Source organism: Eumetopias jubatus, unplaced genomic scaffold (genome assembly GCF_037043125.1).
Source record: "Eumetopias jubatus isolate StellerSeaLion01/CBP00866 unplaced genomic scaffold, mEumJub1_p1.0 scaffold_12, whole genome shotgun sequence".
Taxonomy (NCBI): domain Eukaryota; kingdom Metazoa; phylum Chordata; class Mammalia; order Carnivora; family Otariidae; genus Eumetopias; species Eumetopias jubatus.
Window position 1 is genome coordinate 6,014,953 of NW_028274818.1, and position 243,793 is coordinate 6,258,745.

Here is a 243,793-nt window from a genome sequence, read left to right on the forward strand (position 1 = left end):
AAACACATGGAGACTTGAAAGATCCTAGTGTGTTTGTAGGGCTGCAAATAATTGAGAGGGGTTGGAGAATTGGGTGTGTTTCTGTGTGGGGAGGTGAATTTTAGGGACAAGATGACAGGACATGAACATGGAGAAGTAAAAGGGGGTCAGAACCTGAAAGTCTTTTTTTTTTTTTTTTAAAGATTTTATTTATTTATTTGAGAGAGAGTGAGAGAGAGCACGAGAGGGAAGAGGGTCAGAGGGAGAAGCAGACTCCCTGCTGAGCAGGGAGTCCGATGCGGGACTCGATCCTGGGACTCCAGAATCATGACCTGAGCCGAAGGCAGTCGCTTAACCAACTGAGCCACCCAGGCGCCCAGAACCTGAAAGTCTTGTTAAGAAGTCCTTCAACCTGTTGGATATTTGGGATGGGTATTTGGAAGCATTCCTTACTGAAAGCATCAATAAACCTTATTGGAGGAGATGCCAATTTAAAATCAGAAAAGAAGAATCAATTAAACTGATCTCAGTGGACACTTGCTTGTTCCTGAGAAGGCATGTCCAGGCCCCTATAATCCAGTACTGGGTTCTGGTTTACAAGAATCCCTGTGGTTCTGATTTCCAGCTTTCTAATGCAAGCTCATCTCTCTTCTCAGAACTCTCCTAGAGGATGACTTCCCTGGCTAACCCCACGCTACTCCAGGGGCGAGGGTCCTTCCTCCTTTTGATTTTGTTCACCTGAAGTCTCTGCCATCTCCGAATTAGATAGGAAGTGACCAGTTTCAGTGCCAAGAAGCTTAGGAATCAAAGGATCTCAGGTCAAAAACCCCCAAAACCAAAGAAATCAGTTGACCATTTTTCAAGAGAGAAAAAAAATGAAATAGCCACTGCCAAGAGAGCTAGTATGGCAGTGTCTCCTTCACTAACATCCTGTTAGCAACCACAATACCCTTCTTCCTGTCCTGCCACCGATCTCCCTTTTGCACTAGAGATGTGGGAGATGGGGAAGAAGAAGACTTAAGCATGAGAACGGAACTCATTCATGATGCAGCTTCTCTCTCTCTCTGTCTCTCTGTGTCTCGCCAGGGGTGGGAGGGATTGACTCATATGTCCTCTAGAACACTCTTTTAAGCCCCCAGCTCCCATAGATCATCCCCTACAATACCTGTTAATGATCTCCAGGAAGGCCTACACTACGAAAATAGCAGGAAATATTAGGCAACTTACTGGCCATGCCCCTCTGGGGGAAAAAATGACCTCATCCAGCTTCCGACTGAGGTTCCAATATGCATTTGGGAGAGCTTAGAGCTCATTCCAAAGCAAAAACAGTAGCAAAACATGCTGGAGAAGCCTGGGGAGGAAGTTGCTTCTCTCTGGTTCCCGGATCAGTTCAGTGCCTCAGACTCAGGTCTCTAGACCTTAACCCAGATTCCAGACAAGGAAACCAAATGTCTGCTCTCAGAGAGCAGAGATGATCCCAGCAAGTTGTTCCAGTTGGGTCTCAGCCTCCCTGAGTCTCAGTTTCTTATCTCGTCTCAACTCTATGGAAAGGGGGAACACTTTGGGTTCTACACTGATGAGTTTTTCTCTAAGAGATTGGATCAAATCCTCTGGTTAAAGTCCAAACTCCCTATAGTGGCCTATGGAGCCCATTCACCCTGTACTGCAGTCACACTGACCACTTGCTCTCTCCCCAACACGCCAGCCCCTTGCCCACCACTGTACCTTGGCATATACTCTTGCCTCAACCCCGATGGGGGGCTGCTCAGGCAAAATGAGGGAAATAAGAGAAACCTTACAGATATACACAGACAAGTAAATGGATTCTTTCATTACTAGAATTTTTAAGACAGAGGATGCTAAGATGCTTAGAAGCACAGAGGAGGGACACTAAGACCAAAGTGGGGGTTCACAAATCATTCCTGGAGAGATGACATCTGCCAGTCCCTATTGACAGAGTACTAGATGATTCTAAACATTTGCTGTTTTACTTTATGCTGCAGTGAATATCCTTACCCCTATGTCTTTATTTTTTTCAAAGATTTATTTTTTTTTTTTTATTTATTTGAGAGAGAGAGAGAGAACACGCTCCGGGGGAGGAACAGAGGGAGAGGGAGAGAGACTCCTCAAGCAGACTCCCCAGTGAGCGCAGAGCCCTACATGGCTTGATCCAATGACCCTGAGATCATCACCTAAGCGGAAATCAAGAGTCGGACGCTTAACCGACTCAGCCACCTAGGTGCCCCACCCCTACATCTTTACACATGTCTTTGAATATATCTGTGGGATAAACTCTTGGAAGTAGAATTGCTGGATTTTATATTATATTTTAATAGATGTTGTCAAATTATCCTTTAAAGAGATTGTAGCAATTCAAACTTCCACTAGATATATATGAGAGGGCCTATCCCTCCTACCCTAGTCAAGAGAGCACACCATCATGCTTCTATTTCTTAATTAGAACCAGAGAACCTCTTAACTCTTAATCCACTATTTAATGTTCCCATTGGATCCTGAACCATTACTAACCTAGTGTCATTGTAGTGGCTGAGCGGTTCGGTCCCTCTGGAGTCAATGCCCCTATTTGTAATGTTGCCCCACCCATCTTCTGAATTACATGATGGCTGGTCCATAGTTAACTAAGGGAAATGCACTCCTGACCATACTTACTTATTAAATGCAGACTTTCTGCCAAGTAGAGCTCTTATTTCCAACATATGCTACAGTTAGCCCATATTGGGTTAGCTCATTCCCCAGTCACCACACCTGCAAAGATAATTGGTTTCAATGCTTGATATCCTCCTCATAATAAGAGGCCTCATATAATTGTATATCCCTGATCCAGCTATATCTAAGTCAAAAGAATAGGTGTAATACACTTTTGTCTTTTTCAGTTCAAGGCAGCCTATCTTATTGCAGTGATGTGGGAAATGACCATTCTCCTCCTCTCTTAAAGTAAATATGCCCCCAATGTACCATGTTAAATTGTAATAGCCAAGCTAATTAGCTTTGGGCCTAGAGGTAGCAGAGTATAGACGTTTAGAACTCTGGCTCAGGAGTTCAGACTTGGGTTCAAATGTAATTTGAAATGGCTTTGTTATAACTTTTATTCACTGCACCTCTTAGGGGTACACAGGACAAATCTAATTCCTGATCCTCTTGTTAGCCCTTCACAGATTTTAAAGACTCTGATTAGGTCATGTTTAGGCTTTATTAAAGATAGACTCTTTTTCTTGTTTGTTTGGTTTTTTTTATCGGTGTTTTCAACTGTCCCTAATTTGGAGTTCCTTCTCCATCCTGGCTTTTCTGAGCACATCTCCAGCTGCTTTCTAACTGGTTTAAAATGTGGGACCCACAACTGATTACAGTTCCTGGGGGGGGGGTGTCTGGGAGAATAAGGCAGGAAGGCAGGATTTTATTTTTATTTTTTACAGTCAAGCAATTGCACTCGTGACGGGATGTCTAAAGTGATATTTCATGACACAATAGACGTGAAATTCTGAAACCTGATTATCACATGTACAATTTACAGAGGAAATGGTGGAGGATCTATTCCCTGACTTCTGGACTCTGTAGTCACATCGAGGAGATTAAAAGGGGAAGAGAGAGGATGTGTAAAGATATTCCTTTGCCATGATGTGAGTTCCCATGACAATTCTTCCTCATAGTGCAAAGGTGTGGGCAGCTCCCCAGGTCTCCCTCAAGCCTAATGAGGAAGATACCCATGGAGTCACCCAGAGAGGTCTGAAATGTGTTCAGTTGGGAGACTGACAGGGAACTGGGCCTGACTCACACCTGAGAAGGTTAAGGTGAGTGGTGGCTGTAGCATAGAAGAGCTTGTTTTGGGATCAGCCTGTGCTACAGAATATCCTGGAGCAAAGCCCTCAATGTATTTCCATGGTTCCTAAAAGACAGAGCCTGAAACCGGCACTCACAGGGTTAATGGGACTAATCCCAGCCACAGACTAATAAACTCAGCTGCAGCTGTGCTTTTCATTTGCCTTTAAAGATCCCTGACTCTCCTCCTTGGGGAGGCTGATTTGAGGCTTGCCCTCCAGTCTCCTCGTTTGATGGCCTCTGGAATAAACCCTTTCCTTGCTGTATACCTGATGTTTCAGTAATGGTCTTTGTTGTGCATCGGGCCTATGAACTTGAATTTGGTTACAAGCTGGCATGGGGTTGTCCAGGTTCCTGTACCTAAGGCCACCAGGAGGGGTTGACGAAGTCACCAAAAAGCTGAAGGTGAATCTGAATTCCAGGAGCTGAGGGGAGAGGTGCAAGTGAACGCCTAGAGGCAAGATGCCTGAAGTCCGTGCCTTGAACACAGGGTCAGAGAGAGCAGTCCTCCAATATAAACATCTCCAAAAAGTCCACAAAAATACCCATGGGAAAAAGCATTGGCTTATGTGACCTGCCAAGTTCAGAGAGCAGAAAACCGCCCAGGTACATGAGAACTCTGTTTCCTTACCCATCCTCCTTTCTCGCTTCTCTCCAACTTTGGCTTAGGTGAGACCCAGTTGTATAAAACAGATGAAAGAAATTTAGGTGAGGGCTCTCTCTCCCTAGAAATCTCTCTCCTTGATCCATTTCTGTCCCTTCTGGTACAATCGTTTAATCAACTACCAACCTCAACTCATGACTCAATTGTTCTGATATCCAGCCTATATTTCTGCCCTTGTCCACAGGAGATGTATCCAAAAGCCCGGAGAAGTGCAGATCTGGTGTGTGAGCAGTCTCCTTCATCTGCCTATGTAGTCATTCTGTCAGGAAAAGAACAGGCTAGCGGAGCAAGACTGATCTTGGTAAGCTCATGCTGGCCCCTGGTGGACGCTGCTGCTGGTTTTAAATTGAGGCATAATCGACATCCAACATACAGCTTCAGGTATACAATGGAATGACTCAATATTTATATGTATTGTGAAATGATCACCTCAGTAAGTCTAGTTAACACCCATCACCACACATAGTCACAGAATTTTTTTCTTGTGATCAGAACTTTTAAAATCTACTCTCTTAGCAACTTTTAAGTATGCAGTACAGTATTTTTAACTATAGTCACCATGCCCACCATATGACTAACTATAGTTAATAGCCATGCTGTTTACGGCTAATAACACTGTGCTGAATATAGCTGCTTATTTCTGTAAGTGCCTCTCAGTCATTCCTGCAGGAACCTGTTCTAGAATATTATTTTGGATTGGAGGCAACCTTACTGGTTTGATGGCCTAAAGGTATAGGCGGAGATGGAGGCCTATCCACTCAGTACCTGGCAGGCTGCTAAGGGATTCTGAGACACTCTGTGACAGGGGGCTGTGGAACCATGAGGCCTCCACAGGGGCTGCAACTCAATGTGGCCGCCATTAGGGCTGGATGTGGCCAATGTGACCGAACACATGTCCCAGGACACCTTGTGAAGTCTGACAAGAAATAATCTCTTTAGTTAGCCACATTGGGCATGCTGAATGAGACTGTCTCGGGTGTCAGTCCTCAGATCTGGGTGCACCTGCCTCCTGGCTCTCCCCCACCCCTTTCCCCTCATCTCCTTCACCTGTGGGAAAGACCCAACTCAAATGCCACCTTCTCAGAGAGTTTCTCCCAGTTTCGTCCAGCCAAAATGAATTCCTTTTTTTTTTGTCTGAGGCCCAAGTATTTTGTTTGTATGGCCAGCTTAGCACATGGTTTGGGTATCTGTACCCCTATCTACACAGAGCAAACTTGACCCTAAGATCTTCATCTGATTCCACGCAGTATTCTCATTGCTGAGCAAGAATGAATCAACGGAGATAAAATCAAGGAGGGTTTCATTATGTAATTTAAAAAAATATTTCAACTTTGGGACCAAATGAAAGTGCTTCTCTGAACATCCAAATCTAGTTTGTTTGTTTGTTTTTTTTCTCCTTGGGCAGTTTCCTCCTGCTGATTTGAATGTTTGTAGATGGCCCATCTCTACTTTCAGTTCTGGCTGGGGATGAGTAGATTACTGGTAGGAGTGGGCAAAGAGATATTTCCTGGAATGGGTGAGATTGTAAATATGAAACACTGACAAGTGGAGTATATTTGGTGGTAAGGAGGGGCAACGAACGGCATTTTAAAGGATTTCGAAATCTTTTGTGGACTGACCAAAAGTTTTATAGGATTTCGGATTTGATAATTTAAGCCCTACGGGGAATGTTAGAAGCGGCATCATTGGCCTTGTCTTTTGTGGATGGAGACACTGCAGTTCAGAGGGTTTAACTGGCTTGGCCAAGTCCTACAACCACCACATGACAGAACAACACTTCTGTCTAGGACTTGGGAGCACCTGTCCAGAGCTCTCTCCACTGTAACTCACTGGATGAAGTTTGGGCAACAAAAGAGCTCCAAAGTTGTAACATTGGGAAGGTTGTACCATAGGCCATTCCCTGCATTTTGTTTGTGGATGGGGAAGCAGGTTCTGCTAAATGTAACCCAGCAAACCCCCAATGTGCAACAGGGAACATCTGTGGTCCCCTTTGCTCTGCTCATCTCACTCTCTGTTTACTAGTTTCTCTCTGAGTCAAAAAGAAACTGAGATCAGTTCCTGGCACAGCATTTCTCAGGATAGCTGCAGGACATGGTAAGTTTGCAAATGTTGAGGGGTGAGGAGGGGTGGGGAGGGGTTGGGAGTGAGGCAGGGAGAGTTGTTGGGTCAGTTGACCAAGTTGTCCCTCCACACCGAGGGTGCTCCAACTCCATTCAGTCATCTCTGGTCCCAGGGTGCCTAGAGCTGAAGTTTCTTCCTCAGAATCTTGACAGTAGGTATGCCTCTATGGAAGGAGAACACATCTTTACAAAGACACAGACTCCAAGTGAATAAGTGAGCTGGCGCAGGGTAGGTGGTTAGAATCCACTTTCCCCTAATCTTCATGACCACTGAATTCCTGGACAGATCACAGTCCATGGTTCATCCCTGCTCAACAACTTCAGCAGAACGAGCCATCTACAGGCATCGCCCTCACCCCAACTCTGCTCCCCTCTCCCAAGCCCCTGGAGGCTGTTCTTGGTGCAGGGGTTCAGCGCAGGATATCTCTCTGTCACTAGTAAGTCATGTAATATGGCTATATTCACTCCTATTTTGCAGAGAAAGAAACAGAGACTTAGGGAAATCAGAGAACTTTCTAGAAAGGCACATCACCACATGTCGCTGGGAAGCAGGGGCCAGTGCAGCTCAGGATCACACCTAGGTTTTCTCTGGCTTCAGACTGTGCCCCTCCAGAGCAATGCCTAGTCCCAGCTCATCACTTTCTAGATAGCCACTTCCCCTCACAACCACAAGCCAAATAATGGAATTATGTCATTATCACCCGTTTATATTTTTGTTCATTTTTATTTGGCCTCAAAGTACATTTCAGGTGGATCTTCATCCCTGTCTTTGATTTTAAGTCCCATGAAGAACACCATTGACGAACATTTACTGATAACTCATTGGGTATAGGAGGGTCCGGGAAACATGTTGAGGATAGAAAGAGGAAGTTCATTTTTGGACTCTGATGGGGAGGTGATGGGGCAAAAGAGGGGAAATTTCCTTGCTCATGGCTCAGCACAGATATGCGCTTACAGAAAATATTTTTAAAGATGAAAATGATAAATTATGATACTGTAGCCAAACATTTCTGAGAAACAACTAAAAGAAGGGGAAGCCTGGGTGATATGTATTCTCATGTGATCAGGTCATGTTACACAAAATGGGTGTCTTCTTAACAGGCAAGCCACCACATACTTGACAGTCTTTTAGCAATTATAAGAATTTTTGTTTAATCCATATTTATCGAGGTTGCAGGGTTTCTTTTTTTTTTACAATCACGTTTTTTATTATGTTATGTTAATCACCATACATTACATCATTAGTTTCTGATGTAGCGTTCCATGATTCATTGTTTGCATATAACACCCAGTGCTCCATGCAGTACGTGCCCTCTTTAATACCCATCACCAGGCTAACCCATCCTCCCATCCCCCTCCCCCACTAGAACCCCCAGTTTGTTTTTCAGGGTCCGTTGTCTCTCATGGTGCAGGGTTTCTGATGATAAAACGAACAGATAAATCAACTTTGGGTCTGTGTGGTGTGGCATGGCAGGGTGGGGGCGGGGGCTACTACTCGTAGGACAGAGAGCCTCTTTTCTCCTTGACAGAAAACCATCCAGTTCCCTCTCTAAAGCCCGCATTTCCTCTCCTAACATCCTGTTTTTCTTACAGATTGTCATACTGGTTTTTCCCTATTGTACGGGAGGGACAGAAAAATCTATCTGGCCAAAGCATCAAGGGTGTCATCTAGTGGTGAAGAGTACAAATGCAGAACCTGCTAACTACCTTCAGCTTCAGTTAATCCAGTTACAGATACTTACTGGGCCAGGCTCTTTAGGAACAATTCACATGTGCCTCCTACTCCCATCCTTGAAGGGGCTTATAGTCATTTTAGGGAGTTGAGGATTGAAAGCTCACTTCCAACAGAAAACTAATAAAGCTGAGGGAATGATTGAGATAGCTTCATAAAATGTCCAGGAGATGAACCCTTAATAGTTTTCCCCCCTTTTTCCAGAATATAAATATCTATAATTGTTAACAACGAATGATTTAATTTTTTGAAGTTTTTATTTAAATAATCTGTATACTCCACATGGGACTCATACTCATGACCCCAAGATCAAGAGTCATATGCTCTTCTGACAGAGTCAGCAAGGCGCCCCTACAATGAATACTTTTAATGATAGTAGTTGAAAAAAAAAACAACTACATAGAATGAAGTGTGTGAAGACCATCATGTAAGTCTCTTAAGCCAGCTCCCAGAAATAAGCACTGTTAACGGTTTGATATATATATTTCAATATTTTTCATATATATATAAGTGGGCTGAGACATGTTTTCTATTTGTAAACCAGCTTAAAAAAACCAACTTGTCCCTCCACACCGAGGAGCTATAGCTAACATTGACCATTTCCTTTGTTGTATTTAAAATAGTTGCCTAGTATCTCATTGACTGGATACAACCTATTGCCTGCAGTCATTTAGATAGTTCCAGTTTTTCATTATTCTAGACCTTAGGTTCTATATCAGAGACTACCCTCAGGCTTGAGCTTGAGCAACCAAGGCCTACTGAGTTAACCCTTTACTGCACGGAAGACTTTTATTTTTATGATGTGAACACTGACGAGGCCCTGGGCTGCCTGACCCCACAGGTCAGCTTCCGTGGATGTTCTCCACCCTCTACAGGCAAATTTTCCTCAAACTGCTTCTTCTTCTCAAACTTCCATCCTCATTCTCAGCATAAGCTGGATTCTTTACCCAAAAAATAGAAAACATCGCAAGAGAATGCCTATCGCTTCTTGCCACCAAACCACTGAGGCTCCTTGCATCCTCACCCGCTCTTTACCCCCTTTCCTTTGTTTACCAAGGAAAAGGCTAGTCCTTCATATTTCAGCGTATGGACCTTTCACCTCCTTGGTCACTTTGATTCCTGAGTTGTTTCTGATGCTGTTGTGAATGAGATGGCTTTCTTTCTTTTTCAGATAGTTTGTTTTTAGTGTATGGAAATGCGACTGATTTCCATATGTTGACTTTGTATCCTGTAATTTTACTGAACTTGTGGATTAGTTCTAACAGTTTTTGGGGGGAGTCTTTAGGATTTTCTATATATGGGATCACATATCTGCAAGCAAAAGCAAGTTTATGTTTTCCTTTCCAATTTGGATGTGTTCTATTTCTTTTCTTGCCTGACGGCTCCGGCTGGGACTCCAATATTATGTAGAATAGGAGTGGTGAGAGTGGGCAGTTATGTCCTGACCCTGATCTTAGAGGAAAAACATTCAATCTTTCATTGTTGAGTATGATGTTAGCTATGGGCTTGCTATATAAGGCCTGTTAAATTATGTTGAGACATGTTCCTTCATGCCCAATTGTTGAAAGTTTGTGTGTGTGTGTGTGTGTGTTTTTACCATGAAAGGATGTTATATATTGTCAAATGCTTTTTATGCATCTGTTGAGATGATCGTGTGATTTTTATCCTTCATTCTGCTAATTTGGTGTATCACATTTATTAATTTGTGAATGTTGAGCCATCCTTACCTCCCAAGGGTAAATCCCACTTGATCATGGTGTATGATCCTTTAATTTGCTGTTAAATTCTACTTGCTAATATTTTGTTGAGAATTTTTGCATCTATATGCATCAGGGATATTGGCCTGAGGTTCTCTTTCCTTGTAGTGTCCTTATCTGGCTTTGTAATCACAGTAATGCCTTTGTAAAGTGGATTTGGGAGTGTTCCCTCCTCTTTAATTTTTTGGAAGACCTTGAGAAGGATTGCATTAATTTTTCCTTAAATGTTTGGTAGAATTCACCAGTGATACAATCTGGCCCTGGGGATTTTTGGGGGGGGGGGGAAGATTTTTGATCACTGATTTAATCTACTTACTCATTATTGGTCTGCTCAGATTTTCTATTTATTCATGATTCAGTCTTTGTAGGCTACATGTTTCCTAGAATGCATCTATTTCTTCTAGGTTATCCGATTTGTTAGCAGATAATGGTTTACACTGGTCTCTCATGATCCCTTATATGTCTGTGGTGTCAGTTGTAATGTTTCCTCTCTCTGATTTTGATTTCTCTCCTTTTGGCTTATGGCGCAAGCCAAGCTACTCATGCTGTTTGACAAAGTCCAAGTATGAGGGACAATCCTGAAAAATCAGGAGACTCTACAGCTGGCTCCTGCTACTTCCTTTCATTTTATTTGCGGCAATCTTTATAATCAATTCTGGGGTTTCATGATAAAATGATTTATAAATTTAGTTATGTCTACGCAAGCAATCATAATGAAACTGATTCCAAAAAGGCCGACGATGGGCCAAGAAGTAAAAATACCCAATGTCCTCCAATCTGTAAGGGAGCTGTTGGATCCAGGCCCAGTAAAAATTCCTATTGATGAGATTCCTCAGGCACCTCTGAAACATTAGGATTCTAGGAAAGAAAAATCTCATGACATTCCACAGTACAGGAACCCCCCTATGTTGTATACAAAATAGGAGGCCACCTTTGGCATGCGCCCCGAGGCAAGCCCCTGGTGTAGGATAACTTCCTTGCCCCTACTCTTCCCATTCCTTATACTGGAGTTGTTAATGAGGACATAAACAAATGGTATAAGATTAAAGGAAAAAAGGGTGTGGGCATCATCTGACAGCCTCTGGGAAAGGATTAAGAGGAGTGATCCTCCGTGGTGTCTATGGAGCAAGGACAAGAGATGAAAACATATAGAAATGGAATAAGTACTTTGATAAGATAGGGTGCACACATGGTAAGCTGCCTTTGGAGAAAGAATAAACTTTAGATAACCTTTAAGCAAGAGTAAAAGAATGGAAAAACAAGGAAACATTCTAATGAATAAAAAAGGTCCCTCCGAGGCTATCGGGAGGGAGATGCTTGCAACCTGATCCTGTGTCCGTATCTCCTCACTTGCCAACGCCCTTCCTTTCCTTCAAGGACCCTTCCCCCGCTGGCGCTGGACTCCGGCAGGCTTAGCGAGTCTGGCTAAAGTTTTGTCAGTTTTGTTTACCTTAAAAAAAACCAAACCAGATCTTTGTTTCATTGATCTTTTCTATTGATTTTCTGGTCTCTGTTTCATTTATTTCTGCTCTGATCTTTGTTATTTCCTTCCTTCTGCTAACTTTGGGTTTAGCTTGCTTTTTTTCTAGTTCCTTGAGGCATAAAGCTAGGTTACTTACTTCAGATCTTTTTTGTTTCTTAATGTAGGCGTTTATCCAATAAACATCCCTCTTCAAACTGCTTTTGTAGCATCCCATAGGTTTTGATAGGCTGTCCTTCCATTTTCACTTGTTTCAAGATATTTTTTTTTAAGATTTTATTTATTTATTTATTTGAGAGAAAGAACGCAAGTAAGGAGGAGGGGTAGAGAGAGGGAGAAGCAGACCCAGACCCCCCGCTGAGCAGGGAGCCTGATTCGGGGGTGGGGGCTCCATCCCAGGACCCTGCGGTCATGACCTGAGGCCTAACCAACTGAGCCACCCAGGTGCCCCACCAAGATATTTCTTGATTTCACTTTTCATTTCTTCTTTGACAGATTGGTTGTTAGCAGTGTGTTGTTTAATTTCTACCTATTTGTGAGTTTTCCATTTTTTCTACTGTTACTGGTTTTTAATTTCATACTATTATGGTCAAAAAAGATACTTGGTATGATTTCAATCTTTTTAAATTTGCTAAAACTTGATTTGAGACCTGTAATTTGATCCATGCTGGAGAATGTTCTGTGGGTTTTTGAGAAGAATATGCATTCTGTTGCCATTGGATGGGATGGTCTGTATATGTCTGTTAGGTTATCCATTTGGTCAAAAATATGGCTCAATTCCAACATTTCCTTGTTGGTCTTCTGCCTGGATGATCTATCTGTTGTTGAAAGTAGAGGATTGCAGTCCCCTACTATTATTCTATTGCTATTTATTTCTCCCTTTAGATCTGTTAGTATTTAATGTACCAAGAGCTCTGATTTTGTGCATATAAATTTAATATTGTTATATCTTCTTGATAAATTGGCCCCCTTATTACATAATGACCATCTTTGTCCCTTGTTACTTGGCTTGAAGTCAATTTTATCTGATATAACTACCCCTGTGCTCTTTTGGTTTCCACTTGAATGGAATATCATTTTCCATCTGTTCACGTAGAGCCTATGTGTGTCTTTAAAGCAGAAGTGATTCTCTTGCAGGCAGCATATACTTGGGTCTTGCCTTTTTACCCATCCAACCACTCTATGCCTTTTAATTGGAGACTTCAATCCATTAACAATTAGAATGATTATTGGAAGGTAAGGACTGACTACTGCAGTCTGATTAATTATTTTCTGGCTGTTTTGTAGTTCCCTTGTTCCTTTCTTCCTTTTTTGCTTCCTTCATTAATGAAGTGATGATTTTCCCAGTGGTATGCTTTGATTCCCTGCTTTTTATCTCATTTGTATTGTATCTACTGTAGGTTTTTGTTTTGTGGTTACCATGAGGCTGATATAAAACATAACTATAACAGTCTGTTTGGCACCGATAACTAATCCGTACAAAAGCTCCACCCTTTTAGTATACTCCCCGTTTTGATTTTTTGATGTCACAATTAATCTCTTTTTAATTTACTTTTAAAAGATTTTATTTATTTATTTGACAGAGAGATCACAAGTAGGCAGACAGGCAGGCAGAAGGAGAAGCAGGCTCCCTGCTGAGCAGGGAGCCAAACGCTGGGCTCCATCCCAGGATACTGGGATCATGACCTGAGCCGAAGGCAGACCCCCAACGGACTGAGCCACCCAGGCGCCCCTAAGGTCTTAAAAAAAAAAAAAAATTCATTTGTTTATTTGAGAGAGAGAGAGAGCAGGGGGAGGGACAGAGGGAGAGGGAGAGAAAGAATCTCAAGCAGACTCCCCACTGAGCACAGAGCCCAATGTGGGGCTTGATCTCAGGACCTGAGTTGAAACCAAGAGTTGGACGCTCAACCGACTGAGCCAGCCAGGTGCCCCAACCCCTTTTTATATTGTGTATTCATTAACAAAATATTATAGCTCTAGTTACTTATAATACTCTCATCCTTTAACCTTTATACTAGAGTTGAGTGGCTTCCGCATCACCATATTACTGTATTATTCTGAACCTGACTATAAAGGTAACTCTTAACAATGTGTTGTGTATTTTCATGTTACTAAATAGCATCTTTTGGTTTCAGCTTGAAGAGTTTCTTTCAACAAAGGCAGGTCTAGTGGATTCTCTCAGCTTTTGTTTTTCCAGGAAAGTCTTTACCTGTCCTTCATTTGTGAGGGACAACTTTGCCAGATAGAATATTCTTGACAGTTTTTTTTTTCTTTCTTTCAACACTTTTCATATATCATCCCTTTCTCTCCTGACTTGTAAGGTTGCCCATGGGCAGATAGGGGGATCCAGGGGCGAGGCCTCTCTAGCAACTCCTGGGCAGGCTTCTTGATGGAGCCTGTTGAATCACTTAGTAGGACCTATGTCCCTTTAGTGCCCTCTGAGAGTCCTCTGTGTGGCTCTCTCAGCCTCTTCCCTCCATCCGCCCCCCCACCATGATCTTACAGCTCATGATTCAGTACTCTGCATGGGGCAAGAGAGCAATGAGCCTCTTCTGTAGCTCCTGCGCAGCTGAGGAAGCCAGTACTCACTCACGTGCTCTCACTGCCCCCCCATCCACCCCCCAGGATAAAGCTCAGGCCCAGGAGACCTCTCTTGGCCCTGAGCTGTGCTGCCTTGGGGGAGGAGGGATGTGAGGAAAGTCCATCTTACCCTCTCCGATGCATCCAAACATACTTTTTTGTTCCAACTGTCTCCTAGAACTTCTTTGTTGGAAACCTGGGTTTCCACAAAGGCTCTCCTATCCCTGTTGATTATCTAAGTGTTTTTTTTTTTTTTAAGATTTTTATTTATTTATTTATTGAGAGAGAGAGAGAATGGTAGAGAGAGAGCACGAGAGGGAGGAAGGTCAGAGGGAGAAGCGGACTCCCCGCCGAGCAGGGAGCCGGATGCGGGACTCGATCCAGGGACTCCAGGATCATGACGTGAGCCGAAGGCAGTCGCTTAACCAACTGAGCCACCCAGGTGCCCTAAGTCAGTGTTTTCTGCAGGCTCCCTGACCAGAGCCAAGAGGGAAGATGGTTCACAGGCCACTGTAGGGTCTGTAGCCAGGACCAAGGTCCGTGTGCCTATTACCTCACACACAGGAGGGCAAGACTCCTCCTGGGTCCCTTGGCATATGGTGCAGGATTTCACAGCTCCTACCAAGACCCTTTTGCCTGTGGATGGATGTCAACTTGTTGTTGGGGTGGGAGGACATGGATGAGGAACATCTTATTCAGCCATGATGCTGGTATCACCCATGTAAAGTTCTTTATATTTTCTGGATATTAATTTCTTATCAGATATATGATTGACAGTTATTTTCTCCCATTCCATAGGTAGCCCTTTTACTCTTTTGATTATTCCCTTTGATGTGCAGAAATTTTAAATTTTGACATAATCCTGTCATGAAGATTTACTCCTGTGTTTCTTCTAGGAGTTTTATAATCTTTTAAGATTTTTAAAAAAGATTTTATTTATTTATTTGACACAGAGAGAGAGAACACAAGTAGGAGGAGCAGGAGAGGACAAGCAGGCTCCCCGCTGAGCAGGGAGCCCAATTCAGGGTCCAATCCCAGGACCCTGGGACCATGACCTGAGCTGAAGGCAGATGCTTAACTGACTGAGCCACCCAGGTGCCCCTAAAGATTTTTATTTATTTATTTGAGAGAGAGAGAACACAAGCAGAGGGAGGAGAAGAGGGAGAGGAACAAGCAGACTTGCTGCTGGGTGTGGAGTCCAATGCTGGGCTCCAACCCATGACCCTGAGATCGTGACCTGAGCCGAAATCAAGAGTCGGATGCTCAGCTGACTGAGCCATCCAGGAGCCCTGGGTTTTACACTCTTATGTTTAGGTCCTTAATCAATTTTGAATTAATTCTGTATATTGTTTAGGGTAGGGATCACATTCCATTCTTTGACATGTGCATATACAGTTTTCCCAGCGCCACTTGAAGAGGCTATTTTTCTCCATCTTCCCACTGGCACCCGTTGAAGATCATTTGAGCATATATGCGAGGGTCTATTTCTGGGCTCTGTATTCTGTTCCACTGGTCCATGTGTCTGTCTTTATGCCAATACCAGGACTGCTGCCTCTTGACCAATTACAGCTGTAGCATCTATGTAGCCTTCTCTCCCTAAAGGGAAAACGCACTGAGATACCCAATCCTAGAATCACCGCCACTTCCTGACAGCGTCCGATCCAGAGTAAAGCCCTGCTTCCTTGGACTCTGTCCAAAATCACCTAATATAAGCCCAAATCCTATACAGGCATACCTGTGTTATATATGCTTCACAAGTATTCCATGTTTTACAAATTGAAGGTCTGTGGCAGCCCTGCATTGAGCAAGCGTATTGGCACTGTTTTCCCAATAGCATTTAGCATTTGTTCACTTCATGTCTCTGTCACATTTTGGCAATTCTCCCAACATTTCAACAATTTTATTATTATCATATTTCTTATGGTGATCTCTGACCAGTGATCTTTGATGTTAACTATTGTAATTGCTTTCGGGTGCCACAGAGCACATCTATACAAGACAACAAATTTAACAAATGTTATATATGTTCTCACTGCTCCACAGACCAGTCATTCCCCCAATCTCTCTCCCTCTCCACAGGCCTCCCTAGTCCCTGAGACACAACAATACTGAAAGCAGCCAATTAATCATCCTACAAGGGTCTCTAAATGTTCAAGTGAAAGGAAGACCCACACATCTCTCACTTTAAGGCAGAAGCTAGAAATGATTAAGTTTAGTGGGGGAGGCATGTCAAAAGCCAAGATAGGCCGAAAACTAAGCCTTCTGTGCCAAACAATTAGCTAAAATGTGAATGCAAAGGAAAAGTTCTTGAAGGAAATTAAAAATGCTACTTCAGTGAACATACAAATGATAAAGTGATGTAGGTTCCTGGTGGTCTTCGGTTGGAGGGTACGGGCATACAAGACCATGGGATTACTATCTTCAAAGTATATAGGACAGTACGCATCAACAAGAGATTCACAGGCCAATAAAAATACTGGACAAAGAGAAAAAAAATAGTCACAAGAGAAGAAATATAAACGAATGGCTTCATAAATCTTGGGGAAAAAAACCCTGTTTTACCCCAAATGCATAAAATGATACTGCTGATTCAGTCGGTGGGACCATCATTTCAAATCTGAGTCCCGCTGCTGTTGTTGTCCCTTTCCGTAAAGCCTCAGCACGAAAAAGCCTGGGAAACCCTGTATTTGGGGAAGTTTATCTGCTACCATCAAGTTGCGAGAGCTGCGGCCAGACACGGGTTTGAAGCCGGCTGGGCGCACCTTCCCCAGGTAGTACACATTCCCACGGTCGCCGTGGTCCTCCGGGGGAGCCCCTGCGCATCTCAGGCCGGCTCGTCACGGAAGAGGGCGTTCTAGCCGGCCGCCTACTCCATGGTAGGGCCCCCTGCCCGCTTGGCCCGTGGCGGCCGCCATGTTGGAGGCTCAGGCAGGGAGCCATGGCTGCGAGCGGCGGGTGCACAGTCGGAGCTGCGCCAGCTCCGCGGGGCAGATGCTGCAGGTGCGGCCAGGGCTGTACTTGGGTGGAGCCGCGGCCGTGGCGGAGCCGGACCACCTGAGGCAGGCGGGCATCACGGCCGTGCTGACGGTGGACTCAGAGGAGCCCGACTTCAAGTCGGGGGCGGGGATGGAGGGTCTACGGAGCCTCTTCGTGTCGGCGCTGGACAAGCCCGAGACTGACTTGCTCAGCCATCTGGACCGGTGCGTGGCCTTCATCAGCCGGGCCCGCGCCGAGGGCCGCTCCGTGTTGGTGCACTGGTGAGTGGCCCGCACGGGGGGGAGCGGCCCCGCTTCCAGCCTGCCGCCGCCACCCCTTCCTCCGAGGACCCTAGGGGAGGACGAAGGGGCTGTCAGACCGCCAGAACCTCGTCTCCGTCCCTTCCGCGCCTGGCGTGTGTCCGAGAGAGAGGAGGGGCAGGAGGCGGGCCCCCGTTGGCGTGCTTGCTCTCATTCATTCTTGTTTTGTTGATTCGTACTTGTTTTCGTTGGTTCATTCTGCAGTCCCCCCTCCCATCCCCGAGTTGTTTTTTAGTGGGGTCTGATAGATGGCAAGGTCCCTGAACCTAAAAAGACTTTCAAAGCTCTCCGGGGGGCGCCTGGGTGGCTCAGTCGCTGGGCGTCTGTCTGCCTCCGGCTCAGGTCATGATCCCGGAGTCCTGAGATCGAGCCCCGCATCGAGTTCCCTGTTTGGCCCGAAGCCGGCTTCTCTCTCTCTCCCACTCCCCCCTGCTTGTGTTCCTTCGCTCGCTGTGTCTCCCTCTGTCAAATAAATAAATAAAATCTTAAAAAAAAAGGGGGGGAGGCGCCTGGGTGGCTCAGTTGGTTAAGCGACTGCCTTCGGCTCAGGTCATGATCCTGGAGCCCGCATCGGGCTCCCTGCTCAGCGGGGAGTCCGCTTCTCCCTCTGACCCTCCCCCCTCTCGTGCTCTCTCTCTCATTCTCGCTCTCAAATAAATAAAATCTTAAAAAACAACAAAAAAGGCTCTCGGGAGAAGCCAGACACCTCCCCGGATGATTGTAATGCAGATTAGGATGCCAGTCGTATACTAAAAGAGATGAGCGAAGGTTGAGGTTATTCAAACGTCAAAGGAAAAGCAGATTTTTTGTTTGGGCAGAGGCTGGTTGGTGAAGAGAAATGGGGAGAGGAAAATTGGTTAGGACATAAAGGAGCCCAAAGCCATGCCCAGGGGAGAGATGGGAGTAAGTTGTAGCAGTGCCTATAAGAAAATCTTGATAGGTATTTGGGAATTCTTAGTAGTCCTCTTTAGTTCATTGGAATGTAATAACTAGTTTAAATTTACTGAGTCAGCGCTTTTACTGCGTGCCAGTACTTGCTGTAAATATTTACATAAAGGACATAAGGTGGTGGTAAAATGGAAAGAAGCCTGGACCAGATTTCAGGGCCTTTAATGCCAAGAGCAAAGGAGCGTTGGATTTTTTCCAAAGCCATTATAAAATTTTTTAAATTAGTGTAATTATTTTTTGAAAAAGTAATACATTCCCATGGTTCAGAATTCAAAAAGATTAAGGAAATAAAGGAATAATTCTTTTGTGTGTTGGTAGTATTTCAGAGGCAAAGGGATTATTTGGGTAGAAGAAGCAGACATGAAGTGGACATGAACTTTACCGTTGATAGGGAGCTGGGCTTTTTTTTTTTTTAATTGCTGCTATTTGCTATTTTATTTTAAAGGTCTCTTTTTCAGTCATGCAGGAGTTAGTCGAAGTGTGGCTATAATAACTGCTTTTATGATGAAGACTGACCAGCTTACCTTTGAAAAAGCCTATGAAAATCTCCAGATCATCAAACCAGAGGCTAAGTGAGTTTTTTGTTACAGAAATAATTGTTTTTTTGATGTGATTTTATCCATTTAGAGAAAACTTAACTTTGTATTTGTTTGTCCTTACAGAGTGAATGAGGGATTTGAGTGGCAACTGAAATTATACCAGGCAATGGGATATGAAGTAGATACTTCTAGTGCAATTTATAAGCAATATCGTTTACAAAAAGTTACAGAAAAGTATCCAGGTAAGTAATAATTGCTAGTACTTATTGGGCCCTTTTTAGATGCTCTTTACTCTGATGCTAAAGGCTTCAGGTGCTTTATCTCACTTTTCCACTAATCCCTTGAGACAGGTACAATTTTTTTTTTTTTTTTTTCCCCTTCTGAACCGGTGCTTTAGCAAGAAATAACTTGTTCAAGGTCACATGGTTCGTAAGTGGTGGGCTGGGATTTGAACTCAGGCAGTCTGTGCTCAGAACCCCAGGGCTGCTTCACTATGCTGTCTGACCTCACCCTGATTTCTCAACACTGGAGATTTTTTTTCCCCTGAGGTTAGCACTTCTTGCCTCAATTTGACATTCGCTGAATTTTGTCTGAAAATGCAGAGTTGATTTCAACAGTTACATTTTAATTATCTCATGTAGAATTACAGAACTTACCTCAAGAACTCTTTGCTGTTGACCCAACCACCATTTCACAAGGACTGAAAGATGGCATTCTCTACAAGTGTAGAAAGTGCAGGTAAAATATTTTCTATCCTCTGGAGATTTTATCTTGTCTCAGTAGCCAAAATGTACTAAAAGTTTCATTTTCTTAAAATCTGTAGAAGAATTTGTTTAATTGAACAAAATAAAAATTTCAAATTCAAAGCTGCTTTTAAGAAGAATGTAAGTTCTTTTTTAAGATTTTATTTTTTTTTTGACGAGATAGAGCGCGAGAGAGGGAACACCAAGCAGGGGGAGTGGGAGAGGGAGAAGCAGGCTTCCCGCTGAGCAGGGAGCCTGATGTGGGGCTCGATCCCAGGACCCTGGGATAGTGACCTGTGCCGAAGGCAGACGCTAACGACTGAGCCACCATTTATGTAAGAATATAAATTCTTAAGAGTGAAAGTAAATCAGGTTACTTGTAGAGGTTATTGAAAATTAAAGTAGCATAATCCATTTTTATTTTGCTAAGAAACACTGCACATTTCATCTATTTTTTCATCCTTTTGGAAGTCATTAATGTTTTTGTTTGGGGGTTGCAGGCGATCTTTATTTCGAAGTTCGAGCATTTTGGATCATAATGAAGGAAGTGGTCCCATAGCCTTTGCCCACAAGAGAGTGACACCATCTTTCACACTCACCACAGGGAGTCCGGCTCAATGTACATCGTATTTCATTGAACCTGTACAGTGGATGGAATCTGCTTTGTTGGGCGTGATGGATGGACAGGTAAGAACACATTTTATTTTCTGCAGTTTCATTATGTCATCTATATTTTGTTGTTTCTTGCCCTCTAGACCATATTTTGACTGGTGTTTCACTCTATCATAAGTACTTTCCTTATGAAGATTGTATCTTTCTAGGGCAGATAAGAGTCTATCAAATTAATTAAGTAAGTAAAAATCCAGCCTATCTAAAGTAGTGAACCACTTTTGGTTGAGAGCTGTTGGTCTAAGTTAATTCCTTTTAAGGCTGTTTATATTTTTTCAAATAGACTAATGTAAGCCGATTAGAATATATTTAACAAATTCAAACTTGGTAACAAGTAGGGCAAATCAAGGGTTTTAAAATTATATTTAAAGTTTCTTTCTCTTCTTCTCTTCCTTTTTCTCTTTTGGCTCTTCTCTCTTTTTTCCTGATATTTCGGTTCAGTATGTTTGCTAAGAGATTCATTTTCATTTTCCTATTCTTAAGAATGCAGCTCATGAGAGCATCCTGGGATGGCCACATTTCTCCTTTAGGTTTACTTAATGTTAATTTAAAGATATTCTTAATCTAAGATATAGTTAGTCTTAATGATTGTAAAGGTTTTTATGGTTTGTATAATAAAAATTTTATGAAACTCACTATATTTCACTTGAAGAATACAATAATGTACAAAATAGGTAGAACGTATATAGTTATATGTGAGGAAACAGTTTATGTTAGCATCTTGCCTAAAAAGAGGTACTTTATATTCAAACCCATGTTTTCAGACAATTCTGCTTATTGAGATGTAAGTCACATACTATATAATTTACCCATTTAAAGTGTACAGTTCAGTGGTTTTTAGAATATTCACAGAATTTTTGCAACATCATTGTTTTCATCATTCCCAGAATAAACGCTATACCCGTTAGCAGTCACTTCCCGTTCTTGGTGGTATCATTTGCAGCAGTAGGGTTTTTAATTTTGAAATATACTTTATCTGTTTTTTTCTTTCTTGCTTGCTTTCTTTTGTGGCTTGTGCTTTTGGCTTGCTGCTCTTATTTAGCCTGGAAAACATATAAGATGAAGGCATTTTTATGGAAGATTCTATGTCACATTTGTGCATACTTCTCTGTACACTTATTTGAATGTTCCTATAGACCTAAAAGTGGAATCCCTGTCCTGTGGAGGGATGTGTATGTCTTAAATACTGCTAATATTCCACCCTGACAATAAAAATCCTTATACAAATTTGCTTTTCGCTAACATTGAATGCATGTATCCATTTCTCCATACCCTTGGCGTAATGGGTATTATAAAACTGGTAAAGTTTTGTCAATCGGGGACATGAAAAATGTTTTTCTTAAAATGTTTTAATTTGAATTTCCATGTCTACTGCTGAGGACCAATATTGTTATGTATTTATCAGCTATTTATAGCTTCTTTTTCTATAAATTTCCTTTACATCCTTGGTCCATTTTTCTATGGATTTTGCCTTTTTCTTATTGAATTATAGGATCTCTTTATATAGTCTAGATGTTAATGATTTTTTAATGTATTGCAAATATCTTCTGTCTGTTGCTTATTTCAGCTTTGTGGTATATTTTGTCATATTAAAATTTAAGATACTTCTGTCATCAAATTTGGTTTCTGAGTTTTATGTCCAGAGTTTATATCATCTAAGATTAAAAATAAGACTCCCTGCCTCATGTCATGCACAGAATAACAGGCTAAACTTAAAAAATAATGCTCTGAACACATCAGAATACAATATAATAGGCATGTTCAGGTTTTTTTTTTTATTTATCTATTTTACTGGAGTATCAGTTTGTTTTTAAATAGCCATGAATCTGAGGCCTAGCCTACATGCTACCAATATCAGTACTGATCTGACATGAGGCTCCTAACATGCTTTCCTAGTCTTCGGCCTTGATGATCTTAGTTTGAGATATTAAGCTGCAGACTGATTTAAAAGGCAACACATAACCTTTCACATCCTGAAATCTTGCATCATATCTCAACCTTTACCTTCCCCCCCATACTGGGATTAATCTGGTCCTTCTCCAAACTCCCAGCATACAACGTGCTTCTTACACAATTATCATAGTCCACCATCTGTTATGGTAAATTGCCGTTGTATTTTTTTTTTTTTTTAAAGATTTTATTTATTTATTTGAGAGAGAGAATGAGAACATGAGAGAGGGGAGGGTCAGAGGGAGAAGCAGACTCCCTGTTGAGCAGGGAGCCCGATGCGGGACTCGATCCCGGGACTCCAGGATCATGGACCTGAGCCGAAGGCAGTCGCTTAACCAACTGAGCCATCCAGGCGCCCAAATTGCCGTTGTATTTTATCTTGTTGATCCGATCATAAAACTCCTTGAAGGTAGGAGCCATGTCTTACCTGGTTTTTATTTTGTTTTGTTTTGTTTGTGTTTTTAGAGAGGGAGAGAAGGGGAGGGGCAGAGGGAAAGGGAGGAGAGATGCAGACTCCCCACTGCGTAAGGAACCCAAGGTGGGGCTCAATCTCATGACCCTGAGATCATGACCTGAGCCTGAATCAAGAGTCCAATGCTTAACTGAGTCTTACCTGTTTTTATATCCTATATTGCCGGTGATAATTATTTGTCTTGTATAAAAGTGAGTGAATGAAGTAACACAGTTCCTTTATTTCAGCTTCTTTGCCCCAAATGCAATGCCAAGTTGGGTTCTTTCAATTGGTATGGTGAACAGTGCTCATGTGGTCGATGGATAACACCTGCCTTTCAAATACATAAGAACAGAGTGGATGAAATGAAGATGCTGCCGGTTTTGGGATCACAAACAAGAAAAATATGAACTTGACATTTTTGATAGCTTGGAAAGAAACTTGCTGATATGTGCTTCCCTCGCTTGTTGTCATTCGTGGCAGATTGTCTAGTTTATAGGCCATCAGCATTTCATTTGATGTGACATGGAAACTGTGCTTTGTTATTTGTTAGTCTCTTACACCATTTAAGTAGAATACTTTATATGGAAATCAGAACTTTTAATCATGTAAATTGTACTTTATTTGATATTAAAATTTTCTGTAACCCATATTCTTTGTTTCATATATTTTCAAGAGTTCTGATTTTTACAATGTTTAGTTATGTGATATTAAGGTCTGGATAGACAAAATTATTTATAAAAGTTGGAAATTATCATGTTTAAGTAGATTTTTTTATTTCTAGGTATGTAAAGCAGATTTGTTTGGACGTATTTTGAAACTTATTTCTCTTTAACGGACATTAGTAAATCTGCATATGTCTGGATTTTTCTTGGAAATGTAGAAGGAAAGGCTATTAGTAAAACTGACTAAAATAAGCTTTTCCTGTTACTCTTTAGGAATCCCAATTATGTAAATTTTTAGAAAAGTATGTTTAAGATACGTTTTGAAGTAATCTACTTAAAGAAATGTATTAATGTTAGGTGTGTTTCTAAAGATGAGAAAAATACATGTGGAATAACTACATATCAATTACTTTTTTAGCCTGATAGGTTAGAGTACTGGAAAAGGTACTGTGTCCAGATTAGCTTTTTAACATGATCTCTGGAAACTGGAGTTTATCTTACTCATTACTAATAATTAGAATTGGACCTAATTAGATATTTGACCATTTACATGAAATCAGAATTAGCTAATAAAGAGAAATATAGTCCATGTTCCTAAGACACTTTGCATATTTACATGTATGTATATAAACACCAAAAGGGGAATAGTTTTAAATGGAAAAAGTGAAAATGAACCTCTTAAAAAATACCTAGTTTAATTTAATTAATTAATTTATTTTTACAGAGAGAGCATGCGGGAGCTGCAATTTATTGGTGGGGGGGAGAGGGAGAGAGAATCCTAAGTAGGCTCCATGCCCAGCGCAGAGCCCAATGCCCAGATGGATCTTATGACCCTAAGATCATGAACTGAGATTAACCAACTGAGCCACCCAGGCGCCCCTACATAGTTTAATTTTTGAAATGTTGGGAGTGTTATAGGTGATTCTTGAGAACATCTTAACTTAATAGGACCTTTGGTAACTTTCATAAAATAAGTTTTCCTATGAGAAAAAATTTCTCCATTTCTATCTAAGCTTTTGTAATATCTGTTCACTTTGCTTCATAATATACTCTAGAAAGCTTTTTGAAAACAATCAGGCTGAACCAAATGAATTGTGCCTTTTGTAGGTAAAAAGTTGAGTAGCGAGAGTTTTGTATGGCTATCACACTGTAGCATCTAGCGCAGAGAAAATTACATAGATTTTATCTGAATTTGCGATTGTCAATTCAGTAAATATTTACTGAGCACCTATTATGTGCACAATTCTAGGTGACACAGTGAACAAACTAGATAAAACCCCTCTCTTTTTTTTTTTTTTAAGATTTTATTTATTCATGAGAGACAGGCAGATGCAGATGGAGAAGCAGGCTCCCTGAGGAGCTGGAAGGCCAGTGCAGGACTTGATCCCAGGACCCTGGGATCACAACCTGAGCCAAAGGCAGACGCTTAGTCGACTAAGCCACCCAGGTGCCCCAAAACCCGTCTTGCAATATTTATATTCTAGCTGAGAGAGAGACAAGATACTCTTTTTTAAGATTTTTTTTATTAGCACACACGAGCCGGGGGGGGGGGGGGTGGCGGGGGGAGGGGCAGAGGGAGAGAGAGAAGAAGACTCCACTGAGCAGGGAGCCCCAGGTGGGCTCCATCCTAAGACTCTGGGATCACGACCTGAGCCAAAGGCAGATGCTTAACTAAGCCACCCAGGCGCCCTGACAAGATACCTTTTTTGAAAGATAATTGGTATTTGCCAGTGGAAAATGAGTTTGGGGAGATTGACTTTTCTTTAGGTAAATTTTGAAATTTTGTGAAACATCCACTAAGCAAAAATTCCCAATTTAAAGTCCATTAATGTTTCTTGGTAAATAGTAAATAGAAATGATAAATAGAAAATCCATTATGCCTTTATTCTCAAGAAGAAACTAACAAGTGGAACCCTTTTTAATATTTAAGAACATCAACTTAGAACACGTAGTTTTACACATTTGTCCAAAATAGCGATATGAACTTTATTTCATAGGTGGTGGTTCACATGCAGTTAAAATAGTACTGAGGTAGAAGTTAGACTGGGATCTGATCATTTTGGCTCCCCCTGTTTCTAGCTGCCCGGGTCTTTTGAAAGTTGAGGGTCAGGTTTCTCCTTCATGAAATGGGATTAATATATGTTCTACTGCTCTGCCCTACTAATAGGGTTGTTTTAAAGGTCATTTGCATAAGCCTTAATTCCTTGTATAAAAGGGAGATAATAACTATCCAATCCGGGTGGTTGTGGGGATTTTAGTGATACAATGCAGTGATAGAAACTAATACAGTGCCTAGCTAGTAGCATTCAACACTGTTCTTTAAAATAGCTGCAATTTATTGAGAATTTACCATGTGCTAGTCACTATGCTAAGCATTTAATGTGTATTATATAATTTAATACTCCCCAAAATCCTATGAGATAGATTCCCATTTTATAGGTGAAACTGAGGCTTAGATTAAGTCACCTCATCAACGTTATATTGCTAGCAAATGGTTGAACCTAGATTAGAATCAAGATTTGGCGTATTCCAAAATCTGAGCTTTTAATTCTGTATTCTAGTGTTTGAGTTCACTGTTTAGGGTGATAGAGAAGATGTCATACTGAAAATGTTAGATTGTAAAACATAATAGCACTGATGAAATGCAATTTTTAACCAAGTTGTAAATTCACTGGTCAGGTACCCCACCAACACTTGCAGAATTCTGTGAGTGCAAATTGAGGCCCAGATACTATTTGTCTTAGTATTTGAAATTTATAAATCAAGCTACCAAACCATTAAATAAAATGTGTTATTCTCTTTTCTTGATAAACATACCCTCATAAAGACCTGGGAGACAAGGTTTGAGTTTAAAATTCTCTGACTTTATGGAGTTCTCTGACAAAACATGGCAATGCGGGGAGAGTTGGCCTCTGACCTACAGAGCAACCTACAGAGTTGGCCCCTTTCTTCACCCCTGGGTTTGTTCATATGCCTGGAGTACATGTATACATGAACTTCCCACCTCGCATTTCTAAGCTATTTGGGCATAAGAAGCATGTCTAGAAGAGGCATGTCTTCTGGTTGGGCATATCCCCTTGGCACCATGGATTCTCACCCTGTGGGAAGAGACACAGCCAGATGCCAGAGTAGAGTCCTCTGAAGTGTGGATCTAGGCAAGGGCCTCCTTTATGTCTCTAGGCAAAACTCTCCAATTTCATTTCTCTTCCGAGGGTTTAAGTTGAAAGCAATGAATAAATTAAAGAAGATTCATTAACATTCGACATTTATCATTTAAAAAAAAGCACCATAACTAGAATGGAAGGAGTGTGCATAAAAACTGTAAGATGACCAGAGTGTGCATAAAAACTATAATAACCACAGCAAATTTCTTGATGAAAAATGAAATTTTCCTTGCATTAAAAAACTACAGGAAAAACCTTATCAATAGTAACTTTTTAAAACTTTCACATTAAAATTGGGAACAAGTTAAAAGGTGTATACTCGTGCATTTACCTTCAGTGTGGTACTAGAGGTCCTGGCTATTGCAATAAAATAAGAAGGGGAAAAGGTTTAAGACTTAGGAAAAAAACAGAATTCACAGATAAATCTCGACATCTATAAAAGTGGGGTATTTAGAAATTATGTGCCTCCTCGTACAATGCAAGGAAGTTCCTAAGAAGTATTCCTGCAAAAACAAATGAAACAAAAACCGTCTAATCAAGTTTACATTTAACTGGCAGTTTACAGGAACAAATCACCATGAAGACACAAATAGCAGAATCACAAAGTGGGAAATTCTACAGGACAAATGACAGATTCTTTAACAAATGGCATGGGGTGACAAGTGGAAGAGGGGACTGTCCCATGAACCAAATGCAACCCGATGATCCTGATTTGAGCAAACCAACTGTAGAAAGGCATTTTTGGGAGAAAATTGAATGTGGAATGGGTATTAGATGATATTAAGGAATTATTTTTGGTGGGTATCATAATGGTATTGTAGTTAAGTTTTTTTTAAAAATGGAAAAAAGCTTTGTCAGGATATATATTGAAGTATTTATAGGTGAAATAACATGATATCTGGGATTTGCTTTAAAACAAGGGATGGGGTGCCTAGGTGGCTCAGTTGGTTAAGTGTCTGACTCGACTTAGCTCAGGTCATGATCTCAGAGTCATGGGATCCAACCCTGCATCAGGCTCCACCCTCAGTGCAGAGTCGGCTGGAGATTCTCTCTCCCTCTGCCCCTCCCTCTGCTGATGCGCTCTCTCTCTCTCTCTCTCTCTCTCTCTCTCGATAAGTAAATAAATAAAATCTTAAAAAAAATTTTTTTAAAAAACACTCCAGGGGAAAAAAAACAAACCAAAACAAAAAATAAAATTGTTGTGGGGGAGAGGGTAGATAAAACAAGAATGGCAAATTGTTGAAGTTGGGTGATAAGACAAAAGGACTGATTAGCTTGTCTTTTGTGTTTGTTTGAAATTTTCCACATTAAAGGTTAATTTTAAAAAGGTTACAAAATGTTAGTGTTTGCATGCAAGTTTTTCTACGTAGAAAATCCTAGAGAATTCAGACAAAATATTATAGTCACATAATTCAGCAAGATTTTTGGATACAAGATTGCTGTATAAAAATCAATAGTGTTACTACACCCCAGCAATAACCAGATTGGGGGGGGGGAGAATGTGAAAAGCAAAACTATAAAATATGGAAGGAAAATAAAAAAGAAAATATGACCTCAGGAGAGGGAAGGATTTCTTAAGCAAGTTACAAATAGCATAGATCATAAACAGAAGATTGGTAAATTTGACTACATTGAAATTAAAACCTAAAAGACAAAACCCCACAAACAAAAGACAATTGCAATTTGGGAGAAGGTATTTGCAACATATATATCTGTTAAATGAATAGAGTAGGCTAGCTAAAGATGTAGGTATCATTGAGAGAAAGAAAATGCAATAGCAAATTTTGTAAGAATAGGCAACTCACAGAAGAGTAAGTAAGGTTTAATAAACACGAAAAGATGCACCATCTCTTTAATTGTCAGGGAAATGTAAATTATGGTCATACCCTTCACAGGGGCAAAAAATGTGAAAGTGACCAAATCTAGTGTTGGTGAGAATGTGGAGCAAAGAACTCATCACTGCTAGCAAGGATGTAAAATGGTATAATTTGGCAAATTTAACATTCCTACTCTATGACCCAGTATATATCTTAAAGACATTCTTGCTTGTATGCACAGAGACTCATACAAGGCTATTAACAGTAAAAATTTTAAACAACCCAAATGTCCATTAGTAGGGAAACAAAAGAAGAAATTGTGAGATATATATGTAAATATACATATATGTATTTTCAAGGAAATACCATGTAACAGTTAAAGCGTGAGTAGATCCTCAAAAAGTAACGTTGAATAAGAGAACAAGTGATTTGGGGGCGCCTGGGTGGCTCAGTCGGTTAAGCGGCTGCCTTCGGCTCAGGTCATGATCCCAGGGTCCTGGGATCGAGCCCCACATCGGGCTCCTTGCTCCGCGGGAAGCCTGCTTCTCCCTCTCCCACTCCCCCTGCTTGTGTTCCTGCTCTCGCTGTGTCTCTCTATCAAATAAATAAATAAAATCTTAAAAAAAAGAAAAAAGTGATTAAAAAAAATAAAAGTGATTTGGAGAACGAGTATGACATGTTTATGTAAATTTAAAAACTCAACACTAGATGTATGTAATAGAAGTCTATGTGGAGGGATGGAAATGAAGCAGAGGGAAAAGCAGACTTCGGTATTATCTGTAATGTTTAATTTCTTATATTATGTAAAATCTGAAACAAAAATGGAAAATGTTAATATTTGTTAATCTTTGGTGATAGGTATGCAAATGGTTTTTTCATTATCTGCACTTTGGGGATAAAAATAAAAATTTCAAAAATTAAAAAAATAAAAACTGGCAGGAGTTCAGTCATGATGATTTAAAAAAAAAAAAGTATCTCGTGGATGCGGAATAAAAGACTCTTGCTGGTTTTATTTGAGTTTGTCAGTTTTGAATTTGCAGTTGAATAAGAATAGAGGTGATATATATTTCACCGTACATGAAAAGTGGTTAGTTACCTGATGACAAAAGGAATCATGTCGTTTTTTTGGTTTTCTTCTGGTTTTGGGTCCAGGGCTGGCTGTGTTGACTACTGTGGATTATGCAATCTGTAGTAACCCTCCTGCCACGAGGAGTTGGGTGGATTCTGGGAAGCATTTGTTTGGTTTAGTAACCATGGGAAAGATTCCACTTGGTCCTAAAGGGATACGTGTTCTTAGGGTGCTTAACACCCTCGCCGCTGAAATGCCGTAAAAAGAAATTCTCTTAAGCAGCGGTCTTGAAACTGTTCTATCACACTCAGTTCAGATTTTCAGTTCGAGTTCGCGATGTGAATTTCTTCTAAACAAAACGGAATCTTAAGTTTTAGTAATAAAAAGATTGGGAATTTATTGTAGGTTGTATAGGGTAAACTCGCTGGGATTTCCACTACTAAGTGCTATGATTTAGAAACGCATTATCTAGGAGATACGTTTGAGCACGGGGAGTTCATTTTTTATATTTGCCTTGTTTAAATTTGTTTAAATAAAAGTAGGCTTTCTAGAAGTACGATTCACAGTACTGGTGTTCACCTCAGGTACGGTGCCTGCGAAGACGTGGGTCTAACGAACGTGGAACAATAGTTGAGTTTTTCTTTCACACACTTGTGTCTACGGAAGATTTTTACATTGATAGCAAGTGATTCTGAAAATTAAATCGAATTTACTTTATTGCTCTCTGATTTTGTTCTGAGATAGTTACGCTGTGCTATTAAGAAAGATATTCAAGGAACAAGCCAGTATGTTCAGAAAGGGCTTTTACTTTTCTTTTCTTTCCTTCCCCCCCTTTTTTTTTAATATTATCAATACAGTTTACTTAGCCAAAGTAGTGTTTATTTATTTATTTTTCTTAAAGCAGCGGGACAGAAAGTGCCGAAAAGTCCCACAGGGAAATAGTCACTCGCCGATTTATTTAAACGAGCTCAGTCTCTGACACTCCTCTTTTCTGATTTGCGCAAGTTCCCCGGGCGGTGGAAGCACTTTGTCTTCACTCGGCCACCGTCCGCAGGGCGGTGGGGAGTATTTTGTCCTCCTGCCGCCGCCGTCCGGGTTATTAGTCACCGAGTTCCAGGCCGCCGGAACGTGGGGCTTGCGGGAGCCGCCTGCCGTTGCCGGCACCATGGAGTCACCTCTTAGCCCGGGCTTCTCTCACCGAGCCGATGAGGATTGGGGTGAGTGGCAGCTGAGAACGTGCCGGTGCCGGCCGTGGGGTTCTTCTTCCTTCGCGCACTTGCGGAGACAGGTGTGGGCGAACTCTGCCCCGGGAGCCAGGGCCAGCCTGTCGCTTGCGTCCGCGGTCCTCCCTGGAAGAGTCTAGCCGAACCGGTCGGTTTCTGCCCTGGCAACAGCGAGCGTAAAATGTGGCGTGGCTGGAATTATTATCATTTTTCAGCGTTTCCGCTGGGAAGGTGCTAGGTGATCATTGTGTGGGAGTGAAAAGGGCGTCGGTAAGAAGTAGAGGGCGGGATGGCTGTGACCACCCCAAAGGCCGTAAGCTGTTTTCTCAGTGTGGGATGTGGGCGGTGATTGCCGTGGAGTGTGTCTGTCCGTGTTTGTGTCAGAGAATGAGAGTGTACACAGAGATCTTCATGTCGCAGCTGCCACTATTGATCTAGGCTGATGTCCATCTTGGCAGAGAACCGAAGCACCTGACCTTGGGCCCCTGACTACCTAGACCTAACTCTTAAAAACTGATGTAATCCTGACTGCCCTCCAGAAACACCTCTAATTTTTTTCTTTTCTTTCTTTCTTTTTTTTTTTTTGCTTCGGATGTTTTTGTTTGGTTTTGTGGTCAGGAAGAGTGGAATGGAATGCAGTGGGAATCAGAGTGGGGAAATTTCGTTATCTAGGTGTTTAGAGGAACCTTTTATTCTTCTCTTTGTTCTGGGACTAATACTAATGCTGGTCTTGGGCTTCAGTGAGAATTTGGGATTGCATAGGTCGAGTGGGCCCTATAGTTGAGCCTACGCCATTCACCCACTTTGGAACGGGGGTGGGGGGAGGAACCCAGACTGATGCTCATCTTTCCCCCTTGGAGACTATCATTCTGAGTAGCAAAGTGCAATCTCAATTCCGTTTACTGAACGGAAATTCTCATTTGACTTTTCAAGGACAGAACTTCTCTAAAATTATGACATGGGAGATTTATTTCAGCCCTTGGTGGATTTCCTAACCATTGCTGGAAAAACTGTAGACTGTCAATTTCAAGTTTGTTATCCTGAGCCAAATGTAGTGGTAATAGTAATTACCATTTACCTAGCACTTCATTTGTGTCAGGTGTCCTGCAAGCTTTTACATGCATTATCTTCTTAATCTTCCAACATCACAAGAAATTATTGTTAATTTACGGATGAGAAAACCGAGGCTGAGGGAGAGTGAATGTTCAATCTTCTAGCTAGTGAGTGGCATGAGGGGGATCAGAACCAGGTTTGTCTACCTCCAGAGCCTCTGCTCTTAGTCATTATTCTATAATGCTTTCCTTTTTTTAAAAAAGATTTTATTTATTTAGAGAGAGAGAAGGAGAGAGAGCATGAGAGGGGGGAGGGTCAGAGGGAGAAGCAGGCTCCCCACCGAACATGGAGCCTGATGCGGGACTCCATCCCAGGACTCCAGGATCATGACCTGAGCGGAAGGCTGTCGCTTAACCACCTGAGCCACCCAGGTGCCCCTATAATGCTTTCCTTAATTATTTCTGCAGATTGATTCTTCCCAAGATCCACCCCCTCCCAGTTATTAAAAAATCTACTTTAGAGTGTCAGGTAGTTATGGTTTTTTCTCAGCTAGTCAGCTGTTACATTTTCATGATATTTCTTAAACTGCAACTGTGGGGCACTTCCTCAAAGCATTATTTTGTCTTCTGATACTCAGGCTGCATTTTCCTGATTAATCTGATAAATTGAGATGTAGTTTTGATGTTCTTTAACAGAGCATTAGGTTCTTTGTAGTTGTTTCACTGACCTAACTCCGGTATCCTGCCCCGCCCCTCCCTGAATGTGCCCATTTCCTATTGTTTTCCAGGCTTCTCTTTTCATACTGTTAACAATCAGTTTTGCTTTCTTCTCTTAGTTGCTCACTTTAATTCTGATTTGTTAGGTGTTCAGTAAGTAGGATAGATTTTGCAGGCGCTAAAGTGAAACACTACTTTTTTGCTACTGTTTTTCAGTAGAATATGGCTTCTTTTTCTGGGAGTTGCCATTTTGAGTATCCAAAGACTTCACTGATTTATTTGATTTTTTTTTTTTTTAATATTAGAAGGTGGCTAGTGATACTTAAAAATTCAGATTATGTAATTAGTACTTGTCACTCTAACAGCATTGAATAATTAAATAAAGTGATTAGCTCAGAACAGCCTATGGTGGGATGTGCTTTTCCCCTTTATGGGTAATGAAATTTAGAGCTGTGGTCTACAGACATTTTCTGTGAAGGTCCAGATAGTAAGTATTTTAGGCTTTGTGGTCCTGTGGTCTCTGTTGCAACTACTCAACTCTGCTCTTATAGTGCAGAAGCAAGCTATAGGCAATGTAAACTGAACATGTAAATGAGTATGGCTGTGTTCCCATACAACTTTGTTTATGGACACTGAAATCTGAATTTCACATAATTAATTTTATTTTGTTTTAAGATTTTTTAGTTATTTTTAAGTAATCTCTACACCCAACGTGGAGCTCGAACTCACAACCCTGAGGTCAAGAGTCGCATGCTCTGCTGACTGAGCCAGCCAGGAGCCCCCTGGATTTCACATAATTATTTTTAATATTTAATAGGCTTTCTTTTTAGTACAGTTTTAGATTTACAGAATAATTGAGCAGATAGTACATAGAGTTCTATTTACCCCCCCCACTTTCCATATTGGTAACATTTTGCATTAATGTAGTGAATTTGTTACAGTTGATGAGCCAGTATTGATCCAGTATGATTAACTAAAGACCATAGTTTACATTAAGATTCCTTCCGTGTTGTACATTTTGTGGGTTTTGACGAATATCTAATATCATGTACGTACAGTATCCGACAGAATAGTTTCATGTATCTAAAAAATCCCCTGTGCTCCACCTGGTCATCTCTCCCTCTCTCCTCCTGGGCTCTGAGCAACCACTGATCTTTTCACTATCTATCTAGTTTTGCCTTTTTCAGAATGTCATATAGTTGGAATTGTTCAGTAGGTAGCTTTTTCCACTTAACAACATGAATTTAAGATCTGTCTATGATTTTTCATGGCTTGGTAGCTCTTTTTTTTTTTTTTTTTTTTTTAAGCACTGAATAATATTCCATTATATGGATGTACTACAGTGTATTGGTCTCTCAGCCTGCCATAACAAAATACCATAGACTGGGTGGTTTAAACAACAGAAATTGACTTTCTGACAGTTTTGAAGGCTGGAAGTCTGAGATCAGGTGCCAGCATGGTCAAGTTCTGGTGAAGGCTCTCTTCCTGACTTGTGGATGGCTGCCTTTTCACTGTGTCTTCACAAGGCATAGGCAGGAGAGGGGAAAGGGAGAGGGAGAGGGAGAGGAGTGAAGGGAGAGGAGAGGAGAGGAGAAGGGGGTGGGGAAGGGTATCTCTCTCCCTCTGCCTATAAGGCCACAGTCCTATCAGATTAGGGCCCCACTCTTAAATTTTCATTTAATCTTGATTACCTCCTAAAGACCACCCTGTTTCTGGCTACAGTCACACTGGGGGGTATGGCTTCAACATATAAATTTGGGGGGACATAATTCAGTCCATAGCACAGTTTCTTTATCCATTTACATATCAAAGGATATCTTGGTTGCCTTAAAATATTGGCAGTTGTATATAAAGCTGCTATGTTCATGTGCAGCTTTTTGTATGGACATGTTTTCAGATCATTTGGGTAAATAGCAAGAAGCATAATTGCTGCATCATATGGTAAGAACATATTTAGTTTTGAAAGAAAGTTTCAAACTGTTTTCCAAAATGGCTGTACTGTTTTGCTTTCCCATTAGCAATGAATGAATGTTCTTTTTTGTTGCCCCATATCCTCACCAGCATTTGATGTTGCCAGTGTTTGGATTTTAGCCATTCTAATAAGTGTGTGTGGTAGCTTGTTGTTGTTGTTTTTTTTTTTCTTAAAGATTTTATTTATTTATTTGAGAGAGAGAGAATGAGAGATAGAAAGCACGAGAGGGAAGAGGGTCAGAGGGAGAAGCAGACTCCCTGCTGAGCAGGAAGCCCGATGTGGGACTCGATCCCGGGACTCCAGGATCATGACCTGAGCTGAAGGCAGTCGTTTTTTTTTTTTTTTTTTTAAAGATTTTATTTATTTATTTGTGAGAGAGAGAATGAGAGACAGAGAGCATGAGAGGGAAGAGGGTCAGAGGGAGAGGCAGACCCCCTGCTGAGCAGGGAGCCCGATGTGGGACTCGATCCCAGGACTCCAGGATCATGACCTGAGCCGAAGGCAGTCGCTTAACCAACTGAGCCACCCAGGTGCCCTGAAGGCAGTCGTTTAACCAACTGAGCCACCCAGGCGCCCGCTTGTTGTTGGTTTTTTGTTTTGTTATTTAGATTTGTTTATTTGGGAGAGAGAGCGTGCACGTGAGTGGGGGTGGGGTGGGGAGAGAGAGAGAGAATCTTCAGCCGACTCCCCACTGAGCCCAGAGCCTGTCATGGGACTCAATCTCATGACCTGGAGATCATGACTGAAATTAAGAGTCAGTTGCCCAACCGACTGAGCCACCCAGGCACCCCACCTTGTTGGGTTTTTTTGTTTGTTTGTTTGAAGATTTTATTTATTTGACAGAAAGAGCGCACAGGTAGGCAGAGTGGCAGGCAGAGGGAGAGGGAGAAGCAGGCTCCCCAGTGAGCAGAGAGCCCAATGGGAGGCTTGGTCCCAGGACCCTGGGATCATGACCTGAGCTGAAGGCAGACGCTTAACTGACTGAGCCACCCAGGTGCCCCCCTCATTGTTGTTTAATTTGCAGTTCCCTGGTAACCTATGATGTGGAGCATGTGTTCATATGCTTATTTGTCACCTGCATGTCTTTCCGCTCCTTGTCTTCTTTCCCTCCCTTCCTCCCTGTCTTGACTTTGTACAGAAACAATCTTTTACCACATGTAAGGTATATGTACCAATATCAGAAGCTTCTGTCTGCTTCTGTGGTTTCTTTTTTTGTTTGTTTAAACACATTTCTTTCTTTTTTTTTTTTTTAAAGATTTTATTTATTTATTTGACAGAGAGACACAACGAAAGAGGGAACACAAGCCGGGGGAGTGGGAGAGGGAGAAGCAGGCTTCCCGCGGAGCAGGGAGCCCGATTCGGGGCTCAGTCCCAGGACCCCGGGATCATGACCTGAGCCGAAGGCAGATGCTCAAGGACTGAGCCACCCAGGCGCCCCTGTGGTTTCTTTTATTTTTTTATTTTTATTTTTATTTTTTTTTTAAAGATTTTATTTATTTATTTGAGAGAGAGAGAATGAGAGATAGAGAGCATGAAAGGGAAGAGGGTCAGAGGGAGAAGCAGACTCCCTGCCAAGCAGGGAGCCCGATGCGGGACTCGATCCCGGGACTCCAGGATCATGACCTGAGCCGAAGGCAGTCGCTTAACCAACTGAGCCACCCAGGCACCCTGTGGTTTCTTTTATATATCCTCAGTCTCTTCTGTGAATTGGCCTTCCAGCACTGACCGCAGCCTGACTCCCCCCCAGTGGCTGCTGCTTTCTCTGAAGGCTTGGTGAATGGCGGCCTTTTTGATTCTTGAATCCTTTTTGCCATTTGGGCCTCTAAAGATGGGATAGTCAACTTTCTTGTTTTTCACTGCTACGTTCAGCTCATTCTCCTTTCATCCTCCCTAAGAAACATCCAGTTTGAATTTCACATTGTCACAACATGCTGTGCTCTACCCATCCCTGTTACGTCTGTCACTTTTCTCCAACATTCGTTCCTTGGATGATTTCAGATACTCGGAAGTACTTTAAATACCCTGACCTCTCATTTCCTCGGCCTCCTCTCCTCCAGTGATCTGGCCTCTCACCCTGTCTCACCCATTTCCTCCCCTGATCATAAGCTGAAACGTTGTCGGTGCTGATCACAGTCTCCGTTTCAACAGCCCCACCTGGCCCACCACCTCCTGTCTTACCAGCTCACTCTCTTTTGAGTTCCATCAGTCCCTGTGGTCCTGCTGGGACCCTGCCATGTTTTCGCTGCTCCCCATTTCCTCTGTGTGATCACTTCCCCCTTACCCAGTTCAGTTCCAGGGGCACTCATTATAACTTCCCTCGCTCACAGACTCAGTACCTTGTTTCTCTGTTTTGTAGTTCTCTCTTGGATGAACCACAAGCTTGGTTAAATCTAACTGATTTATGATAGTAACCTGAAACAGGCCTTTAGGTGTGGCCTGGCTGATCATATTTGCCTGGTCCTCTCATTCTCCCGCTTCGATGGTTGTTTTTATGAAGTTTCTTCTCTCTTTAAACCTCTGTCACCTCCTACCCCTTCCTTTGAATCAGAAGAGAACTTCCGCAATCTCCCATTCATCTACCCACCTACCAGCATATTTACCTTCTCTTGTTGGGAACAAATGGCTTCTCGCTGGAGCCCCATGTGCTGTAGATCCCTCCTCTTTAGTCAAGAGTGTTGCTCGAGACTTCTTCCTACTGTTCCCCGTATATCATCATTTCCCTCTATACTAGGTCTTCTCTACTAGTCAGTAAACATGTAGTTGTTGCTCCTATTCAGAGTGAAGAAAAAACCCTCCAAACCCTCTTTAGATGTTACTTCTCCTCTAGCTGTTACTGCGTTTCTCTTTATTTTACAGCAGAATTCTTAAGGAAAAAAATAAAAAGAAACCATGTTCACTGACTACAGTTTCTCCTTTCTTATTGTCTCACCACAGCCAGGCTCCACCACTCCACCAAAGCTGCTGTAAGGTCACCCCTGATTTCCATTTTGTTAAACCTGGTGGCCATTCCTCATCTTACTAAACTGACAAGAAGTAAATGAATAAATAAATGGTCAGGTCAAGGTCAGGTGGGAAAGCTTGCTGACCAAGTTAAAAATAATAGCTACTATAGTTTACTACTGTGAAGGCACATCTAAATATTGGTTATGTGAGATTGGTGAAGAGGATGTTGGAATAGGCAATAGATTTTAGAGATACTTTAGAGGTTACCAGCACCACCACTTTCTTATGGATGCTTTGGGGATATTTGGTAGATACACATTTATTAACCTACTTTCAGTTGTTTTTAAACCACAGAGAGGTTTTTGTTTCAAAACCGCAGAAAATTAAAAGATCACTATGGTGATACCCTTTTTTCCCTCGTCTAGATTTACCAACTGTTAACATTCTGCCACATTGAATATTACCCATACTTCCCTCCTCTTTCATCATCTGAAAGTAGGCTACAGATAATATGAAACTCCTAAACATTTCATCAGGTACCTCCTGAGAACAAGGAAATAGGTATTTTTTTTTAAAAGATTTTTATTTATTTATTGAGAGAGAGAGAGAATGGTAGAGAGAGAGCATGAGAGGGAGGAAGGTCAGAGGGAGAAGCAGACTCCCCACTGAGCAGGGAGCCTGATGCGGGACTCGATCCTGGGACTCCAGGATCATGACCTGAGTCTAACCAATTGAGCTTAACCAATTGAGCCACCCAGGCACCCAGAAATAGGTATTTTTAGAAGCATGAATTCATACTAATACCTACAGGTCAAAGCCGGTAACACAGGGTTCTTTCTCACCTTCTTACATTATAAGCTTACATTTTTTTTTTCTTTCTGAGATACAGGTTTATTGGGAGAACTTATGTACTTACTTGGGAGAACTTATGGGAGTCCAGGGGCCCGACTGGACAAAGCATTCCCTGCTGGGTTACATTTTTTTTTTTCTGTGAAAATTCTGATTCCCAATAATACCCTGTGTTTTTACAGTCTCACTTTAGCTGCTCTGTTGAAAATAGACTGACGGACGGGCAAGGGCAGAAGCAGGGAGAATATTTGGAGGCTACTGTAGTGATCCGAGTGAATTGCAGTGGTGGCAGTGGAGGTAATGGGAGTGGTTGGATTATGGATATATACAGATACATCCAAATATACAAATGTATACACACATAGATTTTTATTTTATTTTTTTAGAGAGAGAGAGAGAGAGCGAGAGCGCGCGTGTGAGTGGAGAGGGGCAGAGGGAGGAGAGAGAATCTCCAGGAGACTCCCCACTGAGCAAAAAGTGGATAAACCTGTGTTCAGTAATTAATGTTTCAGTATTTTATTTTATTTGGAAATGATCTAGGTAGTCAACAAATAACCATCATTTAACTTATTTTAGTAAACATTAAAATTTCAAGTTACCAGAAAGATTTTGGAGACTTTTTTTTTTTAAAGATTTTACTTAGTTATTTGAGAGAGAGTGAGAGCACGTGCATGAGTGCAAGGCTGGGGGAGGGAGAGGGACAAGCAGACTCCCCGCTGAGCAGGGAGCCTGATGCGGGGCTCGATGAGGGGCTCGACCTCACCACCCTGAGATCACAATCTGAGCTGAAATCAAGAGCTGGACATTTATTTATTTATTTATTTATTTTTAAAGATTTTATTTATTTGACAGAGAGAGAGCACAAGTAGGCAGAGCGGCAGGCAGAGGGAGAGGGAGAAGCAGGCTCCCCAGTGAGCAGAGAGCCCAGTGCAGGGTTCCGTTCCAGGGCCCTGGCATCATGACCTGAGCTGAAGGCAGACGCTTAACCACTGAGCCACCCAGGTGCCCCACACATATTTTTAATTTAGATATTTAAATTTTGAAATAGTTACAAAACTAAAGTAAGAATAGTTGCATGCCCTTCACACAGATTCCCTGTTAAATTTTTTTGCATTTACCTGATTTCTTTTTCATTAGAGAGAGAGAGAGAGAGAGATGTGTTGACCCATTATCTTTAAATACTACAGTATGTATCCCCTCCTTGCAAAGCAAGGATACTCCTGTATTACTACCATGTTCTCCTTCCAGTCAGGAAATAAACATTGACATGTTACCATCCGTCTCACAGCTGCCATTCACATTTTGCCATCTGTCTTTTTTTTTTTTAAGATTTTATTTATTTATTTGACAGAGAGACAGCAAGAGAGAGAACACAAGCAGGGGGAGTGGGAGAGGGAGAAGCAGGCTTTCCGCCGAGCAGGGAGCCCGATGCGGGGCTCGATCCCAGGACCCTGGGATCATTAGCTGAGCCGAAGGCAGGTGCTTAATGACTGAGCCACCCAGGCACCCATCATCTGTCTTAATAATGGCTCTTTTTCTTTTCTCGACCAGAATCCTACCCCCAAACACACATCACTTTTACTTGTCAGGTCTCCTTAATGTCCTTCAGTCTGGAATGGTTTCTTGGTCTTTTTCTGTCTCTTGTGTCCTTGACAGTCTTAAAGAATACAGGTCTTTTAGTCTCCAAGATGACCCTAAATCTGGGTCTGTCCACGGTTTCCTCATGTCCAGAATCAGGCCATGCATCCGTGGCTGGAATGCCAGAGAAATCACACTGTGCTCTTCTCAGCGAATCACACTATGTTGATCTGTCCCCAGGTGAGGTTCATCTTGATCGCATGCTCCAGTTGGTATCTGTCAGGTTTCACCACTGTAAAATCACTATTTCCACTTTTGTATTTGATTGCTGTTTTGGGGGAGATAATCTGACATCACACCAATATCCTGTTCCTTGTTAAACCTCCACCCGCCAGCCCTAGCCTCCACTGATAGTTTCTGCCTATATCAACTACCACTCTAATGCCAAATGGTGATTATCTCTGCTGTCATTCTGTCTGCATTTGTCAATTGACATTGTACTGTAAGAAAGAGCTTTCTCTATGTATCTGTGTGTATGTGTGTGTTTATTTCATTATGGACCCACTGACTCCTGTTTGATTCAGTGGGTTAAAATCTGGTACTCCCATTTTATTCCGATGCCCAGATTTTTCCCCGTTTGACCAGTGGGAATCCATTCATATCAGCTCCTTTTTTTTCTTTTGACATATTCCACTCATTCTCGGAGAATTTCCTTATTTTCTGTCACAACAAGATTTTCCATTCTTTTTTTTTTTTTTTTTTAAAGATTTTCTTTATTTATTCATGAGAGAGAGAGGGAGAGAGAGAGAGAGAGAAGCAGGCTCCCAAGGAGCAGGAGGCCCAATGCGGGACTCGATCCCAGGACCCTGGGATCATGACCTGAGCCGAAGGCAGATGCTTAACCATCTGAGCCACCCAGGCGCCCAAGATTTTCCATTCTTATCTTGTGCTTTCCCTGCTTCAGCTCTGGAATCAGCCATTTCTCCAAAGAGCTCTTTAATGGACTTTCATTTAGTGAAGGATGGCAGTTAGTATCCAAGATTTGACCACACAGTATTTTCATTGCTACTGGTATATCACATTCTAGGACCTTTCAGTCCCCGGAACTAGGACATGTATGTGTGTGTATAGATACACACATGTATACAAACATCTATAACTCTTCTGTGTGCATACATTTTTTAGAAATGGGCTCATACCAATACTTCCAATGCCAGTCCAACATCTTAGGTTTCTCTTAGGCTCTTTCCTTTCCATGTTTGTGCATCCTTTCTTAGACAGTGAGAAACCTGGCTCCAAGTATTTTAGATATATTTGATTATTTGCTCAGTTGATTAAGGCATTTGTTCAGTGTCATCATTCTCATAAACATTCAGGCTGCCTCTTCCATTTGCCACTTTGTTCTCCCTCCTACTGCCCCATTTCCTTGGCAGCCTGGGCGTGCTGCCACCGACACTGGACAGCCCCCTCTCTCACACATCATCCCATTTCCTTGGATACCAGGCACATTGCTACAGATGATGACACAGAGCCCCATATCCTCATTGCCCTGCTTCCTCAGAAGCTGACATCTCAGTCATGGGAAACGTAAGGAAGAAAAGGAAAGATGGGAGGGGAAGGAAAGGTAAAAACCAGATTATGTGGATATATAGTTTGAAGACAGAACTGATGGGATTTGCTGGTAGTTTGAATATGGAGAGTGAAGAGAAGTAAACAATGACTCCAACCAGGGTTTTTGGCTTGAGTTACTGGGGGGGAATTGAATTGTGATTTACTGATATGAGGACAGAGCAATAGGGGTTTGCTGGGAAAGATCAGGAGCTCAGTTTGGGATGTGCTACGTCTGAGACCTCCAAGAAGGAGGTGTCTTAAGAGAGGTACTCAGTATGTACGTGCATCCTGAGGTACGGGCTGGAGATGTGTATTTGGGAATTCTTGGCATATAGATGCTATTAAAGCCAGGAACTCAGCTGAGATCACAAAGGGAGTAGAGTAGATAGAAAGTTTATGCTGATCCCAGGGACTATTTCATGCCAGGAGATGAGGAGGAACCAGCAAGATAGGGTCAGCAGTGAGGTGGAAGGAAAACCAGGTGAGTGTGGTAATTTGGTAGCCAAGTGAAGCACATGTTTCAATTAATATGAAAGGATCAACTCCGTCCAGTGCTGCTGATAGGTCAAGTAAGACGAGCACCTTGAATCTACCATTGAATTTAGCAACGTAGAGGTCGTTGGTGACGTTAATAACTATTTGTGTGTGGGAGAGGAGCTTGGTGAAAACAGGCTCCAGAAAGAATGGGAGAGGAGAAATGAGAGGCAGCAAAAGAACTCTTTCAAGGGTTTCAGCCTCTGTGTGGGGCACGTAGCCAGTTATCTACTTAGTGTTTTTGGCTCTGCACCCGAGTTTTAGGTCATCCTTTTGTGAGAGTTGTATGAATAACCTTCCATTACTACTACACAAAATTTTTTGCTAAGTATTATTATTTTAAAGATTTTATTTATTTATTTGACGCGAGAGACACAGAGAGGGAACACAAGCAGGGGGGAGTGGGAGAGGGGGAAGCAGGCTTCCTGCAGAGCAGGGAGCCTGACGCAGGGCTCGATCCCGAGACCCTGGGATCATGACCTGAGCCGAAAGCACACACTTAGCAACTGAGCCACCCAGGCGCCCCTTTGCTAGGTATTATTTTGCTGTAGGTTGGTGAAATGATTCTGGTACTGGCTGAGTTATGATAGGTTGGTGGTGTAGCTCCTATATGTTACACGAAGAAATCAGCAGAGCAGTTTCAGTGGCATGATACTGGGGAGTACAAAAGCAAACTTAGATTTGGAAAAACTCTTTGAAGTTCTTGAGATTCTGAACATTTTAGAGAAAATGGACACTTCACAGGTTGTATGGTAATCAACTGCCTTTGGCCTTTTCAGCATCTTGACTTATCTCTACAGGAAGTTTCAGCCTCGTTTATTAAAGAGTATTTTCTGTGTCCATAAACTTCTTGGTTTATAATGAAATCCTTTTTTTTTTTTTAAGATTTTGTTTATTTATTTGACAGAGAGAGACGTAGTGAGAGAGGGAACACAAGCAGGGGGAGTGGGAGAGGGGGAAGCAGGCTTCCTGCGGAGCAGGGAGCCTGATGCGGGGCTCAATCCCAGGACCCTGGGATCATGACCTGAGCTGAAGGCAGACGCTTAACGACTGAGCCACCCAGGCGCCCCTATAATGAAATCTTATCCAGAAACTGGAATTAGTTAGATTTGCTGAAATAAATTTAATGGTTTAGGTAAGTGAGTCCTTTATTGTTTAGATAGAAAGTTGGTTGTACCCTTAACTGAGGCTTGGATGGCAAACACGAGGTCCGTGGGCTGCCATATTCCTCTTCTATCATCACGGCTGATCAGCTATGGTACATTTCCCCTCCCCTCCCCTCCCCTCCCTCCCTCCCTCCCTCCCTCCCTCCCTCCGTCGTTCCCTTCCTTCCTTCCTTCCTTTCTCTCTCTCTCTTCTTTCTTTTTTCTTTTTCCTTCCTTCCTTCCTTCCTTCCTTCCTTCCTTCCTTCCTTCCTTCCTCCCTTCCTTCCTCCCTTCCTTCCTCCCTTCCTCAGTTTCAGAGGTAGAATTTAGTGATTCATCAGTTGCATAAAACATCCAGTGCTCATTACATCAGGTGCCTTCCTTAATGCGCATCATCCAGTGATCCCTTCCCCTCACCCACGTCCCCTCCAGCAACCCTCAGTTTGCTTCCTAGAGTTCAGTGCCTCTTATGATTTGCCTCCCTCTCAATTTTCATCTTATTTTATTTTTCCTTCCCTTCCCCTATGTTCATTTGTTTTGTTTCTTAAATTCCACATAGGAGTGAAATCATATGGTATTTGTCTTTCTCTGACTGACTTATTTTGCTTAGCATAATACTGTCTAGTTCCATTTATGTCGTTGCAACTGGCAAGATTTCATTCTTTTTGATGGCTGAGTAATATTCCATTGTATATGTACACCACGTCTTCTTTATCCATTCATTTGTTGTTGGACATCTGGCCCCTTTCTGTAGTTTGGCTGTCGTGGACATTGCTCCTATAAACATTGGGGTGCATGTGCCCCTTCTGATCACTGTGTTTGTATCCTTTGGGTAAATACCTAGTAGTGCAATTGCTGGGTCATAGGGTAGCTCTAGAGTGGCTGCACCAGTTTGCATTCCCACCAACAGCATAAGAGGGTCCCCCCCCTTTTTTAAAGATTTTATTTATTTGAGGGAGAGTGAGTCAGAGAGAGAGAGCATGGGGGGGGGAGGGCCAAGGTGAGAAGCAGACTCCCCACTGAGCGGGGAGCCCGATGCGAGGCTTGATCCCAGGACTCCGGGATCATGACCTGAGCCAAAGGCAGATACTTAACCGACTGAGCCACCCAGGCGCCCCAGGGTTCCCCTTTCTAACCATGGTACATTTTCATGTTGAGCCCAGATGTAGCCTCAGAATTCCTGTTAGTAATGTTCCAGGAAGTCACTATCATTTAGTCCAATGTGACCTGATATAAAACTTGTTTGTTAATCCCTGGTGTAAGGATTTAGATCACAAGATAAAAATTATGTGGAAAACAATACATGAGTTAGAAATAGCTTTGAATTGGTTGTCATTCACACTGCTGGAGTTTATCAATAATAGTAAGGGCTAAGGAGAACCCCTAATAGAGCTGGCATAGGGGTACAGTGCTTATTCTTCTCGTGAAATACTGAATTGACAATTAATCTCTATTCTTTTTTTTAAATCTCTACCCTTTTGTGCCAAGATTCTACACTGTTTGCTGAACTTGGCTATTTCACAGACACTGATGATCTGCAATTGGATGCAGCAAAGGAAACTTATGTAAGTATTTACTAGGGGAGAATTACTGAATAATGTGATATTTAATCTTCTATTTATTGCAAGATGGTTTCAGGATAACAGGTTTAGGCTAGTGATTTCAGTTTAAATAATTTTTAGTATTAAGTGTGAAAGTTAGCAGCCATTTTTTACTCAGTAAATTTAGGATTGTAGAAACTGCATTGGTCTTGGTGGGAGAAGACTTGTATTCTAAGTTTACCTTTGACCAAGAGTTGGGTGACTTTGGAAAAGTCACTTAATTGCCTACTTTTTGGCTTTTATAGATACTTTGCTGCATAAGGGAAATGATGATGTTAAAGGGTATATGTGAGTCATGGATCCAGTCAAGCAGAACTTACTAACTTCCTTTTTAAAAGTTACGTATCCTTAGTATAGAAAGCTCTGAAACTTAGACATGTCCTTACTTTTTGCCTGTGAATGGTTAGAAGTCTGTGTATAAGCTATTATTATAGCACTTTGAGGCCTCAAAAGTATCTTTTTCTTTTTTGTTTTAGTACATAGTACATTGGCCTATAGAACTCTTTTATTTTGTCTTACTCTTTAATGGATGAGGTGCTGTTTCACTTGGGGAGTAATTCAAGCGAACGGTGATTTTATATGTACATCAATCAGATTGGATATTTGTTACTTATTTTTTAAGCCTTTATTAACCTGCGTACAAAAATATGTAATGCTTGCTTAGTGAGTTTCTCAGACATTTCTCAAAGAAGAATTTGGCAGTTGTTTTCCTATCCATCAATAGAAGAGAGTAAGAATACATGATATACTTTTTTATTTTATTTTTATTTCTTTTTAAAGATTTTATTTATTTATTTGACAGAGAAAGAGACAGCGAGAGCAGTAACACAAGCCAGGGGGAGGGGGAGAGGGAGCAGCAGGCTCCCCACTGAGCAGGAAGCCCGATGTGGGGCTCGATCCCAGGACTCTGCGGTCATGACCTGAGCTGAAGGCAGACGCTTAACGACTGAGCCACCCAGGCACCCCATGATATACTTTTTAAATCAGTACATGAAATTTTAATAGTTTTTGTTTACCTTATGAGATGTTTGAGAATGCGCTCTAGTGATTAAATTGGCTTTTTTTAAAGATTTTATTTATTAGAGAGAGAGAGAGCAAGAGAGAGCACAAGTGGGGAGGAGAGGGAGAAGCAGGCTCCCTGCTGAGCAGGGAGCCCAGTGTAGGGCTTGATCCTAGGACCCCGGGATCATGACCAGAGCCAAAGGCGGTCGCTTAACTGACTGAGCCACCCAGATGCCCCAGATTAGCTTTAAATATTGGGAGGTTGCCTAAGCAACTGACATTCATTTACAACCTCTGTGGCTTAAACTACCAAGTTACCATACTGTAGTTAGTTTGAAAGGTTCAGGGAAATATGATCCTCATTTTATAACTAACATTCTTATCTTACACAAGGCATTCAGTCTTTCAGTTCCTTAGTTTTTCTAGTATAAAGTTAAGGGATTGGACTAGATGGTGTCTGAGGGCCCTTGCTAGCTTTAAAATTGTGTCATTCTCTTCCACACGTTAGTAGTTTCCCATGAGAAGTCGTAGAAGAGCCAGAATATAGAAGCACAGATATGTTCACTTTACATAAAACGGGCCTGTTAAGTTCCGTACAGATAAAATTCTTATGCTGTAAAAGGTCTTTGTCCGTTTTGGCTGAATACTGAGTAAGAAGCATCCTGGAGTAGGTCATGTCCACTGTTGTGCATGTTAAAAAGTATTGCTAGCACTCAAGCAGGCTTCATTGTTTAGTTTACTTAGGCTAGGAAAATTGAAGGATATTTTTGGTTGCTGAAGGTACAAGGCTGCTTAATTTCTTGATGTGTAGATTCAAGTAAGAAAAAAGCAAAGGGGGTTGACTTAAAAAGGGGTTCTTTCATGGTTTCAGTAGTATTTCTTTTTTCTCACGTGAATGTCCACACATTCTCTTTCTCTAACTTGCACCAATATTTACTTGGTTAAGGGCAGTGAGATCAAACTCTTTCCTTCTTTCCTTTTGTTCTCAATAAAAATAAACCACAAAAGAGACATTTTGAAATAATACTTTAGAAATTATTACCAAATTGTTGTTAATAATTAAGAGACCAATCTTTACTTTTAGCCTGAGGCTTATTTTCTCTACTGTTGCTGTTTTATTATCTGCCATATTAAGTTAATACTGACTGCCTTTGTGGTACTATGTGTATATTGTATACATCTGTTCTTGTCTCCATAACCCTGGACACTTAAGATAATAGGACTATCTTGATCTCAAACTCACGTGTGGCTGTACTTTGTTTATGTATATAGTATAAGATGACTATTCAGATGACCCAGAATATGCTTATATTTAAGTAAAAAAAATTGTCATCTAATTGAAGAAACTAAGAGTTCCTCTAAGAAGTGTGTTGACTTATGTTTGAGAAACTTAGTTTTATCTTCTAGTTTTAAAAAAAATTAGAAATTTTATTTTAGAAATTTGAAAACTTGTACAGTACAGTATAGTAGAAAAAGAAGAAAATTACCCATCCTTCTATGGATCTCCTCTTTCTTAGATAACTATTTTAATATTTGGTACAATAGTTTCAATTCTTGCATATCTTTTGGCTAAAATCTATATTCTTTCCATTGCTATATAGAGATGATGTTTTAAGTGGGCATTTGCTTTGACTTGTTTTCATTAATGGCAATGGGAAAATTTACTTCGCTGGATCTCCCTTATGACAAAAGACATGTTTTGTGACATGTAAAGGTGGATTCCCATAGAAAAGAATGACACTAACTGAATCTTTTAGATGTTGAATCCATTACCTCCCTAATTGTTCCTGCTGTGTTTCAGATAACTGAATTGGTTTATCTTTAGGCCATGCAAGATGTATTCTCAAGATGAACTGATTGACTTAGAAAATTATTTTAACTAAGTTGGGTAATAGCAATTATATTATTTATGGCAAATTATGTCTGATAGTTTGATTTCTAGATCTGTATGTTTTATTCTCCTAATATCCTTTTGCTGATTTGAAACCTACAGGAACACAATTTTGATAATCTTGATTTTGACTTGGATTTGATGCCTTGGGAAACAGGCATTTGGGACATCAACAACCAGCTCTGTACAGGTAATGATGTATTTCATTGGTAAAAATTTTAAACAGATCCATTTTATTTTGTAGTTTGGTAATCATCAAAATTAGGTGGGGTTATTGGGCTACTTTGATGGGTTAAAAAATTCCAGGGATAGATATTCTACTTTTGATGTGGTAGTACACACATAAGTTTCTTGCCCAGGTGGATATAAAGAATTTTATAGTTATGTTTTAGTCACATAATGATAAAGAATTCATAACAGAAATCCTGATTTTGAGTTCTGTATATCTTTATAAGAGGTTAACCTGAGAACCAGGCAGAACTTAGGGAATCAAAGAAAGCGTGGGGTTATCAGAACTTAGGAAGTTGGTGTAGGGGTCCCTTGCATTTGATGTAGATATTTCTCTGGAGGGGGCACCACCTGGCTGATGCTAGTATCTTTAAGGGGCCCTGATGAAGTAGGTTTTGGATGTGCTGAGCAAAGTTGGGCCCTGGAACCAACTATCACTTGTGGGATGAAGCTGATGGGAGGAAGAAACCCCTTTGTCCCCTGTCTTCACTTCAGCATCTTTCCAGTATCCCCCACTGATAGGACCTAAAAGGGAGCCAGCTGGGACATGTCTTAATAACGTGCATCACAGACTATATATAGGAGGTAGACTTAAGAACTGAAGACGGTGGTAAGTCACCAGCATACCCTCCCACCCAAATTGCGGTCCTCCCCACCCCTGCATGTCCCAGGCCCCCATTTTATGTATTTATGTGTCTTGCTTCATGCCTGTCTTCCCTCATAGAATATGGGCTACCCAAGGCCAGTGTTCTGGTTACTATTATCATGTAACAGACTACTCTAAAACTCAGTGGCTTAAAACAACAACCATTTTATTATGCTCCCAGAATCTGTGAGTCAGGAATTTGGGCAGGGTACACCAAAGAATGGCTTATCCCTGTTTTGTGATGTCCAGACCTCAACTGGGAAGATGGTAAGGCTGGAGGAGCTTGAAAGTTGGGGGCTAGCATTACCTTAAGATTTCTTCACTCACCTATCTCTTGCCCGGCCTGAGTGGCTTGATGGCTAGGACTGTCGGCTAGAGCACCAACACATGGCCTTTCTGTGTGGCTTGGCTTCCTTCCGGCTTGGTGGTCTCATGGTAGTCAGACCTCAGAGGCTCAGGTGTGAGTGTTCCAGCGCACAGAGTGGAGACTACGTTACCTCATGTAACCCAGCCTTGGAATTCCTGTAGCATTACTTCCATACTGTGTTGATTGAAGGAGTCTTAAGCCCACCTTGATTCAAACAGAGGGGAAATAGATGCTACTTCTTGATGGGGAAGGGTAAGATCACATTATAGATTATGAGGGATGGTGGTTATTTTGCAGCTAATTTGGCAAAACGTTGCCTGGGCTGTAGTTGCTCAATAAATTTTTATAAATGAAGTTTAGCAAAAGATATGAACATTTTTGTGAGTTTTAATGGTATTGTAAAAAATGTTTTCCAAAATAATTATTTCTGATTTCTTACGTTTTTAAAAGTTACTTTTGGAGGGATCTATAATTTTTTGCATATGGTATAATATTAAAAAAGTACAAAAAGTCTATAGGGTAGAAAAATGTCTCCTTCAGCTGTTGGTCCTCAGCCAACACATTCTCCCCAGAGACAACCACAGTTACCAATTTGTTATGTTTATCCTTCCAGAGAATTAGCGCAGATGGGAGTAGATATATACCTATACACATGTATAATTTATTGCACAAATGGTAGCATACTAGATACACTGTTTTCTGCATCTTGAATTTTCATTTGATGATGCATTTTGGTGACCTTAGCTTCAATATGATTGAATTTTAAGAGTAGATTTTACCCTCTTTCTTATTTTATTTTGAGATTATAGTGTCCAGTGGGAAAATTTTTACTCCATGTTTTTCAGTTAAAGATGTTAAGGCAGAACCTCAGCCACTTTCTCCAGCCTCCTCAAGTTGTTCGGTCTCCTCTCCTCAGTCGATGGACTCTTACTCTTCAACTCAGCATGTTCCTGTAAGTAGCCAGTCTTCTACCATGATTTTGGTCATAATGCTATCTGGGAAATATGCATATGGAGGATGCACTTATCATTTATGAAATGCTAATGTGAGCCCTATGATCTCATTTAATCCCGAGGAACCTGAGTTTCCAGGAAGGGCCTTGGGAGAGCTAGCAAGTTCTTCGTCTCTGGTTTTGCCCTCCTTCCCGTGTTCCTGCCTTCATGATTTCATTGTTTCAGTGGTTTCTTCGCACTTTACCAGTAACCAGTATTTTTTGTTTATTGGCTTACTGTCTTTTCTCCCTGCTGTCCTCTCTCCTGCCTGTCAGAATATACATTCTTTTTTTTTTTTAATTTTTTTATTATTAGAATATACATTCTTTGAGGACAGGGAAGACTCTAAGATGGCTTGATTTGTAACTCCTGGGCCATAGAACCTAGAATGGATTCCTTAATTCACGAAGGCTAAGTACTACCTTTGAATGGGCTAAGGTTTTTATAAAAATCTGGTAACTTCTTAAAAATGCTTCTATTCTCCATCCAGACAAAAGCTCTGAGCGTGGGAAAAGGAAATACTAAAGTATTGAGGTACTTTTTTGAATGGGGGAAGGGAAAATTTAAGGAGAAAAATTCAAATTAATATTTCAGTACATTATATCTGCTGTAAATTGAGATATCTTCATTCTGGCCGACTCAGCATCTAGTCAGCTCTGAAATCCGGACAGTTCAATTCAGTTAATGTCTCTATGATTCATCTTCTTTGCCCCTGCCAGGCCATGATCATCTCTCTGGGATTAAGTCAATAGGATTTTAACTGGCCTCTCTGCCTCCTGACTCCTCCAACTTTTCTTAGCAGAGGAATCTTCAAAGAGAAATCTTTCAGAATTATAAATTTGATCGTGTCAGTCTTTTGCTTAAACCTTATAATGACTTCCCAGGATGAAATTCAAGATGAAACTCAAACTCCCGGAGTACTAGGCCCTTCACGACCTGGCTCCTGCTTATCTTCCTGGCGCATTCTATTCTCCCTTGCTACCTTCACTTTCCCCTTCTAACCCTGTGGGATCCTACCTCAGAGCTCCCACACTCCGTACTCACTCAGCAACTATGCCAGGCTCTGGTCAAAGCCTGGTAGTGAATGAGAGCAGCGAGAGCTCTGCTTTCACACTTGTAGATTTTTGTACATGCTCTTCTGCCTCGAATAGCCCTGTTTTTTTTTCTTCCCTTGTAAAACTCCTATTCATCCTGTTTTAGTCCCAGTTCAAAAACAACTTCCTTTCTGAAGTTTTTCTCTGATTGCTACCATTGGAGGTTCTTTGTGGTCCCACAATTTCTCCAAATGATTTAATTAAAACATTTTTTTTAAATCCCCCTTTAAAAAATTAAAAAAAAATGTATGTGTGTGTGTGTGTGTGTGTGAGAGAGAGAGAGAGCTGGGGAGGAGCAGAGGGAGATGCAGACTTCTTGCTGAGCGGGGAGCCTGACGTGAGAGAGAGAGAGAGGGAGAGAGCTGGGGAGGAGCAGAGGGAGATGCAGACTCCCCGCTGAGCAGGGAGCCTGATGTGGGACTCGATCCTAGGACCCTGGGATCACGACCTGAGCTGAAGGCAAGACACTTAACTGACTGAGCCACCCAAAAGTATATAACAAGGTATATTTACAGAAGCCTGATTTCTATCCTTCCCTTCCCATCCATCCTTACACGAAAGGTAGCATACTCTATACCTTGTTCAGCACTTCGCTTATTTAACTTAGTGGTATATCTTGGAGGTAAGTCCAGTTTCAGGATATAGGATCTTTCTCATTCCTTTTTATGGCTGCATGCTGTTCCGTGATAGATCCATTGTGTGGATATATCATGCTTTCTTCAGTGATTTGTGTTCTCAGTCCTTTCCAGTCTCAAATAATGCTGTAGTGAATAACATGTTACACAAGTCACGTCATATTTTTGCCAGGATGTCTTTGGGATGTAATCCTAGACATGAGATTGTGGAGATCAAGGTGAATACATTTGTAATGTTGTGGATTATAGCCAGGTTCCCCTCCGTAGGGTTGTGCAGTTGTGTGGTCTGATCAGCAGTGTGTGAGGGGCTGGTATTCACATTGTTGCTCCACACGTGCTTTGTTCTCTATTTGTTTTATTCTAAGTGTGGTTGAACATCTTTTCAAATATTTCATATGTATAAGGCCCTATTTGTGTTTCTTTTTAAATGAACTATCCATTCAAATTTTGGTTCACTTTTCTGTTGGATTATGTTGGTCTTTTTCTCCTCAAATTTTAGGTTGTTTTATTACATATTAGGATTATTAGCCCTCAGTTTGTGAAATAAGTTAAGTATTTTTTTCCCCAATTTGTCATTTGTCTTGATGCTTTGTGTCTGGTGGTTATTTTCTCCAGGCATACTTTTTTCCATAGCCAAATTACGGATCTTCTATTGCCTTTTTTTGGTCATTTAGAAGAGGGTTTTCACCACTCAGGTTATAGTATTTTTACTCTTGTTTGTATCAACTTTTTGTTTGGAATAATCTCAGACTTAGAGAAATGTTACAAGGATATTTCAAATAACTTTTTTTTCCTGAACCATTGGAGAGTAAGTTGCCAACCTGATGTTTATCACCCCCAGATACTTCACTGTCTACTTTCTACAAGCAAGGATGTGCCCTCTGTAGCCACAATACAATCACTAAAATCAGGAAATAAACGTTGATACATTACCTTCATCTAGTCCTCAACTCCCACTTAGCTTAAGCCAGTTGTCTCAGAGATATCCCTTAGACTAGCAACAGAATCTAGTGTAGAATCCAGCATCGTATTTGGTTGGCTTGTCTTTTTCATTTCCTCCAGGTGAAATGATTTATTCTTCCTCAGCTTTCATGACCTTGTCACTGGTGGAGATTAAAGACTAGTTATTATGTAGAATGTTCCCTCAGTTGGGTTTGTCTGATGTTTCCTAGGGATTAGATTCAGGTTTTGTATCCATGGCAGGAATATCACCGAGGTGATGCCGTGTGTCTGTCTCATTTACTTTTGATGAGATGGCACACAATTTCAATTTGTCATTACTGATGAGGTTCACTTTGTTCACTTAGTTAAGGTAATGTCTGCCAGGCTTTTCCACTGTGAAGTTGTTTTGTCTGCTATAAATATTTTGTGAGGCAGTACTTTAAAATGATGTAAAAAAAAAAGTCAGTTTCTCAGCAAAGCTTAAGTTTATCTGTTTATTTCTTTATATCAGTATGGACTTACGGTTTCTTATTTTATTCAACAGGTTGTAATCCATTATTGTAATTATTCTGATTCTTATGTTGCCCTGGATTTGGCCAGTGCAACTCCCTTCACACAGACTTCTGTGTTCTTTTAATAAGTCTTCATTGGGCTTTTTGATAAATCAGGCTGACCCAGTTTTGATGCCCTTATCACCCTGTTCTGACTCCCAGTGCTGGAGTGTTCTCCCCATCCCCACGTGAACACTCTCCCTACCTAACTCAGTTTGGACTCTTACACTCTACCAGCTCGCCTCTCTGCATGGATGCTGGTCTTGCTCTGTCCCATCTAGTGGCTTTAGGGTCAAATTACTCAGCAAGGAATATTTTTGTTTGCTTGTTTGTTTATTCATTTGTTTCTTAGATAACCACAAGTGAGTGAACTCCTATGGTCTTTGTCTTTCTCAGTCCAACTGATTTCACTTAGCCTAATGCCCTCTATGTCCATTCATGAGCAAGAAATATTTTCTCAGTGACTGTTAATACATATTTTTTAAGGTTTTATTTTTATTTATTTTTAAAGATGTATTTATTAGCACACTCGAGGGGAAGGAGGGTGGGGCAAAGGGAGAGGGGGAGGGAGAGAATCTCAAGCAGACTCCCTTTTGAGCTTGGAGCCCAATGCTCCTGACCTGAGTCAAAATCAAGAGTTGGATGCTCAACTAACTGAGCCACCCAGGTGCCCCATGAGGTTTTATTTTTAATTTAGATCTCTGATCCGTTTGAAATTTTCCTGGTGTACGATGTGAGACCAAATCTAAATTTATCTTTTCTGAAATGACTATGAAAAGAATGGTTCCAGTACAAAAAGTTCATCTTGTTCTCAGTGACTTCAATTCTGTGTACTTAAAATAGTTTATGTAAATGATGTTACTGTGTTAGATCTCTTTGTATTTCTTTTAAAAATCAACACAGTGTTTTTAAGATCAATTCATATTGTTCGGTATTGCATCTAACTGCACAACACTTCACAGATATGTTCACTCTATTTTACCTCCATCACAGTGAGCATTGACAAAAACGACCTTTTATGGGTCCATGTGAGTATCCCTTCGGGATGTACACCCAGGAGTGGAATTGCTGAGAGGTAGAGTGCAGGTACTTCACTTGACAAGTGCTGCCATCTTGCTCTCTGGACACCTGTGGTAGTCTGCAGTCCCAGCAAAAGTGCTGGAGGATCCTTGTAGCTTCTCTTCACCGCTAATGCTCAGCGTTGCCTGGCTTTCTAATTTTTGCCAGATGGTATAAATTTTTTATTGTTTTGTTTTGTTTTAATTCGTATTTCTTTGATTACTGATTGTTTTCAACATTTCTTTACATGGCCTTTTGGATTTGGGTATTTTTTCTTTTATAAATTGTTTATTCCTGTCTTTTGCCAGTTTTTCTATTGAGTTGTCTTTTTCTTACTCACTTGCAAGAATTCCTTCTATATTTGAGATAGTAACTTCGTTGGGTTTAAACCTTACATATATCTTTTTACTTTCTATTATCTATTAGCTTTGCAGTCTTTATTGAGTAGGAATTTCTAATTTTGAATACTCAGATTCATCTTTTTTTCCGTTTGCCTCTTTGGTTTATTTTTTGAAGTTTTTTTTAAAGAAGTCTTTCTCTGCTTGTAGGCCGCAAAGGTATTTTCCAATATTTTTTTCTATTAACTACATGGCTTACCTTTCACATTTAGGTTTCTTAATACCTTTATTTATTATTTTTTAAAGATTTTATTTATTTATTTGAGAGACAGACTGAGAGAGAGTGGGGTGAGGGGCAGAGGGAGAAGCAGACTCCCTGCTGAGTAGGGAGCCTGATGTGGGCCTCGATCCCAGGATGCCGGGATCATGACCTGAGCTGAAGGCAGAGGCTTGACTGACTGAGCCACCCTGGGGCCCCAAGATTTCTTAATACCTTTTTAAAAAAAATTTAATTTAATTTTTAATTTTTTTTTGAAGATTTTATTTATTTATTTGACACAGAGAACGAGAGAGAGCGAGAGAGAGAGCACAAGTCGGCAGAGAGGCAGGCAGAGGGAGAGGGAGAAGCAGGCTCCCCTCTGAGCAGAGAGCCCAACATGGGACTCGATCCCAGGACCCTGGGATCATGACCCGAGTTGAAGGCAGATGCTTAACTGACTGAGCCACCCAGGCGCCCCTTCTTAATACTTTAGAGTCTACCTTACTATGTCGTGTTAGTTAGGGATCTAGTTTTAATTTTCTCTAAGTGAGCCAGTTTCCCCAGTTGTATCACCTTTATAATCATTCTGTTAAAGAATATCTTATGTCTCTCTGTTTAGTCAAGTTACTTTTATGTAACTCAATTAAGTTTTGAAATTTTCTTTATATAGGTTCTGTACATTCCTTAGAAAATTAACTCCTAGGTATTTTATAACTGTTATAGCTCTTGTGGGTGAGATCTTTTTTATTATATTTTTAAGTGATTATTCATACAATATTTTCAGAGTGAAACGTTTTTTAATTGGTTTTTATATGTGTTCCAAGTAGATAGCATGTCATCTTACAAAGGTACTTCTTCTGTCTCTTCTATTTTAATATTTATTCCTTTTATTTCATTTTCTAGTATAATTATGTTTGCTAGAATTATAGAAAAAGCAGTTACGTTTCTTATCCTGACTTAAATGGTACTGCATTTAGTATTTCACCATTAAGTATGACATTGGCTATGCAATTATACATAGCTTTTTTTTTTTTTTTAATGTTAAGAAAGTATCCCTCTAATCCTTGTTTTCTAGGACTTTCGTAAGGAGTACTTGCTGAATGTTAAGAAATACCTTTTAAGCATCTAAGGCCATGAAGAGAATCATATCCTCCTATGTTGTTACCTTGTACTCTCTGGTTTATTCCAAATATCATCTGAAATACTCTGTAAGGTTCACAGAGCGCAGCTTATGGCTATGTGCTGAGTAGGTGTTGAGGATGAATGAATGAAGCAGTTGCCATTGTTACCAGCATGACTGGGAGTGACCATATTCTCTCTAGGTCATTTTGATTTTTTTTTTCTTATCTGATCCCCCCCCCAAAAAATTTGCCTTTGTGGGGCACCTGGGTGGCTCAGTCAGTTAAGCGTTTGCCTTCAGCTCAGGTCATGATCTCAGGGTCCTGGTATTGAGCTCTGCATCCACATCCAGCTTCCTACTCAGTGGGGAGTCTGCTTCTCACTCTCTCTACCCCTCCCCTAGCTCATGCTCTCTCAAATAAATAAAATCTTTAATTTTCCTCTCAGAGTAGAAGTGCTACTTTTATCCTATGTTAAGTTTCCTTATGGCAACAAAATGAGACAGATCCACTGAATGCTAAAAGACTTGGAAAATGTTATCTTTATACATCTCTGTATTAATAAGTCACCCATTAAATAAAAGAAAATAGCCTTGTTCCTTTCAGTGTTTGTCTTTCTTTCAAAACATTTGGGACAAAGGCAGCATTAATAAATGAAAAACAATAGTAAGAATTATTTGTTTTGAGTTTCTTGTAAGACTACTGAATAAGAGATTGGGGGAAAGGATATTGGCATTTTAACCATAGTCTTATACCAAATGTTTGTATGGCTAGGAACCAAGTAAATATCAAGTGTGCGGGAGGAAATGTAGGAACAGATCAGTGATTCCCATCTTTAATACAAGAGGATGATGTAAATGTCCTCTGCAATTTGAATTATTTTTCCTCTTGTATCGATGGATAATGTTACTTTCTTTATCCATAGTCTCTTAGTACTTAGTACCTAAAGTTTCTAATATATCATACCTTTGCCTTGAAGTTGTCCTAGAATGTTCGTTTATGTATGGATTTTGCCTCTCTAAGCCATTTTCTGTTCAAGAATTATATTCTTCTCCGTGAATTTCTTTGTATTTTATTTTGCTACAGGAGGAGTTGGATTTGTCGTCTGCTTCCCAGATGTCTCCCCTTTCCTTATATGGTGAAAGCTCTCATAGTCCCTCCTCAGCAGAGGCACTGAAAGAAGATAAGCCCATCATTGGTCCTAGGAGCAAAACTGGTATGACTCCCATCTCCTAACTTCTGTTCTTTCTAAGTTGGACTGAACTTAGGTTCCATTTTTAAAAAGAAAATGTTGGATTAAGTGCATGTTTATTAAGCTGGCTTTTTGTTTTTAAAATAGAGGACCTGTCTTCCTTGGTTGTCTTGTCTTTACAGGTGAAAAATGCTTCAAAGTAGATGTAGGCCTCATCGTCTTCAGGAGAGAATTCAAAGATTCAGTTAAAAATACTGAATGTGAGGGACATTTGGGTGTGACATTTATTACCTCTTAATCTTCAGGCCTTATTTAGTGATTTTTAGCTATTCTCCTTTACCAGTTCATATATCCCCTTCCCAAAGCTGCAGTGTGGTCATTCCAGTGAAAACCATCATTTTGACCATCAGTGTGGTCAGAAAGGAAGATCTCATTTGACTTCTAAAATAAGTCCTGGGGGTGTCGTGTACAGCGTTAGTAATACTGTGTTGTATATTTGAAAGTTGCTAGGAGAGTAGATCTTCTAAGTTTCATCACAAGGAAAAAAACTTGTAACTGTGTGTGGTAGCAGATGTTAACTAGACTTCTTGTGGTAATCCTTTTGTGATACAAATATCAAATCATGTTGTACCCCTGAAATCAATATAATGTTATATGTCAACTATACCTCAAAAACGGGGGGTAGACCTCAGATTAAGGACTTTTTTTAGTCCATTAAGTATAGATAGCTCTGCTTAAACTCCAGGTAAGGATAGTTATTCAGAGGTCAAGGTAATGTGTAGAAAAAGGTGTATAATAGAACCTATTTTCTAGGGATTGCTTTCACATTGATTTGTGGTTTGTTTGGATTTTCTCCAGAAAATGGACTGACTCCAAAGAAAAAAATTCAGATGAATTCAAAACCTTCAATTCAGCCCAAGCCATTATTACTTCCAGCAGCACCCAAGACTCAGACAAATTCTGGCGTTCCAGCGAAAACCATCATTATCCAGACACTACCCACACTTATGCCATTGGCAAAGCAGCAGCCAATTATCAGCATACATCCTGCACCCACTAAAGGTACCTGAGTGGCACTTGAGGCTGCGTATGTTTAATTGATGGGTACTAAGGCTTGCCTCATGTCATTTGTTTTAGCTCAGGTTATAATTTCTGAGCACATGCTGTGTGCCAGGAATTGTCCTTGGTTTTGAGGATGTTGCAGAGATGACTAACATGTGGTTCCTGTCCTAACAAGGTAGATGGCTATCCAGATTAATTATATCTGATACTTCTTTTTTCTTATAGTTTTAATTATGAAAACACCTGTCAGGCTTGTGGTTTTATATAACCACTTGTAATGAAGAAGAAAATCCAGGAAACTTTCTTGGTACCATTCTGTCCTGAGATTTTTGTGTCCATGAACTCTTGTGTTTTTTTTGTTTTTTGTTTTTTGTTTTTTCATGAACTCTTGTTTTTAAGGAGTGGTCAGTATGTAAATAACATCACGGGTCTAATAGGTGAGTTTCAGCAATAGGATCAGGCTCTTCCTCTCTGCAGAGGCAGCATGCTTTAGTAAACATGATCTTGAGTGAGGGCATTAGGAAGAGATCTCAACTCTTGTCTTCACATAGTTAAGAATGTGTGTGTTTCTATATTTTATCCACCAGGTGGCCTCATATACTTGATTCTGCACGAATTGTAGTATTGAAAGAACGTGTTTGAGGATTTGGTAGTGTGCAGATACAGGAATCATTTGCACGTGAAGATGTCTTAGGCAGGTTATCTGTCATTCTCATACTGATGCGTGTACACAGGAGTAAAGGAAAACCTGTTTAACGTTCTTTCCCTGGATTTAGAAAGGACTAGGTCTCAATGGTCTATGGATTGTAAACAAATGTTTCTTTTATGGCTATGTTTCCAGCTCTAGATTGTTAATTCATTTCTTTGGATCAAGAAGATCAAGTTTTAATGAGAGCAAGGTCATAAATTTGATTTCTAGTTACTCTGTTAGTTTTGTTTTATTCCACGGTCACGGACAGTATGACATTGATAAAGAGAAGAGCTAGGTGGGAGACTGGACAATTCAGTGAAAATCCATCAAAGTCTACCAAAACCCTAGACCTGAAATACCTGCCCTTTCAGTACAGGGTCAGAACTGCTGCCTTTTTCATGTGAAAAATAGCAGTCCTGTAGAAGGGGTGTTCTTGTGGTCTGTGAATGGATGTTAAGTGTTCATGAACTTGAAATAAAATGTAAGATTTATTGTGTCTGTGGATTTTTCTAAGGTGAGTCTCCAAAACTTTCATCAGGATCTCAACGGGGTCTATGTCTTTCCAAAAGTTAAGAATTTAAACTTGTGAAGAACCTCATTTTGGTTCCCATAAGCTCTTAAAACACAAGTATAAAAAGCAAAAGCCAGACATTAATATGACTAGTGTGTGAAGCAAGGGGTATTCCTAAGAATTTGCTCTTAGCAGACCATGTTCAATTGATAGAAGACAAACCATTCTTTTCTGAGCAGTTTATCAGGTTCAGAAACCTGAATCATACATTATTCAGAATGTCAGTGCCTGCCCATTATCTGAATATAGTATTTATGTTTGCTAATATAAGGCACTTGTGTGTTTTTATAGTACAGTCCAGAGAGTTGGTGTTGTTGTAACATACAGATATAAGTGTATGTCTTCCATTTATTTGAAATAAAGAGGTAGAGGGGAAATATAGGAGAGGCATTTTATAATTAATGTGAGTATCAATAGTAAATATTTTATCATTAAAAAAGAAGTAATTTTTACAGGATTAAGTTCAAATTCTCTAATTTGGAAGTAAAGCCCACCGTGGTTTGGCTCCAGTTTAGTTTCTAACTTTACATTATAATCACTCCTTTTTATAATCCCAACTTCCTCTTCTAGCCCAACCAGTCTGACCACTGTCCCTTGAATTCTCTCCTTTTTCCTAGTTTCTTGGCTCAGACCATTCTGTCTGCCTGAAACAACTTCTGTAACTAAGTCCTATACATCCATTAAGACTGTTAGGAGGAGTGCAGGTGAGAGATGATGAAAGCCTGGTATGTCCGTGAAAATGGAGAGCCAGGATAGAGGGTGCAGAGGTTAAAGCATGCAGAATCTCGGGCTTGGTTATTGGATGGTTTGGAAGGGGGAGGAAGGATGGAGGGGGACGTATCCTACGTCTTGGGCTTGTTGAGTAGATGATAGTGCAAAATCATTGAAATGGAAGATAGAGATAACATAACTTACCCCAGGTCATTCTGCTCCTGAGAAGTAGAGGCAGAACTGGAGCCCAGGTGGTCTGGCTCAGAGTCTGTTTAATTAGTCATGATACTAGATTGCCTCTAAAGGAATGGGGAGATGTGCTCCTTGATCTCCAGAATTCTGTCTAATTGGGGAGTTAACATATTTACATAAACAAATAAGAGTGACTATGAGAACTAATGAATTAATAATATATGCAGTGCCCTTATGGAAGCTGTTATTATATAGAAATGGAAATTAATAATAATATATAAAAGCTAACATTAAAGTTCTTACTGTGTGGTAGACACTTGTGTTTAAGTGCATTATCTTACTTAATCGTCACATCGGCTCTGTGAAGATGGGTGCTATTACTGTCCTCGTTTTATAGATGAGAAGATTAAGACAGAAGAATCATTGACCGCAAGTCACATAGCTATATTATTTTAGACAAAGTAGGCATTCAATAAATGTTTGATACATAGTTTGAAATCTTTGAAGAAAATTGAAAAGGAAAAATACCTGTCACAATCGGTGAGTCATACATAGAAGTATTTAGCATTGAATCCAGCCGTGTTCTGGTGGTTCCCTTAAGGGAGATTTGTATGTAATGTCAAGGAGGACTTTGAGCATGCTGACATGGATAAACAGTCTTATGGTTGTCCTTTTTGACTGTCTTCACACTAGGGACAGTAGTTACTATGTTCAGCTACTAACTACTTAAGGCCCAAAACAGTCCTTTGCATTGCATTCTATGATCCATGAGCATCTAGCAGGTCATTGTTTAGCAAGTCACCATGAGAGTTTTTCGTTTTCTTGAACATGTTGTAATAGAAGTTTCTCCCCATTCTGTCTTGAACCCAAGCATGCCTAGAATATTTAGAGGATCCTTGATTTGGATGCTAGGTAATTTGAGGATAGTTGGGCACCATAGGATGTTCATTATAGAAAACGGGAGGCAGCAGTGGCCTGGTAGGACTGGGAGCTGCATTGGGAACACAGACCCTCCCTCTGTGTTGCCCCCTCTCCTTTACTCCATGAGGCAGTTCTCTCAGCAGGAAAATGGTGATAACTAGGCAATGGACGGTACAGACTTGGGTTATTTTTCTAAATTAGTTTTAAGAAATACCACAAAGCCATTCGCATGTGTTAACTGCAGCTAGAAGTATGATCCTTTCTTTGAAATGTTTAATTCTTTACATTTACCACCTCCTCTGCTCTTTGGAATAATCCCAAAGTTCACCAAACAGTGTTTCGTTCTGGGATCTTTTTATTATAATTTTTTTTTAAATCATACTTTTTTTTTTTTTTAAAGATTATTTGACAGAGAGAGACACAGAGAGAGAGGGAACACAAGTGGAGGAGTGGGAGAGGGAGAAGCAGGCTTCCCGCAGAGCAGGGAGCCTGATGCGGGGCTTGATCCCAGGACCCCGGGATCATGACCTGAGCCGAAGACAGATGCTTAACGACTGAGCCACCCAGGCACCCCTTTATTGTAATTTTTAAACTGAGAAGATGTGGAGCACTGCTTCCAATAATGCTCTTCTCAAAGTATTGGTTTAACTCAATGGTTTCCACCCTACAGACGTGGACCCCAGGGTGTGGGTGGCGGGAGTAGTAGCCTTTGGCATATTTTGCAAGGCATCTGCAAACCCGTATATCTGGCAGGTATTTTCTGTAGACTGAATAGTTTGTTTTATACTCCTGTTTTTCAAATTTTTGTGGCTATAGTTCGGATTAATAAACTATGAATTTATTTTAAATTGTTACTAAGTTTTGTTGTTGTTTAAAGTAGGCTTCATGCCTGGCATGGAGCCCAGCATGGGGCTTGAACTCATGACACTGAGATCAAGAGTCGGGTGCCCAACTGACTGAGCCACCTAGGTGCCCCTATTACTAAGTTCTAAATAGCCTTTTCTCATCATGTATTTTATCAATCCTGCAACTGAAAGGACAGCCATGATCATCTTGGGTGACCATGATACTTTTTGATATTAAAGAAAAGTAATTCTATTCAGGGTGCGAGCACTTGGTTTAAGTTTTACATAATAAGGAGTATGTCTTCTCATAGTACTAGATTGTACTTTCTTTTTTTTTTTTTAAGATTTTGTTTATTTGAGAGAGAGAGAGAGTGTGTGCGTGTGTGCACAAGCGAGCAGGGCGAGGAGCAGAGCATGGGAGAATCTCAAGCAGACTCCCTGCTGAGCTCGGTGCCCTACATGGGTCTCTCAGTCTCATGACCCTGAGATCATGACCTGAGCGAAAACCAAGAGTTGGATGCTTAATCAACTGAGCCATCCAGGCAGCCCCCCAGACTGTAATTTCTTTTTCTTTTTTTTTAAAGGATTTTATTCATTCATTTGAGACACAGAGATACAGAGAGAGAGAGAAGAGAAAGCATGGGCAGAGGGAGAGGGAGAAGCAGGCTCCCCGCTGAGCCAGGAGCCCGATGCGGGGCTCAGTCCCAGGACCCTGGGATCATGACCTGAGCCGAAGGCAGATGCTTAACCATCTGAGCCACCCAGGCGCCCCCAGACTGTAATTTCTTAATAAGTGTAATTAAAAAACCTGACACTTGGTCATGAGCTTATTTTATTTTATTTATATTTTTATTTGTATATTTGGCCTAAGCATATTTATATCTGGTTATGAGTCATTTCCTCATTTAAATGTTTTTATTTCATAAAAGAAGTTTTTCCAAGGGAAAAGGAGATAAAAATGTTTAGAGATCATTTTTGTCCAAGTAAATTGTACATATTACAAATCTGTGAAATTACTTTTAGATCTTTCTTGCTAATTTACTAGTTTATCTGGGATAAAATGCTATTAACTAAATTCTAGTTTTAGTGTGCTTTTTGAGGCCATCTGAAACATAAAGACTTTGATTTTAAGTGATTTTTTTTAAGTTAAGACAGGTGTTCTTAACAAACAGGTGTTCTGAAGTATTATTTAGATTTTTAGTTTTTCTTGATCCTTTGAAATACCAAGCTGAATTTTACATGGGTCATGTTTCACTGGCTGGAAGTATAATGCTTTTTTTTTTCCTTGAAGAAGAATTATAAATATTTATGTAATTTTAGTTGCTGGTTACTGTAGTGCCTTTCTTTTGCTGGATAGGCTCAAGCAGCTGTGGGTATTGGGGAGGCTTTCAGCACCTTATAAAATTGGCCAGATCTGAAAGGAAGCATTCAGCAGGCAAGTGAGATTTCTAATAGAGCAGAGTTATGAGTTACGGGAGTCTTCTTTAGGTTAATGATACTAAGTCTCCTCAGATTAGCATAATTTAAAAAATAATGTTAAATCTGAAGATTAAGAAAAGATTTGGAAGCCATTTTGTGTGTGTAGGGGGAGTTGGTATTATCTACAGACTATTTTAAGTTACAGATTTGTTTCCTGTGCTTGTTCACTGTGAACTCATCTCAAATGGTTTTAACGTTTTTTTTAACAAGGATATTGTCAACAATTTTATAAAAATATGTATATTTTTATTTTTTATTTTATTTTTTTTAAAGATTTTATTTATTTATTCATGAGAGACAGAGAGAGAGAGAGAGAGAGGCAGAGGGAGAAGCAGGCTCCCAAGGAGCAGGGAACCCGATGTGGGACTCGATCCCAGGAATCTGGGATCATGACCTGAGCCCAAGGCAGACACTTAACCATCTGAGCCACCCAGGCGCCCAAAAAATATGTATATTTTTAATTGAAGTATAATTAACATACAGTGTTACTGTATGTCAGGCATACAATGTAATGACTGAACAATTCTGTACGTGACTCTGTGCTCATGACAATAAGTGCACTCTTCATCCCCTTTGTTTCACCCATCCCCCACCCACCTTCCTGACGGCAACCACCGGTTCTCTTTATTTAAGAGCCTGTTTTTTTTTTAAATGTTTGTTTCTGTCTTTTTTAGAGACAGTATGACCGGGCAGTGGGGCAGGGGCAGCAGAGGGAGAGGGAGAGAGAGACTCTCGAGCAGGCCCCATGCCCAGCTTGGAGCCTGACACAGCGCTCATTCTCACGGCCCTGAGATCATGACTCGAGCTGAAATTGAGAGTCTGATGCTTAATTGACTGAGCCACCCAGGTGCCCCTAGAGTCAGTTTTTGTTGTTGTCTCTTTTCTCTCTTCGTTTGTTTTGTTTCTTAAATTCCACATATGAGTGAAATCATACGATATTTGTCTTTCTTTGACTTATTTCACTTAGCATAATGCTCTCTAGATCTATCCATGTTTTTGCAAATGGCAAGATCTCATTATTTTTTATGGCTGAGTAATACTCCATTGCATGTATACACCATATGTTCTTTATCCATTAATCAATTAATGGATACTTGGATTGCATCCATATCTTGGCTTTGGGAAATATTGCTGCAAGTTTTAACATTTTCGATATTTGTAGCCCCTGTCCTTGCACATATTGAGTTACTGAATCTCCGTTTATATATTTTTGGTGCTGTATTTCTAAATCCTATTAATTTAAAATACGTGGCTCTCAGTATTCAGTATAAAAGATTCATATTTATAATATGAAAAATACTTTTTAGCACTCATAAATTTCAGTGGTTAATAGAGAAATCTATGTATAACTTAGCAAGTTTGGATATAGTTGAGAAAAAAATGTGGAAATACATTGTTCATGATAACTTCATAAGGAACAAATTTAGTTGGTTTCATTAAAAACAAAACAACAAAAATCACTGTGCATGTGCGCTGCTGTTGATGTTTTACTTGGTGGTTTTAACTCCCCTCAGTGTCCCCCTCCTATTGTATCTGCAGAAGAGACCTAAATTTTAAACACCGTCCTTTGCCACAATGGTTGTGCACACTCTGACTCCTTTCCTTTTTCCTCCACTGCAGGTCCGACCGTCATGCTTTCTCAGCCTGCCGTTGTACAACTTCAGGCTCCTGGAGCTCTGCCCTCTTCTGCCCCAGTCCTTGCTGTCGCAGGGGGAGCCACACAACTACCTAATCACATGGTGAATGTGGTACCGGCCCCTGTGGCAAACAGCCCGGTGAATGGAAAACTTTCAGTGACTAAACCTGTCCTACAAAGTACCATGAGAAGCGTGGGCTCGGATGTAAGTGTTGAAACTTTGTGCTTTTTATCATACCTGATCTAAAAAAACAACCAAGCCAAAGCACACCATTTTGTTTTTGTTGCCTTGTTTTTGCTTTTTAAAGTTTGTTATATCGCCTTGGCAAATTATTATGTTAGAGTCGAAGTGAAAAGGTTTTAAAAAGTCTGAAGTTGTTTGATGAAAAGGGATGTATGCATACTTTCCTCTGTAACTCCTTCTTTCAAACCCTCTCCTCACATTCTTCAAGGCCCTCCCTCAACCCAGTGAGACAGTAGTATTTTCCAAGACTCTTTCATGTCTCTTGATTGAAATGTTTTTGGCAATTCCCAGATAAGAGTCTGTAGACTATTTTTTGGTCAGGGTTTATATTTACCTTCTCTCTTATTGACGGGTTTTCACCACTGCATAATGATGACTTGCTACTGTTAGGAGTTCTGTCTCTTAATGATTAGTTGGTATTTTCCCATCTTTGCAAATCCTCAGATTTTTCTAGCATGTCTTAGGGTTTTTTTGTTTTGTTTTGTTTTTAATAATTTATAAATCACAGAAAGTTTCCTAAGACCTGTCTTCCTTAAAGCCAATTACAGCATTTGCCAGCTAATTTTTGCTTTCTTTAAAAGTGATACAGAAATATCTCATGTTATGTATTAAGTAGTGATTGAATATTATGGGCCTAAAGTTTAGTGAAATTAAAGTCAAATAATCATTTTGACAGTAGATTCTCTTAAATTGTTACTGGGAAGCAAACCCGTGTGTGTTTTCTTTAAAATAAAAGTAGATATTATGGGTGGTTAATCTTGCTACTCTACCTTTTCTTTAGGTACTGCAAAATACTTTCAAAATTTTGTGAGTTATTAAGGTTATTGCAGTATTATCTGATGTACCATAATTTATTAACTAGCATGTTAGTAGCCCAGTAGTGAAATTGTTCCACCGTTGAATAAACACGACTAAGTAATTTCAGTCAGCAATATTTTAAAGACCCATAACAAAGGAATATTATCTGATGAAAGTAGAACTTTGAAGATCTACAGTAATTCTCATAGTTTATATAGGTTTTGAAAACAGTGTTTATCCAGACATAGAAGAAAATTAGAGCCGAACGAGAATAGACATGGATAGTACAGGATTACCCTTGACTGTTAATGTTCATTTATTTTGAGGACTAGAGAAGGTTAAGCGTAGCGCTTATGGCATAATAGGCACTGATACACAGTATGTGCTTCAGTTGAGGATGAAATGATACGATGCTGGAATTTGCTTAAAATACTCTGGGGCAGGGGGCGAGGAGCACAGGATGGAGGAAACAAGATCGACAAAGTGTTGATAATCATCAAAATTGTTGGTAATCTTTCTCTCCTTTTGGTGTGTGGGAAAATTTCCACAATAAGTAAGTAACAACAAAAGTGCAAAAATATCCTGTGCTATTTTCAATTAAAAAGTTATACAGCCAGGGCACCTGGGTGGCTCAGTTGGTTAAGCGACTGCCTTCGGCTCAGGTCATGATCCTGGAGTCCCGGGATCGAGTCCCACATCAGGCTCCCTGCTCAGCAGGGAGTCTGCTTCTCCCTCTGACCCTTTCCCCTCTCATGCTCTCTCTCTATCTCATTCTCTCTCTCAAATAAATAAATAAAATCTTTAAAAAAAAAAAAAGTTATACAGCCAGTAAAAGAAAGGGTATGTGTTTCATAGGAGACTGAGACAGCTCAGAATGATGAGAGTATTTTTAAAATGATCCTTTAAAATTTCCTTTTAATTCTCCTTAAATTATGAATTGGAATGTTTCTTCTGTGACACTCCCAAACAGAACTAGCAATAGAAAATATTCAGAGTCGTCTTTTTTATGGGGTAGGGGCAGAGAGAGAGGGAGAGAGAGACTATCAAGCAGACTCCCCACCAAGCACAGAGCCCGATGCGGGGCTCAGTCCCACCATCCCGAGATCATGACCCAAGCCGAAATCAAGAGTCGGATGCTCGACTGAGCCACCCAGGTGCCCCTCAGAGTTGTCTTTATATCATGTTAGGACATTTAAAATATTTATTATGAAATATCTTAGACATGAAAAAAGGTAAAGACTAATTAGAACTTAAAAAAATACAGATCAACAGTATGTCACAGTTGTTAAATTATTCGCATAGTGTTAGTCTGTATTCTTGGCCTTCTAATATCCTATCGTGGGACAGTCCAGAGGCGTGTGGCAAGGATAGGGAAGATGTCTTGAAACTATGTCCTAGGTAGAGGAATGGTTTAAGGGTTGGAATGACTATAAACTGAAGAGAACACTGAACATAGGTCTGGGAGCTGATTCCAGGACACAAAGGTTGATGTGTGGAAAACAGAATGATTGTTCTGGGTTATTCCAGAGGACTCAGCTAGAATAGGTGCAGGTGGGGCACCTGGGTGGCTCAGTCGGTTAGGCGTCTGCCTTTGGCTCAGGTCATGATCCCAGGGTCCTGGGATCGGGCCCCACATCGGGCTCCCTGCTCAGCGGGGAGCCTGCTTCTCCCTCTGCCTCTGCCTGCCTGCCTGCCTACTTGTGCTCTCTCTCTCGCTCTCTCTCTCTCTCTCTGTCAAATAAATAAATAAAATCTTAAAAAAAAAAAGAATAGGTGCAGGTACATTATAGAAAGGTTTCTTCTCGTCCTAAAGTTCTTTAAAAACAGGAGGAAGGGGATGCCTGGGTGGCTCAGTTGGTTAAGCGTCTGCCTTCAGCTCAGGTCATGATCCCACCCTGGGATCGAGTCCCGCATCGGGCTCCCTGCTCAGCGGGCAGCCTGCTTCTCCCTCTGCTTCCCACTCCCCCTGCTTGTGCTCTCTCTCTCTCTCTGACAAATAAATAAAATCTTAACAAACAAACAAACAAAAACCAAAAAGCAGGAGGAAGCCTTTTTTTCTTTTTTCTTCTAGGCTAATATCTGAATAATGAGCATCTTAATGTTGGCACTCATCATTGTATTCTGCCGACCCATTTTGTAATCTCTAAACATTTCAATTAATTATTTGTTGACCAGTTAGACATTCACTATAACTTCTTTGGTGTGAAAGACCATGTTTGTTCTGCTCTTGCATCCTTAAGAGTGCTCTGTAAATTTGGTGACTAATTTACTGATGAAGTCCCAGTCACCACTGAACTGGGAGATATGTGAGATGCAAAAGTATAGGACCAAGAGGTATTTTTTTTCTTTCAGCAATGTTTATTGGCTAGCGTTGTTACTGCTTTCCAGAATTTAGAGTTGACAGTATTATAGAAGAAAGATTTCACGTACTGTGTCTAGTGCAAGAGACCTAAAGGTGATTGGAATAAATTTTCTAGTCAAACTGCATTGAGGTTTTGTGCTTATTTTTCCTTGGCCAGCACATCAGGAAGTGAGCCAGGCCTTTTCAGTGAGTTTTCTGGTAGAAATTTTGACTTAATGTTTATTTCAAGTAAAGAAACATCAGTCTGTCCTATCAGCTGGCCAAGACGCTCAGGAACCCAAAGTAAATTTGTTCCAGAAAGAGCTGCAGGAAACTTTGATCTGCTGGTATAGTCTCCTGCGTTAGTAACTTGGTTGACCTTAATAGTGCATGTGTTTGTTAGACTCAAGTCCTATTAAATTATGATAAATTTGAAGTAGTATAAATTTCTGATTCAAAATGGCCAAAAAGAGAGATTTTTCATTATGTGCTTTTTGTGCTTTTAAACCAAAAGCCTGTAATTCAGCGGAAGAAAGCGTATCAGTCTTTTGTGGCTTTATAATGCTGACATGGCTTCTTTTTTCCTACCTTTTTTGTTCTTTTAGAGTTTGGCTAGTTTCACCCTCTAGAGGCCTGCTACTGCCCTAAGTAGCGTTTTTTGCATACCATATTCTGCAAACTGCATTAAGTGCCACATTTTCTGTTCTGAAACAGTTTGCCTGGTTCAAATTATAATCTCACTCTTCCTGCCTTTTGCTGGTAAATCTGTTCTGTTTAACTCTTGGAAACCTCACCTAAGTTTTCAAGAAATATGGTTGGTTTTTGGCTCTGATCGTGATGGAAAAAATGAACATGGTCTCTCATTTCAGTGTAGAAATTCTCTTATGCAGTTTCTTAGTAAAAGGCAATGTTGGAACTGCAAAGTTGCCTTCATAGGAGAGGGTGCTGATCTTTCTTTAAAGGCCTATTGAATGTTGCCAGACATCAAACCAAGGACTTGAAAGCTGTAACTACTCCTTCGTACCCATTGTAATTCCATAAAGTTCATGAAACATTATGGCCCCAGTTTCAGGGCTGTGGAGTTAATATTGTTGTGGTTATTTTGTTTGGGATAAAAGACCAGGAAAAAAAAAGTGGTGAAATTATATTCTGCGTCCTCCGCAGTGGACCAAGGTGGAGCAAAAACCCTTCATGGAAGTCAGTAGGTGGTGACAATGGAAAGAAAATGATCAGGAGCTAGGTCAGAATTTAGAAATATCAAATGGGAGGCTGATCAAGGGTACAGGCTCTGCTGACAGGAGGCCTCAGGCCTTCCTCTCAGCCCATTCACCCCATTAAGCATCTTATAAACCCTTTATTCTTGCACTCTTTTTCATTCTTGACTTGGAGACCTTGATTCCTCCCAACCTGGTCCCTAGCCTTTGGGAGTCTGTCCTGGTCACTAAAGCCATCATGAGAAGCTGGGTGCCAGGGGATATCCCTTTCCATCTGCCTGCAGGTATTAGAAATAGTGTGAAGGGGATTCCTCTGGCATACCGAACTGCAACTTTGTTACTTCTCTTCTCTGGAGACAGCCTTATACAATTAGGTTCAAGATTTCAGGTATTGTTAGTACTGTGAGCATGGAGTGATGTGATCTGAGCCCAAACGGGGCCAGTGCACACAGTCTTCTTTTATGGCAGTGCAGGAAGGCTGAACTTTGGGAGTCTAGCACTTTTACAGCAAGCAGTGAGCAAGTTTCCTCATTGTCCAGAGGAAGACATTACCTCATCTCTCAAGGTTTTTTGCTGGAAACACAGCCCTGAGAAAGGGGCCTGGGTAAAGAGTGGTTAGGGCCTTGTATTTTTGGCACGACCAGGAAGACGTATAGTAGCAGGACTCCCAAGAGACCCCTAGAGAAGTATCTTTCAAGAAAAATATGCATCTAAAATAATTCGTTTACAGTGCAAAGCAATGCAGAGAAACTCTTAGAAAAATGGAGAGTGCCTGCATTCTATTTCGGGGAAAAAAAAAAAAAAGCGTTGTTTCTAATGACACTTAAGCTGCTTATTTTATCTGTAACACCCAACAATAGGTCCTCTGTTAGGTCCAAGTGTGAGCTGCATATCCATCCTTAAATAATGTGGCCAGCCTAGATCTAAGAAGATAAATAATGCATAGATACTTTTTAGTGACTAAATTCTTTAACAACAAAGACATTGAGATCATGATATTTCTTTAGGCTTTAAAATAGAGGAATCCATCAGAACAAATTCAACAGGAAGGATTTGGAGACCTGAAAAGCTATCCAGATTTTAGTAAAATATTACTTCTGTGCTGATTACTTTTCTGGCTTTGCTGCTACCACGGACTCTGCAAATCAAAGAAAAATGTGCTTTGTTCAGATACTTGCAGTTTCTCTAAAAAAAAAATTTATCTTGAATAAGGACTTTGGCAAGTAATGTCATTTGTGGTTACAGTAGCTTTGGAAAGGGAAGTGAACAGAAGGTGGTTTTATCCCCCCCCGCCCCCGCCCCGGTTGTATTGTATTAGGTTAGATTTATGTCCCGACAACTGGAGCATTCTTTGTTCTGTTATTTTCAGTTTGGCATCTTGATAACGTTAATAAATAATTATTTTTAAAGGGATGCTGATTTCCCTTCCTGCCACCTGTCCCTGGATACAGTCCTTCCATGCCCCAGATACTGTATAGCCACTCGGTCCCCCTGCCCAGAAGAAGTCATTGTCACTCGTTTTTTGTGTATCTTTCCTGAGACCGTTCCCTAATATATTGGTATTTATAGTTTTACCCATTTACCTGTTCTACAGAAACGGTAACGAGCATGTCCGTTCTGTCCTGCACCTTGCTTTTCTCCTTTGGTGTATCTTAGGGAACTCTCCGTAGCAGTACATAAAAAATTTTCTTATTCCTTTAATAGCTGCATGGTAGTCTGTTTCATAAGGGTGTCATAATGACTTAAGATTTTTGCAGTTTTTTCTTTGTAAGCATTCCTCCATCAAATAACTTGGTACTTATTTAATTTTGTTTATGTGCAAGTATATCTGTAGGAGAAATTCCTGGAACTGACATGAGAGAGGCAGAAGGTGTAGGTAGTTTTTCGATATTGATAAATATTGTCAAATGGCCCGCCATTGGAGTGTAGTTCCAATGCACCCTCCCACTTTGAGCGTGTGAGAGTGCCAGTCACGGGCCTTCTTGGAGGGGTCTGTGGACAGTGTCTCCACAAACAGTTCCCATTTTCCTCGCGTCACCCCTTTCCTTGCATAATTGTTTATAACACTGGGTATGTGCATTTGTCTGGAGAGAGAGTCTATAGCTTCTTATGTGATTTTTTTTTAGTAGCTTGTTGAGATAAAATTCAGACCCCATAAAGTTCACTCTTATAAATATAAAATTTAGTGGTTTTCAGTATATTCACAGAGTTGTGCTGCCATCACTGCTATCTAATTCCAGAATGTTCTCATCACCCTAAAAAGAAGCTCTGTACACATTAGCAGTCGTTCCTATTCTGATCTTCTCCCCATCCCCCGGCAGCCACTAATCTGCTTTCTGTTCTTTGGAATTGCCTATTCTGGACATCTCATGTTAATAGAATTATACACAGTGTGGCCTTTTGTGTATGACTTCTTTTACTTACCATAATGTTTTTCAAGGTCCATTCAAATCATAACATGTATCAGTACTTATTCCTTATTATTGCCAAATAATTTTCCATTGTTTGGCTAGGTGGTATTTTGGATTATCCATTTATCAGTTAATGGAGATTTGGGTGGTTTCCACTTTTTGGCTCTTATGAATAATACTGCTTTGAACATTCATGTATAAGTTTTTATAGTCTTTTTGAAACCCTTTTTAATATAGAGAGTTATTTACAAATCATTGAGAAAAATGCAAGTTAACCCAACATCAAATGGATAAAGTATGTGAACAGATAATTCACAGAAGAGAATGGCAAGTGTTTCAATGAAAGTATCAACGGCCATATAGGGGTATGCCCTCGGAAGGATTACTATTTTAAAATATGTGAAAGCATATTAATTATTAATAGAAGAGAGCTTTTGACTGTTTAAAGAATGATATTCAGGGATTAAAAGTGTTATGGTTAATATTTTCTGCTTCTGCAGCGATTAAATGTGACTTCCAGATTTTGTCTGTTTTTGTTTTTGTTTTTTAAGTCATTTTTAAAATTTCAAATCTGTGAAAATAGGAGCTGGAATGTGGGCAGACAATTTCAATATTGCTTTAGTTGCACAGTTGATCTGAGCAGCTGCGGGGCACGTTGGTGATGGAGTTAAGAATCACTCAATTTATTCATAGCTGCAGGGTATCTCTTTTTACTGACACTTACCTGTGTATGGTACATTATAGTTTACAGAGACCCTCACGTCGGTGAGTTGTGTAATCCTCACCTCAGTCATTTGACCTGCTCCAGTTGAGTTGGGATTCAGGCCCAGGCCTTGTCTTGGTCCAGTGCTTCTGTCACTACTCTGCGCTCCGTTAACGGGGCTTCACTTTCACGGCAGCCCTGGTGCAGTACACACATCAAATTGCCTACGTCTTGAAACTTGCTTCTCCCTTTTCTCTCCCTCTACAAATGTATTGTCTTAATTTTTAAAATTTTCAGCAGTTGGTTTTAAGTCTTGAGAGACAAAGTATAAGGGCCGAGCTTATACGAACAATTTGGTGATCTCAAGTAAAATTTACAGCAAAGTTAATCTCATCCGTATCTTGTGAATGCAATAGTCATTACTGGGATATGTGGCAAACCAGTATACTTGTTTAGCATCAGTACTAGAACCATTTTGGTTTTGGAGGGAATGAGACCTTCAGAGGATTAATGGAATGGGTCTCAAGTTTTTGCCCACGATCCACAGTAAGAAATGTTTTACATCTTTCTTAACACACACAGTCTAGTGAAACAGTAAGCTCTCACTACATAGAAAGTATTCTGTTTTCTTTTATTCTATCCTGTGCTTTTCTGTCAGTTTTTGTAAGGCTCTTGTGAGCCACTAAATTTATCATACTACTTGATATTTGGGTTATAATAGTTTCAAAAACACCATTCTGGTCTAACTCCCTGTATTACTATGTAAATAGGCCCCGGGAGAAGAAATGACTCTTCTAAGATCTTTCAGTTAATTCATTGCTACGCTGAAATAAGAATTAAGGACACCCAACTTCAGTGTTGTTTTGTCTTCTAATGACTTAAATTGTTTAAAAAATTTTTTTTAAGGATTTTATTTATTCATTTGAGACACAGAGATACAGAGAGAGAGAAAGAGAAAGCATGAGCAGGGAGAGAGGCAGAGGCAGAGGGAGAAGCAGGCTCCTTGCTGAGCCAGGAGCCCGATGTGGGGCTTGATCCCGGGACCCTGGGATCATGACCTGAGCCGAAGGCAGGTGCTTAACCATCTGAGCCTCACAGGTGCCCTTAAATTGTTTAATGACTTAAATTGTTATTACCTTTTTTTTAAAGTAGGCTCCACACCCATGTGATCAAGACCTGAGCCGAGATCCAGAGTCAGATGCTTAACTGACCCAGCCACCCAGGAATCCTTAAATTACTATTACTCTTAAGTAGCTACACCAGGTATTTCTAGGGGCATAGGAAGCAGAGGAATCATTAACTGAAGGCACAGGAAACTGCTCTGAGGGTCCTTTGATGATCCCTGTGCATAGGACTTTCTCCATTCTTTTTTTTTTTTTAACTGTACCTTCTCACTTTTATTTTCCTTTTTTTAAAAAAAGGTTTTATTTATTCATTTATTTAGAGAAAGAGCATGCAAGCAGGGGGAGGGGCAGAGGGAGGGAGAAAGAATCCCAAGCAGACTCTGCGGTGAGCGGAGAGCCTGATGTGGGGTTCAACTCCATGATCCTGAGATACTGAGATCCTGACTTGAGCTCCACTCTTTCTGCAACCCATTCAAAATTTTTCTTCACCATCTGGAGCCCTTTCAGGAGTTACTTCCTTGAGGTCACGATAGGACTGTTTATCTTTCTGTTGGCTTTGATCTCCTGATGACCAGAGTCTCCAGGAATCATTATCAATAAGATAGCAAGAACAATTTCTTTGGTGGTTACATCACCAAATTCAATCTTCGTATCAACTGGCGTACAGTGCTGGGGCAAGCAGGATTTCTCCAGTATTTCAGAAATAGCCTGTGTAGCATGACTCATGATACCCACTTCAGTCTGGCCTGTAACAAGTCCAGCAAAGCAAAATTTTGCAGCAATTAGCTGTTCCTCAGACCACTGTGGATGGTTATTGGCATCGTCCTTGAAAAACAGCTCCACTTTAGGTGGGTAAAACTTAATCCCTCTTTGACACCAGGATTCCTTTTGAGAAAAGAACCAGTTGCTATTCTTCTGCAAACACATTCAGTTGGAATTATTTCGCACTTAGGTGTGATGAAAGCTGTCTCCCCACATTTTCTGGTGAAAGCAGTTTTGATACCTGCTTCCTTTAACAACTGAAAAATACAACTGGTAGTTTTATTTGAGATTGCAGCTTTTCCTTCCAGGTGATTCTTTCTGGCTGCATTTCCTGCTGTTATCTGGTCCTTGGACTGCAGGAGAACTTTTCCTGGACTATCTGGCAATTCATAGACTTCATTTGTTTTACCCTCATAGAGTTTTTTACCAGTATTCAGTACCTCAGCTGTCACCATTATCCTGCGTGGGCTGGGGGCAGCGGCCGACTTTCTCCATTCTTCAGGAGGCTAATGCCCCCCACAGTGTGGCTTTCCTAAGAGCATCTGGTGGATACTCCTGCCTTTGCCTCTCTACGGGTTGTTTCTCTTCACTCAGAACATGAGGTTGGATAAGGCAGCCTGGACGTACCGTCTAGTAGGGATTTTGTCTATTCTTCTTTTTTTGGGGGGGGGAGAAAATCACTTTATTCTAATTAATTCACAAATGAGAACATCACAAAAGGTGATTTAAGGAGTCACACAAACATCTGCCCAACCCCAGATTCAAACCATCTCATGAACTTCTATACAGTAAGAACAACCTTTTTCATTCCAATTCTGAAGAAAGCCGTATTTAACGATGAAGGAGAAGCTTAACTGGTGGTTTTACACTTTATATATTCACCATCAATTATATTTTTATGCTAAATTAACTTGGTCATTGGAGATGATTTTCCATATCTTTAGTTTGAACTTCTTGATTAGGCTAATCCATTTGCAAATCTGCACTGTTTCAGCACCTCGCTGAAACCTTCACAAAGCTTCAGGTCACCCTGGTTCTGGGCACACTCCAGAAACTGTTTCATCTCCTAGTGGCATGGGCCAGGCTGCTGCTGTTGCTGGTGTGCTGGCTGCGTTCCCTGAGGCTCCTGGTAAGTGATGTCAGGCCTTGAAGGCTCAGCATTGCCTCCTCCACCGAAGCCCCCAGTGATGGCATGACCTATTGTGTGCCGGACAGCAGAGCCCATAGCCACGCCATCTGGGCCATGAGACCTGGCTTCTGGGGCGCAGCAGCAGGTGAGCCGACAGCAGCTGGTGGAGCCGCTGCCGGAGGCTGAGCTGCTGGTGCTGGTCTAGGCGCCGCTCTCATCTGAGGTGCCCGGCTGGCTGGAGGGGCCGTCCGGGAGGTGCGGCTCCGGCTTCCACGTGCCATGGTTACTTGCAGAGCAGCTCGGCGTCTAGCGATTTTGTCTATTATTCTTTCTTACTCGGGAAATCACACTGCATGCCCAAAGGCATTCTTCATTTAAAAAAAAAAAAAAGATACTTTGCAGGGTGAAGATTATTTCCTTGACTCTGCCAGTTAAATGGCTCAGGTTGCCAGTAATGAAGCTTCTTTATTTAATTTTTGATGACTAGGAACTGGGTATAACAAACACACACCCACACAACTTAATAGAAAGAATAAAATAAAAGTTTGGCTTTCTGTCATGAGATTTGAGAAGAGTATAGGTAGTATAAGTGGAGATTCACCCCCCTTCCTCTTTTAAAGATTTTATTTATTTATTTGACAGAGAGAGACACAGGGAGAGAGGGAACACAAGCAGGGGGAGTGGGAGAGGGAGAAGCCGGCTCCTTGCTGAGCAGGGAGCCCGATGCGGGGCTCCATCCCAGGACCCTGAGATCATGACCTGAGCCCAAGGCAGATGCTTAGTGACTAAGCCACCCAGGCGCCCTTCCCCTTTTCTGTTTTAAACAATTTTCTGAGAAAAAGGGAGTATTCTTTTTTTTTTAATGATTTTCTTTAGTTTTAAGTAATCTCTATACCCAACATGGGGCTCAGACTCAAAACCCTGAGATCAAGAGTTGCTTGCTCCACTGACGGAGCCAGCCCAGTGCTCCCCAAAAAGGAGTATTCTTAAGATTTGTAGTAGAAATCAAACTAAAATACTTAATTTATTTGAATATTTGAAATAAGATTGCCACACATTAAATTTGCTAATGATTTTAACTGTACACATTTTTTAGAGTGTATTTGTAAATATATTTACTATGTTATGCAATAATATATGTTATGTAAATTAGAAATGTGTAAGAGAATTTACTTCTTTCGCGTTTAAATCCATTTCAAATAGACAAAGCTTCTTTTTGTGTGTAATGGAAAAATTGGTTCGATATGAAGAAGTTAATCAGTGACAGTTTGTATATTAGTTTATTTTATTTTATTTTTTTTTAAAGATTTTATTTATTTATTCATGAGAGACAGAGAGAGAGAGAGAGAGGCAGAGGGAGAAGCAGGCCCCCAAGGAGCAGGGAGCCTGATGCGGGACTCGATCCCAGGACCCTGGGATCATGACCTGAGCCGAAGGTAGACGCCTAACCATCTGAGCCACCCAGGCGCCCTGTATATTAGTTTAGAGATTCAGTGAAGTAAGACTTAGAACTGAGAATGATGTGTAGTAAACCAGTGATTCATCCATAGGTATCAGTACTTGATCTGGCCTGAGTTCATGTGAGATGTTGGAATGTATTTCTTAGCATTAAAATATCCTATTTTAGTATCTTTGATTTATAGTCATACAGGACTTTGAAGCTCATTTCCTAGCAACATCACAGAATCAGGGATCTAAATAGTCTATTTTATTTATAAGAAGAACATAATACAGTGTTTATTGATTTATAACTTTTACAAAGTAAAAAACAAAATGCAAGCAGACTTGGAATTTTGACTCTTAAATTGGTTGAGCCTTCAAAAAGTAAAAAGTACTTACTCATTTGTGAAAGTTCTCTTTTTACACGAGTCTTTTTTACAGTCAAACAAATGTTTAATAATGCAACACCATATGACAGTATAGTGGCACTAAACGGAGAGAATATTTTACAGCTGTGAAGTTTTTCTTTTTTCTTTTTCCAAGGCACAATGCTTGAAGGGAGAGTTGTCTGAAGGCAGGGTGATCAGAAGCAGGGACTGACCAGCTGTTCACTCATTTTAGTCATGTTAAATCATCTGATATGCCCGTAAGAGAGAAATGTCAATTGATTAATGAGCCAGAGTATTGATTTTATGTTTTCAGACTGCTAGAGGAGATTAAGCTTCCAGATACAAGCGTTTCCATAAGCCTTCCTTTTGACCAAGTGCATAATGAAAGTAAACACAGAGTTCACTGAGGTTAGAGTTCCATGCTGGGATCCAGGACTTCGATTTGGTATTAAAAACAGTGTGGTGCTGTTGTGTACTGGGCTTGTGTGTGTTGGGCTTAGAGTCAACTAACCTGAGTTCTGGCTATGGCATTTCTCCCCTCTTAACAGTGGATCAACTGATGAGGCTTATTTTAAAGAATCTTGAAAACTATAATAATTTCAGCAAGAGGAGATTAAATCTAGAACATCAAAATAATTGAAATACTATGCTGCCATTCTCATTGCATGTCAAAGATGATCATAACACATTGCATGCAAAAATCAGTTTACAAAACAGTAATTACAGTCTAATTTTTTTTCTTGTAAAATATACCCCCCGACCAAAAAAACAAGCACCACAGGTGTGTGTGTGTGTAGTCTGAAAAATCATAATTTTTTTGTCTAGGAAATATAGAATAACTTAAATATTATATATTCAGATAGCCGAAGATAGTTTGCTGAACTGTAAAGCTGAAACTCTTGTGTTTGGTGATTGTGTGGGTTTCATTTATTTTTATTCTCTATCCTTTGTGTTTATTGGTAGTATTGAATATTTATTTTCAGAACTATAGTATCTTTTTCCATGGAAGAAATGGATGGCCACAGGTGGTTTGCATTTTTTTTGCATGAGGCATGTGCATTGACAGCCTTTGAAACTTAAATGCTTTGTAATATGCAGGTGCTTTTATTGTTTATAGAAATTCCTAATCCTTGTTTGAAATTTATTAAATGGTGTTCCATCTGTAAGCCTCCCTAAATTCCATAGATTAATTAGCCTTTAAAGTAAGGTTGCCTTTTATCTAACTTTAGTATAAACTCTTCCATCTGGGAACCTTCTCTTTCCTGTGCTTGTTCAGTGTTCTGTGTACTTCAGCACTCTGGTATTAAGTATTAATTATGGACATTGACGTTCTCAGGAACCATGAAGAACACTAAGAATAACAGTAGATTGAACAAAGTGGCATTGTCCAGAGAATAGTTTGACGTGGTAAATGATCCATCCATCGTGGCTTTGCCACTACTGTGTGCGTGGCATTATTGAAAAGTGGGATAGTTACTCTATAGGGAAATTTTACAGATGATGGTTCTATAAGTTAGCATTCTTAAGACATTTCAGTTAAAGGAAAAAAGAGAGAAACACCCTCTATTGACATCTCATGTGGCTTTTTTCCTGGTAGGTTCTGACTGAAAATTTGTTGACAGTATTTACTGCAGAGAGATTGGCTTTGGCTCTTTTGAGGAAATGTAGTATGGGGTTAGAATTGTGTTGTTATTTTTAAAGAAATCAATATATTTTTTTAAAGATTTTATTTATGTTGAGAGAGAGAATGAGATAGAGCCTGAGGGGGGGGAGGGTCAGAGGGAGAAGCAGACTCCCCGCTGAGCAGGTCAGATCATGACCTGAGCCGAAGGCAGTCGCTTAACCAACTGAGCCACCCAGGCGCCCCTAAAGAAATCAATATTAAATGATTTAATTCTATTTACTAGTCTCAGAATTATTGAATACCACAGAGTGGAATGTTTATTTTTTAAAAACATAAAAGGTCAGTAATAATTCAGTCATCTGTGTGCTTAAATTAATCAACTTAATATTATTTGGTGCTTTTTATGGACTTAATTTTGCTACCTCACCCTCTGCCTCAAATAAATTAGACTAATGCTATAACAAATAGGTTCCATGAGTTGTTTAGGAAACATGACAAAGATAATTTTACTCAGTTCAGTTTTGATTATGGTAGATAATTGAGGGTAGGAAACCAAAATGTAGTTATTACATGGTTTTCGCTTCCAAGGTATAACATCTAGGTTGAGAGAGAGAGTTAATAGTCATGAAACAGTTGAGACCATTAAGTGTTCAGGTGTATTTTCCAAATTAGAAGAGAGTAAGACATTCAGGGAAGATGGTTTAGCATAATCAGAATGTAGAAGGTCCTTAGAATTAAGTTAATGGAGGAGACAGCATTCTAAATTGGAGTAAATACCGTGACTAAAGGAATGACTTTAGGCACATGTGGAGATCTTGGAGTAGCCTTAAATGATAGGAATCTGGCTGTGGATTGAATAGTTGTCGGGTTAGGGCAGAAGGTATGGTTGTTTAGAGGGGTGGTCACATTATGGGAAGGCTTTGAAAGCAAAGGTGGCCAGCGAGGATGCATGAATAGCTTGTTTTTGCAGTAGAGTAGCAAGATAAACAATTTCTCCCAGGTGAGTTATCTTACAAATGGTAGGTAGGAAGAGATTGGAGACCAGTGAAAATTTTTATTTAGGAGATTATTGTAGTAGTCTGGGGATGAGTTAATGAGTGCCTACTTTGGGAGGGTGACGGCAGGAATAGATGGGAATAACTGAGGCACACTGGCACTGGAAGAAACTTGGTCATTAGCGTAACTTCAGTGCATATTGAGTGAGTGAACCAGAGGTTGAGAGAGGGGAATAAATATGGAGAATGAAGGAAAAAATAAGTTACTAGTGACTTCTTCCTAGATATCTTGAGAGTGAGTTACCACTGATAGAAGACGGGTAGGATAAACAAATCTAGTAGAGGGACATGATGAGTTCAGTTTGTACATACGGAATTTGAAGTGGTGGTAACTTCGCAAGTGGAAGTGGCTTTATAAGTAGCTGGATATGTGGTTCTGGAAAATGGTCAATTCAGGGCCTGAGACCTAGAGTGAGGTGTATGGATATGTACATATATGGATATGTAAGGGCACTTTCTGAGAGAGTTTTTTTTTTCCCCTGAGGGAGTTTCTAAAGGGAAAATTGGAAGATCAATAAAGAAGCCTTAGAAAACACCAGAAAAAAATCATTCAAGGGGCGCCTAGGTGGCTCAGTCGTTAAGCGTCTGCCTTCGGCTCAGGTCATGATCCCAGGGTCCTGGGATCGAGCCCCACATCGGGCTCCTTGCTCGGCGGGAAGCCTGCTTCTCCCTCTCCCACTCTCCCTGCTTGTGTACCTTCTCTCGCTGTGTCTCTCTCTGTCAAATAAATAAATAGAACCTTTAAAAAAAAAAATCATTCAACATTTAGGTTTTAGAGGGCCATTTTTAATAATTTGATTTCAGTTTGCTTAATTTGAGTAATATTTTTTAAAACAACGAGTAACCTGTGTTTTAAACAGTTTAGTTTAAAAATGATGGTAAAAATCAGTATATTCTGTTCTGATTCTAAAATCAGAATATTTCTGATTTATTATAACTTTTCCTAGATTGCCGTGCTAAGGAGACAGCAACGTATGATAAAAAATCGAGAGTCTGCTTGTCAGTCCCGCAAGAAGAAGAAAGAATATATGCTTGGCTTAGAGGCCAGGTTAAAGGCTGCGCTTTCAGAGAATGAGAAGCTGAAGAAAGAGAATGGATCACTGAAGCGACAGCTGGATGAAGTCGTGTCAGAAGTGAGTGATGCACTGCAAGGGAGTGGCCCTCATGTTTCTCTTCTGCACCTTTCCTTTTCTCTCTCTGCTACAACAGGGAACCTAGAAGGCTCTGCTCTAGTCTTGTGAAAAGTACTGTTTCCTCATCTTTGAGTTTTTTTTTTTTTTTAACTATTAAATTGGTGAAGAGGAGTGTGCTTATCTTAGATGCTGCTTTTTGTGAGATTGATACATAGTTTAACCGTATTTAACATGGTTATTTCTTTTAGAACCAGAGGCTTAAAGTTCCTAATCCGAAGCGAAGAGCTATCTGTGTGATGGTAGTGTTGGCATTTATAGTACTCAACTATGGACCCATGAGGTAAGCAGATAGCCATCTGTTTAGGTACTAATGCTAAAAATTTCAATTCCCATTCTTTTCAGCTCTGGTCGTAAGCTAGAGAAAAACAGATTTGTTTTGTTCTCTTCAGAGACAATAATTAGGTAAGAAGAGGGGAAAAAGAAAGATTGGTTCCTCTTTCTTGTTCTTCATCTAGGTCTGGCAGAAAATTCATGATGTTTAATGAAGAAAGCCTTCAGTTACCAAACAGATCAGTGGTGTGCCTTGAAATCAGACTGCCCAAGTTCAAATGCTAGCTCCTCCACTTGGTAACTTTGTTGTCTTAGGCAAGTTACTTAACCTCTGTGCTTCAGTTCCTTACCTTTAAAATGGTTAAGCCTTGGGGCACCTGGGTGGTTCAGTTGGTTGAGCGACTGCCTTCGGCTCGGGTCATGATCCTGGAGTCCTGGGATCGAGTCCCACATCGGGCTCCCTGTCTGCTTCTCCCTCTGCACCTCTTCCCTCTCATGCTCTCTATCTCTCATTCTCTCTCTCTCAAACAAATAAATAAAATCTTTAAAAAAAAAATGGTTAAGCCTTTATAATAATACTGTTACCTACCTGCCTCAGTACTGTGATGCTTGAGCAGCTTCAGTGATTATAAGACACTAGGGTGGCTTCCTCCCTAGCTGGAAAGGAAGCAGCTAGAGCGGTAATTAGCAGTTTCTGACTTAGTAGGTTTGGAATGGGAATCAAGAATCTAAATATTTTATAGTGTTCTAGTTGATTTTGGTACAGGTTTCTAGCTAATCACGACTTGAGAAACACTGCTTTTAGGTTAGCGTCGTAGAATACTAGAGTCATAGGTTAGAGTCATAGAATACTAGAATTCAGAGGGACCCTAGAGACCTCTTTTTCAGACTCGCACTCACTGTGGCACATTTGATAAATGAATGAAATCAGCATCCTAGGTGCCGGGGAGTCAAAGAGTGATTAGACTGGGGCCATACCTTCAAAGATCTCCTGGTCTAGCTGAGAAGACAGACAAGTCAAAGGATGACTCGAGTGTAATGTGATGAATATAATAATAGCAATATGAACAAATTACTAAAAAAATATAAATGAGAGTAAGAATTCCTTGAGAAGGTTCATGTCATATTGATAGATGCTCAGAACATGTTTTGATGAATGGGAGTGGGTAAGGGAAATCCCCACAGAGGAAGCTGAATCTTGAAGTGTGATAGCAGTTTGTCAGTTGGAGAGTATGGAAAGAGATGCCAAGTAGAGGGACCACAATAGTTAAAAGGCACAATTAGGGAATGGCTTGATGTTTTCAGGAAAAAGTGAAAAATTCATGTATATCTTATACATGTGGGAATGTGTATGAGGGAAATGGGGCTACAGGTATAAAGTGGGGGCCAGATACTGAAGAGCCTAGTATGCTACTGTACACAATGAGGCACCCCTGGGTTTTTTAGGCAGAGGGTAGCATAATCAGTTTTGATGTTAGGAAGGTGATTGAGGATGGTAGCGAGAATGGACCGGACTGAGCAGATGCTATTGGCAGAGACAGCACTGGGAGGTTGTTGGTGTATTTAAGGTGATATATGTGAGTCTGGACTTGGACTGTGGTGATGGAAAGGACAGGCTATCTCAGGGTGTACCTCTGACGTAGACTCTGGGGTTTGATGACTGATGCAGAGTGGGACATGAAGAAGAAAAGAGAGAAGCTAAAGATAATTCACATTTCTATCTTGAGGGACAGAACAGCGATGCTCTTATTTAAGGCAGGAGTTAGGAAGATGAATCATTTTATGATGGCGGATAATGGTTTTTATTAGTGTGGAAAGTTTGTGATACTGACTAGATATTGGGAATTACCATGATGGATAGATAGACAGACAGATGGGAGTGGAGCAGGTGAGATTATCCAAGGAGAACAAGTAGGGGAAGACGAGTAATGAGAATCTGGGGAAACCAGCATGACAGACTCAGGAAAAGAAACTCAAGAGTGAGTAGTGTTAGGGACAGAACCAGAAGAATGTGATTTTCTGAAGCCCAGAGTGAAAGAGTTTCAAAAAGAGGCTTGTGGGGGCAGAAACCTGAGGTGAGAACATTGAATTTGGCAACTAGCAGCTTGATGGTAATCTTGGAGCTGCTCTGTGTTCCACACTTTGTGGTTGACACTCTTAATCAGTGTTCATTTTGGAAGGTGATGTCCAGAGCCAGCACATTTCCTTAGATATTATCTTCTGACCTGTGTAGACTGTAGTGAAATCCTCACTTCCTAAGAGCTTATTTTTTCATGCAGCCTGAGATTGTGGTAGCTATTTCAAAGAGATGTATTATTAACTAAATCCCCATATCTTTTTCACATGTTTGATGGTCAAGCTAGGTCATTCCCATTTTATTTCTATACAGTTTCTAAAAAGTAAAATGTAGATCTTGTATTCAACTTTCATTATCATTTGGTATTAGCACAACTCTCTAGAGCATTTGATATCCCATCGTGGAACCTCAGACACCCATGTACTTTTTACTAAAATGATTCAGTGGAAAGAGGTCATATTTCTGAGTTGACCTATTTTTGAAAGTTTATACTGTATTAGACATGTTACACAGAATATGTAGAAGAGATACCTGGAGCAAGCATTTAAATTATTAAAAAGAAGTTTTTTACTACCTGTTGGTATTTTACCCATATTCTTCATATTAAAATTATTTTTTCATTTAACTCTGATAATGGCAGTCTCAGAGGCTTTATGCAGCAGCGTTCGGTGGACAGTAAAGAAGATGGGGTTGTGCTGTAGGAAGTGAGGATGGGGTTAGGGATACACTTTGTTGTGGAAGCCCTCATAAGTCAATAGAGATTTGGGGGAAAAAAAGACAATTTTTAAATGGATTAATGATGTTTATAGCTACTGAGGGTAGAGGGGGTGTGTGGGAATGGATCTCATTTCTATGAGCTGATGTGTTGATTCATTTTGGAAGGAGGAGACTCTGGTCCTATTTTATCACAAAAGTTTTGTGTCCAAAAAATTAGATGGATAGTACAAACAGCAGAATGAAGAATGGGAGAAAGCTTAAATATTTGAAAGTCCAGAGGAACAGCCAGAGGAGATCTGTGTCTGTCTCTTTGTGAAGGCTTGAGGAACAGAAAGTGAAGAAGTAGTGGGAAGATTTCGGAAGTGTGCAGATTTTTAAAAACATGTTAAAAGGCTTAGATTGAAGAAAAGCAACAAAGAGCTGGAAGGAGTGAAGAAATATTGAAGTATCTTAACAGGTTGGAATATCTCCAGACACCAAGAAGGAAATAGAACAGAAACTGGCTATGGAGCTCATAAAAACCAGGAACTATTTCTTCTCGACAAAATTGGGCACGAATGGTGGAATACCAAAGCTGAGAGAGCAACAGGGTCTGAAAGACTGATACCTGCCCCCGAACCAAATGTTGGCGGGGGAGACGTACCATCATGCATGTTCTTCAGAAACATTCTTGATTGACCCCATCCTTTGCAGCCTCTTCACTGCAACACTGAAGATCTTCTCAGGGCTGGGAATCTGCCAGAGGAGCAGAAACTCCCCACTTGAACCTTACTGAGAACCTGGAATGTATTTATTGAATAACTTCCACACCCATGGCCGTGCATATCTCTAAACCTTAAGCAAGCATTATTGTGTTTTAATTGGTATAGAAAAAAACTGATTGTGAGTTCTAACTGAACTTTTCTCAAGTACCACAAAACTAAGTCTGGCCAGACAAGCAGACGTTTTAATGAGAGATTTCCAAAGCATTTTAAATTTAGGAAACTAAACTCTTTCAGAACAGATCACATTACCATAATAAAGTTGTCAGTGTTATTTCAGATATTCAGTGTAGAATTGAACTTGAATATGGCACAGAAATATTGGTATGGGTCCAAGTGAAAAACTATCTAACACACAAGTTTGCTGCCTATAGGTATGCCTTAAGAAACATTTCCTGAAGGCACTTGTGGTGATGAAATATAAATACATCTTACATCTAAGGTAGGAGTTTTGTGCAGCAACACTGACTAGTTTGAAGAGTTTTAGGTTACTGAATAGTCATCACACAGAAAAAGAAAATAAGCCGAACAGACTTAAAAGCATTAATTTTTCTGACCTTATTGATGTTACGTGGATGGTAAAGACAGCATCTAGCTTTTTCTGGCACAAGATTCAAAGAGCTGGCCCACTCTGGGTGGTCTATAAAAATAGTAACTGGGCAGCAGGGAATCGCTAAACTGGACAAATGTGAATTGGTAGGAAACCCTCTTCTTACTGTTCATTAGGGTTGATTCTATGATTATTAGTCCTATTTCATAAAGAACTGGAAATTTAACCAAGGTCTCTTTTTAAAATTATTGAAAACTCTGCCTTCTCTACTATACCATAAAGTAGTTTTTTTCTACCATTGTCCAAGAAACCTTAAGGACTTCTGTTTTTGGCAATATGGTGGGCTAGAGGTATGGAGAACCTCTTTGCAGTTCTATACACCAAAAAATGCTGGATTAAAAAACACATCAAAACTCTTTTATGTAATGGCTGAACTGAAGACAGAGTAAGGACTTCTTAGAAGCCAGAAATATAAAGATAACGTGAATCCATTATAAGCTAGCATTGGAAGTGATGCTATTTCCTGATCCGTTAGCCTAGAGTCTGGTGACAAGAACGCTCTGGGGTTCTGAACAAGGTAGGAAGTCACAACTGAGTCCCATCCCCCCTTCCCAAACCCAAATAAAGCTGGAACTTCCAAAGAATGACATTTTCAGTTGCTAAAAAGAGGGGGGAAAAGTAGGTTGTCAAACTACATAGGGAGAGTATTGATAAGTACCTGTCTTGGTATTGGCTTTGAGTAGGATGGACATAAAGAAAAAGTCTCCCTGAGAACTCATCATCACAAGCCTTAACTCATGTAGGTTTGAGCCTGAATTTATACTACTGTTGTGACTCCTCAAAAAACCAAACCAAAAATTTAGTTTAAGTGGCCCTCTGTTGGTACTGCTAGGCTCCTGGCAGAAACAAATGCAAACTCTTCTCAGAGGAAAGTGCTATAAACATCCATCCTGAAAAACCGCTGCAGATCAGTTCCAACTGAACATGAGCCAACATCATCTCCCCCAAAATCATTAATCACACTAAGAAACAAGCCACCATGAACAAGAGTTGGAAGGAAATAACAAACTACAGAATCATACTCTGAAGACTACAGATATTTGAATCAACAGATACTAAGGTGTAAAATATGTGAAATAGAAGAGGGCATTAAAGAATGACAGAGGAACAAAACACTATCAGAAATGAACCAGACATTTTGAAAATAATCTAGAAATGTGATAATAAGTTAAAATTAGAAGAACAATGCCCAGGTTAAAACAACAAAATAGGTGTATGTGAAGAAAGAAATCGTGAATAGGAAAATAGGGCTGAAGAAATACAGAGTGTAACAGAGACAAGATGGAAAACACAGATTTAAGAGAGGAGGTCACACTACCATCGCCGAGTAACCAAAGTAGTATTCGTCAGGAAACATTCTGACATCTTGTACCTCCTGATGAGATGCACTGAAAAGGACACAATATCACTTATGTGTTATTCTAGCCAAAAATGAATAACCTAAATTTTATAATGAAAAAAATACCAGATAAATCCGCACAGAGGGGACAATGTATAAAATAATTAGCCTGTGATCTTAAAAAGTGTCAGGGTATTCAGGAAGAAGGAAAATAACTTCAAGGGAAGGTTTGAGATGCAGAAATGAATGGCCAACAATGACAAAAATAATAGTTGTAGGTGAAGCTTTTTAAAAAAAAGTTGATGATCTAAAACATTAAGAATGTCTAGTTTGTAAGGTTAGAACAAATGAAGGTGGAAGTATTTTCTGTACAATAATACCTGATAAATTGGGAAGGGTGTGATGGAAGTGAAAATATTCAAAGTTCTTATTCTTGTTTAGGAAGTAGGTAAAAATATTAATTATTTAGACTTGTTAAGTTATATTAGCATTTTAAAGTTTTGGGTTAACGCCTAACAAAATATAATTGGAGTGTATCATTTCGAAATCTAGTGGAAGAAATATCACTGAGATGGACAGAACAACCCAAAAGAAGGCATGAAAAGAGGGAAAGAGACTATGAGAATATGAATGCACAAACTGTGATAGTAGAAATGAATCTAGAATATTATCCATAATCACAATATGTGGAAATGGACTGAACTCTGCATTTAGAAGGCAAAGATTGTCAGACTGGGGCCGGGGGGCGTGGGCGGGTAGTGGTGGTAGGGAGGCAGAATTCGACTTTATGCCTTTTACAGGAGAAACGCCTAAAAGTGTCAAGCTACAGAAAGTCAAAGTTGAAAAGTCAACGGATAGAAAAAGCAAGTAGTAGTGAAAAGAAAGCTGGAGTTTATTAATATCAGACACATATACTTTAAGGAGAAAGCATTATTAGACATAATTACTTACCTGTTGACTAAAAAGTTAGTTTACCAGGAAGATACATAATTCTAAATTAGTAGAAAGCTAATAATAGAGTTTGGAAACAATCGTTAATAGAACTACAGGGGAAACTGGCATTTCACTGCCATAGTGGGATATGTGAGTGTGCCTCTCTTGATAGAGCACACTGGCAAAATCTGCAAGGATAGAGAAGATTGGAATGTTATCATTATGAAACCTGATCTCATGGCCATTTAGATAAACACTACATTTATCAACATGTTTTTCAACTGATCTGTGCTAGATCATAAAGGAAGTCTCAACAGATTTCAGACTAACATGTAGACTACATTCACTGTCAGTGTAATTAAACTAGAAATCAATAACAAAAAGATAAGACCTTCTATTCTACTAAAACTTAAAAAGCACAGTTCCAAATAACTCATAGATCAAAGAAGAAATCATAATGAAATTATTAATGATATTAAAAATACTATTTATCAGACCTCGTAGGAAGTATCATGTTACATGGAAAAAGCGAATTGCAGAAGAGTATTTATAGTATGATTACATTTATATCAAGTTCAGACCAAAAGAACTGTACCATGTGTAATGTATGTACGTATGTGTGAAAGCTATAAAGGAAAGCAAGAGAACTGTTGTTATAAAATTCAAAAGTCACACATTGAGCAGGTTTAACTCACACGTAGGCCAGGCTAAGTATTTCTGCATGGTGCTCCCAAATCATCCTGTTTACATATCATAGAACTTGTCGCACTGGCCAGTTATTTGTTGGTCTGTCTGTCTTCACTGCTATAGCTCTTGTGTTGTTTTCTTTTTCTTTATTTTTGAGAAGCTCTGCCGCAGTCCATTTTTTTATTATATCCTCAGCATCTAGCATAATATGTACAGTACATGGCAGACACACACACAAAAATGCTGCACTGAATTACCAAGAAGGATTTTGTCAGGCCGACAAGGAGAGATGGGCATTCCAGGCAGAGTTAGGGAGGATGGCTTTTTACCTGCAGTTAAGAAGCAGTCAGAGATGGCTAGTGCTCACTTGACTCTTAGATCATGCTTGACATAGTGGAGCTACTTAACAAATCTTTGTTGGATGTGGTTGAGCGACTGAACAGATGAACAAGGGACTGCCAGAATGGGAATAAGAGTAGACTATCTGATGGGGAGTGGAAAGCAGTAGGGCCGAGAGGGTAGGCTGTGGCCAGTCCCCTACAGGGCATCATGTTCCCTGCGGAGGAGAAGACCCCAAACAGTGACCATTGCACGGTATCATTCTAGTGAGTACCTAGTAACATGGTGTGTGTTGTGAGTGTCATACTGGGAAGAGGAGGAGGTAAGTGGAGATGGTGATTATAAGAAAGGTTTCACCCGGGAGAATGAAATTAAAGATTTTTAAGGAGAGGAGAGACAGAGGTTCCATGGGAGGTGTAGGTTGCACGACACTAATCAGGGTATGATACAGAGATGGAGAAGAAGTTATTCACCCCTGTCTACCCTTGTTGCCTTAAAAAAAACAACACATAAGGCAAAAAAAAAGTCCTCACTTCCTGGGCCTCTTATGACTGATTAAATTTTCCTGTTTTTTTTCTAGTTTTATGTTTTTTAAGATACCTTAATTTTCATAACCTATTCTCTTTATCTCATTACTACTACTTTCTGCCTTATAGTTTCTTCTCATTTTTCATATACTTGGTCTTCTGGGGATGTTGGAATTGGATTGGACACAGTATAAGTGGTTATCAAGTTTAAATATTTATGAGGTGGAGGAAGAGATTTTCACTGTAGGGAGGGGGCTTAATTTTTAGAATTTCCTCCTCTTGGGTTCCTGATCTCTTTTTTTTTTTTTTTTAAAGATTTTATTTATTTATTTGAGAGAGAGGATGAGATAGAGAGAGCATGAGAGGGGGGAGGGGGGAGGGGAGAGGGTCAGAGGGAGAAGCAGACTCCCCGCCGAGCAGGGAGCCCGATGTGGGACTCGATCCTGGGACTCCAGGACCATGACCTGAGCTGAAGGCAGCCGCTTAACCAACTGAGCCACCCAGGCTCCATGGTTCCTGATTTCTTAAAGCAGTGTTCACATACTCGATGTTGGTCATACCAGAGGCATGGTTTTCATTGCTACTCTGTGCTGATGTGTTTCTGTTTTGTTGTTACTTTCAGTTTGTACGTTAAGACCATTTTGACATTAGGGAAGTTTAGCTCCCCCCATACCTTCAGGATTGATGTAAATTTCAGACTTGTACAGATAGCAAGGAAATAGGGTATGGTGGAGGGAATGAGCAGTGTTCCTTTTAGACGTGTGTAAAAATATTTCTTGGTGGAGGGAAGTGGAATTAATTTAAGAAAAGCGGGGGGAAATAAGGGAAGAAAAAGGGAACATAGATTAATCTTGATGGAAGAAAAGACTTTCCAAAAGGTTCTGTTGGCAACATAAAGTTTAACCAGCGATAAATTGTGTTAAAAATACTTCCGTCTTTATAAAACCGGATGGTTAAGAGCTAGTTGGAGAAACGTCGGTCTGAACCCTACTTGCAGCCTGTCGTTTATTGTTCCGAGTTTGGTGAACTGTTGAGTAATTAAAGGGACTACAGTTTTCACCGCAGAAGTTTGAGGTTTTGCAAATTCTCCTTGCCTCCTTAAAAGTTTGGATGAAAAAAAAATTTGGATGATTTTTTGTTACATTTTCTCATAGGGGTTCTTGACCATGGCTATGCATTAATAATCACTAGGAAATCTTCAAAAGGGAGGAGCCCTTCCCAAAACTTGTGGAATCTGGTAGGATGGGTCTAATTCAGTTGTTTTTATTTTTTATTTTTTTAAAGATTTTATTTATTTGACAGAGACACAGTGAGAGAGGGAACACAAGCAGAGGGAGAGGGAGAAGCAGGCTTCCCGCCGAGCGGGGAGGCCGATGTGGGGCTCAATCTCAGGACCCTGGGATCATGACCTGAGCCGAAGGCAGATGCTGAACGACTGAGCCACCCAGGCGCCCCTGATTCAGTTGTTTTTATTTTATTTTATTTTTTTTAAAGATTTTATTTATTCATAAGAGACAGAGAGAGAGAGAGAGAGAGAGAGAGAGGCAGAGGCAGAGGGAGAAGCAGGCTCCCAAGGAGCAGGGAGCCCGATGCGGGACCCGATCCCAGGACACTGGGATCATGACTTGAGCCGAAGGCAGACGCCCAACCATCCCAGCCACCCAGGCGCCCTGATTCAGTTGTTTTTAAACAAAATGTTTCCCCCCGGTGATTCTGAAGTATGTCTAGAGTTGAAAACTGTGTAGTGTTTCCTTCCTTCCTTCCTTCCTCCCTCCCTCCCTTCTTTCCTTCCTTCCTCCCTCCCTTCCTCCTCCCTTCCCCCTTTACCTTGGCCTCTGTGGAAATTGTAAGAGCACTTATCCATTGGATTAGAAGATAATGTATATACGAGAAGTTTTATTAAATCTGTAGACACCTCTATACTCAAAGGTTTGTCTTACATAATTGAGGAAATGTATGGACCTCTGTTTTGTACTAAAGAAGAGCCACAGCATAACCTTGTGAGGGGAACTTCTTCCTGGCACATAGGACTGCAGTTCATAGATTCCTTTGTTAGGTTTCCCCTTTCTATTTTAAAAGTCACTGTCATCATCCTCCTTTTCTGAAAATACAAAGCAGTATCTAAGGAGGTTTTGAGTATGCTAGGTCTTAAAAAAATAACAGGTGTTTGAAATTGACAGTGCTTTTTCCTTGTTTGGTCTGGGTTAGGTGCTGTCCCCTCACTAGAATGGAATCTTTATAGTTTGAGACATTAGACTTGGATGAAGAAGGGTAAATCATACTATTTAAGGGCCAGCTACTCTGTGGTTTGCTTATGAGACTGTGTTAAGGAAAAGCTGACCACAGAAAATATGGCATTGAATTTGAGTTGTCTGGAACTGGTTAGAAATAAAATGTCTTTATTCTAGCATTCTCTAAGTTTGTCAGCTTTTCATAATTTTTACAGGAAAAACTCTAGCTTCTTATCCTGAGATGAGCCTGTCCCCAAATCTGGCTCTAATTCCTGTTCAATTGCTGAGCACATTTTGCTGTATGAAATCATTATTGGCTGTAGGTTAAAAGTTACTGTATAACTTAAATGTCAGAATTCAAACCACCAAGTATACATGGTTTTGTTCAGCCAGATTTTAAAATGAAAGCTAATTCAAGTTCTTGGCTAAAAGTACTTTCCACATTTATCAAAGTGACACATAAACTGAAGAAATAGAATACATCTAAATAGCAGGTGTTACTGAATCTGGGCTTGCATAGAGGTAATAGAGCTAAGGGCAGTCCGTTCCCCAAATCGTCTCATTTATTCATGTTCTTCAAAAAAGTATCCGTGCAGAGTAATTGGTTCTCTTTTTCTTCCAGCCTCTGTAGATTTCATCCTTTGTTTAAAAAAATGGCTTAGAGTCTGTCAAGTGCAGAGCTGAGTTTTGAGGGCATGGAAAAATCTGTTGATATTCTTTAGTTTTGGACTTCAGGTGAGTTGTATATTGGGAGATTTATAGAGAGTACCAGTGGCCTTAGCATTCATTGCTTGGCTACCTTTTGTCCCAGACTTGAGTTGTTACGGTTAAGGGGAAGGGCATTTGAAATCAGAAACCTACATCCTTTGCCAGTTGCCTTCTTTACCTTGAGTAAGTCACTATGTCACTTTCAAGATAAAAGGAGGTAATGTAACTTCTGCTGCTTTCTATCTTTTGAGAGGGGGTCACTGAGAAACCAGGGCAGATGAGAAAACTGTCAAAGTTTAAGTTGGGTACTTTGATGTTTTCTTCAGGCCCCAAATCTTAGTCAACCCGTATGGTGTGTCTGAAGCAGCTTTCTCAACCGCCATTTCCAGTACTTAGTATATTCAGGTGGAATCCTGCTATAGAAGTTGATCAAAATGGGGGGGCCTGGGTGGGTCAGTTGTTAAGCATCGGCCTTCGGCTCAGGTCATGATCCCAGGGTCCTGGGATTGAGCCCCACATAAGGCTCCCTGCTCCGCGGGAAGCTGCTTATCCCTCTCCCACTCCCCCTGCTTGTGTTTCCTCTCTCACTGTCTCTCTTCTCTGTCAAATGAAGAAATAAAATCTTAAAAAAAAAATTTGATCAAAACGTAAATGATAAAGGAATACACAACTTTACTTGTAGTAAGGGAAGGTCTAGCCTAGTATTAAGGTAGTGTAAGATAACTGAAACTTCTGATTTTAAGAAAGTGTATGTGTACTTATCATATATCATTTAAGCTTCTAGGCAGTTTGATATTAATGCCTTATTTTCTCCAGATCTGAGCTGTTTTGTCATTTCAGGAAGCATTTGTAACGTAAGTATTTTAAGGGCCATTATACAGATTGTTTTTTTTTGTTTGGTTGTTTTTAAAAAGATTTTATTATTTGACAGAGAGAGACAGCAAGAGAGGAAACACAAGCAGGGGGAGTGGGAGAGGGAGAAGCAGGCTACCTGAGGAGCAGGGAGCCCGATGTGGGACTCAATCCCAGGACCCTTGGGATCGTGACCTGAGCTGAAGGCAGACGTTTAATGACTGAGCCACTCAGGTGCCCCTGTACAGATTGTTTTTAACTGAGTTACGGCCAATGTAGCATGCATGAACCATGAGTGTGTGGTGTACATTTAGACTTCATGTTGTCTGTGTGTTCTGAACAAAAACTGGCATTAATATATTCTGTCCACAGTCAATTTATCACAGTCCATGACCTCTGAGGAGCTAGAATTAGGGAATCACAGAGAGTCCGTATGCCTTATATGGTTTTCTCTCTCAGCCCTTCTCGGTAAAGCAGCATTACTTGCTTTCATTTTTCCTTCCTATGTGGGTTTGTTGTTACTGTTGTGAATTTGAAAATGGGAGATAGATGGAAATAAGACTGTTGGAAGAAAAGAAGATGAATGAAAAAGAGAAGAGAATTAGTTCTAGAATAATCTAGGTTGGCTGTATGTTGATATCATCCGTGCTTGGTTGGTAAAGGTAGTGGTTTTTGTATTTGTTGTGTTAAACTATTTTTTATCAAATACCTTGTACCAAGCAAATGAGCCTAAGCAATTTTGTAAATTAATTCTCCCAGAACTATGAGGGAAGGTGTTACTATCTCTTGTTTTACAGATAAGGAGACTAAAATCACAGCTAATAATGTTGCAAAGCTAGGATTCAAAGTCTGCCTTTGGAGCCTTTGTCTTAATCACTAATAGAGCCACTCGGGCAGGGGAGAAAGAAGTAGTTGGTATTTATAGATAGAGGAGTTAGGACTCGATCCAGTAACTTTACCCATCCCTTGAAAGCTTAGGATTGGCTGTGAAAGGAAGAGAATATACTCATAAGTTGACTAGATTGATTTAAATATAACAGAGAAGTGATTGTACTCAAATTTACAGGCATCTTTTTGACATTTAGAATGATCAGAGGGTGCCTTTCTCAAGTGAGAAGATACCAAAGAGTTGTTTATGCACAAACTTTATATTAAACATTGAGTCACTGACTTCAGCAATTAAGTATAGTGTATTAGTTATCTATTGCTGTGTAACAAATCACTCTAGAACTGAAAGGCTTAAGACAACTTTACTTTGCTAAGCTCTACGATTTGGGCAGGGCTCAGTAGAGACAGCTCTTTGCTCCCATGGAGTGTTAATTGGGGTGGCTTGGGTTTGTGGACCACTTTCAAGATGACTCACGCATCATGGTCAGGAAGTTGGTGCTGGCTTCAGCTGAGACTGCCAGGGCTATGGGCCAGGGTTCTCTGTTCTTCATTTAGGCCTCTCCACAAGCTGCTTGGCTTTCCTCTTAGTTTAGTGGCGGGGTTCCAAGAATGAGCATCACCTATTAGAAGAGTGCTTACTTTATAATTGTTCATTGAATGAGTGAAAGGATCTCATGCTGTTTTCTTGCTCATGTTGGCTCACTTGGCAAACTGCCACCGTAAAGTACATGTTTCTTCTCAGGGTCTGGTAATCCCTGGTTCTGAGAACTGCTATTTAGAAGGTTTTTAAAATCTTGATTTAAAGATTTATTTCTTTATTCAGTCACATTTCTGTTTCTAGTAAATTACCCCCAGTTACTACTAGCCTGCAAAAATCATTTGTAAACCGTTCAATAAACAGAAAAAACTTCTTTAAGATTTGGAGAACTCCCTTAGGGAACTTTTTGTCTTTAGCCTCAGTTGCAATGAAAATTAACATAATTTCCTGTTCCTGGATCTGGAGATGGTGTAATAATGAGTTCACCACCTGCCATTCTTGAGTTGTGAGTTAGTGTCCCTAAAATGAAGATCTAGATTTTTCTCTTGACAGGAGGCAGAATGCTACATACATTTCATCTGTTTGTTATTAAAAAAAAAAAAAAAAGGTGAGGGAATATCTTCTCTGAACTAGGCATTGTCCTAGAACAAAACAGAGGTCCCTGTGCTCCTTAACTTACATTCTAGTGAGGACAGACTGACAGTAAACATAGTAAGCAAATACAATGATAGAGTTGTAGTTTCTTTGAACAAAGGGGGTAAACTATAGTAGAGTGAATTGTTTTACAAGTCTGAGGGTGGTTGTTTTATTTAAATAATGATTTAAATAATGATCATTGTAAAGTAGACATTTGCACCAAGGCTTAAAGAGAGGGCCAGCCATATAGATATGTGGGGGAAGAGCATTCCTGGCAGAGGAAACAGCCATTGCAAGGGCCCTAGGGTGGAGGCATGCCTTGCACGTTCAAGGAAAAGCAAGGAGGTCAGGGTGACTGGACTGAAGTGAGCAAGGGGGAGACTAGTCGGTGATGAGGCCAGAGAGGTAAGATGGATGGGTTGAGTTTAGTGGGGCCTTGGTCATTTTAAGATTTGGGGCTTTTGCATGGTAGAAACGGGGAGCTGTCTGAAGGTCTGAACAGAGAAGTGACGACATAATCTGACCCAGATTTTAAAACAGTCACTCCAGTTGCTGTGCTGAGAAAGGGCAGAACCTGGTGAGCTGTGCCACCAATTGCTCGGTGTCATCCTTGGGACACATAGCACTTTTTGATTTATAAAAGTATGTTCACATCTGTCATTTCACTTGAATCTTTGGAAAACTGTGAAATATTTGTTATTTTTCCTCTTGTACACGTGAGGAATTGGAGGCTCAAGAGAAAGTCTCCTCAAGTGAGGAGTCTCAGAGCCACACCTTGCACCCAGATCTCTTGACTCCAAATTTTGTGCTCTTGCCACCATCCTGCATTAAAGCTGGAAGAACTCCATGCTCTTTTCAGCTTCAAGTGATTTCAGATTTTCATGGATGGTTCTCCGATCAACAGCAGCAGCATGTGGGTTTCTTTGGGAGATGAAAACCAGTAGGATTCTTACGTGCTGAGATGGCTTGAATTTAAAATTGATCTGCTTGTACGTACTGTAAGAAAGCAGGTTTGCAAAGGGTAGAATGGATTTGGAACTGTATTGTTTTTTGTTCAGCCACTTGGTATGAAAATTGGTTATCTGAGATCATTTCTTTTCTTTTTTTTTTTTAAAGATTTATTTATTTATTTATTTGAGAGAGAGAATGAGATAGAGAGAGAGAACATGAGAGGGGGAAGGGTCAGAGGGAGAAGCAGACTCCCTGCTGAGCAGGGAGCCCGATGCGGGACTCGATCCCGGGACTCCAGGATCATGGCCTGAGCCGAAGGCAGTCGCTTAACCGACTGAGCCACCCAGGCGCCCCTGAGATCATTTCTTAACAATTAAGTGGCTTCACAGATAATCTAAAACAGTTGTTGGCTTTTAGAATTTTTGTAAATGAAAAAGTAAGGTAACAATTATTATAGTACTTTTTCCAGACTTTTGGGGAAATTGAAATTATTTGTGTTTTTATCAGTCTGTGCTTTCAGGCCTGTTGGCCCGTGACATGAGCAAGGTTTACTGGTGTAATGATTATTTTGTGGCTTAAAACTCTTGTCACTCTTGTGGAATAACATGTTTCTGATCACAGAGAGGTGGGGACTTTCATTTCCTTAATATTTATTAGTTTATTTAAAAATACAGAATAGAACCTAATTTAAGCTAATCATGAAAAGAGTTTGATTAGACTGTTTTATTAATGTTGTGAACTATAAATAGTCATTGCCCTTACTACACTCACCCTTCCTGTGATTCTGAGCCATCTCTTTGTATTATTAGAAATCTAATTCTTCCAGACGAACCATGAGAGACGATGGACTCTGAAAAACAAACTGAGGGTTCTGGGGGCGGTGGGGGGTGGGAGGATGGGTTAGCCTGGTGATGGGTATTAAAGAGGGCACGTTCTGCATGGAGCACTGGGTGTTATGCACAAACAGTGAATCATGGAACACTACATCAAAAATTAATGATGTAACATGGCGATTAACATAACAATAAAAATTAAAAAAAAGAAATCTAATTCTTCCAAAATTAACATAAATAGTCATGCCAAGAATCTAAAAGTTCACATCCACAATTTTCCCCTCCTCTTTCGTACATTTGGCTACTGTCAGATTCCTTGTTAATATTTGTGGTGTCACACTTGGACCTAAGACAGTCTTGAATTCTGGCAGTGAAATAAAGCTCTTTCATGTCTTTCAAATATTAATAAAAACAAGGGAAATATAATTCTGCAGTTACTCAAATGGTTAAAATTAGTTTCTGTAGATCATTTCGTAGGGTTTAAGCATTTATAGTTTTTTTGAGCTGAGTTGGACAGTCGGTTTGTCTGTAATTTAGCTTAAGAGAAATTTCATTTTAAGACTTAAAAAAATCTGCAAGGAATGGAGGCCAAATGGACAACAACAACCAAAAACAAATAAGTGAAAAACTTTAACAGATTCTTTTCAAAATTTTTTTTTAAGATTTTTTTATTTATTACTTATTTGATAGAGACAGCGAGAGAGGGAACATAAGCAGGGGTAGTGGGAGAGGGAGAAGCAGACTTCCCACGATGGAGCAGGGAGCCCAATATGGGGCTTGATCCCAGGACCCTGGGATCATGACCTGAGCCGAAGGCAGACATTTAATGACTGAGCCACCCAGGCGCCCCTCTTTTCAAAATTTACTATATTTTTCAAAATACATTCTGGGCCAATGAGTAGATGATAAAGTTGAGGTAATAAAGGGTAGAAGTTACTAGAGTAGCTAAGGCTAAGGTTAAATTGCCATTACACTGTGATAGTCATTACCTGTGTGGGCAGCAGTGAAAAATAGTGATCACTTAGGAGCCAAACCAGTCAACATCAAAAATGATTTCCGGCAAGTGCGGCTGCCGAGTGACTGTAGTGCATCTCAGCTACAGATGGAATAAACTAAACTGATGGTTGAACTCAGGGCATTTGCTTGGAACAGCCATAAATCGTGAATTGAAATGCCTGTCTTCATAGTCGTATTAACATCATCAAAAGAACAATGATCAGTAGAAAGGCTCTTTTAAAACTTCAAGTATTAATAATGCTGAACAGATTTACTTTATAAATCATGCATAAACCATACAGATGTCCACTTTTGATTATACCCTTCCACATACCTCTTGTCTGCCCCCCCCGCCCCCCCCACCGTCCTTCCCCCCTAGGTTGTCCACTTCTGTTGGATTCACTGTGAAAAATGTGTAATTTTTAGGGAATGAGATAGGAAAGATGTGTAAAACAAGATTATTTAAAATGGTAGTTCTCAGACATTTGAGTGTGTCAGAGTCACCTAGATGGCTAGTTAAAACAGAGAGTTGTTGGGCATCATTCCTAGAGTTCCTGGGTGAGTACGAATGGGGTGGGGCCTGAGAATTTGCATTTCTAACCAGCTGTCACGTGATGCTAATGCTGCTGGTCCAAGTACCACACTTTGAGAATCACCGTGAGAGGAAGGTGCTTTCTGAACAAGAGTGTTAATTGCTAGTTGACGGTGGAATTCAAGGAAACACAGTGAAGTTACTTGCTGAAACCATAGGAGCACTTTGGCTTGGCAGTTATCAAGGGAGCCTCCTTTTAAGAAGCTTATTTATACCCCTTAGCCAGGACGTAGGAAAGCAGGGGAACTGTTCTAGTAATCTGTTGTTTTTCAAGTAGTCGAGATAACGAGGAGATCATTGTAATACCAGTTTTTAAAAGAAGGAATGTAGATTCCCCCATTTGACCAGGGAATTTAACAATCATAGGGAAGATTCTGATACAGAAAGGGATATGATAGGGGCGGCTGGCTGGCTCAGTCAGTAGAGCATGTGACTCTTGATCTTGGGGTTGTAAGTTTGAGCCCCATGTTGGGTGTAGAGATTTTTTATAAAATGAAATCTTTAAAAATAATAAGAAAGGGATATGTTACTGAGAGCCAAAATTAAAACAGGAAAAAAACATGCTTGGTTTGTTTTTTGTTACTTGATTAAATTTCTAGGCTTAGTGATACTGTGGCAGGCAAGGCCATCCATAATCTAGCCTTGCATTATCGTTCTGGTCCCCTTTCTCTTCTCTCTCTGAAATGATCCCCTTCTCGCTATGTCCACCCACACACCCTCTCCTGCTTTACTTGGGATTCTCTGAGCAAAACATGCTCTCTTATACCTATGTGCTTTTTTTCATATACTATTCCATCTGTATGGAATGCCTTCCCTCACTCTTCTTTTTCCACCTGTTTATTTACTGCTTTTCATTTAAGATAACTTTGTGATCCTCTTAGTAGAGATCAGGTGCTTTAGCCGTATGCTTCCGCAGCATTCATCATTAACTTTATGATGACATTAATCACTCTATTATCTTTTATCTGTATCAACACCCCCCACACATATACTGTAATTTGATTTTTCCTTTTTTTAAATCTTTTTTTAACATGCTTTTTATTTATTTATTTATTTATTTTTAAGAGGGAGAGGGAGTGAGAGAATCCCAAGCAGGCTCTACGCCCAGCAATTTGGGGCTTGATCCCACAGCCCTGAGATCATGACCTGAGCCAAAATCAAGAGTCAGATGCTCAGTAGACTGAGCCACCCAGGCACCCCCTACCTTTTTTTAATCTTTGAGTCTTTAGCATTATATATGGTTCCAGGAACATAAGAGGTATTTTAATGCATGTTGAATAATCAGTCCTTCTGAAAAATGTCAACATAATGCAGTAATGGAGTTCCAGTCTTAGGTCCAAATCTCTGCTTCTTTAACTACTTAGAGCATGACCTTGGGCAAGTTGTTTAAACTCTTTGAGCCTCAACTTGTACTAAGTATTCATTCCCTAATACATAGTAGGTGCTCAAATGGCAGTTACTGTTTTAGTATATTTGCATCTTAGACTATTTAACAGTCTTGCAATATCTATATGGTCAAGATGGGAAATTTTGGACTATGTGATATAATTAATTCAGAAGTGGTGAAACTTACATTTTTGTAAGGCTTTCTCTAGGGGCATGCTCCATGGCTCGATTTCGTTGTCCTGAGCTTTTCAATATTTTAACAACAGCTCAGCTGAGGATGTTGATGGCATGGTGATCCTTACTTAGAAGGAGAATTTCTTTTGCTAATTAGGATCCTAGAAGTTCTTGACTGATTGGTAGACAAAGTGATATTTTTGAAGGAATTGATGTAAATTATTCAGCTGGGATCAAAACGTTCAATTATATAAATTCAAATTGGAAGTGGGAGAGGAATGGAAAAGAAGGTAATGGGTCAAAATCAGTGTGTGAGGGGAGTTGGGATTTTGATTAAACCAGGCCCAATATAAATAACGTGTGATGTAACTGCCAACAGAGCCTGTGTGATATTAGACTGCATCAGAGGGAGAGTAGTAGCTAGAACGTGGGAAGGAATTAATCTATTCCATCCTGGCTCGTCATACTGTCTGAGAAGTACTGTAGCCCATTCTGGACACCACTTCTGAGAGGCATATTGATAGGAGGGAGGCCAGATAGACTGAAGACTGAGACTGTGCTTCAAAGAAGAATGTGTGGAAAAAACCATAGCCTTGAGAAAGCAAGCCTGCGGGGTGGGGGTAGGAGGTGTATTAGATATCTTTGGACATTGGAAGGAGGCTTGCTTAGACTTCGTCTGAACAGCTGCAAAGCCCAGAACTAGAACCAAAGGGTGGAAGTCATAAAGAAGCACATTTCTAGTTAAAACAAGGGGAAACACTGTTCATAGGGTGGTGGAGCCCCTCTTAGTCATTGGAGGGGTTGAGGGAGTACTTGTACCAACGGGGATGTTATTACATGGGTGTGTCACTAATAGAGTGTAGGTGTTGAATTAACAGAGATTCTGTAAACCAAGGAGAAAGTTCTGAACTTTGTTTTGTTTACACTATACATTCCTAAGTAGAATGTTTAGCACCATACCTGAAAGATTTAGAAGTACAACCTTTTTCAGAGAAGTAAGTTGCAAAAAGAAAAAAATTCTGCAGTTATCATCACACTCTCTGTTTGTCTTCCCTACAAAGTTATTATCTACAGCTTTTCCCCTATTTTCTTAAATACGCACCAAGCTAAGTTTTCCTAAGTTTGGCTAGAGACTCCACTAGGCCTTTTCCCTTATTTGCAGCAGGGTTCGTGTTGTGTATGATCACTCAAACATTGTGTCTGAAAGATTGAGTGGTAACAGAATGTATCCTCAGTTGTAGCAAAATGAAATGTCCCACAAGGCTGGTGATTTGGTGGTACACCTTTGAAGCTTTACAGGATGTCTTAAGTGCTACAGCGTACTGTGTATGGACCACCAGACAGCAATGATTCTTGTGGGGGAAAGAACCGAGGAGAATGGGAAATAAACTAAGAGATTAGAAGATGATTCTAGAGAGATGTACCTGCTTCCTATTTTCCCTAACACTGCTTTCCCCAGATGTGGAGACAAACTGCCCTACTCTGAGGAACTCCTTTCCTCTTAGAACGATAGGGCTCTTAAATGTGACCTGCTTTCATTAGCCTCTCTTTCCTCTACCTCTTCATCCCTCTCAATGGAATCCAGTATCCCTTTTGTGTTTCCCTAAGGCAATTCCCTTTGGGTTTAATTTCAAGATTAGAACTAGTGTAAATTGTGTGCGTGGCATTATAAAATAAAGCATACACACACAAAATACCTTATTGGTGAGCCAAATTTCTAAGCCCATGATTAGTGAGTTAAAAGTGTTAAATAACTATTGCAGTATTTGCTTTATATGTGTGTGTATATATATATTTGTTTGCCGCAAATACTTAGGCCCACCATGAGGACACACATCGATAAATGAAGGTATGGGGGAAGATGGGGAGAAAGAAGGAAATAGGAAACTTTTACATGTAAATAAAAAGAAGTATTTTTTAAAATAATTTTTTGTGGGGTGGCTGGGTGGCTCAGTCAGTTAAGCATCTGACTTGATTTCGGCTCAGGTCATGATTTCAGGGTCATGAGATGGGAGCCCCACATTGGGCTCTGTGCTCAGCGGGGAGTCTGCTTAAGATTTTCTCTCTCCCTCTGCCCCTCCCCCTGCTTGCATGCACGTGTATGTGCACACGCTCTCTCAAATAAATAGATAAATCTTTGAAAAAAAAATTTTTTTTATCTGTATTTGATCGCCTGCCTTCTGGGATTGTGAAAGGTTAATGCATTTGGCTGTCCATAAGGAGAAAAGTTCACTTTCATTTGAAGTGTTCCCTCATTGAAAACATCAGTTTGCAGCATCCAAGAGGACTTCTTATTTCAGTTATTATCTGAATTTAAAATTTGTTTATATGTATGTTGTATTTATTTCTACTTTATATACATACATAACATAGTAATTGTAGAGTTTTTAAAGCATATAGAATACTGATGTATTTTTTTTTTTTAAGATTTTATTTATTTATTTGGGAGAGAGCACGAGCAGGGGCAAGGGTCGGGGGAGAGGGAGAAGCAGACTTCTTGCTGAGCAGAGAGCCAGATGTGGGGCTTGCTTCCAGGACCCTGAGATCATGACCTGAGCCAAAGGCAGACGCTAAACCAACTGAGCCATCCAGAGGCTCCTGTCTAAGCAGTTTAAAAATGAGGTACTTTTAGACTTAACAAAAATTATCCTCAAAATTGTTTTTCATATGTACAGGATGCCAGGTGAGGGATTTGACCACAGCCAATGTGCTATTTTGTTTTCTGTCCCTAGTGTTCATGCCGTGTGCATGAACCTATGAAGGAATTTGGGTTTGCTTTAGAGCTAATGTAGTATGCATATGTGTGAGATATTTTTATTTCAATTATTGTTTCACTTTTTAAAATTTTCAGCATGTTGGAACAGGATTCCAGGAGAAAGAATCCTAGTGTGAACCCTGCAAATCAAAGGAGGCATCTTCTAGAATTTTCTGCTAAAGAGGTGGAAGATACATCAGATGGTATCATCCAGAAAAACAGCTACAGGTTAGAAGATGGCATGTCTCTGTCAAAATGATGTAATGAAACTGCCGTGGGGAATTATATAGTACAACTTTACATCTAAATTGTGAGTGTGCAGTTTTAATTTGTAGAACAAACAAGTTTTGAGGCCCTTAGTAAATTTTGCTGTTAAGATCAGTTCTAAGAATAAATTTCCTTTTGAAACCTTTCCCAATTTTGGAATTCTTAGAGAGACGTGACCTTAAAATCTCAGTTTGTATGTACTGAGATACATATGGAGGCACATACAGTATACATACATTATATTATACATAATGTTTTCATCTGTCCTATGGTTACATGTATATAGTGTATGTAATAGTATCATCTTTGGATGAGTCTGATCTGGTGGAGTGACATGGGTGAACCTCTGTGCAGTCATTTGATCAGATCGTTTATACTTACTGTGATCTTTGTTGGACCTCCCTCCCTTGTTATGGTTTATCATTCTCCTGGTAAATTTCTGTATAGCTTGCCCATAGTAAAAGACCTAAAATTTTTTGAAAAGACAAGGTCTGTATTATGTAAACTAGAAGAAGGCTGTAGTGGACATTTTCAGAGCTGTGTACTTTTTGATAAACATTTCCCTGTGATAATTTGGAATTTTTATTAGAACCAAGTGGAGTGAGGTCCTTGACTAACAAAGCAAAGGGAGGTCACAGTGTGGTAACAATGTATTGCACAATATAGTGCTTGAGAATCATTAAAGATTTGTTTACTTGTAACTCTGTACGGTTCTACAGGCCAAGGGCCATTAGGGGAATCTTTTTTTTTTTTTTTTTTTTTTTTTTACTGTGACAGCCATATCACTGAATGAAATTATTACCCTAGTCCTGTGGGCTTGTCTCCATTTAGCCTTCCTGGAAAAAATATGCTAGTATTCATTATTTTAGGAATCTACAGTGGGTAAAGTACCATGTTAAGTGTGGCGGAGGATCCAGAGAATTATATGGCAGTAAGTGTAATGTGTACAATGTGATGCATGCCATAATATTGGAAACTGTAATAATATATATGACATTTCTTGCTTTTTTTTTTTTACGTGCCAAAATTAGCCATACTTCTGAATACTGATCTTAGTGCTCACTTAATGGTGTCTTTGAATATTGCTAGAGTTAAATTGTATCTTTCATTTTACTACATCATTTGTCCAAGTTTGCCCTACATGTTCTGCATGTAATTTTGAGTTCTGTTGTCCACATGAGATCCATCAAACCTTACATTTTCATTTGAGAGTCTTTGGATTTATGAGAGTTGAGAATGTGCCTTTTGGGTACATATTGCTGGTTGTTAAAAAGTAGAACTAATTATTGATTATATACTTGAAATTACAGTTCAGATAACCTTTACAAGAATATTACTTATTTTGTACTAACCTCAGTAAATAGACGCCTTCACCCATTTGTCTGTGGGAGAGTAAGGTAACATGGAAAGCACAATGTTCTGACCATCGTAGTTCAACCTAGATGTTTGAATGACCTTCAGGCTGTAATTTATCAGCTTCCAAAGTAGTGTATGAAATGCAAATTGTTCCCCGTACCCCACCCCAGAGTCACCATTGCCTGTGCTGTGTTAACTGGTATTGGTAAAACATGGAAAAGATTATGGATTCTTGGCTGCATGTAAATCTCTTGAAATATCTAAGATTATTATTGAGCAGCTTGAGAGATGCAAGTAGGTATCAGTCCATCAACTTGATGTTCTTGCTTTTATCATTATAAATACTGAATAAAAGATACCAAGTGTGCAGCATTTGAAAGCAGCAAATACAAATGCGTTTTGAACTGCATTTTAGTTTGTTTATTTATACACAGCCATGACACTTTGTTTATTTTTTAATGCAGCTTACCTTTTATTATGTTTCATTTTTTAGGAGAGCTATGAGAACTGGTTCAAATAAAAAAGGAGTAGATTGTAATCCCATAATTTATAACATTGCATTCTCTTGGCATTTAGTAATTAAATGCATATATGTTTTCGGTTTTAGAAATGCGTAGTTTATAATAAGATGACCGTATAATTTGTCAACCAAATTGGGATACTTTTAAGAATGGAAGGTAGTGCTAAGTAATAATTACATCAGGACATCAGGCATAAATCCAGGACTGTCTTGGATAAATGGGAAGGAATGGTTCCCTTACATAGAAGGCATCAGCCAGAACCTGTCTTTATTCCAGGGATTCTCATTAACTCTACCTCCCTAGCACTGCCCTTTACTTTAGTTATTTATTTGCTGAAATGGTGTCTATTGATATGAAATAGTTTGCAAGCAGCTTAGGACTCCGACCATCTCAGGATTAGTGTGGATCTGATTGTCTCCAGATTGCATGTTGGCTTAGATTCTCCCTTTTCTTTTCCCTTCAGCTCCACCCGGTTCCTTTCCTGGTATTTCTCCTATCAGATTTTTTTTTCTTTTCCAAAGAATATTTTTGGCTGATAGAACAAAGCCAGTTAGCACAGATGTGCAGAAGTCATTATACTAGAGTTTATCATGTGGAAATAAAATTATAGATCAAAAATACATCTTCAGAAGTAATTTTAGATTCCTCTGATGGATAGTAGCATTTATATTTTTGTAAGTATGAAGGCCTGATTTTTTAAACTAAGGCACATGTGACAGATCTTTAGTTTTTGTTGTTTTTGTTTTTGTTTTTTTTAAGTGTAGCAAACAGCCTCCCCTTGTAGGCATTCAGAATTTACCCAATACAAGGGAGAGATTTTTTTTTCTTTTCTCTCAACACTTAATTTTAGGGTGATTTCTGTGCAGTTAACTACCTGTGCACCACCATCTCTGTGTTATTCCAAACGATTTAACTCTCAGAGGCAGAGGAGGAGACATGGAGAATGTTCTGGTGCAACCTGCAGGGAAGAATGATATGTATATCCTCAGCTGTTGCTTTTTTCCCATGGTGTGTGGCATACAGAGAAGTCTGTAACTTTTCTCTTAAAGTTGGTTTTTCAGTCTCCCAAAATTATTTTTGTCAAGGAGGCCAGTTATTTCAGTGTTGACAAATTCAGTGGAAACTTCTGTCTTTATCTTGATCTTTCCTCAGCATCTGGCTGTGTGGATCCCTCCTTCCTTGAAACATTCTCCTTTGTGTTGCTACATTTTTCAGTTTCTGTCTTTTTTCACGGGCCTCTGATTCAGTCATCTTTCTGGGCTCCTCCTTTATCCAAATCTCGTCGTCTGGAGCTGTGGACTTTTTAGTTTTCTTTTTGCTTGTGTGACTCATCCGTAATTTAGCACACAGTCCCTATCTCTATATCCTGACAACTCCCAGATTTACGTTTCCCACCCAGACTTCCCTTCTGAGTCTCCAGGCTGCTCTACCCCAGTAGTTTTCTTGATGTTTCTTTTTTTTTTTTTTAACATTTCAAACTTAACACATGCATGGCGGAACTCTCGTGCCTTTTTGCATTCATCCTCCAGCCTCTTCTCCACAGCAGTCTTCCTTGTCCTGTTGCTTAGCCAGAAACCCTGATTCCTCCCTTTCAACAAGTACCATCGATATTCTTCCTAAAAAGTATCTTGCACTGGTTCATGCTCTCCATCTTCACTGCCAGCACCTTAGTCCTGCTGTCTTCGTCTCTTGCCTGGATTATAGCTCTCTCCTGACTGGTCTCCCAGCTTCCCCTGTGGCCTCCATTGGATCCATTTTTGGTACAATGGCAAGGTGCAGGCATACACTGAAATATATCACTACTCTCCTTAAGTAATGCCTTATCATAATCTGGTCTCTCCTTTTTTTTTTTTTTTAAAGATTTTATTTCTTCATTTGAGAGAGAGAGACAGAGAGGATGAGCAGGCAGAAGGGCAGAGGGAAAGGGAGCGGGGAAGCAGACTCCCCACTGAGCAGGGAACTGACATGGGACTCCATTCCAGGACCCTGAGGTCATGACCTGAGCTGAAGTCAGACGTTTAACCAACTGAGCCACCCAGGCGCCCCCTGGTTTCTGTCTTTCTAACCTTGTCTTGTGCTTCCCTCACTTGCTCACAACTCTTCAGCTGGTGAGTGGTGGTCTTTAAGTTCCTGAAGACCACCGTCTCCCTACCTGCATCTGTCCAGAACACTCTTTCCCAAGTTTCTGTAGTACTGGCTTCTTCTCATCCTTTAGGCCTCGACTTAAATACCATCTCCTCACACCATTTTATCTAGAGACTGCCATTGGTTTTCTATTACTAGTTAGATCCTTTTTTTTTTTTTAAAGATTTATTTATTTATTTGAAAGAGAGAGAGAATGAGAGAGAGAGAGAGAGAGAAAGCACATGGGGGGGAGGGTCAGAGGGATAAGCAGACTCCCTGCCGAGCAGGGAGCCCGATGCGGGACTCGATCCCGGGACTCCAGGATCATGACCTGAGCCGAAGGCAGTTGCTTAACCAACTGAGACACCCAGGCGCCCTAGATTCTTTCTTAATTTGGATTTATTTTATGTGTTTGTTCTCATATTTCGTCCATCTTCCCCCTGAAGATTTTTGAGGATAGAGACTTCGTTTTTCTTGCTCCCCATTGGATTCCTAGCATTGTACCTGGCACGCAGTTGGTATTGGTTGAATGAATTAATGAAAATTGTGAATTTAGTCATGTCTGATTTTGTGTTTACATTTTTTCTTCTTGGGTTTTAGCTAAATATCTAGTTTTCTAAATCTAGAGCATTGAATATAAAGAAATTCAGGACAGATCTAAGATTTTTTAATGAGAAAGGTTAAAATAGCAGCCTGAAGAGACTAAATAGCAGTAATGCCACCAGCTCCACTTCTGATTTTCAGCCTAGGTTCTGCTCGCTCCATCACGCCATGGATATGAATTCAGTGTGACGGTTAGGAAAGTGTGTATTTTGAAGCTAATGGAGTAACTGGTTAATATTACTTTGGTGTTTTATTAGTGACTTGGATTCTTCCATGATTCTAAAATTTATATTCAACTTTTTTTTAATTTAAAAAAAGTGATTCCATTTATTTTTTTTATTTTTTTTGAGTTCCCTGTACCTTTATTTTTTTAAATAATTTTTATTGTTATGTTAATCACCATACGTTACATCATTAGTTTTTGATGTAGTGTTCCATGATTCATATATTCGACTTTTCAACACTTTTCACTTCTCTCTCACCAAGTGTTTTATGCTTCTCCTTAACCCTGCCACACACAGTTTTAAGGAAACTTCAGTTTTGTTATCGCAGAATTGTGAATGACCACAAAACTCTAGTCTGTTCACATAATAATACTGTCTTTCCTATCAGTCAGTGGGTCCTTCCCCCAAATCCTCCCATTAACTGCGTCATCTCTGTTCCAGCAGCACTGTCTAGGCCTCAAGCTCACGGAAGACACGGACCACGTGTTAGCATCGTTTCCTTGGTTTTGGGCACATAGTAATTGCTCAATAAATGGTGGCTAGATAAATGTGAATTACCATGACAATCTGCAGAAAATTGGAAGGTGACATTTGTGCTACATGGTCTGTGTCTATACTTCCCTCTTTTTCTATTGCATTTGCTTCTCTCTTGCGGTATATCCCATTTACTATATTTTTATTTCCCTAAAAAGTTAATACTAGTAATGATTTTCTTGTAGCAAACTGCTAAGGAATTTAAGACAAAAGAAGACAGATTTTGTGCATATATTTTTCAGATATGATCATTCTGTTTCAAATGACAAGGCCCTCATGGTGCTCAGTGAAGAACCATTACTCTATATTCCTCCACCTCCTTGTCAGCCCCTGATTAACACCACAGAATCTCTCAGGTGAGCGTTGTAGATTGTACAAATATCGGAGTGGGTTCTTGGGTTTAGCTTTGGAACCTAGAAAACTATTTGTTCAGATTAGTTAAGTGACTGAGAGAAGCTCTGATTATTTGTCGGATGATCATAGGCATATCAGTTGTTGTCCAGTTTCCCCACCAACCTGATGAAGATGGTGATGGGTCTATTTTGCATGATAGTATTGGGGTTGCATACTTAAATATGCCTTATTGGAAAACTACAGAATGAGACTAATATAAAAATTCAGGATGTTAGATTTGAGAAGTGGTAACATTCGTAGCAGAAGGTGCCCTTTTTCTTCAAGTTAGGAGATAACAATATGAAGAGAAGTGATTCTGGAGATATTTTCCCATTAGGGCACACCTTACCTTTCCTTATCTACTTTTCCCTTGGATATTTTCCTGTGATTTTGGATTCTATTCTTGAACTTCAAAAATTGCTTCAGTTTTTTAAAGTAGTAATCAACTCTGGTTAAGTAAGCATGGTCTGACATCTTCACAACTGCCGTAAAAAGTAAAGCACAATAAATGGAACCTACATTTGAACTAGTCCTTTTTTTCATTTGCAATGTTGGAAATTTTGGTTATAGTGCATTGTTTATTTCTTTCCTTTTTTTTTTTTCCTGAGTAGTTGAGTTCATTCTTTTCCTTCTCCCAAAAGAGCATGATTTTCAGAGGCTTTAATGCATCCATTTGCCAGTAGGATCCTGTAATTTATTAAATGCTCTTCATTGTCTCCAGTGTTTGTGTGTATGTAGCCCAAGAGCAGAAACAGGAAGTACTCTTGTGAAAAAAACCTTTGCATTCAGTTTTTATATTTGGAAGGTATTTAGTTATGGTTTTTTTAATTTTTATTTATTTATTTTTTAAAGATTTTATTTATTTGACAGAGATAGAGAGAGCACAAGCAGGCAGAAAGGCAGGCAGAGGGAGAGGGAGAAGCAGGCTCTCCGCTGAGCAGGGAGCCCGATGTGGCTCTCGATCCCAGGACCCTGGGATCATGACCTGAGCCGAAGGCAGCCGCTCAACCAACTGAGACACCCAGGTGCCCCCCCCCCCTTTTTTTAAATCTGAACTCATGATTGAGGAGGCTACTATATAAAAATGCATGTTGTATTAAAAATAACATTAGTATCTTAGCTTTTTCAAATCAAAAAGGAATATTGAATCATCAGGCACTAGGGATGCTATTTGGAACTTACAGAATGTGATTAAATTCATTTTTAACCAAAGGTGAGACATTTATTTCTCTGAAGTATGCTTAATTAACTAAGCTGTTTTATAGGTTAAATCATGAACTTCGAGGATGGGTTCACAGGCATGAAGTGGAAAGGACCAAGTCGAGAAGAATGACGAATAATCAGCAGAAAACCCGTATTCTTCAGGTTTGTTTCTGCTTGTCTTTGAACAATGGTTGACTTATTGGTTGGCCATCTTCCCTCAGATGGTTTGCTTTCGTCCATGAAAAACTTGGGACGCTTGAACTTCAGTCACTTCCCACTGCCTTTTCTGCTGCTCTGGTGCAGGCGTCGCTGCTGCTGAAGCCCTCGTCCCAGGTGTTAGAGCACCAGTAGTTCTTGCTTGGGCCTGGTGCTCCTTCCTGCTCTCTCCCCCAGCTTCACTTTCAAGCCAGGGGTTCCTGGGCATGGACATCTGTGTCAAATGATTTTGGCACAAATGGTGTGGTACATGGTACTGTTTATCTCCTCTGTTCTTAGAGCTTTTCAGAAAGAAGGTTTTGAAACATAGGACAGCTTGGGAATGGAGGCACATCTTTGTGGAGAGCATTTTTGAACTTAGACATGTGGGTCTGGCTATAGGTTAATGACAACTCTAATTTAGAACCTATTTAGCTGGGCTTCCATCTTTTTTTTTTTTTTTTTTTTTTTAGGATTTTATTTTTAAGTAATCTCTACACCCAGTGTGGGGCTCGAATTTAGAACCCTGAGATCAAAGAGTCACATGCTCTACCTACTGAGCCAACCTGGCGCCCCAGTTGGGCTTCCATTTTAATGTTTACCACAAAGCACCGTTTGTAGTCATTCCATCATCCATCAGATATTCATTATTACTTTTGAAGCACTTAGACTAGCAACTGGCATATTCTAAGCTCCCAACAAACATTACCTGTGGTAGTAATAATGAGTCAGGTATGGTTCTAAATCCTGGGAATATAGTAGTGAGTGCAATAAAATCCCTGCCTTCATGGAACTTACATTCTGGTGGGATAGATAAGCAATAAACAAGTAAAGTGAAAGACAAATACCATATGATCTCCCTTATATGTGGAATCAATTTAAAAAATACAACTAAAACAAAAACTGAACTCTTGATGCAGAGAACAGATACAGAGGCCGGGGGGTAGGGGGTTGTGTGAAATAGGCAGAGAGGGTCAAAAGGTACAAATTTCTAGTTATAAAATAAGTAGGTTATAAGGCTATAATACATAGCATGGTGACTATAGTTAATAATACTGTATTTGTATATTTGGAACTTAGTAAGAGTCTATCTTTAAAGTTCTCATCACAAAGGAAAAAATTAAATAAATAAATATTTAAATATACTCAAAACTAGAGATAAGTTCTCTAAAGAAAAAGTGGAGTTGGAGATTAGACGTTAAATTTAGAGATGAGTGGCTATTTTAGATTGAATAGCCATTCTAGAGAAGGCTTCTCTAAAGAGCACTTGAGTAAGGTATTGTCAAGGTAATTAATGCTAGGTGTTGTAAAAACTGGCTTCAAAATCTCAGTAGCTTAATGGAATAAAAATTTATTTCTCACCTACACAAGTCTGATATAGCTCTCTAGGATGGCTTTCCTTTACACTGTGACTAAGGAATCCAGGTTCTTTCCACTTTGTGGCCCCAACAACTTGAAATTCTTTGCTTCTAGCTTTGGATGTTGGGGAAGAGAGAGCTTGGAAGATTGTGCAGAACGTTTTAGGGATCCAGCCTGAACTTTAGCCCATGTTCAGTTGACTAAAACTCTGTGACTTTTCATGGTCTCTCTTGCAGTATAGGTTAGGCAAATGTAGTCTTCCGTATGCTCGGGAAGAAAACAGTTTGGTGAGAACATGGCTTTTGTAATAGCAAAAAATGAAGGAGTGAACGGTGTAAAGATCCAAGGGAAAATCTGGAGAAAAAGGGGAGCAGCAAATACGAAGACTCAGGAGGAAACGTCTGCATAATTGAGAAACATCAAGAAGTTGTATAAGGCTGGACTGCAATGTCTAAGGGTAGAATAGTAGACGATGATATCAGGGAGGCAGCAGAGGCTAATTCGTATCCAGCCTCATAGGCTATGGTGGGAAGCATTGAGAGGTTTGAGCAGGGGAGTGACTTGATTTCCCCCCAAGATTTTCTCTTTCTTTTCAGCAAATTGACTGTAATGTGACTAGGCGTAGTTTTCTTTTTTTTTAAATTTAGATTCAGTTAATTAACATAAAGTGTTTTATTAGTTTCAGAGGTAGAGGTCAGTGATTCATCAGTTGTATGTAATACCCAGTGCTTGTTAACATCACGTGCCCTCCTTAATGTCCATCACTCAGTTACCCCATCTCCTTACCCCCCCTCCCCTCCAGCAACCCTCAGTTTGTTTCCTACGCTTTAAGAGTCTCTTACAGTCTGTCTCCTTCTCTCTGATTTCATCTTGTTTTATTTTTCTGTCTTCCCCATCCTCTGTTTTGTTTCTTAATTTCCACATATGAGTGAGATCATATGATAATTGTCTTTCTCTGATTGACCTGTTTCGCTTAGCATAAAACCTTCTGGTTCCATCCACGTCGTTGCAAATGGCAGATTCCGTTTTTGATGGCTGAATAGTAGTCCATTGTATATATACACCACATCTTTTTCTTATTTTTTTGATTTTATTTTACTATGTTATGTTAATCACCATACATCATTAGTTTTTGATGTAGTGTTCCATGATTCATTATTTGCGTATAACACCCAGTGCTCCATTCAATACGTGCCCTCTTTAATATCCATCACCAGGCTAACCCATCTCCCCACCCTCCTCCCCTCTAGAACCCTCAGTTTGTTTCTCAGAGTCCATGGTCTCTCATGGTTCGTCTCCCCCTCCGATTCCCGCCCCCTTCATTTTTCCCTTCCTACTATCTTTTTTTTTTTTTTAACATATAATGTATTATTTGTTTGAGAGGTACAGGTCTGTGAATCATCAGTCTTGCACAATTCACAGCACTCACCATAGCACATACCCTCCCCAATGTTTGTCACCCAGCCATGCCATCCCTCCTACCCGCCACCACTCCAGCAACCCTCAGTTTGTTTCCTGAGATTAAGAATTCCTCATATCAGTGAGATCATATGATACATGTCTTTCTCTGATTGACTTATTTAATTTAGCATAATACCCTCTAGTTTCCATCCAGGTCGTTGCAAATAAAAGATCTCATTTCTTTTGATGGCTGCATAATATTCCATTGTATATATATATACCACATCTTCTTTATCCATTCATCTGTCAATGGGCATCTTGGCTCTTTCCACAGTTTGGCTATTGTGGACATTGCTGCTATAAACATCGGGGTGCATGGACCCCTTCGGATCCCTACATTTGTATCTTTGCGGTAAATACCCAGTAGTGCAATTGCTGGGTCATAGGACAGCTCTATTTTTAACTTTTTGAGGAACCTCCATACTGTTTTCCAGAGTGGTTGCACTAGCTTGCATTCCCACCAAGAGTGAAGGAGGGTTCCCCTTTCTCCGCATCCCCGCCAACATCTGTCCTTTCCTGACTTGTTAATTTTAGCCATTCTGACTGGTGTGAGGTGGTATCTCATTGAGGTTTTGATTTGCATTTCCCTGATGCCAAGCGTTGTTGAGCACTTTTTCACATGTCTGTTGGCCATTTGGATGTCTTCTTTGGAAAAATGTCTGTTCATGTCTTCTGCCCATTTCTTGCTTGGATCATTTGTTCTTTGGCTGTTGAGTTTAAGAAGTTCTTTATAGATTTTGGATACTAGCCTTTCATCTGATATGTCATTTGCAAATATTTTCTCCCATTCTGTCGGTTGTCTTTTGGTTTTGTGGACTGTTTCCTTTGCTGTGCAGAAGCTTTTTATCTTGATGAAGTCCCAATAGTTCATTTTTGCCCTTGCTTCCCTTGCCTTTGGCGATGTTTCTAGGAAGAAGTTGCTGCGGCTGAGGTCGAAGAGGTTGCTGCCTGTATTCTCCTTTAGGATTTTGATGGACTCCTGTCTCACATTTAGGTCTTTCATCCATTTTGAGTCTATTTTTGTGTGTGGTATAAGGAAATGGTCCAGTTTCATTCTTCTGCATGTGGCTGTCCAATTTTCCCAACACTATTTGTTGAAGAGACTGTCTTTTTTCCATTGGACATTCTTTTCTGCTTTGTCAAAGATGAGTTGACCATAGAGTTGAGGGTCCATTTCTGGGCTCTCTATTCTGTTCCATTGATCTATGTGTCTGTTTTTGTGCCAGTACCATACTGTCTTGATGATGACAGCTTTGTAATAGAGCTGGAAGTCCGGAATTGTGATGCCGCCAGCTTTGCTTTTCTTTTTCAACATTCCTCTGGCCATTAGGTGTCTTTTCTGGTTCCATACAAACTTTAGGATTATTTGTTCCATTTCTTTGAAGAAAGTTGATGGTATTTTGATAGGGATTGCATTGAATGTGTAGATTGCTCTAGGTAGCATTGACATCTTCACAATATTTGTTCTTTCAATTCATGAGCATGGAACGTTTTTCCATTTCTTTGTGTCTTCCTCAATTTCTTTCATGAGTATTTTATAGTTTTCTGAGTACAGATCCTTTGCCTCTTTGGTTAGATTTATTCCTAGGTATCTTATGGTTTTGGGTGTGATTGTAAATGGGATCGACTCCTTGATTTGTCTCTCTTCTGTCTTGTTGTTGGTGTATAGGAATGCCACTGATTTCTGTGCATTGATTTTATATCCTGCCACTTTACTGAATTCCTGTATGAGTTCTAGCAGTTCTGGGGTGGAGTCTTTTGGGTTTTCCACATACAGTATCATATCATCTGCAAAGAGTGAGAGTTTGACTTCTTCTTTGCCGATTGGGATGCCTTTGATTTCTTTTTGTTGTCTGATTGCTGTGGCTAGGACTTCTAGTACTATGTTGAATAACAGTGATGATAGTGGACATCCCTGCTGCATTCCTGACCTTAGGGGGAAAGCTCTCAGTTTTTCCCCATTGAGAATGATATTCACTGTGGGTTTTTCATAAATGGCTTTTATGATATTGAGTTATGTACCCTCCATTCCTACACTGTGAAGAGTTTTGATCAAGAAAGGATGCTGTACTTTGTCACATGCTTTTTCTGCATCTATTGAGAGGATCATATGGTTCTTGTTCTTTCTTTTATTAATGTATTGTATCACATTGATTGATTTGCGGGTGTTGAACCAGCCTTGCAGCCCAGGAATAAATCCCACTTGGTCGTGGTGAATGATCCTTTTAATGTACTGTTGGATCCTATTGGCTAGTATTTTGGTGAGAATTTTTGCATCCATGTTCATCAGAGATATTGGTCTGTAATTCTCCTTTTTGATGGGGTCTTTGATTTTGGGATCAAGGTAATGCTGGCCTTATAAAATGAGTTTGGAAGTTTTCCTTCCATTTCTATTTTTTGGAACAGTTTCAGAAGAATAGGTATTAATTCTTTAAATGTTTGGTAGAATTCCCCTGGGAAGCCATCTGGCCCTGGGCTCTTGTTTGTTGGGAGATTTTTGATGACTGCTTCAATTTCCTTAGTGGTTATGGGTCTGTTCAGGTTTTCTATTTCTTCCTGGTTCCGTTTTCGTAGTTGATACATCTCTAGGAATGCATCCATTTCGTCCAGATTATCTAATTTGCTGGCTTAGAGTTGCTCATAATATGTTCTTATAATTGTTTGTATTTCTTTGGTGTTGGTTGTGATCTCTCCTCTTTCATTCATGATTTTATTTATTTGGGTCCTTTCTCTTTTCTTTTTGATAAGTCTGGCCAGGGATTTATCAATCTTATTATAATTCTTTCAAAGAACCAGCTCCTAGTTTCATTGATCTGTTCTACTGTTCTTTTGGTTTCTATTTCATTGATTTCTGCTCTGATCTTTATTATTTCTTTTCTCCTGCTGGGTGTAGGCTTTATTTGCTGTTCTTTCTCCAGCTCCTTTAGGCATAGGGTTAGGTTGTATATTTGAGACCTTTCTTTTTTCTTGAGAAAGGCTTGTATTGCTATAGACTTTCCTCTTAAGGACTGCCTTTGCTGCATCCCAGAGATTTTGAACAGTTGTGTTTGCATTTTCATTTGTGTCCATGAATTTTTTTTAATTCTTCTTTAATTTCCTGGTTGACCCATTCATTTCTTAGTAGGATGCTCTTTAGCCTCCATGTATTTGAGTTCTTTCTGACTTTCCTCTTGTGATTTAGTTGTAGTTTCAGAGCACTGTGGTCTGAAAATATGCAGGGAATGATCCCAGTCTTTTGGTACCGGTTGAGACCTGATTTTGACGTAGGATAGATCTATTCTGGAGAATGTTCCATGGGCACTAGAGAAGAATGTGCATTCTCTTGCTTTGGGATGGAATGTTCTGAATATATCTGTGAATATACCAGATCTTCTTTATCCATTCATCTGTCGATGGACATCTGGGCTTTTTCCATAGTTTGGCTGTTGTGGACATTGCTGCTATAAACATTGAATTTTTAAAGGATTTCTCTAACTGCTGCTGCACAGAGTAGACTGTGGAGGGAACATGAGTGGAAGTAGGGAAACCAGTTAAGAAGCCCTTTTGGTAGGCTAGGTGAGAGATCATTGCTGCCCTTACTAGTATGGTAGATGTGAAGGTGGGGGAAAGTATTTGAATGCCAAATATATCTTGAAAGTAGAGCTGTTGGAAATTACTGATGTAAAATTAGAAGGTATCAATGATAATTTCTGTGCCTTAGCTACTGGAGGAATGGTGATGCCATTTACTGAGACAGACTAGGGAAGGAGGAGTTGGAGGCACGAATCGAGAGATTTAAGTAGGAAAAAAAAGATTTAAATATCTCTTAAGTTCATTATGACTACAGTCAGGGAGAGAGTCAAGTGCACAGTCATCCACCTTTGGTATTTAGGGGAGAGGTCAAGACTGGAAGGTTAGTCTGGGATGATATCAGCTCGAGAGAAAGTAAAAAGGAAAGAGGTATGGAACTGAGCCCTGGGCCAGCTCTAACATTAGAGGACAAAAGAGGAGGAAGAATAAGCACTTGAGAAGGAAGAGGAGTGGTTGGCCCATAGGATAGGAAAAAATGTAGGATAATAGTGTCCCAAAACCCAAAGAAAGTTGTATAAGAAGGGGATGTGATTAACTGTTAACTAAAGCTAAGAGATAATGATTAAGATGAGGACTGAGAAATTTACCATTGCATTTGATTATGAGAACTTGTTAGTGACCTTGATGAATATTTCACTGGAATGGCATTGACAGAGCTTGACTGATGTGGATTCAGGAAGTACTAATAAATGAAGAAGTAGAGAAAATTATTTTAGGATGTTCCCCATTAATAGGAGCAGGGAAATGGAGTGGTTGTAAGAATTAAAGAGAAGGTTTTATTTTTAGATGGGATATATTTCACCAGGTTTGCATGTTTATATGCTAATGGAAACACCTTAGATATTTGATTATTTGGAAACTAATTGGAAGCAGTATGTGGTATGTTCAGAAGTACACTGAATGGGTATTGAGAAACATGGACTTCTAACTGTTATGGGGCTGTTTTCATCAATAAAATAATGAGGGTTAGTCTAGATGAGCTCAAGCTTTGAGATTCTATGAGTATCCAGTATGGGCCTCTCTGATACGTTTTGTTCATGTATTATGGCAGTTCTGTTGGTTATTAGTACCCCTGGAGGCTACAGGCAATTATTACCAATGTCACAGTTACCTCAAAAGCCCAAACACAGCTGCTTACTGGCATCGGAATGCAATGTCTAGTACTACAAACACTCCTGTCTGCCAAAGACTATACATCACTGCCACTGGGTGGAGGAAAAATGGATTCTGTCTCTCTTTGCCTTTCCGAACCTGGTGCAATCATATCTTATTGGCAGTACCTAAATTATATCAACCCTGATGGCCAAAAACTTTGGGTATATAGTTTTCAGGCTTCCATCCCTTGCCATACAGGGGGAAGAGCAAGAAAGGGGCAGGTAATTGCCAGTAAATAATTCCACAGAGGAGGTATAATGGACTTTATGAAGAATTAGATGAAAATTCTTGGCCTAAATGAGTTTTTTGCCTTATCTTTTGATAAGTTTTTTCATGTTATTTTTTCCCTTTCCATTCGGTAAATGAATATTTACTATGTAAGGGGTGTTTGGTGTTCTTTAATCTTGAAGGAATTTTAATGCAAAGAAGATAATCTTGTTTTAATTTCACAGCCTTTGGACATGAGGTGATCTGTAGTTTAAACTGAAGTATTATCTTTTTCTCTGCTATCTTGGGTGCATGTGTTTCTGTAATGAACTTAGGTAATGGTCAGACATGTGGGGCTCTTAGCTATTACAGAAAAAGAAATGAGAAGGATGAATCTGTATTTGTCAAGGATAAAAGAAGTTCTTGGTCAGAAGGAGAAGAATCATTCTGCTTATGCTATTGCCAATACCAAAACATACAACGAATTTGTGGATTCTGTTTCTTAGCATAGAGCATTGTAACTGCTCTGCTTAGTCTTCTTTCCTCATTTCAACCCTCTTTTTCCTCACAGCCACTCCTTTCAGCTGCTTAAGAGGATCCAATAGTCTAGTTAAAGATATTCAGTAAATTTGATGAATTGTCATTTCTTTGAAATTTCTGTGATCTCTTAGCATTATGTCGTTGATTTTTGTTCATCCCATTTCATAATTCTACCCTCCTTCTAGATTGTGAGTCTAGAAAAGGTAAAGGGGCACATTCATGAAAATACCTTTCAAAATGAAGGCAAAATCAAGACATTTTCAGATGGATAAAAACTGAGATAATTTTCCTCTGGAAGACCTGCACTCTAAGAAATGCTAAAAATTTTTTAGAGTAAGGGAAATGATAGTAGATACAACTCCAGATTAGCAGGAAGGAAGAGCACCAGAATGGGGAAATATCTGGTAAAAATAAATGGTCTTTTTATAAAAAGTATCTTTATTTTATATGTGTATGTGTATTTAAATGTCTTTAAAAGATTTTTTTTAATCAAAATGTAACAGTTTGTTGTGGGTTTATAACTTTATGTAGAAGTAAAATATAAGACAGTAAGAACACAAGAGGTAAATGGAATTATAAAGTTATATTGTTCAAATAATATTTAAAGGTAGACTGTGGTAACTTACAGATAATCTCTGTAACAAGCACTAAAAACTAGCACAAAGAAGTAAAGCTAAAAAAGCAATACAGGAAATAAAAGTGGAATACTGAAAAACAAGTATTTTAACCAAAAGAAGGCAGGAAAAGAATAAAGAAGAAATAGGATGAATAGAAAATACATACCAAGATAGTGGACTTAAACCCAGCTATACTAGTAATTACATTAATGGGCTAAATACATCAGTTAAAAGGGAGAGATTGTCAAACTAGATTTTTTTTTAAAGATTTTATTTATTTATTCATTTGACACAGAGAGAGAGCACAAGCAGGGGGAGCAGCGGAGGGAGAGGGAGAAGCAGACTCCCCGTTGAGCAGGGAGACCGATGGAGGACTCAATCCCAGGACCCTGAGATCAGGACCCGAGCCGAGGGCAGTCGCTTAACCGACTGAGCCACCCAGGCGCCCCTCAAACCAGATTTTTTAAAAGGGAAGACCCAACTATATGCTGTTTATAGGAAGTAACATTTGATTGATTGATTGATTGATTTGAGAGAGAGAGTGAGTGTGCACACAAGCAGGGGGAGGGGCAGAGGGAGAGCATCTCAGGCAGACTCCCTGCCAAGTGTAGAGCCCCAACACTGGGCTCCACCTCCCAACCCTGAGATCATGACCTGAGCCAAAATCAAGAGTCAGACACTCAACCGACTGAGCCACCCAGGTGCCCCCATTGGTGAGATCTCTTTAATGACGGCTTAGTCCATAGGTATATTTTGGCATGAAGATCTTTGTGTTCAATTCAGTAAATGATAGGATCTAGTTTCATTATGGACCTTTCACACTTCAGGAACTTTTTATTGGGAAAATAATTATTTTAGACAAATATAAGTTGTTATATGTTCAATAATATTTGTATGACTTGGTCATAAAACTTGTGGTAATTGGACTAAGCTTTTGGGCTGTATTTTTAAACTTTATGAGAAATGCCTTAATGTTTTAATCTCCTTGAGACACATCTCTCAGCCCAGAGTGTAACTAGAAGAGTTCTAATCTCTATGTTGGTGCTTAGTTATGTGAACCTAAAATGTCAGAATATTCATGAAAAAAAAAGTATACGAATACTTTAATGAGAGTTTAGTAAATGTAAGTGTAGAGTGAGTCACTATAGAAAGATCTTCATGTAATTTTGTTATATGGCATTAAATTTTTTTTTTCTTCCAGGGTGCTCTGGAACAGGGTTCCAATTCTCAGCTCATGGCTGTCCAATACACAGAAACCACTAGTATCAGGTAAGAAAGTGTGGAAGTTCTTGGCCACAGAATTTTAAATACCTAGTATTTTAGTAAAGTTGAAAAGCATATTTCCCTTTTACCTTAAACTTGTTCTCATCGGTGACTTTACTGTTAGTTCACATAACATACTGCTTCTGAGCAGTCAGTAAATCCAGATAATTTCAAAAGGTTAACTCTCAAACTCCTTAAATACAGATTTAGTTAGAATGCTGTTCAGTCATAATTTTGCTGTACTATTTATTTTTTTTTAAAGATTTTATTTATTTATTTGAGACAGAGAGAATGAGAGAGAGAGAGCACATGAGAGGGGGGAGGGTTAGAGGGAGAAGCAGACTCCCTCCTGAGCAGGGAGCCCGATGCGGGACTCGATCCGGGGACTCCAGGATCATGACCTGAGCTGAAGGCAGTTGCTTAACCAACTGAGCCACCCAGGCGCCCTTGCTGTACTATTTAAATACACATAACTCTCGTCCTTGATTTACATCTATTTCATGAGCCAAGGGGAAGAGAATGTTATTTGAATGTCTGCTCCGTGCCAGCTGTCCTGCTGAGGCTTTACATGCACTTTATTCTTTAAATCTGTATAATAACTTAATGTGTAGGTATCACAGTCCCTGTTTTACATAGAGAAAAACTGGGCAAGTCACTTACTTTTTCTAAGCCAGAGTCATAGAACCAGTAAGTGGCAGAATCACCATTCAGATCTATTTGACTTAAAATGCAGGGGTGCCTGGGTGGCTCAGTTGGTTACGCGACTGCCTTCGGCTCAGGTCATGATCCTGGAGTCCTGGGATCAAGTCCCACGTGGGGCTCCCTGCTCAGCAGGGAGTCTGCTTCTCCCTCTGACTCTCTTCCCTCTCATGCTCTCTCTCTCTCATTCTCTCTCTCTCAAATAAATAAAATCTTAAAAAAAAAAAATGCATTTTTCACCACACTGATGCTACTTAAGATTTTGAAGGATTCCGGAAGGAGTGCTGTGCCTAAGGTTGAAATGTATGGACCAGACATACCTAACTAAAAGGAACGGTATCATGGGAGGCGATGTAGTGTCATGGTTTAAGATGCTAGCTTTTGAGTTGGCAGAGTACAGATCATTTCTTTTTTTTTTTTTTTAAGATTTTATTTATTTATTTGAGAGAGAGAGAATGAGAGATAGCACGAGAGGGAAGAGGGTCAGAGGGAGAAGCAGACTCCCTGCTGAGCAGGGAGCCCTATGTGGGACTCGATCCCGGCACTCCAGGATCATGACCTGAGCCAAAGGCAGTCGCTTAACCAACTGAGCCACCCAGGCGCCCAAGTACAGATCATTTCTGCCACTTACTTGCTCTGTGGATTCAAGCAGGTCACTTAAAGTTTCCTCATCTACAAAACTTTGGCTACACAGAGTTGATGATTAAATTGCATACTTTATTTAAAGCACTTTACATGGTACTTGGCATGTTCAAAAGCTGGTAATGATGATGTGATATACTGATGACAGTATCACTGAAGTGGAAGTAAAGAGGGGCGCCTGGGGGGCTCAGTTGTTAAGTGTCTGCCTTTGGCTCAGGTCATGATCCCAGGCTCCTGGGATCGAGCCCCGCATCGGGCTCCCTGCTCAGAGGGGAGTCTGCTTCTCCCTCTCCCTCTGCCCCTCCCCCTATACTCATGTTCTGTCTCTCGTTTTCTTTCTCTCAAATAAATAAAATCTTAAAAAAAAAATAAAGTGGAAGTAAAGAGTCTCAGATTCTGTCTGTACCTCTACCATAGACTTAAGAGTTCACAATTTATATAATATTAATTTCACATTTACTGAGCACCAGCTGTGGGTCAGACAGTGTACCAGGCACCGAGAATACATACCCAGTATAAGTTGAAAGCTATTCATTATCCTATTAACTGAGAATTACTATGAGCAGCATGTCAGCAATCATGAATGTTTAAAATCCTGAGATACAATATTATCTTGTAGAAATAGATAATTCAAATATATATAGTAACTAGTAATTCTCTAGTGATCAGACTATTTCATTCATTTACTATATGCATATTTAAAAATATTTTCCTTTTTTAAATGGAATTTTTTTTTTTTTTTGAGAGAGTGTGTGTGATTGGGGGGGTGGGGAGAGGGAGAGAGAGAATTTCAAGCAGGCTCCACGCTCAGCATGGAGCCCAACGTGGGGCTTGATCTCACAACCCTGAGATCATGACTTGAGCTGAAATCAAGAGTGGTACGCTTAACCGACTGAGCCACCCAGGTGCCCCGTGCCCCCCTTCTAAAGTAAGCTCCGCGTCCAGCGTGGAGCCCAGTGTGGGGCTTGAACTCACGACCCTGAGATCAAGACCTGAGCTGAGATCAAGAGCCGGACACTTCACCAACTAAGCCACCCAGGCACCCAAATATTCATTTTTTGATGCATCATTAATTAACAAGGCAACACTCTGCCTTCCTGTTTCAGCTCTCATACTGTAAACAAATTTCTTTTTGAGGTCTATTAAGTGCCATATTTTTCTGCTTTTTGTTAGTGATTTCACTGTTTAAAATGGCCCTGAAGCATAGTACAAAAGGACTACCTATTGTTCAAGAAGGCTGTGTTGTGGTATATGGGGAAAATATACATATTAGATAAGCTTCATTCAGGCATTAAGTTATAGTGCTGTTGACTGTGGGTTCAATGATAATGAATAAACTGTATATGTCAAAGGAGGTATCTTTAAAAGAAACATAAAACAAAGTTATATATTGATCAGTTGACAAAAATGGTGTAACTAGGGGCTTGTAGGAACCTAACCCTGTATTTCCCTTAGAATGTTTCAGTATTTACTAATTCAGTGTTCACACTGACTTTATAGAACATAACTACCATGAATAATAAGAATTGATTGTGTATTCAGGGGTGCCTGGGTGGCTCAGTTGGTTAAACATCCAACTCTTGATCTCAGCTTAGGCCTTGATCTCAGGGTCATGAGTTCAAGCCCCACATTGGCCTCCACCCTGGGCATGGAGCCTACTTAAAAAAAAAAGAAGAAGAATTGATTGTATATTCAAAATAATATGGTTAGAAATGACCTCACAGTGACAAGTGGAATTATTTCAAAGAAAATTCTTATGACTCATTTATAATTTTCCTTTTAGATCAGTCTTTTTTTCCTCTAAAAGTTTGATTGAAAACATAGAAGAACATAAAAGAAAGAAAACATAGGTTATCTTTTTGGAGAAAAATGAAACATTCTTTAACTCTCCTTTAACTTTTAGGTATTAGCTTATTGTGCTAAATAGTAAAAGACTGAAAATATTAAAAACTATATTAATATCATTTGAGTATATCTTTTGGGGATACGATGTGGTTGAGGTACTATAATTTTAGTTAAAATTTTATGAAGGCACTGACGTACTTTTTTATGTATTTTTTTAAATTTAAGATTTATTTATTTATTTGAGAGAACGAGAGAGAGAGCATGAACAGGGGGAAGGGGTAAAAGGAGAGGGAGAAACAGACTCCCTGCTGAGCAGGGAGCCCCAACATGGGACTTGATCCCAGGACTCTGGGATCATGACCTGAGCCGAAGGCAGACGCTTAACCAACTGAGCCACTCAGGCGCCGCCCTGATACGGTACTTTTAATATCTATGGCCAACATTTGTTGAGTGACTCCTAGGAAATAGGAGACCCATGCTTGGTACTTCACATATATAAAATCTCTGACCCCAGTAACAATCCTGCAGGTTTATATGGTTATCCTCATTTTATGGATGAGGAAATAGAGGTTCCTCAGAGGTTGAGTTCCCCAAGAATACCAACTTGAGGAGTGGAGGAGAAATTCAAAGCCAGGTCTGTTTATTTTCAAATCCTAAAGTCTTTCCACCTTTCACACAGCCTTATAGGCAAGCACGCCTCACAAATTTGATGGAGTAGTAAAAAAGAAGTTTCCCTCAGACTTAATTTCTGTCACCAAAATATTTAAAATCATGCCAACCAGTGCAGCAATCTGTTTTCTGATACTTTTATTATTATTTTTACATGCTTTGCAGTGTACTTGAGTGGTACATTTTAGAGCTTTCCATTCAGAAAAGGGAGTTTTAGCTATTTAGGGAATTGGATCTTACAATTATCCTGACCTTGAGCTTTTCAAAATGTTATTATAAAAATTATTGCCAAATGCTGCTAATATTTTGTGGGAGAGAAATTCTTATAATTCAGACGTAGCCTTAGAATAGGGAGTATTTTTGAGAGGATATGAAATTTGCTAGTTTAAGAACACTTTGCCCTTTTCTTCTTCAGCAGGAACTCGGGGAGCGAGCTGCAAGTATATTACGCGTCACCCAGAAGTTATCAAGACTTCTTTGAGGCCATCCGCAGAAGGGGAGACACATTCTATGTTGTGTCATTTCGAAGGGTAAGTTCACTTTGAAAGAATAAAGAAAGTATTTTTGAGTACCCGCTATGTACAGGGCACTGGACTGACTACTGTGGCAGGGAAAGAGATGTGAGATAGGAGGCTGTGTAGATACGTTATGTGAGTGGAACCTGGAATACATGCTTGTTTCTGAGCTGTTGAGCATTGTGAAGATGAACATAGAATTGGTGTCAGGCAACGAGTTTATGTTAAGAAAATAGAAACAGCTTACTGATTTTGATTCTTTGTCATTCCTATATCTATAGTGTTTGTTTTTAACAAAAGAAGTAAAAACATGAAAATTTCTTTTTAGGCTTTGTGGTGTTAGTCCCGTCTGGTTATTGAGAAATAGACTTCCCAGGTGTGGGATTAAGGTGAATCATGGACTGATCAATATGTTAATGTGGAATGTTTGGATTTATGTTTCTAAGACTTCCTATTCTTCTTTCCTCTCTCCTTCATCAGACATTTACTCTAGTTGGTGAAGCATGTGTTAGTTTACGCAAAAGGAAGTGTTTGTATGAGTACTTTTGAACGTTACAGATGTTAGATTAGATGGAAACAAGATGCAGAGCTATTTGCATTCCATCTACTTTTCCTATAAAATGAAAATATATTTTTCATAGAGTTGCCATGTGAATATCTCTGTTAGAGTGCTGTGTATTAAACCAGGAACACATGAATGAGTTAGAATTCCTTGGAGGTTTGTATCCTAGGCTTTTCTTTTCTTCTCTTTTCTCTCCCTCTCTCTCTTTTTTTTTAAGAATGTAGAGGGGGCACTGTTAGAAATAAGCACATGCTTAATTGTAGAGTAAACAGTTCATTCTCTGAGTATTGTCACCACTCACTATCTGAAATTCTCAGTTAACTCAGCTCTTTTCCTGACATATATATATCTAGTAGCTCAGAATATTAGGATCAGGGAACTTTGACAGTTGAAGATTAGAGAAATCAAACATGTCATATATTTTTAACTGTTAACCAAATACACTTGGAGATTTGGAATACTTTTGCGATGCCATCTCATGATTTCTGCCTTTTCACAAAATTCCTTGTGCTCAGCTTATTCTCTCAGACATAATTGGTATATTTACGTACTGTGCCAGCCTTGAAGTTCATTTCCAGCAGCAAGGGGGCAGCTGAGAACAGGGTTTCAGCAAGGCTCCAACTGTATTGGCTGCTGAGAACTAAGTATTTGCCTTAGTGTTGATACAGTCATGTTAAAAGTAGAAAGAAAAAAAAACACACTTTAGAAATGAGATCTCATAGCACTATGAAGAGACATGATGGGTGTTAAAAAATGAATGTGTTCAAGTATATGTTTATGGAAGCTACCAGAGAAAAGTGTTTTTAACACTCAAATAGCTGAATACTTTTTCTCAGGTTCCAGATAATTTCTCTCTCATTTGACCAAAACAGTATATGTAATACATAGTAGAAGTATCAGTGGTCATGCCACGGGCTGAAGCTCTAGTTAGTAATGTTTTTCTAGGGAAGAGAACAATAATCCTAGCTTTAAAGGGATTATATATACAAAGGAAGATGAATGGTATTTTTATTTTAAATATATACATTGTATTTCTTGTGTTTGTAAAAAGCTCTTTCTCTTCAGTTTGCTGTAAAAAGTGCTGTTGGAAAATTACTGATTTCTCCCCACTGCCCCAACTTTTTGATGTTCTAGAAGAAACAGTCTTTCTTATGTTGTGGAAAACTGTTAGGACTGTCGGCACATTCTGCTTGGATTTTTTTATTTCCTAATTACTGATTTATCACATCTTGGTGTTTTATATCAAGGAAAAGTGAGGATGAACCTGAACTTCGTTAGGTAACAGTAGTTAGAGACAACATCCTGTTTCATTTTTTCTTGTTTTGTTTTAACAGCAGGGCTAAGGAAGTTAACTTTATCATGATGACTGTAAACTGTCATGGGACAGGAATTTGATTCTTAAATGCTGGATTGTTCTTTTTGTTCTTGATAAAATGAAAATGAAAGAAGTAATGACCTCATGCTTGGTTTTCGCTTCCATTTTTCAATATAAAATATTCTAACATTTTCATTAAAAAGATGAGGGGCATCATTTCTTGTGTAGAAGGATACAGGCTTTTTCTCCCACTTTGGTTCTTAATTTCATTGACTGAAATTACTATAATTGATACCATATGATTGCATTGGAATTTAAGAAATACAGAGGTTCTAAAGCCCCTAAGGTTCGGCTTAGTATAAACCAGACCTAACAGAGCCAGTAAGCAAGCTGTACTGTTTTATTTTATAAGTGGATATGTATTTAATAAAATTTTAATATCTAAAAATGTAGAAGTAGCCATTGACTGTTTAGTATACCATTATTTAATAAACTTTCTCTGTCCCAGACTTCTACCTCCTCACACCCCATGTTCCCGCACTCTTTAATCACATTACAGTTGAGCTGCTGAAATAATTTTCTCCAAGACTCACTCTTGGATAACTACTGACTTCCTGTTACAGGCCAGCAGGAAAGAATGCTTACGATCCCAGTAATCCTGTCAGAGGGTCAAACCTTTTCCTGTTCTTTTGACTTTGCTTTAAGTTTTTGCCTCCAACACAGCAACTCCCTCTACTCTCTTTATTTAGTTCCAGGTGTTCATAACTTACTTTCTTAGAGGTATTTTGCCTTTTTCTCCTTTCTTTGACTTGTTTTACTATGATTTGGAGCCTGGGTGGTGGAAAATAACATTTTCTCAAACTTCCAAGTCACTTTGAATGTGGTATAACTGATACATTAATAAGAAAAAATCCAATTAAGTTTAATGGTTTTTTTTTTCTCAGTGCTTTCATATGATGGTCTGTTTAGGGAGGGAGGGAGTAAATTAAAGAATATAATAAAATGAATTCAAAAGCATGGGACAGAAACAAATGAGAAGGCTTTTGGAAGGTAGGACAAGAAAGTGCTTCCAAAGAGGGGAGGAAAGATGACATTGAGAAAAAGGCAGGAAAATGATATTTACTTTGTCTGTAATTCCACCAAACATTGAAATATTATTCTAGATGCCACGCTCTTGTCTTCTAATAACTAGAGAAAGGAATTTTTATCTTCCTGGGGGCAATTTCCCATTAAGAACAGGTTCTCTTTGATTCATGTGGCTGTGAATGTCAGTTCACCATATCTTCATTCTTGTTTGAGATGTCTTTTTCCATTGAGATGGAAGCCTAGTTTTTGGAACATGATGTATTTCTTCTCTATTTTCTGTTTTCAGTATGTGTCCCTCAAATCAAAGTCAGACACTTAACATTGTCTTTTCATCTGTTTCAGATACATACATAATGTAACACACATAAGGAAAACCTGAGCTCTGGCTGTATGCCTGCCCCAGAGATGTTTCTCTCCCGCTCTTCCTGAGTACTTTATGCATTCAAGATATAATACCATGCTCTTTTTGAGTATTTTATGTATTCTTCGATAATAGTACCATATTTGGGTATTTTACCCCTTCTTGGTCTCTCATAAAAAACTTATTAGTATCATATATATGGCATGGATTCTTAGGATAACCTTAAGTAATAGGGTCTTATTGTAAGATACATGGGAATTGAAGAAGCACAGGAAACTGGCTCAGCAGCCAAATAGTCCCTCTGTGCTTGTGCTTCCTAGACTGGAATGTATACTAGGCCTCATAGAGATTGCAGTAGTGGCTCATTGTCATTCCCGATCCCACAGCAGCTCCAGTGATTCTGTATTAGTCTTTTTCACACATCGCTCATTCAGACTTCCCAAATAGAGGATCTGATTGTGTGTATGTGTGTGTGTGCCGCGTGTGCGTGTGTATGTATGTATACATATATCATCTCTTATGTAGAATCTTACATAGCTAGCCTGGCTCATGATTCATGGTCCATTCATTTATGACCAGGGAAATAGGGTTGATTTCAAATGTATTCTCTTGCTTTGTAAGCCAGCAACTTTATGCAGAAGGAACAGCCTGGGGCCACTCCTCTGAAAAAATCATTATGATGGGCCTTCAGAGCTTCATAAACTGTTTATTACACTCTACAACCTGACTTTTAAAAAAAAAAATTCCTATATTGGTCCCTAATTGTTTGATCTAAAAGGCTTATCTTTTTGTCTATATCCTAACCCTCTTAAAGGCAGGAAGTGTCATAGCTTTTTTATTACCACCCCTGACACTCAGCACAATGCCATCCACTCGGTGTTTATTAAACAGAACAATTTTAGGTAATGATTCAGTAAGAGAAATCACAGTGATGGAAGTTTGTTGCTTTTCATAATCATTTAAAGGGTATTTTTGCATCTGCTTTGCCTAAAGAACTGTGAATCTACTTTACCAATCCAAGGAATAACACAAGCAGTGCTGAATTTTAACAGAAAATTTAGAGATGACCTTTCTCCACTTATGGTTGTACTAGCCAGAGTGCTTTGTTCTTGTCTCTGTATCTAAGCTTTAGAGCTGAAGAAATCATCTGGCTGAAAGTTTGACTATGAAATGTTTAACAGTCACTAGGTAGACCTTTGAGGTGCTTACATCCTCATTTTTTAATGTTGGCAGAGACATTTTGGAGAATATGTTAGTCATCATTGCTTTCTTCTTTTGGAGAAGAGATGGTGTCTAGTATCTCTAGATTCCAGCATCAAGAGCCAGAAACTTGAAACCTTGGACAAAGTATAGAAAAAGCTCTAATTACTGCAGGAAGGTTGACTTGTGATGTTTTTGGTTCAAAATGTTTGCCAAAGATTGATTCCCATGGTAGGCCATAAAAAAGAATTTCACGGAATAACTATGATATTTTCTAAATGTAATGCCTGGATTAATACCTAATATATGTTTAGAAGAATGGCATGGGATTTTTTTGATGCATATTATTTATTTCTTGGAATTACTGTGTAGTGTATATATACAAAATCGTCAGAGGTAAGAGGAATTTCCTTAGTAATCAACGGATAGTAGTCACTTACAAATTCTACTTCAAAAGGATACAGCTCCTTTTGTTTTGGGACCTCACAACTGAAGCATACACATCAATCTTGGAGTTTGTCCATTTTCGTATCTCCACTTTCATTGTCTTTTAGCCAAACTCTTTCTCTAGATGGAAGAAAATGTGAATAAATGAGTTTGGAAAGATACTTGCATTAAAAAACGTCTTACCTCAGAAGAGAGACTTAAAAAAAAAAACCTTTTAGCAGGGCTTTTTTTTTCTTTTTTAAAGATTTTATTTATTTATTTGACAGAGAGAGAGAGAGCACAAGTAGGCAGAGCGGCAGGCAGAGGGAGAGGGAGAAGCAGGCTTCCCGCTGAGCAGGGAGCCCGATGTGGGGCTCGATCCCAGGACCCTGGGATCATGACCTGAGCCGAAGGCAGACGCTTAACCGACTGAGCCACCCAGGCACCCCTTAGCAGGCCTTTTTCTAATGATTTTTAACTTACTATGAAATATATCTCACTCAGGCTTGAAACACATTATAAAAAATAGAGCAGAGTTGTCTGAGTATTGACTTAATGATTAAATCAGTAACATTCTCTTTCATTTCATTTATACATGAATGCTGACACCTTCAGTGTATACGACCGTTGAGGGTTTACATATCTCTTTCCCATGCATAGTCTTGTTAGTTCCATACATAATTCAGTACTTCTAGTCCTGTTTGTTTTTTTTTTTAAGATCTTATTTATTCATTAGAGCAGGGATGAGGGAGAAGGAGAAGCAGACTCCCCACTGAGCAGGGAGCCCAATGTGGGGTTCGATCCCAGGACCCCAGGATCATGATCCGAGCTGAAGGCAGACGCTTAACTGACTCAGCCACCCAGGTATCCCTCCTAGTCTTGTTTTACAGGTGAAAAAAACTGAAGCAAAGAAAGGTTAAGTGGCTTATCTAAGGACAAAAGAAGTGTAAGCAGTAGAGCTAGTGCAATAATTGAGGTGTTCTAATTTAATAGAGTGATTCTTTTCTTTATGTTCTAGTGCTGTATTTTAGATATATTGCAGAATATGTAAATAGCACAATTATTCTTTGCCAAATCTGCTGAGCAGTTTTGCTGGAGTTACTGAATAACAGTTCACATTTTTTGTTTATTACGTAATTATAGATGAAGTACTTTATTAGGTTATACTTTCATGATACTAGAGAAGAACCTGGGGCTCCTGGGTGGCTCAGTCATTAAGCGTCTGCCTTCAGCTCAGGTCATGATCCCGGGGTCCTGGGATCTAGCCCCACATCGGGCTCCCTGCTCAGTGGGGAGCCTGCTTCTCCCTCTCCCACTCCCCCTGCTTGTGTTCCTGCTCTCACTGTCTCTCACTATCTCTCTCTGTCAAATAAATAAATAAATAAATCTTAAAAAAAAAAAAATACTAGAGAAGAACCTGATGGTCTGCAAGATTTCAATCAAGGAATAGAATATAAATAGACTGAAAGTTTCTGGTTTCTTTTTAAAACAATCTGGGGGGGGATCTTTGTGTGTAGTAGTCAAAATAGACACCCTTATAATGATTGGTACCCTAGAATGTCTCATAGAGAAGAGTGATTTTTGTGCATGTATAACTGCATTTTGTTACAGATTCTGTGTCTGGCTTGCCAGATCCTTGAGATCAGAAACTTTTGATCTCAAGCTCCTTGTTAAATATGAGTTACTGTTGTGTGGTTTTAGGGGATTTAGTCATTTGTTCCTTGGCTCTATAACAGATTGCTAGCTAACATAAACATTTCTATTATTTAGACTTTTCCATGCAAACTCTAAAGCAATTTGTTTTATGTTTGAAAAATGATAATTCAGTAGTTTCTGTAACTAGACTTGCATATAGAATAGCCCTGGACACAGAGAACTTCTAATTCACAAAAAATTTAAAGTCTTCAAAATTCTCAGGATGGTGGGCAGATCCGTCTGAGTCAGGATGATTTTCCAGCTGTGCACTATTTGTGTGCTGTGTTTAGCCCCGTCTTTATTTTATAATGTGTTTTTCATGTGCCCTCTTTAATCTCCCTTTTCAGGTTGCATGCTTTTTCTGGGAAGGGGTAAAGTCTCTCTATTCTACTTTGTCTTTCAACAAGGTCTGCTGCAACACAGTCTACTGTGCCGAGCAAGTCCTAAGTAAATGTTGGCTGCTCACTCCACTGTTGATGTGTGCCCTTTAACCTTATTTTTTATATCCTACTGTTCAAAAAATTACTAGAGGTGGAGTTTACAGAAACAAAGGACGAAATTTTTCTCAATGAATGTTTAAAATTACTTTTGTAATTCAAATAACAATGAAAATTTTGAAAACACACAGTCTACTTTGATGTGGTTGGAGTCTTAACTATAGAATAAAGTTATTTCTGAAAGACTGAAGTTACCCTGAAGAAAGGTGGGATTTAGGAATTGATAGCTTACAGTTTTGATAGTTGCCTTCTCATCAAATTTCAGATTTTCTAATGAGGGAAAAAAGTATTTCCTGAAGGCACAACCTCATTCTAAGAATATTTTTTTACATCATGAATATATGAGGGGAAAATTGTTTTTTTAACAATTTATTGATGCAGACTTTAGAGACCTGCATTCCAGCCCTGATTCTGCCACTCACTATTTGCTGTGTGACTTTGGACCAATCATTTGTCTCTTCTGTCTTTTCTTTCCTTATCTTAAGAGTGATGGAGTAACTTTTCACTTTCCTTCCAGCTCTAGAAATCTACGGTATTCTTCGTTTGTGTGTGTGTGTTTGTGTGTGTGAGAGAGAGAGAGAGAGAGAGAGAGAGAGAGTGCGAGCAAGCACTGTCCTCTTAGAAATCTGTGGTATTGTGTTTGTTTTTGAAGTTACTAAAATAATTCAGTCTAGTGAAGTTAGTACAGTTAAAGGGTTTTGGAAAACAACTATCACAGAAAGTCAAGTTACAAGGTGCGCCCATAAATTAATGAGTTTGATTTTTTAATAGCTGGTGTTCTTGTAATTTATTTAATAATCACTCTCATAGTGCTTATAGTATGCCAATCTTTAATCCTCATAATATCCCTATATGAGGTAAGTACAATTATTATCCTCATGTTGCAGGTGGGGAACTTGAGGCACAGCAAGGTTTTTAATTGTCCAATATGACATAGTTTGTAAGTGAAAGAGTCAGAATTTAACCAAGAAAGTCTGGCTTCAGAGTCTGTGTTTATGATCATTTCCCTAGATTGCCTTTCTAGAACTTGTGTATCCAAATGCCTTCTCTTTCAAAGTATTCAATTTGGAATTTAATTCCATGGATCTCTGTGTTCAAAACATATACTGAGTTGCTTCAGGTTCATTTTCCAAAGAGAACAAGATCAAAGAGAAAGCCCTGTGGAAACCCACCACATGCTGCATTAAGTAATAGTGAAGGAGGAACAACAGCTGTAGCAGGGAACAGAGGAAATGATTAGAAATAGAGAAGGAGAACCGGAGTAGGGTACTACAGATGAAGTAAAAAGAACTGACTTGTTTATTTTCTTTTAAAACGTGGAGGTTGAGGAAGAGAGTTCAAAAAGGAGGTGGTCAGCAGTACTGGACATTACCGAGCTCACTGAGAATGAGAAACGAGGAAAACTCATTGGTTCTGTATAAACATGGAAGCCATTGGCGATTTGAGATTACAGTTGTTGTAGAACAGATTCAGAACAGAATCCAGACTAGAGCCACTTAGGAGACAGTGTGAAGGAAATTATGTGGTGGGTTTGGTAAACTTGGCATTGAAGGGAAGGGGGGTTGGCTTGGATATAATTAAAGAGAGGGTAAGGGTGAGTGCGCGCGCGCGTGCGCTTTCAGGATAGAGCTATAGAGGTAAAATATAAAGCAACTGCAGACTACTGTGGTTAATTTATATATATTGAATATAAGAAGGAGCATATATTTTATTCTTGACAGCTGTTTTGAAAGAAAAGAAGCTAGTCACTGTTCCTCATTTGTATTAATGTTTTTCTGTTTAAAGCAGAGCATGGAGAAAGTTGAAGAACAATCCTTGTTTGTTTATTTGCAGTGGGACTACAGAAAAATAAGAGTATGGAATTAAAACCAGATTTTTTAAAAATAAGGTCATATTTAAAGTATTCCTTGAGACATCAGGTCTTCTAAATTTTTTTTTTAAGATTTTATTTATTCATTTGAGACACAGAGTTACAGAGAGAGGGAGCATGACTGGGGGGGCGGGAGAGGCAGAAACAGACTCCCCGCTGAGCCAGGAGCCCGATGTGGGACTCGATCCCAGGACCCCGGGATCATGACCTGAGCCGAAGGCAGACACTTAACCATCTGAGCCACCCCGGCACCCCAAGTCTTCTAAATCTTAAAGAGGTGTTTTTTAATAATGGTGAAGAGTTGGGGCACCAGGGTGGCTTGGTTGGTTAAGCGTCTGCCTTTGGCTCAGGTCATGATCCCCGGGCCCTGGGATCGAGCCCCCACATCAGGCTCCCTGCCCAGTGGGGAGTCTCCTCTCTGCCCTTCTGCTCCTCTCCCTGCTCGTGTTCTCTCAAATAAATACAAGTTGATAGAACTGTTTCTAACTTAATTTATACATGGATGGTCTTGGATATTTTGCCTCATATAAAGTCAGAAAACTAGTAAAGTAGGCTGTTAAATCATTTTATGTCTAAACAAAATTTGGTTTAAGCTTTTTGATGATGTCACATATCTTAATTATGAAGGAAGCAGTTATGGTTAGGAAAAGTTGATGATTTATTATCTGACTCAGGATTAAGGTCTGAAACACTCGTGTCATTTCCTCCCCTCCCCCAAATGCGGTGATTTGTTCATTTTGGACTCAGATTTAACTTTGACACCATCAGCAAATCTGAACACTGACACTTAGTTGTTTTTTTCTGAAAATCCTAAGGCTAGTAGTAGTGTGATATTTATTTTAAGGCATTAATGCTAATCTATGAAGAGCCTATTACGAGTAGGCTTCGGAGGAGTTTTCCACCTCCTAGTATGGGAAACACTTTGGAAGCCAACAGTTTGGATGATTAGCTGAGACTAGGAGTGTAGAGTATGTCTAACTAAATAATTATGTGATTTTTTGCTTAATGTCCATTTCCTTGCTCGGCCTTAAGCATCCTGAGGGCAAGAACTGTCTCCATCTTAGTCATCACTCTATCCCTGGTATCCACTGTAGTACCAGGCATATTGCAGATATTCAATAAACGTTGAATGAATGAACAAACCCAACAGACTGGATACCAAATCCACCCATTTGACACCATATTCTTTCTTTTTTTAAAGATTTTATTTATTTGAGAAAGAATGAGAGAGAGCACGAGAGGGAAGAGGGTCAGAGGGAGAAGCAGACTCCCCGCTGAGCAGGGAACCCGATGTGGGACTCGATCCCGGGACTCCAGGATCATGACCTGAGCCGAAGGCATTCGTTTAACCAACTGAGCCACCCAGGTGCCCTTGACACCATATTCTAAAATAGTTTATATCATCACCATAATGTGATAGAGAATTTATGATAGACCAGCGTCTTGACTCTTTTTATCAGGGCCATCTGTGTCTCATTGTAAATCTGAACACCAGACTTTGAAAATTAATGAATTCAAATGCAAAGGCTAGTTACCATTTTGCATGAGAGAAGCTATACACTTAGGATGATCTCCTGTGTATTTCAAAGTTGAAACACTGATGTCAGTAGTACATGGATAGAGATTATTTTTCAGTTAGGATGCTAAACAGACTGTGGTGTCATTTTAATCTCCAAAATTTAATATGCTGCAGACTGAATAAGCTCCCTGTTTATGGAGGCCTATTTATAATGTACACCATGGTGTCCCTAGAAGGATGGGAAGATGTTAGCATTTTATTCCCTGCAGAGTGTTTATTTTGACTATGGAAGATATTCAAGAAAAGCTTGTCGACTTAAATTGTTAAATCTTCCATAGCCTGTATTTTGAATAATTTTAGAGTCATCTACATTTGATCACAATACACCTAGAAATAAATCTTGAAAATAAAACTAAAATATATCCTACAGAATAAACAGGCCTGTTACTCAGTTTACATTTTATAGCTATTTCTCTTCTGATTCCATTTGTTATTGAATAAGAATTCAATAACTTAATCTATTAAGAATGAGTCTGCTTTGGAGGGGGTTGTCAGATGTTTACTTTGAAGTCTCTTATAAAGAGACTGGTTGCCTTCTCCCTATAAAATGTGCTTTGAATTAGCAGCTTTTCAGTATCTATTCTGGTGGAGGTACAAGCGGTGTGAACTAAAGAGAATGATATATAGTCAAAAAACAATTGTCCCTTGACTTTGAAATGAAGAAAATCCAACTCAGAGCTATGTAGGTAGACATTTATTTGGTCAGATATTTATCCCCTCATTTTCTGTATGTTTGACCCTGACCTTTCAGTCTTCTATTTTGCCATCAGGCCTTAAGACCCAACTGAGTAATAAGAAAGTGGAGATCCTTAGATTGATGTAGGTCAATGTTTCTCAAACTTTTTGGTTTCATAACTCCTTTATAGTTTCCAAACACAAAGAAACGTTAGTGAGAAGAGTGGCATGGTCTTAATGTTATTATGGATCTCTTTAGTATATGGCTAAATAGAATCCAGCTGGATTCTTGTATCTGCTTCTGCATTAATCATTTCTTTTTGGTTGAAATCTGTAAAGAAAACCTGGCCTCACACAGATAATGTAGTTGGATAAGGAGGGAATCTTTTTAAAGCCTTTCAGATAATTGTGCATATTCTTTGATACAATACCATTCAACAAGACATAGTTTCTTAAAGGTTAGTTGCAGTGTAGAAGCCAAGTCTATGAACTTTTAGTACTCTGATACATTAAAATCCATTGATTTATTTTGCACTTTGGATCTTTTACTCGCGCATGATTTTGTAACATCGCCCATTGGTCATTTGGAGAATATTGGCTGAGTTATGCAGATCTTTAAACGTTCACACATTTTCTTATTATTTAAAAAATCACATTCTTTAAGACCACTACAGATCTTACCAGAAAAGTCTTTAAGTATCAGGAAGCTGTTAAGGTTATGGTAGCAGATGCAGGTTTTCTAAAATTCTAGTTTTTGCTTGAAGGTTCAAATTTTACCATTGTCAAAAATATTGTCAGTTGTTTTCCTTCAAGTGGCAGGTTCCCTTAATTCATTTTCAAGTAAATGTCTATCAATACCCAAATCTAAATAGCTACAGTTTGTCTGTCTGACATTCTTTCAAATAAACTTGGTGTTCCATTAAAAAGTAGGTGGTACAGCTCACAACTCAATTACACAAATTATTTTCCTCTAGACAACCATTATACTTTGTGATGCAGCAGCAGTGCTTTATGTGTATTTCCTGTTTTGTCACACAGAATATTAAAAAAATCTCAGGTCAAGATTTAATAAAGTTAATAATTTTTATTGGTTTTATCAAGGCTATCCTTCTGTTAAACTTTGTGTGCAGGTGTGAATGTATCTGAACAAGGGGTGATAAAGATAAATAATATAAGGAACTCTAATATAGTTGGGTCCCATCATGTTAAGGCACCAGAATTGCTTTTGCACCATCAATGTACATATCAGTGTACATATCAGTATAGTTGTTCCAAGATGAATGATGAGATTCAAAAAAGTTATTCAACCCTAAATATTTTAGTACTGCTTTTGTTTGTTGCCAGCCATTCCCATAAAAGATCTTTGTTGCTGATTACTTGGAGCTCCTGTCAAATGAATATAAACAAAACATCAAGTCTGTAGATTCTTTTATTGGTAAAACAAAAGCACAATTCTGTGGTGGAAATATTAACTTTGTCTTCATACTTGCAGCTAAATCTTTAATTTGATAAGTTACTGTATGATTGGAAGGTAGCAATGCCATGATTTTTTTACTGATTCATCAGCAGGCAGTGAGCAAGGTCAGCTCTCCAAGATTTTATTAGTTTCTCAGCTATTGTATGTGCATAGCCTAACATGTAAGATCTTTCAGTGGTCTTTTCATTTCTAGTATGAAAGGCTGTAACAAATTTTAATGTTTAAAGAATTCATCACATCTTTGTTTAAAATAATCAGCTCCTTTTTCTTTGAACTCTACATGATTAGTCTTAGAATGACACTGTAACTTAACTGACAAATAGTATTTGAAATGTTCTGTTGCATTAGAGACAATAAATAGTGTGCCAGATCATGCAAGAACTTGTGAGCTGTGGTAAGGAGTTTGGGTTTTATTCTGAGGGCCAATGAAGGGATGTAAGTAACTGAATGACATGAACGATAGAGTTTGTAGGGTGAGTTTAGTTGTTGTCTCAACAGTGGATTAGAGGGAGGAAGACATGACAGAAGCACAGAGACCAATTAGAAGACTTTGTCAGTGGTCCAGGCAGTATGATGGCAGTGGTGTGATGAACAGGTTCTAAATACATTTTGCAGATAGATTCAGTGGGTATTGGAGATGTATCAGATACATTCATATTTCTGGCTTGAGTGACTAAGTACATAGTGGTACCATTTACTGAGATGAAAGGTTTTGGGATACAGCAGGGTAATATGTTTGGTATGAATACTAAGAGTTCTTTTTGGACATGTTTAAGTTTGTTTTTTTTTTTTTTAAAGATTTTATTTATTCATTTGAGAGAGAGAATGAGATAGAGAGAGAGCATGAGACAGGGGAGGGTCAGAGGGAGAAGCAGACTCTCCGCCGAGCAGGGAGCCCGATGCGGGACTCGATCCTGGGACTCCAGGATCATGACCTGAGCTGAAGGCAGTCGCTTAACCAACTGAGCCACCCAGGCGCCCAAGGACATGTTTAAGTTTGAAATGTCTTTGAGATATTTCAGGGGAATATGTCACATTGGCTCTGTGAATTTAGGACCTGGGGAGAGAAGTCTGAGCTAAGAAGGTGAATTTAGGAATTGACAGTTTAGAGCTTTTTAAGTCCATGACAGTGATGGAATCATCTAGGAAGAGAATGTAGAGGAGGAAGGGGACCCAGGACCAAATGAGAGATTCCATTAGAGAAGGTTAAACTTAATAAACAAAACTGAAGTAGAACAACCAGCAACGTAGAAGGAAAGCCAGGAAAGATGTTTTTAAGAGGGAAGGAGTGGTTGACTTGAATTCTGCTGAGAGGTCAGTTAAGATGAAGGTAAATATCCACTGGCTGTGTCAACATAAAAGTCATTGTCTTGTCCTTGACAAGAGCCCTTTAGTGATGAGATGGAAGCGAAAGTTAGATCAACGATGGGGGCATCTGCGTTGCTCAGTCAGTGAAGTGTCCGACTCTTGGTTTCAGGTCAGGTCATGATCTCACTGTCCTGGGATCAAGTCCCGCATCAGCCGCCACACTCAGCGCAGAGTCTGCTTGTTCTCTCCCTCTGCTTCTCCACCTCCTCTCTCTCTCTCTCTCATAAATAAAATCTTTAAAAAAAGATTAACAATGGATTAAGCAGTAAGGAAATGAGGACAACATAACAATTTTAAAAATTTGCCTATAAAAGGGAACAGGGGGCGCCTGGGTGGCTCAGTTGTTAAGCGTCTGCCTTCGGTTCAGGTCATGATCCCAGGGTCCTGGGATCGAGCCCCGCATTGGGCTCCCTGCTCAGCTGGAAACCTGCTTCTCCCTCTCCCACTCCCCCTGCTTGTGTTCCCTCTCTCGCTGTCTCTGTCAAGTAGATAAATGCAATCTTAAAAAAAAAAATAAAACCATGAGATATAACTACACACCTATTAGAATGGCTAGAATTAAAAAGACTGGCCATATCAAGTGTTGACAAGGATGTGGAGGTAGGTACTTCAACACTCATACTTCTCCACTTGGGAATGACAAGGCCGTCATTCCCAAAAGTTGTTTCTTCTTGCCACTTTGTAATTTCTCCCTACTCACTCTCTCCCCTCTCATTAGGCAATCACTGATCTTCTGTTACTATAAATTTGTTTACATTAAAAAAGATTTGATATGAAGGAATCATACATATTATATTTCCTTAATGACTAATAATTTTAACCATCTTTTTCACATATCTTTGTTCAAATCTTTTGTCCATTTTTAATTGAGTTGTTTTCTTATAATTGGTTTGAAAGTTCTTTGTATATTCTAGATACAAGTTCCTTATCAGATACGTGATTTGGATACATTTTCTCTCAGTCTGTTGCTTGACTTTTCAGTTTCTTATTAGTGTTTTTCAAAGAGCAGAAATTCTTAATTTTAATGAAGTCCAATTTATCAGCTCTTTCTTTTATGGATAGTTTTTGTTGTAAGAATTCTTTACATATCCCAGAGTCACAAAGATTTTCTCATGTTTTCTTCTAAAAGTTTTACAGTTTTAGGTTATATGTAGGTCTGTGATCCATTTTGAGTTTTAATTTTGTAAATGGTGCAGGGATGAATCAAAGTTCATTTTTTATATATGGAATCCAGTATTGTATGATACTCAGTGCTATGTTTTCATCCAATAGCTTTTGATGGAAGAACTAAAGCAAAGCCAAGTTTAAAAGGTTATACCAGGCTGTTAGTTTCCTTTGTGTTATCCTTAACTTGTTAGGTTGTACACTTTGCTGAACTTCTTAAAACAGTATCCTGCGATTGAACTTCTTCAACTTCAAATTTCCAGTCTTTATACTTAACCAATGAAATGTTATTTATACTCTTTGGAAACATAACATATACTGTAGATAATTATAGCAAAAGTGTAATGGGTAGCAGAAGATATTGCCAAACCAAGATTCTGGAGACCAGTTGAAATAAACACATGACATGTGCCCATACAGATCACAGTGGTAGGAAATACACAGAAGAGTAAGTGAAACAGGAACTAAAATTAAAGAAGTGTCTTAGAAGTGTCTGCTACTTTCTGTTTAATCTGCTAGCAGTTTTTTTATTTAAAAAGAAAGATGCAGAATTAGACCCTAGAATTAGTCTTCTAAAAATATATGTATTCTGTGTGTATGAATATGTATATATACACATACCTACATATACACATATTTTAGGATTGGTTTAAAGAGTAAAAAAATAGCACAGGGTATAGATAGTTCATCCTGTAGCATTGTGCAGCCTTATTCAGAAGTAAGAAAAAAAAGCCTTTCCACTTAATCATGAGTCATTACTTTTTAGTTTAGTGGAGAAAGTCACTTTTGGGGGGCTTGATAGAGCATTTTCTGGTAGGCAGTCATGAGGCATGGACTCTGGAGTCAGGTGAATGTGGATTTCATCCAGCCTTGTTCTACTGCTTACAAACTCAAAGATTATAAGGGAATGCTTTTCAGAGCCTCAATGTCCTTATCTCTAATATAGTAATATTAATAATTACTTCTTTTAGGTTAATAAGTTTAAATGAAAAACCAAGTACCAGCACCGTACTTAACACATAGTAGGTGTTCAGTATATGTCTGTTAGGGGCTTGACCTTTGAAGGTTATGGCTTATGGTTGGAAGAACCTATAAATGGATAGGCCAAGGGGAGATTGTTTTTCATTAGATGTAGCACTGTCATCCATGATCCCTCCCAACCTCAGCTCCCCATAGAGATTCATTTTGATGCTATTATTTTCCTTAACTTCCATCAACAGACAGAAAATTGGCACATTTGGAAAGTATGAAATCTGCAAGATTGTACAGTGGCTTTTACATTACTGTTATCTAGGTTTATGAAGGCTTGATTTAGATACCCTGTGTCCCTTTTGTGGGGAAAGGGAATCATAAATTTGAAAGGAAGGGCTTTTCCAAACAGAATCTCCCTCATAGTATAACCTCTTATAATAGCCTTTTTAAAAAGTGATTTTAGTTATTTTATTTGAGAGAGAGAGCACGAGTGGGGGTAGGGGAGAACCTTTTTTTTTTTTTTTAAAGATTCTATTTATTTTTGAGAGCAAGCGAGCATGCATAAGCAGAGGGAGAGGGAGAAGCAGACTTCCCGCTGAGCAGGGAGCCCAACTCAGGGCTCAATCCCAGGACCCGGGGATCATGACCTGAGCTGAAGGCAGACGCTTAACTGACTGAGACACAGGTGCCCCAAGAGAGAGAATCTTAAGCAGGCTCCACGCCCAGCACAGAGCCCAGTGCGGGGCTGCATCTCACGACCCTGAGATCGTGACCTGAGTCAAAATCAAGAGTCACACTTAACCGCCTGAGCTACTGTGTTGATACTAATTCAGTGTTCATTTCATGTGATGTCTTCACAAACTAGATATGTAGATGACGTACAGAAAACTGAGTAACAGTAGACACCAGCTTTTCTGCGCTCTTTTTTTTAATTTATTTGTCAGAGAGAGCAAGAGCAGGGGGAGCGACAGAAGAGGGAGAAGCGGGCTCCCTGATGTGGGGCTTGATCCCAGGACCCCGGGATCATGACCTGAGCCAAAGGCAGACGCTTAACCAACAGAGCCACCCAAGTGCCCTGCTTTTTTTTTTTTTAAGAATTATTTTAGGGATTTTGTGTGTGCATGCGCATGTGTGCATGGGTAGGGAGCAGAGGGAGGAGAGGGAAACTCAAGGTAACTCTGAGCTGAGTGCAAGCCTGAGGCGGGGCTCGATCTCACAAGCCTGAGAGCATGACCGGAGCTGAAACCCAAGAGTTGGACGTTCAACCAACTGCGCCACCCAGATGCCCTTGCTCTTTTTTTTTTTAAGACTTTTTCATTAATATATTTTTTGTTAATTTCTTTGTATTTTTTTCCTGAAAGATTTGGTGTTGGTGGCACTGTTGTAGTTTAACTTGGGTCCCAAATTCCCTGAAATAGAAATCAGAAATAAAGGTTTAGAGGGACGGAGGGAGGCAGGCCAAGGAGGAAACAGTCTGACCGGGACAGTGTGGTGGGCATTCCTGGACAAGGGCATTCCTGGAGGGTGGGGGTTGGCAGACAGCTGACATCTGCCTCATGTGGGGGAGGGAAGAAAGATCCCCTGGGGACCCAACGGGGTGGGGGGCCCTCTTCCTAGGGCTTCCTGCCCCCTTCATGCTTCCTTCCTGTGGATCAGCCACACCTTCAAACAGGGCTGTCCACCCACCTCTTCCCCTGGTCTGACTCCCCACTCTGTCCTGCCTGGAAAGTACATGAGAGATTGGCTTCCTTTGATCCCTCTTTCTGTTGTTTTTCCATTTCACAAGATTCTGATGTGATTGGGGAAGGGATAGAACATATTCTCCTCTTTTTAGTGTTTATTCAAACTGACTATATCACATTCATTTTGATGGATGTAATGACATCAGCTAATGGCTGGAAAGAAGCTATGTAGTCTTTAATCTGACCTTTCCATATTGATATCAGATAGGAGCCATATGAGTGGTATGTCATGAGTTCATCCAGAGGATATAAGAAACATTATTTTCCTTTGTAGCATTAAGTCAGTCTTTATTGTTTTCTTATAAGTATTAATAGTATATAAATACAATCATATATAGATTTTTAAAACAATTATATCAGCATATGTTTAGTAATTATTAATAAATGTTACTGTACAAAGTTGTGGTTCTTTCTCATTTTTAGATGAAGCTTGTTAACCTTACATTATTATATATAGTAGAAGTCCATTGATTATTAAAAAGATAAAAAATTAATGATAAAATAATGAGTTCAGATTATAAAATAGCTCGTGTCTATTCTGATGAAACAACTTCACTTAAGGCTGAGGTTTTGGGGTCAGCTTTTTAGTTACAAAGTTTATCTTCCTTATTTTTTAGTATAAATATCTAAGTATTTATAATACTGTATCATACAGAAAGAAATGGTCAACCTAATTTCTGTTCTTTTATGATTGCTGATTATTTGAAAGCTGTTATCCTCTTAGAATTATTTTACCAATTTTGTGTTCAGCTTACATTAGGAAGAAGACAGTGTTCTTAAGCAAAACGCTTATTAGAACTAAAACAACTCCAGACTCAGTTGTTTTTATTTGTGATAAATGCCATAAAGGAAAATCAGAGGCGCACTTGGGTAGCCTAGTCTGTTAAGCATCTGACGCTTGATTTCGGCTCAGGTCATGGTCTCAGGGTGATGAGATCAAGCCCTGCGTTGGGCTCTGCGCTCAGCAGGAAGTTTGCTTGAAATTCTCTCTCTCCCTCTGCCCTTGCTTGTGCATGTGCTCGCTCTCACCCTCTCTCAAATAAATTCTTTAAAAAGGGAAATCAGAGTAAGAGGGCAGAGAGTAATTTTAAATGAACATTGAGAAAGTACTTTTTTTTCCCAGGTTGAAGCATATAAAATCTTTGGCTTGTGTTTTTAAATTTAAAATTTTGGTTTTTGACCATTTCTGTTGGTGAAAATCATTTAGAGAAATTAAAAACTCATTGTATATATTTTGTATACTAACCACAAAATTTAGCCTCAGCTAGTGAATTTAGCATTTATAAATGGAAGTGTCTATGGAGGAATAAAATCTTTAGTTAACTTAACCACTACTTTACTTTTAGCAGTAAAGTCTACAGCTCATGAAATTTGTAATTCTGGAGTGGTTTCAGCTTGCTGCAGCCCCTGGGGAGCCTGTTGATCCAGCACCGAGTTACAGATTATTATTCAGCTGTAGAAGTTTTATGCTTAGGCATTTTCTTACATCTTCCTCTCTCAGTCACTTGAAATCTTGTATTTTTGCCAAATAAAACAAATCCCATACTAATAAGAAGCTATAAATAAACAGTAGGAGCATGAGTCAGAGCCAGCATCACCCTTATTCCTTGTGTGTACCTCTCGAGTACTCCCCAGTATGTTCACTTTGCACAAACACAGTACTGCACAACTACTGTTCTACAGAGCAACTCCGGTTATTTAAGTGAGGGCGATTTTGTAGAACTAAGCAATGCGGTGACTACCAGAATTCTGGCTGTTACCACAGTCAGAAGCAGAATGTCAAATTCTGCAATGGTGGGGAAAAGAAATCTGGTCCCTACTTTTCCTATATAAATCCCCGAAGAGTTCAGCCCAGAAGGCTGCTGTGAGACTCCACAAGGGATTTATGTGCTGTAGCACAGTTCAGCAACTCTCCAGGGGAACAAAAAGAAAAAGGTAAGTTGCTCGAGAGTCCCATCTCTTCTGCTAGTCAGGTCCTGTCTGATAAATGTTATCCTATTTTGCTTCATTAATTCATTTATTCATTCAGTAAATGTGCATTGAACACTTGCTATTACCAGACCCTCTGTTACCACAGACTGCATAAAAATGAAGAAGCCCAAATCCTTGCCTTCCCAAAGTTTATTATAGTGGAGAAAAGTGACTTGCAAATCTAAAATTGCAGCACTGTGATAGGAACTATGAAAGAGATATATGCAGAATATTCTAAGATTACAAATAAATCTGCTATTTATGAAGCATTTACTGTCGTAGCTGTTATAGGTGAGTTGTTTCATTTAATCCCCTCAGCAGCTCTATGAGGGAGATATTACTACACTACGTCACTTGTGCCAGGAACACTAACCCCACCTAGGAAGGAGAAGGTGGTACCAGAGCAGGTGTCTTCATAAACACTCCTTGAGTTGATTATAGAAGGATGAATGAGTAGGGTGGAGAGTGGGAGGAAGATGAAGCAATGCAGCATTTCACCCGGAAAGCAGTGAAGACATGAACACAGAGGATGTGAGAGAGAACCTGTTGGGAAATGTAGACTAGGTTCTGGGAAATAAAAGATGACAGGATCCAGTCATGAAGGAACTTGTGGGCCATGCTTAAGGAATTTGGTCCTTACCTGTAGAAGATGGAAATATGGTCAGACATGCATTTCAGGGAGATAACTCTGATTGTTTGTACAGGGTATTAGAAGAGTGTATTTTCAAAGGAAATGATTTCTTTTAAAGGAAGAAATTTCCCAGCATTATTATTAGGCATTGTTTAAGCACATACAAACACTGAACTAAGTTTTCAGAACATCTTACACTTGTATATTTACATCTATAAAAACCAAAATAATTATGGGCACCTGGGTGGTTCAGTCAGTTAAGTGTCTGCCTTCTACTCAGGTCATGATCTCAGGGTCCAGGGAATGAGCCCCGCGATGGGCTCCTTGCTAAGCAGGAAGTCTGCTTCTCCCCCTCCCTGTTCCTCTGCCCTCCCCCTGCTAGCGCTCTCTCTCTCAAATAAATTAAAAAAAAAAAAACACTTTAAAGAAACCAAAATAATTGTGTAACTTAAATATAAATAAAATTACAAAGATAAAATTAAAATCAACAACATGAATTTATGTAAAAGGATAACGTTTTTGTGGAAGAGTCACTACTGACAAATGAAGGTGATGCTGACTCTCATGGTGCACATTCTTTCAGTGTTTCCTTAGACATTTCCTTACTGTTGAGTACTCTCTGATAACCTAATTCTCCCTCCAGATTTCTCTTTGACCCAATAAGAAAACCTTTGCCTTAACAGGTTTTTGGGAGGAGGGGTAAAAGAATAACCATACCTAATATTACTGGCTCCCCTCTCTCTGATCAATTAAAAGTAATGGTACTTGGTGGTATCATAATCATAAAAAATATAATTATGGGCCCCCAAATTGCATGGCAGTTATGACCCCAGAATATGCTTACATCAATGATTTTATCATCAAAGTGAATTCACAAATACAGGGAACTGATGGACTGCAGTATGAGAAATGCAGAACTAGAGGATTCATTGTTCATCCAGAACAGGGATTTTGTAAACAAGGAAGCAATCAGTGGCGTTGGTAGAAAGTCATTGGCCAAAGCATTTTAAAAAGTCAAGAATCTAGGACCCAGAGGTCAATAGATTTTTGCTAATCAGTGATCTTAGAGATCGCTGATAGTAGACATCATTGTTAACAAACTGTACCAATTATGTCATTTGTAAGATAAAGTAATATGAACTAGATGAAAACATGACTCACCAGAAGGGGTTCAGCTGAGAAATGTACTTTGCAGCCGCAGTGGCCAGTAAAGTTTGTGCTTGCTTCACCTGCGCTCTGTGATAGGGCCTCTAAATACTGATGATCTCAGATGCAAGCCAGTTTTTTTGTTGTTGTTGTTTACATTCAACTCTGTAATACAGTGACTCATCAGTGATATATAACAAGACCGTGAACAAGAAAATTATATCTTGGTTTGTCTGTATAGAACTCACAGTTCTCCATTTCAAAGGGTGAAGGGAGATGTTGAAATGTTGATGAGGAGACTCTCCTTCATTAATGGCTAACATTTACTGAGCAGTTACCATGTTCGAGGCACTGTGCTAAACTACATGGATTAACTAACTTCATCCTCAAAGCAACTTTTACAAGATCACTATTGTTATATTGCCCATTTTATAGATGAAAACGAAGCTTGGGGAGGTTAAATAACTGAGCAGGGTCCCGTGGCTAGTAAGTAGCAAAGCCGGGGTTGGAATACAGTGGGGAAACGGCATGGCCTTAGCCACATGCTCTAGCAGCATTTGTCTTCATGAAAGGCGTGCACAGGTCCCATCTGGAGACTGGTTCTGGAGACGCTGAACTGGCAGTGACCACTGACCAAAGGGCAGGGTAGCAGGTGCCCCTACCTTGTTTATTTCTGTGCCCTTACCTGCAGCAGTCTAGGAGGAAGAGTGGAGGAAGGGGACGTGAGATATTTGTCTACTCTAGAAAGTGACTCTGGCAGGGTTCGCAGTACTACATTGTAGAACTAAGCCTTTTATGCTCACTGGGGGGTAATCATAAGTTGTGAATGAAGCCCTTTGGCCTAGATAATTTAAGATCCATTGCAACCTGGTGATGAGGAATTTCATAAACAGAAGGGGATAAATATTACCACTCATCAGAATCTTAATCTAGGTTTAGCCCCATTGATTATTTTTCTCCTAACTTATTGACAGAAATCAGTGGGGAAATAAATATTTTTTTAAAAGATTTTATTTATTTGAGAGAGAGAGAAAGCATGAGGGGAGGGGAGGGTCAGAGGGAGAAAGCCGACTCCCTGGCTGAGCAGGAAGCCCGATGGATGCGGGACTGGACTCGATCCTGGGACTCCAGGATCATGACCTGATGAAGGCAGTCACTTAACCAACTGAGCCACCCAGGCACCTGAAAATTAAGTATCTTGAAGGATTAAATTCCAGTCTGTATCCTCAGTTACATTTGTATCTAAGAGTTGACACAACAACAGTTGCTTAGAATAATTTTACAAATGGAACTCATACATAGGACCACAGAATCCTTTCTTCAGGGGCATAGTTTCAGAGTTGGAGGATATTTAAAGGATAAATCAATCCACAAATTTGTATGTATTCCTAAAATTAAAGTGGTGTGTCATTATTGCCATCAGTACATGCTGAACCCTGCCAACTGTGAGAAGGGAGAAACCTGAACAAGACAACACTCTACACAGCTGTTGCCAGCCTTCCTCCACCTGTTAGCATTCAGTGTTAATTTCATGGGCCGAATCAAGGCATGCAAGTGCATTAAATAATTTAAAAAAAACAACTGCTGATGCTGGTGGTCAGTGGGGAAAGAAAAATTAGGAGCTGTCATTTTCCTACCAACTGCTGCTCTAATTAACAAGAACAAGAAACATATTATGAATAAATAAAATTCTTACACCGCACTAGAGAAAAGAGCAGCTGAGCCGCCCCAAAGGATTTTATATCCTATTCTCAATGAAAGAAAATAATTTCATATAAATGGCTGCATTAGTCAGTGTCGTAAGTAGAAAGTAAGTACCCATTAACTAGAAATATTCTCTTTGAAAATAGAGTAACAATTCGATAAACCATATATAACATTGAGGACGTTTTTCACATTAAAGAGAATTTCCATAGTAGCGCCCTTGTAATCTTTCATAAAGTTATGAAGAAAATCAAGATATGGGAAAACCGTGGTCATGTTTCAAGATTTGATTTTCCTTTTCTGTTTGATTACCCTATCTGAATTCCCATAACTTGAATGTAAATTTGCATGTATAAAAATGTATATATACCCAAGTCATCTCTTAGAAGTTTAATGTATAAATAGAAATTTTTTCTCTAACCAAAAAAAAAATAATAATATCGAAATCTGTCTTTTCTCATCTCTCCACATCCAAAACTATCACCAGGTACTGTAATTACACTTCCTAAAACTCTCTAGAGTCTTCTCTCTAGCCCCATTGCCATCACTCTGAAAGAGGCATTCTTTACCACTTGGGTTAAATCAGCAGGCCCTCTTCCTTTATCTATCTCCCTCTTCATCATATCTACCTCCCCACTGAAGTCATCCATCTGTGTGGGTTCCCCCCGCCCCGCCTGAATCCCTTTGTTGGCTTTTATTAAATCCAACTTCAAGATGGCAAAGAGGGCCCTGCCTCCCTGAGCTGGTCTTTGCTTACTTTTCCTGCTTCAGTTGCTGCCACTTTCCCAGATACCCTAAGATCCAACTTACCAGTAATTCCCCGGTAGCCCCCCCACATCCGCATAGAGCCACAATACATACGCACCTTTATCCAAACACCTATCTTGAAATATAACTCCCTCCACCACATCCTTCTTTGTCACATTCCAAGACGTGCAGTGATCTAAACACAAATTTCAGCCCCTAATTGGGGCTGAACACAGTTGACTTTTGACTTGAATACAACTTAAATTGCTAGTTTGTTAGTATAGGTATCTTACTATGATACACGTGTACTTGAAGCTTTGATGCCCTCCCCAGTTCCTGCCTCAGAACTAAAGAATTTATTTTCCAGCTGCTGGAAGTCCTGCAACAGCCCTCTTCAGGAATTGTCTTGTCCCCAACTCAGGACAACTGTGAAGGGGCTTTCCTGGTTTCCCCTGGGGTCTACTGAGGCTCTGAGATTGCATCAGTGCCTTAACTTCTCCCTCTGTTCTGTCTCTTCCTTTTCACAGGTCCTTTCTCAAGAACACTCCTTGATAAACCTGCTATAAGCAATCTCTGTCTGCTTGCTGGGGAGACCAACCTGTAACATGTTTGTCTTATTGACACTTTGTTTTTCGTTCTAGATCTTGTGAAATTATGGTTTGCTAAAATCTTACTAATTCAAGGTCATTTCGTCAGACATGTATGGAGCACCTGATCCATGCCAGGCCTTGTGCCACATGTGATGGCAACAAATTAAGACTTGACCTATGTCCTGAAGTTTACAGTCCAATTGAGGTGACAGTTACATTCAGAACTATACTATAGCATCTTTAGAATAATCCTTTTTTGAACTAAACTTCAGTAATTTAAGTATAAATCAAAGGCATGCACTGTGGTGTTGCAAAGAACAAAAGGAAAGTATCTCAGGGAAATGAAAATAAAGAAATGGAGTGAAATTTTAGAAGGTTATAGAATTTGTCTTTATGATTCTGGAAGCCTTTAGGGGAAATGTAGTTTTTTTCATTTTTTTTATTTTGAAATAAGTTCAAGCTTCAGAAGAGTTACAACTAATATTGAACTCCCATACACCTTTATGTAGATTCATCAGTTTTTAACATTTCCCCACATGCTTTAACATTCTTTCTCTATACACCTATACATGCACACTATTTTTGCAAACCATCTGAGAATAGTTTAAATATATCATGTCACTTTATCCCTTAATACTGTAGTGTGTATTTAAAAAAAGGGTATTCACTTCTGTAACTACAATATAATTCTCAAATTCAGGATATTTGATACTTTTACAGTCCAGATTCAAATTGTTAATTATCCCAAAGAAGATGAGCTTTAAGAAGAATCCTAGACCTTAACATTTGTAACTCAAACTAAAAGTTGTATGAAGTAAGCCATAGAAGAGCTCCGAACTTTACTAACTTGATTAAAATACCATAGTGAAGGGGGAACCACTTCTGACTTTGTAAGGGGAAAAGCATGGCTTCGCTCAAGTTACCAGTAAAGGTGTGACTTCTGGCTCTCCAGAAGTGAGCCTTACTCTGGAGAGCTCATTCCTCGAGGTGCCTTTCAAAAGAGACTTGTGTGTCCGGAGTCCAGGGATCATGGATTTCCTTGAGCTCCTTTGTAAAGTACATCGACTTGTCGTTGCTTGGTCTTCACGGTGCTTAAGTTTAACGATGTCCTTTGGAGCCATCAATCCGGCACAGGTTCCGGCGGAGAGGCCCGGAGGTGGGTGGGGTAAACGGGCTGCTCCGGGGAACTGGATCCGCAGAGACTCCTCTCCCCAACCCCCCACCCCCACGTGACCCGGGAAGCGGGGCCACTCGGCTGGGGCGTCGCTGGGAGGGCATGGTCCGCGCGCGGCTCCCTTCCCCCCGCCCCCGCATGGGCCGCCGGGACTCCAGGACGTCATTTCCGGCGTGGCTGGGCGTGGTCTGTTGGGAGTTGTTGGCGGCGGAAGCTCAAGGCCACCCTGCGGCGGCGGGGGGAACCCGGGTGGTGTCCGCCCCAACGCTCGACGCCCCTGGACGTCATGGCTTCCCCGCTGAAGCTGGAACAGGACGTGCAGGGGAAAGTGGATTCATTTCGCGCCCGCATCGCGCAGGAGGCCGAGGCTCTGGTGTCCACCTTCTTCCCCCAGAAGCTGTCGGAGCTGGATAGTCGGGTCCAGGAGCTCCGACTGCAAGACCTGTCCAGAATCCGTTCGGTGCCCGCCCCGGAGCCCCCCGCCGTGCCCGACACCGCGGGGGACGGGCCCAACCGGGACCCGCCGCCTCTGCAGGCCCAGTCCACGGTCAAAGTGCCGGCACTGCCAGGGGGCGAGGGACAGCTGCTGCGGAGCAACCAGCATCTGGTGGAGCTGATTGAGTGGGTAAAACCCGAGATCGAGCTGCTGAGAGAGAAATGCAACACGGTGCGGATGTGGGTGCAGCTGCTCATCCCGAAGGTGGAGGACGGCAACAACTTCGGAGTGTCCATCCAGGAGGACACCGTGGACCAGCTGTGGACCGTGGAGAGCACCGCAGCCTCCTATCTGCGCCGCTTCTCCACCTACTACAACACCAGGGCCAAGCTGGTGTCCAAGATAGTGAAGTACCCCCAGGTGGAAGATTATCGCCGCACTGTAGCCGAGGTAGACGAAAACGAGTATCTGAGTGTGCGCCAGATCCTGCTGCATGTTCGGAACCAGTATGCCACCTTGCACGACGTAATCCTCAAAAACATCGAGAAGATCAAAACCCCTCGGAGCACCAACACTGACAACCTCTACTGAGGACCTTTCTCCACCCCTCTTTCCTTCAGGAGGTGGCTGAGCTGTTCAGGCAGCCAAAAGGGGTTATTAATGACTCTACAGGTGACAAAGCGACTGGAAATGTGCGTTATGTTTAGTGACAATTTCATAAAGCTTTATTCTCACACTGAATACTTTTAGTGTAGTTGTTTGCCTTTTCTTTCACTGAGAGGATGGGGACAAACCATCTAGTAGAAGGTGGTAGGGTTGGCCAAGGAGAAGGACTGCTATTTTTTAAAAGAAGTTTTGTAGATGAATGTTGGCCAAGGTTTCTTTTTTATGGCATTGGTGACATTGAATGGTTTCAGGGGTTACTCGAAGAAAAACCTAAAGTTTAAAAGAAAGTTAAATAAAGCCTTTCCTAAGGTTCTGCTATACGTTACTTCGTTCAAACCTCAGAAATGCTCCTTTTACCACCATTTGTTTTTTTGCAAGGAAAGGGGTTTAAAGGGATGTGTTTAGGTCATTGTATGTCTCCAGTTTGGCAGATTGAAATAAAACTTGGTTTTAACATTTTATGATGTACTAAGTGTGCTTATCTGAACTGTAATCTTCACATGTATAGGATTTCTGTCTTCATTTGGACTTACACCCTTGATGTTTTCCAGCTCTGATGTGTAAGAAAAATGAGCATATAAAGAGTAACAGATCTTCATTGTTCTAAAGAAATGGACAGCCCTACCTCCCTTAGAATGAAGAGGAATCTGTGAAAACTGCTTCCTTGCACAACTTTCTACCATCTCCGCATCTTCCGGTTTCCTTTCACACACCTTAGAATTTTTTCTGTGTATTCATTTGTTCCTGCTAAATCCTTTAAGCTTTGTATCACGTTTACTTTTTTCCCCCCCTCAGTTGAATTTCATCTCCCTTCCCCTTTTGTCTCGAGATATTTCTTATGGTCTCTCATTCGAATTTCTGTCTCACATTATATGAATTACTATTTAAATCTAAAGACTCTAAAGTGTGACTTTGAGTTTTTTCCTCCTGCTTTTGCTGCCTGATTGAGAGGAAACCATTAACTTTTCAGTGATGATCTATACTGTTGACATTTTTCAAGTCCAGCATTTCCAGATTTCAGTTGCAGGTAAAGTGAATTATTGCACTCTGAGTCACCTCACGCATTAAAGGGAATTTCTTCTGATGTGATGAATCCTTTATCCATCATGGCTTTTGTTCAGAATTTTATATTTTCTGATAATAAATATACTTTAGTCAGCCTAAGTATGTCTATTCAGAACACCTTTTTTTAGTATTAATATTATTCGAGGATCTTCATCACTCAAACACCATGTGTGAAGTTACGTATTAAACATTGGGAAGAAGCACGAGTGGGACTTAGTTTTGGTACCTTTTTATATATAGGAATGAGATTATTTCTGTGCACAATGGATAGCTTCATCTCTTTCTCCCATTCAACTAACAATTTGTGCCCTGAATCCTCATAATATTTTTGAAACTATATGCATACATAAGTATGACCTTAATCTTTTAAAATATTTTGTAGTAATACTTTCATGTAATAAATTATTTCTAAAATGAGTTTTTGGTGGGAAAATTATGAGGGACTAGATTTATTTTTTGTGAGGGGTGAAAACGTATTTCCCATTGAAATTTATTTTCTGCATAAGATCCTCTGAAACGAGGTGACCATATAAGAGTCCAGTATCTATTTCAAAACTTATTTGTAATTCTACCTTTTTTTCTTTTTTTTAAATAGTATCTTTGTAAGGATATAGTTCTTGCTACAAATGCAGTTGCCTTCTGAACTTACCTATGGTTAAGGTCAAAACATGAATAATTTCTTCTCTTCTTTCCCTATTTAATGAGCGAAATCACTTCTGAAATGAGACTTTTTCTTCAGTAGTTTCTCTTCAAGTGTGTTTTGGTTGCCAAGGGTGAAAACCAGCGTGAACCTTTATGTACAGACTTCACTATACATGCTGTTGTAAAAACATTGCCTATTTATCAGCAAGAATTGTTTAAAATGTAAAGCAGAGATGTTTTCTTTTGTGTTTTTTAGACAAGATATATTTCCGAGTTTGAACTGTACCACATTATTTATGGTGGGTAGTTTTTTGTTTTTCTAAGGTGGTAGGGATCCCCATTAGGTTTTCCTGAGGTTGGTGTCAGTATCTGTCTAGGAAGTATCTAATGATTCCTGGCATTTCTTTTGCTTTCATGTTCCTTACATGTTTCACCTGAAGGAGTGAAAAGGCATTTCTCCATGAGGAAAGTTGAGTTAGAGACATAAAATTCTTTTGCAGTCGCCTTTGATTTTTTTAAAAATTTATTTATAGTTTTATCTAGAAAATGCACCTTGGGCCTGTTCTTACAGAAATGGATATGAACATTTTCTATTCTAACCTGTATAGATTAGAAAGATTTGTAAACTGGTTTAGTAGAAACTTTATTTTCAAAGTAAACTGAAAAATGATATCAAGGTAAAACAAGTTTATTCTTTCATTGGACTTCTGAAAAGACTGTCTTTCAAATCTGACTTTAAACATCAGGAACAAGAACAACAAAAGATACGGCCCAATTGAAAAACCTGTTTGCATTTGACATTTCCCCCTCAAGAGTTCTCTTTATTTCCCTTGTAAGGTGTTATTTCTGAATCACAAAAGTGCCAGGAACCCTACATCAGTTCACACAATTTGGCAGGCATTTAATTGCAAAGTTTGTAATGGACAATGTAAGGGAAGTCCAAACTTGCTTAGTTTTCAGGCATAGTTAATCTTCTAAGGTTTAAAATATCTGTTCATGCATGATATAACTATCACGTTTTGCTTGTTCCTTTTACTCTGAAGCTGTCAAACCTATGCCAGATTGAAACAAATTGTCTCTTAACACCCAGGCACGCCTTTTACTAAAAAAATATGCTTGTCCTTTGTAGTTAAGGGTGTTTGGTATTTGCATTTTCGCCGTTTCTAACAGTATCAAACCAAATTAGAGCTGGAATGCTTTTATAAAGTCCCTTTGGCAAAAATTAGGTCCTTTGTGATTTTTCCCTTTCTTGCAAATGGTTGCAAAAGCTTTTAAAATAATAGACTTATTTAAGAGCTGGTGTAAAAACATAGTTTCTGATTTATATTATTTGCCTATTGTTAGTACTTACAGCTCCATCTTTTGTTCCTTTTTAAAAAAGACCGCTGAACTGAGAGAGAATGTTTTGATGTTTTATTCTTAAAAAAAAAAAATAGTTTTAAAAACTTATTTAGGGATTAAGTAATTTTAGTTTTAAATGCCTTTTGTAATTTGTGAAAGCTACTAACTCAAATTTGATTGGAAACTTGGAAATTGGTAGATCTGGCTTTTAGAAATGAGTGAAAATACCTTTCTTAAATCATAAATGATGTAGAAGAGGCTTAATTTTAAAGTTTTTAAACTTTGGAGCTTAGAGGGTTTTTTTTTTTCTTAATTACTGAATTGTTTATAAATTCCAGGGTTGTTAGAGGCAACAGTTTTTATAGTTTTTACGAAGTTTTCACGTGTCTATAGAATTCTTACCTAATGGCCTTAACCATTAATAGATAACTGTGTGATCAGTTTTAAAGTTTAAAAGCACTATCTTAACGCTCAGAAATTTAGAAAAATAAATGGAGGAATTACCCATAACCCTCTAGGTCAAAATCACTGAAATGTGTATGTGGGTTTCATTTATTTTAAAGAATATATAAGTGTTTTTAAATCATTGCAAATTCATTATGCATATTTCTGTAGAGGATAAGCATCTTAACAATATTAGAATTTCATTTGACTGATACCCCAGATTCAGATAGCAATAGATAAACCCCCTTTCATTCTGTTTTTCAAGGATCCTATGGCACTGTCTCGTGTGAGAATATTTGTCTGAGTTGGGGAAAGTAGAGTGTGGAAAACAGAGATCTGGTAGCCGGGAGGACATGTGTCTAGATGACTGGGAGCATGTCTAAGGTAGTTAGATGAGGATGTTACTCTGCTATTGGGTGGGGGCTCCATATGGCATTAGCAATATAGCTGTAATAATTTTATTATTTAGTGCTTATTCCCCCTCAAGAAAAGCATATTAATTACCTGTTTAAAATATGTACGAGAAAGCAATTACATTATTTTATACTGAATAGATGAGTTATTCCTGCTTGCTTGATTTGTTATGAGTAGGAGGGAATCCTACTTCCTTTGTCAACATTTAAACATTTCTGAAAGATCCTATTGTGCACTGACATCAAGGCATTTTTTAGAAATTACTGATCTTTTTGAAGAAAACAAAGGACTCAGTCAGTTAAGAAACAGGTGCTGGACCACCCTTGTTCTCTGCATTGGAACACTATACTGCTAACGCATGAGTATCTGCCTACCTTGAACTGAAATTATCCATGGGAAACAATATACATTTAGAAGTTTCATGACTTAACCTTTTCGTCAACAATAATAGGTGCTTTATATTAGATGAGCGTACATTTGTCTGTTGTTTTCTTTATTGTGCTAAGTCGTCTTTTTTTTAAAGATTTTATTTATTTGAGAGAAAGCACATACCAGCAGGAGGAGGGGCAGAGGGGGAAGAAGGACAAGCAGACTCCGCGATGAGCACGGAGCCCAACACGGGCTTGATCTCCCGACCCTGAAATGACCTGAGCCAAAATCAAGAGTCGGTCGCTGGTCAGTTGGTTGCTTAACCGACCGAGCCACCCAGGTGCCCCCTATTGTGCTAAGTCTTCAAGTTCCTAAAGGTCAATTCGAATTTTATCAATGAAGCTTAGTGAACCCCCGTCACTCACATTTACAATGTCTCTCTAGTAAGCTAAATTTAATGAATTCTCTCACATGGAGAATGTCAAGCGTTATTTTTACTCATTCATGAAAAGCTAGCAGGCGCTGATGAACAGGAGGTGAACCTACAATCAGAATTAGGTTCCTTTTACAGTTTGGCCATTTGTTTTAGCTTTGTTATTTAAGCTCATTTTTACAAAGTTTTACAGCCTTATGTTGGAAATGATAACATTTGCTTCAAATACTGTTGCTTTCAAAGTGTAAAGCATTTTGAAATTGTTGAATATAGTTTTCGATTTAAATTTTTTGAGATTGAGAGGTGTGCTTTCGCCCCTGTTAATTTTACAGATGGAGAAATTCAGACCCAGAGAGTTACATAGTGTCACAGCCCATGTGACAAAGTCTAGAAGCCAAATCATCTTCCATTTTAGACTAGTGCTCTTTTCACTGCACTACACTATCTCCCTGTTATCAATAAATGAGATTATGTTAAAAGAGAGTTCTTCTAGAAACATACAAACTAGTAGAATTCCACCAATTAACGTGTCCTTATGAAGTGGTGTATTATTCTGCAAAATTTAAGAGAAGTTGAAATGTTTCTAAACCTGTAATGTTTTTACTTAAGTAAAGATTGTGTAAAGAAAAATTTTTTTAAATCTCTTAAGTTTATGTTAAATGTAATTTGGTTATAAAAATGATTCTTACTAAACAAAACCCAGGAGTCTCAGTAGCTCCAATCCCATATCCTTCTGAGGAGGAGTTATTCTATACCATCAGCAATGCCTTTTGTGTTAGAAGATGATGCTATTAGAGCATTTGGGGACAGACCAGGAGAAGTATGTTACAGGAGTTTGTTTTTTCACTTTCTTAATGTGTGGATTTAAAATTTCCCACTGACCAACTCTGCCACCCTAATCTTTACCACGGAAGAATTGCTAAGTGGAGTTGTTATGGTGTTAGGGCTGCTATTCCTAATAACCTACAGAATAAAGGGGGGGAAGCAGAAGAGCTATAGTGTTTTGTTGGGGAGGAAGCCCGAAAGGGCCATTTCCCAAAAGAAGTTTATCCTTTAGCGCTGCACTGTGTTCCATACAGTAGATGCTAGTCTTCAGATGTAACCGGTCGTTGAGGTGTGCTGCACGTATAAAAGGCACACAAGAGTTTGAAGACAGTATAAAGAAAAAGTGACATATCTCAATTTTTATATCGATTACATGTTAAATGATAATATTCTGGCTGTTCTGGGTTAAATAAAGTAGATTATTAAAATTCCACACGTTTTTTCTTTTTACTTTCTAATTATATCCTAGAAAGTTTAAAGTTACCTATATGTATAAAGTTGGACAGCACTGCATGAGAGCTAAGATTTCTGAGGTAATTGGGATGAGCCTTGAAGCTGAAACAGAACTTTCTACAGTGGTGCATTATGGGGACGTGGTATTTCATTAAGTCTGGACTTTTTGATTTCTAGTAAAATTTTTATTAGTTTGCTGTCCATTTCATAATGTACAGTTCAGTAAAAGCCATTCAGGGAGAGGCTAAACTTTGTGAACCAAGCCTCTGTGGACTCCAGCTTGATCTTGGAACTTAGAATGCCTGAAGGAGTAGATGGCTAGAATGCCCCATAAGCATGCCTTCTAAATAGCATGTCTGTTACCCAGACTTTTGGGGAAAGCCTAGAATACTAGTAGTCTGTATGGCTACTTCGGGGCAGCTTTGTATGCATTAGAAACCAAAGAGATGGTAAGTTTGGCATCCTATTATAAAAATTGAGACACAAACTGTTCTTGTGTGGATGAAAGAATAAGGAACGCCTGGTGCCTACAGATACCTGTAGGTGAAGTCAGGCTGTCCCGCGAGGAGCAGCGTTTGAACACTCAAATGCCCGTAATTCCATTGAATTCCCATCATGTTGTTTCTTTATAATGTCTGTATATATTCTCTCTCCATAAGTTCCTTGAGAATAATGAGGAGTTTTTTATTCACTCTTTTGGGGTTTTGCCTGTAGTAAATTTCTTAAGTATTTTGAATTAAATTGAACTAAACCAAAACTAGGTCAAACTACAGAAAATTTTCTCCCTTTTCTCCTAAGACATACAGTCAATAAGTGAGGCACTGTGCTACAATTGAACATGTATGTGGATGTCTACCCAGAAATATGTGACAACAGACTTAGGTGTGAGACACCTAAAAATCGCATTCAGAAGGAAACAAAGGCCAGTTTCTGGCTTCTAATCAGGCTTTTTCATGTCACAATAATATGACTGTTTTTAAGTACTCCTGGCAGCTCTCCTTCGATACTCCCAGTAATTTCATTAAGCCTGTTCACCCGGCGACAGCTGCAAGTTATTCCAAACATCTGTGCCGAATCCCCACTGAAAACGACTCTCTCACCCCATTAACAACACCAATAATTCCTTATTACTTTTCTAGCCACGAGTTATGGAGAAATAAGTCTAGTATATCAAAGAGGGAAGAATCCTGAAAATTGTTTCTCAGAACTGATTCTCTATGCTCATGCATGTAACGCTTTACCTTCCAGATTTCTGTACTTAAAAAGTTAGTTTCTTTAGGACTTGAAATTTAATATAGTTTGTTAAATAAGAAGGAATTCTTTTAGATTTTATTAAGTTTTATTTGCTAATAAATATAAAGACTTAAAACATTTTGCATAAAAATTATTTCAGAGGGGTGCCTGGGTGGCTCAGTCGGTTAAGCGGCTGCCTTCAGCTCAGGTCATGATCCCAGGGTCCTGGGATCGAGCCCCGAATCAGGCTCCCTGCTCCCTCTCCCTCTGCCCCTCCTCCCACTCATTCTCTCAATCTCTCTCTCTTTCTCTCAAATAAGTAAATAAAATCTTTTAAAAAAATTTCATAAATTTTATACAGTTTAGAGTAAGTATAGTGAACTCAGCACACCACTACCTTATTCCTCTGCTTCTTTAATATTGGTGAATATTTTTCTTTGCTTTTTCCCCTACACTTATGTTTTGGGACAAGCACACAATCATTGAGAACACATTACCTGTATATTTCATGACTTACTCCGATACTTCTATCAGGCACCCATCCAGAACTGAAGAAATTGGACTATATGGTTGCTGTTCTGTGGAAGAGTAATACTCAACTCTCCTTATGAATAATTAACAGATGGCATGAAAAAAAAACTCTTAGAAAGTCATTTTTATGAACCTCATGAGCTGAGGGTTAATACTTTAAATAGGAAGCCAGTAAGTCAAATGTAATTCTTTTGCATTTAAACTCTACATTATTGCATTTTATTTATTTCTAAAAAGATTTTATTTATTTGAGAGAGAGAGTGAGAAAGAGAGCACGAGCAGGACGAGGGGAGAGGCAGAGGGGGAGGGGAGAAGCTGGCTCCCCACTGAGCAGGGAGCCCGATGTGGGGCTCGATCCCAGGACCCTGAGATCACGACCTGAGCCGAAGGCAGACGCTTAACCAACGGAGCCACCCAGGCGTCCCCACATTATTGCATTTTATTATTAGAAGTCTAAAGATGATACAAGTAGTATAGTAGGAAGATGTAATATCTTCAGATTTTTATTTTTTTAATTTATTTACAATCACTTAATTAACATTATAGTGTATTACTTGTTTCAGAGGTAGAGTTCAGTGGTTCATTAGTTGTATATAAGACCCAGTGCTCATTACATCATGTGCCCACCTTAATGCCTCTCACCTATTTACCCCATTCCCCTCCAGCACCCCTCAGTTTGTTCCCTGTGGTTAGGAGTCTCATGGTTTGTCTCCCTCTCTGATTTCATCTTGTTTTATTTTCCCTCTCTTCTCCTATGTTCCTCTGTTTTGTTTCTTAAATTCCACATAGGAGTGAGATCATATGATAATTGTCTTTCTCTGATTCTTAGCATAATACCCTCTAGTTCCATCCACATCATTCCAAATGGCAAGATTTCATTTTTTGATGGCTGAGTAGTATTCCATTCCACACACACACACACACACACACACACACACACACACACACACACACACACACTTCTTTATCCATTCATCTGTCGACGGATATCTGGGCTCCTTCCATAGTTTGGCTGTTGTGGACATTGCTGCTATAAACACTGGAGTGCAGGTGCCCTTGCACATCACTACATTTGTATCTTTGGGGTAGATACCTAGTAGTGCAATTGCTAGTTTCCAGGGTAGCTCTACTTTCAACTTTTTGAGGAAACTCCACACTATTTTCCAGAGTGCCTGCACCAGCTTGCATTCCCACCAACAGTGTAGGAGGGTTCCCCTTTCTCCACATCCTCACCAACATCTGTCATTTTATGACTTGTTAATTTTAGCCATTCTGACTGGTGTGAGGTGGTATCTGATTGTGGTTTTGATATGTATTTCCCTGATGCCGAGTGATGTTGAGTATTTTTTCATGGGTCTGTTGGCCATTTGGATGTCTTCTTTGCAGAAATGTCTGTTCATGTCTGCCCATTTCTTGACTGGATTATTTGTTCTTTCGGTGTTGAGTTTGATAAGTTCTTTATAGAATTTTTGGATACTAGCCCTTTATCTGATATGTCATTTGCAAATATCTTCTCCCATTCTGTCAGTTGTCTTTTGGTTTTGTCAGCTGTTTCCTTTGCTGTGCAAAAGCTTTTTATCCTGATGATGTTTAAACTTTTAGAAAGATTATGAGTATTGGCAACAACAAATGAAGTCAGAATAGCTTGATTAAAGCAAGCAAACATAGGGACGCCTGGGTGGCGCAGTCGGTTAAATATCTGACTCTTGGTTTAGGCTCAGGTCATGATCTCAGGGTTGTGAGATCAAGCCCCATGTCAGGTCTGTGCTTAGCGCAGAATCTGCTTGAGATTCTCTCTCCCTCTGCTCTGCTCATGCTCCTTCTCTCTTTCTCTCTCTCTCTAATATAAAATAAAATAAATCTTTGAAAAATAAAACAAGCAAATGTAGCTTATTAAAAGAATATCTCCTTAATTTTATAGTATGTGCTAATTTTTTGTTTTCAAGTACACATATTGAGACATAAACCTAGAGATGACACGGAACATGCTCATTCTGTAATAATGTTTTGCAAAACAGTCTTCAGCTCCCTAAGGAAATTTAAGCATTTGAAAATTGAAATTAAAAATGGCATTTGAAAATTGAGAAATGAAACCTTTGATAAAAGCAGAGGCTATGGGAATTATCCCAGTCAGAAAGAAATATTACTCATTCCTTTTAACTCTTCCATTCCTCCTTCAGAAACCATTTAAATTTACTCAAAACGATTTAATTTAAAAGTTCTGCCTAGAACTTAAATTTTAAAATTCTGCCTTAGGGGCGCCTGGGTGGCGCAGTCGGTTAAGTGTCTGCCTTCAGCTTGGGTCCTGATCCCAATGGGGTCGAGCCCCGCATCGGGCTCCCTGCTCCGCGAAGAGTCTGTTTCTCCCCTGCTTGTGCTGTCTCTCTCTCTAATAAATAAATAAAATCTTAAAAAAAAAATTCCGCCTAGAAAATAAATTTGAAAATTTTAGTATTATTCACAGTAGTGCTGCGTTGGTCTCTTAAATTAACTTAAACATATGTTTATATAAGAGACAGATTGATGTTTCTTTTAATGAGTTAATGCCAGAATATCCTTCAATTATTTTATTTATTCTCTTTGAAACTTCACTAATTTCTAACCTAAATTTACTCTGAAATTTTTAGCTACACTGTGAGACTAATGGCTAATTTATTTTCTTAGATACAATCTTGATCTCTTCTCAGTAATTTCAAGAGGCACTGTGACCTTATTAAACCATAAAAATGTACTGATCCATTGACTAACATATCCTGAAGATTTATTGATCTTCTATTTTGTTCAAGCGTATATGAAACTATTTCTGCATATGTTTTTGGGATCACAGTATTAATGCATTTACTAACTTATGTTTGGGAATACTTCTGCTGTGTAATCTTAGTATTATTGACATGATGTTTAGTACAAAATTAGAGTAGACAGACCACTATGTCAACTACTCATACATTATTCTGTCATATGTATTTTAATTAAGTAAACTACACCCAACATGGGGCTTGAAATCACAACCCCAAAATCAAGAGTCGCATGCTCTTCTGACTGAGCCAGCCGGGTACCCCTATTCTGTCTTATATTAATTAAACAAACATTACCCTTACCTATTATAAAACAAGTTTTCCTGTTTATCATGCATATATGAATTATATGTATGTATTTATGTAATTTTTAAAGCCAGTTAGTCTCGAAAGACTAAGACATATTCTTCGGTCTCAACCTTTGCCCACAGTATACTTAAGTATGTTTTAGGCGAGCCATAAATTGGGTTTATATTCATAGCCTGACAGTGCTAATATGGGTAGCAGATAGCAGCTATTTTTTGTTTCTAGATTTGAACTTGCTCTTGCATCATTTTAAACAGCTAAGTTACATGCTCACATGAAGTTTGGTGGTCTCAAACTACTGTACAGGAATTTTAACTTACTATTTTATATTGGTGAAATTTTATATTTTATATTCTGAGAGTTGTCAGATCATACTTTGGTCATTCTTTGATTTTCTGCCCATAGTAGAGTCATACATGTAATTCATCCCATTTAATGATACTCAATTCTCTTCAGGAAAAGGTGGATCCGGGGAGCTGTGGAAATAAGTAATAGATTCAGAGATTTATAGGACAGTTTCCACGACTCATGACGCAAAATGTGTAAGAATGATTACTGTGTATGGTAAGGCTGCCTATATCTATTTTGACTTTAACACTTTAGTATGTGCCTATGTTAGAATTGCTTATGCAGATGCATTTTGGGGTCCTATCAATAATACTGAAACAATTCTCTGTGTTCATATGAAATTACTTCTATTTACCTTCATTTACAATCATCCCTAGTTCTTACTTTCATATCCCTGTCATTCATATAAATTAGAGGCTATAAAGACTATCTGTGATGACCATTTTCCCCCCAGTATATTTAGCATCCTGATCTTATATGATTCAGAGTGATGTTAAAAGTAGCACCTGCTTCCTGATCACACACAAAAGGAAGACCAGCCGTACACAGGGAGAGAGCAGAAACTTTGTATTATAGATAAATATGACCTGATAGATAAGTATGTTTGTGAAGTTGTTGTTGGATATTGATTTCCTTTCCTTTAGGGACATCCCAAAAACCCACCCACGTAGTGGACAGATTCCAGTACTCTTAGCAGTTGGATAAACGGCCTTTCATGAGTGAATTGTATTTTCCACTTTGAAGATTTCTGTCTTTTTCCTTGGTGATTTTAGAAACATTTATTTTTATTTGGTGATTGTTGGTATGTTGGGATAAAATTGTTGTTGACAGAGCTGAGTCTAAATCCTAGCTGGGCCTTAGTTTTTTTTTAAATGAGGGCATAGACTCCCTGATCTCTAAGGGTTCTTCCTGCCCCATGACTCTGTGCTTTTGCTTAGTATAATTTCTGTCATATTTTGGTTGACTTTTTGAATGTAATAGCAGAACTCCAAGAAAATCCCCTACATAAAACTTGACCAAACCTGAGATTTTAGGGATGGGAGAGAGATGATCATAAAGCCTTCAAAGATGAAACTGTAAACTGAGTTATATAAGGTGAATAGGTATTCTCAGCACAGAATAATAAAGAGCAAGGGCTTTCCAGACTCAGGGAACCTCACTGTAAAGTTAAGTATCCATGAAAGAATGTGGTGGGAAAGAAAAGGAATAATTTGAGTTTATCCAAATTTAGGGACTATTGTACAGGATAAGGTTGGAGAAGGAAGTTGGGCCCAGATTTTCAGTTTCTTAGCCATCGCCTCTTAGTTAAATACATATCTGTATTTATATGTTTTTTGAGTATCACAGATGTAGCAAGAGTTGGGAAATAGAAAAACTTCAGGGAAATTTTAGACTGCTTTGGGGATATTTATTTAACCTTTTAGCAGCAGTTTAGTATCTTAATAATTGTGAGCATGTTGAAACAGAGAGGGTTGGGGTTGGTCAGGTGACTCTCTTTACCTCCTTTTGTTATCTAGCATTCATTTCCTAGACACTTTCCTTTGGTGGGTTGTTTTTTTTTTTTTAACAGTACCTATCTGTTTTCCTGATTAATAGGCCTTTATTTCCCTTCTTAGTTTATCACTACTCTTTGTAATTTAGCCTAATACTCCAGTAGCCATTTTGTTTAGATTGTCATCCTATATGTCTTTTGAGCTCTGTGTTGGTGGGTGGATTTTCCATGATCTTCTGTGAAGTTAGAGCGCACAACCATTTGATAGGTGTAAAGAGTGTATCTGTAGCCACATTTCCTAATAAAAAGAAATTCTTGGAAGAGCAAAGATCTAAAACGTAAAGAAAGAAACCCCCCTCCCCCCCCCCCCCCGAAATGCCCCTCGGAGGAGTGTTCTCTTGCTCTTGCCTCAGGCCTCCCATCTTGTCAGAGTCTTTGTTAATGAGAACACTCTGGTGTGAGACCTGGCATCCAGGGCAGGGCTGAACACATCTCATTTCCTCTGGCTCCACCATTAATTACTCATATCAGCACTTGTAGATCTCACAGTGGAGCGTGAACTCCAACTTAGACTCTTTTTCTTTTGTTTAAGTTTTATTTTAGTTCCAGTGTAGTGAGCATACAGTGTGAGGATAGTTCCAGGCGGACGATACGGTGATTCAGCACTTCTGTAGGTCACTCGATGCTCGTCACAAGTGCGCTCCTTAATCTCCGCCACCCGTCGCACCCATCCTGCCCACCCACCTCCCCTCTGGTGACCAGTTTGTTCTCTGTGAGTCTGTTTCTTGATAGTATCTCTCATTTTTTCCCTTTGCTTGTTTTGTTTCTTAAATGCCACATATGAGTGAAATCATATGGTATTTGTCTTTCTCTGACTGACTTATTTCGCTTAGCATTATTCTCTCTAGTTACATCCATGTTGTTGGCAAATAGAAAGATTTCATTCTTTTTTATGGCTGAATAAAATATACGCCACATCTTTATCCACTCATCAGTCAGCCGATGGACCCTTGGGCTGCTTCCATATCTTGGCTATTGTAGAGAGTGCTGCTACAAACGTAGGGGTGCATGTATCCCTTTGAATTAGTGTTCTTGTATTCTTTGGGTAAATGCCCAGTAGTGAGATTGCTGGATCATAAGGTAGTTCTGTTTTAACTTTTTGAGGAACTTCCCTATTTTCCACAGGGACTGCACCGGTTTGCATTCCTACCAACAGTGCACAAGTGTTTCTTTTTCTCTACATCCTCACCAACACCTGTTGTTTCTTGTGGTGTTCATTGTAGCCATTCTGACAGGTGTGAGGTAATATCTTATTGTAGTTTTTTTTTTTTTAAGATTTTATTTATTTGACAGAGACACAGTGAGAGAGGGAACACAAGCAGGGAGAGTGAGAGAGGGAACAGAAGCAGGCTTCCCGTGGAGCAGGGAGCCGGATGCGCGGCTCGATCCCAGGACCCTGGGATCATGACCTGAGCCACCCGGGTTGCCCCCTCATTGTAGTTTTGATTTGCATTTCCCTGATGATGAGTGATGTTGAGCATCTTTTCATGTGTCTGTTGGCCGTCTGGATGTCTTCTTTGGAGAAGTATCTGTTCATGTGTCCTGCCTAGTTTTTAATTGGATTATTCAGTTTCTGGGTGTTGGGTTTTATTAGATTTTTTGTATATTTTGGATACTAACCCTTTATCAAACATGGCATTTGCAAATATCTTCTCCCATTCCGTATGTTGCCTTTTAGTTTTACTGATTGTTTCCTTCACTGGGGCATTGTATTTTGATACAGTCTCAGTAGTTTCGCTTTTGTTTCCCTTGACTCAGGAGACATATCTAGAAAGAAGTTGCTTCAGCCCATGTCAAAGAAATTACTGCCTGTGTTCTCTTCTAGGATTTTTATGGTTTCAGGCCTCACTCACATTTAGGTCTTTAATCCGTTTTGAATTGATTTTTCGTGTATGATATAGGAAAGTGGTCCAGTTTCATTCATTTGCATGTAGCTGTCCAGTTTTCCCAAAACCATTTGTTGAAGAGACTGTCTTTTCCCCATTGGATATTCTTTCCTGCTTCGTCAAAGATTAACTGACCATACAATTAAAGGTTCATTTTTGGGTTTTCTTTTCTGTTCATTGATCTATGTGTCTCTTTTTGTGCCAGTACCATACTGTTCTGGTTACTACAGCTTTGTAATAAAACTTCAAGTCCAGAATCATGATGCCTCCAGCTTTGCTTTTCTTCTTCAGGATTGCTTTTGGCTGTTCAGGGTCTTTTGTGGTTCCATACAAATATTAGGATTCTTTGTTCTAGTTCTTTTTATTTTTTTAATCATCCTTTTTGAAAGATTTAATTTATTTGAGAGAGAGAGAGCACAAGCAGCAGGAGAGGGAGAGGGAAAAGCAGGCTCCTCACTGAGCAGGGAGGCCGATGTTGGCCTTGATCTCAGGACCCCAGGATTATGACCTGGCCCGAAAGCAGGTGCTTAACGACAGAGCCACCCAGACACCCCTGTTGTAGTTCTGTGAAAAATGGTGTTGGTATTTTGATAGGGATTGCATTAAATGTGTAGACTGCATTGAGTAGTATAGACAATTTTAACAGTATTTGTTCTTCCGATCCATGGGATGTCTTTCCATTTCTTTGTGTTCTCTTCAGTTTCTTTCATCAGGGTTTTATAGTTTTTGAGTACAGGTCTTTCAGCTCTTCGGTTAGGCTTATTTGCAGGTATCTTAATATTTTTGGTGTGGTTGTAAATGGGATTGTTTTCTTAATTTCTCTTTCTGCTGCTTTAGTGTCCGTGTACAGAGATGCAACAGATCTCTGTACCTTGATTTTGTAGCCTGTGACCTCACCGAGTTCATCAGTTGTGGCAGTTTTTTGATGGAGCAGCTTAGAGTCTTGTCTCATTGTTCTGAGTGTTTCCAAAGGTAAGTGGTGGGCAGTATCTCAAAATGATGGCTTCTGTTTCTTTGGGGCATCTGTTTAATATCTGAACTCGGATGAAGAGAGTATGGTTTCCAATTAGTGTGATTTCCTCCAGCTGTGCTTCTCCTATTACGGTTTCTTTTTTTTTTTTTTTTTTCACGTTATTGTTTCTGATAAGCATATCCTCCAGTTGGGTGCTCTGAACTTTTTCTTTTTTTAAAGATTTTATTTATTTGAGAGAGAGAGAGAGAGAGAGAGAGAGAGCAGCAGAGGCAGAGGGACAAGCAGACTCCGTGCTCATATTCCAGTGGGAGCAGCAAGTACAAAGGCCCTGAAGCAAGAACATGCTTGGTATATGTGAGGAGCAAGAAAGGAGGCTGTGGCGGCAGGAGCAGAATAAATAGGAGAACAAACCATGGAAGATGATGTTAGAGAATTAAGTAGCTGGGTCGAAACATATACAGCCTTAAAAGCCATTGAGGTAATTTTAATTTTACTCTGAGATTGGAAGTCACTGGAACATTCCTATATACATTTCAACAAGATCATTGTGCTTGCTGTAATGAGACTAGACTTGGAGGAAGAAAGAGCAGAAGCAGGCAGACCATTGAGGAGGCTGTTATAATCCTACAGACGGTAGTGATGGCTTGGACTGATGGTTCAATTCTGGATGTATTTGGAAAGCAGAATCAATAGGTTTCACTGAGAGACTGAATATGGAGTATGAGAAGAATACTACAGGATCTTTGGCCGGAGTGTCTGAGAAGAACGACATTGCCACAGAGATGGGAAACACTGTGGGAGAAGCACAGTTGAGAGGTATTTCAAGAGCTCAGTTCTGGATATCTTAACTTTGAGAGATCCAAGTGAGTGTTTTAAGTAGGCAGTTGGATATAGGAGTCAAGGCCAAGGGAGTGAGATGGGCTACAAATATAAATTTGGGAGCCATCAGCATGCAGATAATATTTAAAACCCTGAGACTAAATGAGATTACCAAGGAGTGAATACAGGTATATGAGAGGAGTTAATATGGACTTACACTTGGGAATAAGAAAGGGGCATATTTAGTGTTGAAGGTAAGAAAAACGGAGGAGTCCATGATCATTCTAGGTTTCTATTTGGACAGCTAAATACAAATTGATGAAGTTAATTAAAATCAGAAACCCAGGAGGAAGATAAATCATAATTTAAAAACCTATAGCATATTCCAGTGGAAATATTTAGTAAGCGTTTGTGAATATGGATCTTCAGTTAAGGTTTGAGAGATTTGAGCCTAACATATATTTCAAATTATGAAACTAGATGAAAATGCGAAGAGAAGAAAAAACATTTGCCTCTGAGAGACGCCAATATTTTCTGTGTGATGTGGGTGGAAGAGAGGATAGCAAAAAGAGAAAAAACTTGAGGGAAAATGAGAACCAAGAGTTGGAGGAGGAGCTGAGAGCATCAGCTGCTGTGGGAGTAAATAGGGTGAGGACTGGATAAAAGCACTGGGCTTGACAATTAGAATAGAGTCTTCATAAGGACAGCTGCAGTTACAGTGGTGGCAACAGGGCCAGTTTTCATTACTTTAGGGATCAAATGGGAGATATGGGAATCCATTGACTTATGACTCAGTCTACTTTATTTACCTAAAATAATACCGTGGGATTAATCTAATTAAAATTGATATTTTGGGGAAATGTTAGGTCGGACATTGACCAGCAATATCAAATATGTCAGAAATGGAATTCCAGTATTGTGCCGGTGATGGTTCTTGGTTGTAAAACAACAGAAACTTACCATAACTTAAAGCAGAAACTGCTTACGTTACAGGAAAGGAATTTAATGGAAGGCCATTTTTAGTTCACAAGACTCCATGCGAATACTGGAGAACTCAGCCCAGAACAGGGATGGGAACCAAAGAAGGCCACACAGCCAAGAACACAGTCATTGTCTCAGCTCAAGAAGTTGGGTTAGGACAGTTGGGTTAGGACACGGGCCTCCCCCACGGCCACTAGCCCTGCTGCCGGTGGCCTGCTCCCATTGCTGCTGTGAATCTAAATCTGAGTCTTTATTCGCTGTTTCACTGTTGCCTAAGACTTTGAATTTTAGGGGAGTATCTGATTGGCCAGGCTTAGGTCACATGTCTGTGTCCTGGTTGCCGGAGAGCTGGGAGAGAAATTATGTCTGTCCCCTTCAGGCTTCTGCAGTTAGACATTTTCCCCTCACAAAAACCCCCAAGTAGACAAGATATTCAAATGCTGGATAGCCAAAACCAACAGCCAGTACTATAAAAACTTAAATACTAAATCTTAAAGGTTTAGGGAAACTAATTTGAAAGTCACATAACCAAAATGGAAATGATTTTGTAAACTCAGGAATGTACTCCATGGCTTACTTTATTGATACTAAATATCAAGAGTATCAAATTAAAAACTTGGCTTTGATCTTTCCTGCTTTGTGCCTTTATAGTAGCTAGGCCCTGAAATGTCCTCCTCTCTTCCCATATCTCCTCTGGACCCCTGTAACATTGGGGTTTATGATGGTAGCCTGCTCACACGTCAAGAGGCAAGCGGAAGCAACATTACCGTACCTTGTGGTGGGAGCACATTTCTGGGAGTGAGATTGGTCTCAGTTAGACCTAGAGGGATGACAGAAGTAGCTGTGACCCTGTGGGGAGGGAGTACGGTGGGAAAACACAGGCAGAAGAGCAGACTGGGTTGAGGGGTGGGGGGCTGTGTTTTGGGCCCCAACAGACGCTGAGCGACAGGGCCAGGCTGAGGGTTGGGAGGGGTGGGAGACATGACAGTGGAGCAAAGCAGAGAAAGGCATGTGTTGGCCGCTTAGTGGCTGCCCACATTCTTCACAAATTAGGCCCTTGAGAACTCTTTTTTTGTTGGATTTTTGTTTTGTTTCACTGGGATTTGTTTTTGTTTTGGTACTAGGATTTAATTTTATTTTTAAAGGAGCTTCTCTGCCAGAAGACCATTATGAAGTCTCGACAGAGGAAAAGACCCCGTGTAATTTAAATAGAACTGGACTTTTTTGCTTACCTCCCCCCTTTTTTTAGGGTTAACTCTTTTTTTAAATTTAAATGCAGTTAATGAACATACAGTGTATTACTAGTTTCAGAGGTAGAGTTCAGTGATTCATCAGTTGCATATAACATGCAGTGCTCATTATATCAAGTGCCCTCCTTACTGCCCATCACCCAGTTACCCCATCCCCCTCCCCCCCCTCCCCTCCAGCAACCCTCAGCTTGCCCTTTTTTAAGAATCAGCTTGCCCTGATTTTGACATGGTGACAGATCTCTAAGAAATACAAATTGGGGTGCCTGGGTGGCTCGGTTGGTTAAGTGTCCGACTCTTGATATCAACTCAGGTCTTGATCTCAGGATCATGAATTCAAGCCCCACGTTGGGTTCCACGCCGGGTGTTGAGCCCACTTTTAAAAAAATAAAAGAAATACAAATCCAAAACCTCATAAACGTGATAAATAATGTAAGACCTTTAGTGACGTCTCTTGACGACATTGCACAGGGAATAGTAAATAAAACAGCAGCAGTACCCTCTTGCCCCACCCCCACCCCCGCAGAGCCGCTGCCTCACCTCTGTCGTCCTGCAAAGGCCACACCTCAGGCCAGCCCTCTGTCCACCTCCTTTCCACTCCTCCAACCTCCAGACCCTTCTTCCCTGTTAATAACTCATACCTTTTGTAAAAAAAACCAGTTTAGCTTCTTCCAACTCTCCTCTCCACCGGTAACCTCACCCCTACCACGCATGCAATCCAGCAGCACTTAAAAAAAAAACCCTTAGAAAAAGCAGAGATAGAGTAGAAGCATTGAATACTTGTGCTTCAGTTATTTTCCCCCTCTCTTTTATGTTAAAGAAAATTAAATGTGAGGGTATCTTGTTCTCTTGGCTGAATTTATAGAGAATATCTCTGACAGTTGGCAGTAGTATTTGTGAAAAGGAATAGTGAGCGATCGTGGCAGAAAGAGGCCAGAGCAGGAGAAGAGTACAAAGAGCTTTCGTTTCTAGGCTCAAGAGTTTGGATGGGGAGTGAGCGCCTGTCATTGACAGGTGTAAACAGTGGCTCTCAGCCACCAGGTGGGACGGAAGAAATGTGGTCAGCAGCATCCGTGTCCCTGGTTGTGCGACCTGTTACGTTTTCTCAAGGACTTCTCTGACCTCAAACTTTTTGGTCCCTTTTTTTTTTTTTTTTTAAATTATTGAATGCTTCAAATAGTGCTTTTTACTTGCCAGTCACTCACTGTTCCAAGTGCTTTAAAGTATTATCTTGTTTAATCTTTATAAGCAATCTATGCACTATGTATTATTACTGTCCTTGTTTTACTGATGAGAAAACCAGGGCATAGGGAGATCAGGGAACTTGCTCTAGATCCTACAGCTGGAAATGGGGGTGGCAGAGGCAGAATTCAAACCCAGGCAGTCTAGCTCCGGAGCCCGGGCTTCTTGTCTCTTCTACTCCTTGCTGCCAGTGCTTGTGAAAGCTGCACCCTCACGCTGTCTGCATCAGAATTGCCATGGATCCCTGCCAAATTTTGGCCTGCCTCAGACTTACCTTCTCAGAATGTTTTTAGGGGGTGGAGAACCTGGGTGTTTACATCATGAAGTCCTGTAGATGATTCTGATATGGACCCTTTGTTAAGAACTTCTGTTTCAGAAGGACCTACTACTGTCAGTATGTTCACTTCTGATCTTGGTTTCCTTTGGCCATAAGATTAAATAGTTTCTGAAGGGTACCTAATTATTACAGAACTTAAAATTAATACTGTGATCCCTTAGTGTGCCTTTTGAGCCATCACTACCTGAAATTCAGTTGAAATCCTTTCTTAAACAATACTTGAGCAAACAGTGAAAACAGAATTTTCCTTCCTTCCCCACAAGTGCATTATACATCAAACATTCACTTTAAAACTGAATGGAAGCTGAGAACTTGCTGTTCTATTTATGAGAATGCAGAGAACATACTAGGTTCTGGAAAGTATACATTTCGTGATATGAAGAGAGAACTCTTCTGAACTCTTTGGAACAAGTCTATACGATAGCATACCTCCATCCTTTATGAGGATTGTAGCTGGCAAGAAAGCTAAAGCTCAGCTCCCAGTGCGGACCAGGTGTCCAGTTTTGGGCTATCTTGCTAACCCAAGATCTCAAGACAAAATTTGTCCGCTAAAGTAGAAAAATCAGATTATTGCAGATTATCATTAAATTTATAAGAGCTTTAAAAGAAACTTTAAGGGAGTTGTTTTTTCCCACTTGGTTGTTTGCCTTGTCAAGTCCAGTCTTTCCTAAAATGTACTTTCGGGATATTTTATAGTCCTTCCAGTTTGTTTGTGTGAAACCAAGATCAAAATTACTTTGGAGAGAAGGTCGAGATCTTTAGTGGAGACTGGAGGAATATCCAGACACAGAATCATGCAGGAAAGATAACTTGAGGAATATAAAGGAAGTAGGTTGCTTCTTCTCCTCTCCCTCCAAAAAGTTGTAGCATCATTGATATGAAGGAGTCCTCTAGAATAGAGCTCCATGCATTCCCTTCGCCCGCTGCTGTGGTAGTCACACACACACACACACACACACACAGACACACACACACACACAGACACACACACACACACAGCATTTGAGACTGTTACACAAGTTTATACCATTTTTGTAGTTTCTGCCTAGAAGTTCAAAAAGTTAATTTTTGTCTCAACCCGGCATTTTCCCTATTTTTTAACAATAAAAAGGAAAATAATTTTCTTAGCTATCTGTATTTAACAACTTCTTTGAAGTGCTTCCTAATAATCTCTTTTCTCAGAAAACCCGTTGGCTCAGTTTGCTGTAGACTCACCGTCTCCCTCCACACTCTGCACGCTTACTTTGGTAGCCCATCTGTAGGATGCAATTCAGTCCTCAGGAAATTCACTTCCTACCAGTAGTCCTGAGTAAAGTGAATTTTCTAAAACGAAACATCTTGTAAACATTATGTCTGACAAACTCCTATGGTTAAACTCTTCATGCATTTAGTGTTTGATCTTTTTCCTTAAGACATTTTTTTGGATTGCCACACTGTTGGCACTCAGCAAATGAGGATTGAGAATGAGTTTCAGGGGTCCTAATTTATTTCCCTAAATCACACACTGTCCAGCTTTTGAAAAACTCTGTATTAGAACTGACAAAGTTTGGAACTTGATTAGCTTGAGTTATTGAATGGAGTAATATGAAAGACAGGCTCAAAGACTTGCTGGCTGATCCCTGTTCAAAGCATATAACCAGCATTTTGTCGAAGAGCTTTCTCTAGGGAAAACAGTCCTGACCTGGTTTAGAAACACTTTCCCTGCAAACTCTCATTAAGAGAGAAGAATGAGGGGCGCCTGGGTGGCTCAGTGGTTAAGCGTCTGCCTTCGGTTCAGGTCATGATCCCCGGGTCCTGGGACTGAGCCCCGCATTGGGCTCCCTGCTCTGAGGGAAGCCTGCTTCTCCCTCTCCCACTCCCCCTGCTTGTGTTCCCTCTCTCGCTGTGTCTCTCTCTCTGTCAAATAAATAAAATCTTTAAAAAGAGAGAGAGAAGAATGATTTGGAAGCTACTGTCATATCCTTGGGAAAGTATTTATAAGAAAGCATGTTGACCAGGAAACCCTAAATTAATTCTACTTTTAAAAAAGAGAAGCAGGGGGTGCCTGGATGGTTTGGTAGGTTAAGGGGCTGACTCAGGTCATGATCTCCGGGTCCTGGGATTAGTCTGCTGGCTCCCCTCTCAGCAGGGAGTCTGCCCCTCCTCCCGCTTACGTGTGTGCTCTCTTTCTCTCAAACAAATAAAATCTTAAAAAGAGAGAGAGAGATGCAGATCAGGGGACCTGGCTGGCTCAGTCAGTAGAGCATGCAACTCTTGATTTAGGGGTTGTGAGTTCGAGCCCCATGTTGGGTGTAAAGTTTAATTTAAAAAAAATATTTTTTAAAAAGAGAGGAATATATAATAACTATTAGGTTGAACTTTATGAAATTACTGATATTTGACCCACCAAAAAATGACAGTTTCATATGGTCCAACTTTATACATTTTTGCGCGCATAAAAGGGGAGGTCACAGCCCGTTGGGCAGGTTTGGAGACTCTCACAGAGTTTCATATGAGAACCATATCTTAAAGCAAAATGAGTTTGTACTTACTAGGATTTCAAGCTAATCTTTCCTCTGGTGACCTTGGCAGCATTTATCAGGTTTGAGCGTAGTGTCAGAATTTTCCTCTTGTGAAATGTTGTAAACCTTGGCTCTCTCTTGGGCCATCTGTTGTGCACTAATAGTTTTGATTTATTCTTCCTCTGGTTGACATGCATGTTAATGGTGCTGATGCAAGCTTTACATTTCCTTTTATTGGTCTGTAGTCTTATTGCGTACGTTAGTGGCACAAATACTGCATTCATATTAGCTATTTATATTAACTTTCTAGTTTGGGGGTGAGTAATGTACTTAGCTTATGTTTTTACTATAATGGGAAGCCCTACATCATAGACATTTTAATATGATTACATTCTACTTAGTTTTACTACCTCTAATTTTTTTTCTTTACATTTTTTCTTTTAGGATATGTCACTGTGTGTATCTGTGTATTTTAATGGTTTCAAATTTCTTAATTATCTTTGCTTTTCAGTTGCTTTCGTGTTGGACACATTTGATCAGCAATTAATACGGCTCTTAGCAAACAACATAAATTCAGAATGTTTGACTTTGATAAAGAGCTCTGGAAGGCCTGATTCTCATTGCTGCTTTGGCTCTCCTGTTTCCAAGCTTTGCTATGCTCTTCATTTAGTTCGGGAGCTTGCCAGAGACTTGGTGAGATAAATGAGGTAAAGTGATAGAAAACGAGAGCTCCCCAGGATAGGAACATGGATTAGAAGAAAATTAATGCAAAGCTATTTTTGAAATGAGGATAGATGCTTTTTATTTTTGATCTGGTTTTAACGGTTTTATATTGAAAAACCAAGCCCATCTCTGGAATCCAGTGGATATAGACCAAGTATAGGAAATGTTAAGAAGTCATTGTTGTTAGTATGGGCCTGACATGCAAAATTTGACAAATAGAGGCCCATGTTGATCCAAATAAAAGCTGCTCATTGTCAGAGTGCAGCCTGTTGTAGAGTTTCCCTCATTCCCCAGGAAACATCATTAGATATTAAATACATTCCTTTCTATCAAAGATATGGGGCCCCAAGCTTAGGTCAGAGTTTCCTAATACAAGAGAAACTGTCTTACCTAGTATAATAGGGACTACTGGAAAATCTATGAATTAACAAAAATGGTTAAAGCAGGAGGAGATCATCAAAATAATATGTATATTTTAAATTTATTTCTTTTAATTATATAAATGTAGACTTGCTTGCCAAGTTTTGATTTAGGGCCAACATCTTTTCTTTGAGTCAGATCTGGAAGAATTCCATGTTGCCTTTCAATACAAACTACACTCACAATGCATCAACCATAATTTCCAGTATCAGTTACTCTTACTCTAAATTAGATTAAGAATTTAAAGATACTTTTTTAAGCAATCTGAATGCAGACTGGTATGATTTTTTTTTCTCAGTCTTTTATGGTTGTCTTGGAATGAGTGAATTTTTTAAACTATTCACTTTTATTAAATCTCCTTTTCACACTTTATCAATTTCCCTAATATTTTTTTAAAGATTTATTTATTTGAGAGAGCATGAGCAGGAGGGCAGAGAGAGGGAGAGAGAATCTCAAGCGGACTCTGCACTGAGCTTGGAGCCCATCGTGGGGCTCAGTCTCAACGAGCCTGAGATCACTACCTGAGCCAAAACCAAGGGTTGGATGCTTAGCCAACCGTGCCACCCAGGCGCCCCCAATTACCCTAACAAATACAATTAGCAAAAGTACTTTTGGGAAAAGAAAAACAAAACTAGTCATGAATGTTCACTTGTGCTGTGGGTATCAGTAAGTTTTTCTTTTTTTTTTTTTTTTTGGGTATCAGTAAGTTTTAGAAGGGAGTGGGAAGGGTCATTTAATCTCAGCGGTTAGTTTAAGTTGGAGGTCAGTTTCCACTCTACAAGGATATATAGAATTAACATGAGACAACACCTAGTAGGACCTTAATTTTATTGTGAATTACCATTTCAACCTTCAGCTGAGCAAAATGTGGTCCTGTTCTTTTGACAGGTTAGTCTCCAATGCTTTAGCCCTCTTAAAAAGAGGAGAAACATAATTTTGGATGCTGCATTATGCACTAATATTTTGGTTCTCTTCTAACAAAGTGCTTGGAAAAGAATTAGGAGAACTGTATGAAAATGGCAGATTTTCTCATGCACGATATTGTGTAACACTGGGGAAAACTGTTTTATTCGCACAGTGAAATGTTTTGGTGTTTTCCCACCAGTGTTTCTCTGACTTCTTCTGGGAATAAAAATAACAATGTGTTGATGATAGTGTCTGTCCACAAAGTTTCCTCCCTGAAGATATCCCATGGTATCTCAGTCCTATAGAGGCTTTTCAGGAGTGCATTTGGAGATATCCTAAAATTGCTGACATAGATTTCAGCAACAGTGCCAAAATATAGCTTTGTTTCTGAAAACATCACTAATAGAATTTAATATGCTAAAAAGGAGTGAGATGAACACAGTTGGGGAGAAAAAGGTGATTCAGAATTTACTGTTACAGCAAGAAGCATTTAGTTTGAAGTAAATGTTAAATGAATCAACTACACTCTCCCAGATGTTTGTGTGAATAAATTATTTTTTTAATATAAGCACTGTTAGAATTTGTAGTATACCAGCTTTGATTCCCTGCAGTTCTGTGGTAAACAAGCACTTTAAAGATTTTTTTATTTATGTGAGAGAGAGAGCAAGCGAGCACGAGCAGCAGGGGAGGGGTAGAGGGAGAAGTAGACTCCACACTAAGTGGGGAGCCCGATTCGGGACTCAGTACCAGGAACCTGGGATCATGACCTGAGCCGAAGGCAGACACTTAACCTACTGAACCACCCAGGCACCCCAAACATGCACTTTAAATTCTAGATCTCCTCTCTGCCCCCCACCTTTCACAGTTTGCAAACTAATAATTAGAGGTAAGGCTGGTTAACTGTAATAATTTTTATGCATTCAAGATGTGAGTCTTCTTTTTCATAAATAATAATGTGTTCTTTGGCTTTCTCCTGCAAAAGTAACTGTTTGAAATTTAATGAAGAAGGAAAGTAGAAGACATTATGTGCAGAAAATCATGCTTGAAAACAATGTTTAGTATGGCATCTAGATCTTAGCGGGAAACTCAGATTTAAGTCTGAGGCTGACCTTAACCCATGACCAATGGAATCTTAAGTGTGTGTATTTTTATAGTAGCTTTAATTTGGGGCTTGCAAGTTTGTTGGTTTGTTTTCTCATTCAATTTTGGGGACCCTGAAGCAGTATTTTAATTATAGGAATTAAGCTATTTATAATTTTCATGGCATGAAGATCAGCAAATTTTGTTTTTTCTTGGCTATATTATGTTATTTTACTGAGAAATGTGTGATCTTTGTGTCTGACAATGCACTTAAAAAAAAAAAAAGCTCCCATGCTGCAATGCTGGAATTCTAACAGAACAACTTCACTCATCTTTCCCCTAACTTTAAAAATAAAAAAATCTGTTCTCACAGAAATGCTGCCTTGAGTTAAACAAAGGACAAGCAGTTACTGGAAATGTTTTCTATACAGTTCTGTTGATGTATATTCATTTCAATTTGTTTATTGCATTCTAGATTTTTTCTTCACTTTGCTGATAATTGCATTTCATAATCACATTGACCTTTGAACTAAGTTGCATTGAATTTTTATTACCTTCAGCTGTGTTAAATCCTACTTGTAATGAGTCCTTCCCTATAGCAAGTTTGCTGAATGAGTGATGAAGTGAGGGGGGTTAATATCAGGTTCAGTTCTATCTCAATTTAACCATGCTCCCTTAAGTGGAAACACTAATGTATGTTTTTTTCTTTCTTTCTTTCTTTCTTTCTTTCTTTCTTTCTTTCTTTCTCTTTCTTTCTTTCTTTCTTTCTTTCTTTCTTTCTTTCTTTCTTTCTTTCTTTCTTTCTTTCTTTCTTTCTCTTTCTTTCTTTCTTTCTTTCTTTCTTTCTTTTCTTTTCTTTTCTTTCTTTCTCTCTCTCTCTTTTTCTTTCTTTCTTTCGTGACAATTCCTATGTTTTTGCTAGGAAAAAGGAGTTATTGATGTTTAAACAGTAGTTCATAACAAAGTTATAAGTCGTATAATCCGCTTTGGAATACCTGCAGTCATACATACCTTTTCCAAAACACACATACTCCCCTTTTTTTGAAGCCAGACTCCTCTTGGCTCATCTTACTTTTAGTATTTGTGTGGTTGGAAACCAGAAACCTCAGATGCCATGGGTCATTTATAGATTATCCAATGTTGGCATTATTACATTTGGAACTTTATAATTGTGCTAGACGTGCATTTATAATTTTTTTTAATTCTTCCATTGAAGTATATGCTTTTTAAGGGCAAGAACTATACATCTTCTTTAGTATATACTTATTGCTTACCAAAAGAAATCTAATGCTGTGGTTGCTTCAAAGGAAGAGGAGGCTAAGCAGACAAAGTTCCAGGCTCTGGCCTTACTACAAACTGCAAACAGAATGTCTACTTTATATACCAGCAATTTGGGATCAGAATTGGGAGGAGGGCAGAAATGTTCCTCCTCTTAAAAAAAAAAAAGTGAAAATGACTGTATTGGATAGATAATTTCAGTATCTTGTGATATTATCTAGTCTAGCCTCCTCATTTTACAGGATTGGAAACAGACCCAGATCATACAGCTCTTAGCGGCCGATCTAGAATTACAGTCCTTCTGTTCGGACTCCTTGGCCAGTACCCTTTAAAGTACACCACAACATGTATGTTATCAGAACCTAGGAGTATTCCAAGAATACTACATAGCGCCTGGTAATGATAGACACTCAGTAAATCATAAGATGATTTGTAGTTAATTACCTCTAAGCCAAGTTAAAATAAAAAATGTCATTTTTGTTTATGATCTCAATGAAATGTTGGCATCTTAGAAACTCTGACTTGGGCCTATTATAAGACTAAGCCAGTTATAACAGGTTGTTGCTTGTTATTCTCAGGATCACCTGCTGCTACCGGCCACGACCCACAACAAGACCTCAAGACCAAAGATGTCAATAGTATTACCAGCAATAAACATAAATGGTAAGTTGAAATTGGGTTTATGAACGATGTAAGTTTGCTTTGTTTAATAGTATTCTCTGGATTAACCAAAAGCCATTTAAAATGTTTGGTTGGTCAGATATATATCCATGCATTAATTTTGAAACATTTTCCCACTTTTTTCACAAAAGATTATTTTTAAATTCCTATACTCTCTTTAAAAATAACTTTAAAAAATTAGAAGATTTACTTTAAAGTTACTTTTAAAATTACTGTATTTTTAAGAGAAAAAATTCATTCTCTTACAAAATCGGAAAGGTTAGCATCTTGACTGCTCTACAGACTTACTGTAGCCTTTCTGGTTATACATACAGTGTAAGAATTCCCTGCTGGGTTCTGAGGGTGAATTTGTAAGTTGGGTTTTGGGAACTCAAGGCAGTTACCTGTATTATGTAAATGGTGACATGATTCCCAGACCAAACATCACAAGCCTATTTAGTCCATAATACTGATGAATTTGGTATTGATAGTGTTACTATTCCATTCTGTTCTCCTACTAGTGCTGGGTTATTAAATAAATTACAAATAATGCTGTAATACTTGAGACCATCTAAAGATGTTAAGGCATCTTGCTTATAATCTAGAAAGAAAAATAAGCCCAGAAATCACTGTACTCCAAAGAGAAGGTCCCATAAGGAATATACAAAGTACTAAAGAAATTTAGTAGAGATTACTTGCAGCTGGGTTCTTCATGGAAAAGAGAATCTCTTACTCCCAATGCCAGCTGTGTGTTGTAAATGAATACAGTGTATATTGTTGACTGATTGCTTTCTCTGACACATCATATTAGGCTCTAATGACACTAGGAGGATTGGCTATCCTTCCCGAATTCATTTATCTGGTATAATGGAACTACTAGTACCCTTTTTATCTAGTAGTAAGAACCTCATAGTTTATGAATAAGCCAAAAAGTGAAGAGCCTTTTGAAGTAACCTGCAGTTGAACCAGTCCACATTCTGATTGATGATCATAGTTAAACAACCAAATATAATTGTTAAAAACAAAAACCAGGGATTCTAGATAAATCCCAGTAAAATTTAGTCTTAGAGAAAAAGTATTAGATGTTCACTGTACATTTTAAGACCATAGAGGACTATAGAATTTCATTGAGCTGTGTGCAGACAGCTTATTAGAAATGCTTAGAGGTCATAGGGGCACATGTGTGGCTCAGTCAGTTGAGCGGCTGGCTCTTGGTTTTGGCTCAGGTCATGATCTCCTGAGATCATGGGGTTGAGCTCCACATTGGCCTCCATGCTCAGTGCAGAGTCTGCTTGAGATTCTCTCCCTTTGCCCCCCTCCTGTTCAAGTTCTCTCTCTAAAATTAAATAAATGAATAAAATCTTAAGGGACAAAAAAAAAAGAAATGCTTAGGAGGTCATGATCTCAGGATTGTAAGATTGAGCCCCGCCTAGCGTGGAGCCTGCTTAAGATTCTCTCTCTCCATCTCCCTTTGCCCGACTCCACCCTCCCTCTCTTAAAAAAAGAAAAAAAGAAATGCTTAGGAGGCAGCTTGTTTTATTTTATTTTTTTAAGATGTATTATTTTAGAGAGAGAGTGTGTGTGTGCATACATGTGCAGGGGGTGGGGCAGGGGGGAGAGAGAGAGAGAGAATCTCAAGCAGACCTCCCCACTGAGCGCAGAGCCCTATGTGGGGCTCAGTCTCATGACCCTGAGATCATGACCTGAGCCAAAATAAAGAATCAGACACTCAACCGACTGAGCCACCCAGGCACCCTGAGGCAGCTTTATAGATAGAAAATAAAACATTTGTTTTGCTAAAGCGTAAAAGAATTATGACATTTTCTTAGTCTTACAAAGACATTTAGAACAAATAAAAAAAAAAAAAGCAAAAACTGTAACATTGAGAAGAACTTATCTTTCTTCAGTAAAGGCATACCTCCAAAGCTTTCATGGAGCGGTCCTACTACTACTTCAAGAAGGACAGTATATTCCAAAGTGTACTGTGTTACACTCCAAAGAATATGTTTAGGAAATGTCATTTATTCTTATTTCATAGGGATTTGGGTTTCTCTGCTTGAACCATAGTAGATTTAAGTTCTGGTCAGCTTATGCTCAGAAAGGCTATTATCTAAGCTTCAACAAGACAGAATTCACTTAATTTTGTTCTGATATTGAATTCTTATGCAAGAGAATGCCTGGTTTTATTTTATGACAGTGAGTTTTCCATGTTTACTAAGCCAAAAACAATATGATGCTGTTTGACTCTGTTGATCTTGGCCAGGGGACTAATTTTTGAAAATGAGCCTTTCATGGATTTGAAAAATACAATCATTAGAAGATCATTTCCTTTTTAATCTGGTTTTCATTTCTTTATAAATAAATTTAGTTTTTTCCTTTTTAGGGTATAGTAAACTATTCGAAAAGTTAAGATTCAAATTCAAGAAATACTGGTTGAATATCTACCACGTGCCAAGTGTTGTGCTGTATCCTCAGTCTCTTTCTGAACAGTCCCTCCACCTTCTTGCTCTGAGGGTTGGAATCTGATTTTGCCTCCTCACCTTATATGCCTCTGAGCCTACAGGTGGCGTGGGTATATCCTTGCTCCCCACTGCAACTTCCAAATGATCTCGCCATCTTTCCCCTCCAGCTCCCCCCAACATCTTAAAGTGTATAATGTAGGGCTTTACTCCCCTTACTCTGGCTTGTCGCTGTCTTCTGTCCCATCTTCACTGATGACTCTCCACCGCTGCTTTTTCTACCTCTCTGTGTAACTTCAGCATTCAGAGAGAGGATTCGTCCAGCACCCTGGCCTCTCTTGATCCCATTGTCTTTTTTTCCTTTTTTAAGATTATTTATTTGAGAGAGAGAGAGAGGGAGAAACGGACGCCCTGCTGAGTGGGGAGCCAGACTCGGGGCTCCATCTCAGAACCCTGAGGTCATGACCTGAGCCAAAATAAAGAGTTGGACACTCAAGCGACTGAGCCATCCCGGCACCCCAATCCTGTTGTCTTTTATTCTGTACCCCTCAGCCTCCCATCCACATGGTCATACGCTGGATCTCCTCATCAATAATGGCACTGCGCTTGAAATGCCCTCTCCACGCAGCCCACTCCTGCTTATTTCTTACTGTGAACCCACACTCCCAACTACCCTCTGACCTCACAATCTGCAGACCTCCGACCCCACCACTTTTTCCGTATGGATCACGTTCGTAATGGTCATGTATTCCTCCTTATCTAGCCGAGATTCCACCCCCCACACTTTCACGGCTCTCTGGCATCCCCCTTACTTACTCCCTGGCTGCTTTTTCTCCTGGGTGTCACTTGTCTGTAAAAGTCCCTCCCTAGCTAAACCCAGCTGTCCTCTTTAGGCCTACTCTCAAGCCCTGAAAACGGCCAGAAGAGGGCGCCTGGGTGGCTCAGTTGGTTGAGCGACTGCCTTCGGCCCAGGTCATGATCCTGGAGTCCCGGGATCGAGTCCCACATCGGGCTCCCTGCTCGGCGGGGGGTCTGCTTCTCCCTCGGACCCTCTTCCCTCTCGTGCTCTCTCTCTCTCATTCTCTCTCTCTCTCAAATAAATAAATAAAATCTTAAAAAAAAAGAAAACGGCCAGAAGATACCATCTAGTCAGGACAAGTAGATTGCAAATTTACGACGACTAATTCCAGAGGGGCATTCAGTACTGCCAGTCACGGCTCGTAATTTCACTTGCCTTCTGTCTGAAGCAAGAACTTCTCACCCTCTCTTGTCAAATCGCCAACACCCCCTCCGCCGATGAACTCCCCACATGCCACGCTGAGAAAACAGAGGGACTGCTGGCAGAGCCGCGTCATCTCCCGCTGCCGGAGGCGCAGCTGCTGCTGCGGGGCACAGACCCGGCCCGCCCTGCCGGGCGGGGAGGAGGCTCTCTTCCGTTGGGTTCCAAAAGCTCAGGTTGCTCTTTATTAGATACGTGTCACTGGGCAAGTTATTTAGTTTTTCTGTACCTCAGCTTCCTCATCTGTAAAAGGAGGTATTAGTAATACCTGTATCTTAGAGTTGATGTGAGAATTAAATGAGTAAGAATGCTTTCAATAGTGCCTGGCCATTTCCAGCGTAGACACTGGTGCCCCGTTGTCACCATCATCTTCCACGTCACCTAAGGTGATTCCTTTCTTTTGGACCCTGTGTCCCAGCCCCTCTCACGGTTTCAGAGACTTTGCTTCTCCACTGATACCCCTTCTGTCCTGCGCCATCAGCCTCTTCTCTACCGGTTCAACATACACAACGTCTCCATACGGCCTTTGGTGTGGGGAGACTGTTAATGCCGCGTCCTGTTTCTCCGCTGTCCTTCAGGGAAACGCTCTTGAAAAGAGTGCCTTGTACTCGCTGCCTTCATCTGCTTATCTCCTGGTCTCTCCTCCACACTCATATGTTCTTTCTTCTGAACCTTTTGAGCCTAGATTGCAGACATTCTTATTTTACCCCCAAATACCTGAATATGCATCTCCAAGAAAGGGGTATTCTCCTACATAAGCACAAGAAAATGACCACGCTTAAAAAAAAAAAAAAAGCTTAGCGTTGATACTATGCAGTTTAATATATAGTCCATATTCACATTTCCAGTTTGCCCCTAAAATGCTCTTTATAGCTTTTTGTGGGGAGGGATACAGAATCGAGTCAAAGACCATACGTTACACCCACTTGGCACACCTCTTTAGTATCCTTTCATCTTAGAACTCTTGCCTTCTGTAAAAAATTGTCTTTCCTGACATACACACTTTTTAGAAACCAGAGTCGCTGAGGTATAACATAATATACAGTAAAAATCAACAATTTTCTGTGTACCGTTTAATGAGTTTTGACAAATGTATACAGTTGTGAACCTACCCATCAGTCATGATACAGATGTTTTCATTACTTCAGAAAGTCTCCTCGTACCCCTTTGCAGCCATTCCCCTGAAGTATATTTTTGACATACCCTTCTTTTGAAACACTTCATCTTGTAGGCTTTCCTGATACCGTGGCTTGTCTCATTTTCCGCCTTTGTCTCCTTGTCGCTCAGCTTAGCCAGCTTGTCCTCCTCTGTGAGGACCGGAAACTGGTTTCCTATGTTATGTTTGCTGCTTACAGCCCAGCTCCTAGAGCAGTGTCTGGTGTAGGAAAATTGCAAGATGAGGCGCTCTGGTAGACATTAAAGCCCAACAGAGTTAATTTGTACTGATTGTACAACCACTGAATAACACAGCCAGGATTTCAGAAAGTGTATAAAGTATGTTCTAATTAATTGTTATATTGTTATTTCAGTATTAAAGACAGATGTATGAATATCAAAAATATTTGGGGTTCCAGAATTTAAGATAGATTTTTATACCACTCTGTTCCTTATGGTGTAAGTCTGTGCACATTCGTTTGAGAGCAGAATACAATGCAATTCCTGTGTTTTGAATTTGATGGACTCAGGTTTGTTGAATGGCTGAATAAGTGAGGTAAATGTTATTTGGTCAGTACTTTGTGGTCACTTGAAAGATTTTACTGTTTTAATTCTTCATATGACTAAAAACCATTGGCAAGTACAGTTTCGTCTAATCTTTCCAAATACAAATTAATTTGTTTACTAGTTACCTCTCTACCATATTGGTTGAGATTTGGAATTCATTGTAAAGAGTGAATTGAAACTATTAACCTCCTTTTCAACAATTGTTCTACAAAAGAAAGCACATGCAAAAAAATTGAAGTATAGAACTCATGTTCCAGAGATGGATTTCTTTGGCTTATTGGGTACATGAATTTGACAGGCAATACTATATCACTTACCAACATTTGGGCACCTGTTTCTTGCAAGGGCAGAGATGTTGTGAGGATATCTCTAACATAAAAGTTTTTCATCCTGAGCAGGGTAAGAATTTAAGAAAGTTGAATAAAATATATTTTCTGCCATTTCTGAGTTCAAAAGTTACTTGTACCTTGGAAAGGAACATGAGTTCTGGGTTTGATCCCTCTCTCTGACTTTAGTGGTGCCTGTAGGATTTTGGAGAGGGTGGTGGAAGACAAAGTCAAATTTTTATTGAGCAGTTGGTTTCTGTAGTTCCCTGGATAGGGATATTTGGGAAGAGGAATTTGATTTTCCAATTTGGGCAAAGTAAATTAGATTCCCAAGTCAATATCTGATCTTAAATTATAACACATAATGACTCTACTTTGTGGTTTTGAGCTATGGAAAAAAGTCTATACAAGAAATAGCCAAAGGGGCGCCTGGGTGGCTCAGACGGTTAAGCGTCTGCCTTCGGCTCAGGTTGTGATCCCAGGGTCCTGGGATCGAGGCCCGCATGGGGCTCCCTGTTGAGGGGGGAGCCTGCTGCTTCCCCTGCTTGTACACTCTCTCTCTCTGTCAAAAATAAATAAAATTAAAAAAAAAAATTGCTAAAGAGAGCAGGATAAGGGTGTGAAATTCATGCCATTTAGAAAATGCTAGTTACATCATTCTATCTTTTCTATGCCAATGTAACTTTTGTAATTTCTTTCATTTTGCATTCTCTTTGATACTTGATATCCTTTGTCTCATGTGACAGTTGAAAACAGGTTAGTGAAGCTGTAAGAAAGTCTGTCTTTGAAGAAGTCTTCACACTGAATTGAAATAAAATGAAATGCTAGGTATGCTTTAAAAAAAAGCTTTTAAAAAATGATTGCAGATGGTTGGCAGAGCAGTGGATGATAAATTAGAGGCTATTGCTATTTATAAAAAAGGGATTCTGGAAGTTTTCCTTGTACTATAAGTCAACATTTCCTGCTTTTAAATTATTTCCACTTATGTTGTGGTAAAACTGCTCATTTCCTTTCTTTCTTCATAAGTAATTCAACAAAAGAGACCATAGGAGAGATCTTATTTTTAATGGTAGCTACTTTGTAGACGTCTTTCACAGGGAATGAACACAGCCACTAGCAGATGCGCAATCTGACCAACACTTTGATTTGGTTCTACTGTTCCCCTTCTCTCTGTGAATCATGTACCTAAGTTAGTGTGGTACCTGAGTAGTAAAGAGAAAACTATTCTAATTCTACCCTGTCCTTGGTAAGGGTTCAAGTAGATGAACAAATGACTAGAAGGCTACACTGTATTTATATTTAATCTCAGGGTAATTTCCATGTAAAAATCTAGAAGAACTTATTAGCAGTGAAACATCCTTTTAGTTGAAGAGGATGTAATAGAAGGGCAGGAAGCAAACCAACTCACCAAATGTGTTGGTTTTAATAATAAGAGAATGTTGATACAACTGCTTTTGATGATCACCAGTTTCATAAAACTGTGATCCCAAAGAAAATGTATTTGGAAACTGTCCTGTTTTAGACATGTTCTGCACAAGCAGGCTGGTTGTCTGTAAGAGAATTGTGCCTAAAAGTTGTGCCTTTTAGTCTTATAAATTCTCTTTTTCTTAAAGGCCTGCAGGTTATCTACTTTCTTAAAAATATATTTACAACCTTGCATTTCTTCCATTTCGGTGTTCTGTAATTGAGTCTAGACAGTTGAGTGAGTTGAGTCCTCTCTTCCAACCGTGTTTTAAATATTTTAAAAACATATAGTCAAATATTTGACTTTTGACTCACTACGAAAGCAGTAGTACAGTTTCCACACTGAGAATTTCTACTGACAAAAGGAGAAAAATGACACTAGTCACAAAAAAGAAAGATTTTTTTCTTTCAATATATATCCACAGATCTATAAATTAGGTCTAGCTGGCAGGTATAATGGGAAGTGTTAACACTGACCATACTAGCTGTGATAAACAGTATCTTCATAAAGACCTGAGTCTTCATGTTGATCCCCTGTGTTGAACTGGCAGTTTCCTCGTGAGAAGACAGTCACCCGTGGGAGGCAGAATATGACATTACCTTTACAATGTGGGTAACATTTGGCTCAATTCCTTAGATCCCTTTTTAGCTTACCTTCTCTAGTGATGTTAAATCACGAGCCGGGCCTAGACCAATAGTGATGATTTAGATCAGTTCTAAACCGGAAACAACATACTGATTAATTTTTTAAGAGAAATCAAGTTCTGGGTAGTTATAAATCATAATGCCTCTGGCATCGGATCAAAAATTTGAAGACTATGATAGATACTAGGATCTTGGTACCTTGGGAGGTAAAACTTGAACTGGACTGTAAAGGAAACTTAGAGGAGGATGAGGAGGAGGAGATTTTTTAATGTAAGGACTGCATTTAGCTGCAAGTAACAGAAAACCTTAACTAAACATTGTCTTAAATAAATTGGATTCATTTTTTCTTATATATAATCACCATACATTACGTACAGTTTTTGATGTAATGTTCCATGATTTATTGTTTGTGTATAACACCCAGTGCTCCACGCAGAACGTGCCCTCTTTAATACCATCACCAGGCTAACCCATCCCCCCACCCCCCTCCCCTCTGGAACCCTCGGTTTGTTTTTCAGAATCCATCGTCTCTCATGGTTCATCTCCCCCTTCGATTTCTCCCCCTTCATTCTTCCCCTCCTGCTATCTTCTTCTTCTTCTTTTTTTTTTTTTTTAACATATATTGTATTATTTGTTTCAGAGGTACAGATCTGTGATTCAACAGTCTTGCACAATTCACAGCGCTCACCATAGCACATACCCTCCCCAATGTCTATCACCCAGCCACCCCATCCCTCCCACCCCCCACCACTACAGCAACCCTCAGTTTGTTTCCTGAGATTAAGAATTCCTCATCTCAGTGAGGTCATATGATACATGTCTTTCTCTGATTGACTTATTTCGCTCAACATAACACCCTCCAGTTCCATCCACGTCGTTGCAAATGGCAAGATCTCATTCCTTTTGATGGCTGCATAATAGTCCAATGTATATATATACCACATATTCTTTATCCATTCATCTGTCGATGGACATCTTGGCTCTTTCCACAGTTTGGCTGTTGGTGGACATTGCTGCTATAAACATTGGGGTGCACGGACCCCTTCGGATCCCTACATTTGTATCTTTGGGGTAAATACCCAGTAGTGCAATTGCGGGCTTGTATGGTAGCTCTATTTTCAACTTTTTGAGGAACCTCCATACTGTTTTCCAGAGGGGCTGCACCAGCTTGCATTCCCACCAACAGTGTAGGAGGGTTCCCCTTTCTCCGCATCCCCGCCAACATCTGTCGTTTCCTGACTTGTTAATTCTAGCCATTCTGACTGGTGTGAGGTGGTATCTCATTGAGGTTTTGATTTGGATTTCCCTGATGCCGAGTCATGTTGAGCACTTTTTCATGTGTCTGTTGGCCATTTGGATGTCTTCTTTGGAAAAACGTCTGTTCATGTCTTCTGCCCATTTCTTGATTGGATCATTTGTTCTTTGGCTGCTGAATTTAAGAAGTTCTTTATAGATTTTGGATACTAGTCTTTTATCTGATATGTCATTTGCAAATATCTTCTCCCATTCTGTCAGTTGTCTTTTGGTTTGTTGACTGTTTCTTTTGCTGTGCAAAAGCTTTTTATCTTCATGAAGTCCCAATAGTTCATTTTTGCCCTTGCTTCCCTTGCCTTTGGTGATGTTTCTAGGAAGAAGTTGCTGCGGCTGAGGTCGAAGAGGTTGCTGCCTGTGTTCTCCTTTAGGATTTTGATGGACTCCTGTCTCAACATTTAGGTCTTTCATCCATTTGGAGTCTATTTTTGTGTGTGGTGTAAGGAAATGGTCCAGTTTCATTCTTCTGCATGTGGCTGTCCAATTTTCCCAACACCATTTGTTGAAGAGACTTTTTTCCATTGGACATTCTTTCCTGCTTTGTCAAAGATGAGTTGACCATAAAGCTGAGGGTCCATTTCTGGGCTCTCTATTCTGTTCCATTGATCTATGTGTCTGTTTTTGTGCCAGTACCGTACTGTCTTGATGATGACAGCTTTGTAATAGAGCTGGAAGTCCGGAATTGTGATGCCGCCAGCTTTGCTTTTCTTTTTCAACATTCCTCTGGCTATTCGGGGGTCTTTTCTGGTTCCATACAAATTTTAGGATTATTTGTTCCATTTCTTTGAAAACAGTGGATGGTATTTTGATGGGGATTGCATTGAATGTGTAGATTGCTCTAGGTAGCACTGACATCTTCACAATATTTGTTCTTCCAATCCATGAGCATGGAACGTTTTTCCATTTCTTTGTGTCTTCCTCAGTTTCTTTCATGAGTATTTTATAGTTTTCTGAGTACAGATCCTTTGCCTCTTTGGTTAGATTTATTCCTAGGTATCTTATGGTTTTGGGTGCGATTGTAAATGGATTCGACTCCTTAATTTCTCTTTCTTCTGTCTTATTGTTGGTGTATAGGAAGGCCACTGATTTCTGTGCATTGATTTTATATCCTGCCACTTTACTGAATTCCTGTATGAGTTCTAGCAGTTTGGGCGTGGAGTGCTTTTACTAGGCACACTGTGATCTGAAAAAAAAATACAGATTTGGCTCAGTACGGAAGGAGTGGGTACTGGGTGGGCAGATGAGCAGCAGCTGCATGCTGTGGCGGTCCGTCATGCGCTGAGCTGGGACTGAGTAAAGTGTCTGGGAGGAGACAGTGAGGAGGGCACTCGAGTGGAAGAGGATGAGAAGTCGTGTTTGCTGCAGGGGATGCAGCTATGTGATGTCGGTCATTAACGAGTTCGGGCAGTGCCTTTAAGCTCTCCGGCATAAAAATTACACTCCGAAAGTTCTGTTAAGAGACCGTTAAGCCAGCTGAGGTCCGTCACTGAACAAAAGTTAGGGAAGATGAGCTAGGATGCATTGCACCAAGTAGGGGTGAGGTTGTGAAAGGCCTGGAATGGAGAGAAAGGAAAAGTGTCCAGAGAAATCTCAAACGGAAAATCTATTGCGCCTGGCAACTGAAGGAGGGAGCAGAAGCTGATTGCACGATGGTAAAGTAGCTGTTTCTTGCCACCCTCGTTTCCTCTGGGCGAAGTTGTCAGCGTAACCATTCTTAGCGCCTCCCAAACTGTTCGGTTAGCCCCACTTGGTGTGGCCTCTTCTGAACCCACTCCTGCAAAGTAAGTCTGAGGATAGGATTTTGAAATGGAAGAGACGAGATTAATGGTGGATCTGCCTTTCTGTACCTGAAGACTTACCACTTTGTTGAGAGTGATACTGCTTTGAGGATTTATTGGCAGTTGCACAGGTCCATTTTTTTCATGAGTAGTTTGTCTTTTTTAGTATTTGATTTACTAATAAACTGTTGAATCTGTGGGAACTTTCATGAGCCTCCAGAGGTTTACCTCGGATCAGGCTGCACTGCATCTTCCAGGATATTAGTACTTTCTTGCCCCAAAGGAGCCAGTTGCCGAGCCCGCTGCACCGAAAAGACCTTCCAGGTCCCGTCAGCTCTCAGTGAGATCACTTTCACTCTTTCTCCCTTGTGGCAAAAATCTGTTTCTACTCAAAACAGATGGTTTAGCTTTCGACTAATAAAAACTAGAGATCAGAATCTATTTAAGCCAACAGAGTTGGTTTGAGGTTCCTACTAACTGTTCAAAATCTGAATTATTTCTTTATTTTACACATATTAAGCTCCTCAGAATGGATTTATCTTTGTACTGGAAAATCAGGGACTTTGTAGTGAGTCGGAAGATTGAACCATTTCACGTAATCTCGAGTTTCTGTTTCTCTGAAGAACTACTTAACAAGCACAGGCTCAACTCCTCTGTTTTCTCTTCTGTGATGATACCAGCTGGAAACAGTAGGAATCCTAACTTTCTGTGGAGTGCTACATAGTTCTTTCAGGACTTGCTGGTGATTTTTTTGTTATTTAAGACACAGCTGAGAACGGGTGATAGGGCAGCGTCATCTCAGGGACATCCGTGTCAAAGATGCTATAATTCTTGGAGACTGCTCCTCTTCTTGGGCTTTCACAAGTAAAGGTGAAAGAGTCCTCAGAAATCTGTATTTTTCTGAATCTAGAATGTTGCAATTGAAAATATGGATACAGATTGTTAGAGCTTTTGCTTTGGGAATCTTGAGTACATCAGGCAAGAAATGCCTTTGAACTTAACCAAATACCCATAGTTTCTTCCATATTTATTACAGATTTTACAGAAACAATTGCATGCCTTAAACATAAGATTTAGATTAATAATGAGACAAATGTGAACTGTAAAATAGTTTGTTGCTAGGAGTGGGGTTGTTAGGAAGACCATATGGTTAGCCTCTGTGAGGATATCCAAAGCCCATGTCTTTGTTTTCGTTCTACTTACTATACAGGACAGAACCTTGTGGGAAATGTGATTCACTTGGTATAACTACAGTATAGATTAGGACAGAGAAAGACTCACTAATATTCATGTTGTCCAGCCATAAAATATCACGGGGTCAGAGGCTTTGGTACAGCCATCCACGCTAACTCCCTGCTAGTGTCAGAGTTTCCTTCTGCCACATTTCACTCAGTGGCCAACAACTTTATTTATTTTTTTTTTAAGATTTTATTTATTTATTTGAGAGAAAGCGAGAATGAGCAATGGGGAGGGGCAAAGGGAGAGAGAGAGAGAGAGAAGCAGACTCCCTACTGACCAGGGAGCCCGACGTCGGGCTCGATCCCAGGACCTGGAGATCATGATGTGAGCCAAAGGCAGATGTTTAACCAACTGAGCCTCCCAGGTGCCCTGGCCCACCACTTTAGCTACTGTCCCCTCCGAGGATGAAGGCTGAGGGGTTTAATAGGGGCTTAAATAGCTCTGGCAATTTGCAAGTTGTTCCTTTTTTGTCTCTTCCTCATTCTACCTATAAACCCACAGGATTATATATGAATATAATCTTTCTTCCACATGACAGACCTCTAGCTACTTGTACTCTGTATATATCCTCTGAGCCTTCATACACCACGGCCTTCCAGTATTCAGAAGCTGTTCTTCTTGTGGCCTCCATTCTGTGGTCACTCTCTTCTGGATGGGTTCTGGTTTTTCCACCTCTTATGGAGGGCTATGAATACGGAGCATAATGGAGTATCTCCAGATTTTATGCAGTGTATTTTGAATGATGACATCAAAGTGTTTTTTCCAGTTACAACCTACAGTGTGCCTTTTGTCAATTCCAGTCCATGGTTCCTTTCACATATATCATTACCAAACCATGTCTCTTCCATTTTGCTTCCTGATTTTGATTTTTGGACTGTTTTTATCCTGATTTAACATTTTCTTAATAAAGTCTTTCTTAAATCCCTTACTCAGACGTTCAGGGAAAGCTTTCCTAAGCCCATAGAATAGGTTAGGTGCCCCTCTGCCCCCCTCCACTGCCCAGAATACTCTGAACTCCCTTATTTTTGTAACATTCATATCATTTATAATCGGTAGCTTATTGTCTCACCTGCTAAACTGTAGGCTCTTTAAGGGTAGAGACCCTGTTTGTTTACTATCTCTTGTTATTCCTAGTGCCTTAGGAAAAAATAAGTGCCTGACACACAGTAGGTGCTCAACAAAATGTGTTGGATTGAATTAAATGTATAAAGCCTCTCTGCAAGCTAGGCACTGTCATTTGTATCCAGGAGAAAAAGGTAATCAATTAAATCCACACACACAGAGTGATCTTTGAACTGAATCCTGAAGGATTCATGTGATTGGCCAAGTGTGTGAACATTCTGGGCAGAGGGAACAGTATAATAGGGGTATCAGAACAAGAAAACTAGTTAGCCTGCTTGGGGGATTAAAAGTTCCTTGAGGTGCAGAGGAAGCCAGCAGAGGCCAGTTCACGAAGGCCTGTAGGACATGATGCGGAGTTGTGATTCTACCCTGTGAGTAGTGGGGAGCTACTAAAAGATTTTGGGCAGAGAGGCACAAGTAGAATCATGTTTCAGATATTTCCCTGACGGCAAGGATGGATTAGAGGGGGCGATGCTTTTTACACAGACAAAGTTATAATCATCTAGTCGAGAAATAGCAGTTTGAACGAACATTGATTACTTCAGTTTCTGGCGCACAGGGATGTGGGAGCTTAGCGGGGTGGGTCCGGCCCCAAGTCTCTTGTGAGGTTGTAATCAGGCTGTGGGTGGAGCTGAGGATTTGACTGGGGCCGAAGGATCTGTTCCTAGGCTCACGCACTGTTGGCAGCAGGCTTCAGCTCCTCACCTGAGGGCCCCTTCCTGGCGCTTCCCCCAGATCAACCGATCCATGAGGGCAAGAAGGTGAGCAAGTGAGAGAACTCACCAGACAGAAGCCAGGCTTTCACACCTAATTGCGGAAGTGACATGCCGTCACCTCCCCCGCATGCTGTAAACTGCACAGACCGCACCTGGGATGTTGTAGGGGGCACTCCACGAGGGTGTGAGTACCCGGGGGTGCGGGTCGGGGGGCATCTTAGAGGCTGCTTGCCATGCTGCCTGTCACAGTGTACCAAGAGCACGTCTAAAAGTCGGGACACTGTGGTGGTTTATGGAGACAGAAGGACGGACTACTTCACAGAGAAACTGTCCTATTAATCGTTTCTCCCAGCTTCTTACTGCCTAGAGCATTTGCTTGACTGAAAAGTAAGATCACTAAGACCCCATTATAAGTGTTAAATAATGGCTAGTTTGTAATCATTGCTCCATTTTCTGAGCTTTGATAACCCAGTTCCCTGTTTGTTTTATAGGGTAATGCAGTCGTGGCTCAGGTTCGCAAGTATCTGTCACATGGCACCCTGCTAAGTCATGTGCGGCTTTCAGAGGGACTCTGGGATGTGATTTATGTCTTCAGAGAGCTACTCTTACTGGGAAACAGGACATTCGAGATCAGAGAGAATCTCAGAGCTGGAAGAGAACTTAGGGACAGTCTAACACAGCCTTATGTTACATATGGGTAAGAAAACAGGTTGGGGGAGGCGGACTGCTGATGGAGCTGTGACCTGAAGCCAGATCTTTACGTCCCCAGGCAGAGCGCTTGAGTTAAATGTGAAAGGTGATGTTTTTTGGTTTGGTTTGGTTTGGTTTTTAGAGAGGAGCGGGGGAGGAGGAGAGGGAGAGGGAAAGAGAATCTTAAGCAGGCTCCACAACCAGCTCGACGTGGGGCTCGATCTCATGACCCTGAGCCAAAGTCAAGAGTCAGACACTTAACCGACTGAGCCACCTGAAAGGTAATGTTTTTTATACCAAGGACATTCTTTGGAAACATAAAACCATTTTTTATATTTGAAGCAGAATGACGTAGTATTTGATGTGGGGAAAGGTGAGGTGTATCTTAGAAGACATTTCTGTGTTTTTTGAGAAGACCCCCTCACTCCATCACTGATTACTGTATGACTTTTGCACTAAATTATAATACATTTGAGAACACAAAATAATTAGCAGTGCCACATACCTTACAGTTTTCTGAAGCAGGGACCACCCTAATTGACAGATACTTATATAATTTTCCCATTTTAAAGTGATAAATATCCAGGGTTAAATAATGTAAAAAATTATGGTACAAAATGAGTAAAAACAGTATGTAAATACGAGCTATACTGTCAGAATGAGAGAGTAGAAATATAGAAAATTAGGCATTTACAAGATTCACTCAGTGTATATCACAGTTTAAAATATTTTGGAGGTTTGTTTTTTTTTTCCCCCAAACAAAACGCTTTTTAATCACCCATTGCTTATATTCCTAAATAGTTTTAAGTTGCAAATTCAGGTTTAGTTCCTCTTTTTGTGAGCACCTGCCATGTATATGAAGCATATTTTGGGGTTCTTTAACATAGATAATTGCAGGCAGTCGTCACCAAGTCTCCGTGACATAACTGTATCCGTTTCACAGCTGAAGTGGTGAGGGGATTGAGGGAGCTGTGACTGAACTGTCTGAGGAGTCCTTCACGGCCCGCTCTCTGGGGCCCCAGCACTAGCTCCTAACGTGTCTTCAGCCCTTCCCTGAAGCACATTTGTGACGAAGTCAAGACAGTAGAATTAAATACCAGTTTATGTTGCCATAATTTCAGAGTAAAAGCTACTGCATTTATGTTCTGGTCATCTCTCAGTATTTTAATATTAAGCACATATTTTGGATGCTGGTCGACAAAAAGATGCCATATTTATATTCTTATAAGATAGACATACTCACCCACTAGTTCCCTGGACTTTCCATGATAAACCAAAAAGATTTTTTTCCTATCTTAAAATACGAAGAAACGAACTGGGAGCCTATAAGCTCCAGCTTCCTTGACATCATAAATTTACCTCATTAAAGCACTGTTTTATAAATTCATTCCGTCCACATATAGCAAGCATTGATTTCAGAGTTTGGTTGCTTTTTCCGTGGTACTTAAACGTAGCTTTTTTTTTTTTTTCTTTCACATTTCCCAGTAAATAAATGTTACTCATTTCCCTAAACTAGCCTGTCCCAGACCAATAGATGAGTTCCACTTTCAAAATAAAACATACCACTTAGTAGGAAAATTAAACAGTCTGTCTTCTCACTAATGAATTTACTATCAGCGTTTGTATAGACATGGCCATGTGTTTTCCCAGGAAAACCAGCCTGCAGTCAGACAAAGATAGCTGGTAAGTTCCATTAGAAGGACTAGGCTATGAACATGAAAGATCTCCTGCCCCCTCTGCTGAGTTCAGTTCAATTCATCGTGCTGTTCTCACACATTCTAGCAAACACACTGCCCCGTTAGTGCTGTCTTCCCTCTCTTATTCCACAGAGCCTCATAGAGAATGTACTTAGTAAGTACTGCCTTTGTAAACAGCCAATTCGATTCCATCTTTATTAAGAACCTACTAAATGTTAGATAATCGTTTTATGAGCTGAGATACTATTTAATATGAAAATTATAGGTAGACCCCTGCCTTAGGTAAGCTCATAATATAATAGAGCTTTTTATTTTTTTTAACTTTTAGCCGGTTTTATCAATCAGTGTCAAATAACAGGGTATTTTATCAATTTATCAATTTACTGTCAAATAACAGGGTATCTAAGCGGAATTTGGTAAGTTAAGCAGAATTTCTAGGAGAGCCAGAGAGTGAGACTTGGAGATTTGTTAGGCAAAAACAAAGCCCCGCGTTACCCCCACAGAGCATGCACCATTGATGACACTGATTCCAAACTCTGCTTCGGGACCTGCCCCGTGGCTGGCTCTCGACACTAGACGCTTCTCCCACCGGGACCTCCGCCCTCTCCAGAGGGGTTTTTATAGCCGAGGCTGCTTTGTAGTCTGGAGCCTGGTGCATCGAATTGGCAGTGTTCACACCCTAGTTACCGGGAAGTCTGGAAACTGTACTAGAAAAACCTATACCTCCCTTCTCCTGTGTTTTTCTCCTTTACTACTCACTTAGAACACTTCTGGTCACCAAATGTGTTTGGAGTCGGGGATTCCCCCATACCAAGCAGTTCTCCATAACAGGATCTGATTGTCCTAAAATTTAACTCAGTTCTGACACCGTCTACTTGGAGATAGCATCAGATCTCTGAGCTGATGGGCTCTCTTCCCCGAGATTGCTCCCACCCCACTTCAGATGCCGAGCACAAGTAGCAGGTCCCCCAAGTTACCCACAACTTCTGTCCGAATTGGCTATAAATCAAGGGTTCTCCTGACCCCATCCTCAGGTTTGATTTATTTGCTAGAACAGCCCACAGAACTCAGGGCACTTACTTACACTGACCAGTCTATTAAAGGATATGATAAAAGATATAGATGAACAGCAAGGTGAAGAGATACATAGGGCGAGATCTGGGAGGGTCCCAAGTGCAGGAACTTTTGTCCCTGTTGGAGTTGGGGTATGTCATCCTCCAGGTGTGTGTGTGTATGTAACAACCAAGTTCTGAGGTTCCCCCCATACTAGTGGGATTTTTGTGGAGGCTTCATCATGTAGGGCATAGGCATGATGGATCATTAACTCCATTTCAGCTCGTCCCCCTGCTCCAGAGAACGGGGAGTGGGGCCGAAAATTCCAAGCTTCTGATCAGGCCTTGGTCTTTCTGGTGGCCAGCTCCCATCCAGGAGCCCACCCAGACTCATCTCATTAGAACAAAAGACACTCCTGTCACCCAGGAAATTCCAAGGTTTCAGGAACTCTGCCAGGAACCAGGGGCAGAGACCAATATATAGTTCCTATTTTCTCACAGGTACTAAAACTTATATAGTGGGAGGTCAGCTCTGCCTCGTAAAATAGGAGATTCTCTGAACATAGGAAGATAGTCAGATGCTTATTAGTGGCCAGAACCTTCTATCAACAGCATTTTGAATAATCAGAGAAGGTTAAACATAGGGGTTGAGAAGAAGGAAACAATAATCAAAGGAGAAATACCATGAATTTGGCTTTAATGTTACTAAAAGAAGTATTTTTTAAACAACCTATTTTCCTAAACCATCTTAAAAACTCAGTTAATGGAAGGCTAGGTGATAGCTGATACTGTTAGTTCATAAGGTCCTAAAGAATATCTCTACTTGAGGCTCATTAGCTCTCTGCAAATACGGGAACCGTCACCTTTTCAGAAAGGGTGAGCCTCAGCATAGCACAGGAAAACAGCCCACACTTAGAGTCAAAGCCCTGAGTTCTTGCCCTGCTCAGCCCTTAGCCGGATGCATGACCCATAAGCAAGTGGGTCAGTTTGAGTGCCCTCATCTGTGAACTGATGAGATGGTTGAGGCAGGTGATCTTGAGTTTCTTGTGGGCTCTAAAATTCTGTAACTTCTAAGGCTGATGACGATTATTTTTACTTAAATTGTTTGTATGTTTTAAAGGGCCAATAAATCATGAGTTTATTTTTTGATGATGAATTTCCATGAACTCAAAGAATTAAATCTCCACCTTCCACTTAGTTTTGTTGTTGTTTTTTAAACAATGGTATTTTCCCACACATTACTGTTTAGGCATTCAAGTTGCAACAGGGGAAATGCTCACTGAATTTGTCATCATTATTTTTGGCTTCTATTTTTACAAGAGCCTTGTTCGTTTCCTAGTTTCAATAATCTGTTTCTTGGGGCGCCTGGGTGGCGCAGTCAGTTGAGCTTCCAATTCTTGATTTCAGCTCAGGTCATGATTTCAGGGTCATGAGATCAAGCCCCAAGTCGGGCTCTGCGCTGGGTGTGGAGTCTGCTTAGGAGTCTCTCCCTCTCTGCCTCGGCCATTCCCCTTGTCCTCTGTCTCTCGCCCTCTCTTTAAAAAAAAAAAAAAATTCTCAAATAGATATTAAGCCGTAGCATGTCTGATTTCACATTTGAGGATTAAATTATATTTATATTAATGAATAGAATGTTACCATGTTTCTTTCAAAAATAGTTTTCTCTCATTATGAAACACAAGATTCTTCATAATTATTGTAAAGTAGAAAATTTTGGCAACTTTCTGTATCCACTGAGCAGCTAATGTCCTGTTTTGATTCAGCTGACTTAGTGATGAAGTGGCCACACTGTGCATATGTAATGAAGAAGGTGAATCAAGTGAATAAATGCCGAACGGTTGGCCTCAGGAGCTACACGCTTCACATGCCCACCAGTTGGGCACAAGGGTTCCATTTACTCAACATTCTCGACAATACTTTTTTTTTTCCTTTTCCTTTGAGTACATCCACCCTGCAGGTCAGTTACGGTTTTGATTTGCATTTTACCAGTGGCTAATAACATTGAGGGTCTTACCGTGTGTGTTTATTGGCCACTTGCATATCCTCTTTGGAGAACTGTCCCATCAGATCATTTGCCCGTTTTTCGGTTTGGTTATTTTGTCTTTTTATTACTGGGTGGTAAGAGTTCTTTTTAATTCTAGATACCAGTCACTTATCAGATACATGATTTGCAAATTTTTTTTACTCATTCTGTGGGTTTGTCTTCTTTCTTGAGCAATCCTTATTCTTAACTCTGGTTAAATTTTCGTTTCCTGAACTTTCTGTTGAACTTTCTAAGTGTCTCAAGCTGTGAAGTAACCTGACATTCTTTGAAAGCAGGATTATAATTTAAGACTGTGACAGAAAATAATAATTATCACAGGAATCAACATTGTTTGGTTTGTTCCCATGAGCCAAGCATTGTGCTGAGTGCGTTACAGCCCTGAAACGTACGGATTCTTACTATTCTTCTTTTATGTATGAAGAAACAGAGGCCTGAAGAGGTTGAGTTGCACCAAATCAGAAAGCACTAATAAGTTGGAATGCCAGTACATGTTGTTTTCTTAACCAATATTCATATTTTATTTTGTATCTTTATATTCCCCTATCATGTTTTTTAAAACAATGTTATTTTACACCTTCATTTTTCATTCACTCACAATCCCTAGATTTCTCTCAGGCCTATTGGAAACTAGTCGTTCACTTCTGCTCTTAGAGTTCTACTTCTTTGGAACCGGGTTTCTTAGTTTCTGACCACATCTTTTCATTAATATAACCTTTCGATTTTTTTTTACTGTCCCCTCCAAATTGGCCTTTTCAAACTAACTCTAGTATTAGTCAATGTTTAAAAAATATTATTAAGGTCAACTTGCTGTTACAAAGTAATTAGATGTATATTTCAGGCATTTGAAATGTCTTTCGGATTAGCCACTGTCAGCAGTTTAACTGGTCTACTTCTCCCTTAAAATGTATTAGTAGCTCAATGCACTAGTTATATATTGCTGTGTAACAAATTACCCGAGACCTTAGTGGCTTAAAACCACCGTTATTATTTCACAGCTCCTGTGCATCAGAGCCCGGGTAGCTTAGCTGGGTACCTCTGCCTCCAAGTCTCTTGTGAGGCCGCAGTGAAGCCGCCAGCTGGGGCTGCTGTCTCACTCTGAAAGCTCACATCATCGCTGTTAGGACTCCGCTCCTTAGGAGCTGTTGGACTGCAAGCAGCACTCTCTCACTAGCTGTTGGCAGGAGGCCTCCCGCAGTTCCTTGCCATATAAGCCTCTCCATAGAGCAGCTCACAACGTGGCATCTGGCTCCCCTCAGAATGAGCAGACAAGAGAGTGCCCCAGTTGGAAGCCACCGTCTCTTTTATGTAACCTAACCGCAGACTTGGTCTCCCACCAACTTTTACCGCATTTTAGTCATTAGAAGCAAATCATTAAATACAGCCCACACTCAATAGGATGGTACCAAGGGTATGAATACTGGATGCAGGGTCCACTGAGGGTGATGTTAGAGGCTGCCTCGTATAGTCCATGAATCTTGTTCAATCATGAAGTATACAAAAGTTGTGTATGCTTAGAATACTGCCATATGTGAGTCCATCATACCAACAAGTGATAATTTTATTTTCAGAAAATATATAAGAAGTTCTCTCCATCCTAAAATATATGTATATATATATATATATATATGATTTATAAGCATCTTAATTGTAAGTACTTCCTGTTAATTCACTTTATTGAGACAGCGTTAAAGTCCTGAGACACAATTAGAAGAGACATTTTTATGTGTAACTTCATTTTTTCCCCTTGACTTAGAAAGATGGACATTATGCAGTTTCGGTAATGGGAGACTTTGGCCAATGTATGTAAAGATGATTTCAATTTGAGCATGTTCAGCATGCCAAAGAGTATTTTTCTTCCTCTTAAATCCTGTAAACTTCAGCCCTAATTTGACAAAATAAGTTGTTCTGAATGGACTTTAATAATTCATTTGTTCAACAAGGTTTATTGAGTTACTCTTGTAACTCATTACGAGTTGCCCCTGTAATTAAAGTCCGCACTCCTCATGTTGGCTTCCATAGCTCTGTTGATCTCTGTCCATCTCTCCACTTCATTTCCTGGATGACCACCACTGCACGTGCCTTGCTAACTCCACTCCAGCCCACCCAGTTTATCTTATTCTTCCTCAGCCTGACTGCTCATTCATGCCTCAGGCCTTTCCATCTTTCTGGAAACCTGGATCATCACAAGGCTCACTGCTTCGCTTCTTTTACTTCTCTGCTCCAGCATCACGGCCATAAAGAGGCATCCATTCCCCACTTTTCAGAATGCAGTAAGGACCATCGAAGGCCAAGGACATGATAAAAATGAGGTTTGAGAAAGATTAATCTGCTGGCAGTGCACAAACTGACTTGCATGTAGATGAAGGTTGGATTGAACATGGATGAGCAGAAAGCAGTTAGGAACTTTCACACTCATTCAGATGTGAAGTGATGATGGTCTGACATGGAAGAAAGGTTAGGCCTATGTATTCTTAAGGAGAACACAAGACACTACAGGTGATGGCAGGTAATCCGCCAAAACCACATTGCTTTTTCTTGACCATTTAATAATAGACCTCATTTTTTAAAGGATCCTGTTCATCTCTTTGCGTACAGTTTTGTCCATTTTATTGCCTCAACCTCAGAGACTTGTTCGTGAGAAATGCGGCCCTCATGAATACAAGTGTCATGTTGAAGAAGGACAGCAGGATCGCCATGGTTACTCTGTGATCATCTCTGTTTAGCACAGGGAGGACATAGTTCTCTGAGCTTAAATGGAAAACATTTATTCTTGCTGTTTACCAGTTATAAGGAATGTATGCGGTCAGTCTTACCTGAACTGGCAGTCCAGTTATCTTTGAGTTTTCAGTGAGATTCAAACTGCTCTTTCTGCTTCTACACATGGATTTTTTTTGGAATTCATGTCAAGCATTCATGGCGACCAAGGATGATTTTGGCTGGCCCCCCTGCCTGTCTCTATCTATAGCCTGCCAAAAGCCCACGTACTCTTTTAGACCATTGTTATTGCAGTCATTCAGGTTCTTGTGTTTTCTGGAATATGTATAAAGTTTCTTTGCACATACTTGTTTGTCGCCCATCTGTGCTGAGGTTTTAGAGACCACAGAGATGTTATTGTGGCTAAGTAGGTCCTTTAACAGAGCTACTTCACTACCCAACCCCTGATAAAGTTGGATAAAAATAGAACGTGCCAAAGAAGTAGCAGGAAATTCTTTATCGTGGATCAAACCCGCTGATGGCCGGGGCTCTGCTAGAAGGAGTGAGTTCTATAGAGTGACACACATGGATGGGTGTGCTGTTGCCCCCAAGACTCCTTCAGTCCACAGACATTTCCTCATGGTGTTGGCAGAGCTTCTACTTGGTGCACCACATACTTTCCCAGAGGCCTTTTAAAGGAAATGTACGGCCAACACCCTCTGTGTAAAGCCCCATAACTCTCAGGAGTGTGGGTTCAACTGGAAGTTTTTTCCAAAGGAGTTATGATTTGGTGGTTTTTCTTCTTCTAAGCTCCCTTCTAATTGTTTTTTCCCCTTGTTCTTAAGTCAGTGATTAATTTTTTTTTCTGTATTTTTCACATCTTGTGGAAAGAACAAACATGTTTCCATGGTACCTAGCATGTTCTGAAATTGCATTGTTTTCCAGGCAATAAGCTCATTCTACCACTGAGAGCATTAGACCCGTGATCCTGAGGTAACCCATGTTTTTCTGGGGGGCAGGGGAAGAGTCATGACAAGCTTCCACATTCCCTGCCTGTTCCTGGGCCAGCACCCATTGTGCTAACCACTCCCAGGAAGTTTCCTCCCAGAAATAACATGACTTCTCTCCTTACCCTCCTTCCACTTGACCCTCTAGTATAGACAGAGTCTGACTTTACAGAGAAATCTGATGATGCACTGCACTCAGTTGGGAGGCTTGTCCTTAGCTCTGTGATGTGTTCACTGTCCCGCTGTGGTTTCTCCACAGCACTGTCCCTATGTGAAGTTCTGTTTTTGCTTTCATTTCTCCACTGTACACAAGTACCGTGAGGGCAGATTTTTTTTGTTGATTGACCTCTAGCCCCTAAGATGGTGCCTGAGATGTGTCAGGTGCTTAATATTTGCCGGACGTTCGACCGCCTCTTCATATTTCACCGTGGCGTGTAAATACCAGCTGGGCTGCTCTAACAGAGAGACCCAGCCGCCTGGAGCCGACGAAGGAGGCATTGGGGCCTCACGGAATGACTGCGCATGTGGAAGAGAGATGGGCAGACTCTCTTTTGCCCTCTGCCATCTAAATGTTGGACGCGAGCAATCCAGGTTGTGGACACTCAAAAATCCCTCTCCCTCTCCAGCGCCAATTCCCGCTTTCTGTCTCACACTTTGTACTTCAGCAACGCCTTGCACAGAACGCTGCCTCATGACTTCATGTATTTACTGATGCTTGTCCCTCTCTAGAATTTCTCCCCCCTCAGACCAGGCTGAAGAAGCCTTTGGAGTTGAGCTTAAGTGTCACCTCCTTAAGAAAGCCTTCCTTGTCATCTCCTCACCCCCCAGGCCAGGGAAGGCCCCCTTCTCTTTGTTCTCACCACACCATCTACACACCCATGTCTCGCGTACGCAGCGTGTTTTATCTGTTTACATAGCTGCCTCCCCTCCTGCATGGCAGACGCCTTGATCAGGGGCCAGGCTTACTCATCTCTGTTCTCCAGCACCCAGCACAGTGCCCAACACGTAACAGCTGCTAAGTAAATACTTATGTAATTGGATCATATTGATCCAATGAACAAACTCCCACTGGGAGAACATCTGCCCTGCCTTATTTATCTGAGAAAAGCCCTTGTTTATGATAGTCTGTTAATTGAGAGCTGCTGTGCAATACATATTAAGTTGGATATTTTAGTCCCTGCTTAGAAAATAAAGGTTAAATTGAGCATATTCATAGCTCTGTTAAGATTACATAGTGGCTGTTAGTGCAAAAACATAGGTAGTGACTACACTGTATAGTTGTTTGGGGTTTGTGATGCCCAGCTGCAGTCCAGGGTAGCTTTCTGTGTTTGGTGGTATTTTGACGAGATGAGCTAATAGTGTAAAAGTAACAAGTCACTGTTGCTCTGTGGAAGAGGTTGGGTGGCAGGCCTTCTCTGCTTTAAAGTCTTTCTTTAAAAAAAAAAAATCCCAAGGAAGGTAGATGCTTTTAAGAAAGTTTATGGCCTGGGCACCTGGGTGGCTCAGTAGTTAAGCGTCTGCCTTCAGCTCAGGTCATGATCCCTGGGTCCTGGGATCGAGCCCCACATCAGGCTCCCTGCTCAGCAGGAAGCCTGCTTCTCCCTCTCCCACTCCCCCTGCTTGTGTTCCCTCTCTCGCTATGTCTCTGTCTGTCAAATAAATAAATAAAAATGTTAAAAAAAAAAAAGTTTATGGCCTGCATTTTCTAAGGCATAAACCAACCCCAGTTTTCAGCCTTCAGCCTGGCTCTCACAGGGATTAGTGGTGACCTATATACGCTATGTGGTGGTTCCAGTTTATTCAGGGAAGGCCCCAAGATTTTCAGTGAAGAAGCCCAGAAAGAAGAGATGCCACGGGTTCTGGTAAGAAGCACTAAGTTTATAAGAGGCTGATTGGGATAACTTACCCTGGAAATGAAAGAGAAATAGGAAACCTGCCAGATTTTCTAGTGCTTTTTTAGCACTAGCAAAGGACTTAAAGAAGGTCTTCGTAGCCGCCAAGTCTTCCTTTTTGGAGCCATTTCTGCTGGGTGATAGAGAACTGCTGCCCCAGAATCTGTTTGCCTTGCCTTGCCTTGCCTTTCCATGTGCTAAATCATAGAACTCAAAAGACTGGATAATTTTCTCAAGATGAACAGATAAATCCCACATTGTTTCCAGTGCACCAACTTCCTCTGGATTCTTTCACTGTCTCCTTAACGTAAGTCTTAGTCACACTTGTATTAACAGTAGAAGCAGCCTGCAGTACATCCTTCCGTGCAGAGGTGTCCCAAGCATTAACTCCTTAACCCTCACGCCACCCCCAGGAGAATGGCAGTCACTGTCCCCTCCATCCATGGGAGAGATAGAGAAGGCAAGACCATGAAGCAGTGCAGGGTCAAGGCTAGACCCCAGGAGCGCTGATTCCCAGGCTCTTCTGTGCTCTGCACCTTCTGGTTCTTGCCACCCTGAGAGGTGTATGTTGCATGCTGCGTCAGGTGCTTGACATCAGTTTAGCTCTCACAGGCACCCTACAGGTTAGGCAGGATTACTTCTGTGACTGCTGAAGTTACAGAAGCTCACTTGCTCGCTACCGGTCAGAAGAGCTGGCCTCCAGACCCCTGTCTGTGATTCCAGAGCCTGGCATCTCTCTATGTGCCAGAGCGACGCCACATGGTAACAGTGAGTTACATTTGCTGTCCCTCCACGGCCTGGAAGTCCTCCACAAGCATCAGCACATTTCATCCTTAAGAACTTTGGAAAGATGAGTGGTTATCATACCCTTTGCAATAAACAAGCAAGACTCTACTAGTCAAAACGCTCTCATTAAAACTGTCGATTCATGACACTCTTGCTCAGACCCTCTTTTAACGTCCTTTTAACGAGAGTAAAGCCTCAAATCTTGTGTGACCTGTAAGGAGTCTGGTCCCTTGCTTCCCTCTCTGGCTTTGTCTCTGCTTCCCCCCCCCCCCCCCCCCGCCACGTTCTCTCGGCCCCATCACACTGGTCTCCTTGCTGTTCCTCAGATACTCAGGGCCTGCACACTGGCTGTTCTCTTGGTCTCGGGGGCCCTTTCCGCACACCCCTGCAGGACTAACTCCCTCAGTTCTGTCAGGTCTTGACAGAAAAGGTACCTTTTCACCAAAAATCATCTTTCTGGTCAGTTGTTCCCAGACCACTCTTTCCAGAATTCCAGTCTAGGCCCCAGCATCTCCTGTGCCCCTTCCATTCTTTACTTTGTTTTTGGTCTTCCTCATTTTCAAGCATTCTGTGTATTTCTCTTGTTTGTCGTCTGCCTCCCCCTGCCCACTAAAATGGAAATGCTGTGAAGAAATGGCTTTGGTTGGTTTTATTCACTTCTAGACGACAGAACAAGCTTGTCACGTTCTAGGCATTTAGTAAATATTTGATGAATGAAAGCAAATTAAGAGACTGAACGATCAGAGAGGTTAAATGATATTCTTCTTTTTCTTTTTTTCGAGCTAAAATTTTTCCCCATAGAACGATATGACCCAGAGGTGTCAGAGCTTAAACTGACACCAGTCTTCCGACCCACAGTCCATGCCTTTTCAGTTTGGAGCCTAGTGAGGCCAAAATAAAAAAAAAAAAAAAAGTGATAAGCCCTGTTACAAATCAAACCCAGTTAATGATGAACACTTTTTAGGTTATGTGCACTTTTTTAAACAATTATGCAGTTACTCCAGCACTGTTACTAAGGCTAGGATTTAGACCGGCCTTCTTTGGCCTGTGGCCTGTCTCCAAGCAGCGGGAATGTGGAGTCACAGAACATCACATAAACATAGGTGTCTCTGGGCCTTCGGTTTCTGAGCCTCTAAAACGAGGAGCTATATCATCTCGGTGTCCCATGCAGCTCTAACTTATCTTGAAGCCGTCACAAAACGGACGAGATGCCATTTTCATTGTACTTTGCTCAGCTCTGGGCATACAGGGCGTGCAGAGTTTGTTCCAGAGATGAACTGTGTGTGCACATTCCTGCAACTCCTCTTTTCTCGGAGATTATCCACACATGTGCGTTTGGTTTCCTTATGTTTGTGCAAAATGTAGGCTTTCTGTCTCAGCGTGTTGCATCGTGGGATCATCTTGTGCATCCTCTGTTGCAGGAAGACCGTGCGCACTGCGTCCTCAGAGTTACCCGAGGGGCACACAAACTAGAAGACCAGGCCACCCACGCGAGGCCAGGGAACTAAATTAGGAACAGTGACCCGTGGGTCGGGAAGGGCCCACCATTCTGAATTAAGGACATGTGCACAGGCTGTCAGACCTAAAAAGAAGTGCGATAAGTCAGGCCGGGGGCCCACGTACAACAGTTTGGGCAGAGAGAGTTCAGTGCGGCGGTTAGCATTGTACCTCAGCCTTGTTCACTTCCCTGGTAGAAATTCCCTCCACAGAGAGCAGAATACACTTATGTGGGGGCGCCTGGCCATCCAGTCGGAGGAGCGTGCAACTGTTGATCTTGGGGTCGTGAGTGACGTTGCGCTGGGAGAGATTATAATCCTCCTTCACAGCACAACTACACATAGGACCCTGCTAACAAACTCCCCCTTTGTTAACGTCTGTTATGCACAGGTACACGGTTATGTTGTCTTAAAATTTTTTCATAGCCCGTTTTCTGAATTGCTGTTGGTGTTTCTCATCCCTTCCCCCCCCCCCCCACCCCCGCCAGCTTGGTTGTGAACTACTTGAAGGTAGACACTGTTAGGAGATCATTTGGTGCAGAATACATGCTCGTTCTCGGAATGGTCACAGGGAATTGGGAACTTGGTGGGACATCTGGGCTGCAAGCAGCCCCTGCCCTGATGTCCCCTGAGCCCTCGGCCTCTTGCTTTTATGAGCACACTTCCTGTGTCTCCCCCCCACATGTTGACAGAAGATGCTACAGGGAGCCTGCCTCCACACCTGCAGCCTTTACCAGGCAGGAGTAAATGTGAGGAGGAGCCTGGGGAAGAACCTCATTTCATGTTAACGCTTCTGTGAGAAAACCGTGGATCCTTTACAGAGATGATGTTTTTGCTGTATCAGTGACACCTATTAGGAATTGTTCCATTTTGTGAGCATGAGAAATTCTCTGGAGTTCAAAAAATCAAAATGACATCCTTGATAAAAAATCTCTTTATGATTTGAGTATCCTAGTTAAAACTAGGAATCTCTGGGAATTTGCCCTCGAAGCTATTCTCAGAGCATGCGTTGCCTACATTCCACAAGGGCCTTGGGGAACGGAGCACGCTTAGGTTTTAGTTTCCAGCGTCTTTGTCATCTTCACAGCTGAGTGGAGCCCTGGAATGTGACATTTATTCAGTTATGCCCATTTTTCATTATTTGTCATTTTCAGTGTGGCAGGTCTTCTGTTAAAAAGCAAACACCTTTGATTTTTTGAGTTCAGTTTGTAAACCAAATGAGAGCAAGAAACTTCTCTGCACTGGACTTCACCCCTGGGTTTTATCCTTCACTCTCTTCCTACTTGTTCCTCAGCAAGTCGGATGACATTTATTGATCAGAGCATTTTATGGTTAGTTCACCTTTAAATTTTCCAAAACATCTGGCTTCTTGCCTACAGAGCCACAGCAACAGAATTTATTCCGGAGCTTTGTAAACATGGGTGCTGCTATTTTCCAAAAGAACAGAAGCAGGAGGGAGAGAGAAAATGGCTTCCCTGCCAAAAAGAAAAGTTACTTTGTATAACAGTGTAACCACAACAAGCAGTGGCTTGTCTGTGTCCCACTTCATAATAATTCAAAATCATGATAAATTCTTGGAAAAGGTACATTTGTTCTAAGATTCCTGAAGAAGGGTAACAGCCAGTGCATTCCTAATTTGTTTGGTTTGGGACATCAGTTCACAGCAGAGGAGAGCCCTAATTGTTCTTGGTGGTGACCTTATTGGCCATTCAGTCACGCGTCCTCCAGTACGTCTCTAGATAATGTAGAGATCCTTCCTCGCTTCTTTGTTAGACAACTTTTCTAGACTGGTTCCCAAAACTAGCAAAAAGGAAACTCCTTCCTTCCATTTTTTTCCAGACTCTGTTCTGATTACTTCATCTGCAAGAGTGGAGTGAACACTGAAAATGTCCAAGTGAGCGTCAGTGATTTACAGGAAGGTCTGAATAAGGCAATTACCAGTTGCTTTTCTGTGATTGTATTTCCTGTCAGTGGTATCTGCATTCGTCTCTTCACTGAGATTTTTTAAAATCCTACTTGTTATCAAAGACCCCTGTGTTTAAGAGATAAAATTTTTTTTTAATTTTCAAAGAAGTAAAATCTTAAATGACTCAACACCCAGATTTAGCTAAGAACGAGATTGAATGAGCAGTCTCAGATTCTCAGCATATATTTGGCCTTACCTGTTGATCACAAAACTTGCCTGCAAGCCAGGGCTGCATGTTGCAAAGCTTAAACAAAGCAGTAAAAGTATTTATAAATCTGGACACCTTTATGAAGACCCGTTTCCTTGGTTTCACTAATGTAAGCCTTCAGTACTACCACTTGTAAGTAACTGAGGGAAGTAAACACATGAGTGTTCTCAAATGCCCAGGCTTTTCTGAACCTTATGTGATTGAAAAGCAGCCAAGTTCAATGCAGACTGAGAACTTCTGACATTTCAGTGGAGAAAATAACACCCAGAATGGCAGTGATGTTCTGGACACTGACCTGTGAGCTTGACCTCCACCCCTCCTACCTCTACTCCCTGCCCTTTTTTTTTTTTTTTAAGATTTTATTTATTTATTTAGACAGAGACAGCGAGAGAGGGAACACAAGCAGGGGGAGTGGGGAGAAGCCGGCTTCCTGTGGAGCAGGGAGCCCAATGTGGGGCTTGATCCCAGGACCCTGGGATCATGACCTGAGTCAAAGGTAGACGCTTAACTGACTGACCCACCCAGGGGCCCCTGCCCCCCCCCCGTTTTTTTTGAGGGGGAAGGAATCCTCTACTTAATTCAAATCTGCAGGACAAGATTCCATTTGATGAATAAAAAGTATGCTAGGCTTTTTAATAGGCTGGGAGTCATTTGGTAATATCAGGCTTCATTATCCTTTAAGGTTCCTTTATGCTCTTAAAATTCATATTCAGTGATTCCCTTTAGAACCTGAATCTGACCAACACAATGGGCAGAGAACTATTGTACAGAATAATACTGCAGAGAAAGGTATTTTAATGCTCCGTGAAGAACGTGTAATTCCCATACATTGATTTTAAGTGCAATTTAAGGGCTACAGTGTTTTAGAGGAGAAGTGCTTTCTGACCCAGTAGCAGTAACGGCAGAGGTTCAGCCCTTAATCTGCCTGTAGGGTGGTGGTTCCAGGTACCAGGTCTAGTTCCCTTGGCTTTCAGAATGAATTTTAACCCCAGCCCAGTCTTCTAATGGATCCCATACCTGAAGTTCACCTGTTTTCAGTTTTGGGGGCAATAATTGAAATTATGTAATCAGATGTAAATTTGGTAGTTCAGGAACTCAATTTGAAGAAATGAGTAATATTTTGTTAATCATATCCTTTTTAATGACCTTTCAGGAGAGTTGTCTGAGATCGGTGAAACAGAACTCTTTTATGATCTCATGAAGCAGCCACTCAAATTTGTGGGCAGCATTCTCAGGAAAGAGTAGGCATGTCCAGAGAAAAGCAAATCTAATACCATTAGTCCCAAACATTATGAGATGAGGCAGATTTCCTGAAATTAGCCTAGGAGACTATCAAAAGCCTTAGAAGAGCTGAACTTGGGAAAAAGTAGGAACTTGACCTGACCATATATATAGCTTAGACCTCTGTGGCATAGGCCACAAAATTTCCCGAGGGATAAATTTCATCTGGTCACCTTTAAAAGAGTCATCGTTACTGTATCTCAACTGTATTTCAGGAATAATAATAATAAAAAGTCATTGTTGGTGAGGAATTCAGTATATAAACTAGAAGTTGAAGAGAAGTGACTGGCTGTGCTTCAGAGACAGGGTCTTAACAGGACTATTTTTGTATCTGAGGATGTTAGAAATTCTTTGCTGCTAGCACCCTTCCTGGAACCATTCTAGGATGGCACTTTCTCAGGTTGGAGCCAAGAATGATGGAACTTTCAGAAAGCAAACTATTATCTGACGACATAACTAGCAAGTATGAGAGGACAGCCTTCTTAACGCTAAGGTCATATTCTGTATTTTTCATTGTCTGCTGGGTGCCAGGCATGATACCAGCTCTGAGTATGAGTGGTGGTGAATGAAACAGACAGCCTTCCTGACTTTATGGAATCGATGATCTAGTAGGGAAGACATACATCATCAAACAAGTAAACAAGCCAGTGTTTAATTACAAGCATGACAAGTGCTTTGAAGGAAAAGGACTGACATGGTTTGGGAATGCTACTTAAGTTTTGGTAGTAAGAAAAGGACTTTCTGGGGAAATTCACTTGTTTGATATTTTACCAATATATTTTTTTTATTGAAAGATAACTGACATACGATATCCTATTAATTTCAGGTGTACATCATAGTGATTTGATATTTTTATACATTACAAAATGACCTGCACAGTTACTATAGTATTATTGGCTATATTCCTTATGGTGTACATTACATCTGAACTTATTTAATATAACTGCAAGTTTGTACCTCTTAATCCCTTCACCTGTTTTGCCTGACCACCCCCCCATCCCTCTCCCTTCTGTTAACCAACAGTTAGAAACATATCACATTTTTTTATATTAAGTTGTATAAGTTCTTTATATATTTTGGATATTAACCCCTTATCAGGTATATGACTTGAAAATATTTTCTCCCATTAATAGGTTTCCTTTTTGTTTTGCCAATGGTTTTTTTCACTGTGCAAAAGCTTTTTTTTAGTTTGATGTAATCCCATCTGTTTATTTTAGCTTTTATTGCCCTTGTCTGAGAAGACTGGTCCAAAAAAATATTCCTAAGACCATGTCAGAGAGCTTACTGGCTATGGTTTCTTCTAGGAGTTTTAAAGTTCGAGACCTTACATTCAAGTCTTTAACCCATGTTTAATTTATTTTTGTATATGGTGTAAGATAGAAGTCCAGTTTTATTCTTTTGCATGTACCTATCCAGTTTTTCCCATACTATTTATTGAAGAGACTGTCTTTTCCCCCATTGCATATCCTTGGCCTCTTTATCATAGATTGACCATGTATGCATGGATTTATTTCCGGGCTCTCTATTGATCTATGTGTCTGTTTTGTACCAGGACCGTACTGTTTTGATTGCTATAGCTTTGTAGTATAGTTTGAAATTAGGCAGCATGGTACATCCAGCTTTGTTATTTCTCAAGATTGCTTTGACTATTTGGAGTCTTCCATGGTTTTATACAAATCTTCTGGATTCTTTGTTGTGATTCTCTGAAAAATGCCATTGGTATTTTAATGGAGATTGCATTGACTCTAGGTTGCTTTACTTAGTATGGACATTTTAACTATTAATTCTTCCAATCCATGAGAACAGTGTATCTTTCCATTTATTTATTTGTGTTGTCTTCAGTTTCTTTAGTCAGTGTTGTATGGTTTTCAGAGTACAGGGCTTTACCTCCTTGGTTAAATTTTTTCCTCAGTATTTTATTCTTCTTGATGTAAATGGAATTGTTTTCTTAATTTCTTTCTGATAGTTTGTTATTAGTATTTAGAAATGTAACAAACTTCTGTATGTTAATTTTGTATCTGTATCTGTGCTGAATCCATTAATTCTAATATTTTTTTGGTAGAGTCTTTAGGGTTTTCTATATGTAGCATTGTCATCTGCAAATAGTGACGGTTCTGCTTTCTTTCCAATTTGGATGACTTTTATTTCTTTTTCTTGCCTAATTGCTGTGGCTAGGACTTCTAATACTATGTTGAATAAAAGTGGTGAGAGTGGGCATCCCTGTCATGTTCCTGATCTTAGAGGAAAAGCTTTAGCTTTTCGCCACTGAGAGTATGATGTTAGCTGTGGGTTTATTGTATATGACTTTTATTATATTAAGGTATACTCTACCTACTTTGTTGAAAGTGTTTATCATAAATGGATATTGAATTTTGTCAAATGCTTTTTCTGCATCTATTGAGATACAGTTTTTATCTTTCATTTTGTTAATGTGTATCATGCTGATTGATTTGTGGATGTTGCATCATCCTTGCATCCCTGGAATAAATCCCACTTGACTGTGGTATATAATCATTTTAATGTACTAATGGGTTCAGTTTGATAATATTTTGTTGAGAATTTTTGTATCAGTGTTCATCAGGGATTTTGGCCTGTAATACTCCTTTTTTATGTTGCCTTTGTCTGGTTTTGGTATCAAGGTAATGCTGGCCTTGTAAAATGAATTTTTTTTTTTTTTTATTATGTTGTTAGCCACCATATAGTACTTTGGAAGGAGCCGAGATGCCCTTCAACAGATGAATGTGTAAAATGAGTTTAGAAGTGTTTCTTCCTCCTCAATATTTTAGAATAATTTGAAAAGGATGGTACTAGCTCTTTAAATGTTTGGTAGACTTCACCTGTGAAGCTGTCTTATCCTGGATTTTGTTTTGGGGGAGTTTTTAAGTTGTTGATTCAATTTCGTTACTTGTAATTGTTCTAGTCAGATCTTCTAATTCTTCATGATTCAGTCTTAGAAGGTTTTGTGCTAGGAATTATTTTTTCTAGATTTTCCAATTTGTTGGTGTATATTTGTTCATAGTAGTTTCTTATGATTCTCTGTATTTCTGTGGTATCAGTTGTAACTTCTTTCATTTCTGATTTTATTTGGGCTTTTTTTCTTGATGAGTTTGCTAGAGGTTTATCAATTTTGTGGGTTTTTTAAAAAACAGCTTACTTTCATTGTTATTTTTTTTAATCTCTACTTCCTTTATTTCCTTTCTAATCTTTATTATTTCCTTCCTTCTAACTTTGGGCTTTGTTCTTTTTCTAGTTCCTTTAGGTGTGAAGTTAGATTGTTTATTTGGAATTTTTCTTGTGTCTTGAGGTAGGTCTATGAACTTCCCTCTTAGAACTGCTATTGCTGCTTCTCATAGATTTTGGAAAGTTTTGTTTCTATTGTAATTTGTCTCAAGGTGTTTCCAAATTTTTTTCTCTTTGATTTCTTCATTAACCCATTGGATGTTTAGTAGCATATTTAGTCTCCACTTATTTGTACTTTTTCCAGTTTTCTTATTATAATTGATTTCTAGTTTTATACTATTGTGGTCACAAAAGATGCTTGATAGGATTTCAGTCTTCTTGAATTTATTGAGACTTGTTTTGTGGCCTAACATGTGATCTGTCCTGGAGAATGTTCCATGTGCACTTGAAAATATGTTTTCTTAAAAAAAAAAGAAAAGAAAAGAAAATGTGTATTCCTAAGTTTTTGAATGAAATGTTCTATATATTATTTTTAAAGATTATTATTGAGAGAGAGAGAGAGAGAGAGCAGAAGGAGGGGCAGAGGGAGAGAATCTCAAGCAGACTCCATGCTGTGCTGGGATCCTGAGGTGGGGCTCGGTCTCACTACCCAGAGATCATGACCTGAGCCAAAATCAAGAGTCAGATGCTTAACTGACTAAGACACCCAGGTGCACCTCCATATATATATCCATTAAGTCCATCTGGTCTAATATGTCACTTAAGGCCAATGTTTTTTTATTGATTTTCTGTCTGGATGATCTGTTGACGTAAGTGGAGTATTAAAGTCCCCTAGTAGGGGTGCCTGGGTGGCTCAATCAGTTGACTGTCCAACTCTGGATTTCGGTTCAGGTTTTGATCTTGGGGTGGTGAGATTGGGAGCCCCACATTGGGCTCCATGCTCAGCATGGAGTCTGCTTATCCCTCTCCCTCTGCTTTTGCCCCTCCCCCTGCTCACACATGCTCACTCACAAATAAATAAAATCTTAAAAAAATAATTAAAAAAATAAAGTCACCTACTACTATTGTATTACTGTCAATTTTTCCTTTTAGGTTAATATTTGCTTTATATATTTTGGTGCTCTTGTGTTGGGTGCATAAATACTTACAAATGTTATATCTTTCTTGGATGGACTCCTTTATCATTTTATAATACCCTCTTTGTCTTTTGTTAGAATCTTGTTTTTTTAAAGATTTTATTTATTTGACAGAGACAGCGAGAGAGGGAACAAGCTGGGGGAGTGGGAGAGGGAGAAGCAGGCTTCCCTCTGAGCAAGGAGCCCGATGCGGGGCTCGATCCCTGGACGCTGGGAACATGACCTGAGCTGAAGGCAGACGCTTAACAACTGAGCCACCCAGGCACCCCTAGAATCTTTGTTTTAAAGTCTCTTTCATCTGATATGAGTATTGCTACTCCAACTTTTTTTTTTTTTTTCCTATTAACGTATCTTTTTCTATCCCTTCACTGTCTGTGTGTGTCCTTAGATCTGAAGTGAGTCTCTTGCAGGCAGCATATACATGGGTCTTGGTTTTTTGGTTGTTTGTTTGTTTGTTTGTTTTTTAATCCGTTCAATCACCTTTTGTCTTTAGATTGGAGCATTTAGTCAATTTTCATTTAGGGTAATTATTAATAAGTACTTACTATTGCCATTTTGTTGTTTTTGTAGTTTTTCTCTGTTCCTTTCTTTTTCTCTTGGTCTTTCCCCTTCTGGCTTGTTTTCTTTAGTGTTATATTTGGGTTCCTTTCTTTTTTTGTGTGTATTGTAGATTTTTGGTCTCTGTTTCCCATAGGGTTCATATATGTCAACCTATACATATATAGCAGTCTGTTTTAAGCTGATAGTCACTTAAGTTGGAACTCGTTGAAAAAGCACTACATTTTTACTCCCCTCCACACACATTTTATGTTTTTGATGTCATATTTTACATGTTTTTATTTTGTGTATACCTTACCCACTTATTGTAGTTACAGTTGATTTTACTATTTTTGTCTTCTAGCCTTCGTGCTAGCTTTTTAAGTGGCTGATCCACTGCCTTTACTATATATTTGCTTTGACAAGTGAGATATTTTTCTTTCATATATTTTCTTATTTCTTGTTTTGGCCTTTTCTGCTTAAAGAAGACCGTTTACCATTTCTTGTAAAGCTGGTTTAGTGGTGATGAACTCCTTTAGTTTTTGCTTGTCTGGGAAATTATCTCTCCTTCAATTCTAACTGATAACCTCGCTGGTTAGAGTATTCTTGGTTATAAGTTTTTTCTTTTCAGCTCCTTAAATATATCCTGCCACTCCCTCTGGCCTGTAGAGTTTCTGCTGGAAAATCAGCCGGTAGTTATGGGGTTTTCCTTGTATCTGTTTTTCTCTTGCTGCCTTTAAGATTTCCTCTTTAACTCTTGCCACTTTATTATACCACGTCTTAGTGTGGCTCTGTGGTTCATCTTGTTCTGGACACTCTCCGCTGCCTGGACCTGGCTGTATGTTTCCTTCCCGTAGGGGAGTTTTCAGCCATTATTTCCTTAGTCCCTGGCTCTCTCTTCCTGTGGGACCCCTATGAGAGGAGTGTTCATGTGCTTGATGTTGTCCTAGAGGTCCTTTAAACTGTTCTTAAGTTTTTTGTTGTTACTCTGGGTGATTTCCACTATTCTGTCTTCCAGATCACTGATGCATTCTTCCATCTCATCTAATCTGCTATTGATTCCCTCTCCTGTATTTCATTTTAGTTATTGTGTTCTTCAGCTATGATTGGTTTTGTCTTATATTTTCTAACTTTTTGTTAAAGTTCTCCGTTCCTCCATTCTTCTTCCAAGTTTGGTGAACATCTTTACGACCGTTACTTTGAACTCTTTGTCAGGTAAGTTACTTACTCCCTGTTTTTATTAGGTTTTTTTTTTTTCCTGGCGTCTTATCTTGTCCTTTCAGTTGGAACATATTCCTTTGTCTCCTCATTTTGCTTGACTTTGTGTTTGTTTCTGTGCATAAGACAGATCAGCTGTCTCTCCTAGTCTTGAAGGAGTGGCCTTATATGGGAGTGTCCCATGTGTAGTATGCCTAGCAGCTTTGGCAGACCAGCTAAAATAAAGCTGGAGCAGGTGTGGGCTAGGGTGTCCTGGAACACTCCATGCTGGGCTCACCTTGGTGGGATGACCAGATCTTTAGTGGGGGCATGAGCCAAGGAGTCCCAGAGTGCTCTGTGCTGAGGCCAACCTGGTAGGACAGCTGGAGCTGGCATGAGCTCAGGCCTGGGGGGAGGGTGGCCTGCTGGGCCTGCTGGGTTAGGGTCACCTTGGTGGATGGCTGGAGCTGAGGTGGGCATGGGCTGTGTGGGGGGTCTCAGGGTGCTCCATTTTGGGGCCCTGCTTGGCAGAGCAGCTAGGTCAGGTAAGACCAGATGTCCTGGGGGTGCCATGCTGGGGTCACCTTGGGGGGATGGACAACTGGAGCTGGTGTGGTCCCAGGGCGTACTAGGGTGACCCTAGCAGGTTGGCTAGAGTGCCTGACCCTGTTCCCACCTGAGCTATTATGATTTGATGGGCGGGGGGGAGCAGACATAAAAAATTGCACCGGTTGGCTCCTCCAGCCTCAGAGAGGGTTCAGCAGCTTCCTACCCTTTGGGCAGATACTGTAGGGTTAGTAAGTGGATTTCTTTCACTTATAGTCTAGTTGCCCTTTAAACTGCTCTTGTTTCATTGTACCCCAAGGTGGCCAAGTCTGCGTGAGGGCCCTTCAGCGGTATCCCTTCCTGCTATAGGTTGCCATGCCAGGGGTGAGGTTCCCATCATTACCATGTCTCCCACTCCTGCCATTCTCTGGGTGCTCCCTCTGTTGTTTCCTGTGCAGAAGTCGTTCAGTCGGCTCTCAGTGCTTCCTTAGGAGGAATTGCTCTATATGTAGATGTAGATGCAATGTGTCCATGGGAGGAGTTTGAGTTCAGGGTCTTCCTATGCTGCCGTCTTGGACTGCCAATATTTTAAATGTTTTAAATATTTTAAATTCTGCTTTTGCAACGGTCCAGTAAGCTATGTAAGGGAAGAAACCCCATTTTCTTCTGTAATTCCTCACAGTTTAAAGCACTCAGTAAATGTTGACTGGCAGTTTTGTGACCTGTCATGTGTCCATTTTCCTTTAGAAAATTCTCCCTAGGTTTAATTGGGTACAGAAACTGGGATCTAATGTTTATAAGAGTCTGTAACAGTGCCTGGCCTGTAATCAGTGCTCAAATACTGGGGAAGGAAGGTAGGTTGGTTGGTTACAAATTGAGTTTGGTTCTCAGAGGTACTCTCAGTAATCTGATGAAGCCACAAACCCCACCTTTTCTCTTCATGCTCATCCTTCTTAACACACATGTTCCCATCATTCTTTCCCCAACAGTGATACCATTTGGTCCCAGGATGCCATCTGTTTTTTGTCTGCAAACAGCTCCCCAAATTGCAGTTCTAACCCTGTTTCCTCCTGCCTGTCAGTCCTCACCCCTATTTCCTACCACTTGCTGCTCTTCTCCACTAAGTGTCTAAAATCTCTGATGTGCACACGACTCTCCCCGTGATGGCTGCATGGCTCACCCCTCACCTCCTGAGGTCTTTACTCCGAGATCACCCTCTAGGAGAGGCACCCTGGGCACCGTGTCTAAAACTGCATGCCCCTCCCCACCCACCCACACTCCCCAACCACCTTCCATGCTTTGCTCTCCTCCATAGTCTGATTTCACATTCTGTGTGCTTATTTTCTGTCTCTACCTTCTCTCTCATTTTATAAGAATTAAGCTCTACAAGGACAGGAATTTCTTTTCCTGTTTTGTTCACTACTCGAGATCCTTAGTACCTGGCACATGGTAGAAATTCAATAAATATTTGTTGAATCCATGATATATAATGTTCAGGCACTATCTATTATAATGCTGGTATTAGAAGAGGTAGTGAAAAAGTCAGGTGCTGGCACTGATGCATATGCCATCGGTGGGTGCTACAGCTAGAAATGCAGACGGATACTAGCGTGGCCTGGTGCTGCCCCAGACACCAAGGGTGTTTTTACCACAGGTGATGTGATTTTCTGAAATGAACAATTCTTGAGTTCAGAAAGAAACAATATTCCCAGCATAGTGGAATAGTTACAATAATGTATTCTGAAGCCACATTGACTAGGAAAACCTATGTAAAAGTAATTTAAATGTAAAACGGTGAGGTTCTATCTTGATTAATATAGTAGTGATCAGGGTTTTTGTTTTGTTTTTACCTACGTGAGTATGAGATGCGGTACCATGCCTGGGCTTTGCAGATTGTCCAGCATCCTGGCCCCTGCCCAATAAATTCTGGTAGTTTCCTTCATCATCACCACTCCACATGCCGTGTAAGGGTTAATGGTTTTTGTATGTAGGATTCTAGGCCCACACCTTTCTTGTGAAATTACTATAGATCTAATAATTAGATAAGCTCTTTTTCATCTGATTCCCAGTTGCTCGGTGTCCATAACACCTGAATAATAATTAACAAATTCTGGTGTGTCTTACAGTGAAACATATGATATTCCTCCCTCCCTGCTGGTCTCCCTGCCTTTGGACACTCCCAACCCAAAATCTGCCCCCTGTCAGAGACACTCTGCTTTTAATTTTTTCTGGCAAAGGGCAGACATGGTGGTTGCAAGGAACTCTGTGCTTGCGTGTGTTCCTTACGTCTCCAGAAAGACTCTTCAAGTCAGAAGCACAACTGTGTCCCCATCTGCAGTGGGACTGTTAGTGCTGTAACCAGCTGAGGAGGGAGAGTTCGACTTGTACCACTCGCTCCCTGCCCCACATTCAGAAATGCTAGACATTGCTTAAAGGAGCCAAAGCTCTTTTTGTAAGTACTTTGACATTGTGCAATAAAGTAGACCATTTATATATTGGTTATAAAGAAAAAAAATCAATGGTGGAGCTCCTGTGGAAGGTTTCTTAGAAGTGGGACTTGAAATGGGCCTTAAAGGATTAATGGAATTTGACTGGATGGAGAATTTGGGTGAAGAAGAGCAGAAGGGGCTACTTTTCTCAGTAGAGGAAAAAATACCCACGGAGATCCAATGCATGGTGTGTTGGGATGGTCAAAACTGGACTCAAGCTGAGAACTGGAGAGAAGATTGACAGGTGTAGTGGAGTCGGCTTAGGGACATTCTGGAAAGCCTCCATCTGCTCTGACACTCACTGCACCACTTCATTGTAGTCCCACCTTCCTTTCCCTTCCACTACTAGGTCTCCCCTTTCGGGCTGCTTTCCTTATTTTTCCTTTTGTTTGTCTTGGTTGAAGGTTTCTCTTGTGATCTGTGAATTAGTGGATTTTAATCTCCTTTCCGTGCCTCCCCCTGCACACACACACACACACATACCCCCACGGAATTCAGGCACAGACACCAACAGCCTTTCACCACCTGTCCCCAGCCTAGCTGATGCAGAGCCAACTACCTCTTGTTAGGATTAGCATCTGATTCCCAGGAGAAACAGTTTTATCCTATATGCTTCTCTGCAAAGCATTGAAGTCTTGTGACTTTTTCAGATCACACTCTGTCAGTTTTTGGATCTTTAATTCTGTTTATGGTCAAGGTTCGGGCGTGTGTGTTAGCCACCTCCCAGCTCAGAGCCTCTTGGCAGGCCATTTGTGGTTATTGTGCATTTACAGGCTGTTCAAAATTCCACACTGCCCAGAGTTTTTCCACCTCCTGTGTCCAGGCACATTTTCTGCTTCCTCAACCCTACCCAAGCGTTCAGAATCACACCTTCATGTTCATATTCGAAGCCCTTCGTTTCTTTTCCTTTTTATATGCCTGATTCATTTAAAGTATCCATTTTTTACACCTTTTTCCTGACTCCAGTGTTTCATCTCACCCTGCGTATACTTCAGGAGGCCCAGAACAGAAGATTCCTTGTGTCACTCGTGTAGTACCCACGTGTTTGCTGATAGAGGAGGGAGAGCGAGCTTTAACATTTCACTCCATGCTGTTCCTTTTGGGTCAGCTTTCCCCAAACAGTCAAGGTCTTTCTTCATTAAGTACACAAAAACAGCTTAGCAGTCCTGTCACATAACTCGGCTCTCACAACCTCCTAGTGGGATGTTTGCCCCGCTCTCCCGTCAGAAAGCCCCTGCGCCTTGACGCGCTTTTGACGAGGGCGCTGCACATCCACAGTGGAGACGTGGCCTGCAGTGCAGGTGAGCAGTCCGCCTTCCGTGTCCTCCTTCAGAGGCTCGTCGTCACCTGCCTCCTGGAGCCACCAGAGTCTTCCGGTTCTCATCTCTCCAGTAGAACTTGCTCTGTTCCTCTTCATTCACACTGAGGCACAAATGATGGGCAGTAGTTAAAAATGCTGTCCTTTCCAGGGGTGGTCAGTTATTAACCACACTCAAAACCTTACAGTTAAAGGGTCACAGGAGCTCCGCCTGCCCTTTTGAGGGGAGTTTCAGAGCCTCTGTGCTGATCTGGAAGTGTACCGTGAACAGATGCCTCACAGCCCAGGGGAGGGATCATGAGTTATCATCAGCTGTTTACCAGTCTGTCCTCCTTTAATTAAAATAATGCAAATCTCATCAGTAGTGGTGAGGTGGTCTCACTGACTGTCCAAGGGGGTCAGTACTGAAACACCCCAAGAACTCTTCAGTGAGGTCCCACAAGGTGGACGGAAGATCATCGCTCTAGCCCCCTGATCTGTTCTTCAGAGGTTTGGGTAACTTGGGGCTCCCCACAGGACGTCACTTGACACCCAAAGTACGCAGCTTGTCACGCAGAAGGGGCTTCCTGAATCCAGCTGAAGGCATTCACATCCCCTCTGGTGGTTTTTTTTCTGATAATGCTGCTTGTTTCCTTGCTGCGGAAGTTACTGCTTTCAGAAGGGAGTGAAGAACACAACCCATTTTTTTAAAATTTTTATTGTTATGTTAATCACCATACATTACATCATTAGTTTTTGATGTAGTGTTCATGATTCATTGTTTGTGCATAACACCCAGTGCTCCACGCAGAATGTGCCGTCTTTAATACCCATCACCAGGCTAACCCATCCCCCCAGAACACAACCCATTTTTATGGCCATCTAGATGATACCTTGTCTGAGGCATCTGGGTGGCTCAGTTGGTTAAGCGTCTGCCTTTGGCTCAGGTCATGATCCCAGAGTCCTGGGATCAATCGAGACAACCCCACCACCCCCGTTGAGCCAGGGAGTCTGCTTCTCCCTCGCCCTCTGACCCTCTCCCTGTGCATGTGCATGCGCTGTCTGTCTCTCTCAGGCACGTGGGCTGTAATGACTTTTGCAGGTGGTTTGGGCTCTATGAGGGCACCTAGTCTTGATCTTAAATTGTCATCTGGATTCCAAGTTAATCCAGAAAAGCAGTAAAAATTAATAATGTGTGTTGCATGTCTCTAATACAGGTGTTTTCCATTATCTGCTCATATATGCCCCTGTGTGCGTGTGTGTGCATTCCTGCACTCACACACACACAACCTTTTTTCATTTTTCTGAAACAGGGAGTGACTCTAGTTCCAAAAGCAAATGATTGGTGTGACACCTAGAAAGCTGAGCCCGGCACATGTTCTAAGTGAAATGTCTCCAAATCCATTAGGTTGTCTCTCTTACAGAGGGCTGCAGCGGCCTGTGTACTTGGAAAAGAAAACACTTTGATAGGAAACACTGGCTAACTTACAGGCATTCAGATGTAATTCTCTAAAGATAAGCAAATGACTTCCACAAGGTGGTAATGTAGGAAGATCCGGACACCGCCCGCCCCCCCTCCCCTGCCCCACCAAGCCTACAGCTGCATAAGGAGCATTTCCCTCTGAAAACTAGATGAACTGCTTTTCCACAACAAAGGGTAGAAAGACCACATCCAGATGGGTGAGAGGTAGACACACAGTCTTACCAAAACCCCATTCCCCAGCACAGTGACAGACAATAGGGAAGGATCTCACCAGCCTGGTGCTTCTCCCAGAGGACCAACAGGTTGGTGCCCCACATCAGGTACCCCAACCCCTGGGATCTGCACTGGAGAAAAAGCCCCCAGAACATCTGGCTTAAAAAATGAGTGGGGCTGATGTCCAGGAGACCCAAAGTGCTGCAGAAACGGAGATGCCCCTTTTCTTTTTTTTGAATTTTTTATTGTTATGTTAATCACCATATATTACATAATTTGTTTTGGTGTAGTGTTCCATGATTCATTGTTTGTTCATAACACCCAGTGCTCCATGCAGAATGTGCCCTCCTCAATACCCATCACCAGGCTAACCCATCCCCCTACCCTCCTCCCCTCTAGAACCCTCAGTTTGTTTTTCAGAGTCCATCATCTCTCCTGGTTCGTCTCCCCCTCTGACTTACTCCCCTTCATTCTTCCTCTCCTGCTATCTTCTTCTTTTTCTTTTTTCTTAAAATATGTTGTGTTATTTGTTTCAGATCTGTGATTCAACAGTCTTACACAATTCACAGCGCTCACCGTAGCACATATCTTCCCCAATGTCTATCACCCAGCCACCCCCTCCCTCCCACCCCCGACCATTCCAGCAACCCTCAGTTTGTTCCTGAGATTAAGAATTCCTCATATCAGTGAGGTCATATGATACATGTTTTTCTCTGATTGACTTATTTCACTCAGCATAACACCCTCCAGTTCCATCCACGTCGTTGCAAATGGCAAGAGGAGATGCCCCTTTTAAAGTACTCACTCACAGTCTCACTCATCCCAAGGCCCAGGGGAAAAACAGCCATTTGAAAAATGCTTAGACTAGCTGAGAAGGAAATTCACGGGTGGCTCAGTCGGTGAGGTGTCTGCCTTTGGCTCAGGTCATGATCCCAGGGTTTTGGGACACGGGCTCCCTGCTCAGCAGGGAGCCTGCTTCTCCCTCTCCCACTCTTCCTGCTTGTTTGTGTTCCCTCTCTTGCTGTCTCTGTCAAATAAATAAAATCTTAAAAAAAAAAAAAAAGCTGGAGGGGCAGGGGACAGCTGAAACTGTCCTTGGACGAGAGGCACTGGTGATGCCAGTTTTGTGCTGCACCCCCCCCCCCCCCCAGTACACAGGTAGGTGAGCTTGGACTCAGCATTATCCCCCTGCCTTGCTGAAGCCAGGGAGTGCGGGCAGCTGCAGCACTCCCCCTCTCCCTGGCCAGGGCAGGTGAGCACCAAGCCAGCTGTGGTCGCAGCATTTTCCCCCTCCCAGCCTCAAGCTGGTGCACTTGCAAAGGCAAGGCCCTCTCCTGCTAGAGTCCTTAGTCCACAGGCATGCTCACTTTCCTGCCGCCTTTCTGAAGCCGGCGAGTATGTCCTGCCCCCTACACTCTCCCCCTGTCTAGTTCAAGCCAGCAGGTACACATAGTCTACACAGGGGATGCCCCCTTGATCACCTGGCCCTAGTGGCCAAGGGGGCTGGTATTCCTGAGCTCCATGGGAAGTTACAGTTGGGAATACAGTTCTTGGCAGGCCACCACCCCTAGAGCACTACACAGACAGCAGACTGAAACACACAACCTGTCTTCCTGGGGAAAACACAACCTCAGTGTTCCTGGGGAAAAGATCTGATATCCTGGAGCTTCAGCCTGAGGGACAGGCTTCAGGTTTCCCACACATCTGAAGGTTAATGAGGTGCTCCTAGGGAGTGTAAGCCAGGGAGATATGTAAGCCAGGGAGATACCACCTTGTACATCCCCTTGGCCTCACTACAGCTCTGTAAGACCTCCCAGAAAGGAGCTTATACATTCATCTGGACCCGTTATTACAGCTGTTGCCCCAGCAATACCTCCAGACTCTTGGTCTGGAGACCATCAGGGATTACAATTGTAACCCCACAGGACTGTATCTACTTGAATATTTTAAAAGCTGTTGGCCTGAGGGATTTTGCTCTCAATTGCCTGAAACCAGGTGCTAAATGAGATTCCAACCCCTAGAACACTGACAGGTCTTGGCACACTCCCAACAACAGGTACATCTCTAGAATTAATCAGGTGGTTTAGACGATCAGAAAGGTTCAAGAGAAAATCAAGAGCTAGGGCAAGGTTGAATGAGATGGTTTATCACGTACACAGGCCACTCCTTCAAGACTGAGAGAGGTAGCTACTTCACCTAATACATAGAAACACAGAGAATTAAGTAAAATGAGGGAACAAAGAAATATGTTCCAGATGAAAGAAAAAGACAAAACCTCAGGAAAAAAGACTTTAATGATTCAGAGATAAGTAATCTATTGATAAAGAATTTAAAATAATGGTCAATGAAGATGATTACCAAACTCAGAGGAAGAATGGATGAACACAGAACTTCAACAAAGAGAAAGAAAATATAAGAAAGTACCAAACAAATCCACAGACCTGAAGAACAAAATAACTAAAAAATACACTACAGGGGTTCAGCAGCAGGGTGGGCAAAACATTAAAAGGATCAGTGAGCTGGAAGACAAAACAAGGGAACTCACCCAGACAGAGCAGCCAAAAGAAAAAAGAATTTTTAAAAATGAAAGTAACTTTAAGGGACCAAAAGGACATCAAGTAGAATTACATTCACTTTATAGGGTTTCCAGAAGAAGAAAGAGGGGCAGAAAACACTCTCTGTGGAGGGAAACAGACATCCAGATCCAGGAATCCCAGAGAATTCCAAAAAAGATGAACCCAAAGAGATCCACACCAAGACACATTATAAATTAAATGTCAAAAGTTAAAGATAGACCCTTAAAAGCAGCAAGGGAAAAATAAATTGTCATGTACAAGGGGAACTCCATAAGGCTATCAGATTTTTCAGTGGAACTTTGCAGACAAGAAGTGAGTGGCATGACATTCAAAGTGCTGAAAGGAAAGAACTTCCAACCCAAGGATACTCTACCCAGCAAGGTTATTGTTCAGAATTGAAGGAGAGCTTAAAGAGCTAAAGCAGTTCATCTCTACTAAACCAGCCTTTCAAGAAATGTTAAAGGGACTTCTTTACACTGAAAAGAAGTGGCAGTAATTCATAACAAGAAAACCTATGAAAGTAAAAATCTCACCAGAAAAGCTAAATCTATAGTAAAAATAGTGGATTCATTCACTTACAAAGCTAGGATGAAGCTAAAACACAAAAGTAATAAAATCAACTAAAATTACAATAGTTAAGGAATACATAAAAAGATGTAAAATGTGACATCCGAGACAGAATGTGGGGAAGAGGGGTTAAAAATGTAGAGTTTTGGCAAGTGTTCAAATTTAAGTTGCCATCAACTTAAAGTAGACTGTTACATACATAGGATAATGTATGTGAGCCTCATGGTAACCACAAAACAAAAACTTACAGTAAATACACAAAAGAAAATGAGAAAGAAATCTAAGCATATAATACTAAAGAAAGTCATCAAACCACAGAGAAGTAAGAAAAAGAAAGAAACAGAGAAACTACAAAAACAGCCAGAAAACAGTTGACAGGGGCGCCTGGGTGGCTCAGTTGTTAAGCGTCTGCCTTTGGCTCAGGTCATGATCCCAGGATCCTGGGACCAAGCCCCGCATCGGGCTCCCTGCTCCGTGGGAAGCCTGCTTCTCCCTCTCCCACTCCCCCAACTTGTGTTCCCTCTCTCACTGTGTGTCTCTCTCTCTGTCAAATAAATAAAATCTTAAAAAAAAAGAAAGAAAAAGAAAGAAAACAGTTCACAAAATGGCAATAAGTACATTCCTATCGATATAGTCACTTTAAATGTAAACAGACTATAAATTCTCCAGTCAAAAGACATAGAGTGGCTAAAGAATAGTAAAAGGCAAAGAAGGGAAATACATAATGGTAAAGGGGTGAATCTAGCAAGGAGACATAACATTTATAAATATATATGCACCCAATGTAGGTGGACCAAAATATATAAAGTGTTAACCAACCGAAAGAAATTGACAGCAATACTTACATTGATGGATAGATCATCTAGACAGAAAATCAGTAAAGAGACATCAGCCTTAAGTGACACATCAGTAAGTTCAGAAGGTTGAAATCCTTTCAGGCATCTTTTCTGACCACAATAGTATGATATTAGAAATCAATTACAAGAAGAAAACTAGAAAAACTACAAATATGTGGAGATTAAACACATTATTGGGTCATAGAAGTCAAAGGTGAAATTAAAAAAAATACCTAGAAATAAATGAAAACAAACGTAAAATCTGTGAGATGGGCAAAAGAGGGAAGTTCATAACAATACAGGCTTATTTCAAGAAACATCTCAAATTTATACCTAAAGAAACTAGAAAAAGAACAAACAAAGCACAAAGTTAGTAGAAGGAAAGAAAGAAAGGTCAGAGTAGAAATAAATGAAGTAGAGACTAAAAAGATAATGGGAAAGATGAGTGAAACTAAGAGCTAGTTCTTTGAAAAGATAAGTCTAGCTAAAGGTCTGTCTATTTTGTTTACCAAGAAAAGAGAGGGCTCAAATAAGTAATAGCAGAAATGAAAGTTAAATTGATTCCACAGAAATACAAAGGAACATAAGAAAATACTATGAACAATTATATGCAAACAAATTGGACAATCTAGAAGAAATGGATAAATATATAGAAACACAATTTTCCAAGACTGAACTACAAAGAAATAGAAAATCTGAGTAGAGCAATTATGAAAATCGAATCAGTAATCAAAAACCTCCAAACAAACAAAAGGCTAGGGCCAGATGGCTTCACTAGTGAATTCTACCAAACATTTAAAGATTTAATATCCATCTTTCTCAAACTCTTCCAAAAAATTGAAGAGGAAGGAATGCTTTCAAACTCATTTTACATGGCCAGCATTACCCAGATACCCAAACCAAAGACACCACAAGAAAAGAAAATTGTAAGACAATATCCCTGATGACCATAGATGTAAAAATCCTCAACAAAATATTAGCAAACCAAATTCAACAGTACATTAAAATGATCATACACTACAATCAAGTGGGATTCATTGCAGGGATGCAAGGATGGTTCAACAATCACAAATTAATGAACATGATACACCACATTAACAAAAGGAATGATAAAAATTATATGATCATCTCAAGAGATGCAGTGAAAGCTTGGACAAAATCAAACATCCACTTATAAAAACTCTAAACAAAGTAGGTATAGAAAAGCATACCTCACTGGGTGTTATATGTAAGTGATGAATCACTAAATTCTCATGAAACCAGTATTACACTATATGTTAACTAACTAGAATTTAAATAAAAATTTGAAAAGAAAGGGGCGCCTGGGTGGCTCAGTCGGTTGAGTGTCCGACTCTTGATTTTGGCTTGGGTCATGATCTCGGGGGGTTGTGGAATGGAGCACCTGGTCAGGCTCTGCACTCAGCATGGAGTCTGCTTGGGATTCTCTCTCTCTCCCTCTCCCATTACCCCTCCCCCTGCACTCACGAGCTCTCTCTCTCAAATATTTTTTGGGGAAAAAAAAAAAGCACACCTCCACATAATAAAGGCCATATATCACAAACCCACAGCTAACATCATGCTCAATGGTAAAGAGCCGAAATTTTTCCTCTAAGACCAGGAACAGGACAAGGATGCCCACTCTCACCACTTTTATTAAACATAGTATTGAAAGTTCTAGCCACAGCAATTGGGCAAGAAATAAAAGGCATACAAATTGGAAGGAAAGAAGTAGAACTATCACTATTTGCAAATGACATAATACTACAAAATAGAAAACACTGAAGACCACACAAAAAAAGGATAGTATTGATGAATTCAGTGAAGTTGTAGGATATAAGATCAATATACAAAAATCTGTTGTTTCTATACATGAATAATGAACTGTCAGAGAAATCAAGAAAATAATCCCAATTAGTTACATCAATAAGAATAAAACACCTTGGAATAAATTTAACCAAGGAGGTGAAAGACCTGTGTACTGAAAACTCTAAGCCATTAATGAAAGAAATTGAAGAAGATATAGATAAGCAGAAAGATATGTCATGCTCATGGATTGGAAGAATTCATATTGTTAAATATCCATACTAACCAAGGCATCCTACAGATTTACTACCATTCCTATCAAAATACCAATAGCATTTTTCACAGAACTAGAACAAGTGATTTTACAATTTATGTGGAACTACAGAAGACCCTGGATCTCAAAGCAATGTTGAGAAAGACCAAAGCCAGAGGTATCATGCTCCCTGATTTTAAACTAGAACACAAAGCTATAGTAATCAAAACAGTATCGCACTAGCACAAAAACACAAAGATCAGTGGAACAGAATTGAGAGTCCAGATATAAACCTTCACGTATATGGTTCATTAATTTTTGACAAATGAAGCAAGAATACCCAAGGGAGAAGAGACAGTAAATGGTGTTGGGAAACCTAGATCCGCTACACACAGAAGAATGAAACTAGACCATTATTTTATACCATATAGAAAAATTAACTCAAAGTGCATTAAAGACTTGAGGACCTGAAACCATAAAACTCCTAGAAGAAAACATAGGTGGTAAAGTCCTTGACATCCACCTCAGTGATGTTTTCTTGGATCTGACTCCAAAGACAACAGGGAAAAAGCAAAAATAAGCAAATTGGACTACATCAAACTAAAAAGCTCTGCACAGTAAAGGAAACTATCAACAAAATGAAAAGGCAACCTACCCAATGGAGGAAGATACTTGCAAATCATATATGTGGTTGTGTTCATATCCAAAACATATAAAGAACTCTTAAACTCAATAACAGAAAAATCCAATTAAAAAATGGGCAGAGCAGTAAAACAAACATCAAGTAGAGCATTTATTCATTATCTTAGTAGCAATGAAATTGCAGTTCAGATGTTAAAATTTGACTGAAGATGTTATAACCAAGTCATGTAAAAAAAAATGGTAGAGGATCTAAATAGACATTTTTCCAAAGACATCCAGATGGCCAACAGGCACATGAAAAGACACTCAACATCACTGATCACGAGAGAAATGAAAAAAACCACAATGAGACACCACCTCACACCTGTCAGAATGGCTGTTATAAAAATGACAAGAAACAACAGGTGTTGGCGAGGATGTGGAGGAAAAGAAACCCTCGTATATGGTAATGTAAATTGGTGCAGCCACTGTGGAAGAGGGTATAGAAGTTCCTCGAAAAACTAAAAATAGAAGTGCCCTATGATCCAGCAGTTCCACTACTGGTTATCTATCTAAAGAAACTGAAAACACTAATTTGAAAAGATATATGCACCCCTGTGTGCACTGCAGCATTATTTACAGTAGCCAAGATATGGAAACAACCTTCTTGTCCATTGATGGATGAATGGATAAAGATGTGGCGTGCACGTGTGTGTGTGTGTGTGTTTGTATACAGTGGAATAGTATTCAGCCATAAAAAAGAAAGAAAGCTTGCCTTTTGCAACAACATGGATGGACCTAATGGATGTTATGCTCAGTTAAATAAGCAGACACAAAGACATATACCACAGGATTCCACTTATATGTGGATTCTTAAAAAATCAAACCAAACCAAACCCAGACTCGTAGAGAACAGATTGCCCGTTGCCAGAGGCGGAAGTGGGTTGGAGTAGGGAACAAAATGGTAAAGAGATCAAGAAGTACAAACTTGTAGTTATAAGTCTTGTGGATTTAATATACAGCATGGGGAATATAGTCAATAATATTATATTTGTATGGTGACATGATAATTAGACCTACTGTGGTAATCATTTTGCAATGTATATAAATGTGGAATCATCAAGGTGTACACCCGAAACTAAAATAATATTTTATATCAGTTATACCTTGGTTTTTTTTAAAAAGCTAAGCAAATGACTTAATTTTCATTGCATGTCTGTAGGACTCATAAAATTGAAGTGTCCGTAGCAATGGTCTTAAAGAATAGTAGGGTTAGTTACTGCACAGGGGCAACCAGCTGTTCTTCATCTCTAATAAGGCTGGGAAAGAAGGAAATTAGCTTCAACTGTAATAGAAGAGATTTACAAGACTTGTAATGAGAAATTAATCATCAACCGAGAGTATTTTAAAAATAAGAGCAGATAGCCAGTGAGTAGAAGTAGAGGAATGGTGCCTTCCATCGGTTTTGACATAGACTATAACATCTGCTCGAGGAACTTAAACTTGATAGCTTAATAGATCCAATAGTTTTCAGCGTTTGGGAAATCATAGACCCCTTTGAGAATCTGATGGGGCTCCTCTCCAGAAAAATGAACACACAAATAAAACTTTGCATGCAATTTCAGGGAACTTACAGACTCCCTGAAGTCTATGCATTAGACTCTAATTTAAGACCCACTGGATTAGAGGATTTCCGTTAAGTACTAAACTGTGACACACTCCATGGCTTAATTTTCCCAAACATAACGATGGAATCTGAAGATCAGATGTCAAACTTTGGATTTTCTTCCTCTAGATTTATCATACTTGGCATGTACAGTGTTGAAGTAAAAACAAAAAAATAGAATTCTACTTTTAAATTCAATTCTTGGTCCTAGAGAAGCCAGATGTTTAATTTTAAAAGTCATTGGTTGGCTGTATATCATCTTCATAAACACACAGTAAGACTAGGACTTCGCCCGGTCCCCACTCCCAGCTCCGCATTCATGGGGGACATGCAGACAGAGATGCCGGCATTATTCCACATTCACACACCTCCAACTGCACTGCTGTGAATGGCTGGCTAGGCTTGGAGAGACTGTCTACCTACAATTCTCTTTAGTCTTATGCCCCAGTTTCATTGACTACAAGTTGGAAAATGACTACCCAGAATACAAATCAGGCAATAATTTGCCCTCTCCCTAAAATAAAGCACGTTCACCCTCTTAGGAAGTAAGAGCATGTGTGCGTTAAACTTGGGATGAGTTCCTCCAGACTAGGTAAGTGAGTGCAACCCTGTGTGGTTTTCCCGTTCCCTCTGCAACTAGCCTCTAGTTTACCTGCAGGTCCTATAGCACTGCCTCTAGTCCCAAATTAGAAACGTCCTTGTCTCTTATACCCGGAATCAAGAACTCTGGAATCCCACACTTCCCGCTGGGCAAGAACATCATTGTCACATCTGCACCTTGTTGTTGGTCTTCACTGTCCTTTATGCTGCTAAGCCAAGCCTTAAATTCGTAGCTGGGACTGTCTTATTGAAATAAACACTGCTGATGAATGGGAGGCAAGGGGTCTCAGCCAGGGTCTCCTGGGACCATGCACACCATAGGTTGGTTCTTCTGACAATTAGTCCTTCCCATTGTTGAAGGGGAGAGGCACTTAAGTATCCTCCCCTCTACCCACTGCAGCAATCTTCACATGATATCTGTGGACAGATACTCTGGGGTGAACTCTGCCACTGCTCCAAGACCTTACTGGGCCGATAAAGGTTGTTTCGGGAGCTGGAATTGAGGAGGACAGGCCATCCCGGCACCTAGCCCAGCTGTAGCTCAGCTTAGTGACTGATGGAGCCCCCCTCTTCCCTAGAAAGCCTGTTGGCAGTTCACACCCATAAAGCTTATTTAGGTCTCTCTGGGATTGAAGCTTATGGTAGAATCGCACATGCTGGTGAATATTTATTCCTTGTGTGTCTCCCTCCCCACAGAGAACGTGATCAATGGGCAGGATTACGAAGTGATGATGCAGATTGACTGTCAGGTGATGGACACCCGGATCCTCCACATCAAGAGCTCGTCAGTTCCCCCTTATCTCCGAGATCAGCAGAGGAATCAAACCAACACCTTCTTTGGCTCCCCGCCAGCAGCCCCGGAGGCAGCCCACGTTGTCCGCACCATCCCAGAGTCATTACAATAGACTCTGAGGCTGTGCCAGAAAACACGGTGGGACCCTGCCCCCGCTGCACTGGAGAGCTGGGGAGAGACCTGTTCCTGTCTGCCTTCTTGGTGGCAGGCCGAGAGCTGCCTCACAGTAGGGTTCCAGGGGTAGCAAGAAAAGTTGTTTTTCACGTCTGCCTTTCTACTGGGAAAGCACTGATACGCAGACACAAGGGCAGTGGCCTTTCTCCGACGGCAGATGTTGCCTGCATCCTCCTTGCTGCCTGGTGTCGAATTTTTTCTGTACCTTCCTAAATTGCTTTTCCTCCTGTATTTCTTTTGTTTAAATAGTCCTCTTTAAAATAAGATCTTCTTCCCTTCTCTGCCATTTCACTTATTGATAAAGAGATTTTTATTTATAGCTGTACAGCACACTGATGTTTCCAGTAATCAGAGTTTTTATTAATTTAATGCAAATCCATTCTGGATATTGTGCTTATTGGAAACAGATTTCAAAACCAGAACAGCCAAAAACGTCCCCCAAAAGAGTCAAGACAATTGAGGGCTTTAGGTAAAAGGGGGAAATCCCAATTGGGTAAAGTTGGTCTTCGCCTGGGAATTGTGGCTCCCACCTGAGCCGGTGTGTGCGTAACCGCGTGGGGCACTGGCACAGGGCCCTGGGGTGGAGAGACTGTCAGGGAAGAGCAGGGTCCACGTGGGCCAAGGAAGGAGGAGCCAGCTCTGTTAACACACGTTTAAAACACTGCAGGTTTTGATGTGACTGGAGTTTGATGAAAGCCACAGCAGCCTTTTTTTCTGAGGCCACTGAGTGTTAGCGTATGTGCTTATATGTTCTCTGTACTTGTCTGGTGCAGGTCCGTAAGGACCCCGGGACAAATCCTTCAGCCTTACTGTGAATCCCCACCCACGACACACCTTCTACTAGTATGACGATAACTGAATTCGGCTAAGGAACACGCAGGGTGATGTTAAGCAAACTAGTTTTTTTTTCTCATGAGAATTGGCAGGTATTTATTCCTTAAGACTCTGCAGACAGGCCAGCTTGGATTCCTGTTCAGGGAGTGCATCCCACAATCCTGCAATAATTTTCAGTTTCTCCAGTGAATAGACAGTGAAGGAATTAACTTTTTTGTCCTCCCATGGTAAAAAAAAAAAAAAAAAAGAAAAAGAAAAAATAGCCCTACTGTGTTCCCTCATATCTTACTGTACTTTGACTACTTTCTTCTCCTCTCTGGTGTTCTGCCTTCAGTTTCTAAAGTGAGTCTTCCTGTTCTCCTATGAAACCTTGCACTTTCTTGCTAGAACTCGTTCTGCAGACATGGCTTCTTACCCTAATCCACTTGCCTGGGTCGGCGTTCTTCCCTTCCAGTCCCCGCTCCGGCCTCCCATTGCTCTGAGTTGGAGGAGGAAAGACTATGGGTGCAAGTCCTGTGGGGTGTCCCGCGGCCGGCCCCCTCCTGCCCGCAAGGGTCAGCCTGGCTTCTAAATAATTCTGAAGAATCACTCAGGCTTCCACCTCTGGACAGCGGCGCCTCCGTGCCCAAGCTCCGATGGATGCGCTCCGAGGAGATCTGTGTAACTTCGTGCGGCCAACGGGGCGCTCTGCTGCCCGGGTCCCCAGGAATCTGGGGTTTGGTGGCGTTAACAAGCCTGCAACAGCCCCCACTGCGGCTGCTGTCCAGGGCGACGTCCACAGGAGAATCACCTTCCCCGGGGCCGCTCCGCCTCTAATGGGCGCCAGGCCCATGCGGACAAGACCTGCACGTGGCAGGACAGCCTTCTCTCGGGAGTGTCTCCTCCCATCGTGCACACCAGCCAAGCACGTAGCCATGGCCCTGGCCAGGGGGCAAGGGGACATGGTCATTCCCAAGCTGCTAGTCTGCCCGAGCTGTCACCGCTGTCACCGTGGCCACGGGCACGGCCTTACAGACGGTGCTTCCTGTCCCGTGTGCGGACTCTGACCCACAGGCCAACTGCCCGCTTCTCGCCCTGTGCTCAGCCTTCACCCTCCACCCCAGCTTCCCTGACCGGTCCAATCAACGGTGGCAGTCACGTCGCGTCAGCCCACCTGGATGCCTTCTCCTGCAGGTGGGGATGCAGGTGCCGACGGCAAGGAGTCCAGACCGCACATGGCAGCCTGGGAGCCGCGCCCGCTCTCCCCCTGGTTTCACGTCTCAGGAAGGGAGGGAATGACAACTACAAGGCAGTAATCTCCTTTTGTAATTACTGTCAAAGCTCTTACTAATTCCTGGGCCCCACAGCAGTTCTGCCGTAACATCTGTGCTCGCCCGGGTTAAGCATGTTGGGAAAGAGAAAGTGGCTATGCCTGATGAATAAATTAAGCTGCTGTTTGGGTTTAGTTTTAGGTTGAAATCACCTTTTGGGGATTGCAGCCAGGAACGATGGGGGCTCTGCATCTAAATTTATTAAGTTTATATTAAGTGGGATTTTGCAAGCTTGTGGGATAATTAGACCAACTAGAGGACGCAAGTCCACCCATGGGGTAGGGAACTCTCTTCCCTTTGTCCCCCCGCTCCTCCTCCCCCAGGAAGTGGCGGCGGGCCTGGGCTGGGACCGATTCTCCCGTCTGCTTGCAAGCCCCACGTGTGGAGGCTTCGTGGCAGCGGATGGTTCCTCGTACTAATTACTGAGTCAGGCATCCGGGCTCCCCCACCACAGGGTTAGCTCCCCCAGCAGAACATCAGCCTGGTAGTGTAAACGGCCTCTTTCCAAAGTTGGGATTTGTAAAGGGATCATCTTGAATCAAAAGTTTGCCATGCTTGTCATTTAGAAGCTTTCCATTACATTACTGGGTGAGGTTTATCTTTTCACAAGTAAAAAAACAAAAACGAAAAAACTAACTATAAAATCTCAGAGCATCTTCGAACTTTTTTCTAAATGACTACAGGCTCCAGCACCAAGCTGACACGTCTTTGCCTTTTCTTGTGAGCAAGAAGTAGACACGGAGGTATTTGAAAGCAGCAATGTTATGAGTCATTCTTGAGTGTTCTGAATAAACATTACTTAGAAACAGACAAGCAACTTGGGATTCAAACTGATTTTTCTATCCTTTTTAAAGAGACACTGTCCTGACAAATCTTCCAGGCCTGACTCTCCGCCCGCTCCCACGTCCACCCCGGGCATGAGCCCCCATCAGCAGTGACCCTGATGAGATGCCGTGGCTGCAGCCTTTGGGGTGATGGAAACCGTACCCCTCTCCAGCTCCTTGAAACGTTTGCACTACTTTCTGGCTCTTGCCCTCTCACTCAGCTCAGATTGTGAAACTTGGCAGAAAAATAGCACAGGGAAAAACCCGTATTTGACTTTCAAACACTGAAAAGTTTCCAAGTGACTTCTATTCTCAGCTACCTAGGAGAAGTCGCCCCTTTTTACCGACGAGCCAGTCAGACCCCACGTCCCCTGCAGCCTGACCTCATGGACGCTTCCCACCCAGCGAAGCCTGGTCCACTGCACCCCCATGGGCAGCAGAGTCCAAGGAACTGAAGTTCGAATGAAGCCTTTCATCCCATTGGCTGTTTCAGGCACATTAACCTCCCAAGATTGCTTACTGCTAGAACTGACAGATGCTTATCACCACCTCTGGACCCCACATTTTTACCAGAATGTTATTTTTGTGCCGCCTGAGTCATTCTAATGTGAGAAATTAGGATCTTTGCTGCTAATATGAGCACTAATTATATTCATACCTTAAAAACAAGAATAAAGCCTAAAGAAAGGAAATGTGAGAAATTTTCATTCCTACCCTTAGTCACATTTGGGAGGGGACAACTTCTGTGTCCCCCACCCCTAGGGGTTGTGGTCGATTTTTAATTTTCTAGGAAGGCAATGACTACCCAAACAGATGTTGCTCGAGCCCCGATGGAACTATGCACGTAAAAGCCGTTTTCTCCTACCTGAAAATAGAAATCAGAGTGTAGCCTGTTAACTTATATTTTTAGTGACTAAGCTTAAAACAGAGTTTATTTTAGATAAGTCTAGAGCTTTGAGCAGATTGTTCTAATAGTTGTGTTATCTGTCAGGTTATGAAAAGAATGACAAAAGCATCTTGATCAGGAAATTTGGTCCTGTGCATGAATCATGTCATGGCTAGCCACTGCCAAATAGTGGTCCCGGTCTCGACATAATGGTTTTCTGACTAAGCATTAGAGGTATATATAGCACATTAAGAGAATTATATTAGTTTGGGGAACTGAGAAGTAAATAAATTGTAGTTTATCATTTGCCAAGGTCAGCAGACAGCACCGTTGGTGACCACTAGTTAAACCAGGAGGCTTCATCTTGCGCCCCCCCCGGGGGGGGGGTAACCCCAGAGAGAGACCACTAGGTTGACTTTCACAGTCATTGTCTATCAGACCATTCAACTCAACACTCAGCCCTAATTGCCAGGTCAGTCATCCGGTTAAGAGGGGGAAAGAGAACTGTAGATGAAAACTACCAGGTACTGCTGGCCTTAAGACACCAATTCCCTGTTTCTCATCCTGTTGGCAAGTGTGGTTGGGCCGAGACCCATCGTGCTTCATCCATGCAGCCATCCGAGCCAGAGGAGAGAGTGTTCACCAAGACTTTGACCAGGATTTTCTTTCTGAGGTTGCATCCACGCTAAATTAAGAGCAGGTTAAAGATGAGGAGCGACGAGGTACCAGTCCCTCCTGCAGTATGGCGTTGGTTTACGATGCATAAAGAAACCATGACAACAGACTTACATGGTTTTAAGCAAGTCTTCAGAATGCAATACTTGTTCTTTGTCTAAGATTCAAATAAAGAATTTTTAAGCTTGCCTTATTTTGTTCTGTACATAGAGAGAAAAAACCCAAAATGAATCTTCAATGTGAAGAGATTAGTAATGAAAAGGGAAACCTAAAATGGCTTGTGGCCTGTTACTGTTTAGATGAAAACAATAGAACTCTTTTCCACTCTTCCCCGCCCCCCCAGCCTGGTTAACTAAAATTTCCTTTATTGTGTCCAAATATTTCAACTATAATCTTATCAAGGAGAAAAATTTGTCTAAGAACTCCGACTTCATCCTTCTACATCAGGAACCTGGGTTACTCAGTCACACCACAGGCATCTTCCCAGCCTGGAATGACCAATGTCACCGTGCACGCAGCTTGTCCTGCAGGCTGACAGCAGAGTCCATCGAGGGGTGAGTAAGGCAGGCGCTCACCGAGCATGCAGCGGATGCCTCAGACACCACTCTAGGCTCACTAGTCCCGCTGTCCTTACTTCAGTCCTCCCGGCAGCCCGGTCCTACCACGGTCACGTGACTAGGAAGCGGAATAACCAGTATCTGGACCCAGGCAATTTCGCTCCAGCAACTGGATTCTTGGCCACCATATTGTTCCACTGCCAGAGACCGATCCGTGCAAGCCCTGCCCTGAAAGAGCTCACAGTTGGCCTGTGGAGCCAGATACAGAAATACACAAAATTAATAACATCAGAGTTCAGAGGCAAAACTACATGTGTTTCCAAAGACACTGTAACTGACCTCTTTGGAAAGTGAGACCCCAATTCCCCTCGTCTGCCGAGAAAGTTAGCTGACACTGGACGATGGGCTGAGCAGCAGAAAAGAGAAAGTGCGATTGAGCCGCAGGCTTGGTCTCTGGGTGCTGGAGCTGTCAAATGTAAACCCTCTTTATCACCCCAAACCTTCAGTTAAAAAAAGCCTGCTGCACGCACAGCTTTGTGTCAGTGTTGTTCAGGGAAGGAAGAAAAGGGAGGATGCTTGCTGTGGAATTGGTGAGAAGAGCTCGCAGACAGTAAAGCAGGATGATTTAAAACCAGAGAGCCCGTGAAGCCACAGAGGTGAACAGGGAAATCCTCCTTCCCCTGCCCCCGAGTCCTATGGGATTGCCTTCTGGGACCTCCCTCTGTGTGCGGGGGACGGCGCAAGCCAATTTGCGGATCTCAAAGGAGAACCACGGCTGACAGTTGCATTGAACCACACACAGTGCCACGAATGGAGGGCTCTTCTCACCCATACTCTGCATCTAATTGTTCCTCTCGTTAGACCACTTCTGCTGTTCTGTTTACCCTATTGGATCTATAGCCTGCTTCACTCCCATCACACCCATTTGGTGTGATCTGTACACAAACGTGGGCAGAGAATCCATCCCTCCGTTCACTTCCTAACAGCTGATGCGTGTTTCCACACGCGTGCCAGACTGGGCTAAGCATTTATGAGCATTAGCTTGTTAGGCTTTATGGTAGCCTTATCACATATGTATGTACTATTATTCACGTGTTCCAGATAAAGAAATTGGCACAAAAGATGAAGGAACTTGCCCAAGATCTTACAACTAGCACATACCAGAGCTGGGATTGGAAATGAAGTCTCTCTTGATTTTCAAACCACATTCCTTCCACTATGCCACGTTGCCACTCATCCTTTAAAGCCACAAAGGAAGCAACCGGAGACAAAGTAGAGAGGAAGAAACCAAGCCACATATCACAGGCAACCAGGGGGTGGAGGTGTGTTCAGGACAGAGGGACGGTAGCTAAGACACAAGACCCGACAGTGCCCATGGGTTTTCTGCAAACTCCTTCCCTCCGAAGCCACATGCCCAGTGCTGGCTGCATGTGGAGCCCACAGGGGGCTGTGTCCTGCTGCTTCTGGACCTCAGTCCTTGTGGTCTGCATCCTGGATGAGTGACCCGGTGGGGTGAAGACGCGCTAGGTGGCTCAATAATTGAAGGCCCCAGGCGCAGCTGACCTCATCCCGCTCACGTCCAAGAGCCCAAGTGTGACATTCAGCCCTGTCCCCGGCTGCATCCACTGCCTACTCTTTCCATCACAGTTCTGTCTACAAAATTTTCACTGCTGAATTAACTTCTAGTACGTATGCTGACTATAAGATGGGAAAAGATGCTTCTGTAAGAGATTGCTGATGTCTAGATCCAAAACTAAAATGTTTTCGTCCAGAAGGAAAGGAGAGATCTTCAAAAGAGATGGAACACGGCCATATTAAGAAGTGGGACACCTGGTTAGAATATTTGCAGCACTGAATCTCCTGAAAACTGTGCTCATTCAGATGGGGGGGGCGCCTTGTGGTGCTAACCCAAAAACCCACACAACTATACATTATTTCCTGATGTTGACAGTATAGCCCTACATGGGTGAGCATCAGCTAGTTACAAAGGAAGAATGGGGAACCCCCAAAGCCAGCCCTGATGCTCATTTCTTCTGTGTCCTGCTTGACTCAAAGCCTCCGGGGTTAGCCACACTGCCTGAGCACCCAGTGGAACTTGCATTCTTGGGCTGCATTTTGGCACAGACTGTGGGCTAGAGGTTGTGGCCCCAGAATTTAAAACTTTGCCACAGATTCTAAGTGTTGGCCCAGGCTCAGACACGTACCACCAATCTGTGGGAAATGGAATGGATGAACCAGACAACATCCTTGTCCTCAGAGACATATGAATGACGTCTCTTCCCTGGGTCCATGGGGTCACCCCTCTATTCCCACAGTAAAGTAAATTTCCAGAAGAGGGTAAGATTTCTGGATAGCCTGAAAAATAAGTTTATTTAGACACAAGCTGCTCTCAGGAGAGCTTTGGGACGGAAGATTCATTGGCCGGTGTCTTTGTCACGGCCACAGAGCCCACCCACTCCCTTGGCTGCTGGTCCTAGGACACAAAAGAATGCATTTCACCACATTGCCTCTGGTTTCCTGGCAGTGCTGGACTTCTCCTCTGCTAAGTGACTTGTTCACATCAGACCCACACATCGCCCCCTCCAGCCTGGCAGCCTGGAGGAAGGCAGAGTTGCGGCAACCCCCACACCACTAGCCCTGCCGTTTCCATCAAATCCTCAGCAGGAGGGGAACTGGAAATTCATCTTAATTTGAACAGTATGAGCAGGAAAAGATGCTGCAACATTTAACCTCTTGTTAAATGGCTCTACGGGTCACCACTCAGGTGAGCACAACTAGAAGCACATTCCAGTGAGCAGCACATTTGGGGCTGATTCTGTCTCCCCAAGATTTATAACCTGGTACAAGTCAACAGGGCATGAACAGTCCAAGGAGGGAAAAATCTACTCTTAGACAGATGGAGGGTGGGGGCTCCCATAGCTGCTTCTTGCCCTTCTCCTTGCCAAGCTCACCCCTGCAATGGCTTGTGTGTACCCGCCACCCCTGCATGACAGTGAGCTCCAGAGGCCAGGAAGGCTGTCCGCGCCCAAGCCACGCTGTGTCCCCAGTAGAGTCACAGAGTGCTTGGAACATGGCACTTTGGGGCATTTTAGGCTAAATCGGTATTTTTTTGTTGAGTTGAAGTATTGAGCATTTAGAAAGACACAGAAAGACTCTGTCTTTCCTGGAGTGTATGTGACAGGCTGGCATTTGTCACCTGTGTTGGCACCACACACTAGCGACATCGTCCTACAAGCAAGCATTCACGGAGCCCGCGCAGAGCAGGACACCTGCTGACCAGTGCTGAGGGGGGACTACCAGGGACTCTCGAGAGCCTGCCTGCCTTCAGCAGAGAAGGCAACATGGGCCGCCCTCTCCCCTTTCTTACTCCCTCCGACTTCCGACTGTGGCAAGCTGGAAGCGACCCTGGGAAGAGGCTGCAGACTGTGGGTCTGTGAGGATGGCCTCCATTCTGCAGCACTTGGGAACTTGCTAGGAAGGCAACCTCTCTGGCCCTGGCCCAGACCTACTGAGTCAGACTCTGAGGCTGGGCCCAGCAATCTGTGTTTTCACAAGCCCTCCAGAGGGTTCAGATAGGAGTTTTTGAACCACCCATGGAGGCTAGAGGAGGGAGGGTAGCAGGCTTCCACCGGAGCCCAACCTTCCCAGGCTGCCATCATGGGGGCTTTAAGGAAACACCAGGAAAGAATTTCCTGTTGTCACTCCCTTTTTGAAAGTCCACAGGGGTCGCATCTTGGAGCCTTCCCAGCCTCCCACTCACGGTTGTATCCCCTGGCCTCCCGCTACCGTGGGTGGCCTCGCTGTCAGCTGCAGGCGGGAACCGGACCCCTTATCACCAGTGTGCACTCGGTCGGCCCACAAGCCCAGGGCTTGGGCTGTGTCCAGTCAGGAGAGACTGAGCTGGCGGCCTGCCTCCCTGCAGATCCGAGGCCCTCCTGGGGACCCAGCTCCTGGGGGGCCCCCTCCACCTGGACCCAGCACCCTCTGCTAAGGAAGGGAGAGGGCTCCTGGGCCACTCTCAGCCCTCCCCGGAGCAGGACTTCGCCACGAGCCTGGGAGAGCCCCCAGAGAGAATGCCCCCCTCGTCCCCCTCCATCACGGCTCGGAAGGTCTGTCTGTGCCCCACACTCCACGGGGCTGGCTGTGGCTCTGACCCCCTTTGGCTCAGCACTCTGTTCCTGGGCCCACACTTTGCACAGTGCAATCACCTGGGGGATCTTTAGAAACTGCTGCCACCTGGCCCCCACCCTCAGACGCTCTGACTTCATGGGTACAGGGTGTGACCCAGCCCGGTGGTGGCCGGGAGGGGGGAGGTGGCGCTAGCATTTCCCCAGGGGATTCTCACGTGCAGCAAAGTTTGGGAACCAACGAGCAATGTCTTTGGAGGCCAACACCTTGCTCACGTTCTAACGCTTACAGGCCTAGAGCTGGGGGCCAGAGCAGGTTCCAGGGACAAGAATTAAGTGTGTCTGGATGATCAGAGGCCAGACTCAGCAAATAGCTGGTCAAGAAAGGAGGCGCAGGAGGGAGGGCAGGGAGGGAGGGGTGGCGGCTGGCGAACATTGGATTCACTGGTGGAGATGATGTCAGACATTCCTCTGTGATGTTAGAACTGGGGAACCGCGTGAACAGACCGGGGCTGTGAAAATGGAACTTGCTGTGAAATGGCATATTCTTGGAAGGAGAGAGAGTGGGGAGGGAAAGGGCCAGGCCAGAGAGGGCACCAGAGGCCAGCTGGTTCCCTGGCTTATTTTGCAAAGAGAGACGGTCTGGGTTGGCCTGAGGAGTGGGTGCGGGAGGACCACAGCTGACCCAGGGGAACCTGAAGCCACAGAAGAAAGAGGAGCCAGGAGGGAGCGAAGGAATCACACGGACGCTGGGGTTGACCCAAACCCACCCAGCTCCAGCCACACAGAAGGTTCTGTGCAAAGGCTGAGTGGACAGCTTCTCTCCACAGCAGAACCTCGGGAAGAGATGGGACACGGCCGATGGCATGCTCCCCCCGCCCGCCTCCTCCCACTCCCGGCTCGGCAGGCCTCATAGGAAGCTGGACCCTTCCCCAGGGAGTCTCCCGTGCCAGACGGCACGGACTGCCCCAGAGGCAGGGGAGCGAGTCCCAGGCACAGGCCTCTGGCTCCTGTGTTGGGGCACAGCTCCCCTCTCCGGGGCCTGGCACCAGCCCCTCATTCTGAGATCTCACTCTGATGGCTTCCCTCCGGGGGAGCCACCCAAATATGAAGTCACAGAGAGAAAAAAACCTTGCGGACAAAACGAAGAAAAATTACACAGGCTCTTAAATTTGTGGGTGAAAGTCTTTCCAGCTACTTTGTGCACAATCAGGAGACTTCTTGGGCCCAGGTGTGACCGTAACCCATGTGTGTGACGAGCCATCTGCAGAGGAAATGCACCGGCCGGGCCACATGACGTGGCCCCTATGAACCGCCTGAGAGGTGGGCAGGCAGGTCCCGTGTCCGCTAGCGAGCCAGCCAGGGGGCACGGGCACGAAGTCCCCACCGCCCCACGGCGGGGGGGTCCACACTCTCCCCCACGGTGCTGCCTTCCTGAGGGTGTCAAGAGAGATGCTGTCGAAGCTCCAGGAACCGTCTGGGCTTGCTGGAAACTGACCTCACCATCAAGTGCTTCAAGATGCCGACTGGGGGCACCTGGGTGGCTCAGTTGGTTAAGTGTTGGCCTTCGGCTCAGGTCACAATC

General features: G+C 40.6%; 2 protein-coding genes and 3 pseudogenes across 4 annotated transcripts; 3 read left to right on the forward strand and 2 right to left on the reverse strand.

Moving 5' to 3' along the window:
* Positions 1-16,906: 16,906 nt before the first annotated feature.
* On the forward strand, positions 16,907-24,008 carry DUSP12 (dual specificity phosphatase 12). 3 transcript variants are annotated; one of them, XM_028104775.2, is made up of 6 exons: positions 16,907-17,406; positions 18,852-18,965; positions 19,056-19,174; positions 19,574-19,670; positions 20,176-20,362; positions 20,786-23,080. In XM_028104775.2, exons 1-6 carry the CDS (start codon positions 17,063-17,065, stop codon positions 20,795-20,797), a joined length of 873 nt encoding a protein of 290 aa, XP_027960576.1. In that variant the 5' UTR covers positions 16,907-17,062; the 3' UTR covers positions 20,798-23,080. The 3 variants fall into 3 exon arrangements, with proteins under 3 accessions (XP_027960576.1, XP_087873481.1, XP_027960575.1); XM_088017355.1 differs by having other exon boundaries at positions 21,387-23,080; XM_028104774.2 differs by having other exon boundaries at positions 16,910-17,406; positions 22,994-24,008.
* A 6,514-nt stretch (positions 24,009-30,522) lies between these two features.
* On the forward strand, positions 30,523-237,713 carry ATF6 (activating transcription factor 6). The gene is made up of 16 exons (XM_028104722.2): positions 30,523-30,677; positions 44,573-44,649; positions 47,681-47,768; positions 49,665-49,771; positions 56,894-57,023; positions 57,858-58,061; positions 65,092-65,312; positions 81,289-81,474; positions 81,723-81,814; positions 103,431-103,562; positions 109,206-109,319; positions 110,622-110,721; positions 120,865-120,932; positions 125,197-125,311; positions 180,073-180,157; positions 232,725-237,713. Exons 1-16 carry the CDS (start codon positions 30,626-30,628, stop codon positions 232,931-232,933), a joined length of 1,980 nt encoding a protein of 659 aa, XP_027960523.2. The 5' UTR covers positions 30,523-30,625; the 3' UTR covers positions 232,934-237,713.
* Positions 72,989-75,183, reverse strand: LOC114210429 (bifunctional phosphoribosylaminoimidazole carboxylase/phosphoribosylaminoimidazole succinocarboxamide synthetase pseudogene; annotated as a pseudogene).
* On the reverse strand, positions 75,655-76,114 carry LOC114210410 (coiled-coil-helix-coiled-coil-helix domain-containing protein 2 pseudogene; annotated as a pseudogene).
* Positions 151,520-152,685, forward strand: LOC114210409 (proteasome activator complex subunit 3 pseudogene; annotated as a pseudogene).
* Positions 237,714-243,793: the final 6,080 nt, after the last annotated feature.

Excerpts from the sequence above, each read along its gene's own strand:
- DUSP12 (XM_028104774.2), top strand. The coding sequence starts at position 17,063 with ATGTTGGAGGCTCAGGCAGGGAGCCATGGCTGCGAGCGGCGGGTGCAC. Across the intron at positions 19,671-20,175 it reads TACAAGTGTAGAAAGTGCAG|GCGATCTTTATTTCGAAGTT; the intron begins GTAAAATATTTT and ends TGGGGGTTGCAG. Across the intron at positions 20,363-22,993 it reads TGGGCGTGATGGATGGACAG|CTTCTTTGCCCCAAATGCAA; the intron begins GTAAGAACACAT and ends CCTTTATTTCAG.
- ATF6 (XM_028104722.2), top strand. The coding sequence starts at position 30,626 with ATGGAGTCACCTCTTAGCCCGGGCTTCTCTCACCGAGCCGATGAGGAT. Across the intron at positions 47,769-49,664 it reads CAACAACCAGCTCTGTACAG|TTAAAGATGTTAAGGCAGAA; the intron begins GTAATGATGTAT and ends CATGTTTTTCAG. Across the intron at positions 49,772-56,893 it reads CTTCAACTCAGCATGTTCCT|GAGGAGTTGGATTTGTCGTC; the intron begins GTAAGTAGCCAG and ends ATTTTGCTACAG.